This window comes from Watersipora subatra, chromosome 5 (assembly GCF_963576615.1).
Source record: "Watersipora subatra chromosome 5, tzWatSuba1.1, whole genome shotgun sequence".
In the NCBI taxonomy this organism is placed as follows: domain Eukaryota; kingdom Metazoa; phylum Bryozoa; class Gymnolaemata; order Cheilostomatida; family Watersiporidae; genus Watersipora; species Watersipora subatra.
The window spans coordinates 20769901-21018415 of record NC_088712.1 but is presented as its reverse complement, the minus strand read 5'-3'; the positions used below and the strand labels follow the sequence as shown (position 1 = coordinate 21018415).

The window sequence follows — 248515 nt, the reverse complement described above, 5'->3', positions numbered from 1 at the left end:
TATCGTCTTGACATGATATCGAAATTGTGGATATACCTTATTACAGATATACCTTATTACAGACCTACAAAACACCCCAAAATGAAATCGTCTCACGCAAAATTGACACCTATTGTGCAATATCGTTTTATTGTACAGCACTACCTAGCAATACACATAAAAAAAATCTGACACACTCACCAAGACATCCCTTAGAGCAGTGTTTTTCAACCTTTTTTGAGTCAAGGCACATTTTTACATTGGACAATTTTTGCGGCATACCACTAACCAAAAACTTTATAAAATGACACTCTGAACAGTATATTTAATCACAATAAAATTCATCAATTTATTGATACTCAGTGTGAAACCTGGGCCTGTTTAGATAAACATAATGCCAATATCCTGGCAGGAATAAAAGAAAGACACGAAGCTCTTCTTCAACAGCTCTCAGTCTCACTCTGTTTTTAGTTTTTATAGAAGTTAGGCTTGAAAAGCTCAGCTCACACAGATATGTGGTAGAAAATGGGAGCAATGTGAGAATAGCTTTGTTGGTCAGAATGGGGAACTCCTTGGCAGCAGTCAACCAAAAACTGTCCAAAGGAGGATCAGCAAATCTTAGTTTTAAACCCGATCCTGTTTCAGTTCAGTTAGGGGCTGTATATCATTGATTTGAGCGACACTTTGACATTCATCACACTAGTCAGTAATCAAAGGTGCCTAACTAGGCATATTGTACTAAACGACCGCTTTCGATGGACTTTGAGTTTTGTGGGCCGATATTAAATGCATTGACTATGCATCAAACACTAAAGTAGATGCACCTAGATCATGGTGCCTGGATATTTAGCCTACTACATCAAGGCCTTGGCGTTCAAATACAACACTCCTACTGCATAAGTTGCCTCAGAGCCTGAGGAGCCTGTATTTAAAAAGGGACCTTGGATAATTTCTCACGGCACACCTGAGGATCTCTCACGGCACACTAGTGTGCCGCGGCACAGTGGTTGAAAATCACGACCTTAGAGATCACCTATCCCTTCTATTCATAACTCGCAGATTAGTATTTATGCACTTTACTGGATTATAGCATGGTTGGCGAATCCTAGCAGGCATATGCACTAGTCCCAGTGATCCAAGGTAAAAACACACTAGCAAGTTTTCAAGTGTTTATGAGGGTAATAGCATCCAGCCCAACTCGCTTTACTTTCAGTAACACTTGCAGGAAACTCACTAAGCGTCCTGCATGCTGATTGATTATTCTATGAAAAACATAAATTGATGAATTTGGAAAAGAGATAGGAAATGGGCTCTGGTGTCTGCAAACAGAAGCCGGACAAGAATTTGCCATAAAAAGAATAAGAGCCATAAATAATAATAATAATGAAAGACATAATAATAACAAAATACAACAATAATACTAATAATAAGGAAATACTAATAATAACAAGAGACATAAATAATATCTTTTGCTAAGTTTGATTACCTGGAGATAGCTAACTCACCTTATTGCCATCTCATCTACAGTGAGTTTAACGTTAGTGTTTTCTCCGAAGCCAAGAACCCTCGCTCTCAAGAGAAATGCTTATAAACACTTGTTGGTGTAATTCTACCATGAGGCTGGTGGGACAGCACAAGGGGCTGTACACACACTTTTCCACTAATTTAGTTACTGAAATACTTAATATATAAAAATAAACCAAAGTGACTAAACTCCCGGCATCGACTTCAGCATCTGGTCATCCTCAACCTGCATACCAAGCCTCAGATGCATGAAATTAGCTGACTGCTGACATCCGAGGAATTAAAAACACTAATCTATTTGTATTAGGACGGTTGTGAAGTGACGCCTGATGTCGAGGCTTGAGTAGTCTGTCCATTGTTGGGCTGTTTTTTGTTTGTTTTTCCCTTAAATTGCAAGGATTTTCCATCAATGTGAGCGACACCCTGTTCACTGCCTGCCAACCGGGCTCTGCGCCTTGATCAGCCCAGCTATTGGAGCACATGGAGCCTTCTTCAATGGCTTTATGGTACATTTATTGCAACTGACTGACTTGATGAAAAAATACATTTCAATTTGGCTGTTTTTTAAAGGTTGACCATTTGGAGTTTAGACCTTCTGCAGACTATAGTAGACATTGAGTTGAAGATCACATTTGTAGCTGTTAGTTGACACCATGCTTACGGTTGGTTTTTACATAGACCTATTAACTATACCTATTAATTATAGTATAGTTAATAAGTCTATGTTTTTTACCACCTTGCAATTAAATAGACCTTGAGAGGTTGAGTGCATTGCTCACAATGCTTGCATCATATGAGCACTGCAATGGATTGTATAATTTCTATAGCACCATACCACGCACTCTGTTTTACAACCTGCACACTCTGGAATGGTGCGAGAGAAGTCCTTTAAATGCTGTTGTACAGATTCCCAGACATCAAGGCTAGGGTTTGTTCCCCCGCCCGCTCTTTACTCCACTGTCGAGTCCAAACAAAAAGCAGCTGGCTGGCTTAGTGCATTTTTTGTATACATTTATAAATACATAGAAACATATATGTGTATATAGCATGTGTAAATATAAGTAATATATATTTATATTATATGTACACATGTTATACTCTATACACATATATATAAATATGTATGTATAAAGATACATATAAATGTGTGTACATTCATCTACATGTATGCTAGCAGAACGCCCGGTGTTGCACAAGTATTAAAAATCAGCTTATAAACAGTGACAGGTAATGTAGTTAACTGCCTTTTGCCATTAGCCTGGCGCAATGCGAATGGCTAATTTGAGTAAGCTAAACTTACTTAAAAGCTGTGAGAGCAAGCATAAAATGATGTCACGCCATAAGCAGAGCGGCATGCGTATTTTCACCCACATAGCGACATATATCACCCAAAGAATCCATAAAACTCGCATAGCTTAATTGTAAGATATTTGCCTGTCAAATGGGAGATTTCGAGAGCAAATCTTCTGCGACACAGATTCTTCATTCCAATATTATAATAGCTATACCTGGACACACACGCACGCACGCAAACACGCACACACACGACACAGATTCATAGATATAGGCTAGTAGAATGCTCCGCGTTGCCCAGGCTATAAAAGTCTACACAGAAAAAACTATTTTTATTTAACATATAACAAAAGTTGACATTCGAACTTTTAAACTTCATATCAGGAGAAAAATGTTTTGTGCAAGTCAAATAAATTAAGAAACAAAATAAAACAACTATTATAGTGTTTAAATATAAATGAAAAATAATGAGCAAGTGTTAGCTAAATTAAGTTTGTTTTGCTACGGCTACAATAAAAGAAGATTTGGTAATGATACCATTAATCCAAAATGAGAAAACGAAATAAAGCTCGTGCGTAGAAGTGTATACAAAAGATTACTGTTCCAACAAAAGCTATCCATCAACATTTTGAACATGACTATACTGGTATCTATCGACACTGGTACAAATGTAAAAATGAGATATGGTACTGTCTGACTGAAAGGAGAGAGAATGTAGAGGCTATTCGTATTCGAAAATAGAAGTGTAACGGCGCATTTGAAAATGAAATGGCACATTTAGAAATAATAAATTAAAAAATAGGTAATGGTAGCAAAATATTAGTTTTAAAACAATTTAAAAAAATAACAAATGCAAAAGGTACTATTAGTGAACAATTAAAAGTGCACATTTAGCATGTGCACATTGTATACATTATAGGATAATATCGATAGCAAATTATGGACTGTATAGCTCAGTGGTTGAATGTGTGGTTTGAAATGTGCTGTTGGAATTTCTGTTAGTTCCAATCCGGCAAGCTTTTCAATCCAAGATGTTAATAGCTGACTGGACAAACCGAAGTACACAGATACACTGGCTTTTATTATCTACATGTATATACTAGCTGTGATACCCGGCATTGCCCAGGTATTGAATATCAGCTTATAAACAATAAGAGTTACCTGCCACTTGCTATTAACCTGGCACATTGCTAATGGATAATTTGAGTAAGCTTACTAATAAGAGCTACCAGTATTTCATGGCGTTATGCCATCACCCCGCGTAGTTTCGGAAAGCCGTTGCGTATTTGCTCCCCTATACCAGCATATCTGGTCAAGGATTCTATCAAGCTTAAATGGCTGAATTAGTCATGGTGACAGACTGGTGGACCTGAGGGTCCGTGATCAAATCTTCTATGATACGGATTCTTTATTCCAAGATTTTAATAGCTGGAACGACACACCAACATTGAGAAATAAAGATAGTGTCTCTTTATATAAAGTTATATATACCCTAGGACACTTAAGTATTCGCGGCATCTAACTTTCGCGTTTTCGCGGAGTCATCATCACGCGAAAAATTCATGCGCGAAACTAAACTATCATAACGAACTAGCGAAAGTTCTAAATTAAATAGCTATGTTCTACACAGGCCTGTATTCACTGGTTGCAAGTTGGGGGGGGCTAATGTTAGACGACTAGTTATGAACATCTGGGGTGTGGAGAAGGGGGGGGGGTGCTGTAAGCTCCCAACAGGTTTCTCTTATGTAAGGCCTCAGCCGGGCCTCTCACGTGAAGTTTTAAAAATTTTATTGGCAAGTATCAACATTTTTCTATTTTTTGAGATTTGCTTTGTTTTAGCTGATGTGACTGACAAAACGTTTTAAAATTAAAACAGGCAAAACTTGTATGCAGTTAAAAAGCTCAGAAAGAAGACATCTTTTTCTTTTAAGCGTTTTAACAAAGATCATTTTTGCCGATTTTATTTCAAGTTCATTAAGTAGGATATGGGCAAGCAGATGTTTGCTAAAACTTGATATTTTGCAAACCTTTATAAAAGTCGTTAACAAGAATATTTTGCCGCTGATGAAGATAATAATGACGCCTAAGAACTACTAAAAGTTGATGTTTGTATCTATGGCTTCGAATAAAGTGATATTCTACAGCGTTAAAAACCTTTCTATAGCCGTTGGACTATGAAATTCCTAAAAAGTTGGGGCGTCTTAGCCGGCCAGCTGTCCAAGGGAATACGGCCCTGTAGTTCATTGATATCCACAACAAAATCGTGATATTAGAAATGCAGATAATTTTGTGTGTGATTGAGCTCATTGGGAAATTTCTAGTATATTCGTTAATACACCGAATGAGCAGCATGGCAAAGCAAATTAAGATAACAAGTTTTTTTGGAAAAGCCAAGACAAACGAAGAAGATGATGATATCAGTTTAGTCACCGAATTTGTAACTGATGAGGATGAAAGTCTGGTCGGTGAAGTCATACAATTAAATAATACTTATTGTAGTGATGAATTTTACTGCCAACCAAAAACGATAACAACCCTCACCAGGTCCAACCATGCTATACAGTTCTGGTTGTGATCTATTTTCTTTTTTATGAGACATGTACTGTATTTGATTTTTTTTAAATTTGAAATATTGTGAACTCAAAACGTGCCATGGCCATCGCTTGCTATAAATACTTGAGATCTAATATTGGTACCATATCGGTCACGACGGAAAGGACCGAGACGTCATTGATAGTCCAAGAAACAAATGGCAACAAGCGATCACGTTGAATTATCGATTTCTGCCATACATTTATACCTGCGGGTTACAAATACAAACTAGTCGCAAATATAAAAACTTTTTTTACTAGAGGACCGGACCTGAGGAATCTAATTTGTTTGTTCCACTGTATTTATTTTCACATCACTATATTTTCGCACTCATCAGAGCAGCGAAATTAAGTTGCAGCGAAATTTTACTCTGTATGCTACTCACGAAACTAAATACTAGCGAAATATAAGTGTCCTAGGGTATACAGTAGTAATTTTTTTCATCTGCTAGAGCTTTGATTGACAAAAAATTGCAATTTGTTCGTTAAAATGCCAAATCAGTGATTGAAACCTGGATGGAGGAACACTGGAAGGAAGCTGCTGTGGTTTAGAGTGCTTGATTTGGAAAGCATTTGTACACAGTTGGTGGTTGATCTCTCGAAAATGCCATCTATGTTGATAGGAAGGCACATGTAATAGTGTTGCCAATTGGTCTGCAGTGACCAACCTGAATAAGCCACAATAAAAATCATATGGAAGCTCATCCTTTTTTTGCTGTTTTGATTCCTTATTTTCAGTTTGGCAGATTGTGACAAATACTATGGCACTACCTGTCTGGATTTATTTTAGAAAAATGTCTACAAATGTGGAGCGATTAACTGTTCAATACAGATACTTTAAAAAAACATTACAGTGTATATTAGATAGGCATTGATACAATCACAAGATCTAAAGGTTATGACCTTCCTATGAAAAGCTTGAACATCATTCTCAAATTGTAATCAGTAGATATATCTGTCACTATGGGAGTTGTCTTATTCTCATATCATTTTGGTTGGCGCTTAGCACAGGAATATCGAAACATTAATTAAAGGCTCCAACCATATAGAAATCAACAGAAAATAAAACTATTAAATTATTTTATGCGAAACTTTGATTCCAGAAATAATAATACTAATAAAATAGGATGTGACTCTCCAATAGTCCAATAAAAATGGTAAAAAATCAATCATTTCATATCTATCTGCATCCATGCAGTGCTACTGGTGCCTGGTACCAAATCAGCTCTTCTGTGTCTGCCTCCTCTTCAAAAGACCTTTCTAGCCTAAGCCTTTTAGCATTTGGTGGGGTCGGTGAACCAGTTTCGCTTTGCTCAAAAGACACATCCATTGGGCTTACACCAGAAATATCCAGTAAAATAGAATAGTTTTTTGAAACGCAGATGTTAGCATTCGCCGGAGTATTCAACAAGTCAATACTGTAAGAGCGTCCACGAGATGGGAGGGAAAATCGTGGCACCGGTGTAAACCAGGTGATGCCAGCATCTCGACTCGTTAGCAACAAGACGAAGAGTTTTTGGGGTCTGTAAGATGCAAGCCCGCTGAATGAACCTAGAAAGTCAGTAGTGACTAACTCACGGAAGAAATCTCTCTTTATCATATCCAGGGGAACTTCCTCGCCTGAAACAAGAAAATCTGGAAAAACTCAACAGAGTATCAGTTTGTAGGCTGACCAAAGGTGACTCTCACTACAAAACTAACTACAGACAAACCTCTACTTAACGAGTAACTAAGCACGCAGTCACCAAAACATGATGTAAAATTCCAGAAAAAAATTCGACTTTGAATTAATTTTTAACAGACAAGGTTGAAAACTTCTCGGAGTTTCTTAGTTTCGTGGGTGAAAGTGAAGTGACTAAAAGCAAATTAAAAAAAAGAAGAAAAATATAAAAAAGTGATGGGTTAATAATGATTATAAGCTAATGCGTTAATTAAAATTGATTTCTATTTAGGTTTGAGCGTGTTATGCTGCCACCCTGCCACCCTCTCCGTACCTATCAGCCAGCCACCTATGCACAGCCCATTTCCTGTATCACCATAGCTACACCTCAACTCACTTGACTTTAAAGGTTGACTTGCAACAAAATTCACATTACAGTTATTTGATATGAAAAAATTCACCATGTCTTACTCTGTTGTGTTGTAGGTGCAAAATATGTGGAAAGGTGATTACAAGCTCTTAAAAACTCAAAAGCGAACAGAAAATCGCAGTCACACGAGACCGCCGTAGTTTGAATTCCCTTTCCAAAACGGCTCAAATGTGATGTAGTTGTGAGAGATGGTTTCTGTTTACACTTTCTTGCAACCTTATATTTTCACAAATATACTTCACGCATTCAATAAAACTATGTCTATTGTTCTTACGTGTCTATTTTATCGTCATTGTAATGCTGTCACTTTTAGCACTGATATCTTATAACTTACCATAAAAAATCGTTCAACTTTTTAACCTTAGCTCGAAAGAGTACATATCATTGTCTGATAATCATGACGAGCCTGTTGGTCACCTGTGATAATCGAAAAGTGCTGCAACAATTATTTGTGAAGTAGTGGGTCACATGATCAGAGAACGACTTGACGATTGAATAATGCTGAAACAAAACTGTAAAGTAGCGAGCATCTATATTCGATACGGGGTCTTCGGTAAAACCCGAAGTGTTTGTCATAAACTAGTACTACAATAAGTTTTATATTGAGCTTTTTATTGGCCTTTCAATTCACGTGAGAACATACGTGACAAGACGATGACCAAATTACGTGGTTACGTCATCGAAATAAAGAGATTCTAATCTACGGCGGCTTTTTCGTTTTTGAGCTTGTAAATGCTTGTAATCACATTTCCATATATTTTGCACCTACATACAACACAACAGAGTAAGACATGGTGAATATTTTGATACCAAATAACTGTAATGTGAATTTTGTTGCAAGTCAACCTTTAACGAGTAACTAAACACACAGTCTCCAAAACATGATGCAAAATTCCAGAAAAAATTCGACTTTGAATTAATTTTTAACAAACAAGGTTGAAAACTTCTCAAAATTTCTTAGTTTCGTGGGTGAAAGTGAATTGACTAAAAGCAAATTAAGAAAAAAAGAAAAAAATAAAAAAATGATAGGTTAGTAATGATTATAAGCTAATGCGCTAATTAAAATTGATTTCTATTTAGGTTTGAGCGTGTTATGTTGCCACCCTGCCACCCTCTCCGTACCTATCAGCCAGCCACCTATGCACATTCTATTTCCTGTATCACCATAGCTACACCTCAACTCATTTGACTTTAAGGTAAAGGTGATGTGACAATGAGTTTCTTTTCATTGAGAATCACTCATCACATGTTCCTCTTATATTATAGAGATTTGCGAATATTATACAATATTAAACCATAATTATATATTGATGATTGTTATTGATGTTGCGTTGATGATTCCTAGAAGACAATATTGTATGTCATTTAATTGTTTAAAAATTTAATGGTTAATGCTTCAGGTATTTATGCATAGAATTATAAATGAAAGTAAAAGAACTGCCATAACTGCCATGCACAACTTTTATCGTATTTTTCATATAAATCGGTCACCCTGATTCCGATTTTGAACTCAAAATAAAGATTGATCCACTAACCTTCCATGTAATGAAGGCTTTTTATACAGTGTTTTAATATCTGTCTCAAAAACAACACAATCGGCACAACAGATTCCGCCCATAAATATGTGATGTAAGCTAGCTTTTTAGGAATGGAAGTTGGGGATGTTTAGACCGATTTAGAATTATAGATACGGGTGTCTTAAAACCCATTAATATCTAAATTCAGCCTTCAAAATAATCTCAGTCCTTTTTGAAAGGCAGATAAGCTATTTAACATTGCATATTTAAAAATGAGTTAAAAAAGGTTGATAACAACGCTAGCTTGTGATAAAATCACGCTTTTTTGAGCTCATTTTTCTCGGTGTTCAGCCTATTTAAACATCATGTAACAAGCTACGAGCAATTTTAAATAGTTCATCTACCTTTCATAAAAGACAGATTATTTTGAAGGCTGAATTTAGATATTAATGGGTTTTAAGACACCCATCTCTAGCATTCTAAAGGTAAGGCCACACGAGACAAAATTCTCACGAAATCGGCGAAATTTGGACGAAACGATTCGTACGAATTGAAATTTGGACGAATTCGTCCATCGTTGGTTGCGCACGATGAACGAATCCTGAATTGGACGAAAGGTCTGAAATTCCTACGACTCGTTGTTTGATTGGTCGGTTGAAAAGGTTAGTTGAATGTTGAAGGCCGTTTTCTTTTGCGCATGTTTGGTCAGATCTAAAAAAAGATAACGATTTGCGAGTTTATAGCCCGCAGTTCCTAACTCGGATTGAAAACTGTGTACTGTGTTGGCGATTATATGTAATCAGTAGCACCATGGACGTAATGGATTTATTTAATAGAAATATAACTGTTTTGTAGCTAGACTAATATTTGCTGAAAAGTCAGGTTCCAATATGTATTTAATAGAAATATAACTGCTTTGTAGCTAGGCTAATAATTGCTGAAAAGTCAGGTTCAAATTTGTATTGTAATTAGAAGAAAAAGTAAAACGGTTTTGTGGACAAGCCAAAACCTGCTGTAGTCATACAAAAGAACCGTTTTGCAATGTAGTACATACGTAATAGTTCGTAATAATATTATCAATGTACAAGCTCTATTCAAAAGTATACTAAAACCATTTACAACAACAGCCTACTACAACTACTCAGTGCATCTAGCATTAGCAGTTTTGTAGTTGCATAGAAACGACCTTATTAACGCGCAGTTATATTGTAGGCGCCGAAATTAATTTACGTGTACATTCCGCAACCGATTTTAGGAATTAGGAATTGCGACTAGAAACTCACAAATCGTTATCTTTTTTAGATCTGACCCGCATGTTTGTACTCTGAAGCAAATGATTGAAATGGAATCGGCTTCAATTTATCACCGCGTTATGATTGGCTAGTTGAAAGTTAGTTTCGTACGAATCCGTGGTGGGGAAACTCCGTGTGGCAGGTCAGAAATTTCGTACGAATGGAATTTCCCAGATTAGTTGAAAATACACGATACGTGTGGCCCGACCTTAAATCAGACTAAACATCCCTAACTTCCGTTCCTAAAAAGCTAGCTTACATCATATATTTATGGGTGGAGCTGATTGTGCCGATTGTGTTGTTTTCGAGACCGACATTACAACGCTGTAAAAAGCCTTCATTACTTTGAAAGTTTGAGGATCAACCTTTATTTTGAGTACAAAATCGGAATCAGCGTGTCTGATTTACCTAGAAAATACGATAAAAGTTGTACGTGGCAGTTATAGTTTAAAGGCATCTATTCTTTTACTAGTTATTTATAACTCTATGCATAAATACCTGAAGCATCAACCATTAAATTTTTAAACAATAGAATGAATTACATGACATACAATATTGTCTTATAGGAATCATCAACGCAACATATGAGGCAAAACTCCCGACGGTTACAAATCAACATTGTAAGTTAACTGTATAATGTAATTGCTTTATAATATTCAAAAACATTTGGTAACAAATTAACTTAGCATGTCGCAGTTTGGTTCTGTTTCCATGCTTCGAATAGTTTCGGAGTTGCCCGCTGTCGACGGATTCCATACCCTACCGTTTCAATGATTCAGAGGTGCACTGTATAGATAGGCCTACTATAGATCTTCCCGGGATCCGCCATGTATCCCTCAAAACGAAACTTGTTAAAATAGACTCGCTTTCGGATCACAGTCATTTTTCAATTTATACGTAGTGAGTAGCAGTAGAACATTTTCGTAATGTAGACCTGCGTTGTTGTGTGAAGTGTGCTGAAATGTTCTACCTCCACCTGGGAAAGCTTAGCCATTTATTATCGATTCGAGTCCATCAGCAGTGAGCGTTGTTCTCATGTCGAATAGTACTCTTACAGTAAAAACTTTCGCATAGATTTAGCGAAGCGGCTTTAAATGCATTCAGATTTTACCGGTTCTATGATTAGAGTGGAAGCAACTCCAAACAGATTTGAAGCATAGACATACAGTGTTTGTGTAAGAATGCTGCTTATCTCCACTTTTACACAGGCTCTAGCAAAACATTACACTAAGGGGAGCAAGTTTAAATAGTTTATCTACCTTTCATTAAAGACTGAGAAAATTATGAAGGCTGAATTTAGATAATAATGGGTTTTAAGACACCTATCTCTATCATTCTAAATCGGACTAAATATCCCTAACCTCCGTTCCTAAAAAGCTACTGACTGACACATATTTATGGGCGGAGGGTTACAAAGAACTAAAATAACACAAAGCAGAAACTCTACGATGCGCGAGAATATTTGCCTACCTTCTACATGATTGGCTGGAAAAGTAAGTACAAAAGTGTCTTTAGGCACAACCACAGAAGACCCTAGAATAAATGCCACTTTCTTGATAGGCAGAGCTGACTCCGCAAAGGCTAAACGTAACTTGGAGCATATCTGTGTCATGATGTCAACAGCTCGATCAAGTTTTCGAACAGCCAAAGAAGCGGGTCTCCTCAGAGGCCTTATTTGACCTTGACCAGCACTCTGCAAATATAATAATTCCGGTACCGACAAAACACTGGACATGCATTATGTAAGAAACTACAGTAGGACAAATCCAAAACAGATTGAGATCTATGTACACATGTAGTGTTTTATATATTACATGTAGTAGGCCTATGACAACTCCAACAAGCATTGACTTATTATTTTCAAGGATTGATATTATTCAAATATTACAGATCATGTAACTTAATATTATCTTAATTTAACTTAATTTCAACTAATTTTATAAAAATTAAAAATGGGTAGTTTTATTTTGATAACTAATTTAACAAACTATTTATCAAATGATTGAAGTGAAAATATGTCGTATGTATGTCAACCAAGGCGACAACATTATCTAAATATTCTGTTATCATAATAAAACAAACTATATGGTTCTGGTTAGTTTAATATTCTATACTGAAAAAGGTTACAAAATTATTATTATGATCATATCATGGCGTTATTATCATATTATTACGAAAATTATCGTATTATTACAAAAATTATCAAATTATTACGAAAATTATCATACACTGTTTATTAGTACACATGCACCAATTATTTTTAGACACACAGAACTCTGTTTACACTAGCCGGTGTCCGAATGGCCTGGCCGGTGTCCCATGGGTAATAGAATAATTACCTAATGAGCTAAAGTAACTTACTTAGAAAGCTAGATCTTTACTCAAATCTTTGCTTAAACAATACTCATGTTTTGGACCAACTTAACAATCGTTACGGTCAACAGTGCTAGTTATTAATCCCAAATGAGGTCTTCAAGCGTTATAAGTATTTTAACCAATGTAATGATTAAGCCTATTTGCCAGATGCATTCATTGTATTTTGTGTAGTGTAATGGTTAAGTTTGATGCACTTCATCTGGAGGTCCTGAGATCAAATCCAGAACCGTGCGGATTTTTCATTTCTAGATTTTAATTGCTATAACTGGACACATGGTTTAGCAAAAAGACCGACACTGTGATCTAAATCGTTAGAAATGCATAGATGATAATGTCTTTCTTTTTGCAGCAAATATAACTATAATAAGGCTACAGAAAGAGCCTATCATTTGATGAGTGCTGGCATTGTGCCGAAGCTTATGGGAAGCAGGTTTGGCAACTCTTTTGATATCGTATAATGGAGAGGTATGAACTAAGCTTCACGATATGATGATCTAATTGTTTGGTTTCAATTTTCAAGGTAGACAATTTGACAATCGCCACCCTTTATAGAGATATCGCCAATCGTATAAACAATATAATTGTGTAACAACGATGTATCTCACATCTGAAGATTTTCAAAGTGAGCGATACTGAAATTAAAAGACACGGGCCTTCTAGAAAATAATTTTTTTTAATTATCTCAAACACAAAACAATTTCTTGTTGAGTTTATGCAAAAAAAATTCACAAGTGTTTTCTACAAAATAATATTGCGATATATCGTGAATGGTCTCTCTGCTGAATCATATACTCGCAGAATCAAATTGTCTGGTGATTTTTGGAAATCATGAAGCTCTAATATGAACACTCCTCAAGAGAAAGTAATTAACAAAAAAACCCGTATAGAGCTCTGATTCAAAATACAGTCAAACTTAGGCTTACTAAGTCAATTAACTTCAGTAGAGGTCTAGCTGTATTAATTACCATTTTGCCTAAACTTGGTGGGACAAACTAAAGATTTCCTCAATGAAATCCTTCAAAAAGGAGAGGTAATAAACTTTATTTGGTTGATTATCGATTGACTGTATATCTCCACTGAGTGTTAAAAATAAAGTTTAACAGAACTAAAAAGTTATATAGAAGAGCAAAATTAAACAAATTTCGACAAAACATTTATTGGTTAGCAAAGAGAAGCCTACTTCTGTTTTGCTCATGCGTTGACTAATAGATCTATACTTTTCATTTACGAAGTCCCAGAAATCTTTCGCTGTGCAATGCCAACAGAAGTTAAAACCAGTAGAATTTTCATTTACAGAACAAAGCAACGCAATTCAATGACTTCTAACTTTGTTAGATATGCTTCCTATCGACATCTCTACCTACTTGGGTGGAAAAAATGAATAAAAGTCTTGCTCGTGGGTTTGTCAAACTAACTTCTTATAACCAACAAATAAATAATAGCGTTTAAACTCATTTGTATGGCTTTCATTAAATCAATGTCTCTCTTCTTGTTCTGTGCTTAGACACCCGTACTCGTAAACAAGGTGGCATATATGAAATCTTTTCTCTTACGGTATAAGGATTTCACAGAACTTTAGTAAGAAATCAACTAATAAAAATGGTAAAAAATAACAGGTTGCTGCTCAGCCCATTCCTAAATTTACATCTTTAATTTCGCTAAAGCTCAAGAAGATTATTTTCTTCCCATATAAAACATTTATAGGCTACTGCTTTAAAACAAGGGAAGATAACAGACAAATGCCATACGCTGAACCAATGATATACAGCCCAATGGGGGCTGTATATCATTGGCTGAACATTGAATAGGGACTGTGTAATATACTGGCGTGCAAAAAACTGAAGCTAACAAAAATCATCTAGCAGGGCATAAATCTAGCGTTAACAGTGCTTGATAAAATCAAAACGTTTCATTTACGTTTATTTTTGTGTACATTTGTTACAGTATTATATTTAAACTTTACCTGATAATCATCTCTCAGTAGTCCTTTAGCATGAACTACCATGCTACCACCATTCTCCAAACTTTGAGCTTCAAGGCTATCTTTCACATCAAAGGATTTCACATTGGGAGCCTTTAAATATGGGTTAATTTTCGCATCCGCTTTTATATCTTTAGATACCTGTTCTTTCGAAGAAAGCAATGAGTTAAACGTGTCTGGAACCTGATCTCTTTGTAGTAGAACATACTTCAATAACTCCGTCGTTACTGACGAGCACGATTTTCTACTGATGAGACCAGAAATTTTAATTGTGCATTTGTGCTCTTTTTGTTTTTCCCGCTCGGTTTTTTCCATTCCATATTCACCTAGCAATAATTAGCGGAATGTAGTGTTGTCACCATGTAATAACGAGGCTAGAAGTGGCGAGGTAAGGCTAATCCTTTAAGTTAAACTGTAACTATTAATAGAACATGACGCTCTATCCTTAATTCGCGTAGTAGTGTGAAAGCGCGCGACGAAAGAATAAAAATAATAGCTAGAAAATTACTGAGAAAATAAATTATAGATGATTTAATTATTTAAAAAAAATAAATTAAATATTTTTTTAAACCTGTTACGTTTTACTATATTTTTTAATGCCGCTTGTGCAAAAGTGATTCTGTAGATTTCTAAGAAATGAGTTAATGCGCAGAGGGTATTCCCTGTACGATGCACAGCCTTTAACCTACTACAACGACTATTGGGCAACATAACATTCTTCGGATTGCAACATCAAAGTGGGAAAGCCTTCTCGTCATCAGTGTTTGATTCATCTCAATTGCAGCAATTATTTTTTTAATTCACTTACCTTCGCCTATCTTGGTATTTTCTTCCGGCATTTATTAGGTAAGAAAACAATGTCGTGGTTGACAAAATAATAATTATTTGTAATATCGCTGTCTAGTATTGACATTCATTAGCCAAATATTCAAAATAAATTTTAATTATTGTAATAACTGACTTAATGTAAATCATTCTCACCGGTGCGAAAATTTTCTTTGGCAAAATCTTGTTTTCGATTTTTACAAACGCTTTTTTGTCAATTTTAGATTTAGAAGCTTGAACACTCAACGACATGAGTGTTATGTAGTTTTTATCATAGAGTAACCAAACTTGCATGTTATAACATCACTGTATTGAATAACAATGGCAGCTGAAAGCGACTAAAGAAAACTAACCCTAGGTTATTCACAAATTTGCTATAACAAATGAATAGCTTGTAGGCAGCTTGTTCAACTATTTTATGGTAGCAATAACTAGTTAGTTTATATGTTTAAACAATTTTAACCACGATTGGTTCAGTAAGTGACTTTGAGCACAATTTGAGCTTTCAACAATTTACTCACTTATAGAACATGGCTAAAGCTTGTATTGTTTTTTGTACATCAAAGTTTACTGCTACTCTTTCTATTACAGGCATATGGTTAGGCTAATATAGCAAAGTGCTGATAGATTTATATGAAATTGAATGGAGCAGCAGAGACAGGCCGAGGAGGCGCAAGTTATGGAAATGCTTGGGGAGTGGAGGGAAGAAAATGCTCTAAAAGTGGAGCCTATTAACATTGATGAACTTCTACAAACTTCAGCTGGTCAAAGTACGGCAGCAAACTTATCGTTGCAATCACAAGCCCCCTCCTCTGGACTACTGATGAGTCAATCAGCTCCTCCTGATTACGAGACAGCACAAAAGGTCCCAACTTTTAGCAGCAGTGTAAACAGACCGAGTGTGTTAGACCTTTCTACTACAGCCATCAAACCAGATTATGCAGATGCCCAACGGATGGGCATGAATGGACATAGTCCTCACCATCAGAGGGCACCAAGTCCACACCATCAGCAGTCTCCCCACAGTCCACATCACCAACAGCCCCCAATTAGTCCTCACCAGCAGTCTCCACACAGTCCCCATCAAAGGTCTTTTGTACAGAATCAGTCAATATTTAACTATAACAATACCGGCCCTGCAGAGCAGCAAAGTCCTATGTCTCCACACGCGCCTCAACAGGTGAAAAATTATTATTCCTTTAAATCTAGCTTCAGCCTTCTCTATTACTATACCCAATATTCTCATTTTAGAATTCATTAGTTTGCAATGCATGTCATGAATGGCGCATCTCAAATCTGGTCAGAGTTCACTGAAAAAACATTGACAATGATTTTGGGGTAATATTTATCTTTAACGAATAATAAGTAGCCTACTATATGCTTTTCCCCAATCTGCTCACTCTGTTGTTTTGGATCTTGCGTAGTCATCATGCTAATATTTAGAGTGGATGAAGCCTTAGTAATTGAACACTGATTCATGTTGTTTGTGATAAATATTTACTCACTCTCCAAAGACTATCAGTTATGAGTGGCGTTACATGACTTCATCGCATAGGCCTACGTTGTTTTTTCGCGTGACAACAAGCCACGCAAAGTGATAAGGAAGGAGTGTAGTTTGCTAAAAAGTTTGCTCCATTCAAAAAAGTTTTTCACATGTAATTGTTTATTCTGTCAACAAACAGTTTAGGAGAGTCGTGACTATCCGAATGATTACATTTCAGTTAGTTAAAAACTTCCTCTTAGGTGGGGCTGTCTCCGTCTTTATTTTCTTTTGTGCCACTTGATTCCTTCTTAGTAAATGTGTTAGTAAGTGAAATGGGTCTGGTATGTTGATTTCATGGTTTAAAAATATGTCATGTGATCGCGCTGCTCGTACAACACACGGATGTCAACTGGTTTCATTTTATTGCGTACTGTTCTGTTCATTGACTCTGTCAACAGTGTTCTAACCTTGGTAACTTGTAAATGCAGATGCACTCTCCCCTATCCCCTCACCAGAGATCTGTTTCTCCTCACAATCACCACAATGAGGCTGGTGCACAAGGCCCTCTCTCACCGCACATGGCTCGGCAGCAGATGAATGTAGGTGCTCCACTCTCACCCCACAGTCCCTACAATCGCTCAGTCAGCCCACATTCTGAACATAACCTTGTGATTGCTGACCCTGTGAGCCCCCACTCTATGCCAGGTGAGTGATGAAGTTGCTCGTATGGATGCATCAGTTCCTGTATATTAACAGACTACAGTCATACCTCGACATACTAGTGTCCCAACATATGAAAAATTTGAAATACGAGGAAAATTCCGAGCAAATTTATGCCTTTAGATGCGAGACAAATTTGAGATAAGGCAGAGTAAGCAAGAGGTTTCTTACAAAAGGAGCATCACTCGATCGTTCTCATCAAATCAAAAATGATTTTAAAAGGCCGGCTAAAAGTTAAAGTGAAAGCAAGTCTAATTTTTAAGTGTGTGCATAGTAAGCTAAATTCATTCAAGTCAAGTTGCAAGTTTATGTTACGTAACGTCACAAAAGTCTTTGTGTACTGAACGTATTGCATCAAGTCTCTTTCATATGGAGTCTCTCTAGTCGCTACCGTCGGTCTTGAAAGTAAGAACTCCATACAGTTCTGTATACAGTAATTCCATACAGTACTGTATGTAATGTTATATTTTCTTTCAGATCATAACATATCTGCTCATAAGTATTTGTTATTGCTCTGGGTCGTAGTTGGTGAGTTAGAACAAATAAAAACAAGTTTTTTCATTGCAATATCTTGTTTTGGTTGGTCTTTTCAGAGGTTGGGAACGGATTACTTTGTATTTAATTATTTGAAATAGAAAAATTTGATTTGACATATGAGAGAATTTATATACGAGCTCGGTCTCAGAACACATTAAGCTCATATTTCGAGATACGACTGCATATGATCGCATTTCTTAGAGCTGATGCTTTGATATAAGAGATCAGGGCTCAGCATCCTGGTTTGGATTTAATGCTTTAGGATTTGCCGAGTCAAAAGCACATGAAGATGCAATAAAATCATTTTTTGTCTAATAAATGGATCATAACCATAATGGCTGGTTCTCGGAATGTTGGCTCAGCCATTTTGTCTTAGTTTGCATCTCTTCCTTTCTCCTTCTTTGGTCAACCTATTGGGTTGTGGTCAAATCGAGAAAGCTTGGTCTTTCGCTATCAACTTTAGGCACATGCTGTTCATATCAATCGCTGCCCGTGTGATAGGTTACAAAGTGTTATTTTTACAGATGCAATTGTGTGGATACGCTATTGCAGCTAGTCATTCCTTATGTATATTCCCCTCTGTTAATATAGCTGCCATTCAAAAGTAAATTCCAAGAGAGTTTTTATGATTATTGCGAAGGCATACAGAGTTTTGGCCGAATAAAATAGTAAAAAAAAAAAAATAATAATAAAAGATTATTCCTAAGACAAAAAAAGAGGACAAAAAATATAAGAAAATCAGTAATTTTTGCTAGCACACGTGTCTTCTCATTAAATGGAGGATTTTGATATAAGACGTCTCCTGTTTATAGCTGCCATGGTTGCTATCTATTTCTCTAGTCAGCTAGATGTATCAACAAATGAAATATGTCCAAAAGGCGGAGAGAAAAATAGCCAAAATTCCTGTCCTTTTACTGTCAATTTTTACGACATTTCACTTTTAGTTGCTGTGGTTGCTAGGTTAATCCGTGGTCAGCTAGCATTGTCAACAAGTGTTTGATGAATATCGCTAATTGTCACAACAGTTGAAGTTGAAAGAATTTGTTGTGATATTACGAGTGTGAACCACAGTTATTATTTGGGACTTTGATTGTGTTGGTGCTAACTAGGATACTATAGTGTAACAGGTTGATAATCAGTCAAGGCTCCTTGACATTTTTGTTACAGTCGTAGTAAGTTATGTGTCTCCCTGTAAACATGAGTAAACAAACAGGCAACGAGGATGACAAACAGCTATGACCTTAAGTAGGCCTACAATCCGTTCCTGAGCAGTTTAGGAAGAGTATAAGTTCACTTCCTCTAGAGAGTTCTAACGACTGACATATATATGTTTCATTAAATACGTTTTAGATAGGCTGTGAAATATAGAACAAAGTTTGTCAATCTCTGGTTTTGAATGCATACGTGTATGAAGGTTAAGAATTTGCTAACAACAATCAATTGGTGAATGAGCTCCGCAGTGGCAGTATTATTAGCCTGTGTCGGAGTTACTTTCTCTTGCAAGGAAATATCTTTGAATGGCACTCACAGGCAGATACAGTGGACCCTTACCATATGATTTTAATTCGTTCCGTGTTGGCATCTTAAGGTGAAAATTTTGTATAGAGGGATATAGAAACCCATAGAAAATATCTAATGCAAACACCTCCTGGTAAAACTCTGCAAAATCTTATATATGTACTGTGCATATTCAAAATTTGTGACAAAACAATATATGTTAACCTTGGTAAATATAGTTACTTACAATCACTTTTGTGGATTTAGTGGTTATTATTTGCAATAAAGTGTAACATTATAATGCAATATGTGCAGTACATACTGTAGGGAGTTCTTACCTTCAAGGCAGATGTATAACATAACATTCACGTTGAATTTAACCTAAATGAATCTAGACACATACTTTAAGCTAAGTTTTAGTATTTATTTTTACTACTTTACCGAACTTCAACATTTTCATTGCTAAAATTTTGTCACCTATCTGTTTCTGGTTTTGTTTTCACTATAGCTTATAACGAATAACACCAAACTGAGCGAGATCAAGCGTTGTATCTCTTTAGCATATTGGCATATTTGTTATCTCGACGTAATCAGCACTTCGTCTGCCAAATTAAGAATTTTGAGAGAAATTCATGTTACTATTATATGACAAAAAATATGTAATATTGAGAGGGCAAAAAATCATGTTCTACATCATAGGGTGAGAAAATTGTATAACAGCATCATCGTAATCCGAGGGCGCTCTGTACTGTAAATGTATCAGGAAATGTCTTTGATCGAAGCGATAGGAACTATTTGAACCTATGATACATTCACGACAAACATTAGAGTGAGGCAGGGATCATGTGAGAGTTGTCTTTTCATTAATGTTTGTAACGAGTAAAAGTCACTGGTCGTAATTTCACAATAGTGAGAGGATTCCCTGAACAAAGGGAATTCACATTATGTGGCCATGATCAATTTGGTTGGCTACAAGACCTCATGCTTTAGGTGATGCATTATCACTGCGTTTTGGGGAGACATTGTTTAAGGTAGCCTAATAATAGCTCCAAAATAAATCTTACTGCCAATCAAATCGTGGCTAGGTACCCTGATATGGATGTGATTATCACAGGTACACCTTAGTGGGGTATTTAAGGAACTCATGGTTTTCTTTATGACCGATATTCCATCCTTGTATATTTTAAAAGTTGGAGAAGTTTATTCATGTTTGAATTTTGTTTCATCCCACTTGTTAAAAAAGTATAAAAATGACAAATACAAAATGTCCCATATTTGATGGAAATTAACTTAGGTGTAGAGTTAAAGATATGTTCCTTTTGTACATCTATCTTAAAAAATTTGTATACTAAGGCTATCGGAAGTAGTGATGTGTAGACAGCAGCAGCTGCATTTGTGCTTGCTATACTGCTATTTTATAGCAGGCCAAACGAATCAAATCTAAATTTGTTTTTTTATGTAAATTAAGAGAAGCCTATTACGGCGCATAGTTTCCAAAATTCTGCTGCCACACCTCCTTTAGTAGGAGGAGAAAGTCTTAGATGTTAGTACAGACGAGGTACAAGGTTTAGCAGAGTTGTTAGCTAATATATAAGTGGAGTGGAAGAAATCATCGTTTCCTTGTTCTATCTCTTACTTGCTTAAATTTGATTCCATTAGCCACAATTGTCCATTTGAGGTAATTATGCAAAATCTTGCCATTTTTAACTGCAGGGTTACATAGCTAAAATAAAATGAAGTTAATTTCTTTTGCACAGCCGAAGTTAATACCATAAATTTAATGAAGTTTGCCATATTTTACCAACCATTTATATTGCAAAGCTCTATTCACCAGAACATGTGTACTATTTTACACGCCATTGAGATATGAGCGGATATTTGACTTCATAGGTTGTAACTTCCGGCATACGATCTTTAGAGCTTCTTTAAGAGCTGGTGTTTCGTAAATATAGGTGAAGGCACTGATAAAAAGTAGTAAATGCAATATAAAAAAATATACATTTAACATAGAAATGATACAGATTATGTAAGCTAAGTTACCTAGTTGGACTTACCTAGCCTGTGTTCTAGTAAGTTATACATGTGCAGTGCTATCACCATTTGTCCTGCGAGCTTGCGGAGTGCTGAGCCTACTCTCCTATTCATGACTTATCAAGGAAATAAAAACAAGCTACAAAATTAATAGGGACAAACTTCTTTCTTTGATTGCTTTAATAATTTGCTTCTACATACAATTAAGTTTCTTTTAACCTGTTTTAGTATAATATATTTATCTTAGTGCTATAGGCCTATGTCGTTACAGTTCTTACAGAGTTTAGGAAGCAATGTAAGTTTTTGATCTGTGTAACAAATTAAATACATTGTCATATGTTATGACAGAAATACATGTATGTCTCGCAATGTGCGACTGTTTGAAAATGTGAAACGGATCCCGGAATAACATAATTTTGTATGTAGAGGATGGAATGTATGTCAGAAACCATGTTGAAAAGATGAATCACAGAGGTTGCAGATCATAGCAGGCACTTGCAATATTGAGTATAGCCGGTTAATATTTGAGAAGACTATTCTATGGTTAAAACACAAGGCCTGCTTCTGTAAAATTTTACGTAATGATTTTTATATTGAGCAAATTATCATTTTATTAAAAAGATTTTTAAGTCGGTTTCTGTTGCTTGGATGTCAACTTTACCACCAGTTGACTTTTTCATCGCTGCAAACATTTCAAAATTCTTTATTGCGGCGCTATTACTAGATGTACATCTATGGTTTCAGTTGACTCTGCTCTGAGGCTATACCTTGAGCTCAATAATAATTATTTTAATGGTTTGTATAAAAGATTCTAAGACCTTAAATTGGCCAACAGGATACATCTATGTAAGACGTAAGCAATCATTTTACTCGATCCTTCCAAGGAGACGCTGGGTTGTAAACAAACAACTTACCTTAATGATCAATTGGCACAAACTGTTAGTAGAATTTATCGGAAAGTAACCGTATTTTTCTATCATTTGTTATTGTTTTTGATGTTTGAGATGATCTGACTGACAGGATGTTTCAACATTAAAATCGACTAAACTTGGGCGCGGCTAAAACTCTCAGAAGAAAATATGCGAAATGATCTCACTAGTTGCTATAGTTGATATCTGCTGATTGTGTTCAAGTTGCAGGGTTACGTGTCTCTATATGCTGTCAGTCTCTTTGCAACTGTAGATGTCATAGTTGCACTTACGCTTAATCTGAGCATTTTAACTGGCGCAAGTTTTGTCGATTTTAATCTTGAAACAACCTGGCAGTCAGATCACCTCAAACATCAACAACAAACGCAAATGATAGAAAAATACTGATACAAAAAATACCCATACTTTCTGATAAAATATACTAAAATTTTGTGTAAGTTCATCTTTGAACATTCGCTATTTTATGGCAGAATGCTTTTGGAGTACTTCTCTTACACACTCTATGGCCGCAGTTCCCATCTCGCAATAAGAATCGTAAGATGGTGGTCTGGTGCATTACGAGTTCTTGTTTGTTTATTATTTGATCGGGTAGGTAACTCCCTTGTATGCAGATGTATTAGGTATTAGCTCACTGTTCTCCTAGCACTCTGTAGATGCTTTTTGGAGCAAATTTAGGTAGCAGTTCACAAATATATCAACAGAGTTGATACATAGCTAGTTAAGAATTGTCTTCTCCTTTATTATCTTTAACATCGGAAGAGGGTGGACAATTCATACATATTTTGTCTTGGTTCATTCATCTTCTGTGCAAACTTTTCCATCCAGTTATCTAATCATCTTGTAGATTTATTAGTTCGGAAGTTAATTATACAAAATACAGGGTATTTTTTATCAAAATATTTGCCTTAACGTATGAAGCAAATATGAAGGCAGCTAAACATAGCATGCCGAGGTATGACTGTCGTTACATTAGGAAAATACCAACCAGATTACTTTTTATGGTAAACCGGTTGGGTAGTTTCCTAATGTTTGCTTTGTATGCAGAAATCTTCATATGTTGAAGTAAATTTTCTAACAAAAAATACCTCATATTTTGATTAGTTGTAACTTCAGAGCTTGAAAATAATGGTAAATTTATATAGTTGAATATAGCATTAAAATTGCATTTTATATAAAATTGAGAAAGTTAATTTTTATAAGTTAAGACCCAACTGTAAGAATGAAAACATAGAACTAATAATCGGCATGAAATATTCTATGGTTTACCTTGGAGACATGTGAACAAAAGTGAAGACTCTGCTACATATGCTAAATATGCTTAAATACTTATGCTAAATATAGGTTAAATCAACAATTTCAATCTTTGGGTTATATTTTCGTTTTGTTTTTAAATTAGTTATTTCTTTTCATGCAAAATTATTGTTTAAAAAATTTTGAATGTCAGAAATTACATTTCCAAGACAAATATTTGCTGAAATTTTATGCCGCACGTCGAGAAGTTGCCATATGTATGTTTAATTGTATGTCCTGGTATTATATCATGTTACTATGTAGACCTATAGTTGACATCCTACCTGTCCTTCATTACCATGTGATCAATGTCTTGATTGGGTCAGATTTGACGGCCTTACCTTAGCATACCATAAGGATTCTTTGTTGCGTCCCCTGTCGGTGTCGAGATGATGAACCGGTGTGTTTATTATAAGATCAGCTTACTGTTGCATGCCTATGAGGTCATCAGTCAGCTGTAAAATGTTCAGTAGCTACAGGCCTGTTGTATTGTCTCTTTTCTAGGCGGGGCGTCACCGCACCACCAAGGTATGCACCCCGAAGCTATGTCGCCCCATCACATGTCACACTCAGGAGCCATATCCCCTGGCCCGCGTCAACTCTCTCCAACTCCAGGTGAGTTCTTAGTTGAATCGAGAAATAACAATACAAACACTGAGGCATCACTCATTCAGTCTGCATTTGTAGAACTCAAATGAGTCGTCTCTTGATACCGTAAAAATTAGAAGGGCTAATAACGCTATAAAGAGCATGGACCTTGACCAGAAACAATTTCATTGGTCAATATAGGCTTTATTTGAGCACCCAATAGAGCACATGGAAAAGTATGTACAGTGGACCCTCGCCATACAGTGGACCCTTGCCATACGACTTTAATCCGTTCCAGTGTTGGTGTCGTACGGAAACCCATAGTAATTATCTAATGCAAACACCCCTTGTGAAAAATCATCAAAATTGTATATATCTTGTACATATTAAACATTAGTAACAAAATAGTATGTTAACCTTAGCAACTATAGTTATGTACAATAACTTTAGTGTATTTACTGGTTATGATCTGCAATTAAATGTAACATTACAATGTACTGTGTAGTACATGCCGTATGAAGTTTTTACCTTCGAGAAAGACGTATAACATAAACATTGGATTTAACTTTAATTAGTTTAGCTTACTAAACGCATACTTTTAAAACTAAGTTTTAGTATTTATTTCACAAATTCCAACTTTGTCATAGGCTAAAATTTTACCACTTATCCGTTTTCGGTTTCGTTTTCACTATGATTTCGAACCAATAACACTGAACTGAGTGAGCATCGTATCTCTTTCAGGAGTTGTGGGAGGGATTTCGGCGAATAGCATATCAGCATCTTCGTTATTTCGATGTATTCAGCACACTACCAAATTGCAATGTTGAGAGAGTTTTTTGTTGCTATCGTTTGACAAAAAAATGTCGTATGGCGGGGATGACAAAACATCATTGTTCCACATCGTAAGGCAAAAAACTTGCATAACAGGGACATCATAATCTGGGGGGGGAGTGTGCACTGTACTTAGTTGCTAGGCAACCCAAGAGATGTTTGCTCCACTGTCTCTTTGACACGCTCACCCTTTATCAGGGATGATATTACGTTCCATGTGCTGACCATAATATATTCAACATGGTTGCCTAGTAACAGAGCTAATCAACACCCCACTATGACCCTGAATATGTGTTACTCGGTATCTGTGGCTTACTCTTTATATCCTTGTGTGTATATCATGTGTTCGATGTCTTCTCCTGTCAGCTAGGAATTTGGAATAATTCCTGTCACCACTAGTGGCCCTTTTGAGGATTGAACCCCTACCCGTAGTTTGTAGGTCACCATACCATGGCTCTCTAGCCTTTGGGTTAACAACTGTCGGCATAGCCTAAAGGTGGTTACTAGGATTACGCACTGAACTGCTGATGACATCATTGCTTGACGCTCTTCTAAGTTTGTCACATGAATCTGATCTCCCTCTTTTTGTAGCTAGTGTGTCGTTACTGGCTTGACTGACTTTGTTAAATGACCTCATACACGCGTGAAGCACAAATGAATTTATTCAAAAACTTTTCGTATGACAGACTTTGATTTTTGAATGAATGATTATGACACCATTGACCAAGCGCCCTCTCTAACTGGCCATGATCATGCGGTGTCATGACGTCGTAGACTAGGTGCCTTCCTTAGCTGAACAGGGTTGTTTAGTTTTATGACAATGTTGACCAGGAGTCCTCTCTAACTGGCTAATGTTATTTAGTGTTGAGATACGGTATACCAGGTGCCCTTTTTACCTGGATATGGTTGTTTGGTGTTACGACACTCTAGAATTGGCGCACTCCTTGTATCCACTATCATGACATTCCAGGCTTGGTGCCCTTCGTAATAATTGCTTTAAATGGCGTGTTGGATGTCCAAGCTTTTCTGCTAACATCTCCCTTGTTCTTTGCTGCAGGCGCCAGCTCAGTGTTCGGGCGGTACGCCGGCTCCCCTGTAAGCATGCATTCAGGGAACTCCTCTGACACCGACTCCTACTACAGCGGCTACAGCTCTGCACAAATAGCTGAGATGAGGAAGCGGGGGATAACTTTGGACAAGAACAGCGACATATACAAGGCCAAGCGTGAAAGGAATAACGTCGCTGTGAGTATTCTCTCTCTTCCAGCCCTCATTAATAAAGGTATCGACTTATACACTCGAACGTTTAATTGTTAACTGAAGCTCGGCCACAATCACATTTATTTAATATTTAACATCGAATGCAGCAAATTCTGGTAATGCAAAAGCTTTTCTTGTATAAAAATACATACGTGACTTTTTCAGCAGTTGGTAAAAAATTTGTAAATACTAATTTCATGTTCAAATATGCGTCTAACTTTAGACTCTCCGGAAATCTTCAGTCATGAAGAGAAACCATTCAGATTTCATGCCTCATCTCTTATGATTACAACAAAGTAGGGTCATCCAGTAATGCTCTATTTGCAAACTCGCGATTGGCTATGATAAGTTTAGTTTATAAGAGTGGGAATTTCTCACTCACAGGTTCAAGTGAACAATTTTATCCACATTGCTAAGGTTGGTGGTACTTATGTAGACATTAAAATCACAGCGATATGAGAGTGCATTACAGGCCTCTATGACTCTAGTACTCTACGACTCTAGTATTCTACGACTCTAGTACTCTATGGCTCTATTACTTTATGACTCTAGTACTTGATGACTCTAGTACTCTCCAGTAATCACCAGGGTTTTTGTCAGTGTTCAGGTTTTTGACATAATTATGTCAATATCTACACATGGAATTACTGCTTTATTTTTGAAAACAAACTGAAGAAAGTGGACTCGATGTCATTAACTTGTTTTTCATACTACCTGATGTTTTGGCACATTTTCTGTTTTATTGGTCGGCGCTTTTCAAAGCAACACAAATTTTATTACCGTTTTCATTGAATGAAAGGTGATACAATGTTTTGACACACCATAAATTTGCAACATTTATTGTTAAGTGCTTTCTTATTAAGTTTCAATAGGGAAAAATTCAATCTCGGCTATTTCACAGAAACTTATCAATGCTGCGACTTTTGGAAGAAGCTCATAGAAATGACTGAGAGGCTAACTCCGCATATGGAGATGAAAAGCATTCTTTTTTTTAAATGCTACATAATTTTCAAACCAGAAATAGCAACACTATATAGAAGGAATGAATTAACATCATCATTCAGGAATTCACAGAGTTATCTTCTTGGACATTTCACAAGCGCCACCCCTGCACCGCGCTATCTTGCCAAGTGTTTATCACAGCCTGATGAGCATCAAGTGTGAAACAAGGTTGTAGATGACACGATAAATTTTGGTCGAAAATTGTGTAGTTTTAATATACACAACTCGCAGAACAGATTTAATATTCTCTTTTTTTAACTTAGTTTCTTTGAAATGACATTTATCGTAAACCTCTGTATGAACGCCATGGCGCTGTATTTTTCAACCCTTCCCCTGTAGTGGTAGCCTGGGCATGGCTCTCGTGGGGATTGAGAGAGAGAGCCTGGGACACATAGCAACACGCGGGGAAGACAACTCTAAAAGTCGACTTCTGAAGTCGCTAGTATCACCATCGTTATTTCCGAAGGAGTATCATGTGACGGTCTTATTTATGATCTACGCGAGTATTATGTATTATTGTTAATCTGAATTGGCAGCAAACAAACGCTGGTTAGTAAGCATGAAATGTTGGTTGCATAATAAATTAATCACGAGAGTTATATTATTTTATATGTTCAATTTATTATATTTTAATATGATTTAATAAAAAATTAAATCAATTGAATAAAAAACTTCACAATAACAATACAAACATAGCAAACGAATAGCAATAGAACAACAAAAATGAATCGCACGCTGCTAGTAAAGAAAAGTTTGTCTAGTAAAAAGTAATCTCAGTTTTATTTTACTCGCGAGTATTATGATTACTCGCAACAGTTATTATGAACAACTCGGACCTAACACTGCAAAACGGTGCCATCTGAAAGCAAATACTCTTTCCCAAAGCCAGTAGGAAGAACTATAAATTGGTCAAAACCTGCGATAATAAGTTGTAAAGCTTGAAACTGTTCTGGTCTCAGTGTGACAATGCCTAGCTTTGATTGTAATTTTTGAATCGCTCCATTCTGTATCAGTATAGGAAATGAAACTGCTAACGTGAAAACGCAAGAGAATAGTAACCTATGGTTCTTATCGTTTTATTATCAAACGGGGTGTTACGTAACCACCTAGTCTATCAAAAATATAGGGCTTTTTACTAGATCAAGTCACGTGACCGTGACAATAGGTTTTTAAACGCGCCACATCTAATACATCGTGAGATCCGAATCTAATGACACGCTTCCATTAGTATCAGTCTGAGCGTCATATGTAACATATGTCGCTAGTTTTGCAGAAGTTATCTTACCTTTTTTTCGCTATGTGTCCCAGGCTCTCTCTCCCAATCCCCCACGAGAGCCATGCCCAGGCTACTGTAGTGGCATTTTGTTAGCAATCAGTTACGTGATGTCAACAGTGCTAGTTATTAACCCCAAACAAGACCTTTATTTAATCCTTTGAACTCTGGCCGGTCTTGTCAATGCGTGTCAGTAACCCTGGACAATTTGTCCAATGATCCAAAGTTTTTAAACTTTTATTAAATATATCTAAATGTGCTCATAATACAATGATATTTGGTGAAACGCTAGTAAAAATAAGTCGGTCAACCCACAGCAAATGTCATCAAATATTTCTCCATTATTCATCACCATTATTCGGGCTAAAATTATAAATGTTCGTACGATTTTAAAAACTTGTTAAAACATTTACCGTAGTATCATATTCATTGAGCACATGTTCATCATCATCATTTCATGACTCAAAATGTACTGGAAAGTTGTAGTTAGTATCATAAAATAGTTTATTTGCATCACAATCATTTATGACCTACCAACAAACGAGCCGTATCGATTTTTTGTGGTATCGTTCTAATAATTTCTTTTGTTATAATGAAGGTAGTAGATAAAGATATTAGAAAACTGTTACAAATAGACGCAAAATTTCTGTTCTAACTTCCTGTGCAAGAATTAATTTGATTGGTTTACGTTGTTACTTAGAAACAGCTTTTGTAAACAAAGCCATGTGAATGCCAGAATTCTGGCCATTAGAGATTCTGACACACCTTACGCAATGTCAGAAAACTGGCCGTTGGTTTCAACGGGTTAAGCGCGAGTATCTTAACCAATATAATGACTATTTGCCCAATGAATCTGCTTTATTCCGTGTAGCTTAATGGTCAAGTTCGCCACCTCTAGATCTAGAGGTCTCGAGATCAAATTCAGCGTCGTTCAGTTTTTTTACTGCAATAACTGGACATGGGGTTTAACAAAAACAAAAACTGAGAGATAGAATGCTGTTAGTCAGTTGTTGGAGTCATGGTCTGTAGTGTTGTTGTTAAGTTAGTAGTGGGCAGGTGGAGCCATGGTCTGGTCTGCTATAGATCCGCAAATAGTGCAGTCAACAGGCTGATAGATTTCAGCCATCAAGTCGCCCTTTTCTCACTTGTTACCACATGTCTGCAGGTGAGGAAAAGCCGAGAGAAGAAGAAGCAGAGGGAGCAAGAAACGGAGAAAAGGGTCAAAGATTTGAGTGACGAGAATACCGCTCTTCAAAACAAACTCGACATTGCACTCAAGGAGATGAACCTGCTCAAAAACCTTTACAAGAATATCGGGGTTCAGCTGCCACCCGAGGTACGAGACAAGCTCGAGAATGAGCTATCCAAGTTCAACTGAGTGCGGAGATACGAGGTTTTTGAATCTGATTGTTTACTGTCCACTTTGAGTATGCTGCTGGTCTCAGATTAATTCTGTTCGAACATATTCTTGTTTTTGAAATGTTCAAAAAATTTTCTAATAACACAAAATATTTTATGCTAGATTACTCTTAGGCTGCCTCTAGCTTCAACTCTAGTTAATCCGGGTTATTACAATTTTTTAAAGCTGGTAGTATTTCGAATATTTTGGAGTTGTCTTCCTGTTGTTGTTTTTTAAGAGAAGACAATTCATAGATTACTGTTTCCTCTCAGCATGCAATGAAAATGACAAGCTATGACCAATGCCAGCTTCGTTTATATTTGTATACGATTTATATTTGTCTCATTTTATTTTAAACTTCAAATTGTACAAACGATATAGTTCTTCTGTAGTTTTGACTATTTTTACTTGCACCTTCCCAATCATGTACAGAATAATGTATTCCTTGATTGCACTCGGTATACTCGACTAGTACATGTACTGTATTATATTAGTATCAAATGCTGTAAATCTCTTGGCTGTCATTTTGGACTATGTTCTGTGTATTATGTTATGATATTACATATTCCCGGGCTATTTAGCTTCAACTGAGCATGAGATAGGGGGAACGGTGCTTAAGGTTGTGTATCACACGCTACATTGGTGTACACCTTTAGGTGCTGGAAATGCACTATATTATATGCGAATAAAGTTATTCAATGGTATTGATTTTGGTTATTTGTAATGTTTTCTGATTGGGCTTTTGACAGCATCATTAGTGTGCCAAGTTCTGCTTGACATGGATAGAAGTATATTCGATGGAGCACATTTACTAAGCACTTTCCAGGTAGTAATGCTCGATTATGTATGTTTATTAGCTTTATTGAAACCTAGTTGCGGCAATGAACCATGGTAAAGGTCAACAAAATGCTGTTGTGCTCGTATCAATTTATCACCCGCAGCCGTAAAAGTTCACATACGATTCATAATGTTTCCAATAGGGTGAAATCAAACACAACCTACATGAAGTTCCTTTTCATTCGTATGAGCTAATAAAATAGGAACACTATTCTTCAGTTTGGGAATATTGGTTGAGATATCTATGTTTCAGATCAAAAGTTACACGAATCTAAGTATTTTTGAGAGCTGTTCAGCTATCTGCGTGTAGGCGTATTGCTCAAGATTGCGCTAGGGCATTGTCTTGTCGTACAAATTACATTTGCAACAAGGCTTAGGTAATGCTCTGTAAAATGGTAGCATGACTGGGATACCACACAACTAGGGTACTGATTAGACTGTCTAACTCACAGCTAGTGAACGGCACAAGTAGCAGGCCTCAGTTAATAGACCAAACAACTAGTAGATCTCACATTGATACAACACCCAGTTGATAAACCATATAGCTAGTAGGTAGCACAGTTTGTAAAGCAAACAGTTAGTAAACTACACAAAAATGCTCCGCTCTAGTAGCGAAGCTAGCAAAGCACACGACTGATGGACCACACAGCTCGTGATCCACATTGCTAATATATCTTACAACTATCAGGCTCTACACTAGTAGACCACACAGCTGTGAACTACATATCTAGTCGACCATAGAGTTGGTTGACCATGTAACTAGCAGACCAATCAACCAGTGGACCACGCAGTAAACTACATAGCTAGTAGTAAACCACACAACTAGTAGACAACTCAACTAGTAGATCACATCACTAGTAGACCAAACTGCTAGTAGACCAAACGGCTAGTAGACCACACAGATATTAGACCGAACAACTAGTATACCAGATAACTAGTAAACCACACAGATAATAGACTGAATAACTAGCTGTCCAACAACTAGCAGACCTCAAAGCTAGTAGACCACACAGCTAATAGACCACACAACTAGTAGACTTCATAGCTAGTAGACCAAACAGCTAGTAGACCACACAGCTAGTAGACCAGACAACCAGTAAACCAGACAACCAGTAAACCACACAACTAGTAAACCACACAGATAATAGACTGAATAACTAGCTGTCCAACAACTAGTAGACCTCATAGCTAGTAGACCTCATAGCTAGTAGACCACACAACTAGTAAACCACACTGATATTAGACTGAATAACCAGTATACCAGACAACTAGTAAACCACACAGATAATAGACTGAATAACTAGTATATCAGACAACTAGTAAACCACACAGATAATAGACTGAATAACTAGTATACCAGACAACTAGTAAACCACACAGATGTAGACCCACAACTACATCGTTGTAGACCGTGCAACTAGTAGACTTACAATGCAAGTTAACTTGCCAACTAGCTCAACTTTAATATATTGTTGGAAAAGTGTGTTCTATTACAATTTTTTAAGCTGCATCTCTTATTTACTACCTTCTGGACCTATTGGTAAAATCTGCTCTTCTAGCCACAACTGTTCACTCAAAGTAATTATCCAGAACCAATTTCTACTTGAGATCTTCCAAAGAATTCTTTAACGATCTGTTCGTAATAATTATTCACAATTGCCGGAACCTGATACTATATCATATATTGCAACTAGCTAGATTAACCAAAGGTAGCATATATAAAGGTATACATGTACTCTAATATTACACAAATTGAGTCCTATAAATAAATCATGTCTATTAATATTATAAAGCAGTCTCCATGTCTTTGTTATTCTGTACAACCCTTTACACCATTCTGCCAGCAACTTAGTTTATGAATTATCCTTCGTTAGCTAATTTTTTCTTGCAGTTTTTGCAAAGAGATGATGAGCATTGGTATACAGAAAGTAGGAAGACAAAGAGGAGGACCCCAAGAAGTGGCAGACAGATTAAAAGAGCATACTTGGCCATGTTGGATAGCATACTTTAGGTATAGCCTCCCTTCCTTTGAAGCTGTATCGGCCAGGTATAACCTCCTTTCCTTTGAAGCTGTATCGGCCAGGTATAGCCTCCCTTCCTTTGAAGCTGTATCGACCAGGTATAGCCTCCCTTCCTTTGAAGCTGTATCGGCCAGGTATAGCCTCCCTTCCTTTGAAGCTGTATTGACCAGGTATAGCCTCCCTTCCTTTGAAGCTGTATCGGCCAGGTATAGCCTCCCTTCCTTTGAAGCTGTATCGGCCAGGTATAGCCTCCCTTCCTTTGAAGCTGTATCGGCTGGTTGAGTTGTTGATATGGTAATCCGTGAGAGAGTGAGTGAACAGTAGGTGTATAGCTGGTGAACTAGCTGCGCATTTAAATGTAAAATCTGCTAGTAATACACTGACTACTCCATTTATTTCATTGATTCATTTGGAATTTGCATTATTCAAAAAATGCAACAAAGCATTAATCACATGATAGCGAGACTTATAAAAAAGCTGCCATAGTGAACCTGCTTACATGATCCATGACATGTACACATTTTTTTACTTGGCTAGACAAACACCAAGTCTTCTCCCAAGTCTGTTTGACTAAGCTACACTGCTTGCCTGACTCTGGGCAACGTGTGGATTGTTTCCATGGCTTCATGTACATGTACATAGCTTTGTTAAATTGTTCTTAAATAACTCGGTCTAATACTATTAATGATTATCCTAGCCTATGGCCAGTCAATTCTGAATGTAGTGTTTAAAGTACGGATTTGTGTGCTCTTGTGCGTTCTAATAGTTCCCTTGCATTCAATAGGACAGGGGTTCCCAACCTTTTTCATTCAGTTCCCCCCTTATGCCTTTTCATAAATTTGATTCCCCACCCACTTTTAACTAACATGACTAAAAACAGCTGATACAAATTATAATTCCATTTTATTGTACATATCTAAACATATTATTCATTTTTATACAGCGCACATACGATACACAACAATACATGACCTTCGGCATGGCGGTGAATTGGTTTATGACTAGGTTAACTTACTATTCAAACAAAATCTGGATGGATGTGTTCACATATATCTGGGTTCTGACTAGTAGCTTATTATTAGCAACTAGTGTTACAGATAAAACCAAGATGTTGAATGATGAAACCCAAACTCACACGGCACTGCAGGACATAAATTAAAAATTTAACAAATCAGACACCTCTCTGTTGCCCTCTTGTATATTCAAAATTCTCCCTTAGGGAGAATATACAAGGGGAACCCCTGCAATAGGACAATATTCTATGGATTAGTCAGCTCAAAAGAATAACAGAACTTCTACCTGTGTACTTGAGTGTGCACATGCTCTTGCCTAATTCTTTAAATAACATAAACTTTAAATATGAGAGACCAAAATCAACAATAGCTGATGATGCAAATAAAAGTTAATGAAAAAAGACTATTAGTAGCGGCGGCACCTAACAGGAAAAACCGACAGAGTAAGAGGAACATTTGTTACCCACTTAGAATGTTCAGGCTTGTTATATAATAGTGAGTGATTTGCATAAAGAAGGAATTCTGGGTCATTCTTAAGGGGTGAACACAGAGAAACTGAACAGGAGCCTCTGATGTTGGAAGTTTCAGACGCTGTCAAAGCAGCCAAATTCTTTAAGCTTACAACTAAGCAAGCTTCAGTCATGCTCACATGTGATTGGACGGCTATTACTAGCGTACGCCGTGCAGCTAGACTTTAACATACAAGAGCACCTTTTGGTAGGAGTTTTTCAACATGGAAGTGGAGCAAATACTTGTCTCAATATACAAGTTAATTTCTTGCATACTAATATCCAAAAGTTTTCAAAACCTTCAAGTTTTGTGATCAAAAATGAAAAAACAAGTAGAAGTTGAAAAAAGTAATAAAAATTAATCAAATACATAAATTAGGTTGATATAAGGAATATGCTGCACAGTGTATTTTATTGACCCACTCTACCCCAAACCTAAGCATTGGCAATATTACACTTTTGTTCATGTGTCTCTACCGTAAATTAATTAACATTAGAAGCCATTTTTACTTTGATTACTCTAGCAATTTATATTTTGTAAATAGATTTAGTTTTTACATAGAGACTAGCCTGGGGACCTGTGAAGTTGATTTGCAGTAAATAACAATAACAAATATTCTATTTAAATGCATTTAGATATTTTGAAATGTTTTTAAATATTTCCTGTTTAAAATACTTTTTATTAAATCAATTTATGTTTTAGAGTTATACTACCAGATATGGACAGTTACGAACAATGTCTAAATGCCCTTAATCCTGAGAAGCTAAATCTCCTTTTAGATATTTGCTGTTTGAATTATTCAGATTGCATCATAAAGCCACATGACTATTTACTACATGCCTACTTTCCTAATAAAACTGTGACACCTTATACCAGACACCAATACCATGCCAATTTATATTATAAAAAGCGTTATGCAAAGAGCGTTATGTTTCTTTCAATACACATAATTTTCTTAACTGTTATTTGTTTTTGTCTCATGGTATAATTTGCTCTAAACTACATTGACCAGTGTTAATAAAGTTTATATTTATAATTTACATTTTATTACATAAATTGATACATAATAAATAAATTAAATTAAATAAAATACAATTAAAAACTGAACACCTTATGTAACTTGCATGTTGCAATAAACTGACTCTCTAACAACAAGGGTGAACTATGTTTTACCTTGACATGCTGCTTTTTAGCATGTGCTCAGTACATTGTATTCTGTTTCACCAATTAATTATAGACTGAGAGTCAGCACGTAGAAAAATTCTTAGAAATAAGGCTACACAGATTTATAGAGTAATCTGTAGTCTGATTTATTAGTAAAAACTTTTCAAAATAAAGTTGGGTACACCTGAGCCTTTTAAATTGCAGTCTGCACACTTTGGACATTATTTATATTTTATTTTATATTTATATATATATATATATCAAATTAAAGACGTCGATTACATGTATTTTAGTGTTCTGGTGCTACACAACAAAGCCTGATAACTGTTTACAAGGCAACAAAATGCAAAACATCAGATATTATTTACAAACTGACAAACTGATGGAGTTGTCATATCTTTACAATGTATCAATTTATACAACAAACTCTCAAACACAAAATTATCTTTCTAGCCATACATTATAGCATGAGTGTAAAGCTTTTTTGAGGAAGTTTAGAGGTTTAAAGTGATATCCTAGAATGTTTCTAGTAAGTTTAACAAATGATTAGCAACCAGGTGGAAGTAACCTTAGATGGAGGTAGAATTTGCAAATGATGTAACATAACAGTAAATTATTCATGGTAGAGATTGCTGTATGATTTGTTCAGAATCAGGAAATTGACAATTCGGTGACAACTGTAACCATAACAATATGACAATTGCCAGTCTTTAGTGAAAATTCATTAACTATCACTGAGTGCTTTTAGATAAGGCTGACAGCAAAGAGTTTGTTCTACGGATGGTTAGTAACAAAGGCTTAAATCTTTCTGATTTGAATCTATTTTTATTAGATATATTTTTATAGATATTAGATGAGATTGGGAGTGCTCGATGGAACAGAATGTCAAGGTCATGCTACCTAATACGGATATTTATCTTCTGGTCTCTGTTTGCTGGAGCAGTTTCAGAGAGGCTTATAGATGCGACCTTTGTGTGAGGATGAATGTGCCTTGCATCAGCATCTTAGTTTCGTTGTAATCAGACTCATTGTATAAAGAATAGTATACAAAAAATACAGTGATATGTTTCATTGTACTTTTGGATTGCAGCCGACACACTGGATATTTGGCATCAAGGTAAAAATGTTGATTACATGTATTTTAGTGTTCTGGTGCTACACAACAAAGCCTGATAACTGTTTACGTGGCAACAAAATGCAAAACATCAGATATTATGTACAAACTGACAAACTGATGGAGTTGTCACATCTCATCTTCGTTTTTAGACTTTTGTCACAGCCACACACTCTAATTCACTTTTGTTTGTAGGACTTTCAGTTTGCACTAGCATTGAGATGAAAGCCTTTTTTTTCGAGAATGCAATAACTTGGCACTAATCTCAGATTATCCAAGCTGAGTTTAAAAAGACAAAAAATATTTTACTCAGGTGCTCTATCTACAACAGAAGACTGCAACTACTACAGAGAGAGATAAACTCAATGACAGTGTTAGTGACGGCCTCAAGGTCTTTTCCACTTGTCATCAAGTTGCGAATATTTCACTCGTTTGTTGTACATCCAACAGTGTGATACTCTCAGGCTAACGGAAGAACCAACCAGAATTGACTTTTTGGTTTCCATTGTCCACCCCTTCACCCCTCCTTCAGTTCTTTTTAAATAAACAATTGTTTTAAAGAGTTGTGTTCTCATGACAGGAAAATCGATGTTATAGCTCATCTGTCACTCTCAGGTGTCTTTATCCCCTTTAACTACGTCCATAAACCTTCTCTCGGGTCTTCCACATCTTCTTATCCCTGGTAATTCCATACTCGGCACCCGTGTTTCTACATACAGTTAATCTCTTCTCAACCATATCAAGTCTACAAAGTAAGTAACCATACCTTCTCTTCATACCAAGTCTCTATAGACAAGTTTACATAACGAAAATTGAGATGTGACTTTTGCATATCTTTTAACAAGAGAGTATGTTGGTTTTTTATTGTTAGTATTGGCATATAGAAGTAAACATAGAAAGATAAACCGATGGTAATAACACAGTTTTGCTTGGTATGACTGCTGCATATTTTAAAGTTAACTTAAACTAAATATGTTAATAGAAATGATATGTTACCAAATATATAAAATATCTATGATTGTGAAAAGAGCTAAAGTGAATGTTGGTTGCAACAGAACAGAAACATGTACCCAAGCCTACCCACGATGAAAATCTTTTAGAGCAAAAACTGTAGAGGTTTCTATAACGTAAACATCTTATAACGTAAATTAAACTTAGTGTGAAAAATTTATGTAAAGTTTTTGCTTTGAATTACGTAAGAAACTCCATATAATGTAAAGCACTAGGTCAGTGCAAGTTCTCAAATTTGATTTGATTTACAATTATTCTCTGTTTAGCCTTCAAAATATTGTTTTTTCTCATGCCGAGACAAGAAGAACTTGGAAGAGAAAAGGATGTATTGCGGTATTTCTATTATATATACTATTATATATATTATAGTCTACCGTCTCGTGGGACGGTAGACTACAATATGTCCTAATGTAGACGTATAAGGTGTCCTAATAAAGCAAAGAAAATGCGTCCTAATAAGTAAATGAATAGTAATAATAATGGTAATAATAAATAATAATAACAGAGGTGATAATAATAATAATTATAATAATAATAATAAATAAATGAGTCCCGATGAAGAATGAGAATGCTAAGCAAATATTCATTCAGAAATACCTAAAGGGTATGATTGGTGCAGACGTTTGAGTGTTGGTCTGTTAATCTGAATGTCACGAGTTGGGATCTGGTTGAAAGCAATGTTTTATCTTAACCCTTAACCCTAACTTTGGTCAAACTGACACAGCTTTACTATAGTAGATACTAGGTGAATGCCTGACGTTGCTCGAGTAATAAAAATCTTTGTGCAGAAAAATTGTTTTTATTTAATACTAGCTGTGCTACTCGGCGTTGCCCGAGTATTAAAAATCAGCTTATAAACAATGAAAAGTAATGAGAGTTGCCTGCCACTTGCTATTAGCCTGGCAGATTGCCAATGGAAAGTTTTAGTAAGCTTACTAAGGACAATCAATTACTTACGCAATCACTCTGCTCGGTATGCAAAGCCGTCGGGTATGTGCTCTCATATAGTGACTTATATCGGAGGGTTAACAATTGGTCTTCTTTGGCCTATTGGGTAGGGCTTTGGACTGGTGATTGTTAGGGTCTGAGATGTAATCTTGTTCAGTGTGAAATCTTTATTTCAAGATTCAATTGTAGATTCAGAAGTATAGATTTACAACTTTGACCATTGTAACTTTCAAATAGCATACCATGAAAAAAGTGTTTTTTTAGAGTTCAAATAAATTAAGACAAAAAGTAAACAATGAGTACATGAAATTGTGCATATACAAACTGTTACTGATGCAGCAGAAGCTCGCTGTACTTATGAAGTTTTGATAAACAGATAAGTTCTGATAAGTTTTGATAGTACTAACATAAATATGAGATACCGGACTGTATTTGTCTGATACTGTAATTTGTCTGATTGAATAAAGATAGAATGTAGAGACAACTCCTACTCCAGATAATACATTTGTTCAGTTGAAAAGTCTTTAGCTTTTACAGATTTACCAAAACCAAAAATAGGAGTGTAACGGCACATTTGAAATTGAAGCGGCACATTTAGAAATTACAAAGTGAAAAATTGGTAATGGGTAATGTTAAAAAAGCTATTCAAAAATTTACAAAAAATAGCAAACGCAAAAGGTAATATTAATTAATGATAAAAAGTACATATTTAGCGAGTGCAATCACGATAATGATATATGAAGTAAGAGCATTGCAAATCGCCAAATCAGCTTAGCCTAGTGGTCAAGCGCATTTTTGTAGAACTGCGATTTGAATATTCCTCTGTTCATATCCTCTGTGATGCGGATTTTTCATTACTAGACTTTAATCACTATAACAAAACAAAGAGATGAAAACAAAAGGACCAACAAACAGTGGGAAATATGTATATATATGTATTTGCTTTATATATATCTATATATATATATTTATATAAAGCAAATATATAATAAAGCAAATATATATTTATATTTGCTTTATATATATATATATATACAGTCAAACATGGATAACTCGTCCACGGATAGCTCGAACACATGGTTAATTCGAACATTTCCTTTGGTCCGTTGCCACGTAATGATAAATTGCTATAGATAACTCGAACTCAACACTGTTAATTCGAACTGTTTTTTTGCCCAACAGCTACCGAAACGGTTGTTTTCGCTTTAGAAAATCACTTTATTCAAAGCCATAGAGGTAAACTTCATCTTTTCGTAATTCATAAGCGTCGTTATTACCACCATCGGCAAAATATTTTTGTCAACGACTTTTCTAAAAGTTTGGTGAAATTTGATTTATACTGCGATACGATGAATAGCACGGGCTAGCCGGGTCACGCGCGCAAGAATTTTTGCCACGCACATACAAAACAAAAATCGCATGTTGTTTTGTATGTGCGTGGCGAAAATCCTTGAGTGCGTGACTCGGCTAGCCCGTGATGAATAGTTTTCCGACGTTGATTCCGTGTTGAATCAACGTCGGAATGTTGAATGTTTAAAACGTCTTAAAAAATGTTGTAATTAAACGTATACGTTGTCTGAGCTACAAAAAACTATTCATCGTTTGACCTAAACACAGAATACGTGTGTACATTCAATAAGTATCTATTAAAAAAGCGTGAGTGATATAGAATGTACCGTAAAACCTCGTAAAACTTCTAATTGAACTGCCTCGGAGTGTTGCTCTTAACAAATCCCAGGTAAAGTAAGGTAATCTGCATAAACTTCAAGAAAAAACGGCAAAATTGATCGTGGGTAAAACCCCAAAAGAAAAAAATGTCTTTTCTTTTGAGCATTTCAACAACGATCAAGTTTTGCCAATGTCAATCTGAAAAACGTCCTGGCAATAACATCACCTCAAACAACAAACCAATCTCAAGTGATAGAAAAATCTCTATACTTTTTCATGAAAACGTTTTAAACTTTACATTAGAAGCATTTAATTTGAAACAAGCCATTTGTGCTTTTGATTTATATTATAGTTTGTATATGTACATGTATCTACTAATAAATAAGTAAATATATTGACTTGTGACAGTGCTCTGATAACTTGAACGCTCTGATAATTCGAACACTTTTGCTCGTTCCCTTGAAGTTTGAGTTATCCATGTTTGACTGTATATATATATATATATATATATATATATATATATATATATATATATATATATATATATATATATAAAGCAAATAGATATATATATAAAGCAAATAGATATATATATATATATAAAGCAAATAGATATATATATAAAGCAAATAGATATATATATATAAAGCAAATAGATATATATATATAAAGCAAATAGATATATATATATATATATATAAAACAAATATATATACATATATATATAAAGCAAATAGATATATATATATATAAAGCAAATACATATATATATAAAGCAAATACATATATATATAAAGCAAATACATATATATATATAAAGCAAATACATATATATAAAGCAAATACATATATATAAAGCAAATACATATATATAAAGCAAATACATATATATATATATAAAGCAAATACATATATATATAAAGCAAATACATATATATATATAAAGCAAATACATATATATATATAAAGCAAATACTTATATATATATATATATATATATATATATATATATATATATATATATATATATATATATATATATATATATATATATGCTTTATTTTATGCATATACCAAATATTTTATCTTTTAGCTGCATAGATCTTGTTGTGTAGAAAAACATACTTGAAGTGACATTCAAGGTGTGTGGGCCTCAATGTAAAATTGCTCTAACCGTGAACCCTAAATCAACTGAAAAGAAAGAAGAAAAAAGTTGTCAATACAAACCAATAATACTACAGTTAATGTTACAATTAAGTTAAAAAGGTAGGTTTAGTTTTTTCTATTTGAAGGACCAAAGATGCGAGTTTGGAACAATCTTAAGATGGATTAGGCAATTTACATGTATCTCACTGTTCGTATAACATAAAATCCCTATAACGCACATGTTCCTGGAATGGATTATTTGCGTTGTAGGAGCGCCTACTATAACTTCATTGATGTGATCTCACTTTTTGGCAACATAATTATGTGAAAGTAAACAGATGGAAAGCATTATGGCCTTTATCAAAGCCTATTATAGACAGATAACGCTGACTTGGCGGGCAGCGCAAGATACGCAGAGATTTTCAGAAGCGTTGAATCACTTGCAAGGCCGACGGACCGCATGACTAATAGACCCAGTATAATCTTTCAAATTTATCTCAATCAGTGTACTCCGGTAGTGGTTCCTTATCACATTTCCCAGCAGGCTTCCTGCCGCAGAAGCTGTCTCTTAGGGCTGTACTGGTTACCCAAACTCATTCACAATAAAAATATTTTTTTAGCCCTCTTTTTATGCATGAAAGTATTTTTGTACTGATCATTAATAAAATTGCATGTATTTTTATGCTTCTTAGGCAATTTTAATAAATATTTTGCTAGAAGTGGTTCTTGTCTGGCATCTCGTCCATATACGCTTGTTTTTGTGGACTTTGTTTAAGCCAAATAAACTCTGAACTGGTGCAGCTCTAGATAAGGATGGCAGCAATATCCACTCTAAGCTGACTGCTCCAGTTTCACAATGCCTCTGTATTAAGCCCTTTGACATGTTTAAGGCTTATTCCGTTTCGTCTGTCACTGTAATATTCTCTCTATCGCGCTCCGCTGCTGGTTCCTTAGCAACAATAGCTGTCACATGCTGCCTCTCTATAAGTTGTCTACTAGGAGTCATGTTTTCCTATGCAGATTTGAGTCGGTGGCTATGGGGTAGTGACAAGGAGGCATCAGGACAACTCTGCATGGAGTTGGGTAAGCTTTCAATCAAATACTTTTATTCTATGGCAAGCTCTGGGAAAGATATTGAAAAGCAAATGGGGTAGAGAGTGGAAGGAAAGGAAAAAGGGTTAGTACAAAAAGAACATTTTCAATTTCCTTACATGTACTTTTTAGAAGTCTGCGTGTACAATTTTGAAATAAACATCTATCCTAGAATGAGGAACCTCATTAACATTTATTTCGTCCTCAGGATATCCATAATATTGGAGTTGTCCTCTGCATGTCTCATTCAGTAATTACTCTATCCTATAACGTAATGTGTTCATAGGTATAGGTGTTCACCTAAACGTGTTTGTTAAAAGCAAAGCGTCTTGTTATAATAGCCTAACCATTCAACATTTATAAAGATCTCAGGCTATGACTTGTGTTGATGCATTTTACCGATGCGCTTATCTACTGTCTATGGATCCTGCATAACTCTGTGCTCGTGTACCATAATATATCCCAGTGTAAGCCAAAAATATCGTATTCCTTTTAAAATTTTGCGGAATATCTGATTGATCCTAAACTCTTTATGTGGAATCTACCAAGCTCAAAGGGTATGAATGCACTCATGCATTCGATTCTCTGACCAAACCACTAATTAGGGAAATTCTACATGATGAAAGCCATTGCAAGTTCTAATAAGGCATGAGAATGGCATAAAGTTAAATATGAATCAACTTTAACAATAATGTGGGCTTATTTAGGTTTATACTGTATCCCTATAGACAGGTTTACACAAATAGAATTGTGATGTAGTTTTTTAATATTTAAAAAAAAGTTTAATAGGAGAGAGCGTTGTTTGTATGCTTGTGTACACCTTGGTTTGTTTTTGTCTCAATGACAAATTGTCTCAATTTTTATAGTATCAGTATTTCTTATGGTTACTAAAAATCTGGCCTTTCAGCTGTTGTCTTGAATGGCAAACAACCAATCGGCTCCAAAATCATATTAAGACTTGATACGCAATCGCATGCACTACTTTCATCTCCCAGTGGGCATCAGCCACTGTGGGTTTAACCATTACGGGTTACTGTCTGAGTGTTAAATACCATTCCAGAATCCTCGTTTTTTCATAGTTAACACTCTGTATATCCTACACTATGTTTCCATGACGCCCAAGATGCGCAAATTTGAGCCAATCCGCACGGTAACAGCATTATGGAAACAACATAAATCCGCAAACTAAGTGGGTTTTGCGATTTGCTAAACTCTATCGATTCTATCTTGCTTGCAGATTATGGAAACAGCGCTTGCAAATGATGCGCATTAAAATATTGCACCAGCTATTCAATTTTAAACATTTTCGATACTTCCGTCATTCTTTCTCCATCGAGTTTCAGTGTTTGCATCGCTAACACATGTGTTGCTAATTATTAACTTATAGCGTACAATTTCTTACCTTTTTCAACAAGGCACCGGACTCAATCCGCATCATACGAATGTCCATAAAAACACTTAATTCGCGTGGTAGCGCAACTCCAAACCTGCATGATGCGCATTAAGCTTAATGCGTGTCAATGAAACAGTGATAGTAACAGTTGTGTCGTTTATAAAACTTAAAGATTTACTTGATCGCCTAGCATACTTGAATTGCAGCTACCAAAACAATACTTAATTCATTTCCTCTCAAGAATAATCAACATTTACTAAATTTCAATACAGAGATAGCATAGCAACACCTCTATGTGGCGCTGCAATACCTCCATGTGGCGCTGCAATACTTCCATGTGGCACTGCAATACCATCGTGGAAACAGCCTTGTTACTCTCATTCTATCATAATTCAGCGTCGCTGTTTGGAAGAGAAGCACCTGTGCGATGCGCCTCTTTGCGCCACGGAAACGGCCTTAGTGACCAACCGTGTCAAGCTTGTGCATTTGCATAGTTCCTGTTTTATTGTTGCTTCACACGAGGAAACTTTTGTTGTTAAACCGATCTACGGTTATCAATCTGATCATGTGTATTTTTTTAGGCTTTTACTTCTCAAAGAGAATTTATTAAAGTACTTTGATTATTTGTATAATTGGTGCTAGTATTGTTGATGTTATCGTTTTAAAAGGCTATTTTAATGGTTATAATAATCTTATAACATTACAATGTTTCAATGCATAAATAATTGTATTCAAATCGAATTGGTTAAACATTATAACACTCTTTATTACATTAGCTGCTTCTCTCCATACCCCCCCCCCCCCCTTTCCCCAAACTTCAAGTCAGCGAAGAAACATCCTTTCCTTGATAAATGATATAATTTCTTTTTCTGGTTAGAATTTTTGCATAAGGCGTTGGGCAACCATTGTTCTAGGATAGCACCCTATGAAAACATGATTTGCTTATCCATTGAGCTTGTTGCTTTGGCAAGATCAATGACACCTGACAATTAGTGACACTTGACACACCCAGGTGTCACTACACTAGCACTGCGTGGAAACTTAGTAAATGTCTTTTACAGAGCAAAACGCAAAATAACAAGTCAAATTAGGCCTGTTCCAAAAAATTATTTAAGATAAAATATTTAAAATACCATCAGCATATCTTTCAGTATTCCCTAGTTTATCACTGCTACATGTGAGATGTTTTTTGTATTATCTTGTTTCACACCGGAATTCATTACGCTGGAAATCCTTTTTTTAATTATGGCAGGGCTAAGCAAGTGAGTTGAACCTTTAGTAAAACTTTATGCGGTTATGCAACAGGCTTGTGCAGTTGCTCCATCACACTGATGTTCTGCTCCTAATTAAATTCATCAACCAGATCTACTAGCATCCAAACAACTGAATTTAAAATAACTTGAGTGATGATGAAAGTCAAAGGTCAAATCATTTAGCATGCATGATTCTTTTTATAACTTTTAATAACACTGGTATCATGCACTGCTACTTATATAAAATTCTATTTAATAACTTTTATTATATTATATTATTTGAAATATTATATATATTACACTATGTATACCATATATAATATATGTAATATATGTAATATATGTATATAAATATAATATTATGGTATATAATGTACATGTACGATATAATAATATATGTAGGCCTATTATGCTGTATTAAATATTGCAGAGAATTATATAAAATATCGAAAATAGTTGCATGTAGTTTAGAGTAATTTAGTAACAAAACAATTAATTGCCTAAGCTTGTGTACGAACAGCTGTACAATTTATCCATCAGATGTGGACCAACTCCATCCATGATAATTTAGAACATCTTTAACTAGAAAGATATATTATATCATTTATCCATGAAAGAGTGTTTCTTTGCTGACCTGAAGTTTGGGGAGGGGGAGGGGGTATGGAGAGAAGCAGCTAATTTAATAAACATGTTAAAATGTTCAACCAGTTAGATTTTTATACAATTATTTATACATAGAAACACTGTAATGTTATAAAATTATTACAATAGCCTTTTAAAATGATAGCAACAACAGTACTAGTACCAATTATACTAATAATCAAGTACTTTGGAAAATAGTTGCTGTATTTTGAATTACTGAAAGACCGGCCAATATTTTTTTGTAACTGTTTTTACATTATTATTCAAAATATAGACTTTGATAGAGTGGGTTTATAATAATTTGCTCAGCCAATCACGATACGAGGATAAAAAATTCCAGTAATCAACAACAAGCCTTAGTTCTCGAGAATCAGCAAAACTACTAATATAATGGTTCATTTAAAAGCTGTCTAGCTACTATTGTTATATTTCAAGTAAACAAACAAACTAAAACATGGGTCCCTATTTATTTACATCTGTCAGCGGATATTAAATTTAACTAATCATGAGTCTGGCAGATGGTAGTGGGTGTTAATTAACTCTAAAAACTTATCTCCCTTGGTTACTAGTAAAGACGACATGATCAGCAGGTGCTAGTAATGTGCTAGTCACCTGAGATGATGGCTTCCAGTTATGTTAAAATACCAGCCAAGGAAAACGTACAATACTCATCGCCTGCAATGAATGTGGTATATAACAATATTACACACAACAATTAGCAGGGCATTTTATTTTTGTTGCACCCCGTTATGGTTTATTATTTCTATTATCAGTTATTGAAATTATATATTACTATTAGTTAATATTGAGCAAAACAATAATAATTTTTTATTTTCTTCCATTTTTATGAGTAATTTTTATGAAACTATTAGCAAACAAAATTTAGCTCAAAAAGACTTATTTATATTATATAATATTATTATTGTAAGGTAAAAACACCTATTAGTTTTTGGCAAATTTTTGTAAAAAGTTTTTGTTAAACGAGTTTGTGTGTAGCGCATACCAGTGGTATTTTGCACACTAACATATATACTGATTTGGCTATTAGATTATATACATATAATCTCATATACCAACACTGCTGTGGTTTTATATTATTTATGTATATATAATAATTGTTTGTGCATGATGAGAATATTGTAGTTTTTTCTTTTTTTCTAAATTATTTTAGACATACATCTGTAAAGCAATCTTGTCAAGCAAGATTTAACTCACTAAAATTCTTATACAGTGTATATATATTTTTATCTCTTTTGTATACTAATACTAATACTAATACAAACACCAATAATACTATTTGCTATTAAAAGTTTATTTTAATTGAATGCAAACAGCTTCGAGAAACCGTCGAGCAGGCACCGCCTTCTACCTATTTTAAAGGCCGCTTCAATTTTCAAGTTTTTATAATAACAATTCGGCCCTTCTCATATTGTATCACATAAAGTATGTATTTAACTTTTAATAATTATTTTGCAGTTTACTTACTCACATTTGAGTGTTTTCTTATTATTAATATTAGTACCCTGACTGTCTGATGTACCATAAGAGAATGTCAGGTGTAATAACTATACATACAATTATGCTAGTACAGCAATGAGTAGTTAGTTGGTGCAGTGGTTAAAGTCCATGCTCCCCAATCCAAATGTTATGAGATCAAATCCTGTGTGCGGTGATCTTTTATTCCAATTTCTAACAATGTATTTGGATAAAGGGACAGAAACAGCTAGTGTTTTCACAAAGGTTTATAGTTGTGTTATTTTGAAATATGTGTTTTTTTTCTGTAGTTATTTGAGTTACGCTTAACTATTCCTGCTATTACACGAGACGCTGATGGGACGAACGCTTTAATGCCATTTTTTTAAAATTTTGTTTGCCTTGGCTCATGCGTACTACCATAATATAGAGGTACTTTTTCTATATTTTATCCTAAGTTTACAGTTTGATGACGTCCAATCAGTACAAATTTACTGTTTTTAACAAAAACATTTCCACATGGTTGCTATCTTCCATTAATGTTTGAAAGTATCATTGCTACGTTTGTCTAGCAATATTTTGAGCACTATGAAATATACAACTGTAAGTTAGCAAGGAATTTATTTTAAAACCGTATTTTATTTTATTGCAAGTGCGGGACCACACTCTTGCAAGTGAATAATTTGTGTAAGTGACTTCGCTGCCTTTTGTACATTTGCCAATTTTTTTATTGTAATAAAAGTTGCAAAGTTGCTATAAACAGTAAAAGATTTTGAATTAATAAATAAGTACTGAATATATAAACACATAGGTTTCTGTTTTTACTTCAGCTTTATTGGTTTATCTACATCAAGGATACGAACATGAAAAACTAACTTTTTATTTTATTGAACTTAATGTGACAGCTTGACATCGATCATATCAAAACTTAAACTGAGATTATGCAATTTTGTTGCTGTGGATTTTGAAAGATATCTAGCTAGTACTGACTATTCTTTACAGGTGTCAGAGCAGAGTAGAGCTGCTGTCCTTAAGTACTGACTATTCTTTACCGGTGTCAGAGCAGAGTAGGGCTGCTGTCCTTAAGTACTGACTATTATTTACAGGTGTCAGAGTAAAGTAGAGCTGCTGTCCTTAAGTACTGACTATTCTTTACAGGTGTCAGAGTAGAGTAGGGCTGCTGTCCTTAAGTACTGACTACTCTTTACAGGTGTCAGAGTAGAGTAGGGCTGCTGTCCTTAAGTACTGACTATTCTTTACAGGTGTCAGAGTAGAGTAGGGCTGCTGTCCTTAAGTACTGACTACTCTTTACAGGTGTCAGAGCAGAATAGGGCTGCTGTGATTAAGTACTGACTATTCTTTACATCTGTCAGAGTAGAGTAGGGCTGCTGTCCTTAAGTACTGACTATTCTTTACAGGTGTCAGAGCAGAATAGGGCTGCTGTGATTAAGTACTGACTATTCTTTACAGGTGTCAGAGCAGAGTAGAGCTGCTGTCCTTAAGTACTGACTATTCTTTACAGGTGTCAGAGCAGAGTAGAGCTGTTGTCCTTAAGTACTGACTATTCTTTACCGGTGTCAGAGCAGAGTAGGGCTGCTGTCCTTAAGTACTGACTATTATTTACAGGTGTCAGAGTAGAGTAGGGCTGCTGTCCTTAAGTACTGACTATTCTTTACAGGTGTCAGAGCGGAATAGGGCTGCTGTGATTAAGTACTGACTATTCTTTACAGGTGTCAGAGCAGAGTAGGGCTGCTGTCCTTAAGTACTGACTACTCTTTACAGGTGTCAGAGCAGAATAGGGCTGCTGTGATTAAGTACTGACTATTCTTTACAGGTGTCAGAGTAGAGTAGAGCTGCTGTCCTTAAGTTTGCAGACTTTGTTAGAGTCAATACATTTACCGGCGTACTTTTTATGTCACACAAATACAAGTTAGCAATTAAAAATTCAAACAACAAATTTAAAAAAGAAGTTCTAGAATTAATTTTTTTAACAAGCTCATCAAGTTTATCAACAAGTTTTTCAAATGCAGCAGCAACTGTCAAAAGTAGGTGGCTTTAGCTGAGTTTGGTCAAGTTACTCCTGAAGATTTGTGTTACATAAGCGATTAGAGTTGTCCTCCTTTGCTTTCAGATGTTAGGCTTTTATTTGCCACTTTTTTTTTAGCAGTGCCTAAGCCTTTTGCTATGCTCCATATAGCGCCATGGACAGTAGACAAATCCTCCCAAATACATAGAAAAGAGGGCTCTGACACAACATGTGGATTCATAATTTAGAACCAAAAACCCTACTTATTTCTGTGATAGTTTAATGTGTTTATGTCTCTAATTAGGTTGAAATTAGTTTAAATTGTAATAAAAATTATTGAACAGATAAATATTTGTAAACATAAAAAACTTTCTATTTTCAGGTTTCTATTTTTAAGGTGCGTAGGCATGTAGCAAAAGTTTATGTTAAAAATTCATATAAATCTTTTGCCACAACAACATGTACTAAAACTGCTTTGCATTACAGATGATGATTGGGTGAGTGACGATTCTGGCAGGCTGCCACCTGGGCCTGAGGTAAGAAATCTATGTTGGTGGGCATTTATGAATAAATGTAGAACAGTGGTTGGCCATATGCTAATACTGAAAATGTCATTAAAATGAAAAATGTCATAAAAATGAAAAGTGTCACAAAAACAAACAAGTCCAAATTAACAAAAGATAAACGGGTAAATTAAAAAATTGCCCCTTTGTGATTATTTTTCATCTTGGAGTTTATCATCTCCTAAAAGGGAAAACTGTCGTAAATATGTTAACTGCACTATTTTTCCTTAGTTCAGAAGTGTTTTATGCGTAACGCTCTGTCAACGGAATTCCAGCAATGTCTGGCACAAATTGAAACATGTTACTAGGGACGTCTCTGTTATTACAAACACTCCACCTCTCAAGGGTCTCTTGGCTTAAGCTCAGTGTAATTCTTACTGTCTGACAGCAGTTATTATTAAAGTCAGCAAATTGCCACTTGACCAATTAAATTGGCAACAGAGTTGTTACACTTCATAAACAAGGTTTGAGCCATGAATGATATAATAAATATTATGTAATGTCTCTAAGAATTTGTATAACGTAGGCAAGCTGGCAGCTGTTGATTGTCACAATATACAAATTTGGTTTGACTGTAAGTCTCTGTTGGTTTCTCAGTAACTTGCGAGCCATTACCTGCCTTTTTTCCTCCTTAAAGATGTGGTTGCGTCAAATTTGAGTTGATCTTAAAAGAAAGTATTTTTTTCTCTATCAGTTGATATGTTGTGTGTTGTGTTAAGCGATCTCATTGCCAAGATATTTGAAGATTAAAATTGGAAAAATCTGATCGCGGTAAAAGCGCACAGGCCAAAAAAACATGCCCAGACTTTCAGATGTATCACTAGTGACGTCACAAAAGAAGCACCCGCTGGAAAGTGAGCTTTTTAAAAGAGGGCCTCATTCAAACGCATGTATCTCTGGACAGGGTTGGTCTACAAAGACAAAAAAGGCATCAAACTGTAGCTGATGTTTTAGCTTTTAATGGGTCTTAATTTCATTAAATTGACCTTTTTGACGCAACCACATCTTTAACATTGCTTGTTTGGAGTTTATTTGGCTTCCGACGCATCTGTTAAAAGTTTAATTCGAAAACTCAACTTTGACCTGTGGCCAGATACAACTTACTTTATGCGCAAAAGATTGCCCGCTAGCTAAACAATATTGGCAACAATAATGAAAATCTTGTCAAGCTAGCAATATCAAAAATTTTAAAGGGTTCCAAATAGTTTTTACTAGCATGACAGGACAACTCCTAACATTTACTCCTATAGCTTAATCTTTCTGATAAGCTCTTTTTACAAATATACTGAAACAGAATCATTTATAGGAAATAAGTTTGACTTCTATTTAAAAAGTATGATATTAGATGCACAAAAATATAAATGTAAATTATTATATGTATTGAATATGGCATTGTCCAATAGAGTCATAATTTCAATTCCTCCAAATTTAATAATTTGCTGTTATACTCACTATCTATATTTAACATCATCCTTTTAACAGGTTAAAACTATTTCATGCATATAGAAATATTGGGTACTACAACTCTATGAACTGTACCATAGCTAGCTTTAGTAGCCAACTAATTCTGGTAAACATGTGAATCACAGGCTAACTTTGTTGCAAATTTAAAGAAAATTGTGTTTCCAAATCAGTTAGTGTAAACTTGGCAGCAGGGATGGCTTTATGGAATGACCTTCAACTTGAGATGAACACAAAACCTCTCTAACAAGTTAAAGGCATACAGTCAAACATGGATAACTCGAACTTCAAGGGACCGAGCAAAAGTGTTCGAATTATCAGAGCATTCAAGTTGTCAGAGCACTGTCACAAGTCCATATATTTACTTATTTATTAGTAGATACATGTACATATACAAACTATAATATAAATCAAAAGCACAAATGGCTTGTTTCAAATTAAATGCTTCTAATGTAAAGTTTAAAACGTTTTCATGAAAAAGTATAGAGATTTTTCTATCACTTGAGATTGGTTTGTTGTTTGAGGTGATGTTATTGCCAGGACGTTTTTCAGATTGACATTGGCAAAACTTGATCGTTGTTGAAATGCTCAAAAGAAAAGACATTTTTTTCTTTTGGGGTTTTACCCACGATCAATTTTGCCGTTTTTTCTTGAAGTTTATGCAGATTACCTTACTTTACCTGGGATTCGTTAAGAGCAACACTCCGAGGCAGTTCAATTAGAAGTTTTACGAGGTTTTACGGTACATTCTATATCGCTCACACTTTTTAATAGATACTTATTGAATGTACACACGTATTCTGTGTTTAGGTCAAACGATGAATAGTTTTTTGTAGCTCAGACAACGTATACGTTTAATTACAACATTTTTTAAGACGTTTTAAACATTCAACATTCCGACGTTGATTCAACACGGAATCAACGTCGGAAAACTATTCATCACGGGCTAGCCGAGTCACGCACTCAAGGATTTTCGCCACGCACATGCAAAACAACATACGATTTTTGTTTTGTATTTGCGTGGCGAAAATTCTTGCACGCGTGACCCGGCTAGCCCGTGCTATTCATCGTATCGCAGTATAAATCAAATTTCACCAAACTTTTAGAAAAGTCGTTGACAAAAATATTTTGCCGATGGTGGTAATAACGACGCTTATGAATTACGAAAAGATGAAGTTTACCTCTATGGCTTTGAATAAAGTGATTTTCTAAAGCGAAAACAACCGTTTCGGTAGCTGTTGGGCAAAAAAACAGTTCGAATTAACAGTGTTGAGTTCGAGTTATCTATAGCAATTTATCATTACGTGGGAACGGACTATAGGAAATGTTCAAATTAACCATGTGTTCGAGCTATCCGTGGACGAGTTATCCATGTTTGACTGTATTTAGTGTTTTTTTCTCAGTGTTTAACTACGATTAAGTTTTGCCGATTTTAACCTTGAAGCATCCTGGCAATCAGGTCACCTAAAACATTAAACAATATCTAAAATGATAGAAAAGTTTCCATACTTTCTGATAAAATCTTTTAAAATTTGACCTGAGTGACCCTTTAAATGTTGGTAAACGTTTTACCAGTGCTGATTAGTTTATCTTGGACAAACAGTTTGGCCCACTGATGACATCGCGCTTGACAAATGTACAGCTCACGAGTCATGACCCAAAGCCGTGTTCAGTTTGTTTTTAGGTTTATTTGTCCTTGCAGCTTGACCCTGAAGGTCTCCTGTCAATTGACTGCTTCACGGACTGGCAGAGTCAGAGCCAAAGGTAAGAATTTTGGTAAAATTGAGTCCTCATTGACAGAGTAGTTGTTTAAGGCTGGTTCGCACTATATCGCCATATCTCGACGCTGATGCCGCAATACTTCGATGATCGTCGATGATAACGATGTTCACACTATCACAAACCTATCCCATTTGCATCAGCAAATACTTCATGACGTAGTGTCCCCATTTCTCTTTTTAAATTTTCGTGAAGAAACCTCATTGTTTTCGTGTGCTGAAATTAAATAGGCCTACTAGTCCCGCAGTGACTATCATAAACGAATATGAATAAATTACGCTATCTGCGACCGCGAGTTACCATCGCCGAAATGGTTCACATTTGAAAGGCTGTCCTCGGTGCTCGGCGAAATATCGAAAAAGTTTGGCAGCTGAAAACTTTCCCGGTGTGTCCGGGTTGCTTTGTTGATGCCATCGGCTCACGGTTAACATAATTGACGATGAACACCGAAAAGAAAACGCTGAAAAACGGCGATATAGTGTGAACCAGCCTTTACAAAAAATCTCTAAAACAGCGCATGATGCATCGAAGGGGTGTACCAAATTCCTGAGCCATTCATGATTTATGTAAGATTCGAATAAAAACGTTGTTTGCCATGCACACGAACCTAATAAAATTGGAGTTTTATGAAATGACGTATGACAAAAATACTATAGAATTCATGTTCACAAATAGTCGCGAGTAAATATTGCCACATTATGGAGCGATATTTGTCTTTCCTATGACTTTAAATGGCAAGTATTTTCATTTGTGGTCTGCTAATTGACCTCTGCCAAACAAGAGCTTCTGAATCATGTTTATCACCATCTACAGGCTGGTCAAGCAATGTAGTCATGACAAAACAACTGCAAGTGTAGTGACCTCTGTTAAACGGACGGGTATAACTGGAGTGTCTCAGAACCTGCATCCAACCTCAGAACCTCTATGCATGCATACATGCATGCATGCATACATGCATGCATACATGCATGCATACATGCATGCATGTATGCATGCATACATGCATGCATGTATGCATGAATAGAGGTTCTGAGGTTGGATGCAGGTTCTGAGACACTCCAGTTATACCCGTCCCTGCTAAACTATGAAATACATGGGCAACAGGAACTGTTCTAAAAATAGATCAAAGGATTCTATGACATCATAACATAGATTAGAGTAACCTAAGGCTGTTACTAAAAATAAACGCCTTGTACACAAATTGTTTTAGATGATTTCACTGAATATAAAAATACATCAGCGGTAAATTGATACAATAATTTGCTTTTCAAAATTAATTTATACCATTTTTAGAAGTATACCAACAAGTATAATGGTATTATTTTATATAGACGTCAAGGATGTTGAGTTAGATAGTTGAAAGTTGAGTTAACTATGATTCTACTAACCTAGCATTCTAAAACATTCTAGAACATTCTACAACAATCTAAAATGACAGTCTGTTGGGACAATCACAGTGTAAAGTCATTGGAATGTTGCGAAAAGAAACATTGCCATTTCTTCTTGGCAAACGTAAGCAGAGATGCTAAGCACACATTCAGGGTGTTGTCTGTTGTTATAGAGCGGAGTCTACTTGTTCCACTTCCTCTAGTGGAAGCTACAGAGACTGCTATTGGTGGGACAGCCTGCTGCAGACTGAGGATCCACCACAAAGTCCATCGCAGGTAAATATGGTTGGTGACTATGCAAAGTAAAACCTTTATATACGGAGTTATTACTTTCAGAGGTCTACTGAGCTGATTAATATCTTTTGCATCTTTATAAAAATGTTTTTATAAGAAATTATTTCATTAATTCATTTCACAGACAAAAACCTATGATAAATTTTAATAAATATATATCATAGATGTATATTATAAAAACTTGTTATATAAAACTACGCAAAAAAGTTAATAGCATTAGATAATTTATATGTAAAAAGTAATTATGTGGTAATCTATGAACGTAGGCTTTTATTATTACATACCATAAAACCTCTAATTGAACGCCCTGGCGCTCTATTTTTCAACTTTTTCTCTATAGTGGCGGTTAATAGGAGGCAGCGTTCAAATAGAGGTGGTGTTCAATTAGAGGTTTTACGGTAACTTGTGAAACACATGAACGCTAGTGTAGATAATGTGTAAATGCAAAGGTAAGTAGCATAAATTAGTCTAACGTATACTTATTATATGCAATTCTACTTTTTTTAATATTTGATGCTATACAATTAATTTCAAACAGTTTTTACTTTTAATTATTTTCATCAATGGAACATTGCTGTTAGGAATTAATTTGTGTGTAAATTCAAACACTTCTGCATTTTTCCTACTGGCTATTGAAAAAATGTACAAGGAGAAATCTTCAGGACTAACTTAGTTGAGCCTGCCTGCTATGCTTGTTGATTGGGTCTTCAGTAACATTTAAGCCAGGAAATAAAAACCATAAAGAAAATAAATGGAAAGTGAACTCGACTATAAATTAACACACTTTTTGGTACAAATCCATAAATGGCACAAATTTGAAATTGTCTTTCCTTGGATTTCCTTGGGTTTAACTACAATCCTTTTTAAAGGTTGACTTGCAACAAAATTCACATTACAGTTATTTGGTACCAAAAGATTCACCATGTCTTACTCTGCTGAGTTGTAGGTGCAAAATATGTGGGAATGTGATTACAAGCTGTTAAAAGCTCAAAAACGAACAGCTCATCGCAACCATCAGGGAGACGCCGTAGGTTGGAATTCCTTTATTCCGACGATGTACTCAACTCAAAGTGATTATTGTTTTGACAACTAATGATACCACGCGAATTAGAGGCCAATAAAAGGCTCCATATAAAACGCCTCCTACCACTAGTTTATGACGAACACTTCGGGTTCTACTGAAAAGCCCGTATCAAATATAGATGCTCGCTACTTTACAGTTTCGTTTTAGCCTGGTCTAATCATCTAGTAGTAATCTGATCATGTTACCCATACTTCCTGCCAAATGGCACAAACAAATTCTGCAGCATTTTTTGAATATTACAAGCGACCAACAGGCTCCTCATGTTTATCAGAGGACGATATGATTCCTTCGAGCTAAGGTTAAAAAATTAAAAAAAAAATTTAGGCTAGGTTTTGAGATATCAGTGCTCAAAGTGACAGCATCACAATGATGATAAAATACACGCTTAATGACAATAGACATAGTTTTATTGAATGCGTGAAATGTATTTGTGAAAATATTTCGACGAATGAGGCTGCATAAAAGTGTAAACAGAAGCCATCGTGTTCAACTACGTCCCATTTGAGCTGTTTTGGAAAGGGATTCTAATCTATGGCAGTTTCGTGATGGCGGCGATTAACTGTTCGTTTTGAGCTTTTAAGAGCTTGTAATTACATTTCCACATATTTTGCACCTACAACACAATGGGGTAAGAAGTGGTGAACCTTTTGATACCAAATAACTGTAATGTGAATTTTGTTGCAAGTCAACCTTTCACCAATTTCAAGTTACATTTATTAAACCGGTACTAATTTTATGTGACTATTGTTGATATTATAACTTTAATGTAGGTACACATTGATAGCAAAATTGAAAATGTATATTTTAAAAACGATGTTTTAAACAGCTGCAGAACTTAGGCAGAATGCCAATCAACTGAATATGTCAGATATCATTGTGTCACGGTTCTTTGCTATAAATAGATATTGTAAAATCTGAAACAAATGCTTAGGTCAGAGTTTTGCCAAATCTTCAGAAAATTCTAGAAGATTCTAGAACTACAGTATTCCGTAAACAAGTGTTCTTGGAAGGAGTTCAACAATTCCGAGTTTGATATATTTTTTAGCTTATCAACCTTCATATGAGGACAAAAACAGCAGTCGGGGAAAATCATTAGTCACTTTATAGCCAAAATGTTAAAAAACTTGTATAACGCAGATTTGCAAAACGTGATAAACATTTTTTGCTTATCTGCATTTACAGATATGCGTTTACATGACATGATAAACATTTTTGCTGGCTTCGGCTTAGATATTTTTTCTTTAAAATGAAAACAAAATGTGCTGTCTAACGTAGTGTCAGCTCACAGCAGTGCTGACGGTAGCCAGTGTTCATTCAGTAGGGTCAGAGGTCAGGAATTGAATCTAAGTTTGGATACTCTAACTGGAAAGAATTTGCATGAGATATAAAACTACCAGCCTCTCTCCAAAGTCTTCACTTTATCTTAATAAGTAACAGATGAGCTTCCCTTGTTCTTGCTAAAAACTTTTGTTGTTTTACCAACTAAAGGAGAGCTAAGGCTAATGCTTTACAGCAGCAATAACTTTTCCATTTTCTTTTTTCATGAAAAATTAAATTTAGAATGGTCACTTTTGTTTTACCATTGGTACAGTAAGTTTACATGTAGATGCCATCAACTATGCATTGTTTTCTGTAATAATATACAACCAAAATGATTAGTTATATAGAAAAGCTTCTTCAATCTATATATATATATTTTTCAAAGTACAGTATGTGTGTATGTGGATATATCTGTGTGTCATTCCGGCTATAGATCTTAAAATATCTAGATCTAGCACTGTTGACCATTACGGTTGATCGTTACGTTAATAATTGTTAAGCTGGCTCAAAATGCGAGTATTGTTTTAGTGAAGATCTAACATTCCAGGTGAGTTACTAAAATTATTACTTGAGCAATGCCGGGCAACGCCGGGAGGCACAGCTAGTAAACACTGTAAACTACAAAATGGGTGTTATAGCTTTTTATGATCGATTATGACATTCCCATGGAGTACACAAATTTGATAACAAAGAAAATAATCGGCCACTCAACAGAAATTATACAGAAATACTTGTTTTAGTGCATTTTGAACTTTTTTAGATTCAGCCCAAACATGATTAAATGTTGTAGTAAGACAACTTCCATTTTAAAACCATTCACTTATGTTTATTATTGTTGTTTCGTATTCTTAATGTTTTGTTTCCAGTAGTAGACAACTGCCACTGCAATCCAACTCGTCTCTCATATCAACCCAATTGTAACAGAAGTTGTCTTTGCTTGTTTCTGGTAGGTGGAGGGTATGACATCATCTCTAGGCTCCACCTCTATGTGCAGCAGTAATGAATATTATTCCTTACCTACTGCTTCATGCCCAGCTTCTCCCCACACCATAGACTCGATACCCAATTCAGCCACTAAAGATGAAATTACCTTAGCCCCACGCCGGCATCAATCTTACGATGACTTTGGGGCTCTACTAGGCAAGCAGCGTAACAACAAAATCTTCCCATTGCGTTCAATCTCTCACCCTTCTACACCCACAAAAAACAGAAATAATACAGACCACCCACGACAAACTTGCCTGCTAGGTGGTGCAAATGAGAATAAACTACCATTAACATGGGATGACACTCTCAACAGTTTGCTGAATATCCGAGGTGACAGCCAAGGCAGGTTCTTAGAGAATGGCATTGAACAAACTTTGTTAGAGACGAATATAAGCATGGAAAAGTTAGAAAGAAAAACTAGTTTTGCCTCTCTCACCGGAGAGGAAGAGCAAGAGCATATATTTGACAGTGGAGAGCAGTTTGGAGAATTACTGCCAGTTCCTACATCAACGTCGTGAGTAGCCAACTCTTCACTCAATTGAGTTCTTTGCTCCCTGAGTTATAATGTCTCTGTCATACAATTTTTTGCTTTCTGATGATGAACACGATGTTTTTACGCCCTAGCTATATGACACTTTTTCGCCATACGATATCAACAGAAGGTTTTTTGAAATTAAAATTTGACAGTCGGTATGATGAATACGCCGGAATAACAAAAATGACGATAGGCTATTTGCTGAGATCCCTCCCACAACGCCTGAAAGAGATATGCTTGCTCTCTCAGTTCAGCGTTATTTGTTATAAGTTACAGTGAAAACGAAACCGAAAACAGATAGGTGATAAAATATTAGACGATGACAAATCTAGTTAAGTTCAGTAAAACACATACTAAAACTTAGCCTTTGGTACATGTATGTGTTTAGTAAGCTAAATTCTTTTAATTTAAATTAAAAGTTTATTTTATATCTCTGTCTTGATGAACTCTCTACAGTACGTACTGCTATAGTAAATTGTAATGTTTCATTTTGTTTCGTAACCACTAAATACACTAAAGTTTCTGTAGGTAACTATAATTACTAAGGTTAACATATTATTTTGTTACTAATTATTAATACCTATATAAAGTTTTTGTGATTTTTACCAGGAAGTGTTACATCAGATAATTGCTATGGGTTTTTTTATGATAATCAGAATGTTGAGCTAATCTTGGCAGAATTCCAAAAACTCAGTACATGTTCAGAGTTGTCTTTTCACCAACATAGACATTTCTATATTGGAGAAAATGTGTTCTATATTTCAACCAACATTTCTCACCAAGCCTTAGATTTAGAGTATCAATTCAACTCTGCATTCACAGGCAGCTAATAATATTCCTGGCTGACCTTCCTACCACAATGCTAAATAGGCTCTTGTAATAAAGTATCTAGTAGATCTGCTATCTAAAATCAAAACAATAATAAACTTGAAGAAATTATCAGATGAAGATTTCAGACAAATATGTGATAGATAAATTTTAAATAACTTAATGCTCATTGAGCATGTGCTTTTCTTAATACCCTTTGTGGCAGCTGTTCTTGCAGAGTCGCCTCCTCCTAGCAGCTTCTCTCTCCCCTTTTTTCTCTCTCTCCCATCTGTCTTCTCACTCTTTTGTTTTTTTTTTTGTTTCTGCTTTCTCTCTCTCCGTCTCTTCCTATCTCTCCGTCTCTCCTCCTCTCCCCCTCTCCTCCTCTCCCCCTCTCTCCCTCTCCCCCTCTCCTCTCCCTCTCTCCCTTTCTCCCCTCTCTCATACTGTCCCTCACTCCCTCACTCCCTCACTCCCTCACTCCCTCACTCCCTCACTCCCTCACTCCCTCTCTCCCTCTCTCCCTCTCTCCCTCTCCCCCTTTCTTCCCTCTCACCAACAACTTCCTTTATGCATTGAATAAAATTATTTGTACAATACATAGTGACTGCTAATGATGTATTTTAGGCTTCAGGCCTTTTAAAATTATAACATGTTTCTAATTTCTCTCCCATCTTGCACTTTTTATCCGTAAGGTACGGCCACACATAATGATTTTTTAGTTGGTTCTGACCAAAATTATGAAATGAACGAAAAACACAGAATTATTCAACCGAAATTCACAGAATATTTTGCATGCACACTGAAATCGTTGCCAAAACGCTTTGAATTGGCTAAACAAATTATTAGCCCGCATGATTCTAGCAGGTTGTGCAATTAATACAGTCCGAAGCATATAACGCGACACACAAGAAAATACTAACACAATTTGCCATAGTAAATACGATGCAACTGACTTGATTGCGCTAAAGATGGCAACTCTTTTTACAACGGCACTTTTGCTGCCAAAAAAGAAATTGCTATTATTAAGAGAAAAATTTTGTAGCCAGTGTCTAAACGATAAAGAATCAACAACAGCGCGCAACCTAGGCAGTTGCGTCATAAGTACTATGTCGAATTGCGCTGGCACTTTTATTGTTTGTCGGAATACGTGTCTTGGACTATATAAACTGTAAAAGCTGCTAGAATCATGGTCACCCATAATTTGTTTAGCCAATTCAAAGCGTTTCGTCGACGATTTCAGTGTGCATGCGCAGCTCAGACAATTTTGTGAATTTCGGCCAAATGATTCTGTGTTTTTCGTTCATTTCGTGATTTCGGTCAGAACCAACGAAAAAATTGTTATGTGTGGCCATACCTTTAGACTTGTACGGCATCTATTATTCCGAGCAACTAAACTAGAGAAATTCGTACCAAGTTCTTGTGACTTCTGTGATTAGGATTTCAGGACTCCTCAGTTACCACCCGCAATGTTGCTAAAGATCTCTAGCCACTGAAAGGATAGCACCCCAACGCTATTGTTATTTACATTACATTGAAACACTCAACTCTGCTTCAAGTGCACACTTTATCTTCTCTAACTTTCCAGACTCTTCAAAGTAATACTCTTAGCTAAGGAACTGCTTTGTCCCTCTACAGGTAGCCAATCTAGGCAGGCGAAGAGCGGGCACAGACAGCCAAATTTTAATCCTAATACAGTAGGCGCTCCTACAATGCATACTTCCTTTAATGCAAATTCCACTTAATGTAAAGAAGTTGTGTAAAGTTTTTGCTTCGTAGTACACAAAAAAGTTCTATGTCACGCAAAGCGTCAATTTGGTTAAAGTTGTCAAAATTGATTTGAACGATGAGAATCTCTAAGTTAGAATCGTTTTCTCTTTTGCTATGTTTGAGAGAAAAACCAGTATTTAAGGGTATCTCTATTGTATATACGCTAGTACTCTGGTAATCTAGTGCCCCATGAGAAATCATCAAGTGTGTCAATGAACAATAAGTACCTTTACAATTATTTAGAAATACCACAAACCGGGTCGATTGGTGCAGGTGTTAGACTCAGTTAGAGTGTCCTGTCTATGAAACTGAATGACATGAGTTAGCGGTTCCTTAAAAGTATTATTTCATCATAACTTTTAACTGTGGCTTCAGACAGACAGACAAACAAACAGACAGACTCATGCGGCAGTATTGTTTTTACAGTTTTTTTCAGCTATCAGAACTAGTCTCACAATCTTTACTATAGTAAGAGCTGTATTCGTCTGTCTGTCCATCTGTCGGTCTGTGTGTTTGTCCATCTGTACGTCTCTACATCTTTCTGTTTGTTGGTCTGTCCGTCTGTCTGATGCCATACTTACTGGTTAGAAAAAAGACTGCTTTCAAGAGATTTGAACTCGTAACTTTCATCTTGGGGGATTGCCGATTTAACGCCTGCACTAATCAACCACTCTAGGGCAACTTGGAATAATTGTGCACATACTTACGCTCTGCGAAGGTACTTGTCTATATATATAAATCTCAATGTTTGTCTGTCCATCCGTCTGTCCAATTAAAGCAATAAAATTTTGAGAATGAAAAATTTGCTACTCACTGGATTTGAACTTAGGAATTTATCCAATACACTATGCTGTACAAATGACTAGACTAAGGAATAACTTGTGAACATACTTATTACACCTACCAATCTGTCATGGCTTCACACTTAACACTTCAGCTAGCGGTATATGTAGAGCCATTTATGAGGAAAAAGGCTTAAACCCACATGTCCAACAAAACTAATGCAATCAGTATAGATTTGTAGTAGGCTTTGCAGCTGGTATGAACTATATAGAAATAAACACAATACATAAACATAAACGCATAACACAGAAATAAACAAAACTGAAGTCTAAAAGTTAGAATGGTAAATGTTTTCTATGTTGGATAAAAATAGATTTTTTGTGCAAAAACCTTTTTATTACAAGTGCAACACTGGACATTCATCTAGTCTTTAATATAATAATTACTGTAATAAGATCTGTGTTCATGCATCCATCTGTCCAAAGTCATGGTTGCAAGTTGAAAAACAGATTGCATTGTGTGAGCCTTGAACTCACAATATTCAGCTTGGTAGACTGCCACTCTAAAGCTGCGTTCACACCAGTCGATTTCAGGCCAATTTTCTGCTCAATTTTCTCAATTATAGGATGTCTCAACTATTATAGCAATGGTTGGTAGTTGAAACATATACATTATGTTAGCAAATGATCGTCCCTCTATAGTTATCCATTATTAATGATGAACTGAGCAGAGCAAAATAATCAGTAAACTCAATGTCCACGAAAAATATTGTAGGAAACAATCAACAAAATGCAAAGCATGACTCACTAAAAATATATCAGCTAAAGTTATCTAACCCTGCAATTAAAACTTGGCAAAATCGTCTGCTCTCGGTCCACACTTTGCCTCGTGTGAACAAAAAAAATCTGACTGGCAGCTCCCATAAAATCGTTCAGAGATCGACCACATAAACTCGGTGTGCAAATCTGCTGTTGTGAACGCAGCTTAACACCTACACCAGTCAACCGCCCCAATGTTATTATTACACTAGAATAATTGTACACATACCTATTCTCTGAGCTTTATTGTCACACCTGACAATCTCTTATGGCATACTAGTACCATCAGGGTACTAGTTGAAATCATGAATGAATGAATGAATGAATGAATGAATGATTTTTCTAGTTGTTTCCGATTCCTTTAAACTAGTACTGAAGTTTTCCAAAGGCAAAGACTTAAACTAAAGTTACTGTTCTCAACTTCATTGCAGCCAGTAGTTTGGTCTACGAAGATGTTAGTCAGCAACCTTGAAATCTAGTTATCTAATGGACCCTAATACCCCGATGACGAGCTAACTCTGGAAATGTCTTCAGACGATTTTGGTTAAATAAAGCAGCTGCTACCAATCTAAAATTAAAACCGACAGCTCTTAAAATCTTTTCCTGACATGTTCAGATAAAACTTTAGCTGCGGTCAGACGGTCCATGCGAGACACTAGTAGCTCTCAACCTCTCTGTAGAAACTCATTCTATGGTGTTTTTCCAATTACATTGATTGATAAATCTTTGAAAATACCGAGCATGATTCACAAGATGTTTTGATAAAGCGTTTGTTTGGGCTTGTCTGGATCCTTCCCTATATCTACTGTGGAATTACTGAGGCTTGACTACATCTGATTGGCTCATGCAGATGCCTCTGTGAGCTATCACATGCACAACTTTCTCTGGTAGTTAGGTTCTGCCCAGTGTGGTTCTAGTGTGGTTCTCGTGGGGTATGAGTGGTAAAGCTGACAGCACTCTCTAGGTGACAACCATCAGCAGGTGAGTTCTTCTTGTTAGCCTAGTTGAATTGGCAAAAAGTGAAAAGCTTAGACAAGTAGTTAATAGTTTTTTTATAGGTCATGTGCAAACAATGATTTCTAATAATTAATGAAATAAGCATTATATAATAAAAATAACTAAACATTTTTACACTATGTTTCCATGACGCGCATAACTCGCGTCATGTGGGTTTAGAGTTGTGTGCAATAATCTGCGAATTAAGTGTTTCTGGAAAGACTCGCATGATATACAGATTCACTCCGATGCCTTATTGAAAAAAGGTAAGGAATTGTATGCAACAAGTCAATAATTAGCGACTTGAATAATATGTAACTCGATCGAGAAAAACGGTGAAAGTATTTGAAATGTTTAAAAATGAATAGCTGGTGCGGTATTTTAATGCGCAAAACTTGCAAGTGCTGGTTCCATTATTCGCAAGCAAGATAGATTCGATGATATTTTGCGAACTTGAGGATTTATGTCGTTTTCATAATGCGGCTAACTTGCGGATTGATTGAAATTTGCGCATTATGCGCGTCATGGAAACAGTGATAATAATAATAATAACGATAATAATGTAATAATTGCAAGAAAACTAAACTACATTAGTGCTTTAACTTTGCTGTAATCCGTGAACAACAGAAAATAGTTCTATAAAAGAAGCCCTAAGTGTTACATGGAATAGCCTTATTTCCTTGGCTCTGTAGAAGTCAAGTTTCTCTGTATGCACTATTCCTATTTTGAGCGATGAATTTTATGTTACCATTAAGCCATTAAATACTGAACTTCACTTGCAAGAAAGGTCATTTGTGTAGTGCTTTGGACTGCGGATCGAGACCTAGAAACATAATTTCTTTTTTATCAAAACAGGGCTTTACCTAATTTTCAATTAGGCATGCAAGACATTTTATCATGTAATGGGAGGCAATAGAGATTGTGGTAATCTTGTGCAGCAAAACTCTAGCGACGCTAGGTTTGGCGGCTTCTGTTTGCATAAAGCTGCATCGCTACAAATCGCATAAAACAGTTCGCTTACGACTCTTCGTGAAAGTTGAACAGCGCTAAACTCTTGCGTTGACCGCTGGTAACTACTGGCGATACTCGGCGATACTCAACATGCAGGTTCACCTTTCACAGCTGATAGTCAGTGCTTGCAGTGATAGTCAGTGCGTATATGGGAACCAGGCTTAAGTGATTGCAGTAACACCTCTTTAAACACAAATGTGTAAGTTGGAATGCACCTCACTTATTTTACCCTAGTGAGCTATGACGGATGATTTGTTTACCTTTGCCTTGCACCAACAGAATTTCTGTTGCAATTGCCAATAGCAATAAAGGGAAAATGCTTGGTATGTTTTGTCTTTCACAAATGTATTATTAGAAAGACCAAATATGCTCAAACTAAATAATCGCTGCTTAACGCAAATACATGAGATGTTTTTAATGGAGGGAACAGCAATTGAAAACTGATATTGGAAAATACACCGCGACAAACCATTTCAAGGCTGTTATAATCTGCTGACGGTTTTACCCACAATTCACTATCTCATTGATAATTTTAAACCGTATAATCAGCTAGTGTAAACACAACCTGCAGAATGTGGGTTTTAATGCTCATGGTGCTGCGTGCCTCACTCTGTAAAAAGCACCTGCCAAGATTGTCAAAAGGTTGAGCCACATGCAAGCACTTGTTGTGCGCTGGCAGCTCTTTACTATTTCTATTATTGAATATTACTGCACCAAGACAAGCTGTTTAGCCCATTTGATCAATTCATTTTTAATACGTCAGATGCTGTCTAACCTGCTGCCCTCATCATGTCTGCGTGCATCTTCTGGTAAATTACTTATGCTGTCTCACGCCATCTGACAGGCTGCACTTTTAATGTCTCTTATACACTTTCAACTTTATGCGGTATTTCTACTCTAGCAAAGGAAATATTTGACAATCAAAACACCAGTTCAATATGGGATGGGCAAAGCTGCAATAAATTACCATATTGCAGTGCCGTGTCATTCAATACGACTTGCTTTGGAAGCTTTTAGAATTATACTGCATTATGCAATGAACTGCAAACAAGAACAGTGTAATTTGCTTGAAATTCTTGCTCTAACACCAATAGAATTTAAGATGATTATTTGCAAGTGAGATGTGAGTCATGGCGATGAAAAATCTTACTGTGAAAACGACATCAATGTCTTTTATTGGTTTCGTGGGCAAACACCGTTTATATTGTTTTGTAATATTATGTATTAAATATTTATTTAATATGTATTCATTTCAATGTTATTAATTAATAACAATTAACGATATGAAATGATTATCTGAGGGTGCATTGCGTTGTGCTAAAAGCTAAAGAAAATGAAAATGCTATCCTACTGAAAATGGACGAAGAACAAATGAGTCAACGTACTACTCCACATTTTTAGCGAAAATCGTAAAATTTCTCTGATCCTACAAGGGTCAATGATGTTTTGACTGATCGGTAATAATAATTCAGATGATGGTAGTGATGTAAACACTGAAGACTTTGAATGCAATGAAAAAAGTTATAGTTGGAATAGCTCTGACGATGATAAGGGAACAGACATAACAACGCGGTGCGCGGACTGTGGCGCTGATCTCTGCCGAAGGTTGTTGTAACGCCTACATGTGCCTGAATAGATGTTTATCAAAAAATAACTTGCTAATACAACTTAGGGTGTCCTGGTGGCCTAGTGGTAGCGCCTTTGAATATCAAACATGGGGGTTGAGGGTTCGAGTCCTGCTTAAAGCCAATCTGACAAAAAGCTCTGAGCAAGCTAACAACCCTAAATGCTAGGTCTAAGCCATAACTTGGAGGCTCCATGTACTACACTGAGAGTGTGGGAGACATTAAAGATCCACCTTTGTCCTTCGCACATTGGGCAAGTGAAATGGTACCTGGCTCTGTCAGACTGGACGTGTTGCAAAGGCATCTGACAGATCAATCTGAACGGGTAGTTACTGAGAGCTGGATCATCTCTTCTCTAGAATGCATTGCTAAGATGCAAGACTTTGTTGATTTCTGACAGACTGCAAGCCACTGAAATGCACACTACCACATACAACTTAATTTGAGCCAAGCGACGTATGTTCATATAATATCCATTTTATTAAATTTTAACCAAAAACTAGTTTTGGGTGTTTTTGGACGAATTTGAACCCAATAAAGGGTTAAATTGTAGATTATATATCACAAACGGCAAGCGAAATACTATAAAAACAATCGCTGTCTGCTATTGAACTTATTTAAATATTTAAATTATATTTTCAAACTAATCGAAACTCAACAATAAAGTTATTAGATAAAACTTGTGGTAGGACAACTTGTGTGGTCTTTGATGATATCTGGTTCATATCAATAAACATGATAGTGCTCAGGTTACCAATAAAAGAGCTATTGTACCATTGTGGCCAATGTCATCAACCAGCAAAGTACAGAAGAAAACAAAAGAAAAGATAGGAAGCAAACAGAAATCATTGGCACATTTGAGATACAGATTTAATGCAGGTCAACTTTCACAAACTTCAAAAATAACTTTCATCGACACAAAATTTGTCATCCATAGAGTCATTTACACTGCTACATAGAGCACTATCTAAAGGGAGATAACTTCCAATTTTTCCTTTTGAGGCTACTTGGTAATCAGTAATTTGTTGGAGGCAAGGATTTGTGGTTGCTGAATCAGCGATGACTGCGGTTTGAACTCGTAGCATATTGCACAAGAAGTCAATGTGCGCTCTACCAGTCAGCCAATACAAGCGTCAGCTGAGTATTTCAAAATGTTTTGAAAATGCTGAAATACACAACCTACTTCCTGTTTTGGGTGCTTTTAGATTATCTATGAGTAGGTGTATGCATGTTAGGACTCCAGAATATAATAGGGTATCTGCCCAATCCCAATCAGCACTTGCCACGATAGCCGAGTTGGGCAAGCTAAGCTGACAGTGGATAAGCTCATGCATGCCGCTGCATCAACGAATAAAAATTTCTGAATATTTTCATCTTTTCGAACTACAACAACCAAACTTGACCTACAACAATTGTGCTCGGTGTTTACGAAAACATGTTTGTCGAATTTGCTTACAAGCTAATGATAGATTAGTTGTCGAGCCGGTTGTTTATCGCTATAACAACTGATAGAAGATAACTCCAAGTTTGACCATTCGATGACTTATTGTGTACCCCATTTTACAATACAAACAACAATTTTTATTCTATGGCACCACCATTCTACATCTACCATTGTATTTTTCAGTTTATGAGCTTTCTGTTACTACATCCAACAATTCACTATCCCGACTTCTCTGCACTACTAGTAGATTACCAACTTTTAAAACGCCTCTGTTTAATTCCCACTCACTCAATAATTCCTGATTTCTGTCTTTTCGTTTTTATTGTTACGTACCCAAAAACATCATTTTGTTGGTGATATCAATGCCAATTAAAGATTTAGACATATATGTTATAAACATGATAATAAATTGCGTCTAGACTCCTGTGTTTATACGTCTGGATACAATGGCATATTTTCATATGTCACATATCTTTGTTAGTCAGCAAAAGGAAATGGAATTCTAAAAACCTACCGACATTTGAGCCACTGTTAAACCAAGTGAACTTTATGTATGAATAACTCTATTTATAAAATAGAGTTATTCTTATTGTTAACACCACAGAAAGGTATCTCATTTGTTTTACTGTTTCTTCTGCTGATGATGACCAGTAATTGCGATGATGTCTACAGACAGGAAATGACATACATGTGTTGAAAAACTTGTATGCTTCCCAAAGCATTACGGATGTTTGTACTAGCTTTTCACAATGGCTCTCATTAGGCCTCCAGTTTTTTCAGCCTTGACACTGCAGAGCACTTTGAATAATAGTAATTGCAATGACAACCATTGTATTGTATCATGTCACAGTAGGTAAGGAAGTTATTGCATTCCTTAAGGGACACAGTTCTATTGTTGTTGCCAGACTTCATTGTTCTTACCAACTAAGTTGGTATTATAAAAGGTTTCCATTCAAGTATTTAAAGCCAGCTTCAAAGGAACCAGGCAATAATGTTGAGTGGATTTTGATTAATGAAACCTATTTGGCTACATAATTGACCATTACCTTTTATATTTTCTCCCACAAAACCCTGTCTCTTGAGATTTCAGGCTGCAATCGGTTATGTATGACTCACAAGGTAGCCACTGTGTAGGACGGTTTTTGAAGTTTTATTAAGAGCATGTTTGAATACCCTCCACAATTCTAATTGGGTACCCCACACAATTGAAGAAGAATTCTCTTTCAATTGTGTATTTTGGTGTTCTTTATCACACTTTTAAAAAGCGCTGGACCCACACTGCTAGCTGATACAGCAGCAGGCATGAGCTGAGCCTGCCTAAGTCGGTTACCGTGGCGAGAACTGTCAAGATATAGGATAACAATTTGAACATCTTCTGTGCAACTCAATTGAATACACCTACGCACAGGGAGTCTAACAACTAGTCTAAAAGTAGTTTACGTATTTTAGCAGTCTTTATTACATTTTAAGTACTCAGTTGACTGACATTTGTTTTGGCCAAGTGGTAGAGCCGCGCATTGACTTCTTATGCAATATGTTACGAGTTCAAACCGCAGTCATTGCTGATTCAGGATCAGCAACCACAACTCTTCATCTCCAACAAATTCCTGATTGCAAAGCAGCCTCAGAATGAAAACCTAGAAGTTATCTCCCTCTAGATAGTTCTCTATATATAGTAGTGTAAACGACTATGGAATTTATGTGTTAATGAAAGAATTTCTTTAAAGTTTGTGAAAGTCAAACTGTTGTGTTGCATGGCTCACATGATGATCCATACAGTAAGCCTTGAGCCGTAGAGCTATTATCTGTAGACAGCAAGCATGCACCTCTATGACCTCACTAATGAAAAGCGTGGTCAAATGTCCTCACAAATGTGTAGTGCCTGTGCGGCTAAGAAATGTGTCAATGGATTTAGGGTGTTTTCGAACCTTCTATCTGTAGTGGTATGTATTAGGTAAATGTGAAGCGGTTACATTTCAATTGAGTATCCTTCAACACTTTAGGAGGGTTGCGGTAGTGTTTATCTCAATTTGGTAGGCAATATCACAGATGGACAGGGTTTGTTGACAGCAAATGAGTGTCTGTCTGGTGATTCATCATTCAAAGACGTGGCCCAACATATAAATGAGTATTTTAAGATATTTAGGCTACGATAACAAGGTCCTTGTTTATAACAAACACAATCGAGTAAGTTAAAAATGTGTTGTTGGTTTTAGCCTAGGGTCATTGCTGACAGTGACATAAAGAGGATAACTCCTAATTTATGTTTCAGTTTTTAAAATTCCAAGTTTATGTTAATACTAGCCAAATGCCCGGCATTGTGCTGGTGATAGAATTATTAACTAATACCTAAGCTAGACCTTTACTAAAATCTTTACTGAAGTAATTGGGCCAGTTTGACAATCGTTCTGCGTACAGATCAACAATGATAGTTGTTAACTCTCAGCAAGCGGTTGAAGTGTGAGTATCTTAACCAATTAACCAATCCTAGCTATTACTGTGTAGCCTAATAGTTAAGTTGGCCGCCTTTAGATCTGATGGTCTAGAGATCAAATCCACTACTGTGTAGATTTTTCATTGCTAGATTATAATTGCTAATTGGACACAGGGTTTAACAAAAAGGCAAACACTGAGATTTATATATACAGATTAAGGTCAGTTTTCTAAATTAGTTTTATGGACACTTTTAGGCATCACGTAGGGTCTTCATAATTGTCCGAGTCATACTCGCCAGCAGATTGCGGTTCAACATTGACACTGGCTTTCTCGAGACCTCTGACAATAGAGGTTGGCTTTACCTTAGCCCATGCTTCCATAATCTATCGGCATGAGCCGGTGGCACTTGTCTGCCTCCGCGTCCCTGTTTAAACTGAGCACAGTTTAAACTTGAGAGTTTAAACTTGTCTGCTTCGCACCGAACTTGTCTGCAGCACATCGGTAAAGCACGTCGTTTTATCGATGATATTTTAGGTAGTTTCTTAAACAAGCACGTAAATAGTTATTAGAATCACAGATCCGCTGTCTACTTAGCAGGATTTTCCGTTGCTTTAGCAAAAAGCGGTCTGTAGAGCGGTGACCGTAGTGTAGTTACCAAAAGGCGCACTGCACAACTGAGTCTGCACACATAGAACACCGTATAAAAATCACACAGTCAAATTTTTAGAGTTTTTTAGGCTTTTAAATGTGCTTTATGGCATGAAAAATACGGTATGTTATAAAACAAGCATTCAGCTATCCTAGCCATTAAAACATTAGTTTATTGAAAAATTTCAGGTTACGACTTTTAATGATGCGCTGCCACATTTAGCTTATCCACTCTCAATCAATGCACAAACTACCAAAGTTTTCCTGAAATTGTGGATGAGTAACATTTGGAATCTCAACACCTTCCTGCTCACTAATCAAATATTTAGAGAATCTAAATACACCTTATATCAAAGCTGAGAGGAGAGCATTATAATAGCCTGTAATATTCCCCCAAAGTGACAACACGCTGTTAGAGTGACAGTTGGCAGCAAGGGGCGAGAGTTATGCTGATCTACTTGAAGGGGTGTGAAAGTTAACGACCTTTTGACATGATTGAGCAGGTGATGAAATACTTTGACGCTTTTGATAGCTTTCTACCCTCCTCAAAATGTCTTTAACGACATTCTTGACTAATGAAATCTTGTGCTGCCGCGCTCGGCTGTCAGCAAAGAGTTAGCTAGCTGTGTGGGAGACGATACTATTAGAGTTTTTGGGTGGGATGAAAGCTGTCCTTCTATCTTGCATAACATCTGTCACAGGCAGCCAGTGGTTTTTCATTCAGCAGTGGTACGTGGGCTTACTGGTTGCATAATTAAATTTTTTATGTTTCTGATTTTCATGCTATTATATTTTTTGCTTCAGTCAATCAAACCTTGATATAAGAGCTGCCATAACTTTATCCTTGATCATAATAACACTATGCTACGTAAATTGGTGTGCCTTGTTTGAAGTATGCCGAATGTGCTGGTAAACGATTTTCCTCCGCAACAGCTGAGTTTGGCCTGTTGACCGGCTGATTCATAAATTATTTAGAAACACCCTTACCTCTATTGAACAATTGTAGCAAGTAGGGTTAACAACTCCATTTTAAATGTTTTCAGGCAACAGAGTCCTTGTAGCCTCTTCGCGTTAGCAACCAGCTGCCTTGGCAATGGCTTGACTTGCAAACATTCTGTCAATGATAGCCAGTTAATCCTCAACATACTACGTTCATTTGTTTCAATATCCGCGATCAATATCCGCGATCAATATCCGCAATCAATATCCGCGATCAATATCACAACGGATCACATTGCAGTTTGTTTAATTTTGTTATAAAGCTCAAAAACAAGGCTAAGTACCTTAAATAATCACAAGTAGCTTTAAAACAAATACAATATAGGTAGCTATGTAGAAACTAAGTTGTATGTAGAAACTAAGTTGTATGTAGAAACGAGGTTGTATATAGAAACTAAGTTGTATGTAGAGACTAAATTGTGTGTAAAAACTAAGTTGTATGTAGAAACTAAGTTGTATGTAGAAACTAAGTTGTATGTAGAAACTAAGTTGTATATAGAAACTAAGTTGTATATAGAAACTAAGTTATATGTAAAAACTAAGTTGTACGTATGTAGAAGCTAAGTTGCGTGTAGAAACTAAGTTGTATGTAGAAACGAAGTGGTATGTAAAAACTAAGTTGTATGTAGAAACTAAGTTGTATGTAGAAACTAAGTTGTATGTAAAAACTAAGTTGTATGTAGAAACTCAACAGATAAAATAATAATAATGATAAGTAAAAAGAGGCCTTTATTATTACTTTACCTTCAAGACTTGTGAACAGAAATGAAGGCTCGGCAATGAATAGATTTGGTGATAGATAGAGTAGTAGAAATATGCAGAATGACTTATACTAACCTACACCGGACATAAATTAACTTTGTACATATTTTTTTAGTTACTTTTATATATTGTTTTCAATTTTGAACCTGTTTTTGACTTTATCTTTTTGACAAATTTTGAACTTTTTGTGCTAAAAATAATTTCTCATAATTCCAAGTTTGTGTAAATATTGAGTTTAGGAATACGTTATAAGAACGTCTACTGCATATCAAATATATTTAAATACTAAATAAATGCCTGGCGTTGCACGGGTATTTAAAAACATAAGTGAACGTCGAATTCGACATTCGCTTATGTTTTCAAATAACATGTCGCCATTCAACACCTGACTTATGTCGAATGTCGTTCAAATGATTGTAAGCTGAGGGTTTTACTGTATTAATAACAAGTCTGATGTTAATCTTAGAATCGTAAGCTGAGGGGTTGACTGTATTAATAACAAATCTGATGTTAATCTTAGAATTGTAAGTTGAGGGGTTGACTGTACTAATAATGAGTTTAACATACTGGTCTTAGAATTGTAAGCTGAGGGTTTGACTGTACTAATTAGGAGTTTAACATACTGGTCTTAGAATTGTAAGCTGAGGGTTTGACTGTACTAATTAGGAGTTTAACATACTGGTCTTAGAATAGTAAGTTGAGGGGTTGACTGTACTAATAACAAGTCTGATGTTAATCTTAGAATTTGCACTTTCAAAAGCATAAGTGTCCCTATCGAGTAGATTTAAAAGGTGATATTGAAATTTTGTTTAATTTTAAGTTAAAAATTGATGAATATTAAGTTTTTGTTGCAAGTTATTTTAACTTGTAAATCTATTTCAAGCTAGTAACAAGCCAATGTTCTTGTAAAAGTTAGGACCTGCTCTCTAAATGCCTTCCGAAGAAGTTTAGTGAATGTATCGTAAATGTATTATGAGAAGCAATATCTAGCTGAAGCACAAAGTATGAAATTATTCATTGTCTATCTTTGTTCCAACCTACATGTAGATTAGAAAAACGAGCAGACAACTTTATATGTCATATTTCATTGTAAATCGCCGTACGAATGTCTCAGTCAGAATTTTAATATTATTTTTCATTAATTAAACAAGTTGTCAATTGTTATACCATGATATGACAACTCCTCTCATGATATGACAACTCCTCTCATGATATGACAACTCGATAAAGCTTCACGCTTTCCAAAAATCACCAGATTTGACATTGCGAATAGATGATTTTCAATATATTGCGGTATTATTATGCATAAAACTTGTGAAATTTTTGTTAATATTTTTATATTTCGACTTAGAAAAACTGTTTTGTGTTCGTAATAATTAACAACATTTATTTCATGAATGCCCGTTTACTTGGAAGGACATGGAATGATCTTATTATAAGATGAGAAAGCAGGTGCATTTCTAGTTCCAGTATCGCTTACCCTGAAAATCATCAGGTGCGAAATAAATTACCATTACATGATTATATCGTTAATACGATTGGCAAACAAATTTAATCTTTAAATCGTTTATCTTAGAAACCGCGAGCAAACAATTAAATCTCCATATTGAGAGGACATACCTCATCTACCTGATGAGAATAGAACCGATATGCAAACGTCAGCATAGTCATTTTCAAGGTTGTATAGAGGTTGCTGAAAGTTCTTTACGGCTTTTAAAAAAGAAACTCATCCCTATCAACATTGTAAAAAAATATCTAATTTTTTTGATTTGCAGCCTACGCAAGCATGATTTGGAAAGCTATTTGGAAAAAGATTTTACGCTTTTACCAAGCTTGCTGCGCATTAGGCTTTTACAACAGCTATAATACTTGTAGAATCAGCTTTGCCGGATACTTGCGATTTGATCTCACATATTCTTTTCCTTCTCAGAATTGTCAAGTAACACATAGCTCATAATCAACAATGTTGCTGCATAAATTATGTAGATCAGTGAGGCCTGATCACCTACCTCTCCGTACTTCCTGTCAGCTCAGCAAGATGTCCATCTGCTGCCAAACTGTGAAGGAGTGCTGGATGAAAGAAGGGTGTAAAGACGATCTGGAGGAGTGGCAGGAAACGCCTACCTTCAACTTGAAAGCGTTTTCTGGTGAAGAAGACTGTATGGAAGGTGAGCATAAATACTTCTATAGAGCTAAGGGCTTTTAACTTTTTGCGTATGACAAGTCGAGTAGTGCGGTTCAGCCCAGCATTTGTGTATGGCTAAGAGACGTGTGGTGCGGCTTTAGCAAGCTCAATAGGAAGCATTTTTGATTGGTGAGTAGTTGATTAACTATCCTATCATGTCTGTAATTAAATGAAAAAAGTCACGTTGAGCCAGTGGAAAACATGTTTAAACGCCACCCTAAGCAAAGTTTTTCTTCGGCAAATATTAAAATTTTAATGCAATTTTTCTTCGCAATGACCAGCTATGTCAGATGCACTATAGTTATCGAGGCTTTACGAATCATAGATCTGTGAAATTCTGATGACTTTCTATTTAGTAATAGTATACTAGCGACAGAGATTATTTTACTTATAACAGTAGTAATAATAATACTAATAACGACGTAACGCATAGTGATAGTGGTAATTGTTCTGACTTAGAGCATGTTCAAATTGTTACTATTGGTAGTAGAAGACACCGAAAAATAGTCTTATATTTATTTGTAAAGTATAAGCAGATTTGGTTATACTCCGAATAATTTCATATCAAAATCTTTTTAATAATCAGTGTGGTTCAATAATCAGTTATAACCACTCGTATGCGCCATTGTCAATTATTAGGCTTTACTAAATATTTAATCTTATCCTTGTGTAAAAATTAATTAGATAGAGAGAGAGAGTTGGAGTCGTTCACACTATATCACAATATGTTGGCGCGCATCCCAAAATACATCGATGATCGTTTGTGATTAAATTGTTCCCACTTTCAGTACCCCATCAGCGTTTTCATCGGCAAATACTGTTCACATTACACAATGCGGCAGCTGAAATGCTGATATACTAGTCCCGCAGCAACTATTATGTGATCCCCTACAGCCAATCATGATTGTCGAAGGGGTGAGTGTTGCACAGACTGTCATGAATGCTCGGTGAAATATCGGAAAAGTTGAACAGCTGCAATGTTTCTCGACGTAGCAGCGTTGCCTAGGCTTACGGTGCATATGGATGAAAAAAAATCGCGGAGAGGACAACCCTGACATACAGTGTGAACCAGAGGGTGGAATGATTAATTTTCACACTCACATGCAAGATCACTAATGTATTGTTTTGATTGTCATGAGACAACTTGCAGAGTTCAGCCGAGTCAATACTAATTGATGTGTCCCACCAGTCACTTTTATCCCTCAGCGCTGTAAAAGTTCCAAGTTCCAAGTTCCAAGTTCCATGTTCCAAGTTCCATGTACTAGGGTGACTTAACTCTATACACAGAGTGACAAAATGGTACAAAGATCAACCTAAAACATATTGAGAAAAAATTCTTCCATGTGCAATTTATTTTAATAAGAATGAGACTATTTTCCATAACACATCCTCATAAACGCCTACACTAGTTACAAGAAATGCTTCAGGCTGCCCCAACTAACAGATTTTTGGCTGAACCACTAATTACAACAATTTTACTTGGCATGAGCCAATAATAAAATTTCAAGTGATCTCCATGAAAGTTATAGCAAGATGATCTGCCTTTCGTGTAGCTCATCATAATAACATGAGGCATTTAATTCTACCAATGAAAATGACATAACGGCTGCAAGCAAAACTGCCTTTCAAACAATAGAGACTTGGAAGTGACCACCTTTTTGCTTGCTAGTAGTTTTCTTACTCGAGAGCATTTCGGCTTGGCCCAGGAACCTAACAGAATTTTTTTTTCTTTTATGGGAGGCACATTGGCTCTTCTCCTCCATCTAAGCTAACCATGCTTAGTAACAAGGCTAACTTACGCTATATCACCATATGTTAATCCCACAATACTGCACCGATTGTCTGTAATAACAATATTCACACTATCACAAACCCATCCGCGTTTACATCAGCAACTAGTCTGCGGGATAGTGTTTTCATTATACCATCTTGTCATGAAAATGTGAAAATACTAATCCCACAACAACTAACATAAAATAAAGTATAGATCGAGCACTCCACATCGGCCAATCACCATGGCCGAAGTGGTGCACATTGTTCAAATTCAAAAACGTTCAAAAATTAGTTAAAAAATGGCTGCAATCTTTCTTGATGTATCAGCGTCGCCTCGACGATGTAATAGGTTTATGGTGTATGTAGTCGACAAATAATCACCGAGCAGACAACTCTGTAATACCACGATATGGTGTGAGTCAGCCTTTGTAGATAGGATAAAACCTGTAGCATGCGAGGAAACAGCCATTTCAGCATTTAAAGCTAAACTTACACAGAGTTTTAGTATTTTTTATCATTGGAAATTGTTTTTGATGTTTGAGATGATTCGATGGCCAGGATGTTTCAAGATTAAATTGATAGAACTTGATTGCTGTTAAAACACTCAGAAGCAAAATGCATGCGAATGACATCACTAGTTGTTGTAGTTGATATCGGCTATTGCATTCAAGTGGCAGTGTTATGCGTCTCTATTCTGTCAGTCTCTTTGTAACTATAGACATCATAATTGCACTTTCACTTGATTTGAGCCTTTTAACTGCAATCAAGTTTTGTTGATTTTAATCTTGAAACATCCTGGTAGTCACATCACCTCAAACATCAAAAATCAAATCAAATCACCTCAAACATCAAAAACAATTGCAAATGATAGAAAAATACTGATACTTTCTGATAAAATCTGGTAGAACCTGTTAGGTAACAATGGATAATCACATGTACTGTCTGAATTGGCACTGCGTCAAAATATCTTGAAAGAATATTAATGATTTGATTGATACCCAATAGATGGTGTTGCTCTGCTCATATACAAAGAACAGACTAGCAAGCAAACGTCACTTCAAACGTATCCATTTACACCGAAATCTATTTTCTCTATCTGACTGTCTCTTCATCCCTGTCTGCTGGCACCATCATGATAGCTTGATTAACTTTTTGACACGTTGGAACAGGTGTTTTATTGAATGTAGGAGCCTGTATTTGGGAAACTGTGGTACTTATCATTTACCAAAGTTACGCAACAAAGACATTGGAGTTGTGGCATTTGTTGTAAGTTTCACTTTCAACAAATTGAATTACCAGAGTTTTGCAACAAAGAGATTGAAGTTGTGAAATTTGTTAAAAGTTTCACTTTCAACAAATTAAATGTAAAGATACAATCTTTGCAAGTTAAAATAACCAACTATTAAATTATAATGTTGCATCTACAAATTCTGCAAATATAAAAGCCAAAAACAGAGCCCTTCTACTATCATGGAAGCTATCTATAACATCACAGTGTTTGTCAGTACTAATCACCACCTTTCATCATTCCCTCAGTGTTGAAACATGCTGTGTATAAAATCAATTTTATGTCTTCATCCATGCAGTCACTTTGATTCTGTGAACTCCTATCGCTTTGTTGCGTGTCATACTAGCTAAGACAAACCGAAACTCATCGGCAAAGGAAGAATTTCAAACCTCAGCACTGGTCTTTTCAGCAAATAGTATTTAGCTTGTTCAAATACAGCATCTTGTCTGAAGAACTTTGTGAAGTTCTGTGATTAGTCAACAGGAGTGGGTGGGACGAATGATAAATAGTGATGCTGTTTAGACATAACCGCTATGAAAATAAAGATGAACTTACACAATATTTTATTAGATTTTATCAGAAAGTATCGGTATTTTTCATTATTTATGATTGTTTTTGATGTTTGAGATTGCCTTACTGCCAGGATGTTTTAAGATTAAAATCAACAAAACTTGATCACGGTTAAAATGCTCAGAAGTAAAACGCGTGCCGAGTTGACATCACTAGTAGCTATCGTTGATATAGTTGATATAAGGTATCCTTCGTTTTTTCGTGACGTCATTCTATCGTTTTCTGCCATCTTTATGGACAACTTTTATTGTTAAAACACGAAGCTTCTGCAATTATTGCAAACAATGCTTTTGTTTGCAAATTTTTTATTTTAGTATTAAAAAAACATCGAAAAATACTATTAATCAAGAGAATGACGATTGTTTTCTACAAAGATGGGGACTTTTTCGTGGACAAGCGCATGTGCCTACAGGGTGACGACGTCAAAAAAAACGATGGATTGTGTTTTAACTGTAGTGTTATACGTATTTATTCTGTCAGTCTCTTTGCAACTATAGACATCATAATCACACTTTTGCTTGATTTTAGTTGCATTTAAACTTTGTCAATTTCAATTTGAAATATCCTGGCATTCAGATCACTTCAAAAAACCAAAACAATCACAAATGATTAGAAAAATGCTGATAATTTCTGATACAATCGACTAAAATTTTGTAAAAGTTCATCTTTACGTAGAGTAAAAAGAATGCTAGCCTCAAAACTGAAAAGCCTGAATATTAGCCTTAGAGACACAGCACTTGTTACCGCCTTTCAGTAACAGTAGAGTCAAGTGTTTACCCCTGCTGTCAAATATGGTAGAGCTGGAAGCAGTAGGTATACACTATGTTTCCATGGTGCGCAGTACTGCGAAGCCAGCCCCCTCCGAAGTCGAGGGGATTGTACGTTTCCATACTGCGCAGTGGATTTCAGCAAATACCGCAAATTAGCCAGAGAAGAGAAATTGTATAAATCGAATCGCCTGATGGAGAAATAGAAATGATCACGGATACCGAACGTCATAAACGGTCTTTTTATGATTCTGTCGTCATTATACTTTTATTTACAATACACATTCACAAGGTTTTACAAATCTTAACACACTTTTTACATAGTATTATATTTTTAATAAGTATTTTTAAGTAATATATTATTTAAACGTTAATTTAGGACTTGCCACCTATTTTTCGAAAAGTGTTGGCATCGATAACAAAGTCCAGGAAAGTAATCACCTCATCATCGTCGTGAATGCAGATCATAATTAAATTTAGGTGAAAGAAGATCGAAAGAATAGTAAAAAAACAAGATTAGCAGGACAACCTTTGTACTAGTTTATGGCTCTCGAAGAATCCGTCTCCGCGACATTACAGCTATGCGCAGCCACTGCGCAGTCGCTGTTTCCTTGCTGCGAATTTGCACTGGCTTCGCACTGATCAGTGCGCAGTGATTTCAGTGCGAAGACGCTGTTTCCATGATTCGGAGATAGCGCAACTCCGAAGCACTGCGCATCATGGAAACATAGTGATACACAACATCAATTTTACTTATGCAAATATTCCACTAGTGCTTCTGAAAGCACCGGATGAGAGGAATAGTTGCACTGTGGAGGTCAGAGGCTACAGGCAGCCTTGTCAGTAACTGTTTTCTTGTGGTTATGACAAGATTTTTAAGGAATGCTAAAAATGCAGCGATTTCTATGGCAGCCATTAACCTCCAAACTCGTGTCATTGAATAATCTAAAAAACAGTTTATTGGATACACTAAAGACCATTACATAAAGAATATAAAATACCTCAAATCTATGCATGCTGCTGGAATGGATTTGAACACCTTAATATTGTTCAATAATCAAATTGTATCTTCAATCTGCCTGACCATCCATTACATTTCTACTTCCTTCTAAAACACCACTACACCTTTTACCAGACACCAATATCTTGCCGATTTAAATTATAGAACAGTGTTTTGCAAAAGAGAGCTTTTTCTTTTAATGCACATAATTTACTTTACTATCTTTTGTTTTTTGTTTGTCTAATTTGTTTAAAACAAAACTGACCAGTGATAGTAAAGTTCATATCTACGTATCTATATATCTGTATATCTATATATCTAAATATCTAAATACCTATATATCTGTATATCTATATATCTAAATATCTAAATATCTAAATATCTAAATACCTATATATCTATATATCTGTATATCTATATATCTATATATCTGTATATCTATATATCTATATATCTATATATCTGTATATCTATATATCTATATATCTAAATACCTATATATCTATATATCTATATATCTATATATCTATATATCTGTATATCTGTATATCTATATATCTATATATCTAAATATCTAAATATCTAAATACCTATATATCTATATATCTATATATCTATATATCTGTATATCTATATATCTGTATATCTATAATCTAAATACCTAATATCTATATATCTATATATCTGTATATCTGTATATCTATATATCTGTATATCTATATATCTATATATCTGTATATCTATAATCTAAATACCTAATATCTAAATATCTAAATATCTATATATCTGTATATCTGTATATCTATATATCTGTATATCTATATCTCGATATACCTATATACCTTTATATCTATATATCTATTTATATATCCATCTATCTAAATCTGTAGTATTGAGGCAGAATGTATTTGGGTGACAGAAAGGAAACTATGCACATAGTTTAACACGCAGTCTCGCATTTGTTTCAGACTTCCTAATGATGTCTAAAATTGAACGCCTGTTATATGTATTGTAGATCACTGTTGCAATGATGTCTACAATTCAGCACCTGAGCAATTATGTTTCGACTCTGCCCAGTCCTTTTCAGGTATGTTCTGCCAAATGTTTACATTAGTGTTGCCATGGTAACCGACTTATGTGATCGGCTCTCGACTGCAGCTGCTTTTGTTGTTCTAGGACATCCGTATGACAGTCTTAGTCTGAAGTCTTTTATACTGATGCAGCTTTAGCACTTCTATTTTAAAAGCTTTGTAATTCCTTGTAACTAGCTGCCACCCTCCTTGTGACTAACTGTCACCCTCCTTGTGACTAGCTGCCACCTTCCTCGTGACTAGCTGTCACCCTCCTTGTGACTAACTGTCACCTTCCTTGTGACTAACTGTCACCTTCCTTGTGACTAACTGTCACCTTCCTTGTGACTAGCGCCTACCTTCCTTGTGGCTAAAAAGAATATTTACTCTAATAAAAGATGGTTTTACCAGATTAAGCAGATATCATAGCAAATTAATTCTATATGTATAGGGTTCATCACTGCATGCAACTTGGGAATGTGGAACTTCCCACAGTACCATCTAACGTCAACCGTCCTAAAATTCCTTTGACATTTTATGTTGTGTGTTCAATAATTTATTACTGTTCTTCCAGCATGCATAATTTTATGTTACTATTCTTTTAATTTTGATCATAGTCTAGTTTTGCCTTGAATCTATCTATCTTGCTATTTTATGTATCTGCTCTTTATACCCTCTGAATGTCTTTTTTTCTAGGTTCAGGCCTTCTATCATGGCTTTCTTTAAAACTAGAAGCAGCCAGATCTGTGCCATTGAAGAATGATGAAATTATTCAGTTTCTATGCACTCAACTGATCAACTTGAGAGTCCTACAAAAAGTGCAAACTATACCACACCGAGATAGGTCTAATTGCCACTCTTCAAAGTTTCAGGTGGGCGGGGTTTGCGTTACATAAATTTGTCTGTCTGTTTAACTAAAACCTAAACGGATTTTTCTGCAAATTGTTCACTTGGGTTTGATTATTTACTTTCATGCTTTATTGACACCTTTTGTGGGAATCGCCATTCATTCGAAAACGTAATTTTAGGCGGGTTTTCATACAACCAAAGCAGGTCTTATGCAAAAAAGATCATAAATCTTTGATGACTGTGATACAAAAGCCAAAGAAGATTCACAACGTAATAAATATTTTGTTTGCATGTTTTTGATTTATGCTAACAAAAAACTTTTTATGTTTATATCAAATATCTTAGTGTTTATTAGTTTTATGTCTTTAAATTATAATTTATGCAAAAATAATTTTTGTTAACTAAACTTATACAAATGAAATTGATAAAAATTATCACATTTTATATGAGGTAAAACCAAAATGTCGCCTACAGCAGTTGTGTTACTTGATGATATAATTTATATTTTCTAAAAATAGTTTTCATAAAATAGATTTTTAAAAATATAAGCTAAGTAAAATAATCATCTGTAGAGTCAAATAATTAAACGCAAACCTTGGTAAATGCATTCCTTAATTCAATCTTCAAGTCTGCCGATTTATAACTTGGAGACCAGTTTAACTGTGAGTAGCTACTGTGATTTCCGTTACACTAAAACAGAATGTATCTACTGCAATTTGACCGACATTACAATGATTCAATTATAAAAAAATGGATACTTGTGATATTTTATCTATAATTTCAGCACTATAAGGATTGGGTTTAACTTTTTTAAGACTTAACACAGAAAAAATTGAAACCAAAACAATTCCAGTGCTTGTTATGGCTGGAATGCGAAATCCTAGATTGTTAGCAATGGCAGGAAAAGATTTTTGAGTACAACATGTCAGCCATAACTAAAATGTGTCAACTCTGTTTCCTGTTGTTACAACAGAAAAACCACTATTGTGGTATAAAGGCATCACTACATCATCCTAAGCCATACGCCTATTACTAGAATGACAGCATATATAATTGTCATGACAGTATAACATGAGTAATAGAACTTCTCTGTTTGTCCATAGCCCACCGACCAATATCAGTGGGGCAGCCAGTCAACTTCACCCATTTCCCCTGATCAGAAATTGAAGAAACTCAGGCAACACAACAGCAATCTAAAATCAAGATTAGTTCGGATGACGGAGAAGATTAACGAACTGAGTGGCCATGCCGAAACCGGCTGTAAATGCACGACCATGTTAGCTTCTCACACAGCTCCTTGTCAGATAGAGGTAATCCTACTTTCTTTATTCCTTGTCACATAGAGGTACCCCCACTTATTCCTTGTCACATAGAAGTACTCCTACTTTCTTTATTCTTTGTCAAGTAGATGTACCCTACTTTATTTCTTGTCACATAGAGGTACTCCTACTTTCTTTATTCCTTGTCACATAGAGGTACTCCTACTTTCTTTATTCCTTGTCACATAGAAGTACTCCTACTTTCTTTATTCTTTGTCAAGTAGATGTACCCTACTTTATTCCTTGTCACATAGAGGTAATCCTACTTTCTTTATTCCTTGTCACATAGAAGTACCCCTCCTTATTTCTTGTCACATAGAGGTACTCCTACTTTCTTTATTTCTTGTCACACAGAAGTACCCCTACTTACTTTATTCTTTGTCAGATAGAAATACGTCTACCTTCTTTAATCCTTGTCACATAGAGGTACACTTACTTATTGCTTGCCACATAGAGGTACCCGCTGCTTATTTCTTGTCACATAGAAGTACTCCTATTTACTTTATTCTTTTTCACATAGAGGTACCCATACCTTTTTTGTTCCTTGTCATATAGAGGTACCCCACTGTCTTTATTCCTTGTCATTTAAGAATGTTCACTAAAGTTGACACTTTGAGTTAACTCAGTTGTTTTCCCACCTTTCCTACGACCGATTCAACTCGATTGTTTAGTTTCGCTTTGTTTTTCTGTACCTTCAATTTCCATAAGAATACAAAAATTTGGTCGCATTGTGCGTAACATGTTTTCAGTGTCACTCAAATTTGCAATTGATAGAACTATTAGTTCTTGAGATATAACCAAAATACCCAGGGTATTTCTAACTGACTGAGAAATAAAAAATGGCTGTTGGTAGAACTTTAGTGTCTAATGACACACTGATTAACATTTCATGATGAAGGATCAGAAATAGACAATGCTATAAGTTTCTCCTCAGCAACAAGAGTTTTACACTAAAACTATTAGTTTGTCTATTTATAACAAATATACACACTCTATCAGACTCAGTGTACTGCAATCATTATGTTTCTTTAGTTACCTCGAGAACATCGCAGTTTGAAATGGATAAATGAAAAATAGGTAAGAAATGCTATTGGAACAAAAATGCATCAGCCGGGAATCGAACCCGGGCCTCCCGCGTAGCAGACGAGAATTCTACCACTGAACCATCGATGCTTCACAATGGAGCGTGATCATGTGTAACGCCTGTATGACAGAGCCATTATGTAGACAAAGTCATTATGTTTCTTTAGTTACCTTTGAAAAATAAATTTTTTGGAAAATGTGAAAAGACGATTTACCTCGCTTATTTCTTTGAATTTATCAGCTTGGAGCATCAAAATGATATACAGTTCAAAAGGAGTTGTGCTATGCTAAGTGCTTTCACAGTTGATGTAAAATTGGTAAGACTGTCTAGGATCAGGGTTCTCGCTTGTCTATACAAGAAGCATCAAAGTGTTGAAGACTTGAAGCTTGATCAGTTCAAGCAAAAATATGGTTGTTGAAACCAGTGTGGTGGATACAATATGATGATTGTTGGTTTCTTGGAAGATATTACACGCTGGAATAAGACTTGGCTATCAAGCTTTCCTTTACATATGACTTCCCTGTCTATATTTCTGAACATTTTTTAAGGCGTATATTTTTGCCAGGCTCTTATCTCTTTGAAGTCACAAATGCTCCCACGATTATCTGCAGACGAGGTCATACTCATTGCAGGTGTAATCATAAAACAGGCGACAGCATTATACGCTGCTGGTTGTTGGAATGTGTCTATTGCCTTTCATAACCAACTGTTTAGAGATTACTGTAACCCTTTACTTACCTCTTTTTTATCGTATTTTTATAAACATACTTATCAGGCTTAACAGTAAATACAATACTTTATTTAATACTTTTCGCATGCTGTTTATATAATTATTTACCAGACTCAAATAAATTTGGACAAAGGTGAAGTAGGCATCCCAATTTGACAGTTTGTACTAAAGTAAGGCTATGTTAGATAACATGAATGATCAACATGCAAAGCAATATTAATAGCTACATGTATGTATAGATAAAGAATGTGATTTACTTTTTAAATCCTTGATAGTATTCAAACTATAAATATAACACAAACCTTTACAAATCTCTGAGTTAAAAAAAATCCCTATTTATATTAATAATGACTTATGGATTATATGACTATCAATTGTTACTATTATTACTCATGACTTGGGATTATATAACTGTAATAATATGACTGGATAGTTTTACTAGCTTCTACGGTTTTTCCTTCTTATTATATTAACCATATTCTTGTCATATCAAGATGACAACTAGAAAAAATCAGGGAGAACATGATCTGCGTGGTGCATTGCTATAGCACTTTAATTTTAGAAAAGGTGTTAATCTTAACAGATAATCTTTAATATATAACCTAATGTTTAACTATTTGAGTTGTTAAGGCCTGTTAACCAAACTCATGCTATTTTGTGTATGTGGATTTGACACAATCAGCAGAATAGTGATATTTACATCAGCGCTGATAGCCAATTTAAACAGAAGTCGCAGGCTATACCCTGACACACATTAGAGGGACAGCTAGCACCTGCTCATCCTGTCAATATGTTTTATTCTATTGCTAACTGCATATAGAGCCACCTACCCTACCTAATACAGAAGCGAGATCATGTAGTAGAATCAGTCAAAACCATTTATATAAAATATTTAATTACTTCTTTAATTAAAAAGTTTTTATTTCTTTCAACTTTATTGTTTAGGTTCACACCGAAGGAAGAACTACAACCAGCCTGAGCATTCCAACTACAATGTTTTCCTTCTCTACGCAGCACACAAATTCAAGCAGCCATATCTCACTCTCTATTAAGGATTCAGATATGAGAGTCTCTGGCTATAGGCCAAGAGAAGACAAACCCTCATATCCTAGTCCTAGCTGCGAATCCTTTACGACGGCTATAGAGCCACCTCAAAAGAGCACAATGGAAATAAAAAACCATACAGCTAGATGCAAAAGACGCACTTCTTATTCACCCGCTCACAAAATAATTGAAAACGATACGCTAGAAAATTTTGACCGCGTGAAAGATCACCCTTTACCGTTCAGTTCTGAATTGTACCCTACCTCTAACTCTCTACTGTCTAAACAATATCCGAAAATAACCACTGAAGGCTTATCAACTTCAGCACCGGCTGCCAATGAATTTGCATCAACAGTGAACTTGCGGCGCAATGCACAGTCGTCTGCAGCCAATGAGATGGTAACTTCAAATAGCTTATGCGATAACTGCCAGCAGTTACTGACGGCTCGCAGTCGGTGAGTATTATTAAACTATACAGCAGCATTCTGGTACAAAACTTGAGGTTTTTAATTTTGATAGCAGACAACAAAATAACTCATCTCTACTGACAGTTACCCTTTAATTGAATTCAAATTCTCAAAAACCCCGACCGCCCTTCTAAAATACTGGTTTTGCTGAATAAAGCATAAAATTGTAAAATCTGGCAATTTAGTCAACTAAATATCGTAAAATATCCAGAAGAGGAATGGGCAGATTAGTTAGGTCAACGTAGTTAGGCCTAATGTCGTAGTTAGGCCTAAGGTCGTTATGAACGACATTACATGGAGTAGTTATGCCTAACTTCATAGTTGGGCCAATGACATGTGATTTTAACCGCTGATGAATGCTAGAGCAATAGCCTTAGCACCTGGACCAATGCTATGTTAAAGGTTAAAAATTTTGAAAATGTGTTCTACCTTACCGCTTCAGTTCGATCATTGATAAAAAAAAATAAGACTCTGGCAATCCAGTGCACCTTGAGATATCGTGAATTGTAATAAATATGTGCACAGTTGTTCCATGATGTGACAAAGGTGGTTGAGTGGTACAGTTGGTAGTCTGCTTTGCTGCGAATCCGTACACCCGCGTATGATTCCCGTCCAATTTAACCTTTCTTTATTACAAACTTCCAAGCGTAACTTTGAACAGACGGACAAACAGACGGACACACAGACGGACACACAGACGGACACACCGGTGGATAAACAGACGGATGAACAGGCTTCTTATCATGATAAAGATTGTTTCTCTGACTGTAAAATTTTTTAAACAAAATTTTCTTTTCCAATAGCGAAGTTTTTCTGAGAGAACACCCTTTACCAGTTTTTAGCCAGCAAGTTTTTGTCCGGATAAGTCTATGAAACTTACCATTGCTGTGAGGCACGCTACAACAATGGTAACAACTAAATCCTTTAATGAGCCAATAATTGAATAAGTTTTACAAGGCAAAAGTCACTAATAAACTTTGAATGAGTTTTGGGAAGGCCATAAAGCTGGTCGAATATAAATGCTAAGCAGTGTAGATCAAAACGTCTAAACTTGTTTTCTATTGTACGATTGTAAATCTTACTATTTTTTTCGACAACTGATGCTATCTTTAGATTGGGGTTATTACGAAAACCGCTCCAAGAACTAAAAATTTGTATGGTGCTGTCATTCAGTGGTTTGCCAGCTTAAAGGCTAAAAGGAAGCTTGCTTTTGGAGTGCTCCACATTTTTTTACACAAGCCACGCCAAACTGGCACTTCTTAGAGAGGGACAATTGCAATGCTAATTTCACAAGTTGTATCGACCCCATTTCCATCGACCTTTGCGGACACAATGTCAGTCCATGACTATATCTGTCAGATGTTTAATGTATTTCCCTTTTTTCAATCAAATTTACGTCATAATTCCTGATTTGCTAATCGTCATGTGTTTAAATATAAAACCCAAGTTGTGGTTGCAGCAGCAGAAGTTGGTTAAATGAGTCACAACAGCGAAAAGAACTTGTGTATTTTGCAGATTGTCCAATGCCAGCATCGATTCTGGATTAAGCCAGTCATGCTCTGCTTTTCCATCGTGTAATCTAATAGGAAACGATTCTGTCCCTGGGTTTTACCAGTTTTCTTCGGTGAGTGCTGCCAAGTCAATATATTTTGGCATTCATATGTAGATTCTTATTGTAGACCTTATAACATTCTGTTATAGTTAACATTCTGTTATAGTTAACATTCTGTTATAGTTAACATTCTGTTATAGTTAACATTCTGTTATAGTTAACATTCTGTTATAGTTAACATTCTGTTATAGTTTTGTTGAATACCTTTGATAAAATAGTTCCCAAAGATAACTTCTCAAAAGATTCCTAAATTAACAATCTTATTACCAAGCACCTGTTTTTGTTTTTCATCATAAGCAGACAACTCCCATTACTTTAACTAGACCATTTCCTTTGTCGAAGGTGTTTGATGAGGATGAGGAGAGTGTGATATCAAGTAAAACTGATGACATCATCAGCATAGACTCCAGCTATGCAGAAATCCCTCCAACTTTGCCTGATGAGAAAACCAGTAAGAGTTCTACCAATAATCTGATGCCTCCACCTCCACCACCTCTTCTTTTAAGCAAACAAGGTTGGTCTTCCGTATGAAAATCCCCAATGAAGGGAAATCTTATTTAGTCATTGAATGAAGTGAATAAACCAGCGCCTGTCTGTGACCAAACAGTTATTTCTTGGTAGTTGCTCCTCAGAAGCTGACAGTTTTGATAACCTGGTAGACTTCGGGGTTTACTGTCGGGATTTCCCTTCCCCCTCTTCTGTCTGTTGAGCAGCAGTTAACATTAGGTTAAACATGGACATTACTGTACACAGCCAAAAAACCTATAAAAAATAGCTTGCACTTTCCTCAAGGTAGTAGAAGTGAGTGCGGGACATACTTCTAAATGTAACTCGGATTATCTTAAATCAACATACAGTAGTCTTACATTTAATACTTACTTTAATACCTACTTTAATATGTACTTTAACATATATTTGATCTTTTTCTATGTTCTTTGACATTTATAGCATAAACTAACTTACTTTATTATCTCTAATCTAATCCAGAAGCAGGTTTTGTGGATGCTCTGAATGCCATCAAAAGTATTCTCAAGAAATATCATCTATCAGCTGGTCGCCCATTTTATACTATCCACGATTGTCAGTGCGTCCTGGACAACTCTGGACGCTATTAACACTCTAAAGGCCACCAATTTACTCTCATATAGTTACATGTATAAGTATGTTCAAAACTTTGTTAAACTTGGTCAATTATGTCAATGAATATAAACTTAACCTTTCTTGAATTTTTTATCATAATGTGCAGATATCACTTTGTTACACCAAAACCAGATTAAAGTAGCAAATATCAGTTGATATTTACTACTACTCATGTGTAGAGCATCATTAACTTTACATTGATGTACATATTTATATAATTAATCTAGTAAATACCTAACTATAAATTAGTAACAAATAATGTGTTTGTTTTAGGCAGTCTCATAATTACGTTCACTAAATGCAAATTAATGTCTAATTGCTAATGTTATTGTATATCCAATACGAAGTGTTAAACAGAAAATGGTAGAGAAGCACATAATTGTTTATGACAATTTTGGAAGAGGTTCCATAATTCTAACTCGTACCTTCGATTGTAACTCTATGAAGTCTAAAGGAACGTTTTCAAAGCCTGTTATTTGTATTATTGTATTGTTGCAGTTCCAAAGTCTGTTATTTGTATTATTGTATTATTTTATTGTTGCAGTTCCAAAGTCTGTTATTTGTATTATTGTATTATTTTATTGTTGCAGTTCCAAAGTCTGTTAATTGTATTATTGTATTATTTTATTGTTGCAGTTCCAAAGTCTGTTATTTGTATTATTGTATTATTGTATTGTTGCAGTTCCAAAGTCTGTTATTTGTATTATTGTATTATTTTATTGTTGCAGTTCCAAAGAAGAAAAAATATAAACCAAAAGTCAGTCTCAGGCCTCTACATTGGAGAAGAATTCTTCTTAATTCTAGGTTAGTAGCATAAAATGTACTAGTATTTCGGGCTGGGGCAACCTTTTGATTCGGAGGCTACGTTAGGATCTAAAATTTGACAAAAGCATCAGACCATTTGTGCAGATTACAGAGTGTTCAACCATACATAGTATCATTGACTTGCTTGTGTGTGACAGCATTTCTCACTAGCCTTGTTTCTGATTTGCCTACAACCAGTTTCGACGGTATGACTGCCTCACGTGATCTAACTGGAAGATCAAAGACACTTATAACAGGTGTTTGGACTGTGTCAGGTGTTGTTTCAGCATCAGCGGGCATCTGTAGTTGCAAAAGTATGAACTATACATATTCAGCCAGAAATTTAATCAGAAGCAGACAATATTTTGTTGTATAATTTATTGCCTAAATGTAGGATATGAAGTGAAGCGTTTTACAATTATCATTATAATCTACAATTACACGTATCTCTCACTGGTTCAGTCAACACCAGCTGACTACAGTACACACAAGCAAACAATACTCAAACAATGAGCTGCATTGTTTTGGTAGATAAGTGATCAGGTGGAAAAGATGCTGGATTTTTAATATAACTATGCATTTACTCTGTGATATAGTAAATGAGTTTGCGGTTTTCTCATCATTAGTTTCTTCAGGTGATGTGAGATCCCTTGCAGCTTGAACTCTTTGATATTTTGGCTACTAACAAACCTCATTTAGTGTTCAGTGTGATTTGCATGAGTCCAGCAGTGCAAGCTGTTGAGATGACTTTAACTGATATGCAACGGACCTCTCAAGCCCTTTGTGCTCAGCAGCTCAGAAATTTGGTCGATCATCAGCTTTTTCTATTAGAGAAAGCTGATTAGGATGTGGTAGATGACTGTAATGAATTATGCAATCCATGATAGCTAGCTTAGGGATTTAATTGAAAAAGCGATCGAATCTGATTATACTAATGGCACATGGGCAAAAAATGATATTTGGTTTTTTTCTACTGAACTCGGAATGGCTAATTGCTCTATCGCTTTGTTAGCTTATTAACTAACAAAGCTGCACTAAACTGATAATGTTTAGGCTGGAAAGATGCTAACAATGGTACCCTACCATAGACCACATTTCCTACAATCTTTTGCTGCAATAATAGAGTATGTCAACCGTACTTGCGGGCTACATTAAATCGTTTAACAGGCTGTACATAATATAGTTAGTACTACAAGTAGATAATTGAGTTAGGAGTACAAGTGTATATAGTCTATGGTAGAGTAAGTAGTACAAGTGTATATAGTCTATGGTAGAGTTAGTAGTACAAGCATATATAATCTATGGTAGAGTTAGTAGTACAAGTGTATATAGTCTATGGTAGAGTTAGCAGTACAAGTGTATATAGTCTATGGTAGAGTTAGTAGTACAAGTATATGTAATATAGGGTAGTGTTAGCAATACAATGGTGTTTAGTCTATGGTAGAGTAAGTAGTACAAGTGTATATAGTCTATGGTAGAGTTAGTAGTACAAGTGTACATAGTCTATGGTAGAGTTAGTAGTACAAGTGTATATAGTCTATGGTAAAGTTAGTGGTACAAGTTTGTATAGTCTATAGTAGAGTTAGTAGTACAAGTGTATATAGTCTATGGTAGAGTTAGTAGTACAACTGTATATAGTCTATGGTAAAGTTAGTGGTACAAGTGTGTATAGTCTATAGTAGAGTTAGTAGTACAAGTGTATATAGTCTATAGTAGAGTTAGTAGTACAAGTGTATATAGTCTATAGTAGAGTTAGTAGTACAAGTGTATATAGTCTATGGTAAAGTTAGTAGAACAAGTGTATATAGTCTATAGTAGAGTTAGTAGTACAGGTGTATATAGTCTATAGTAGAGTTAGTAGTACAGATGTATATAGTCAATGGTAGAGTTAGTAGTGCAAGTGTATATAGTCTATGGTAGAGTTAGTAGTACAAGTATATGTAATATAGGGTAGTGTTAGCAATGCAATGGTGTTTAGTCTACAATGAAATTAATTATTAAATAAAAATACAATAATTATTATAATTGCGAGAGGAGACAACCCCCATTTGACTAAAACAATCAGTCTGATGCTCTCAGACGTACAAAGTTCTACGACGGTTTTGTTAGTTTGTGACTAAAAGCTTAGTTTCAAATATATCCAGAAGTTTTTACTGTAGTAGTCAATGTCTGCATTTTGTACTGTCCACCATTTGTTATGGTGCTATCTCCGTGGTAACGAGTTTTAAGTATAGTCTCTTAGTATGCCATGCTTTATTGATTAATCGGGTCATTTTAATTCACAATTCATTGCAAAAATATCACAAATCAATTCACAGTTCTTTGACCATCCTAACTTCAATGACTCAATTCAATTCTTTCAAATAAATCAAATAAATTCTCTATCATTTCTTCCAAAAATTGTGTTATGGCAATGTATCAAAATGACAATAATATATAATTGTTAATTTAGCTCAGTCTATTGACTGTTTGTATAGTGAATATATCAACTACATGTGTTTCACTAATGATTTCATTTCTGGAGGATTTAAGTCATGCCTATCATTTTTAGCTGGCGTACACTCGGTATTTCTTTACTGTGGAACAGAGTTTCTGTCATTTAACTACAATATTAAATTTTTTAGAATCAGCAAACAATTCTGCACCAGATTCGATGCATTTGAAGAACCAAAGGAATATTCAATATTTTGTAGTTTAGTGAAAAGTGCTGCAAAGAAAGCGCTTTGGTTTTTGCAGTTTGACCAACACAGTGACACACATCTTATGAAAAAATGTTGTCAATGTAGACAATAATATCATCAGTCCAGTGTTGAAGGATTTCAGTAGCAGAAGTACGTTTTTGGTCGCTGTTTACAATATTTTTTCATTCATCCCAAGCTGGAAATTAAAAAGAAATGAAACCACAATTTTATGCTGTTTTGTGAGTAATGGAAAACTATGCAACTGGTACGTTTTTGGCAAAACAATAACCGACATCACTCAATCTATAGAGGCAAAGTTTTGGGTAGATCTGATAACAGTGCAATCGGTGATCGTTTTTTTTGTATAGGTGAGAAGGCGAGTCGTTATAAAGGTGTTTGGTAGCATGAGCGATATTCACGAGCAGCTATAAAGGTTATGAATTAGCTTACTGCCGGTGCGCAGGCAAACCATAAAGCTAGTGCGTAGCAAATATTTTTGACCAATAAGAACACAGAGATATAGACAGAGATGTACACTCAGTATACATTGAGTGTACACTGTGTATACTCTGTATACACATATCTGTATACACAGAGATGTATATACAGAGATCACTGTGTACACAGAAATATCGAAGTATTTTAAAAATGTGTGGTGACAATTACTACACTGACGTCTTGGTTTTATCGCACATCAAGTAACAGAATGTGTTACTTAGGAAAGTAACACAAAAGTTTTCGTGAACGCAGTACGTAATTATAAAGGGAAGGAAGGTACATTTTGATTAGTCATTTTCTTTTCTCTATAGTACATACTAGAGCTTGTGGCAAGGTGTTTTATGTGCTTAGTCAGCATGTTTGCAATGTTGTTTTTATATTGCAACTAGTTTGCTATAGGAGGTTTGGATTTTAATTCACGTACAGTTATTGGTAAAAAGCTGTTATAAAAGCTGTTATTTTGCTTATTTAAAATAAAAAATCGATTAATTCTTACTAGTAGGATACTTCGAGTATCTACAGTAAATAAAATATACCAGACAATCGATTCTTTTCAATTCATTTGTGAAGTAACCATTTAGGCTTGCTCGAGCATGCATGTTAATTCGAGTGCCTATCTTTGACTAGTACTACTACTGTATTATTGCTATATTGCATTCCAATTCTACATATTTTTTAGGACAAGCGGAATACTCAAGCGACAAAAACACCATGCAACTGTATGGGAAAAAATGGAAGAGCCAAAAATTGACAAGGATGAGATTGAAGAACTCTTTTCTCTCGATGTCTCTCAGGTAAAGTACCAAAAGAACTTGTTGAAATTTAGTAAAACAAATGCAATTCCATAGCCTTGCATGACACCCGAGTAGTTAGTACAAACCAATGTTAGTATGGTCATTATTTTTGTGTGACAGGTGTCAGCGAGTTGCCATGGTAGGACTGGTGTCATTAAGATGTTATGCATGACAAGTGTGTCTCACTTTATTATATGTGACACGTGTTCTCAATATATGCAGAAATGGCAAGTGTCATGTGTATTAGGATGCAAAACAATTATGACCCGTTATTAAGCATGCTTGTGCTTATTCATCATAAAATTAGATTTTTTCCACATAAACCGACTCAATGATACAAATTTGTTTGGGCACAAATAAAAACAAACTGATAGCCCTCCAGAAAAATTACGAAAATTTGATAAAATAATGATCGATTCTGTTAAGAAAATATTGTTCACTAAAAGCATTCAGTCACCGATGATTGATTTGAAATTTGCCAAAAAACCATAAGAATACTGCAAAGGAAACATGCGTTGATAAGCGGTTTTGTTTAACAAAATGTTTTCGCTAAATAACAAAAACGACGTCAAACTCACATATGCGAAATTCTGCTTCCTACACTATCAACCAACCTTGGCATGGTTCCAGTCATATTATAACTTCTGATTGATTATATTGATTATAACTTCAATGTTGATTGAAGAATAGAAAGAAACTTGAACAATCTAACTTTAATCATAAAAGGGAATTGCTAATTGGGTGACTGCTAATTGAGTGACTGCTAATTGACCAATCAAAAATTAGAATTGAAAATTGACCAATCTGTAAAATAAGAATTATTTTATATTCACTGCCTGCCTCCCCAAAGTCTTTGAATATCCTTTTAGAAAGTTACCAGAACTAACCTTGTTCCATGTATGATAAATAGATGTTCCTTTATCGGCAATAGAAACTGATAGTTGAAAATGACCTTGACCAAGTAATATCATTGGCCAATATAGAGTTTGTGAAAACATAGTTGGAGATTGTGAATTTAGAAAATTGATTACAACTACAGTTGAATGAAAGAAAACATTGTAGTAGTTTGTAGTGTAGCAACCAAGGCTATGCGTTACACGAGCTCAGCTTAACTAGATATGAAAGGCTATTTAATACAATCCATCGTTTTTTTGACGTCATCAAGTCGTTTGCGCATGCGCTCGTTCACGAAAAAGCCGCCATTTTTGTAGAAAACGATCGTTTTTCTTTGATTTATTAGTACTTTTAAGTATTGTTTTGATACTATAATAAAAAATTGCAAACAAAAACATCGTTTTCAAATTATCATTGCGAAAGCTTCGTGTTTCTAATGAAAAAATTGTCTATAAAGATGGCCGACAACGATAAAATGACGTCACGAAAAAACGAAGGATACATCTAACAGTATATGTGCCATCCACATTGCAATAAGGAAAAAGGTGTCACACACCAATTTTTAGGTTGACAACATGCATAGCTAAAACAACATTAGTTGACAGTGTATGACAAGTGCTTACCAAATTTCCTTTAGCAAAAGGTTGTACTTCATTGCTTTTTCAAGTATAAACACATCGTTGATTCTAGCCACCAATGACATTTTCTTTTGTTCTGAGCTCTATTAGACACCAAGTGATTGGTCAAATTTTTAGTGTTTAGGTCATGCATAGTTATTAGTTAGTCTATTGGCAGAGAATTCCAAACTATTAGTTATTCTCTCTTGGCAGAGAATTCCAAGCTACTAGTTATTCTCTTGGCAGAGAATTGCAAACTGTTGGTTATTCTCTCTTGGCTGAGAGTTTAAAGCTATTAGTTATTCTCTCTTTGCAGAGAATTCCGAGAGGTTCAATTAGAAGAAGAAACTTCACCAAAGTGCTAGACAGAAAGCGGTCTCAAAACCTTGCAATTGTACTCTCAGGCATCCGACAGCCATTTCCCGAGATAAAAAAAGGTAAGAAACAACCTTCCTCCTTGTGACTCAACCTTTTGTCTAGTACAACCGACCAATTTTGTAAAAAACATTTCAGATGTGTTGAAACAAATTCCTTAGATTTTTGGCTTTTTAGATCCCAGATAACAGATATGTTGAATTGGAAAGTTTTCAATTTAATAGTAGTAAAAAGGATAGTCTCCTTGTAAAAGATCACTCCCTTTGATCTATAATATTTTACACATAATAGCAAACATTTGGTACTTTACTAGAGAGAAGTCAATGCTTGCTTAAAGAATAGAGAAAGCATAATATTATTATGCTTTATTATTTATCTTGAGGTGTGGAATGGTGTTTTAAAAAAAGAATCAAGGAGATTGACCAACCAGAAGCTGAGATATAGCCAGCCAAACATAGGTCTACCAAAAAACATAAGTGTTTTGGTAATCCTCATATTAGCATAAAAATATGACGTATGAAATCGACTTGTGTGCCATTGGTCAATCAAGCCAACTAATGCGCGCTCCTATAACAATCACGACGGTTTAATTGGTTTAATCGTAGAAAGAATAGACTAATCAAATTGGGCCTAACAATCATTGCTCCAAAAATTCCGAACCAGTCCCTCTGACGTGTAGATTAGTTTTAGCATGAAATAATTACACGCATCTATGATCAGTTCAGTAAGTAATATATTAAATGATAAGATATGAACTTCAGCATAAGTATCTGCATAGTATTTTCTTCAATCAATCATCAATCTCGATTATCATTTGGAATTTTCTACAAATTATATTAATTACATCGTTAATTCTATACAAAGGTATATTATTATTTTGTATAATATGCATTATGATTATATTAATTAATCATAAAAAACAATTATAGATAACATAGACAGAAGAATCAAATCAAAAGTTGTTTTCTTTTCTTACGACAAGAGCAGCACGGTCAAGTTATTCTTTTCAAAAATATGGCTGTAGTGAACTTACAGTTTAATTAACAGTGACAATAATCCTAAAAATCAACTAAATGCTGCAGTAGGTACAAAGATGAAGAAGGAACAAAGATTTACACCCGCGTGTCTTATTCGACTGGTAAACAAACTGCGAATAGCGGATATTGTAAATTATAGACCGGCATAGGCTATACACGCGCCGTTTGTTCAACAGACGATCTTCGGTGCATATAGAGTTGAAGTTTGAGGCACAATAATCAAAATATCCTCTTCTGTTTTGACAAATCATGGCAGGGGGTTGTGGGCAGTTGCCTTAACCACACAATGTTTGCTTGATTTTTTTGAGAAACCAAAGCTTGTCTGTAAATTATTTACTACCGCGAGAAGCGTTTCGCATCTCACAGCCTAAAACAATCAGTATACGCAATGGAGGTAAGGGTGCGCAACTCCGGCACATATCCAATAAGTCGATTTTATACGTCACAACTTTTGGGGTTTTCGAGGGGTTTTTCCTCCGATTCGTTTTTAGGTAGACCTATGTTTGGCTGGCTATATCTCAGCTTCTGGTTGGTCAATCTCCTTGATTCTTTTTTTAAAACACCAGTCAACACCTCAAGATAAATAATAAAGCATAATAATATTATGCTTTCTTTATTCTTTAATTAAATAGGAAATTTTTTTATACCAATTATTTTCAGTTTTAATTGAATTTTAAATACATGTTTACAGCTCTCATCAACTGCGATGTAGCATTCTTGGGAATAGATACCTGGAGATCTATATATGATGCTGTGAGTACAACCTTTACACATATGTATGTACACATCTATTTACACATCTATGCATACATCTATGCATACATCTATTAAGACGTCTATTTACACATCTATGCATACATCTATGCACACGTCTATGCATACATCTATGCACACATCTACTCAGTCTTTCATCTCATAAGCTGGGTGGTTTTAATTGCATATTTACTTATATGCATTATAGTTCCTACCTTATATTCTGATGTATTGTTGTGGAACTCCATAGCCTGAACACGGAAAAAATTTGGCATGCACTGTGTTTGTTGGGGCTTAAATAAAGTTTAGCTGGAGTTAGTGAGATACAGTTGTTGAATAGAGAAACTCATTCATTTTCGTACAGCTCATAGTTACTGCTATAATGTAGTTGCAGTGTATTTATTAAATTGGCTAACTTTACGGTAAACATTTGTTAAAATATAGCCAACTCCATGCTTTCTCCCTAACAAAAAGACTAGCTAAGTTTTGTGCCAGTGTATGTACATACAGACTTTATAACGATTGAAGATCATCAACTTCTTGTGCTAACTTTAGAGAGCAACCGAGAAAGAGATGACAGAAATTCAGGACCAGGTAGAGACGAATCCAAGATGCGTTCTTGACAAACCAGAGCAGTGAGTTGATTTTAAACTCAATTCAATTTTTGAATTGCTAACCATTCAAGAATTTAATCATTCTTCTGAACACCGGTGTTGACATCAGCAGTGGATAAGGACTGACTCCTTGTCTGAGTTTTCTACTTTGACAAATTAAATGCTTTTACTCCCTCCTCTTGAGCTCCTCATCTCATGTCAATACAAGTCTTTCAGAGTCGCACCCATCCTTTGTGAATGAGTGCTTTCAAATTTTTTATGCATGAAAAGTGGGATACTGTTTTTAAAATCAAACACAGTTTGTCAAAGATAAAATAATGTTCATCTGTCAGAACAATTATTTCTCTGCATTCATGCAGATCGTTATTTTTTTATTAATACTTTGGCTAGCTGTAAAACGGTCAGAGTTCGGTCAGAGTTCGGTGTTTTTTGAATTGCCGCTTTTTGATTGGTTGATCACCTCAATCAACCTATTATCTCTTAGGTTTCTTTTCAACTTGAATGAGCTCCAGTTTGGGACAGATCGAATTAAGTGCTTCTTACTGAGAGCTCACTACGAAGAGGTGATAAGAGATATCAGCTCACAAATAGACAAGATGGCTGCTACCTGTAATCATCTCACCACTTCTGAGAACATAGGAAAACTTTTGTCCCATGTGCTGGCTGTGGGAAATTATCTCAACGGAGGTATGTTTAATAAAGCTGCCATGGCATGTTATATTGTTTGATAGCAAATGCTCAAATTAATTCTATTTTTGCTAAGAATGCTCAGGTTAACCATATTGCTTGCTAGAGGTGCACTGGTTAACCATATTACTTGCTAGAGATGCACTGGTTAATCATATTGTTTGCTAGAAATGCACTGGTTAACTATATTGTTTGCTAGAGATGCACTGGTTAACTATATTGTTTGCTAGAGATGCACTGGTTAACCATATTGTTTGCTAGAGATGCACTGGTTAACTATATTGTTTGCTAGAGATGCACTGGTTAACTATATTGTTTGCTAGAGATGCACTGGTTAACTATATCATTTGCTAGAGATGCACTGGTTAACTATATTGTTTGCTAGAGATACACTGGTTAACCATATTGTTTGCTAGAGATGCACTGGTTAACCATATTGTTTGCTAGAGATGCACTGGTTAACTATATCGTTTGCTAGAGATGCACTGGTTAACCATATTGTTTGCTAGAGATGCACTGGTTAACCATATTGTTTGCTAGAGATGCACTGGTTAACCATATTGTTTGCTAGAGGTGCATTGGCTAACCATATTGTTTGCTAGAGATGCACTGGTTAACTATATCGTTTGCTAGAGATGCACTGGTTAACCATATTGTTTGCTAGAGATGCACTGGTTAACCATATTGTTTGCTAGAGGTGCATTGGCTAACCATATTGTTTGCTAGAGATGCACTGGTTAACCATATTGTTTGCTAGAGGTGCATTGGCTAACCATATTGTTTGCTAGAGATGTTTGGTTAACCATATTGTTTGTTAGAGGTGCATCGGTTAACCATATTGTTAGCTAGAAGTGCGCCGATTCATGTAATGTGTACTAGATCTGTACTAGTTTTTTGTATCCTAAAGAGCCTTCAATCTAATGGCAAGGGTTTCCTTCAAACACGATCTTTAGCTTAAAAAACATATTGTTTAAAGACAGTTTGGTACGGAAACAATATCATTGGGTGTGTTGGTATGATAAAAAAATTTATAGAAAGAAATTGGCTGTTTATTCATTTGAAAGCAGATATATAACTTAATAGATATATAGTTACTATATGTGCTTGTATAAAAACCTGTCCTTAAAAAACTATTTGAAAAAGAGAATTTTCCTAAAACTTGGCATATTAGCTGATCCTTCCAAATACCAGAGAATTTTGTGTGAGACGTTAAAAACAAATCAGCAATATACGTTGATATAGAGGCTCATTATCACCAAATGCTTGAAGTTTTCCTAACTTTAGTACTACTAGTGCTATGAAACTGCCAAGGCCGATTCTGAGCTGTGGTAATAATATTCAAATAACACTGCTTCACCAAAACTTACTACTTTTAGGAAATGAGCAGAGAGGACAGGCTGATGGTTATGCACTAGATGTTCTTCCAAAACTCAAACATGTGCGCGGGAAGGTGAGCTGATTTTTATATGACCTCATAAACTAGTGGCTAGTTATAGACTAGCGGCTATTTATAGACTAACGGCTATTTATAGACTAGCGGCTAGTTATAGACTAGCGGCTAGTTATAGACTAGCGGCTATTTATAGACTAGCGGCTATTTATAGACTAGCGGCTATTTATAGACTAGCGGCTATTTATAGACTATAGCGGCTATTTATAGACTATAGCGGCTATTTATAGACTATAGCAGCTATTTATAGACTATAGCGGCTATTTATAGACTATTGCGGCTATTTATAGACTATAGAGGCTTTTTATAGACTATAGCGGCTATTTATAAACTATAGCGGCTATTTATAAACTATAGCGGCTATTTATAGACTATAGCGGCTATTTATAGACTATAGCGGCTATTTATAGACTAGCGGCTATTTATAGACCAGCGGCTATTTATAGAATAACCGCTATAGCAAATTATGAAATGACTACAACAGCAACCTATAACCTGCCGTTAAATGGTGGAATTGTATGTAGGGTTAAGGGAAGCTACGAGCTAAGATGCTTGAAAACTTGACTTTCAAATCATCAATTCTGCTTTCCAATCTGGAAGTAATTAACAGCTTTTTCCAGAACTTTCCTTTTAACATAGTTTCCTTTTTATCTTTCAGAAGCAAACTACACTCTTGGAATATATAGCCTCAAAATATAAATTGAAGTGTGGTACAACACGGGGCCATGTAGAGAATCCCTTACCATTTGTAGTCGACCTTGACAGCGTCAGCAAAATAAGCTATGAAGAGCTTCAGCAGTCTTTAGCTCTACTCAATACACAAATTTCAGGTTGGTTATTATTTGAGGCTAGTGGTTGCCCTTCCTTGTCCTGTTCAGTGGCCTTTTTGAAGCGCCTATACATTTACAAAGTAGCACAATTGCAAATAACTTTGGACTACATTGCTCAGTTTATATTATAAGCTGAATGTTAACACCAAATAATCGTACATCAAATGTAAATAAATGTTTATCTTTTCGATGAGCAAAATATGAACTTAGAATTTAACATTATTTCCCTATAAACATATATGATTTGAAACAGAAAGAAACTAGAATTAATTCAATGAAGATGACTGTTCCCTTATTAACGTTTTTCATGACAACAACTATTGTCATACAGAATGCAAAGCTCTGATGGTCAAGGTAGAGACAACACTTTCTGACCATACATCCAATCAGATGTTCTACAATGTGATGACAACATTTATTGACCAATCAACTGAAGCCATTACTAATCTTTACACAAAAGTAACTGAAAGCAACTCACTGTAAGTTGGTCACTCTTTTGAATTAGCAGTATTGACACCTGGAGTTGTATTCTCCTGCTAAAATATGAATAACTTGAGTTTGTTATCCACAATATACATGTAGTATCTGTCTTTATTAATGAATGAATTTACTCTACTACTGAGTAACATAAATAATTTGTATAGAAACTATCAGTGCTTTTATGACAGCTTTGCCTCTCTTTTTACAGATTCCAGAGCACCTGCCAGTTCTTTTCAGCGCCTGACAAGGAGAACCTTTCTCTGACTCCAGCCATCTTTTTCGAGCCCTGGGTGACATTTGCTAGAGACTTGCACGATGTTTGGGACAAGAGGTCCCAGTCCCTTCCTAGCCGTGCTTCTGCTAACTTTTAGCTAAGTTTCTTGCGATTTTCAAATTATCTTTTTGATGTAATAAAGAATTAAGACCACATAATTTTGTAAATATATGATACAATGTTAATTTTCATTTAGTTTACTTGAATGGACTGTTCCCTATTGACCAACACCCTCTTAAACTAAATCATGAGAAAGAGGATGCTTTTTCTTTTTTGTCCTTCACAGCTTGGGACATTCTTGGTCTTATCTGTATAACCTCTGTGGGATGAATCTTCCTTTATTAGGTGTAGTACATCTATATGATTTACATACATGTAAGTACTATCTATTTATTACTTGTATTCTCAATGCATGTGCTGTTTTGCTCAGGGTTGATTTTATCATATTTTTTGGACATTAATATTTGTTAGTTGGCCACACAAATGGTAGAAACGTACGATTGGTTTTAATTCCAATAAAACCATGACATTGATCAAAGAGCTGCTAGTGGAATGATAGTAAAGTTAATATTTTCGAAGATGTCTGAACTATGAGCATGAACTGTATATGAAAAAAGCTGGTAAGAAGTAGGCAGATGCATAGCAAAATATAGCTATATATCGCTAGATATATAGCTATATCACTATATATAGCTATATCTAGCAACATATAGCTTATCTATCAATATATAGCTATATATAGCGATATATGAATAGTGAAACATAGCTACACACCTCTGGCAAAGGATGAATAATAAAACTTGGCCATTCAATTCTAATAACAGAAAAATAGCAATACTTAGATATATAGCTCTAGCAACCGATAAATAGCCAAACAGCTATGTACCTCAAAAACAATTTAACAGCAAAACTTACCCAAATATATCTAACAATGAGTGATTAGCAATGCATAGCTATATACATCTAGCAACAGATGAATAGTAAAACAGCTATATAGCTCTAGCAATGAGTTTATTGCTTAGATTACTATTTCAACAGTTAAGAGAGCACGTCTAACTTTGTGTAGGGCTAGGCAGCTGTATTTTCTGGCGAGCTTTAGTAATGCTGCTGCCATTGCCACTTAATGTACTAACAAGTACTCACTTGGCATGTCAAAAGATGTCAGTGGAACCAGCTCAACGACATGTGTGTTATAACCAAGACATGAAACAGTAAGTCATCCAAAACATCCTGACAATGACACTTTTTACAACACCATTAATGCATTCATTGTATAAGTGTAATATGACAAACAATGCATGCAAAAGCAAATGAAGTGTTTACTAAAATAGATTTTATTAACCAAAAAGTTACAAATCACCAGCAACACAGTTAATCATAATTTTATCATGTCTGTATGTATAATAAATATGTAAAGTACTGGTGTAAATTTATACTGCATAGCAGTATGCCGTTACAGCCAACTTTCGTACAATTGATAACGCTATGTAGCTGAGGCAAGGCTATATAGCTAATGCAGCTATACAACTAGAAGCTAGATAGCTAATGCAGTTCAAATAACAAAAGTAGCAAATAGTAGGTAGCAGGAGTCCTTTTCAGGATGCATTGGTTGTGCTATAGCATACACAGTATCATAATGCTAGCTAATTACTGGGTAAACGATCGACTGCATAACCGTCTCTCTCAATCAGCCACCTATTGGCTCCAATGCCTGCAACTGATTGGGCCTCAGGGTCTCTACAGCTGCACTCACTGCAAATGATAGCAACAAGAATAAACATAAACTTGGTCAACAAAAGGTTGAACATAAACTTGGTCGACGAAAGGCTCAACATAAACTTGGTCAACGAATGGTTGAACATAAACTTGGTCGACAAAAGGTTGAACATAAACTTGGTCGACAAAAGGTTCAACATAAACTTGGTCGACAAAAGGTTGAACATAAACTTGGTCGACACAAGGTTGAACATAAACTTGGTCGACAAAATGATGAACATAAACTTGGTCGACAAAAGGTTGAACATAAACTTGGTCGACAAAAAGTTGATCACAAACTTGGTCGACAAAAGGTTCAAAATAAACTTGGTCGACAAAAGGTTGAACATAAACTTGGTCGATGAAAAGTTCAACATGAACTTGGTCGAAGAAAGGTTCAACATGAACTTGGTCGACGAAAGATTGAACATAAACTTGATTGACAAAAGGTTGAACATAAACTTGGGTGACAAAAGGTTGAACATAAACTTGGTCGACAAAAGGTTGAACATAAACTTGGTCGACAAAAAGTTGATCATAAACTTGGTCGACAAAAGGTTCAAAATAAACTTGGTCGATGAAAGGTTGAATATAAACTAGATCGACAAAAGGTTGAACATAAATTTGGTCGACAAAAGGCTAAAAAACATCAGAAAATTGGTAACAGTATCCAGTGTTGCAGGTCATACATTAACCCAAAATCTGCCATTGCATGCTATCAGTTTATCTTTTGTCATTTCATTTATGATATATGTATTTACTATAATCTAGCTCCAAAATATGTCACAAGTGATTTATTGTTGTTACAAAAATAAGTGTTCCGACTAATTACAAATCTGCATCATATTTCAGCATTTTAATTTCAATGAATTATCTTCCCAAATCTTTGCATTTTTTCACTCTGCCCTTGCTAAATATTTATTTTACGCCAGTTATTGGTTTCAAAATCTTTCATGGTTTGTACCCTCATTTTTTACATGACAGTTACAGGTTTTTAACTCATTTCAGCTTACCTAATATGAACATATTTGCAACAACTTCTAACAACTATTTTGCATGTAAAATCCCAAGCACCTTTAACAATGTTTCAACTAATATAAGTTCTCTTATCAGACAAAAGTATTTGATTTTATTGAGTAACTGTTGCTTTTTATTTCATGGTTTTTGCATGTTATAATGAACAAGACGCGAGTTGTCTTCTCTATTCATGTATGTATAGCTTTTTATTGACATTAGTAGTCATCAACAAAAAGATGTTTTACGTTACATGACCAAATAGAAATGAGGAGACAGAAAAAAGGAATTATTAAGGAAGCCAAACAAAAGTGTTTTAAAATTTGGTAATATAATTATTATAGTGATGTGGAAGAATCAGGATAGTGAATTATAGTAACAAAAAGTTCATTATCTAAAATTTATAGCATAATTTGGCAAAATTTCTGCTTGAAAATGAATTATTGTCAATAACACAATATATTGTCTTTCCAGCTATAGCTATTAAAACCTAGGAATGAATGCTCCGCTTCATGCTGGATTTGATCTCAAACCTCCCGTTCACCAGGTGATAATCTAACCAATTAAGCTATGCGAGATGCAATTGATTCGTTAGGCAATATAAGACTGGTCAAATATGCATAGCTCTCTGCGTTATGCAATGTCACTAAAGCTTGCTCTCACAGCTCTTATTAGTAAGTTTAGCAATACGGATAGTAGCTTACTCAGATTAGTCATTGGCAATGTGCCAGGCTAATGGCAAGTGGCAGGCAACTACATCACCTGCCACTGTTTATAAGCTGTTTTTTAATACCCGTGCAACGCTGGACATTCGGCTAGTTAGAATATATAACATAAAAAAGCTAAATATCTACATCTAAATGAAAGGTCTTAATGTATGAACAATTGCATTACCTTGAGCAGGATTCTGGGTAAGCCTGAACAACTGACGCCTTGCTTGTAGATGAACAGCAATCGCCCTCATCCCAATGACACACCTGACGGTTATTGACAGCATCACACCAACCATCCCCCATGTACTCCTAGAAACACAGACAGCTGACTATAACATATCATGTCACCAGTTTTAACATTATACTTGAATTGGGTGCCAGCGGAGCAAACAAATTATTCTTACTGATGTTAAAAGTTATATACACTAAGCCAAAATTAAATGAGAAATGTTAACATTTAAATACTACGTTCTACCAATATATCAAGATAAAATGTTAATTATTACATACTTTAAATTTTTATTCTATCCTTACCTATGGCAATTATTGAGTATAAAAATAAAATATTAAGTGCTAATCACAGAACAGTTGTCTAACGTTCTTCTCCAGATAATACCAACATAATATTTTCACGCAAGTAAAAATTTAAAAAGATTGACTAATACTTGATTAGTATTAGTCAGGTAAATTTATTAACTAGTAATAAGTATGGTACCCAAATTATGCTATAACCATTGTAACTAATCTTACAGAAGGTTCTATAAAATAAACTCAAAACTAATAACAACAGCAGCAATCATCCCTGTTCAGGACTTTTGACAAGTCATGTGTTTATAAGCAATATTTAATGAGCTAACAAATTGCTTGTTATGAAAATAATAACCTTTGCTAACTTAAGTCTGACATGTCTTTATAAGAACTGATTGCTTGGAATATTCTAGAAAGCCGCAAATAATAAAGCTGACAGTTTTCCCTACTGTTGGCTGGTAAATATTCATGTGTTTAATTAGTTTCTTGGGTAGCCTCTTGAACTAAAATACTTTTTAGAAAGTTCTAAAAAGTTATTCATATCGAAACTGTTTCAGTCATCACCATTTTGAATTTTTAAAAAATTGCTTGTTTAGGTTCATAAATAAAAATTTATATGTCTATGGATAATAAGCTACATTTAATTGTCTATACAGATGCTCCGCAACTTACGAACATGATACGTTGAGAACAGTTGTTCGCTAAGTAAACTTGTTCGTAAATTGTCTCAGCGCGTTGTTTTGTACAGAGCATATGTTTAAGGATTATATAAGTATGTTTAAGGCTCGTATAAGTAAACTATATTAGTTTGTGCTGCAACTAAAGAACACTCCTTCAGAGAAGTTTATCCATCTTTTCTAAGACTTTCCCTTTCTCCTAGCTATGATTGTGGATTGCATTGGCACTGCATCTTTTACACGCTCCATGATACGGCCTTATTTTTAGAAATCGTACCGACGGTCGAGCGATTCAGGTTGTATGCTCGTGCAACACTTACCATCTCTTCACCAGCATCGAGCTTCTTTATCATTGCGACTTTCGTTTCAAATTAAACGGCTTGCCTCTTTTTACCCTCCAAGATCACTAGAGGCCTTTCGTTTTCACCAACCACAATAACAAATGGATACAAATACATTAAATGGATCCAATACAAAATTTAACTTTCGACATTTCTGCATGAAAATCGTATTGTGTTTACCGTTTTTCTTTACAAACAATTTCTAACACTCGCAACATCATTGTGTATCTACCGTTTTTCATAACATGAATGTTAGTAAATAGGGTAGTGTCTGTAGTTGGCAATCTACATATATGCATATAGAAGACAGGGGATATGTCTATGGATAACAAGCAATATGTATATGGATAACAAGTTACATGTCTATAGATAACAAGTTAGATGTCTATAGAGAATAAGTAATATTTTTATAGATAACAAGTTATATTTTAGGTTATACTTTTATAACTCTAAACTAGTAAGCAGCACTTGAAATATTGAGCCAGGTTTTTTTAGAATAAAAGCTAGAGTTTCATCCCCCATTATATTTTGTGTGCAGTTTGTTGATGAACCTAGATAGAATATAGCCATATCTCCAACGGACTTAGAAATGGCTGACAGATTCATTGTACATTGTGCTACTAGTAGTAAACACTTCATTAACAACTCTATTACAATAATATTACTACTAGAAGAAGAATTTTGAATCAATAAACAAAATCTTACAGGTTGGCATAGGGGATGGCATGAGATGCTGTCTATGTCAGCGCTCCAACTGCCAGAGTAGGTGCAGTGAAGTTTGTCTCTAAACACAGAAAAAACTCCATCCTTTTGCTGGTACTCAGTGAGGGAGTTGTTGAGGCAAGAGACTCTACACACTGAGCCTGAAGGAAGACAATCAAAAATTGAGTTCATCCATTGAGCGAGCTTATTTATAGAGTGAGACTCTTCATAGAGCGAACATCCTAATAGAATGAGTTGATTGGTGGAATGAGTACATTGAACAAATACATTTATAAAATGTACAATAAATGCATTGTATCTGTAGAATAATAGAATAGATTTATAAAACAGATTCATAGAATATAATATATTTATAGAATAGATATATAAAATAACATTAAAAATAGATTTATAATATATTTATAGTCATGTAAACGATATACTAGTTCACCAATGGTTGACGATACTACTGAACAAATAAAACCTTTTTGCTTCTACTAGGCATTTCCCTTTTATCTGTCAAAGGTAAGGCAAGTACTGATTGGACTATAGTGACAGCAAAAATACTTCAATTGAATATGTAATATTTTTATTCACAGCGTGCTTCACTGGCGCGAAAATAAACAACAGCCTCTAAAATGTTTCTACGGAATTCATTGAGCTCTTTATTTATAGAAATTTGAGTTACGCACCGTTATCCTTAATTAGTCACACGAGAGGGCAACTCCCAAAATATTCGGTCTGTTCGGTCATTCAGTGCGTTCGGCTTTTCGTATCTACCGCTTTTAAACACGCTGTTGTATTATGGGATTTGTTAGACTCAGGCTACACTGGCCTCTGAGCTCACAGGTGGTCTTGGCTCACAAGCAGTACGGGTGGTCTTGGCAATTACTGGCAATTACGGTGAGTGAATAAAGCTGGATAAAGCTAGCGAAAAAAGCTAGTGGATAAATCTAGTAGATTAGGTAGTATAAAGAAGTATGGGGAGTATATAAGGGAGTGGAACAAAAGACGGACTCTCTTCTTTGCCTTCTTCGCATCAATACATGTAAGTCCATTCATTTATACAACACACGTCTGTTCGACTCACTTGATAATTCCTGATTTCTGTCTTTCTATTTTTATTTTAGCAAGTAATAAAAAGCATCCTTTTGTTGATGTTTACTAAAGCTGATACAAAGTTATACATACAAACAAGAATATAAACTCCTTTAATGCAAGTCTGTATGAAAAAAACAGTTTCAGTTGGTACCTGCAGTAGTTCCAGTGCAGTTAAATTTAACATCCTCTCTTGTACCAGTAATACCAGGGCAGTGATTGTCTGTCTCACAGGCTGCAAAGCTGCTGTTCCACCTGCCTGTAGGCAGGCAGCTCATCACACTAGAAACCTGCAAAATGTCATCTAATAGTAAATTAAATTGCAAGTGGTACATTGATCGGCAGCCAAAACAAACCTTCCAAGAGGCTTAAGTGTATCACAGTTATGAAAGGCAATTCTGAAATTGAAATGAAATTATTCGATGGACTAATAATAACTTTAGAATTCGCGTACAGTCAATTCCGCGAATTATTAAAGTCCGCGAACAATCAATTTTATTTTTAACACAAGAGAGAATAACTAATGCCTCAAATTAAAACTAGCCATTAGGCAGAGTTAGTAAACATAGCTGAGTTCCAAACTCTTTTAAAATCATCGCCAGGGCTTTGAGTTAAGCCCATTGCCAATGCATCACACTTCTTAACAAAATTATTCAAGGTTGTCACAAATTTTTCGGCACAGCATCATCATCGAAAAAAATCTTTCCTGCAATTCTTTACATTGAAAAAATTCCCAACTTACCACAAATTATTGGTTCACCAAAGGCCTCCAAATTGATGAACAATCCTGAAAAACTTTGGATGCAGCCAAAAATTTATAGCTTAGCATGATCGATATAAACTTATCAGCTAAATAGAAACCTAAACATGTGGTATACGCATGTGAAAGTTTTACTCTATTGCTAGCTGCTTTCACGGATTAATTTATTCGCGAATGGGTTCATCCGTGAATAATTTAGTTGGCGAATAAGCGTGAAAAGACAATTTTTGCGAAATTTAATTCCGCGCATAATTTCATCTTGTAGGGTAGTTTATCAGCTACATAAATAGCAAAAATAGCTGTCTGAAACCCAGTTAGTACCCCTACTACTACCACTCTTACTACACTACAGTATTATTAAAAGTACTACATCGATGACTACTACTCCTATTACTATTATTACTACTATTGTTATTACTACTATTACAGTGGAACCCCACCATACGACATTAGTTAGTTCTTGTGTCCGTATCATAAGGCAAAAATGGCGTATAGAGTAGAATAAAAAACCATAGTAGTTATCTAATGCAAACACCCTTGCGGTGAAAACATCAAAAGTTTATATAGGTACTGTATTTATTAAAAATTAGTAACAAAATAGTATATTAACCTTAGTAACTATAGTTACCTGCAGTAACTTCAGTGTATTTAGTAGTTATGATTTGCAAAATCTTTGTTGTTGCAATAAAATAATTGTCTTACTTCTTCCTTTAATGTCGTTATCAATCTTAGGATCCATGTTTAACAAATTAAAATTATATACCGGTATGTAGTTATATAGTTATATACGTATAATGAATTAAATGTATAGTAAATGTTATATTTAATGCTAAAATGCGCGTTAGACTTTCACTTTTGCTTACTTTTTACTAATTTCGTTTTGCTCACCCAATATCAAGCATTTACAAAGCTCGAAAAATGCTGAAATGAGAGAGGAAGAGAGAGAATCATATCTCTTTCAAGCATTGTGGGAGAGATTTTGGCAAATAGAATATTGGTATCTTTGTGTTTCTGATGCAACGCACCGGCTACCAAATTTGAATTTTGAGAGACATTTTTGTTGACGTCGTTTAGTGGAAAAACTGCTGTAAGGAAGGGACAAAAAACTGTAACTCGGGGGTGCACTTTATTACTAGTACAACTGCTAACACTACTACTATTACCATTACTCCCACTACAACAACTACTACTACTATTAATGCTATTACTACTATTACTACTACTATTACTACTACTATTAGTACTACTACTACTATTATTGGTAATACTAACAGTTATGCTAATTCAACAACCCCTCTTCACACTATCAGATTTTAATGCGGTGAATGACTATACCTGACTAGTACGGTTTGTCTGCACAACAGTAGTTGTCTGCACAACTGAACTAAGAAAGCACATGGTTACACAATTATATAACAAAATGAGTCACTAAATAAACAGAATAGGAACTTGGCAGGCTGTAAAATTAAACAAAACAGCTAGGTATTTGCCTTCTCGATTAGGAAAGCCTGTGACAGCAAACACACCTAAATGTTTAATAAATTAATGAATATATCCAACATGTTGAGCAGATGACTGGACTCACCTGACCTTTTTAGCAGGTGGGCATACACACCAAATAGAGAAAACAGGTAAATATGCAGACATGATTTGACATTAGGAGTAGATGGTGCCATACCTGAGTAGCAGGGCAGGTGGCTGTACAGACAGTGCCGCTATTCAACCCATCGGTACATGTATACAGTCCAGTCCATACAGCTGGTATCTTTTCACATTCTATCCTGACACACTCCTTATCCCACTTGCCTGTCCGGAGGCATACAGTCTTGTCTCGACGACTACAGCGAGTATAACAGTAACGAGTAGAGAGCATTGATCGTAGTACAAAAACATGCCAATGATTGTTAGTGGTGAGGCCACCGCACAGACGAGACACATTCGTATCTTGTCAAGCTGAGGGTTATACCTGAGGGGAAGTCTTTTTGAAATGTTTCGTTGTACATTTCCATCTAATGTTAAACATTTTAAAATCTAATACCAGTTCTTGTTTCCTTTCATCAAACTAAATTTTTAAGACTAATAAACTAAATTTTTAAGACTAATAAACTAAATTTTTAAGACTAATACATTTTTTCATTCATTAGCACAAAAATAAAACTATTAATATTTACATTACAGCAGAATTGTTGTACAATATAATTCATTTTAAAATACGTAAAATAAATATAAAAACAAAAAACACTTATGATTTGATTAATATTGTTTTATTGACAAATATTCAGCCATCATAGACATGATTCTTGTATGATATCTTATATGGAGCATAAAACAGTAGTTTTTAAATGCCATATATTTTCTGTAATCTTAACACAAACAGACAACTCCAAATCTTTCCTCACAATTACTCACAATTTTTTTTCCAAAATATATTTTTTTACTTTGCTTGTTGTAGTTGTGCTTTACGCTTGCCTAAACTCTAAGAGATGTACATATCAATTGCTGCTGTTTAATGGAACCATAAACGATCGCAATGCTTGGAGCTTTTACAAGACTCCGATCAAGAGTCTTTGAAAATAGAAAAGATGCCAATGGACGCTGCTACATTATAAGTGTAGATGTATAAGCGTCATATGATAAACTGACGAAGTGATAAACAACCAGCACTACAAACTAGCTGCTATGTTTATAAGTCTTGACTTATTCCTTAGCTTTAAGATCTTAGGCTAAACTTATCTTTGTTATGAACAGGAATCAACCGTTGCGTAATAATCAAAAGGGTTTGCAAAAAATACGAGCTCGAGTTCTGAAACCATTTGAAAAAAAAAGATGAAAACTTCTTGTAACATTGGACTCACGTTTTTTGATCATAACCTCTTATATGGTATCCTGGAAGGCACTCTAGACGACACCTGCTGCCTATTTCCTGTGAACCAGAACATGAGTCATCTGTGAGCTGAGAACTGTGGGTAGTTAGATCTGAACAGATAGGCGCACAGGAAGCCCTTGGCTCCGTCCATGTGGCACTCTCAATGCATTTAATAAGAGTGCCGTTGCCTAAAACACACACTTATCAGTAGCTTTGTTGCATTTTTGCATGCAGTTACAGTAGGTACATCGATCAACAGTTCAATCAAACTTTGATTTAGGGAAACTTTGAGATTTGAAAATAAAGTTTTAAATTAATAACAAATTTGTTGAGAGAAGAACTGAGTTAAGGGAAGTTGAGAAAAAGAGATATGAAAAAGGGAAGAGGGACGGTGATAAAGGAATGAGTGACTGAAAAGGTTGAAGAGCAAGGAAAGAGAAAAAACAAGGAAGAGCATGGAGTTAGAGAGAACAAGAGGAGGAAAGAAAGAAAAAAGGGAATGTAGAAGAGAAAGGGAAAAGAAGGAAGGATAGAGTTAAAAGATAGAAAAGCAGCAAATAGGAGCAAAAAGTGAGAGGGGGCAAGCAAGGAAAAACAAGAGAAAAAAAGACCATGTGATTGCTACAGAGAGCTGTTCAAACTTTTGCGCCGAGCTTTTACTATTTGCACTTGTTTTAAAGTCAGTTCAGAACATAATGAAAGTAAATTTAAGTGAGTTATGCATCAACCATAAAAATGTTTTAACACCAAATAACAACGAGTCAAGCTAGTAGGAAATCTTATTTCAGCCACAAAGTTACAAACATGAATATAATAGCTTATCCGCAAGTATAAACTCCAACATGACAAACTCACTAAAGTATGGATTTTATGTACAGCAGCCATGTTTACAGCTTAAGAATTATTATTAATAGTCAAAAGAACTGCAAACTTTGAATTTGCTAGGTGGTTGTACTGATCAAATGCATGAACTTGTTGTTCTAGCAGATGCAACTTCGAAACTAACAAATAGTACTGCGATTGCTCGGCATGGGAATAAAAGTGTGCAAAGTACTACAAAGTGTGCAATATGTTATACTGAAAACATTATAATTTGATTTTATTAAAAGGTATTTCTATATTGCATGACATTAAGATATTAGTGTATTAAACAGTAAAGACATGTTTTAGTAAAAACAGCCAGTGCACAATTTTGAACAGCAGTAGGTCAAGGTCAAGGTTGTAAATAATTACTAGTAAGCTGAAAACTGATGATAGTAAAAAAGTCAGAGCCATAAAAAAGTATATTTAAAGTAAGTGTACAGTGGTTGTAACAGATTACTTAATTTCACGTGTAAAATGCTGACAAATACTTTGACATCAGTATCAGCAGCTTACCATATTCTGACATATTACCTTTTAAATGTATTCTATTCTGTGAGATACATATTAGTGAATGGATGCAGTTTTGTGTTACAGGTTCAGAGAACTTGTGAAAACATAGATTTGTTGTTATTGGTTTGTTGAGCCGGTGCAACCCGATGCAAACCGATTCAACCCGATGCAAACCGATGAAAACTGATGCAAATTAGTATACCCTGACCAACACTTGGGTTGCTTCTCACGAAAAAGCTTCTGATACTGGATGCTGGTCAAAAGGACTTACTATAAGTAGTCAAAAGCAACTATGAAGCATTTTTGTTATCAGACCAACCTCTAAGCTGAGATGGTGAATTGCAGGCAATCTCACACACACTGTCATAGTGGTGACCACCAGAGCACACAGCGTATCCAAGGGGTACATTTGGTCGCTGACAAGTAATCATGTCACAGGAGAGAGGAGGCTCCCAATGACCCCCTATACAAGTGGTTGAACCAGAGACTGTATTTGTTTCATATCTACAAAAGGGACAATCACCAAACTAAGAACGCTGTGCGTAAACGTATAACCTTTTATTGGCAATCCTTAAAAAAATTACGTTTTTTGTTACATATCAAAAGGAAAAACAAAAATATGTAAAAACCAGAAATCAGCAATTCTTAAGTGATTATGGAATTAAATTCAGTTTTAGAAACATTTTGTTGCTTAGTAAACTAACATAAGGAAATGATATAAATTTTCTAAATATTTAAATGCCTATATTTCATTGCGAAATAAATATCAGAAAATAACAAAAACATCACTAGTGAGTAGATTAGAAAAATTTGTTATTTCAGAGGATCATGATGATATAACTGCAGATGTGGCAGCCCAATCACACAAGTGTCTGTTGGATTTTTTTAATTGAAGTTTGCGGTTTGACAAACTTGAATTTGAAAATACCAAGAAAACGATATATTTCCAACATAGCTAATAATTTATTGAGACCATTTTCTATAATGCACTCAACCAGATTCTACATGCAGAAAAAATATCATATGTACAGAAACTCAAAGAAAGTTTGCTAGCTTTAAACTGTTCCATGTTTGCGGTAATCAAATGATTGAATGTTTCAAGTATACAAAAAAGGGACTAGAAAATAGTACTCCAAACTGGTAGGTAAATTTCTGGTTCGTGTTAGTAAAGAGATTTCTTATTACTTCTCACCTCTCACACTCTCAGCGCATGTTGAGAGTGATTTCAACTTTTTTTTTCCGATTTTTTGACTAAAATTCGACTTTTGATAGTCGAATTTTTATTGCATAAAACACAAGTGTGTAGGGGGATCAAAATTAACTTGACAACGGGTGCCACTAACTTATGAGTCGCTCAGACTAACAGCTAGATTTGGGAAACAAATATTGTTTGGCTTGCTTGTTGTTTCTCAAAGATTATGAGAGTGAAGACAATACACAATACTTTTTTCTAAATCAGTGAGGCTGTAAATCATTGTTTTAGTTTTAGCAACAGAGTGAAGTGACTATTTTAATTATGAATACTATATTTTAAACAGAAAGCATGTGATATATGAGGGGACATAACTCTGTCCTTTTTCACTTTTCATGGTCGGTGCTGGTTGATATTAAATGTGTTCAGAGAAAGATTATAGTCTGCTCCTGGTTTGATTGAGTTGTACACGCTTTATGCCACCTTCTTGCTTAAACTTTCTAATGACATTCAAGTATATTATCAGGGTATAATGTGTGGCATCCACATGCAGCCAGACACAAGATCTGTTTCAACAGATTGACCTGTTGTATCCGTTTCATTTGTTTATGTCATCCGATGTGGCGTATTAAATTATATTAGTTCATTTTATAGAAAAATTTAAATTAAATTGACCAAAACATATACTGAGACAAAAAATACGAAAATAAATTTTTCTGGTCTCTGATACCCTTGAAAGAAAAAATTGTGCAAAAGGCTATTGCACTAAACCTTTTATTTTGTCTATGATGGTTTTGGAAAAGCCTGAAGATTAGGTTTTAGGTATACCAAAAGTACTTTTACTAAAGTACCGTGAGCTAAAGCTAGAGAAGCTTAAACCAAGTACCCGAGATCACAGAATGCTATACAAGTGTCTCCGTCTCCGTATCCCGTGCATGTTACGTTGCTGTTAGGAAGGTCGAGAGGTTCACACGGTCGACTCGTCGCTGTAGGTCGAACACACTGATTGCTCACTACAAACATATTATAAAATTAGAAGCTCATTCACTGACACGTTTTGTTAACAGATTTTAGCAATGATGTCATCTTTCGACGTAAGCAATAGTTACTAAATTGCAAAACTGATAAGGCTGGTTACAAGACAAACAGGCAGACAACTACAGGCTAAAATGATATGGTTGGTTACACATGCAGCAAATACACATATGAAAGTAAACAACTCCTACCTGACAAAAATAATATGACTTTATCTGATCTGCTTGCAGTGCAACCTAATATAACAAATATTATACATCTGAGGGTACATCTGGGGTGTTATTTATACATACTTGTACATATATATTTCTTTTTGTTTTATTTTAGACATTTAAAATATTTCTTTGCAGCATAAACCTTACTGTGGAGAGAAAAGTAAAAACAAAATCGACTAACACGTAAAGTGACCATAGACCTATTAACTATACAGTATACTAACTATATAGTATAGTTCATAGGTCTATGAAACTGACATTGAATGTGTGCGCTCCTCCTAACTTAACGCAAAATTACAGTAATCACGAAACCTAAACAAAGTGTAACAATAAAGTGTACAGTGTACAGTGTAAACAATAATACCACAGTTATTCTACAGTCATCATATTAACAAGTTAAGTTTAGTTTATCTATTTGCAGGGTTGGTTATTTGAAAGGATGAGTTTGAGAAAATCTTGGAACGGATTAGATTATCTTCATGTATTTTACTGTTTGTAATGTAACATCCTTATAACATAAACATTTTCCGAATAGATTATTTATTTTGTAGGGGCATCTGCCAAGTAATACTATTTCATTATCGTTCTTAAGATTTATTCTTTCTCTGCTGCATGTATAGCACTTTATACTGAGCCAGATTTATCCTGGAATTAAATATACTGTGGCAATCATGAGACTTGGCACAAGAGCAGTTATGGCTGGATACCCTTCCTAACACCATCAATGGTCCTTCTGGGATTTGAACCACTGACCTACTGATGATATGCCAGCGCACTAACCACTGAACCACAGCTGCTCTCAATACAATGTAATATTAAATTTTGACTATTGCCAGCAATGCTCACTATAAAACTTCTTATTATCTCTCACACCTTCACACTACAGTCAACACCTTCACACTGCAGCCAACACCTTCACACTACAGCCAACACTTTTACACTACAGTCAACACATTTACACTACAGTCAACACCTTTACACTACAGTCAACACATTCACACTACAGCCAACACCTTTACACTACAGTCAACACCTTTAAATTACAGTCAACACCTTTACATTACAGTCAACACCTTTACATTACAGTCAACACCTTCACACTACAGTCTACACATTAACACTACATTCAACACATTTACACTACAGTCAACACCTTTACACTACATTCAACACCTTTACACTACATTCAACATCTTCACATTACAGTCAACATCTTCACACTACAGTCCCAAATCAACTTACACATGCTTCAACACGCAAACTTTCCAAAACATGATGTAAACCTTTTCAAGGTATGAGATAAACTTTGAGCAAATACTCAACTTCACACCTGAAGTAACTCCACCATGCAGTATTCAATGTTTTTAGAATATTGCATTTTGCGGTATAGGAAATTAAGCTAAAAAACATAAAGATAAAAAATAAAAATAAAATGTAATAAAGAATATTATATAAAACTAGACTAAGTTAACATCTCTCATTTTGATCGGACACTTTTTTAAGCCTAAACTTCTGTGAACCTGTTCACCGGTAGAGCAACCATAACAAAACTATTTTTACGATTACCTTGTATGAAATTTATTTCCGATGCACTGTCTTATTTGCAGTGTATGTTGAGAGTTATAACAGGTTGCAACAGGTTGTGAAATGAAATAATTGAATTTCTATACATTCCTATGTAATCCCTTGACCCAAAATACGATTGTTTTAACATACAAAACACATAACCAACATGATTTGTCATTGGTCGGCTGACATCAGCAAATGATTTTAACTCAACAGAGATTACCAACATGATTCTTATTAGAAAATCATCAAGGTAGTAGAGTTAATAGGAGAATCTTGTTATGCCTGCGTTTAGACATGTCACTACAGAACATATTAACAAACATGAGGCTGTTGGGTCACACGGATATAGGGAAATAGTTTACATAGGTGATGGCCGACTCAAACACGACTGAAGTAAGCAGAGGCAATCTAAGGCAAAGATTGGCTATTTGAATCCGAGCCAAAACCAAAAAATTAACACCGTTCGGCTATTTCCAGTCCTACTGTTGCCCAATTTGTTTGCTGTGCTTTGAACACGCGCTTCTTATTACAAATTACGAGTTACTACGATATATAAGTTAAAAACGTATAAATTGTAATAACTAAGTTATTAAAATTACCAATTATAAGTTAAAAATATTGGGTAATGGAACAGACTGTGGTCACATGACAACCAAACCGAAACCGCTAAAGCGCGCATACCTCTATTGATGCAACCAAAGTTTGCAAGGAATGCCCACACGAATCCTAAAATATCCTCAATTGAAATATTTTTTGTTATTTGGTCATTTGCATTCAATTTTAACTTTCTTAATCGTAGTTGAACTAGAAGAAGTAAAAGTTTTACTCGCTAATAGTAAATTATCCAATCAAATTCAAGGACTTTAAGCAAGGACTTGCAGGCTTTTGGTTTATTGTTACCTCTGCTGTCTCTCATCTGAAGTTTTCCACTTTAAAAGTTTGGTTCCACTGCTGTAGGGTTACTACAAGTCAACCTTCAACTCTTCCTAACCTTATCTGGTCATATACAAACATGCAATATATTCTCTATTTCTACCTGAGTCATAAAGGCTGTCTCCGCAGCTGTCCACAGTCACAGGATCAAAGGTAGCATAGGTTCTCAGTCTAACAGCAGCTATAGAGATGGTTCTCCCTTGCACCTTTAGCATAACCTCTACAAGGTCATCAAATAGCCACTAATATCTAGTGATTTTAGAATAAGGGTGGGTGACTGGAGCTCAGGCTAAGCTTGCCAATGACTGCCCCACACACATGTTTTCAGACTCCAATAGCAAGTTTTGTAGGAGTCATTGTTCTTTCTAAGAAAAAGGAATAAAATCTGTTTTTATCATGAAATATGTTGTGAAATCAAATTTCATAAGTTCTAGCTGTCTGTTCCAAAACCAAATTAGGTTCACTAACTAGTACGCCAGTGAAAATATTTTACATAGTTGTCAGACTATGGGTATTGTTTATCAACTCTCTTTAAATGTTTTATATTAATAAGTTACTTAGTTGCAAAAATAAATTCTGTTAGTACAGCAGAACTTCAGTTCTCGAACGCTTTGGTTCTCGACCAAAAAATTTGAGATTTGTTTGTCTCAGATCTCGAACATAATTTCGATTCTTGACCAAACTGGAGCATGCGCATTAGAATAAAACGTTCGGAACAGCTCTGGAAACATTTGTTAATAAAAAGAGAAGCGAGTTACGCTTCATAAATTCTTTACAAAAAGGAAGGAACCATCTGATACAAAGTTCCTCTACCAAAGATATTTGCTAGGGATACAACTCCTCCAGTCGAGTTACCCTAAATTGTTCTGGAGGAGGATTCTCCTTCAAAGATGTGAAGTAAACGTGCCATTGCTGTTTATATTTTCTTTTTCACACAATTTTTGATGTAACTGATCTGTTGCATTCTTTGCTGTTTCATTATCAATTTCTGCAATTTTTGGTATTGTATCTTAACCTAAAATGTTTTTGATGTTTTAAGAGCAAAGCATACGACATGTTTACTTTTTGTTTATTGGTTTCATCCTCATAGATAGAAAATCTTTTATTAAAAATAAACACAATTTGTATCTACCTGTTTTTATTTATAGTTTGTAGTATACAGTACAGTTTATAGTGTAAAATGTTTGAAAAATACTTTACCGGAATTGTTTTCTCGGTTTGGAACGAATTAAACTTTACTTACATTAATTCTAATGGAAATAATTGTCTCGGATTTTGAAAAACTCGGTTTTTGAACGACTTTTTAGAACGAATTACGTTCGAGAGCCGAGGTTCCACTGTATATAATTTTCCTAGAGCTAACTGATGGGAGTTGCACCTACGAAACTTACAACATGCTGTTTTGACCACAAACAGGTTATCAGCAACAAACAATTACAATAATTAAAGCTTGCTATTTCCATATATCAAAGAATCTAGAACAGAAAAGCTCCTAAAAATAAATGGCATAGAAAAAAGTGTTTGGAATAGTCAAATTTTCGTAGTTTAGCTTCCATACATGAAAAGATGTTTCGATGAATCAGCTTTTGAAGCAAGGATTTGCAGTGATTATAAATTGGACAATAGTTCTGAAATATTCAGAACCAAATCTTCACTGATGTCTACAAATAAGTGAGTAATAAAGTTACCTTTGGTACGTTTGAAAGGCATGGAGAGATTGTGGATTATAGACTCTGTCAGCGGATTCCTAGTACAGTCAACTTCATAAATGTCTCCTACAGCAATAAATAGACTGAGATCTCATTGATGCTTTCTAGAAAAGTGGGGCCTTAGTCCTCTTTTCGTAAATAGATAGTATCAAGTGCGTGCAAAAATTTGAATCCAGATGCAGTTGTGAAACCATATCAAAGAAAAAATCAGGCAGATTTCCTTCGCTAAACAATAAAACTTTGTTTATTGTATTGACATTAACTATGTAAGCATAAATGCAAATTAAATAGTAACCTTTGATAAATTTATAATAAAATAAAAATAATGCTCCAAAATTATAGTAGTTAAAACAAGATAACTAATTATGTGAACTCGCTTCTTTTTGCTGAAACAGTCATTTTTAAAAGCAGCTAGTAAATTTCACAAAAAACACTTATTAATAAAACAATAGTCTATTTGATGTATAAATCTATGTTAGTATGCTTGATGTATAACTCTATATATGCATAGTTGATGTATAACTCTATGTATATGTACTAAGTATGCTTGGAATGTAACTCAATGTATTTGTTATTTAAGAATTCTTGACACATACATGCAACGTTATGTATGTGTAAGTACACTTGATATACATCTCTACATAGCTATACTAGATGCAAAGGGTCATGTCTGAATATTTAATCTATAGGTCTATGTAGGTATACTCTATGTATAAATTTGTGCGGCTCCCGAGAGCATAAGTTTTTTGTAAACACACTCAGGGTATATGCATATGAAGGTATATTTGATTTATTGGCTATGTGTGCACTTGACATACATTAAAAATAAAAACAGATGTACAAATGGCTTTCCCATAATGCACTATTCAAGTATATTCATCAGGTGACAAATATTTTTTGTCAAAAAGTTTGTAACAAACCTTTGAATGTTGACAGGAAAGCAGTTTGCTTTTATTCAATTGAAAGCTAAAAATTTCCATTTCAAACATGGAAAAGCATTACAAAATTGCCTGATGACCCTTTTAAAACTAATCTGTGCTAAAACATATACCTGATATCTGTAACCTGTGCCTGTCAATCAAAAACATACATGACAACTATACCCACAACTACATCTTACAGCTTACTTACCACATTGAGCTAACAGCTACACTGAAAAACCATAACCGACACACTTTTGTAACTTGAACATTCAGCCTGTTCGTTGCAGTCTGAGCTACACACCCTTTAGGATAGATATCTTAAAGAGGTATTCAAGAAAGCCAGTGTGAATTTTACACAAATATTCCTTTCTGACTACTTACGGATTGTGTCAATCTCTCCATCCTCAAAAATGTGTGAGACTAAAATAGTTGTGTCCGCATATCGCTCTCGAGAACCAGTGGCAATGTGGATGAGAACAGCAGTGGCTACCACAGGTTTCTCAAAGCCAAGCTACAACCGACAGAAATAGATCCTTTCTAGACTCAAATGACTCTTAGCAAAATAAAAATGTGAAACAACCGAGAATGGAAGATTTCTCTGCTTCCATTAATTCTTGATTCAAGTTTAGAAATATTTTTCCCTTAATCACAACAATGGAAAATTTTGAAATGTCCTATGAACTAGCTACATGTAGCTATGTGCTAGCAAGCTTTGTGAGATTTTGTAATGATTTGAGAGCATTTTATGATGAACTACGAAATTTCTTCAGATGAACCAAGGATCAATTTTTAACACAATCTAAACCAAGAATGTAATTTGGAAAGAACTTCATTTATCCAATATTAGTGTCACTGTGGTAGAAAAGGGAAGTGAGATGGAAAACGTTAGAAAAAAAAGGAAGAGAGAAAAGAGAGAAAAAAAGCCAGAGAGAAAGGAAGAGAAGAAAGGGGAGAAAGTGAGAAAAAATGGGAAGAGAAGAAAGGAGAGAGAAAGACAAAAAAGGAAATGAGAGAGAGAGAGATAATTGTGACTAAATGAAAGAAGAAATGAGAGAGAGAAAATGGAAGGGAAAAGACTATCTGGTTGTGACAGATAGCTGTTCAAGTTTTCAGCTACGTGTAGCTTCTTTCACTAGTTTCAACTTTATTGAAAGCGAGCGTAGGAAGCTAAGGCTAAGGAAAGAAATCACAAAGTACACAATCTTTACTGCTACAACAGAGTTGAAGTGTGCTAAGTCAGACCTTGCTAGTGTAATCTTACACCCACAATGTTTTTATCAGAGGCTTTTATCAAAACTGCCAAATTCTTTCCTTACACAGTCAAACCCGTATATATTAAATTAATCTATTCAGATATTTGCCTTGTATGCTGAGACTCTCACATGGTAAAGTAAATATTCTTCCAAGAATAGATTCTAGTTTGCTTGATTTGTTTGAAGCTTACACACACCCTGAACATTTCAAGTAATCACATATAGCAACAAAATAAATACAAGATATTTTCAGTTAATTCATAAAATTACTTTGCATGTCAAAATAACTATTTGCTCAAAATTTTACATTGATGTATTAAGTGTTCAAATGGAGAGATTTCGCTGTAGCTAATGACCTTCTAAAGTTAAGGCAAGCTCAAAAATTTTCTTCACTCATTGCATAACTATTTTTCGAAAAAACCATTCATTGACCAACCTTAATCTGGTATCTCTCCGAGGCATATTCATTGCGCATCATCTGACAAGGCAGCCAGAGAGGAGGAGATAAATCCGTAAGCTCGGACTGACATTTGAGACCCGGAGGTGGAGGACCAAGAAGTAGGTGTTCTGGAGTGCAAGTCAAGTCATCACCAATCGTAGCCACTGATGATGCCCACTGGTCTCTATAGCCAGTTGGGACATAGTAGCCACATCCATCTTCTTCATGGGTAAATTTGAATGAGCAGTGCCTATTTTCCATATCCACGTCTAACCAACAAATGCTGGGAGTTCCTGGTCAAAACAATTTATACCACATATATAATATAATACATAATACAAATATAGCACATAAAGGAAAGTAAAGAAAATGTACAAGCTGGGTTCAACTACCCATAGTGAGAAAAGTCTTGCTTGGATACAGACGCAGTGTCTACATCGTGGTTTGCTTTAAGTTATACAATCTCTTGGCCAATAGTTTTTGTTAGCTTTTACTAACAGCTCGAGTTGAAGTGGTAACTATATATAACTCTATGTAAGTGGGCTTGATGTACAACTCTATGTAAGTATGTTCGATGTATAACTCTATGCAAGTTTGCTTGATGTATAACTCTATGTAAATATGTTTGATGTATATCTCTATGTAGATATGCTTGATGTATAGCTCTAGGTAAGTATGTTTGATGGATAACTTTATGTATGTATGTTTGATGTATAACTCTATGTAAGTATGTTTGATGTATAACTCTATGTAAATATGCTTGATATATAACTCTATGTGAGTATGTATGATGTGTAACTCTATGCAAGTATGTTTGACGTGTAACTCTATGCAAGTATGCTTGGTGAATAACTCTATGTGCATGTAAGGTATCTTGGTATGTAACATAATGTATTTGCTATGTAAGTATGCTTGACACATACATGCAACTATAAATAGACTGAATTTAATAAATGAATGAATTTAAATGAAATGAATTTAATAATGAAATAAATGAATTTATATAGACTCAATTTACAGTTTTACATAGCTATAGTTGATGCATAGACTTATGTGGATATATTCAATCTATGTGTCTGTGTAGGTATACAGTCTGTAAAAATTCAAGCAGACAGAGAGTGTATAGGTTTATGTAAACCCACACAGAGTATATGCCTATGTATGTATATTTGGTTTATTAGCTCCTGTATGTGTGTACACTGGATGTATAAGTAAAAACAGGTGTACAAATTGTTTTCCCATAATGAACCCATTAAATATATTTATAACTATTTTTTACCAATTTTAACAAAATAAAAAAATGAGAGGACACAACTCTAAAATAAATCACAATTACTTAACAACTCAATAAAAGCATCTTTCTACTTTACAGGCATGAGCGGAACTCAAATAAGAGACATTTGCTTTTGGTACTAGGTGTCAACTACAACATCACAGTTTCTAAAATTTACAACAACTTCCTTCCTATTTAATTGCACATACATGTATGTCTCTAAGAAAACTTAAGGGCGACAATTAAGAGTTTCTGTTGTGTTTTTCTCAAGATTTTTGCTTCTTTACTCCTGATAAATTTTCAAATTGTTTTTTTAATTATTTTTTTTGTCATGGTTCGTTCCACGTCATGAGTTAATGACTTGAGAAACCCCCCATTTTTTAGCAGTTTTTCTCCTCATTGCCTAAACTTTATACATGTATAACAATGAGAAGTCATGCAACAATAAGGGTATATAGTAAATACAGGCTAATGTGCAAATCACGATATATAAAGAGCATGCGTGAAAGTCTCCATGCAGAGTGCTTATCAAAGACCAAGATCAATATTACGGAGAATAGTAGAGGTAGGGTGGGAAAGCAAGGGTACAATCTACTAGCACTAACTCTGCTAGAGGGAATCATTCAGTATACCTGTACACATGAATGATATGTCAAGTCCAAAGAGAGTACAACTGTCTGGAGCTGAAAGGAAACATTGAATGAATCTCATAGTTATAAACTAACCTGGATATGACATGAAAATCTGCTAACTAACATAAGTTGCAAAACTAACAAATAACTTTTTTTATATTAACAGTTTGAAGCCTGGACTTGAGATACTTTGGGAGTTGTATTCCCACTTGATCCTCCAGCCAAGTAAACTCAACTGGGTAGTTTCAGTTTGTTTTTCTGCACTTTCCGTTTAGTAGGATTATACAAAGTTGGTCACTTGGTGCATGAAATGTTTTTAGTAACATTCTGAAGTTCCAAGTCAAATGGTTTATTAGTTCTCAAAATTATTTAAAAAAATCTTCATCAGTTCCCAAAATAACGAGGGCATTTCTAACTGACTGGGAAATAAAAAATGGCTGCTGGTAGAACCTAGTTTCTAATGACATACTGATTGACATTTCATGATAATAAAGTATTAAAAATAGACAATGCTATAAGTTTCTCCTTAGCAACAAGAACTTTAAACTAAAACTATTAGTCTTTTTATTTATAGAAAATATACACACTCTATCAGACTCTGTGTACATCCACCAGCATGTTTCTTTAGTTACCACTAGACCGTTAAAGCTTTGAAATGGATAAAACAAAAATGCATCGGCCGGGAATCGAACCCGGGCCTCCCGCGTGGCAGGCGAGAATTCTACCACTGAACCACCGATGCTTCACGAATGAGTGAGGTCATGTGTAACGCCTGTATCGGTCAATAACAGAGCATTAGTTACTAATGACACACTGATTGAAATTCTCATTAATGAAAGATTAAAAATAGACAGAACTAAAAAGCTTCTCCTCAGCAACAAGAACTTTACACTCAAACTATTAGTTTTTCTATTTATAACAAATATACACACTCTATCAGACTCAGTGTACTGCAATCATTATGTTTCTTTAGTTACCACAAGGACCTCTAAAACCTTAGAAAGCTTCTTCTCCTCAGCAACAAGAGCTCTACACTAAAACCTTTTTTTATTTTATTTATAACAAATATAGATACTTTATCAGACTCAGTGTACTGCAATCATTATGTTTCTTCAGTTGCCTCTGAATCATCACTTTGAAAAAATATGGAAAAACTATTTACTCTATTTGTTTTCTACTTTTTTCTATTGAGTTCTACAAGCTTAAAGCTTAAGTATAAAATTCAGTTCAAAAGGAGTTGTGTTATCCCAAGTACATTCACAGTCAATGTAAAGTTAATAATATGATCTAGGATAAGGGAACTTGCTTGTGCATACAAGATGAGGCTTCATAAAAGTAACATTGAAAAAAAAAAATTTGTAATACATTGCTAAAACAACTCAGAAAGTTTTCAATTTTTTAAGAAGATAAGCAAATACAGTCAAACCTCTAATTATAATTGCTTTAACATACAATTCTTGTAATGTACAACTTGAAACTCAAACAAATATTTCACTTTACACACAAAGCAATTTTTATCATCCCGCCATTCACAGGTTCATGAAAAGGTCGGTAAACGCTAAAAATTATTACGTTACACTCAAGTACAGACATCAGTTTTTTAACATGAGTTTTTTAGCCATTTCCAACTTCATTCTATTCTAAGCTGTTTCGCTGTGGTAAATTTATTATCTAACTGATATAAAACATATTTTGAAAAGTTTAAACTGATATTTTGCCAGTGTTATAGTATTCTCAGAAACAAAACTGGGACTATATACAAACCTAGGCAGACGTAACCTCGCTCCACTTTACAATCGCTTGAGCATCCATCACCTCCAGCAAAGTTTCCATCGTCACACTCTTCGGCTCTGAAATAATTGTTTGATTATAATTACGTATATTATATATAATATTTAATGTAATATTACATGTAATATGATATATATTATATTATATATTATGTTACAATTATTAAAGTAAATGATTTTATATTATCTTATAATATTTTATATCATCTTACTTTATCTTATATAACACATGGTATACTGTAGTGTACTATATTAAGTTTTAGAAAATTTTTATAACTAACTTGGAAAAGTTAATGTTTTATTAGAAGCCCAGATTTGTACTTTTACTGCATGTTCAGGTAATGCATAAGTAATTAATCTTTGCACATCATTAAATTATCTGCATTGATACAAATTTTGTTAACCCAAGTATGTCGGCAGAAAAAACCAACGTAATAAAAAGGAAAAAAGAAAAGAAAGAAAATATAAATATTTATTTAGTACCTAAACATACTTACAAAAGTCTGTCAGATACCAGATGCAGCGAAAAAGTACAGAATTGTACAAATTTTACAAAGTTGTGTTTCAACTCAAAGACCACTCAGCAGAATTCTACTTATTCAAAACTTTTGTGCAAAGTAGTACTACGGTTCAATAGTTGGTTCCACAGACTTAAACAGGGTTGACTCTATGAACAGACCATAACTTCTAGTTTGTGTTTCTTGGTTCCACAGACTTGAACAAGGTTTACTCTATGAATGACTCTATGAACAGACCATAACTTCTAGTTTGTGTTTCACAAAGCTCATATTTCAATCTTGCTTCAGTAGTGGATGAAAATTAAAAATAATATTTACCGTAATCTTTATTAACCAACCTTATTAATTTCATAATTTCATAAAATTATTAAATTTTTGAATGGCTGAACTGTTTATCTCAGTATAAAAAGCTTTTTGTGTGAGACTAACTCACCAAATTCTCAAGATAGTTTGAAGTCGCTTAGTCACAATTTTTCAATCCATTAAAATGTTGTACAACTTTTTTAGGTAAACTATGGTGGTATTTAAGTAAACTATTTGTGATATCATTGTTGTAAATTTTTTGCATATTCACCTAAAATAATTAAAATAAAATGGTTTTTTAAACTACTACAAATAGTCTACATGCTGTTGTTACATTGTTGAACAATAGGCGATAAAGTAATGTAAATATTTTGATTTTGGCGGAATACAGTTTTTTTTCAAATTTATTTCTTAAAAGGTTAAAATGATTGAGAAAAACTTTTTCTGTCATATGTATTTTAAAAAAAACAGAGTTACTAGTTTGCAATAAAAAATAAGTGGCTATTCAAAATAGTATAAAAGGTTTTAGAACACCATATTACCATATAATATGCAGATTACCGCTGCTTCAGTTGTCATTTTTTTATGTGAAGGCTTTCTGTTTAGTCTGACATTTTTTGGGATAGCCAGTGAGTCTGACTTGATGTCTGACAATATTTTATTGCTCAGGTCAGATTCTTTCCTAAGTAGAAGTTCTACTGCAGTTCTATGTCCGTCACACAGTTTGTTGAAAACATCCGAGTGGCTTTTAGGATTGTCTAATTAATGGCTATTAGTTGGCACAGACTTGAGCATATCTCGTAAAAATGGTACACGTACATAAAACTGCTTTGTTTGCTCGAAGTGAATGAAGTAAACACACTCGCTATAATTTAAACCGCTTTGTATTGTTCATTAGAGCCGTTCCGTCATGTTGCTAAATATTGACATTTTAAGGGGTGTTCTACAACTTCATTATTTGTGCTAGACATTCTAGTTTTCTAAAATTGGTCACTCCTCTCTAAAGAAGCACCAGAAACTTTCGTAGTATAAATAAAAAAGTTAACTATAAACAGGTACAAAGTTATAAGAGGCATAAACTTACTCATCCGCCTGTCCATTGCCACAGAACTTCTGGTTGTGAACATAGATGAAAGGAGAGGAAGACATACCAATAACATCTCCTATTATAGCTGTAATCTTATAGGAGTACTGTACATTTGCCTCTACAGTCTTGTCCTCATACAACCTGCCATAAACAAGAACAGAGAAATGACAGAATGTTTCCACAGGAACTTTGTGCTATATAAAAGAAAAACTAGCCTATAGAACTAAAAACTATGGCAGTGGTAACAGTGATGGAAGTATATCAGTCAGCATGATAGGATATTAAACGGTGAATAATAACGCAACTATTTAAATGGCAATGATTGGCATGAGCTCACTTTCTGTTCATCTGACATACATGTGCTCATGTTTGCTAAGGCTATTGTCCTTGGCCTACCTAAATGCCCTATTTAACCATATCTAGTTGAAACAATCTGCTAACATCCCGTTGGTCAGAGAGTCCTCGATTCAAAACCATATAAGCATATTCTAGTTAAAATAGAATTAAGCTGGGTTTTTGCTTCAGTCAGTTCAGATCTTTGCCGAACCCTTTGCACAGTGTTTGTTGATTGTTCTACTGTGCTTGTTCTTCTCTCTGTGCTGCGCGTTGCTAGGTTGATCACAGAGTATTTCTAGCTTATTCTTCTTTGACTTTAGTCTGCGACATTCTGATCCTGCTTTTGGGCTTTTGCCTTTTTGCTTTTAGGAAGCCTTTGTTTCTTTTATTTTGTAAAATTCCATGATCCTCTGAGTTTCAATTGAATTTACACGGCTGAAAACTTTCTTGAATGTTTAAAAATTTTTCATTGACCAGCTTCAATTAGGCACTAACACCAGCGATTTATTTTGGTAAGCTTTCTTGTGCAGAGGTACGCTGAACACACAAAAATACGAGAAGGATTCAACAGCTGTTGAAAACTGCTGTAGTACTAATTTTTTACCTATTATTAAATTTCACTAAAATGTCATCTAAAGTTCAAACAAAGGTCCCATAAAGGTCATATCAAAAAAACTTTGGTTCATGAGATGCAAATGAAATGTTCCATTTTGGTTCATTAGATGAAAAGATGCTCTGCGCGCTAAAGGTCTAGTTAAAAGTGAACTTACGTGTCCGACACTATAACAGGCTCTGATGTTGATGGCTCTCTTTCTACCTTATACACCAGAGAGTGACATTCGGTGCAAGCCTCGGTCTGAGGAGCTGACTTTAACTCCACAGCGTCAAAAGCAAGATCTGGGGTGAAGGCGTTGACAACAATCTGTAGGGGAGAAGGGACGCTGAACGAATCGATTGACTTATACATTATAGGTCTGGTGGTTTTTACTTTTACATTATAGGTCTAGTGGTTGTTACTTATAGATTATAGGTCTAGTGGTTGTTACTTATACATTATAGGTCTAGTGGTTGTTACTTATAGATTATAGGTCTAGTGGTTGTTACTTATAGATTATAGGTCTAGTGGTTGTTACTTATAGATTATAGGTCTAGTGGTTGTTACTTATAGATTATAGGTCTAGTGGTTGTTACTTATAGATTATAGGTCTAGTGGTTGTTACTTATACATTATAGGTCTAGTGGTTGTTACTTATAGATTATAGGTCTAGTGGTTGTTACTTATAGATTATAGGTCTAGTGGTTGTTACTTATAGATTATAGGTCTAGTGGTTGTTACTTATAGATTATAGGTCTAGTGGTTGTTACTTATAGATTATAGGTCCAGTGGTTGTTACTTATAGATTATAGGTCTAGTGGTTGTTACTTATAGATTATAGGTCTAGTGGTTGTTACTTATAGATTATAGGTCCAGTGGTTGTTACTTATAGATTATAGGTCTAGTGGTTGTTACTTATAGATCTAGTGGTTGTTACTTATAGATTATAGGTCCAGTGGTTGTTACTTATAGATTATAGGTCCAGTGGTTGTTACTTATAGATTATAGGTCTAGTGGTTGTTACTTATAGATTATAGGTCCAGTGGTTGTTACTTATAGATTATAGGTCTAGTGGTTGTTACTTATAGATTATAGGTCCAGTGGTTGTTACTTATAGATTATAGGTCTAGTGGTTGTTACTTATAGATTATAGGTCTAGTGGTTGTTACTTATAGATTATAGGTCTAGTAGTGGTTGTTACTTATAGATTATAGGTCTAGTGGTTGTTACTTATAGATTATAGGTCTAGTGGTTGTTACTTATAGATTATAGGTCCAGTGGTTGTTACTTATAGATTATAGGTCTAGTGGTTGTTACTTATAGATTATAGGTCTAGTGGTTGTTACTTATAGATTATAGGTCCAGTGGTTGTTACTTATAGATTATAGGTCTAGTGATTGTTACTTATAGATTATAGGTCTAGTGGTTTTTACTTTTTCACCTTTTAGCTTTATTTCTTTTATCTTTACTTTAAATTGCAAAAAAACTGAAAAAGCTTAAAATAAAGTAATTTACTCCTAAACACTTTGAAATGAAAAGCATGCTGAATAAGTGTTGAGATAATATTCCACTGTTTAGATTTATAAATAAAAAAAGTGAGTAAAATAACTTTGTGCATTGCTTATTTAGGCTGGCTAGAATTTAGGTTATGATCTTTTAAAAATATACAAAAATCCTCATACATTTAGGAAGCAGTAATAGTACCAACTGGTATAGCCAACCAAATAATCTGATTCTGAAGAATTGTTGAATTGCCAACTTAGGAGCTAATCAACCGAAAGGTCTGCTTTAGAAGGAATATTGCAGTGCCAACTTGGTAACTAACCAACTTTAGTGCTATGATTCTCAATGGTTACCCTTTACCTATATATTGACTCATCCTAAAGTTTGTTTCTGGTTTCATTTTATTTTGCATAACCTGAGAAGCGTGCGTCTGACATTAGTAATTAAGTCTTTACTACCATTCTTGAGTAGCAGCCAAATATTAGTCAGAGGGGAAAAAACTATGAACGTCTCTAAGAATTTTAGATACGACTACGCCAAGAGTATATTTTTAAAACTTGCCTTGTTAACTTTTGTTTGAATGGACTTGAATGCTTTTGTAAAAGGCTTGTCACATTGGATGTGCACTTCTGAAATCTCTTTGACCACTTGACCATCCGGACTGACCAGCTGAATATTTTGTATTGGTGAGTCTTTGCCTCTGCACGTATAATACCTACCAATTCAAAACACAAAGTTAAGAGCCAATCAACAGGCAACCCAGAGAGTTGGTACAATGAAACCCAGAGAGTTGGTACAATGAAACCCAGAGAGTTGGTACAATGAAACCCAGAGAGTTGGTACAATGAAACCCAGAGAGTTGGTACAATGAAACCCAGAGAGTTGGTACAATGAAACCCAGAGAGTTGGTACAATGAAACCCAGAGAGTTGGTACAATGAAACCCAGAGAGTTGGTACAATGAAACCCAGAGAGTTGGTACAATGAAACCCAGAGAGTTGGTACAATGAAACCCAGAGAGTTGGTACAATGAAACCCAGAGAGTTGGTACAATGAAACCCAGAGAGTTGGTACAATGAAACCCAGAGAGTTGGTACAATGAAACCCAGAGAGTTGGTACAATGAAACCCAGAGAGTTGGTACAATGAAACCCAGAGAGTTGGTACAATGAAACCCAGAGAGTTGGTAAAATGAAACCCAGAGAGTTGGTACAATGAAACCCAGAGAGTTGGTACAATGAAACCCAGAGAGTTGGTACAATGAAACCCAGAGAGTTGGTACAATGAAACCCAGAGAGTTGGTACAATGAAACCCAGAGAGTTGGTACAATGAAACCCAGAGAGTTGGTACAATGAAACCCAGAGAGTTGGTACAATGAAACCCAGAGAGTTGGTACAATGAAACCCAGAGAGTTGGTACAATGAAACCCAGAGAGTTGGTACAATGAAACCCAGAGAGTTGGTACAGTGAAACCCAGAGAGTTGGTACAATGAAACCCAGAGAGTTGGTACAATGAAACCCAGAGAGTTGGTACAATGAAACCCAGAGAGTTGGTACAATGAAACCCAGAGAGTTGGTACAATGAAACCCAGAGAGTTGGTACAATGAAACCCAGAGAGTTGGTACAATGAAACCCAGAGAGTTGGTACAATGAAACCCAGAGAGTTGGTACAATGAAACCCAGAGAGTTGGTACAATGAAACCCAGAGAGTTGGTACAATGAAACCCAGAGAGTTGGTACAATGAAACCCAGAGAGTTGGTACAATGAAACCCAGAGAGTTGGTACAATGAAACCCAGAGAGTTGGTACAATGAAACCCAGAGAGTTGGTACAATGAAACCCAGAGAGTTGGTACAATGAAACCCAGAGAGTTGGTACAATGAAACCCAGAGAGTTGGTACAATGAAACCCAGAGAGTTGGTACAATGAAACCCAGAGAGTTGGTACAATGAAACCCAGAGAGTTGGTACAATGAAACCCAGAGAGTTGGTACAATGAAACCCAGAGAGTTGGTACAATGAAACCCAGAGAGTTGGTACAATGAAACCCAGAGAGTTGGTACAATGAAACCCAGAGAGTTGGTACAATGAAACCCAGAGAGTTGGTACAATGAAACCCAGAGAGTTGGTACAATGAAACCCAGAGAGTTGGTACAATGAAACCCAGAGAGTTGGTACAATGAAACCCAGAGAGTTGGTAAAATGAAACCCAGAGAGTTGGTACAATGAAACCCAGAGAGTTGGTACAATGAAACCCAGAGAGTTGGTACAATGAAACCCAGAGAGTTGGTACAATGAAACCCAGAGAGTTGGTACAATGAAACCCAGAGAGTTGGTACAATGAAACCCAGAGAGTTGGTAAAATGAAACCCAGAGAGTTGGTACAATGAAACCCAGAGAGTTGGTACAATGAAACCCAGAGAGTTGGTACAATGAAACCCAGAGAGTTGGTACAATGAAACCCAGAGAGTTGGTACAATGAAACCCAGAGAGTTGGTACAATGAAACCCAGAGAGTTGGTACAATGAAACCCAGAGAGTTGGTACAATGAAACCCAGAGAGTTGGTACAATGAAACCCAGAGAGTTGGTACAATGAAACCCAGAGAGTTGGTACAATGAAACCCAGAGAGTTGGTAAAATGAAACCCAGAGAGTTGGTACAATGAAACCCAGAGAGTTGGTACAATGAAACCCAGAGAGTTGGTACAATGAAACCCAGAGAGTTGGTACAATGAAACCCAGAGAGTTGGTACAATGAAACCCAGAGAGTTGGTACAATGAAACCCAGAGAGTTGGTAAAATGAAACCCAGAGAGTTGGTACAATGAAACCCAGAGAGTTGGTACAATGAAACCCAGAGAGTTGGTACAATGAAACCCAGAGAGTTGGTACAATGAAACCCAGAGAGTTGGTACAATGAAACCCAGAGAGTTGGTACAATGAAACCCAGAGAGTTGGTACAATGAAACCCAGAGAGTTGGTACAATGAAACCCAGAGAGTTGGTACAATGAAACCCAGAGAGTTGGTACAATGAAACCCAGAGAGTTGGTACAATGAAACCCAGAGAGTTGGTACAATGAAACCCAGAGAGTTGGTACAATGAAACCCAGAGAGTTGGTACAATGAAACCCAGAGAGTTGGTACAATGAAACCCAGAGAGTTGGTACAATGAAACCCAGAGAGTTGGTACAATGAAACCCAGAGAGTTGGTACAATGAAACCCAGAGAGTTGGTAAAATGAAACCCAGAGAGTTGGTACAATGAAACCCAGAGAGTTGGTACAATGAAACCCAGAGAGTTGGTACAATGAAACCCAGAGAGTTGGTACAATGAAACCCAGAGAGTTGGTACAATGAAACCCAGAGAGTTGGTACAATGAAACCCAGAGAGTTGGTACAATGAAACCCAGAGAGTTGGTACAATGAAACCCAGAGAGTTGGTACAATGAAACCCAGAGAGTTGGTACAATGAAACCCAGAGAGTTGGTACAATGAAACCCAGAGAGTTGGTACAGTGAAACCATCAGTAATTTCCTTACGAACTTTTGGGCTGTTTGAAATTTAAGCCAGGTGGTTTTAATGTTAAGAGAAGATGTTGAAGATGAGTCCATCAAATTGAAACATAAAAACCTGAGCTGAAATGCACAGGCTTCTTAAAATTATGTCTAGAGCACAAGCTAACCCGATATCAGAGTTTTACAAGCAAAAAATATTAAATTTAACATCGCTACAAGAAACACCTGAATGCATGTCAGCTAGTAGGCTCGTTCCAAGGACTAGGGTAGGAAATCTTACATACATTACAGTAAGTAACCCACTCATTGTTCCTCCTAAAGTTTAATAATGAACTTACACAAAATTATACCAGATTTTATCAGAAAGTATACATATTTTTCTATCATTTGCGATTGTTGTTGTTGTTTGAGACGCTTTGATTGCGAGAATCTTTCACAATTAAACTCGATAAAGTGGCTTAGGGCAGTGTAGTGGTAGCGCACTTGGCTTCACAACCGAGCATCTGCAAAATTTACTGGTTCGAATCCTGTGAGGTGCAAGCTTTTTTCGTAATGCCCAGATGGAAGGACAGACACGGCTCTTATTGTAGTAAACAGTAAGACTAGCTTAAGGTACTAGCTTAAGTTACTAGCTTAAGTTACTAGCTTAAGTTACTAGCTTAAGTTACTAGCTTAAGTTACTAGCTTAAGTTACTAGCTTAAGGTACTAGCTTAAGTTACTAGCTTAAGGTACTAGCTTAAGGTACTAGCTTAAGTTACTAGCTTAAGTTTCTAGCTTAAGTTACTAGCTTAAGTTTCTAGCTTAAGTTACTAGCTTAAGTTACTAGCTTAAGTTACTAGCTTAAGTTACTAGCTTAAGTTACTAGCTTAAGTTACTAGCTTAAGTTACTAGCTTAAGTTACTAGCTTAAGTTACTAGCTTAAGTTACTAGCTTAAGTACTAGCTTAAGGTACTAGCTTAAGGTACTAGCTTAAGTTACTAGCTTAAGGTACTAGCTTAAGTTACTAGCTTAAGTTACTAGCTTAAGGTACTAGCTTAAGTTACTAGCTTAAGGTACTAGCTTAAGTTACTAGCTTAAGTTACTAGCTTAAGTTACTAGCTTAAGTTACTAGCTTAAGTTACTAGCTTAAGTTACTAGCTTAAGTTACTAGCTTAGGTTACTAGCTTAAGGTACTAGCTTAAGTTACTAGCTTAAGTTACTAGCTTAAGGTACTCAAGTTCATCGGGTAAAGAAACTTAGCCAATGGCAACTACATTACCTGCCACTGTTTATAAGCTGTTTTAAATCTTGAGTGAATGTGTAGCAAAAGTAAGAAATGTTTTTAACAATCTGTTTTAGCTATGTATCGAGTTTTCAAATACTTGAATTACACAAAAATAAACCAGCACCTTTATTTAAAAGTTAGGTAAATATTTCTCATTACCCGCGCGATGGCGGACATTCAACTAGTATATAAATATAAGTGTTTGTTTGTCTGTCATTGGTATGTCCAGTTATAGTGATAAAGTTTAAAGAATGGCAAAACCAAGTCATACTGGAAATGAAATTGGAAACCCTAGTTCTGCACAGACGAGCTATCCGCTACACCACATAGCCTACTCACGATACTTAGGAGTAATTGTGTACATACTTATTACATCTGCCAATAATTAATGACGATTGGTTCAAATACGCACACTTCAGGCTTCAGCTAGAACGATTGAATTACTAGAAAAAACATGTACCAAGACTTCCACAAAATGCTATAAATACACGTATATATAGCATATATAACATATATATATATATATATATATAGAGTTCTCTTTTTATATGCTTTTGCACTTGCTTTTAGTTATATATAACATATATATATATGTATAACATATATATATATGTTATATATATGTTATATATATATGTTATATATTTATGTTATATATTTATGTTATATATACATATATATACATATATATATATACATATATATAACATATATATATATAACATATATATAACATATATATATAACATATATATATATAACATATATATATATAACATATATATATAACATATATATATATGTTATACATATATATATATTTTATATATGTACGTTATATATATATAACTAAAAACAAGTGCAAAAGCATATAAAAAGAGAACTCTACACTAAAAACCTAAAAGATAATTAGTGGAGTATGAAATATTTGAAAAATTATTACGAAGAAAGTAAACTTTTAGTATTTGCACTACAAATTTGTTTCGTGCGAAGCATTTCATCAGACGCGATTTTTAGTCATGATTATTACTCATGCAACGCCGGACATTCTTCTAGTCGCTTCTATAGCAAGCAGTTCAACTCTTGAGTGGTGGTCAAACTTACCATGGTATCCACATTCGTATAGACTCTGGTCTGACAGCCTCATCAAACATAAAGTTAAACTGTGGATTCGTTTTAACACATCGGTAGAAGGACCAGTAGTAATGAACGGGAGACCAGACCTTTTCCGTTAACTTACAGGAAGCTGAGTCAGGCGCACCTATAAATGACACAAATCATGAGAAGAACTAAGGCTAAGAAATAATGTCATTATCAATTCTTTGGCTAAATGTTTTGCAAATTAGTTTAAAGACGAATAAATTGTTTTCATTCCTAATATTATATATATTAGGAATAAATAAAAATTAAAAAATAATAAATTCCAAAATAATAAATATTTTGTCTCCTCATTTGAGCTGAAAATAAATTCAGTTGAATGTGTCACTTGAGAGTTTCATCAAATTTAAACATTTATATTTTTGCATTTATTTTTCTTCAAAAATAGGCTTTTATACAATACTTAAAATATTTCATTGTATAAAAGTCTCTGATAAACATACTGTTTTATTTTCTCTGCTTTGTAATCTTCAAACAAGCTCACGACAAAAGCAATTGTTGAGCAGCTAAAAACTTACCATATCCCAAATAATTGATTCCCTATCTGTCCCGAAAAAAAGTAATAGTGTGTTACACTAAGTTTTCATGTTGAATCGACTATACAGTTATAATTATGACTAGCTATATACACAGCTTTCATTGGCCTATGTCACTACAAGTGTCTCAAATAATTTTGAACTATGCTGCAAAAAATTCTTTTTGATCAAAAAATTTATGTATATAAAATATGCAGACTTTGACATCGTAACACTCTCTCTCTAAGCCTCGCAGAAGGCCATAATCTGAGAACTAGAGACGCTATGCTAAGCTTACGGGTAGCATGTTCAGGGCCGTACTCTTCTTTGATTTCCACTACATACTTATCCGCATCGGTCAAGGTCGCAGAACTGGCATACTGGGTGAGGCTACCTTGCTGGCTGCAATGCTGACAGATCTCCCTCTCATGGCCTGCGGCTAGCGGTGGTAACCAAGACAGTGTGACTGACCCCGTGTCAGCATATAAAACCTGCAAGCACCCAGGTATAGTAACTGTAGACTGTTGTAGTAATTGACACGCTAATGGATAAAACTAATGTGGGGGGAGGGGGCCTAGCAAAGAACCAATCATGATTGCGAATTTCAACTGCTCTAGACCAATGAACCAATCAAGACAATGAATTTCGACTACCCTAGCCAAATGTAGTTACATAATTTCACACAAATAATGACCAGTTTAAACAGAGTAAAAATAGACAAATGTTTGTCTGGTTATCACCATCAGTCAACCAACATGACCTTGGATATTTAATCAGTTCAGTTGTCATGTTACTAGGATACTGTAGGCTGAGAATTCTAAAGGTGATTGGTTGTCCTAGGTTCTCAGCAACTCATTTTCAAAAAGTACTAGAGAGGTTATTCAAGAATATTATGTAGTATTACCATCTATCACCATACTTCTAATACTGAAATCGTATCATCATAAACACATTTATTCGCTGTGGTAAAGTATTGTATATATTACTCGATGTTGTCATTGTATTGAATACACCTGAGTGTGTTTAAGAAAACAATTACAAGCTTTGAAACTTGAGTTATCTTCTCTCACAGAACTAGCCGTAGATTTCTCCACAAGGTCTAAGACCAAGTTTAACAGAAAGTAGTTATGCACCGGGTTGAAAAATGAGAAATATTTTAAGTCAACAGGCAAGGCAGCGGCTGTCTAAAAAACTAAGAGAACCACCATAATATTAAATTTTTGTTTGAATTTTAACACTCCCAAGGTAAGTCAAAAAATTTAAAATTGTGGACCTGTTGACTCTTTTCCACCGTGTTATCTTTATTATTCAAGTATGCAGACTCGTCCATTGTGGTAAACTGAATACAGACTGTATTTTGTGTTTCATATTAGTTTTATCTTTCATTAGAATATAACAAGCTATTTTTGTACTTTTTTATTTATGTTGTTAGTAATGGATAAAAGCATTTTAGTATTCTATCAATTCACATTTTCACAGTTTCCTGAACAAATTGTGGTCGGAAAATGAGGTTGGACTGTGTTAGTCCGCATGTATCAGATGCAATCATTTGCCTATTGAGAAACATAGGCCTTACAACTGTGTTCCAATAACATAACCGGTGATTGTGATGGAGAGCTGAAATCTTTATTCGGGTCTTTAAGCAACATTTTTAGTGCTTTGTATGAAACCACTGTGGTAATAACTGAATCTAGTAATACATACAGGCTATAATAGGTATATGAATTTCGCATGATCGCAAAGTAGAAGATCTCTACATAACACAAATATATAGAATAGTAAAACTGCGTACTTTCAAAAATCAAAGTTGTTAGACACACTAGTGCATCCACACACCCACACGCGCACTCATACACCAATAGCCTCGCTTGCACCCATATGCTTTCGTGCATGTACGCCCATGCACATACCCTAACTAGAAAGCTGCTTCTGTAGGCTAACACAGTCTACCTGTGGAGGAAGAGGCACAGCTGATGGTCGTCTGTCAGCAAAGGTTCTGCTATGAACTAGGTCAAGATAGCAGTGCATTCTAGCTGACTGCTGGAGAGTAAAAGTCTTGTCATCAGAGCAGCTGCCATCTGTAATATTCAACATATTTTCTGGTTGCCTTGTGTCAACCAGAGATAGAAGAGTCAGAGACTCTAACCCAGGGGTTGGCAAACAATTTAGACTACTAGGCCATCTCAGGGAATAAAAAAGGGTGCGCTAGCCCAGGGGAAACAAGGTTCCGAGAGAACCTTATAATTATCTTTTATATATCTATATATATTAAAATATATTTGCATTTTGATAACAATAAAATAATAAGAAAATAATAAAATAATAAATTTATACTTTAATAAATATAAATTTATCAAAATGCATGACACTATCAGTTGCAAGCAGTTTTCTTTGAGATGGCAATAACGCCTAGATTGACTGAGGAAGTGTTCAGCCACAGAATCTCATTCAAGAGACTGTCTGTGGGCTGGTATAGCAGCTTGCTCTTACAAAAGTTTATCTTCAAAAATAGCTGCTCGCCAAATAGGTGGTGCCAAGCATTGCGATCACCCCCTTGGCATGGGCTAACAATGATGGAAACTGAAATCTTGGCAAATTGGCGTTAGAAGTCAATACAAGTAGTGCAAAAAGATAGCTTAGAAATGAAAACACCAGCGAACTGTTTGAGTTGCTGAAAGACCTCAGTTACAACTCTAACTCATGCTTTTAGTGCAAATGTTTATATGATAATGGCAAAAAATCAGTCAGACCAAATGCAGGTAAAAATCAAGGAGTTGTTAGGCAGGACTGTAACACGGAATAGGACATATTGGAAAGGAAGTTGTCAACCTCTGCTCTAATATATCAATTAGACATGAAATAATAACATCTCTCATTAGGTCAACTGTAAGATTGACTCTAACAACACATGATTCAAATCATGGAGTTAATTATTTTCTCAACTGATCAGAGAAGTTTCACTGTCAAGCTAAGCCAAGGGATGAAACCATCTGCAAATATGTTTTCAACTCGACCTTTTGTGAAAGTCCAACTCTTTGGACTAAAATATTGGTGAATATGACATATTTGACTCCAAACAGCACATTCACATACGACTTCACTGTATTCATAAATGGCTAAAAATATAAAATTATGATATTTTTGGACTAAGCAGCTTATGACTATAATAACTTTAGTATTAAACCTTTAGCGCTACTCCTTTTTATATCACGGTAAACTTTGATAACATTATTTTTATATCACCCACTAGCTGTGCCTCCCGGCGTTGCCCGAGTATTAAAAATCAGCTTATAAACAAAGAGAAGTGATGAGAGTTGCTTACCACTTGCTATTAGCCTGGCAGGAATTCAGGCAGGACTTCCTGAATTCCTGGCTGAATTCAGGAAGTCATTCAATTTTTTTATGTAAGTTAGACTTTAAGGTACTTACTGGCATAACTCATGAAGTTAGAAAATGGAGTATTTTTGCGTGCTGCCTCTATGAAACAGATGTCGCTGTCAGAGTCAATAACAGGATCGGCACAGTAAATATGTCTATAGGTAGGAGTGGTATCTGAACAAAGGTCTCCCAGCACTGAAAGCAGAAGAAGACGATGGAAATTACACCTATAAATTCTCCAATCATATGCAATTAAAATTTAAAATAAAAACTACAAATTAACTTAATTGTTCAGAATCAATCTCTGTTCTTACACAATTACAAGTATTTAGGTAGCTAATGTTACTGAACAAGTCTTGCATCCTTATTGTATCATTTCAAGCAAATTCTTTGACAAATAAGCTGCTGTTAACCCTACAGCCGATGCTAGCATAGTCATGGGTATTGGAGGGCTTGCACTTTCTTCTACTAGTTGGTCAAGCTTGGATAGCTGATCACTACCAAATGTGCTTTAAAATATTATTAGAAATGCATCCAAACAATATAGCTCAATTTATAACAAAAGTAGGTCACCGTAAATTAATATAAGACAATTATGAATTCAAATTAATTTAAATACAAAATTATTAGAAGCAAGTACCAAAAGCGTATTATTATATTATTATTATTATATGTGCGTATCTATTATATGCAAAAAATTATTTAAAAAATAAATCACACTTGTCTTCGCCTCATTTATTTTGCTTTGCAAGACAATCGGTGCAAGGTTGACTAGTGCTTACCAAGGCTTCTCTTATCACCCTTATTATTATTATAATTATTATTATAATTATTATTATTATACTTCAGCCTTCAAACTGTAAGCTGATCTATTTAGAAACCCTGTCTGTCTGTCGGTCTGTCTGTTAAGCAGTACTGACAGACTAAAGTCAAACAAGCCATTTCAACTTAATTAACCCCTTAACCCCTTAACCCCTACTGCCTATTTGTCTAAACTGTTCTTGCCTAGTGAAGCTTCTCTCTCGAGGCATTCGTCTGAGCAATCCTTGACTTCAGTGATACCATGATGAACATGCCATAGTCCGAGAACATGCCCCAGCTCGTGCACAAGGGTTTCGTAAGAGAAAGGAGCTGCAATTGCGGCTGGGTTTACCACCAGAGAACCTGCATGTAAAAATTATCGCGAGTCAAAGCTTGAGCATTTTATTATTAGTACATCTGCTTGAGGTTATCCAGATCTTTAATCAAAGGCTATTATTTGGTTATTAAGATCTGAATAAAGGCTATATTAGACTATTGATGTTTCTGAATCAAAAGCTACTGGGACTTTAAGCAGAATACAATAAAGGTTACAGTGTTATTCAAGTGCTTTGAAAAGGCTATCAGGCTGCCAAGATTTTTTTAATCGCAGGTAATTAGGTTACCTATATGCTCGAAAAGGTCTATTAGACAAGACTACTAAATGAAACAAAGACTGTTACGCTACATGAATCAGAAAATACAAGTCCGCATCTTTGACAGACACCCAGTTATGCGGAGAAACATGTCTACAAACCTTGCGCAACCAGGCAGTGCTGAGATTGCAAAAGAGCACTTTTAGATATATAAACAAAAATCATAAACATGTGAGAAACCTAGTGTCTAAATTTAATAGCTTTTATGAAAAGTTGAAAGTGATGATATATACTGATGAAATCAAAAGATAAATTAAATTAGCTAGTTTTTATAAATTAGCAACTTGTTCTACTTTTTAATTTCCATTGATTTGGTTATTGCATATTTAACTCTTTCAGTACAGCGCTAAATTCGCTATTCTGCCCAAATTAATTCGAACAGTTTCGAAAATTTGATAAACCGCTAGTATTTATGCAATATTTTGAGAATGAATGCAGATATTGCTTTACTGTAAAATGGATTTTATTCAGAACAAGATTTCCTACCAGATAAGTACAAATTGTTTAGTGAATCTTTCAAAACTTTTGACACTTTCTTTGCGTTGAACGAATGCGGTGTGTTTCTTATTGCCATGACGATAATGATGTGGTTTTCGGTTTTGAAAAGTAATTAGAGATGGAATTGCTGAGCCAGAAAAACTTTTATTAGTTGCAAGAGGTTGGCAACAAAATGTATCATTGGAGAAAAATTTTTATTGGTCTAGCTAATGTGCAGGCTTCGTACGGAAAAAAGTGAAACCTTATTGATTAGCTGATTCCTCAGCTTACGGTCTGCACTTCTATTACAGCAATTGTCGATACATTAGCTGACGATAGTGGAAAAGTTGAGTGCTTTTGTGTTAGTAGCAGATTAAATAACTCTGCTCACTAAAAAAACTGAAAGTGTATTATTTTCATGTTTAATCTTAACGCCAAAAAATTTTTAAAAGAAAAGTCTTCTACCACCTTAAAAAAAAAAAAAAAATAGAAAAGTTAAAATAAAGACATAAAATAGCTTGCAAAGATTACTGCAAGAACAATGCATCGTAAGTATTTACTCCACATTCATGTTGACACACTAAACACTAATCAGTGAGAACAGAACTGTACATTAAATTGAAGTTGTCTGCCCGTAACTGTTTTGTTAAATTCTAATGGTAGTAACTGTCATACTTCTTTTCAATATCCATAGTATGTGTGACAATACAAAGGCTAGAATGTTGCTGATATTGCATAGAGTTATGTTGCACAGCAAGTAGCTATGATGTCACTGCAAAAGTTTATGATGCTAGCAAGTGAAGGTGAATAACTAAAATGTCATTGCAAACAGGCGTTACATAACTGCTATTACAGAATACTGTGTTAACCCATAAACTTTAAACTAATCATCCTAAAATTATTTGTTGAACATTTAACAACAATATAGAAGTTTTAAATAAGACTATGAAATGAATTACCAAAAACATGGTCAGAGTTGCGCTCCCATGGCAGCGAAGCAACTCCTAACATGTCTAGATCCATCCAATTTAGAACAATAATGCTTAGCTTGTCCTCAGATGTGGGAATGGAGTTTTTGACCTCTGTCAGATGAAAGTAACTTCTGCAACAGTTGAGCAATCTGTGCAGGCAAATTTATAGATTGACAGGTGTTGTAGCACCTGCTTTATAAGTCTGTGTTATCCAATGGTTGGAGTTATATAATGATTTGGGTTATACAATAGTTTGAGTTATACAATAGTTTGAGTTATACAATAGTTAGAGTTATACAATAGTTTGAGTTATATAATAGTTTGAGTTGTACCATAGTTTGAGTTATACAGTAATCTGAATTATACAATAACTTGAATTATACAATAATGTGAGTATGCAATGATTTGACTTAGCAGTTTGCGTAGTATGATGGTCAAAAATTTAAAAGCTTTCAAGTAATTTCTTCATGGTACTCTACCTATTCTCATGTGAATAGTCGATGCAGCGTTCATTGACGCTCTGACAGCAGGCCCCATTGTCAAAGCTGTCTTGGTCTGTGTTACATTCTTGGTCACAGACGTTGTTATAATACCTCTCATCTGTGCATACACCTTGTACCCCTGGACAGTCTCCTCCATCATAGTTGGTTATTGGAAAGTTACAGCACTCAGTTCTACCACAGTTAGAGTTGCACTTGCCATCCCCTGTTGAAGAAAACATTATTAACTATAAAAATTATCTAATATCCTCTGAAGCGACGCTAATATCTAATGCTGACTAGAAGTAATATACAGCTCAAACTATTGCATGACTCAAATTATTGAATAAATCAAACTATTGTATAACTAAAACTATTGTATAACTAAAACTATTGTATAACTCTGACTAGTGACTACCGTGTTACATCAAAAGCAAAGCTGTGTGTCAGGGAGTTTTATCGTACCTATCATGTCGGGCCAGCAGTCAAGCATCATAAAGGAGTTCCTCAAGGTCGAATTTTTAACCACTTTTGTAGAAAAATCCCAATTAATTGAATGACTCTGAAAAACTCTGGTGATGTATTGCTGAGCCTTGTTGATGTCGTCAGCTGAGACAGACCGCCCAGTGCCATCTGAGTTAGCCATGACTAAGAATTCTAACGCCACTGTCTAAAATCAAACATATCACATCTATAACAAAGTCAGGCATTGTATTTGTCTATGTACTAGTTTATAAAAAGCAATAGATGTCCAGACAAATCAGTTACGATGAGTCTCAAAGTAAGTAACAAACTAAAATATATTAGTAAATATATATTAATTATATATAGTAGTTACAGTATATATAATTATAACATATTATTATATATATTAATTATATTATATATATTAAATCAATATAATAACTAAATATATTACCAATATATATAAAAAAATATATAAATATAAAATGTATCACTAACAGTTGGTTTGAAATTTGGTCATTTGATTTAGCTGTCCAAAATATCACAAGCAGTGGGTGCTGCATGGAACATATCACTAACAATAACAATGCATACAAAAATAGATTGCCAACAGCTGGTTTTAAACAGACCACCAGCAAGTGAATGTCAAAGGAGATCGCAAATGGGTCTGATTATTTGCTGCATCCATGTATCTATGTTGGTCTGCTCATCAACATGGGGTATTCTCTGAAAGTAATTTATACTCATCTTTAGAAAGATTTTACCATGAAGTCTAAAACATAGTCTGTCAACATACCTTAGCGATTTTAAGTGCTGGGTCAGAAGCATAGGCAGTCACTATTGAAGGATCATCACAGACTGTTTTGCCACACACAGGAGCAGATACGGTCTGAGGCGTCCTCTGATTGATAAGTTCTTCTACAGCAAGAGGAGGTGACTCCGATGTCCAGTTATGGTTCAGAGCCGAAAGAGGGTCATCAAACCATACACCCTCACGTGGAATAGTTATTTCTACATTAAGCTGCTTGACATTCCTGAAATAGGAAATTTAAAAATTTATACTAGTCAAAAACCTTGTTCTGTCAAATACAGTAGAAGCTCTGCTTACGAAAGAATCCACATACAAAATTTCTAAGCTATAAAACATTTCTTTTTGTAGAAATTGCTCCAAATAATAAAAGATGCTTCAACATACAAAACATGCGGAACGTTTAAACGAGTAGGCAGCTCAGTTTGAAAGTGGTGCGCCTGAGCTGCTCTGCCATTGGCTGGTGCCAAGCAGCTCCCTGCCATTCCATTGGCTCATTTGTTTCTATTGGATACGTACAATGCAACTCACTCAGTTTCAGTGACTAGTGAAATTCAGTGAACAATAAGCCTAGTAGACCAGCACCGAAAGTAAACAAGCATAACGTTTATTGTTTTAATTCGCTATTTCTCAGTCCTTTCTTTTTTACATGTGTATTTTTATTATTTATTATGTAGTAATAGAGTTTTGACGTGTATTTGTTGCAGGCTTTAATAATGATTTTTAATTTATTATAATACACTTTCCAAGCTTTTTGGGTGCTTGAAACAACAGCTTAGGACATTTATGTAATCAAATGTGTCGCAAAACTTTATGCTTCCAAAACGAAATTCGGAACGAATTAATTTTGTAAGGAAGTTTTTACTATGCTTGCAATAACTCACTGCATTGTAGCTGTTGTCAATGAGAAAGTATAACTTAAAATTTTTCTTCAATTACACTGCAGAACAATCTTTGGAAATATGTCCCTTTTAAAATTTGTATCAACGGTTTTAAATGGCTTATGCTAAACATTTTGGAGTTGTTTTCTATTTATATTCCTTATATCAGTAGTTGTGGCCACGCGCTGCAATACAAGCAGAGTTATTGAGTTAATGCTTGCCTCTCACATTCCTGTACTTATTACTATTTATTCCTAAACCTGAATGTGATTGAGCTTGATCCACCGTGTATAGCTTATTCAACACTCTGACTACATTATCCTTGCTGTAAAAATAATGTGGGGTCAGCATTGTACAACTGTACAGCTGTCTGGAAGTACTCCTAAGGCACCTATCAGACAAGGCTAGATATAAAAAAAAACAACACACTTAGCAGTCATGGCTAGGTATAAGATAACTAACACACCTAGCAGTCAAAGATTAGTATAAGATAACCAACAGACCAAGTAGTCAAGGCTAGATTTAAGATAACTAACACACCTAGCAGACAAGGCTAGATATAAAAAACAAAAACACACTTAGCAGTCATGGCTAGGTATAAGATAACTAACACACCTAGCAGTCAAAGATTAGTATAAGATAACCAACAGACCAAGTAGTCAAGGCTAGATTTAAGATAACTAACACACCTAGCAGACAAGGCTAGATATAAAAAACAACACACTTAGCAGTCATGGCTTAGTATAAGATAACTAACACACCTAGCAGTCAAAGATTAGTATAAGATAACCAACACACCTGGTAGTCAAGGCTAAATTTAAGATAACTAACACACCTAGCAGTCAAGGCTTAGTATAAGATAACTAACACACCTAACAGTCAAGCCTAGATATAAGATAACTAACACACCTAGCAGTCAAGGCCAGATATAAGATAACTAACACACCTAGCAGTCAAGCCTAGATATAAGATAACTAACACACCTAGCAGTCAAGGCTAGATATAAGATAACTAACACACCTAGCAGTCAAGGCTAGATATAAGATAACTAACACACCTAGCAGTCAAGGCTAGATATAAGATAACTCACACACCTAGCAGTCAAGGCTAGATATAAGATAATTAACGCACCTAACAGTCAAGCCTAGATATGAGATAACTAACACACCTAGCAGTCAAGGCTTGATATAAGATAACTAACACACCTAGCAGTCAAGGCTAGATATAAGATAACTAACACACCTAGCAGTCAAGGCTAAATATAAGATAACTAACACACCTAGCAGTCAAGGCTAGATATAAGATAACTAACACACCTAGCAGTCAAGGCTAGATTTAAGATAACTAACACACCTAGCAGTCAAGCCTAGATTTAAGATAACTAACACACCTAGCAGTCAAGGCTAGATATAAGATAACTAACACACCTAGCAGTCAAGGCTTGATATAAGATAACTAACACACCTAGCAGTCAAGGCTTGATATAAGATAACTAACACACCTAGCAGTCAAGGCTTGGTATGAAATCAGTAATCTACTCAATTTTCCTCTGAAACCAATTTTCTTTTGTCGACCAAGCTCAAGTTGAAGGCACTCAGCACCAGCAAACTCTTTCCATGCCATTCCTTCAGCTATAGAAAGAACACAAACTAGTACACAAATGAGAAAGCAACTTCATAAATTTATTGATAGTATTTTGTAAAATATAAGGCAAAAACAAAGGCAAATTAATAGTATCTAACATAGCAGTAAAAGTGGCAGTAATAGGAGATTTTTGATAGTCATTAAAAAAACCTGATCTGGCAGCGATACATAGAAAAAGAACAAAACAAAAAAAACAAATCTTATAAACACCATTAATTTTGCAAATAGACTTCCATTAAAGAAGAAATGTAACGTTTTAGAAGTGCATTTTTCATAAAAATCAATAATTTTAAATAATCAACCTTTAAACCTTGATAGCCATTATTTTAAAATCAGGTTAACAGAGGTGGAGGAAGCGGGTGAAGTGTTACATTCGCTCAAAATGTCATAATCTTAAGAAAGTCTTTGTATGCAATAAGAAAGGAGCTTCATATCCGCTTACAAGATAAAACAAAACTTTAAATAGAGCTCTTTGGGCGTAACATAATAAAACTGACTGAATGCAAATAAGGGCCTGAGCATAGACCTTACCTGTAGATATCCTAACTCCATTCAAGTACATCTTCATATGTGTGACGCTGTTGACGAGAGTTATCTGGAACCAAGCGTGGTGCGCATAGTTTTCTATAAAGACAGACTTTTTCTGTCTGTACACATCCTCTATTGTAAATGTCAGTTGCGATTTCAAATCAGTGTCTTCAGAGGGTGGGTAGAGCCGGAAGTACCATGGACTGTATTTAAAGCAGGTGTTCTTTAAGCCTACAACAAATATAATTGAACTAGTAAATGTAAGAGTTAGTACTACTAACTATGACTATTGCCTTAATAGATCTTTGAATGTATTGCCTTGTAAACTGGGCCCAAATTATTTGTATTCATCTCTCCATACATATGACAAATACCGTTTTCTATTTCGTGATACCAAGATACTACATCCACCATCGTATGTTTCAGTTTATGAACTTTCTGTTACTACAACCTACAATTCACTATCCCAATTTCTCCGCAATATTATAAAACTAGCTGTGCCACTCAGTGTTGCCCATGTAATAGAAGAGTATTTGGACAGAAAATTGATTTGTATTTAACATATAACAAAATTTGCCATTCTAACTTTCAAACTACATATCATGAGAAGTTTTTTGTCTTATAAACAATGAGAAGTAGTGAGAGTTTTGCTATTAGCCAGTTTAAGAATGTGAGCGAACAGCTTCTCGTGACGTTATGCTATGACCCGCGTCATACGCAGAGCAGTTAGGTTTTGCTTTGATATAATGAATTATATTGGCAGGCTAGCAATTCGACTTCCGTAGTGCAGTGGGCTAGGCGTAAGACTTGTGAATGGCTTGGTCGGAGATCCAATCCTCTTCTGTATGGAATATTTATTCCAAAATTTTAAGATCTATAGCCGGATTTCCAACACACGGGCAGACTTTGAGAAATATATATAGATTACCTACTTTTAAAAAACTTTGTTCAACTCACTCTATAACTCTTGACTTCTGTTTTTCCATTTTTGTTTTGGCATGTTATGATAAACATCATTTAGTTGATGACTATTATAATAACTAATGCCAATAGAGGGTTATGCATTCATACATATTAGAATCCAGATGCACAAGTATGCATAAACATCATACCGATGCTGACAACACATTCTGATGATGCTGTCTTCATGCAATACCACTATGTTTGAGCTAAGGCAGGGCTAGTTGGACATTAACTAATGACGTCACGTCACATATGAAAGGATGTTTTGAAAGTTGTAGCAACTTTTATCATTGCTAAAGTTGCACTCTTCACTAACAGAATTAGCCAATTATATCCGAGCTATAGAAGAGGTTTTTAGCATAAACATAAGTATATGAGATCTGATCAGAAAAAGGTGCCATATGTCTTGGGCCTACATTAGTATATTAGAACAATATACGGAGCAAAGCCTTCAAACTGGTGTTACTGATTTTTAAAGTGTTTTATGAAAAAGCACAAACATGCTGTTCACAGGGCGTGTTTCTTCTCTTTACAAACATAAATATTTTCAGATTTATCAAACATTTGCATTTTGCTCAGTTACATGCAATTTTTTAAAATTAGACTGCAGTTTGAAGTGCCATAACAAAGAGTTTATTTACTTGTTAGCATTGAATATTATTCACAGGCTATAATATTTTAGTTATTTTCTAGCTGTTACTTTTATTACCACTTTAGAGTGAGTTTCATTTTAGTTATAGCCACTTCTCTATCTCTGAGACAACATATTGCTCAACCTGCATTTCCATTTGTGGATCTCTAAGGTAAAACGGCAAAAAACCTTATTTTGCTGTTTATTGCTACTTATCTGCTTATTATTCAAACATAATTTGGTAATGATTTGCAAGATATTTTTACATATTATTTCATAAAAAACATTTGTTTTGATGCTATGTGCAATTATTTGAATTATTTATCGCTTGGTTTTGAGCTGTGAGATAAACTAAGCGCAATACAGCAGACTTCTACAGGAATATTTGCTACAACAGATCTCAGAACAAATTAATTTCATATACCTAAGGTAGACTCTCCTATAACATAAATTCCAGATAACTTCAAAAATTTAGGCGAAACATCTGCTTTGTGCTACATAAAAAATTTAATATAACATAAAGTGTCAAGTAGCGGCAACTTCTCAAATTTGAATTGAATGGTAACGTATCTCACCACACTTTTGAAAAAAGGGATGTACATATAAAGTTATATCTATCATGTGTACAACTTTCGTGACATTTTAGTTAGTAGTGATAGATCATCAGATTTGTCAACAAAACAGAGAATAAGTAGCTGCATATTTGTTAATAAATACTTAAAGGCGATCGATTGGCGCAGGTGTTACACTGTCGGTCTATCAATCTGAATCAGTCACGAGTTGGAAGTATCGCCAAAAGTCATATTTTATCTTAACCTTGACCTCTGGATACAGATAGACAACAGACACATAGACACCATTCTTTTTATAGTAAAACATAAAACGTTTTTATTGCTGGGGTAATAAAATCGTATTTGGATACAACATTTATATTTATTTAACACATACAACATTTAGCATTTTAACTTTTAAACTGAATTCTGAGAAAAAAGTAAAACAACTGTAAAAGTCTTCAAAATTGTAATGGGTAAATATAGTCTAACTTGCTATGATTACAATGAGAAACTATTTGGTATACAATTATATGATTCTAGTTTGTTTCAATGCTGATATCATGAGGTGAAAATAAAGACGCATAAAATAGTATGGAAACCCATAGTAATTATCTAATGCAATCAACCCCTGGTAAAAATCATTATCATTAGAAAATAGTAACAAAACAGTATGTTAATCATAATAACTATAGTTACTTACAATAACTTTAGCGAATTTTGTGATTATGGTCTGCAAGAAAATGTAACATTACGATGTACTGCAACAGTCATTATAGTTCGTATACCTTCAAGACAGACGTGTAACATAAACACTGAATCTAACTTAAATGAATTTAGCTTACTAAAAACATACTTGAAGGAAGTGCTAGTATGTGTTTTACTAAAATTCAAACTAAAATTTTATCACTTATCTGTTTGTGAATCCATTTGTACCATAATGGATAGAGCTGAACTGAGTGAGATAGCGGAAAAATAACATATCAACATTTTTGTTATTTCATTGTAAAAAGTACAACAATTGCCAAATGTTATTTTCGAGAGAAACTAAGCTATTATTAATATCGTATGATGGAAAACGAATTTGTTCTAGTATGGCGAGGACGAAAAAGCATTGTTTCATAAATTTAGGTGTAAAATATTTTATAACAAAGGCATCGTAACCCGTGGGTCCAATGTATCAATTAGTATGTCATTTAGCGTTAGCAATCAAAAAAGGGTGTATGGCGTATGATAAGAGCGATAGAATTTTAAGCACTGTGTAGCTCAGTGTTTAAATGCGTGGTTAGAAACTATCGGTTGCAAACTCCGTGGTTCAAATCCAGCATGAAGTGAGCTTTTCATTTCAAGACCTTAATAGCTATAGCTGGACTCACAGACACACAAACTTTGAGATGCATATATATATATGGATATATTTTTTATTTTGCTTCATTTTAGACGTATAAAATATTTGCTATCAGTTTTATTTTTTGGATTACGCAATTTACATGTATTTTACTGTTTGTATAACATAAAATCCCTATAACATAAACGTTCCTGGAACGGATTATTTACATTGTAGGAGCGTCTACTGTATAGATGTTTGGCTCTAGTTAGAAGTTGTGTTTTCGTTTAAATGTTGATGTCATAGGCATTACAATGTTTTAAGCTGTTAAACTTCTAAAGACATTGATGTTGTATTTTCTGTGACTGACTAAAGTTCAGTGAAAGCAGCAATAATATTTACAGCTGTGAATTACAGACAGGTGATAGTGAGGTCATCAAATAAACTGAAGTGCAAAGTTTACTTTGCAGAATTCCAAAAATAACTGATTGATACGGTTTCAAGAGGAAAACATTCTGCCTAAAAGGTTTCACTTGTAGCCACAGTCTGTGACTGGAACTTAATCTAGCTTATCTAAAAACGATTTTGCTAATATTTTCAATTTTTATATCTGTTAGTTGGTAGATGTCAACTCAAGATGTACTAGTTTATAGAGCTCGAACTGGTGAAACCAAAATTATTAACACATTCTAGATGCAGCAGATTTTTTTCGCTATTTAACCTTACATACGACCTTTTAACATATTTGCCAGTTGGCTATGTAACAGGCTTGCCAACATGCCAAAGGAGTTTTAAATGCTTTGGCACAGCCCATACTAAGTCTTTGTGTTTTCACTGCTCAATAGTTGCCAGATCAAACGTTATTTTTGTCATTTCTCAAACAAAAAACTAGACAACTTAAAGAAAAAATGAAGCAATGTTAGTTTACTCAGTGGGCTGATACCATGGCATGACAAGAGCTTATGGCCTGATGATGATGTTTATCGTAAACATGGTTGTTGGTGAGAGTGTGATCACTTTATCACCGATAATTCTAATCCAGTAGAGTGTGACAAGCAACCACCTGCTGAGATTCTCTGTCTGACCACAAATATTTCAAGGACCAAAATTCACTTGGGTACACTTTACCTTTTATAATTGATCTATGCTCTCTTATATCAGCTTGTATCATTTTCTACTATTTCTGACTCGGCATGCTGAATCGTTACTACCACTACCTCTAATAATATCTACCATCTCTGACCTTCTCTACTGTCTCTGTTCTGTCAATTCTGTTCTTTTAATATTTTTGACCCCAGCATTCTTTACTATCTTTGACCCATCAAACCTTAATCTCTCCTATTATGGGTCTTAACATTCCTACCATCTCTGACTCTACCCCTCTTCCCATCTATGATTTCTTGTTCCACCAATCTTCTTTTTAGCCCTCCCATTCTCCCCTCTTTATGAATCCTAAAATTTTCTGCAACACATGTCTTCAATGCTTTTTGTACTCTGGGGCCAGCTGAAGAAGCATTTTCAGTTTCACACAGGGCAAATGTGACTTTTTTGTATCTATATTTTTATTGGCTGTTGTTCATCTGTCTGTTCACTTTTTTTGTCATAAGGCAAAGAACACAAATTTTCAAAAATATTATGAAAAAACCACAAGATGATTGATTAGCTCACTTGGCTAGAGTGTCAGTCTAGTAAGTTGGATATCATGGTGTTCCGCCCTATATTGACCAATATTTTATTTGTGTCATTAATTGCATACACATGTACATAATTTTATGATTGAGTAAGAGTTGGCACCACGGGCTAGCCGGGTCACCGCTCAAGGATTTCCGCCAAACACAAACAACAGGGTAGACCCACTAATTGGGTATTCCACACAAATATTCAAAAATACTAACAGATGTCAATTCCATCGGCCAAACACAACCTACTAATTGGTGAGCAACCTATTAATGTATCCGAATACCTTATATAAAATAAGCCAACCATGTTACATAATGGTTAATACCCACTTTTTCTCTGGAAATATGCCTGCCCGCGGTTTTTGGCCAAGAATAACCAGGGTTCATTATACACCAAAATGTCTCTCGCGGGTTCCAGAGGTAGTCCTATAGTGCTATTGTAACTCAAAAAAAAGGCTTTGGTATCCATACTGTACTTTATTATTTTTAGCAATTTAACAACTGATTCCAAAAGTCACCTTTCATTAGCGATGAATCTGTGAGTTCTCTTAAACAAATTTCAAATTAAACTAACTTCAGACAGGAGTTAGAATGGAAACTTTAGTCTGTCTAACAAAGATCACTCACTTCAACCAACCATAAATATATAGACTACTTTTTATTTTCGAACTACGGAAGTTTATGAATAGAGAGAGAGTGGTAGCCATCATTTAAAATGACCAATGGTAATGAAAAAAAATACTTAGGATCATTCTTTCTGTTTTACTGTTAATTATAAACAAGCTGAACGATAGTGATTTTTTATATTAACATTTTTATATGTTTTTACATGAATATTTGACAAACTTCTCAGTAATAACTTCATAGGGTTCAGATTTTTGCCAAAACCAACTTTGTATCTTATGCGATAGTGTGTTCATATGCTGATGACTAGAAACATTTATTTTCAAAATATGCCATGCAATACTCTGTTTATGTGTACATAGTGAACATATAGGCAGTTTTCATATTTATAAAGTAGCTAATTATTTGCGTGGGCTATTTAGGTAAAAAATATGAAAATGTTTTTTACAGAATTTACCTGTTATTTCTTGATAATTTAATGAACTGCTGTGCATATGAATTTGGTGCTTATGAATATTGTGAAATTAGGTGAAAAAACAATGAGCCTTAAATCCTTTTCTGTTTTTGTTGTGAGCGTAATAACTTAACGTAAATTAAAATTAAAAATACTGAACTAAAGCTTATCATCTTAGAGGATTACTCTGTAAACTACAAGGGCTTCTTTACTCTGTGAACCCCAAGCGCTTCTTTACTTTGCTCACATAAATAAAAAGATTTGCTAAAATTACTGCTTATGGCATCTTAGTTAATGATAGGCATAAAAATCTAATAAAAAGATTTGGATTACTTTTGGATTACTATAACTAGACCACGATAATTGCTTTTCAAGCAATTAAGGAAAACATGACAACCATTGGTAGGGATTTGCAATTATTTTGCTTTTCCATGAGAAATCCTGCAGCACAAAATTTTTTTTTAGAAAAGTTTAATTTTAAAATTTCTATTCATGCAACAATTTTTTTCAAAATTGAACTGGAAAATAGGTTAACAAATTGATACCAAAATTTACAGCTAAAATTTAGCTATAATTGCTATACTTTATAGATTATAGCTATAATTTAGCTATAATCTATCTCAGTAATTGCGAAGGCAATTACTGAGATAGAACTATTCTTTCTGATGCAAGTTCTATCCCTCCTTCACCCTGCTTTCAACAAGAACTACATGTATTGTGCATACGGAATATTGATAAAACAAATTATATATATATACGGTACATGATCATTACAAGACGAATACTAATATATAACAATTATGATAAAAATGAATATATATTATATATGCTCTCCTTACGTGATAGTTTCAAAGGCACAAAAAGAATACATCAGTAATAATATTTAGTATTAATAATCAAAACTAAATATAATTGGCAATATAATATTTGCGTTTAGTTTTGTTTGTGTCACAATTATAGTATATTATATTATGTCTTTGTGGGATTGTATCACTATTGTAATTTGCGCAACAGGATTTCTAGAGCAAAATGCAATTTATCACAGGCATTTTACATATTCGTAAGGCACTGGTATACACTTTCTTGTTGTTAATATAACACACTGTTTTATTAATTTTCATCAGAACTTTAATGAAAAATCATGGTTTGACCCGAACATTACCAAAATGTCATACTTAAAAGCCTCAAGGTGTCAGAGAATATAATAATATTAATAGATACTCTTATTTGTGACAGAGGCGGAGTAGTTAGTAGTATGTAGATACATGGTACTTTAAAACTTTTGATGCTGCAAATGATGTCACTCAAAATTTGGATTTATCCTCCCATTACAACAAGTCCCTGGATAGAGTCATTTAAACCAGTAAAGTTGGTTACTCCAATTGTGTTGTAGTATCATTATTGAATAATAATTTAGAAACTCTAATATTTCACTTGGTATAAATTTGATGATACGTACAACTCCAACCTGATAAACGAACACTTTTACAGGTTTCACAAAACCTGGTCGGCTTTAGACTTGTGACAATAACAATCTTCGTGAAGCAGCCGCTAAACCTTAGTTGACGTGCGTAATGAAGATTGAGACATCATTTTTCATTTAAGATAGTTATTAAGAATAATGAGGAAAAACGATGTTTTGACTCTTATGTCAATCAACTCAGTTTTAGAGAACTTTTTTAAATACCAATAAAAAACAGTTAAAATTTAATGTATATTTAGAAAGAGTTGTTGCCTAAAGATTTTTTTAGCCAACATCTTTGCAATTTTGTGATCATTTACCAAAAGTCAATTAAACATTGCTGAACATCAAATGCGGTTATACATAGCAGTTGGGACCAGAATTTTGGTGAAATAAATTTCTCATTTGGATTATTTGATTTACATCACAGTAAAAAAAAATTCTAAAATTTGCAGATATGATGGGAACTAACAATATAGGTTTTACGCTGTTTAAACCGAAAATGGTCAATATTCAATAAGAAAAACGTTTATGTTTATAGGTTTTACGTTGTTTAAAACCAAAAATACAAATACGATGCAAACTGAAATAAAACCGAAAATGCAAGTATTCAATGAGACAAGCATTTATGATGTCTATGAAAGCCCGAAGTATCAAGTATCAGGCATTTTAAGTTATGGCTGATATATTGTTGGCAGAGAGAGAGAGAGTTAAGTGTTATACAGTCAAACTTCGAAATAAAAATTTAAGTGCTTTTGTAACCTGTTTTGTATGTTAAAACCTTCATTTGCTGAAGAAAATAATTCATAAGATTACACTGTACCATATCTAATTCTTTTGCATCACCGAAACCTCACATAACTCCTTTTTGAATGAGTACCACATAAAAAAAAACAATTATAAAACGATGTAAGTGATGTAAAACTTTATGTAACACTGTAAAAAGTAATTAAATAAGAAATAAAAAAGTGGTTTTATCATTATTTTATCCTAGAGACAGGTGAACAGATGAGTAAGCTTGGTGATGAGTAGGTTGGGAAGTACAGTTAGTTATTCTAGAATTGACTAAGTGAAGCTAGAAATAACCTAATTTATACAATTGTGAGACAACTCTTTGTATGTCTTATTATTTTTCACACTTAACTTAAAATTTTGATCTTAAGCTTTCCCTTTTCACTGATGACACTGCGAGAAACTTTCAATATTATTATAACTCATATCCTGGCTGTCTGGTGCGCGGTTAGAGATCGTCATGAGTAATCAATGAAGCACAGAGAATTAGTACATGCACAATAATTCTTAAATCGTAGAAGGCGAAAGGTTGATGAGGGTGGTAGCGTGCAAAACTGAATATTGCAGGTTCAAATCCTACTTGATGCAATTTTTTTTCAACTTTTAGTCATAACATCAGACAGATGAACATGGTTCTTATTGTAGCAAAGACTAGTAGCATGTCCGTCAAGTGTGCAGATAAAGCACAGATAACCACCATCTGCACAATTATTCAGAAATGCTGGAAGGTACTGATTAGTACAAGTGTTAGAGCGTTGGGCTGATGAACAAACAATCAAGAAAGTTAAATCTTGTACAATGGAATACTTTTTTCCAACATCTAACCTTTGCTTCAGATAGATTGTATTTGGAGTGTGACGACTGTATAATATCAGTTCAAAATTCCACCGAGGGTTGAAAAGTTCATTTGTTGAGTTGATCGTTATAGCTCTGAGCATTGACTAGACAAAGTAGAAATCTGATGAACCAAAGTACGGATTCTCAGTGTCCTTCAGACAGGTTCTGAAGGTCATCAAGGAATTACTTGGAATGTATACAGATGATGACCTCTTCCAAGCGTTGGTCAGGGATAAACTGAGTGCACGTGCACTAACCACATAGTGTGTTATCTAAGAAGTCTCCGTACTTACGTTAGCTGATTGCGACATACAGTTTCAGTTGTTAGAAAAATGAGGGGTAAGGTGGTATGTTATTTGTTTACTTATTTGCACCAACAATTTGTAAATGGTGAGTTGCTTACACTTGATATCGGCAAATAGAGTCCATTATGTAACAGCAATGATATAAAACCCCCACAAAGATACGCGACGGCTATCATTTGGGCGGGGTTTAATGATGAGTTCTGTTGGAATTGTGCTAGCCTAGGTTTTAAGGCTACCACAGTTCTCGCGGTTGGCTTGCTAGGTTTTGGAAAACACCACTTGCTGTTATTGTCTCATTAGCTCTTTCGGTCAGTAGACCCCTGCGGTTCACAATAGCAAATCTTCAATTTCTACAGTGTAGGGGCAATACTAACCAAAAAAATGGATTCATGGAAAGTAAAACATTTTAAATTACCCATTTTTACCAATTTTGATGTTGGTAAGGGTTGTAATATATGATTAAAATTAAATATAATTTACCCGAACAACGTCCTTTTTTTCCTAGTTTTTGATTAATATTTTGCCAACCCTATTATAAAATGACAAAGTCTTTCATCGTTGTCACATTGTTTGACCTGGCCAATAAGATGGAACAGCAGTCAAAGCTGTGCAGGGTAGTTTTTATACTCAAAATCTAAATATAAAACCCAATTTTGGCCATTTCACAATGGTGACTATTAATATTTCGAATGTTTGTGAATGGCAACTGACTGATCATAACGGGGACAATATTGGGCAACTATATTTATTTGTCAACAAAATGAAACCAACAGATCAGTAAAATAACTACCATTGTTCATAATATTTGTAAATTTACAAGGGGCTTTATTCAGACTGTTTCTTTGTTCGGATGCTATGTTCGGGTTCATCCCAACAGAGCTCGATCATTAAACCCCGTCCACATGATTGCCGTCGCCTATCCTTATGGGGGTTTATATCATTGGTAACAGTCAATGGTGGGTACATATACACCATATCCAGTTACTTTTGAAAGTTAAGGCTGGTCCACACTATATCGACATATCTCGGAGTTGATGCCGCAACACTTCGGTGATCGTCGATGATCACAACGTTCACACTATCACAAACCCATCCATGTTTGCATCAACGAATACTCCGTGACTTAGTGTTCTCATTTTTCTTTTTAATTTTTTGTGAAGAAACCTCTTTGTTTTTGCGTGTTTCAATCAAATACTAGTCCCGCAGCGACTATCATAAATGGAAATAAATGAATCCCGCTATCAGCCACCACAAATTACTATCGCCAAAATGCTTCACATTGTACAGGCGGTCATCAACACTCAAAGAAATATCGGGAAATATTGACAGCTGCAAATTTTCCTGATGTGGATTCTTATTGGATTCACTATAGACCATCAGCCAAGCAAGAATTTTTTATATATAATCTTTTATATAAATTATAAATACAGAATTACTTCTACATTAAGTAATTATGGTAAATATATGTGAGAAAGTTTGCAAAGATATAGCGGCTTATCTAATCACCTATAGCAGTTTCACTATATTCACCTGTTTTATATGTCTCACTCAAGCTTCAGTCCAATTGCTCATAAAACACTGAAGTAGTCATGCCAGAGATATCTAAGGCTTGGTAACACGGAATAAGATTTCAAAAGTAGTGTACATATGTGTTTGTAGCTTGCTCTTTGCTATTTTAGGTTTAATATTGGTGAAAAATGTTTGCATTTGCAAATTTCTTTGCTATGTTGTTTTCTTTGAGAACACTAGGAGACAATTTCACACGACTGACTTTCTTGAGGAGCAGCAATTTTTAAAACTACTAATTTATACAATTCTACTATAGCGGCGCAATTTTTATTGATCTCTGCTGACAAGCTATTGATTTAAGGTTATATATTTATAGATATTCCACTGTGTCACTCTTTTATTGATTAAGTTGTTTCCTGAAAAGATGCTCAGTTGTGTACATATATGTCCTCTGTTTATTGAATATTTTAGAGTTTTCTCCCCTGAGTCTGATTTCATTTTCCCAATTTGTTTGTTGAATGCTCAATAAACCTGAATGTAAATGCTATCAGCATCTGCAATCAGCTAATACAAAAGAATGTGTTCAGATGTGAAGAGGAATGACTAAGCAATGAATAAGTGGCAGGTGACAGCGAGTGAGCTTTGAAAGCCCACAATAGAGTGCACCGATTCCACTCTATTACCTAGCAAAACATAACACTTCCTGTTAGGGTTACCAAGTGAATACCCTTACAAGTTAAAAATCTAGCATTGTATCTTAGTCTAAAATGCATGAGCAATGTTGAACGAATGCTAAAGATATGAAAAATAAACTGTATATTGATACAGCAAAGATATTTACTGTACCTAACCGGATGGGTGACCTAGTTAATTCATTCGCCAGGGTCCCATCTAGTGCATTCCTTTGTATGATAATTTTTTGTTGCATCTTTACCATAGAACCTTAATTAACAGAAACTCGGCCGGGAGAAAACTGAACTATGGAGAGCCTGGAGACCTCCTTGGTTCCAGAAGTTCCCAGTTTTTCATACAGCGGAATGCAATAGCAACATTCTTTGGTTATTAGGTCATGCGTTCATTGCCTGTTTTTAGTAACATTGATTTTGGTCAACAGAAAATAATTACAAAATCAATAAGCGCTTGCTTGATTAGAATTTACTTAAAGTGGGCTTTGTCAACTCTTCTCATTTCATAACTATTATTACCGAAGAACACGTAAACGTTGCGGTAAAATTGATAACAATTAACTCTTTTACAGAAAACAGCCGAAAAATTTATTTAGTTGTAGATTTAATATCATTACATAATATTACTTCAAATAGTAAATATGTACTCATTCAGTATACATCCAAGTTGGGCAGTGTGATTATTATACCAAACTCAAATCAGTTGAAAAGATAAACTCCAATGAGCTGTTATATCACCTTAAACTTGGGATTCAGTTGTGCATGCTCAAATTCAAGTTACTATCAAGGTACTCACTACTGCTGATTCATCCATTAAGCACATATATACTATGCCAGCTTTCCATATACCCTAGGACACTTATATTTCGCTAGTATTTAGTTTCGTGAGTAACATACAGAGTAAAATTTCGTTGCAACTTAATTTCGCGGCTCTGATGAGTGCGAAAATATAGTGATGTGAAAATAAATGCAGTGGAACAAACATAATTAGATTCCTCGGGTCCAGTTTACCGGTAAGAAATTTTTTTTCAATTTGGGACTAGTTTGTCATTGTGAACCGCAGGTAAAATTGTGTGGGCGATATCGATGATGCAATTTGATCGCTTGCTGCCATTTGTTTCTTGAACTATCAATGAACAAAGCTATTTAATTTCACATTTTCGCTCGTTCGTTATGATAATTTAGTTTCGCTCATGAAATTTTCGTGAGAGGATGACTCCGCAAAAACGCGAAAGTTAGATGAGGCGAATACATAAGTGTCCTAGGAAAGTAAATGACGCTGGGTTGGCTACAAAAGGTGTGTTTAATAACTTCAAAAATGTTTTGAGCGATTTGCCCAACTCAAATCATACTCGGCTAAAACATTTTAAACAACCAAACGAGAGCTGCAGAGGCAGCAGTTCAGATCTGTGATTGGTCAACAATAACTAAGCAGTAAACAAGAGAGTTGAATGAGCAGTGGACCAAAAGAGTTGAAACCAAAACATTTTTATTTCCAATTAAGATTGTCATCAGACACCGAGTTTAAGTTAAACCATCTCTAGAAAAGATTGCTTATGAACTAGTCAGGTTCCTCTATGTTCATTAGAAAAGATGTAGAAATGACTGGAATGTTCATATGATAGTTTTTAAATTAATATTATAAAAACATAAAACTATTTAATACGCATTCACATTGTGTAGTAAGAATTATGACACTCTTTGCTCGAAGAGCAAGTTAAGTATGTTTTCAGTAGATGGTTATACACACCACTGATCTAGAAAGGTAAGGTCTCCTCCTACCAAGGATGGCAAGTTAGAAAGTTACCTATTAAAAGTGCATTTAGGACAATTAAAAATTAACTTTCAATTCTTCTAATTGTGTAATATGAGTATCTAAGACAGCCACTATATAAACCTTAATTTTAAATTTTGCTTCAAACGAGTACAATACCAGAGCAAACAGAATGGCTGCTATGAAATATAATATACTTGTTTTTTGAAAAAATGACAATAAAAAACCTGAAGGGCGTAAGTAAGTAAATGAATATTAAAAGATATAACTTTTTTTTCTTTTGGCATGTAATGAAAAACAAGATTTTGTTGACGAATACTAATGCTAATAAAAGGTACATACAGGTAAATAAATAAAGGTACGTACATATAAATACAAAAGATTCCCTCTGTGTAATTCTGAGTATATCTATGGGAAACACTTACTTAGTATGGTAGCCCCCGAGGGTTGTCCTCCCTCCAAATACAACCAGAAGCTGATAGTAAATTCATCATGCTCGACGACTCTATGGTCAATATCAGAGATGTAGAGGTAGTTCCCTATATCGAACTCGAGGGCACCAGGTGATGGCTGGTTGAGATCACGTTTATGCCTCAATTTTAGGCTAGCCTGAGAAAGTGAGCTGGAATGTGTAGAAAGATCTAAGGGCTTGCTCTCCTTGTCCGTATTTCTGCAAAAGAACAGCATCGGAAATGAGGCTATTGCTGTTATACTTATAACTAAGCGCTGTCAGTGAGAATGGCAGTAAACTTATTTTAAGGGTGGACGTGACCTGACATACAATACAAACCTCAACAACTCATCCAGTTTTCTACCGATTATATTACAAAAAACATCTAGAGGTAAACACTATATAACAATCTTTGGGCTCCTAACATTAGCACATTCATAGAGTTACTTTTAGTAATACTACAAGATTAAAATTTTTGCATTAAAATGTTTATTATTATATAATTGCTGCACTCTTGATATAGCATTGACATCGTTGATAATCAATGAACAAATCAGAATCAAGGGACAATTAAACGCAACTGATAGGTGTGAATTCAATATTGGACTTTCGCAGCCATTGTTAAAATGCACATGTGATCTTAAATCTCTTAAAAGGCTTATTTTGTGGTGAAGCATTTAAAAAACTTACTTTACTTAATTTTATATATTTCTACACAAGATAAACTGTAGTAAAAACTACAAAGGTATTTAAAATGTGCAAAACTGTTTTTATTTGCTAGTAATGTGGAATCAGTTTTGTTTTAGCTGGAGAAGTTTTGAGTAATATTTTGATAATAAAGCTTACGCATTATTTTGTATTAGTCCATTAAACATACACTTGCACAAAAAATTGTTTTTGATGTTTGAGGTGATCCAACCACTAATCCAATACACTAAAATTACTGTAGGTAACTATAGTTACTAAGGTTAAAATACTATTTTGTTACTAATATGTAATATGTACAGTGCATATATAAAATTTTGATGATTTTTAACAGAGGCGCTTGCATTAGATAACTACTAAGGGTTTCTTTAATACCCCTTCATACAAAATTTCACCTTACGATGCCAACACTGGAACGAATTAAACTCGTATGGCGAGGGTCCACTGTATGTAACAACCGAATCCTGTTATACTGATTAACCAATTTGAAGGTTACATAAGCCATTGTTGACACCTCCGTGTTTGCCACATGCAGTAGCATTTTGACAGCAGGTGGTGTTTATTCAGAACACTCCTGTATTGATTTTATCTCACTGAGTAGTTCTATTGTAAACAAACACAATTTTTGTTTCAGGGTATTGGAAATGCTAAGTAATCATTTTAAGAAGTGTTTTTGTAACCACCAACAATAGGTAAGTGTTGCTGAAAATCTTGATGCCTATTTAGACAAGCGATATCTCACCAGTGAATGTATTATTGCAAAGTGATCGCATTTAAGGTATTGTTATGAATATATTGCCGCTCATGACAGCCCTTTGTAGCAAGTCTTTACTGTTTAAATTGAAAAATTGAAAGATGGTTTGCAAAGGCATCTTTATTGTTCTTAGACGTTTTCCGCTCAATAACTCTTCTGTAAGATAACAGTCTTTATTTTCTCATTCCTGTGATTATTCTGCATTTTCAGCAAGTGGCCGATTAGCTCAGTTGGTTAGAGCGTCAGTCTAATAAGCTGAATGTCATGGGTTCGAGCCCCATATTGGCCAATGTTTTTAGTTGTTTCTTAAAAGTTGCACATTTGCAAAACTCTGTGATGGGGCATATTTATGGTGAAGGTTGGCATATTTAATACAACTGTTATTGCAAGGCAACAAGTAAAGTCTGCCATTTATACTGCACTTTGTCATTTCTAACAATTTAAACCATAACTGTCACGAACAACTTTTATCATATTTACTAGGTAAATCAGACACGCTGATTCCGATTTTGTACTCAAAATAAAGATTAGTCTACTAACTTTCAGAGTAATGAAGGCTTTTTTACAGCGTTTTAATATCGGTCTCGAAAACAACACGATCGGCATAACAAGCTCCGCCCATAAATACGTGACGTAACCTAGCTTTTTAGGAACAGAAGTTACGTAGGGATGTTTAGACCAATTTAGAATAATAGAGATGGGCGTTTTAAAATCCATTAATATCTAAATTCAGCCTTAAAAATAATATCAGTCTTTTTTGAAAGGTAGATAAGCTATTTAGCATTGCATATTTAAAAAAGCGCGATAACAACACTAGCTTGTGATAAAACCGCGCTTCTTGAGCTCATTTTTCTCGGCGTTCAGCCCATTTAAACGTCATGTAACAAGCTACGAGCAATTTTAAATAGTTTATATACCTTTCATAAAAAACTGAAACTATTTTACAGGCTAGATTTAGATAATAATGGATTTTAAGACACCCATCTCTACTATTCTAAATCGGACTAAACATTCCTAACTTCCGTTCCTGAAAAAGCTAGGTTTCGTCACATATTTATGGGCGGAGCTTGTAATGCCGATTGTGTTGTTTTCAAAACGGATATTGAAACACTTTAAAAAAGCCTAAATGACTTTGAAGGTTAGTGAACTAATCTTTATTTTGAGTGCAAAATCGGAATCAGCGGGTCTGATTTACCTAGTAAATACGATAACAGTTGTTCGTGACAGTTATGGTTTAACCTTGACTCAAAAGTCTACTTTTATTGATGACAAATCTGTGTGACATCTTAACCGAATCTCTGAGTAGCTGTTTTCAGATTGAAGGAATCACAATGAAAACCATAACCTGTTCAATGAGGCGTACTGTTTCAATGAATCAAATATACATAAATTATTTCTCATTCATCAATTAAAAAGGCACATGAGCGGAGAGAGCCATCATTCAGATTGTTATAATTGCTAGCATTCACTTATTATTTAGACAAAACCACATAAAGAATCCTTTGGAATAATTCCTTGCAGACAAGAGGCCTTTTTACAATGTGAAAAAGCTTTGACTTGTCCATGTTAATAGAAGTAAGGCGAGTTGAATGATCGCTATAAGGGCGTAATGAACAGAGTGACTGATTAGACAGAAGCACACTAGAGAAACTTTATGCAAGACAATTTTGCTTGCTATTCATTCACGATTAAATCCTTGAGTGACAATAATTTGTTTTTAACATAGAAACCAAATTGTTCTGCAAAATGATTAAATGATTTCAAATGACTTCCGACAGAAAAAATAATTATTGAAATTTTACGAAAAGCCTGAAAACTAAACTCAATATCTTAGAGTACCAGGCCTAAAAGTAAACATTTTGCTTTAAGATTTTAGGCACTGCTGTTTAATTGTATACTTTTTTACCTGTTACTTAAAATCCTTTACTGACAAATCAGATGTGACACGAAGGCATTAAGTCGTCACTCAACTTGGCAACAAATATTAGGTGGTGGCAGCATGAGCAAGCATTTTAAGATGCCATGATCTACGTGACTTTTCAATAACAAACATGCATGATGTGCAACATGACGTTTCTTACGTAATGTTTGATGTCAAATCATATGTTGGCAGGGGTTACATTTTTGGCACTAACAATAGCATAATCAGCCAAATATACATGTGCTGAACCTATTTCGGATGTCATTCAAATAATGTGCTATGCTGACATCAGTGCTAAATATCTATCTTCGCTGCCACTTTAACGGCAACCTCTGGAGAAGCTACACCTCGTACACCCTCTCTAGTGTCTTTCTCAAAAACTATGCAGGTCAAACTGACTAATGACCACTTGAAGGCTCTGTGAATTCATGTCATGCATTCCAATCAGCTGAGAGATGAAGAAGAGCCAATAAGGAGAGTCTTTGTTTAATACTGGTCAGGGGCAAAGTCCAGGTTCTGATTATATCAGGCATAATATTTACTTGTTGGGATAAATAAAAACTTGACACAGTCCAAACAATCAACTGAGTGAAAGCAGGAGTTATCTTTAGGACATGCCTATTTTTCAACAAATTTTATTCAAATAACTTTATGATTTCATGATCATCTTTATTATATATTTTGCAACATTACGGTATAAAAATTGTGCTTATAAAACTGTTTTCATCATCAGCAACCTGATATATAGATTTTAAATTGACTTTTTGTTTATTTTTTACTGTTTTATTTTTGCCTAACTATTTTTATTTTTACTCAAAGAACTAATGTTAGGAGAATTATTGAATACCTTATAATGAAAATTACTTTACTATACCGCATACATATTTACTCAAACTTCATGTCATATGCAAATAACTCAAGTCAAGGTTTGACTTTACCTGCTGACAACCAACACATATAGAGTCAATGTTATCGCATTCTCATAAATGTGAAAAGCTAGCGACAGCAAAAAAACTGTTTGTAATTTAAAACAGCAGACGTCTATAGGCCTACTGAGAGCAGGGAATTTTCTAATTTTTGTGGTTAATTTGGGGTCATTTGTTAACATCTGTGGTGTTACTTTATTGTTTGTGCCAGATCAAAGAATAACCAATTTAAAATATGATCACAGTCATAGTCAGCAATTATTGAGCATGTCATTATTTAGTATAGCAAAGTAACCATTTTAATTGTTTCAGGCATAAATTTTAAAATACCTTCATAGCTTGAATAGCTTGAAAAAATAAATATAAATTTAAAATTAATGTAATAAAATAAATAAAATATCAGTCATATAGACGAAAAAATTAGCATAGTTTATATTTACAGACCATATCGATTCAAACACAAATTTTGATAGGTTTTGTAGTAGGAAGGTCCTTTTCTATGTCCCTCCATAGCTTATGCTTACCAAATTGTTATAGAAAGGCTGTAAGGAACCGGTAGCTGAGAGCTCCTTGTTTTATGTGCGTGCATGGTACACCAAAGAGTTTTCTAAGAATGTAAGCATTCCTAAGGAATGCCAAAAATATTAAATTAAGTACATTTCAGTTGCAATTTATTTATTACTATTTATTAAACAAACTTCGATGATCTTTGTTTGATAAATACATAATTCATGATATTTTAACATGCTTTACGTAAGTCAATTAAAAATTTTTGTCACTTTTCAGTGCCTGAAAATTTTGTTGTCAATGAATGCGTTGAAAACATACTTGGTTGACAAGAAAAACTCTTGGTTGGACTCTGTTTATATCCAAATCTTAGCCAGCCATCTTGCTATTTAAATAAATAATTTCAAAATGCAAGAGAGACTGCTAAGCTTGAAGGTAGAATGCTAAAACCCGTATTACAAGGCGTATCACACCCATATCTACAAGACTTGACATAAACAGCCACTGACTAACTGAAATGACAAAAATCATTTAAATCAGCCAATCAGTGCACTAGTAGTAGTTACTTGACCAGGCTTGACAAGACATATCAACAAGACTTGACACAAACACACCAATGACTGACTGCAGTGACAAAATCAACTAACCAGTGCACTAGTAGTAGTTAGTCTGTTTATTTTCATTTTGTTTCAACAGTAGACACCCTAATAACAGAAATCTACTTTTAAGTAAATTAAACTTGATATAAAAAACTTATGTAAAGTTTTTGCTTTTCATTTCGTAAGAAATTCCATATAACAACATAAAGCGTTAAGTCGGTGTAAGTTTTCAAATTTGATTTAACTAATGAGGAGTCCCATAATTAGTCTAACAACACGTTGAGTATATCTATTATATATACCAGTGCCAGAGAAATCGTCATGTGTGTCGATAAAGTACAGATAATAAGTAGCTGCACAATTATTCAGATGTACTTAAAGCTGGTTGATTGCTATCTTTCATTCTAACTTCTAATCATAGCTTCAAACAAACGAATGAACAGACAGACAGACAGACACCATCCTTATTATAGTAAAGATATATTGTTCATTCATCTTATTTGCATATGCAATGTTTGTTTTTTGTTTCTTTAAATAAAAAATAGATTTAAATTGACTTCGAAGGTATGACCCCTAACTTTACATAGAATAACCGTAATCATGGACATAAAAGAAAGATAAGAAAAAAGGTCAAGTTGACGATAATACCACAGTTATTTTACAACCATTAATTTGAGACGTTAAGTTTAGTTTGTTCAATATTTGATGGGCCAAAGAGGTGAGTCTGGGAAGATCTTGAAATAGATTAGATTATTTACTTCGTAAAGTGTGAAATCTCTATAACGTAAACATTCTTGGAATTGATTATTTACATTGTAGAGGCATCTACAGTAACTGTAGTAGTGATTTGTTTCCTTTCGTTTTGCTAATTGTAGTGAGTTTTTCAAAATTAATGTTGCTAGTAGTAGTGAGGCTGGTTATTTTCATTTTGCTAGTAGTAGTGAGGCTGGTTACTTTCATTTTGCCAGTAGTAGTGAGTCCGGTTACTTTCATTTTGCTAGTAGTAGTGAATCTGGTTACTTTCATTTTGCTAGCAGTAGTGAGTCTGGTTACTTTCATTTTGCTAGCCGTAGTGAGGCTGGTTACTTTCATTTTGCTAGCCGTAGTGAGGCTGGTTACTTTCATTTTGCTAGCAGTAGTGAGGCTGGTTACTTTCATTTTGCCAGTAGTAGTGAGTCCGGTTACTTTCATTTTGCTAGTAGTAGTGAGCCCGTTTGCTCTTACTTATTATGAGTCATGATTAAGGATTTTCTATTTATGCTCTGCAAAGTTGAGTTGTTTACTAAGAACAACAACACACTCTGAATTCTTCCGTTGTTATTTCTGGTTTGCTGATATCCATTAATACCAGAATAATACGCAGTTTTTAAAACGCAAGCGTGGAAACACAAAAGTAGCTCGAAGAAGGTGGCTTCTCAGTAAATTTATTTAAACTGTTAAGTCAGTAAAATGATGTCATCAGCCTAAATTTACACTAAAGATGTTTGGATGCATCTGTACGACTTTCAGATTTCAATCGTACACTTATAGCAATTGTAAAAATATTGAGATAGATTTTTGTGAAGATGGCGGTGCACTATGGTTGAGAATGAAGACTTCATTGGTGGTGGAAGAGTGTCCATCTCTCAAAGCATGAACACCTTAGTCTGAGATACCTATTCTAGGCCACCCTAACTGAACCCGCACCATGTTCAGAAAATACCAAAATTATTTTATTGAATTTGTTTCTGAGTCAATATCTAATTTTTAGATCAAAGACTGGGAGGTTCAAAAGTTGTTGAAAGCGACATGTGAAGGATTAGCTTAACATTTATACAGATGTACACTCACTTAGTGATGGACATTTTTTCACTCGCACCTTAAAGTGTTATGCATGGCAGTCATTTTAAGCTAGGGGAGTCATGCATCACTTTTGCCTCAGTATTAAAACCCTGCTTAGAATCTAGACAAAACTTAAATATTGACCCTAAGAATTTTGTATTTCCCAACAACGTTCAGATGAATGAAAACAAGCTTTGATGTCTAACTTATCTCCTATAGGTACTGTTTCCATTGTCTGGATGACATGGATTTGGAATTGCGTACCCATGTTAAGCCTCTCAATAGATAATCACATGTTGCGGATTCACCCGGACGCGTTGTTAAAAAAATAAAGAATTCTAATACAAAGGTCATAGCAGAGTACTCCTGTCTCCCTTTGCAGCACACTTTTGAAATAGGTATGACTGAAGTGTGAAACATGTTTAAAATGGAATAGCTGGTACATCACTCGCAAGCGCCACTTCCATCTTTCGCAAAGACATGAAACTTTCGAGAAAATTTTTCAGTAACAAAATCACTTGGCTTGGGTGGGGGAAAAGGGGGTGGGCCTTTCCCATTTCCAGCTTGAGGATGGGGCAAACTAGCGGATTAACAAACGTTGGCAAACATGGTGATGAAATGCCTTCTTACTAGTGGACAGCGGAGAGCAGAGAACAAGTATCCTACTACTAGTAATCATTAGCAACTTGTTATAATGAGCTTGTGACTGAAGGTATTCCATTATTCGTTGACTGGTCAGCCACTGAGGTCTGGAGCGAAGAGAAAGCGCACCGCAGAGTTTGATTTAATTAGTGTTGTACCAATCTGTCACATAAATCTCTTGTAACTGTGGTTAAACAGCTCAAAGTTATGTAAATGACAGAGTCGATGATTAACAGAGTGAAACACAATCCATTCTCTCTGTAACTTTTCAGACTGAGAGCAATAACACGACAAGTATTACCGGCAAAATAACAATTTGGACCAGATCAAGCAAATAGCAGAATTACTAAAGCGGCTGTAACGAGTAAGATAAGTTAAGATAGAAATATGGAACGAAATCTGCAGCTGAGAGTAGTGGTAGACACCGGCATATTTACATATATAAGTAGTAATTGATATTTAGGTTTGTCACTTTGTTATATAGAATAGATGATAGGCAGTGAGTATGCTTTAAAACTAAAAGTATAATCCTGTTTACTCTAAAATGACAGACAGCAATTCAAAATAAAAAATGTTTTCAAAACAAACTTAATATAAACAAATACTACAAAATAAACAATTTATATTACAAGTGTCGTAATAGAACTTAATTTGCATCAATGTTAAACAGAATTTTTCTTGTTTACACCACAGGTGTGATACGCCTAATGTTTGTTACAAAGCTGATGCTAGTACTAGCATCTCAGTATTCATCCGTGTCACATCCAGTTTGCTCCAGCGTTTAGAACACATCCTATAGGAGCCTTTCAGCATAAACGATTTGTCTTTTCATAGTATGTGAAATGACAAATTTTGTATAAACTAAATTTTGGCATATTTTTGTATATTATATAATAAAATGTTAAACTTGCACAAAATTTTAGCAAATTTATCAGAAAGCATCAGTCTTTTTCTATTATTTACGATTGTTTTAGATGTTTAAGATGATTCGATTGCCAGGATGTTTTAAGATTAAAATTGACAAAACTTGATCAGGATTAAAATGCTCAAATCAAACAGAAGTGTGATTATGATGTCTATAGTTGCACTTTGGGAAAAAGACCAACTGTATAGAGATGAGTAAGCCTGCAACTTGAATGCAATAGCCAATATCAACCATAGCAACGATATCAACTCGTGACGTCATTTCCGACATATCTTTCTTCCGAGTGTGTTAACCACAATCAAGTTTTGTCTATTTTAATCTTGAAACATCCTGGCAGTCAGATCACTTCAAACATAAAAAAAATTGCAAAGGTTCGAAAAAAACTGATACTTTCTGATAAAATCTACTAAAATTTTGTGTAAGGTCATCTTTAACTAGAAGATCTCAAAGAGACTGTCATAAGTCACTCCACAGAGTTCTGTAGCTACTGGGTGTAAACAACTTTGAAGAAATTCTTTCAATTAAACTTTCATTTGTTTTTGAGGTGAGCAGAATTGTAAAATCTGACATTGAATAACGATTGAAACAAGCGACGTCGTCGTCCAGTTTAATGAATAAGAAGTTTAATCTCAATTGCGCTTAGACCTTTTGACACGGACCACAGGTGATATGTCAGTGTCTGTCACTATGTTCTAGACAGTTTTTTCACTTTGCAAATTTATTACATTTCAAGTACTCTATTTTAGTCTGAATAAAAAGCCTGGCGCATTTAATAAAAATAGAATGTATTAGAGCAACAGTTGTCAAAAAAATTTACAGAATATAAAAATTCCAGTAATTTGGAAAGAAAAATTTGAAAAATTTCGCAAGAAAAATGTTGAAAAAGTTTATGTATGAACTGGCAAGCAGCTCTCTTACTAGCACCTAAGGTGTAACCTGGTGCACTGTGTGTATAGCGGGTAGTACCTGTTGTGCAGTCATGGAAAAATATTGAGAAATATTTGACATACTATTCATTGATAGATACTAAAGAAATGTAACAATGTAACAGGTGCGGTGCACACTAACCACTGGTCCACTGGGCAGCCGTGGTTCAGTGGTTAGTAGTTCAGATCACAGAAGGACCATTGGTGGTGTTAAGAATGGTGTCTAGCCACAATGAATTCTGTGCCAAATCCCATACACAGATAGTCCCAGGATATTTAGTTCCAGGTTAAGCCTGGTTCCGAATAAAGTTCCATATATGCAGCAGAGAGGGAATAGACATTGATAATGAAATTAAATTTGCTAATTTTTTACTGCATAAACTCAGATGAAATGACAAATACCTAATAATAATCTTCAATGTTTGGCCTGAGCACTTTTGCACTAGTCTCATTGGCTAATTCTATTAGCAGCACAGCACACACACTTTTTGTATTTCAAAATTGCCAGAAATGATATATTTTTTACTGTGATGAGTTCACCAAGACATAAAAGTAGGAAAAACATGTTCTTGAAGAAATGATGATTTTGCATGACACAAGAGGAAAAGAATGATGACAGACTTTTCAATCAGTGTTACACAAGCAAGGTTTTTACCTTGGGTTGAAGCACTTCTTCAATATAGCATTACTATCAGGAGCACTGAGTTCTAAACTCAGATGTAACCTACTGGTATTAATGATAAAAAGAGAATTCATAAAATGAGTAAAATTAACACTAACAGTTATCACTAACTGTTAACTGTTAACGCTAACTGGAGTAAAAAAAGATTGAAAATCAGATTTAAAAAAAAAATTGTAATACAAGGGGATTTAACTTCATAGTCAGCCATCAAATCCATCCTTTTTTTGATGTCATCAAGTCGTTTGCATATGCGCTCGTTCACGAAAAAGCCACCATATTTGTAGAAAACGATGGTTTGTCTTTTATTTAATAGTACTTTTAGATGTTGTTTTGATACTATAATAAAATTGCAAACAAAAACATCGTTTTCAAAGATTCATTGCAAAAGCTTCGTGTTTTTAACGATAAACTTGTCTGTAAAGATGGCCGACAACGATAAAATGACGTCACACAAAAAACGAAGGATTGATATAAGCAATTAACAGCTTGCGATGTTGCAATTTATTTCTGACCCGGTCCCAACAGAATATCTCATGAATAACGGTTATAACATACCGAGGATGAGCTTACATACGTTTTTAAAATTAATTTTAAGCAAAACTAATTATGAATTCATGAAATATTTATATGATAACTTTAAGAATTACAGAGTATAAATATATTAAAAACCACTATTATACCTGTATATCACCATAATAATTGAGACAAAATAAACTTTTTCATTAGATAGTCCAACTATCCAGCTGACCTCTAAAGGTGTTCTATTATGGCATCAATAGGTTGTTTATGCTGCTACTCAAAGTTGACAATAGATGACAAGTGTTTGCAGCAATCTAACAATATTTATGCTGTTTAAAACATCTGCATTTTTTAATGCAAGCACCTGCATGACGTTTTCAGTTTCACAAACAATTTTGTGCACGTGCAAATGGCTTCTTAACCAATCAGGTAGAAGCTTCAAAACCACAGAATTCTTTAGCCCAGAGTTTCCATGCGTCATTTGATGCTTTCTTAGAACTGGAGTTGATTCTTAGAACAGCTACTGTTTCATTGTCACCATTTTGTGTTAAAGTGGCGCCTACCAATTATTTAAATTGCATTATGTACGTGTAAATGAAAAAAGCTATTGGGACATCGTAACGCCTCCTCATCAATCAGTCTAAGCTATGAAGCTCTGAATTATCTAGAATAGATTTGTTAGTGATGACAACAATGATGCAGAAACCATAGAAGCAAGTACAATTGTTTCGCAAGCAAAAAGTTAACCTGTCTTTTTTAATCCAATTGTTTTAATTAGCCCTTAATAAATGGCAGTAAAGAAGTTCGGTTTTTTGCTATCAAGAGTTCACACACTGGTAATCCAGATCTATTTAGATGGCCACTCATAGAAGATTAAGGTCAGTTGGGTAGCTTGGGCAGGGCTGATCCGTAACTAATGGTTAAAAACTAACAAACACTGAATTATTTTTCTGAGAAATGCGAGTTCACCGCCTACGTGACAAGTCCAAAAAATGACAAAATAGTCGACTAAAGCTTTTTATTGGCAGCATTTTTGTTTAAAAATATTTGTAAAGCCGAATTCTGTACAAGTAGCAGCTTGTAGATATCAATACCATAATATAATTCTCAAAACATGAATCAGCGTGTACATACAAATTGAATAGCAGGAAGGTTAATGTAAGGTAGTAAAATGTATTCCTTCCCCAAAGCCATTTGAGATTTGGCAGTATAAATACGAAAATCTCTGGCCATGCTCATCAGACAAGCCAAAACAGGGTTTGTACAGGTATTCATACTCAATGTGTATTAACTCAAGAAAAAAATTGTTTTCGAAATTAACTACTGTGATACCAAATTCTGCCAAATCACATTTGTCAAAAAATTATATTCAAATGAAATACTTTTATAAATATTTTCAGCAGTATATAAATTTATTTAGTACCCCTATAGGCCTACAATAATTTAAGATTATGATTTCTATAAACAACTCTCAGCACAGTCATTTTCATTCATCATGTCATATCAATGAGTATTTTTAAATGTCTACATAAATACCGTTTTAATTTTCAGGAAAAAATTTTTGCAAAAATATTTACTTACTTGTAGCAGTTGTAGGCCAGAGCTGCCTGCAGTAACCATATAAATAGACAGAAGAATTGAAGAGAAAGCCTGCCGTATGCCATGTTGCCGAAAATATACTAGATGATACTAGTTCTTGAAAACAGAGATTGCCTAAATAGACTACGTGTGCGACCTTGTTCTGCAGACGAGTCAAGAACACATGACATTGCCCAAAAGGTGTCCTGGCAATAATACTGGTCACTATATGATGACAGAAGGTGACAAGTGAGCAGAGAGTGCCAGCTGAGTGTTGAGACACGCAATGCACCCATCAACCTCTATGCAGGGGTGGATGTAGGAGGCAACAAGCTAATTAATCATTTGGGTGGGGTGAATTGGGCCTTCTAGGAAAAGCATCCGTCTGAGTGAACACTTGCTTGTTTGCAGATATCTAACCAAAAAGCGGTGATGAAGGCAGTAAATAAGGCAAAGATGAGAAGCAAACGTTTGTCTTTGCTGAATTACAATGAAGTTGTTTACGCCACTCGCTTCTAGCTGTGGTGGTGGCCTGCGCTAGAGGCCGATTCCACTAAAGCATCCTTCATAATTCGCTTCTTTTTACTTGGCTATGACCGCGCCTGACCGCTCATTTAACACAAATATCTCAAGTGAATAGAGTATGAATGCAAAATCAAACAAATAACTAAGTACACATAGTATGTAATTAGGTATGTGACAAGGGAAAACAACTTCTCATAAATATCTCTCTTGCATTGTCCCAGTCAAGGTGACTAACTACTTCTATAACTATCTTAAAATTAACAAGAAAGAAATTGGCACACAAAATAATTTCATCACTGTTATGAGATCATACACCACATTATGACTTTTCAACTTGAATTTTTCAAAAAATTGAAGTATTTTTCGATTTTTCACTCGTGAAGAGGCAAAAAACCATACTACTTACTTTATCTTAGGTCCTGGCAGCCCTCATGCAATGATTGTAGTACTCTGTGTGAACAAAAACTTTCTCGCAAGATTTATCAGCTGCGGAAATTTCTAAAATTAGCAGTGTAGGTTAGACAACTCCTATAATAGCAAGTTGTTTGTATAAATTTCTGTCTACTCAAGGTATAACAACCATTTTGTTTGTTATACTTTGTTTAATGGCAAATTAGTTACACAAATTTCTGTTCAGGCAAAGTAATACAACCGTTTTGTTTTACTGAATATGGAATATGTTATTGCTTCAAACTTGTTGCGTTTTCTAACATATTTGTAAAACATACAAAATTATACTTCACCATCATGAAGGACAAATAGAAAACAAATAATTTGATTGAAGAATGAATTTCACTCTTGTGAGTGATTTATATAAATGACTCAAAAAGACAAGTGTTTTTGTATTCAACGATTTTCCAAATTATCCCTAAATACAATCATCGAACGCCAATCATTTGAATGCAAACTAAACAGCACTTTGATTGCAGCTGCTATGCCCAAATTTGAAACAGTCAAAATATTTAGCCTGAACCGTTTTTGCAAACAATTGCCATTACAGGAATTGTCTAACATTCTACCCTTTTAAAAATTCTGCTACTCAAAGATCTTGTGAAAATGTATGTTCACTCAAAGTGTTACAACCACTAATGCAGAGGCAAAATAAGGGGTACATTCTACTACCTTAGTGTTGCCAGTCTTGTTTTACGCCACCATGAATGAGATTAAACAATCAGAACTAAGCGATGCTATAGGTGTTTTTCCTTTTTTCCATTTTGCTTAGACGTTTTGTATTTGCAAGAGTGGCCTTATACATCAAGTGCAGTCAGCCGTTTAGTTTGAGCATCTCACCGAGGAACTATGCCTGGAGAAAACCTTTTTACACCAGCAATTTTTTGTTTTCTAATGAAGTCTAACGAAAATAAAAATTTCATTTTTTGTATCAATTATGCCAAAACTCTGTTTACTGGGTGAACCACTTTGGAGTTGTTATGCCAAAATCACAACCCAATGATTGCAGAGCAGTATAGAGTTGAGAGAATGAACAGCTGATGCATTATTCGGCACAGAGAGGAAAACTCCACCAGTGATGACCATATTGACATTAAATGGTGTGTAGTGTGTGCTGCCTGTGATGCCCAGTATTAGAAATGTCTTATGTTCATGAGCAGACAACTCAAATTTTCTGCATTTTTAAACATCTAATCCAAAATACACCCTCTATGTCTGGTAGACACAGAGGGTGTATTTTGGGTGTACTCTGTGTCTGGTCGACAATAAAAAATTGTTAAACATAATACAGTTTCATATATTTAGGAGCCTTATAAAGATTATCACATAAAGTGATACGATTTGTAGAATATACTGATGAAGTCATAGATAGGAATATTGGTAATAATCTATGAGAGAAAAGTTGAGCAATACATATGACTTGTGATGCACTTCAAGGTGCCGTAAATGCTGACAGCTTTGCACAGGTAGCTGTCTGTAGGCAGCAAACACTTGATAGCTGCTTAAATGTTGCAACAATTTCAGATGAAAAACATTTACAAGGCAGTTTCATTTCATTGTGAAAAATGTAATAATATCAGAAAATTCCAAGCGTGGCACTTTTCACCTCAAATGCACCAAAATTTAGATTTTAGAGAGCAAGCAATGCATTTTGCTAGGTAAGTAGACAGGCATGCTAAGTTAGCGGTGATATCCGACTCCCCTGGTGGTCAGTTGGTGACCGCTGATTGTTCTAAACGGCTGAGGAGGTGGCTCTACAAACAGATAATAAAACAACTGAGACTCAGCCTCAATAAAGATGAGTTGTGTCCACAATGATAAAAATTGGCAAATTATAGCAAATGTAACACCTTCAACTGATGGTTCAGAAGTGATTTTGGCAATGAACTGCTTTAAAATTATCTAAACTAAAATAAAACTATTATTTTTGTAAAATGTAAACTGAGGGAGAAACTTATATGAGAAACTACATTACAAAAGTGATGCTTGTCTTTGTGAACAACAGGTTAGTAGCGGGTTAGTAATAAAAACACCCCTGAATAAGAGGTTAGCCATGTCTATGTCGTGAGAAGACAATTTTAAATATACATTTAAAATTTTGCAAATAATAATTTCAAGCTATTTCTGCCTTATAAATAAAAGGAATGGGACAAGCAACCCAATGGTCCCAACCCTTGGTCATTTAACTTTATACCTAACTATTACTTCCAGCTCCTAACTCCTTGCAAAACACTAAACGCCAAATCCAGTCGATATCCCTTTCAAAAAACAATTAAAAATGATAAACTTATTTAAATGAATAAATAAGTTCATTATTTTTGATGTATACTATGTATACATCAAAAATGGATAAACTGTATATGCATCTTGAGAAGCTTGCATAAATAAAATTCACACAAAAGATAATGTGTCACTAAGTGCTTTAAAATTGAACCGAATAAATGCTGAAATGAAAAGTGGTTGAAAACTGCACGCGTCAACCGATAAACAGGAAATGTTCGCCTACTCTCACGTACTTATAGTCGCATTACTTCTTTTTAGGTTTTAGTTTTTCTGGAGCGCAAAATGCTTTGGCTCCGCCTATTGGTCCAACATTAGTACCTGAGAATATAGCAGTTAACATCAGTACAGCACACGGAGAGGGATGACATGTTATGGAAATTGAGGTACGAGGAGAATACTGACACAATGTTAAACAATGCAGCATAAAAATCCCTGCACTATAGCAAAACTAGCGTTGCCACATCATGAATGAATTAATAAATATAGAGGCTTGTGCATGAATTTGCTAGCAGCTACCAATTTAATATATAACTGATGGATTATGTGCTCAAGAGTCCCTTAGCCTGTGTACCTAGTGTGTCTTTGTTATAGCAATTGTTATCAAGATAACAATTTTTTTGGCTACACGCAACCATCCCAAGACACAAAGCATCTTTTCAAAGGAACAACAACTCCCATATAGGCTTGGAACCACATCGATTGCAATGGGCATACGGGTTGCAATGAGCTTGCTTTCAGTGAATAAGTGTCAATAGCATTTAAGAACCTACTGACAATTTATTGAGACTCTACAAACTGGCCACTGACTGTTCAATGCTGATGTATTATTATAGAAATAAATAAATAAATATATAAATAAATAAATGCTGCCTTGAATCCAAATGGAGATGTTTTAAAGGTAACAGATACTAATTCTGTCATTAAAATAGGCAAGAGAAACAATCAAGTTACTGTGGTTGTTCTGAACAACAGGATACAGATAGCTCCCATATTATCTTAACAAGAAATAAGAGCTGCTATATACAATACATTAACTTGTGAAATAATATTTTTTATCGTGGTTAGAGACAAATGAACAGGGTATCTTTATAGAATTATCGCTAAACTATGCAGCCGATGTACATGATCCGATGAGTCACTTAACGACTTGCCCACTGACCAAACATAAACTAGAGGCTAAAATTCAGACTGCCCCTAGTAACTCAGGATCGCATTCTTAGTGCACTTACGGCGTCTACATGACTCAGTCTTCATCAGTGACTGTTTTGAAACCAACACATAGCCTTAACAATATCACGTAGCAAGTCCAAGCTAAAGCCTGGCCCCCAAATCGATTGCGAGACTCCAGCGGTAACTTGCGCAGCAAAACGATTGCGACGTGAGGCTCGTCGGCATATGTTCACATATAAGCTGCACCGCTAAACATATTTGCGTAATCAAATAAAATGTTCGCTAGCCATGCCGTTTCTATAATGATGACCTTCACCCGTACAGTGCATTTCAGCAAGGCTTTGCCTGCGGCCTTTTGCGAAATTTGAACAGCGTTAAACTATTGCGATGCCGCCGGCAACTACCGGCGGTCCTCGGCGTGTAGGTTCCCATTTCACCGCTAATACCCTGCGGCGCTGTCGTCGGTGCTTTGCGACGTATATGGGAACCAGGCTTCAAGCGCTAAGGAGAAAAACAAGCTTTTAATGCTGCCACCCGTTGGCTCTCCTGACCAGCACCAGCCGCGCTCCAATGTACACACAATATGTGCTTTTAGCTTCTGCTCCACCATTTGCAAGGCCTTCCTCTATAATGGTCATAACAATTTCCACCTCCTAACTCCAAACAACGGAATCGTTTATCCTTTCTTTAGGTTCATTAAAAACAAGAAAACTTAAGCTGCCCGTTTTTAACTTGGCTAGTTTTTAATTCACTAAACTTGTTATAGTTTAATATTTGTTCCAATATGAAGAAGAACCTAAACAATGGTTTGCTTACGATGGCTGTAAAATAATTTGTACTAACCGTGGACTACCATCAGATAAATATATAATTTTGGTGTTGACTTAGAATAAATCATTTAGGAAAACTCTTGGAAAGTTTACAATTACCGCAAAAAAAGAACAGACAATTCCTAGTATGTTAATTTAAATAGTAAGACGAGACAACTCACGAGATATGTTAGACTTGGGTTCTTTGTACCAATACTCAAATCCAGCTTTGGCTCGGGCATTCGCCCCGCTAGACATAGTTCTGTAACCGCTGCCAGTTCGTCCTGGCAGCAGGCGCTGTCCGTACTTGTTGTACTTTATCTGTGGCTGAAGTATGCCAAATGGAGGAAAATGCTTAACGTCATGATCTTTGACAGTACCTGTAAAGAGGATTGATTACACATCTTTACCTATATTTCTCAAAGTATGTCCGTATGTGGATTGGTATGCATTCCGGCTATAGATTCAGCGCACGATGATTAATTTAACGATGCAGCCACACGTTACGACGCCCCTGTTAAGAAATATTTTTTGTAAGGTTCAATTACTATATCTGGGGCCAAGGCCAAATCTTTCGGGCGGACAATTACATTGTCTCCGTGGGAAGAGTCTTCGTAGAGTAGAAGTGTCTCTGTGTTCAAAGTTTTGATGGATAGCTTCTGGCGGCACAGTAACCTTCGTTATACACACGCACTTCTATGCAAGAATTGTTACTATTAATTCTACATATTCAGGATTTTTATTTTGTGTTCTCAGTTCGTATTAATTGTATCATTACTGTAGCAAAACCAACTTAATTTAGCTATTACTTGATAATTATTTCACATTTACATCTTAACCTTTTTATAATTGTTTTATTTTTTTAATTTATTTGATCCGCACGAAAAAATTTTCCTCATGATGTGAGGAAATATGAGTTTAAAAGTTGTTTGGCAAATTTGAAAACTTTTAGAGTTGTTTTTATTTTCTATTAAATTATTTCAACTAACACTTTTCTCATGACAGGTTGTTTGAACGATTGAATGGCAATTATTGTTATATGTTAAATACAAATCAATTTTCTGTCTAAAGACTTTGTTATTACCCGGGCAACGCTGGGTAGCGCAGCTAGTTTCTATATAAATACAGCTATATACAGTGCGCTTGAGTGGAGTTCAATGACCTCTTTGTGCTAACACTGTAGGTAAAAGCATAGCTTGAGTGCACTTTTGTGTAGCAACTTTACCATGTTTAAACCGGGTTAATGTAATCAGACAGAATAAAAGCTTATAAACAGAATATAATCAACAGAATATAGGTACAAATTTTAAACAAAAAAATTCATCAATTAAACAAGATTATTAATATAATTACTATAATATAAATATTATTATATTGATAATATTAATGCCATATTATTAATATTATTACTATGTCATTAATATCGTAATGCGTTATCAACATTTTTACTATATCATTAATATTTTTTATATTATCACTATTTTTATTGCTGCATTATTAATATTATTTTTATATAGCAATAATTGATCACTTGTATTTATGTGTCTACATGCTTATTGTAGGTACACAACAAACGATGCATATATTAATCTATAACTAAACATTTTACAACTTGCCAAGCTGCTTAAAATTGGTAAATAAAATTAAAAGATGAGAAACATGGAAGTTGTCTCACCTTCAATATAAAGAAGATTTTCACCCGCTTGTCCTGTAGCTTGTTTGATATGCCTCCACTGACCGCCCGACCTGCCGCTGCGAGACCTGTAAAAACGCAGGTGAAAGTGTAATGCAATTGCGTAACCTAGTTCACATAGAACAATAAACTAAACAGGAAAGAGTGTATCTGATATCTTGCTTGATGTGTGAAAAGACACACTGCCAGCAAATATGACAGCTGAATATATTTGATAAGACACACTATCAGTTATTGAGTTGGTTTCATCATGCTGACAGATGGACAGGAAGGTGGATGAACATTAGAGAAATTCCTGCTGCCGACAGTAAATGATGTTTTTCCATTTCCAGGAACATACTATCGTTGTACAACAATATGAAAACTACTCAACTGTGAGAAAAAACAACACATTTGAATACAGTAAACGCTCCTACAACATAATAGTCCATTCCGGGAATGTTTACGTTATGATTTTACATTATACGAACAGTAAAATACAGGCAAATTGCCCGTTCTACGATCTTAAAGAACTCACCTTTTAATATTAGAAAAAAACTTGACTCATCAAAAAACGTGATGATTGGCTGTTGGCTTTTAAATGTCACAGAGCTATATACATAGCTATATAGTATATATATTGTTACAAATGCTAGTTTCATGAAGAGAGCAGACATCTATCTAGTTGAAACAAACTTGTAATGATGGACCAGCGGTTAAGGACTCGTTATATTTTATATCCAATGCATCATGCACAGGAAGACCTTGAATCTAGGCGTAATGTAACATGCTCAGATTTGAGGTAATTGCTAAGCGATCTGAAGTGACGATTCGGTGATGATTTTTAGTAATCATCAAATTTTTCTCACTTAGAAGAAAATTATAAAAATGACTAACAACATTAGACTAACAATGTTTAGACCAGCCGTAACAAAATACCTCAAATCTAAATAAAGACTTTATTATGCCGAGGTCCGACGATTCCTGAAAATATATACTGTTTATATTATAGCTTTTATATGCTATAATATATATATATATATATATATATATATATATATATATATATATATATGTTGTACTGTACAGTCATTATAATTTAATGACTGTATAGTAACTGTAGTATTTGGTTCGTATCGACAACTTTTCTCCTTTTTATGAATTTCACTGGGTTTATGGTCCCTGATTACGGTAAAAATTACAGTAAGTTAAGGGGAGCACACACATTCCATACCACTTTACATCAATTTTTTCTTAATTTTTCTTCTAGGCAAGTATGTATACTCTTCAATCAAAAGATAATTAAAAGCATTTTATGTCTAAAATAAAGCAAAGTAAAAAATGTTTTTGATATCATAAATGCGTGGTGTCTGTTCGTCCATATATTTTTTTGTCAGGGTCTGAGGTTAGACTGAAAGATCTATATCTTTTCATGAGATGACAACTCGTGACAATCAGCGTGGTATATAGATACTAACACCTGCACCAGTCGATCGTCTTTAAATATTTCTGAATATCTCAATTGTGCGGCTACTTATTCTCTGTGCTTTATCGACAAACCTGACGATCTCTTACGACAAATTAGACTCCCAGGGTGCTAGTATGTATAATAGAGCTAGCCCTAAATGGCGGTTTCTATCACAAGTGCGGCAAGTGAGAAAGTGATATTTTCAAGGCTAACTAGGAAACTATAGTTATTCAAATAGAATTTGAGGACGTTCATTGACTTAACGTTATATGAAATTTTTTACGTAGTGTGAAGCAAAAAGTTTACAAAAATTCTTACCGTCATGCGCAATTTACGTTATAGAAGCGCCTACTGTATGTAAAATATATTTAAATATGCAGCCATATTATGAACAGAAATGAACTCAAATGTGTTAAAAACGATTCAAAAGTAGCCTGTTATTAATGATGAATCTGTGAGTCCTCTCAAATGAATCTCATTCCAAATAGAAGGACTTACTACTGTCAATCGTAATCTGCATGAGGTCGACTCATTTTATAGAAACGAATACACATAAATTAATATTATACCCAATTATTATAAATTATTTCTCATTTGGTCAGTTATGAAGGCTTATGAACATAAAGAGTGGTAGTAACCATTTAAAATGACCATTGGTGTTAGAGAATAATACATAGGATAATCCTCTGTTCTAATTTTAATTGTAAATGAGCAGAAAGCAGAGCGAGATCGAGTGATTGGGAATTGGAAAATGCCTAAAACTTGTTTGTGAGTTTATAAATGTATACCTTCAGAGACAACCATCCGCTATGTTGCACATTCCTTTACATAAACTAATGCCTAAATGGATAAATGTTTGAAGCATGAAAACCTAGTAAATAGCCCAAAATCTCCTATTGACTCAGAGATCCCACAAAAAACCTCTATTTGCAGGTAGAAAACAGTGAGAATAGTACTTACAAAGGAAGGCTGTAGGATTTTCTAAAGAAGTTTCTAGAAGGCATGCCTGCACTATCATCTACTACATAATTCTCCTCTTCGTCCCACATGCGTGTCTGACTGCGAGGGCCAGGAGTAGCCCTTAGTCTTCTGTCATAGGAAGGTGGGGCTACCGAATGGGCCCTTGAATGGATCTTAGGAAGTGTTTCTATCATGTCCGTGCCTCCTAACTGCATATAAACAAACCAACGGACATGATGGGTGGATGGTTTGTGGGTAGCCAATCTATTCACCTATAAGGTGTTGAAAGCGCACATGAGAGACTGAGTAACATATATTACATATGGACTGTAGGTAGCATCTTAGACAGTAAAGGCAGAAATAGCGATTTCACGAGTTCAAACAATGCAATGATGAGCAGCAGCAAACTTGCCTTTATTCGGAAATCTGATATTTTCGGCTGGTACTGCTTTGCGATTGGTTCAGAACTTATGAGCGATTGTTTTGAATGAAATCTAAACTGCTTCAAAGAAAAATAATTTGATTTAACATAAAATCTGAGCCTCTTGAAAAATTGTTTAAAAATAATTATTAAGAAACATACCGCATGTGAGTAATTAAAACTTTATTCCAAACTGTAAAAGACATCAAATTTTTTCCCCTCCATAAACTTTGCAGCAATTCCAAAACTGACATCTGCTTTAGCTTTCAAGTATTTTGCAACCTGTTAAGGAAAGACTAACCACTTTCTGCCATTGACTCAAAAGACTGTCAGCGATTATGTTTTTAAGACAAAGTTCTGGTGATAGATAATCTCATTTAACTGAATCCCTCCATAATAAACTGTTCTAGAATTACGATGACTATATTATACACAAAATTGAGTTTTTAGCATTAAACAATTGGCGGAGACTTTTTGATGAACCTAGCAAATTGGCCACTGCAATGCGTTAGTTTTAACTTCTAGCAAAGCCTCAAATGTCCTCTATATCTGTTCAGTGATCGGCAATATAAACCTTACAACATTCTGAAGAAACGATCTTCACTTTAATATGGGCCGTGTCGGTCTGTCCGAAACAGCGGTTGAAGCTTAGGAAAAAGATCGCATCATACGAGATTTGAACTCATGACTTTCAGTTTCACAGCCCACAGTCCTACACCTGGGTTAATTTCCAGCCTATCCGAATAATTGTACACATAGTTATTACGTCTGACAAACTCCTGACAAAGCCTGACATTCAGTTTAACATACTGAGACCCTAAAAGAAGTTAATCGCTTGCCTTATATCATTTAAGAATAATTGTGCACATACTTAATCTCTGCGCTTAATCAGCACACCTGATGATCTCTCATGGCGCACTCAACTGCCAGGGTGCTAGTATTATAAGAATCGCTAAAACATAATACTGAATAACTTTGCTAAATTGCTGCACCTCCTATTTGCTTATTGATTGTTTAGCTATAGACGATCTATCAGTTGTTTTATGATTTAAAAGACAAGCTATTGTCTATCCAACTTCACCCTAAACTTATTTTACAGATCTCATATAGGACTTCCAATTTTCTTGATTTAATGCTCGGTGAGTGGCTGCTGAAATAACACTTATAAATATATACAAAATTCTTCTGGGTTCCATGGCTAGCCCCAAGAGAGCACTTTGGTGTGGTGAGAAAATAACACAGCAAGATGCTGCCTGATAATCGAAAGAGTGCCGAAGAGGTGTAGGCAACGAGATTGCCAAACCAATGACCAACCAGAGGTTGAGTTTGAAAGCGGAAAATGCTTTGGACTCATGTTGTGACTTACTGCAATACGTGTGGCATTGTAAACTTAGAGAGAAGACAACTTACATATGGCACTGCATGGAAGCTGTGGCTAACGCATGGTTTGTGCCAACAGGGGTAAGGGCGAGTGATGGAGGACCACATAGCTGAGCTAAGAGATAAATAAAATGAGCTAAACGTGTTTTTTTATGTTACCAGAGAATATTCATCTTACATCTCACTGTATCCCTGAGAGTGAATGTGGAATATTAAATGTTGATCACTTGCAGTAGTCATTCCTACTACTCTACTAGCCTTGTGAGTGTACATGAACAAGTCATGCTATTCCCAACCAGCTAGTAACTGAAATAGCCTGATATGATAGTAACTCTATAGTAAAACTTTAGTTACACAAACATATAAGTAAACCTTGACTTTTTATAACCTCTAGGTATAAATATTTTTGAAATCCGATGGAAAATTTAAAGATTTATTTGTCTCGACAGCCGGCCTTAGAATTTTCTCTGTCTACCCTAGAAGGGCACACCTGACTAATATATCTAACAAGTATCTGTCATGACTCAGGGAACGTGATACATATTTGTATCTAAAAACTCGGAGTTATCTTCTATATGCCACTTCCAGAGATAAGTGACCAGCACTGTATTTACTCTATTGAAATGATTTGAATGAAACGAATAAAAGCAAACACTCAGTTATTGTAACCTAGAACTATTGGTAAAAATCCTAGACCTTGGCTTATCTACCGCCATGCAAGCACCAACAGACACTAATCGAACCATATCCTTCAACATAATGTTACCCAGCCAAAGTCAAAGCTACCTGTATTTCTCCTAAAACTATGATAAATGTACAATTGGGATTTGTCTGGCTCACATGCTGTTCAATCAAACACACGTACATAAATATGATCCCCAGGAATGAGTTCCAAAAACAGTGTACAATGTACATGCAAATTCAATAAGCACTCTTCAATGCTGTACCGCATGATCACTAAATGCTAAGAATTATCGATTTTTGGCTGAAAGGAACTTTGGATTTGAATTAACAATCGGAATGTGATTGTCTCACTTGCACCCTGCACATAAGGAATTCAATTAAGAATTCCCTTAAGAATGAATTTACACAAAATTTTTCGAAGATTTTATTGGAACGTGTCGATATTTTTCTATAATTTGCAAAAATTTGTATAATTGTTTTCAATGTTTGAGGTGATTCGGCTGACAGGATATTTCAAGACTACAAGGTTACAAGTTCAAAATTTATCCATCTTTTGTTGTGACTTATGACTTAACCAACTTTAATTAAAAGTGGAAGAGAAGAATTTGTACATAGCGGCTACACCTATGTATTTGACAGATGTAGTTCCTAAGATCATTCAATCAAATTTGGGTGACGTGGGCGTAAAAATAAAACATTTTATGTATGTCGAAGAAAACGGTATAATGCGTGAAGTTTCATGAATAAAATAATTGTTTTGCATTTTCTTGCTTTTGTCAAAGTGTTATTGATTTACTGTATATAAGCATAAATAATGTTTTTTGGTGCAAAAAATAGCAGTGCTAAAAAGTCTGAGGCCAAAACGTTCTAAACTGTATATATATATATATATATATATATATATATATATATATATATATATATATATATATATATATATATATATATATATATACAGTTTAGAACGTTTTGGCCTCAGTCTTTTTAGCACTGCTATATATATATATACCTATATATAGATCTTCAGCCGATCTTGGAATAACTCGACTTTGCGCGTAGAAGTTTGACAGTATTTACCTTACCACATTTTTTTTTGTTTAAAGATACCGTAAATTCTTTTTAGTTCCTTAGACTCTAACAAAATAAAATAATAAAATAATGTTTAATAATTAGTAAAGAATGAAAGTAACAACAACGAAGTACAATTTCTCTGCTTACATACCACCAGGATCAAGCGCCTTTCAAATAAAACTGCACTTGACGCATCCGAGGTGTCCGAGCTGCCTGATGAGACTCTCACGGAAATGTGAGAATGACACTTGTTGACAGGTGATAGCTGTGATGTGAACTGATGAGTGCAAACAGCGGCAGTTTACAATGAGACAATAGACAGCTACTGTGTATTGTCAAACAGAACAGACAATAGCTAGTGCAGTAGTGAAGTATTTGTGATTGCTTCATTAGCTTCCTCCAATGCGATGCCTTCCTGTGAGAATATTGACAGACTGCCCTCCTTTCTGATTAAACAGCAATAAGCCTTCGGATTCTTCTGGACATATCGATGCCAGAGTTTTGAGTTTATGAGAATGGTAGAACCAAAATAAATAACTTCTTGGCTAGTTGTTGTGAGTTTTAAAATTGGGTCTGTTATATGTAAGACCACATCCAGCTAAATGAGTGAAATGGCTTAAGGTGGCTCATGCTATGTTGCCACAAGTCAGCGCTGTCCTTTTGGCAGTTATTGTCGATTATGTACACGTAAACCGATAGCATGGACAAAGCAATACGGATACTTTAGGAAAGAGTTTGCAGCTGTCAAAATTTTCCAATATTTTGCCAAACATCGACGACCGCCTGTACAATGTGCACCACTTCTGCGATAGTAATTCGCTGACGCCGATAGCGCAATTTATTTACTTCCGTTTATGAGAGTTACTGCGGAACTAGTATTTAATTCAAGCCTGATGCAACAAAGAAATTTCTTTGAGAAAAATTTCAAAAGAAAGTATTCATGGAGTATTTGCTGTTGCAAATGCATATGGGTTTGTAATAGTGTGAACATTGTTTCCATCGACAATCACCGAAGCATTGTAGCTTCATTGCCGAAATACGGCAATCATTTGAACCAGCTGTGAGTTAGACATGACACCCCATGCAACAAGAAATGACTTGGAGTTGCATTTTTCTGTGGAAAATAGTAGCATACCAATAATACAATTAAAACTTAATGTTATTGTAAAATGCTTGTCAGTTCTGAGATGCCATATGTTAATGCTTTATTTTTGCTTAAATTAACAGTTGTAAAAAAATAAATAGGTAATAGAAAAACTAAAAATTGCAATTTTTCAACGGAAGTTGCCTTCCCTTGTTACAAGTTAATGGAGTAATAATATATAGTGAAAAACCTAATTATCGGTCCCTTCAAATTTTTGACACATAATGATGACAAAGTGTCAAATAAATCTCTATAATGAGTAGAAGATGCACATAAACTGGGATTTGCCTTTCCATACCTGCTTCTAGCAATATACATTCATATGATCGACATAATTACTCTACCGGTAAAAATATTTTTAGTGTACACCGACCGCGATTGTTATAAGGTATGCGTCCAGTTACTGCAGCTTACAAACATTAAATTATTTAAAAAGATCTCAGACGAAGGCCTTGAATAATGCATTGACACGCGCGCATACGTACTGTCGATGGGTTCTAGTCAATTCGGCTGTAACATACGCTTGTATACTCCAAGCATTGCAAATATATTGGAAATCTCCTAGATCTGTGAGGCATGCATACATGAATGGAAACCGAAGAGCATCTCGAAGTGTACCCAATCGCGTACCCAACACGCACAGAGGAAATGGAAGCATCCTTAAATACATGTACATTAAAACAACAACCAAAACCTGGTGCTAATCTTATTACTAAAATGATGAAATCTCTGAAAGAAAGCCGCAAACACCTGTTGACACCTGTTGCTACTCTAACGGTACAGCCACATGTAACAATCTTTTTCTTCATTCTGACCGAAATCACAAAATGAACGAAAAACACAGAATTATTCGGCCGAATATCACAGAATTGTCTGAGTCATGCATACATACAAAAATCATCGACGAAACGCTTTTAATTGGATAAACAAATTATTAGCGAGCCCGATTCTAGCAGCTTTTGCAATTTATATACCGGTAGTCCAAGACATGTATTACGACACACAATAAAGGTACTAACGGCAATTCGACATAGTACATACAATGCAACTACCTAGATTGCGCTATTGTTGACTCTTTATCGTTCGGACACTATAGGGCTACAAATCGTTTCTTTTTTAATAATAACAATTTCTTTCTAGCAGCAAAAGTTCCGTCGTAGAAAGAGTTGCCATCTTTAGCGCAATCAAGTCAGTTGCATCGTATTTACTATAGTAAATCGCGTTAGTATTTTCTTACGTGTTGCGTTACGTGCCTCGCACTATATAAATTGCGAAAACTGCTAGAATCGTACTCGCTAATAATTTGTTTAGCCAATTAAAAGAGTTTCGTTGACGATTTCGATGTGCATGCACAGCTCAGACAATTCTGTGAATTTCGGCCGAATAATTCTGTGTTTTTCGTTCATTTCATGATTTTGGTCAAAATGAATGAAAAAATTGTTACGTGTGGCCGTACCTTAACTGAGATTAAACTAAAGTACCGCTTTTTTAAAATATTAGTATCTGAAATACAGTTAAACGAAAAGCGTAGTTGATGTTGAAACTAAAAAACAAGAACAGTCAATCACTGCATGTTCATATGCGACAAGTGAACAGACTGACCCAGCTTTTCAGTTACGTTGACCTTGAACTCTTGGACGCAAGCCGTTATTAAACAACATCGCAAAAATTTCACTCATTCAAAATAGTGTACCGAAAAAATGAAATTAAAAACAAAATTGGTTCAGAAAAGTTTCATACGTGTAATGGAAAAAAGAAAGAGGCTTTTGAAGGATGACAACCTCCAAGACTTGATATCTATTGCCATAAAAGACAAGTCAGTTTAATTTCATATGCAGACAACAAAAACCAGGTTCTAATCAAAGCAATGGATAAGAGATAAATACCCAAGCGTATGAATTGCACTGAGCCCGCTGCAAATTAGCCATGGCTATTTACAAATTAGCGAACAATACCTCATTAGCTGTTCAATAAAGAATATTAGAGATAATCAATCGCTCCATGGTGATATCGACTATAGACAAGAGTGGCTATGCACGCTCACTGGACCTTAAACACTGATTTTGTTTGTTCAAGAGGCAAACCGGCGGAGATTCCTCCTCAGTTGATTGCCAATAGCCGACCATTATTCACAAAGCAACTGCTCATCTGACCGGACACGGAGAATTGAGCATCGATAGATGCCAACTAGCGGCAGCGATTGGCACTAAACAGAGAAGTTTACGGTCAATGCTGATGTCCATTCGCCGGGCCTTATCGCTGATTACTAGCAACTAAATGAGCCAGAAGTGGCTGTTGTTTCCTTAGCAACAGCAAATGTGTTTAGAGCGCCATACGATATGATTGTAGTTACTCACTGTGTTTCCATGACGCAGCTCATCAGCAAAATGAAATGGCGAAAATCTGCAAGTCAAGCGAGTTTGCTACTCGCAAATTTTTTTATTCTTGAGAAAGATGGAAAACGCGCAAAAAAATGCCCATCCAGTTATTCTATTATAAACATTTTTCACATGTCGGTAGTTTCTATTTCAATTTGTTGATGCAAAAGTGCTCCGCTATGACCTCTGGTGTAGAATTCTTATCTTTTTTACCAAAAGTGCCCACATTAATCCGCCGACCAGCGCATGTCTATTAAAAAACATCATTGAGGTCATCCACCCCATGGAAACATAGCTACTACCATGTAATGACACGTTAGAGACTGTCAACGTTATATCAAATATGATTGTATAGAGATCTAGATTCTAGACTACAGAGTAAACTAAATTTATTCCACAGTTTGGATTAACTTTCAGTGTTTTTATCAAATATTTCAATTTTACAAGAATTTATGGCAGTAACTTAAAGATGTTACTACATGCTGTCGATAATTTTGAAATATTTGGACGCCTGGACAAAAACCAAGCGAAACTTTGATGCTACAGTTTGCTGTCAAAGTGATATTTACTTGCAGCAGTTATCACATTCTGCTAAATTCCCACAATATTTAGCGGTAAATTAACTTGACCCTGTCAATAGCTAGTATACATATGCATTGATGATCCCATTATGCTACACACGCTATTGCGATTGTCAAAGTATGTATGGGCTTTTCGATGAAGGCAAACATATTCATGTTGTTTTACTCGTGTTGAACAGGGTTCATTGAAAGTATACCACAGTTGTCAATCTTGAAGGTGAGTTTACAGCAATCTAGGGTTAGCCTATGCCACCTTCCGTGGAAATGAAGCTATTTAGATGCTGAGTAAGACAATCAGGGTGTAAAGAAGGGAACCAACAAGCCAGAGTCTAGTTAGCAGGGGTGTAGCCTAGTGCTGTGCGATATGACACCACATGCCAAAACGATATATTGGCCCTTGTGAGCTATCTATATCGTTCAGTATCGAAACTTTGGAGTTATGCTTTCTCGATATAGATTATTGTGACATTTCACAAAAAAACAGAAATACAAGGGCGATAATTGTGTCCAAATACAAAAAATAGGAGTTGTCTTTTCTCTCTCTCGAAATCTCAAAGATAAAGGAAATCTGCGAGCTCGCAAATAAAGTTTCAGGAACTGGTGCTGTGCCGATATTGAGTCACGAAAGCCGGCGATAACCGATGTTGGTTCTGCCAATTAAACACAGATATTTATCGTCTTGACATTAAATTGAAAACATCAATATACCCGATTAGAGAATCGACCTACAAAACTCCCAAAATGATATCGTCCCACACAAAATCGACACCTATCGTGCAGTATCGTTTTATCGTGCAGCACTAGTGTAGCCTAGACACTGCAAAGGATTGTGGAAGGGCATTAAATAGTGGGAGGGCCAATCAAATAAGAACCTTATAGCTTTAAGACAAAACTTTGACCTCAAATAGGCCAGGAACTGCAAAGTGGTGCCGATTGGTGCAAAAGGTGGGTTTTGTAAGATGGCAGAGGGTAGCATAGAGAAAACCATCTGGAAAACACTTAATTTAGATTATTCGTATACATAACAAAAATATAAAAAATATTTTTATGTCCACCATTTTCATCTCAAATCTGGATAGCCAAATTTTTAAAAACCTTTAAAACATAGTTAAAGGAACAAAAATTAAGTATACTTGATCTTGATTATTCGGTTCAAAAGCAGCACAGCAAAGTGACCAGCAAATTTTATACTTTACAAGGCAAACTAACAGGATGGGAAAATGACTCAGTTTGACCTTAATTTAATATTTACTATTGATCACTGATTTAATCAGAATTCTGTGTTTTTATCTCTCAAGTGTTGTCAAATGTGATATGATCTGGTAAGGGAACTCCTAGCGCTATACTGACACTATGGTTATTCTATCACACGTCTCAAGCTATGCTGCTACAATCCTCCATGGACTGAAGCATAGCTCACTCGCTATGACAGTATAGCTACAAGACGACAGCATAGCCCAAGAGATACACAGACATCACATGTCAAATCATAAACACGGGAAGGTAAACACTGAGAACTTTACGATGACGGTCAGTCTCTACATGAATGCAACTATGGCAACATGCACAAACAAATATAGACTGACCCAATTGTCGTTGTCATATCCATAAGGAGAGAACGACCCCTAAAATAGATGAGACCACACTCAAGGTTGTTGCTAACAGTTTTTTACAATAGTTATATTGCTTCAATAAACCAGTTGGCCAATTGAGATGTGAAAAATGTAGCATATTTAGTTACAAGGTCGAAAAGACAACTCCTTACAGCCTCCAAGCAAACCCTTTACTTTTGAATTGTTTGAAGTTTTAAAATGGCATCAGGACAACCAGCCCAACTGATGATTGGCTGTTGGCTTTTAAATGTCACAGAGCTATATACATAGCTATATAGTATATATATTGTTACAAATGCTAGTTTCATGAAGAGAGCAGACCTCTATCTAGTTGAAACATACTTGTAATGATTGACCAGAGGTTAAGGACTCGTTATATTTTATATCAAATGCATCATGCACAGGAAAACCTTAAATCTAGGCGTAATGTAACATGCTCAGATTTGAGGTAATTGCTAAGCGATCTGAAGTGACGATTCGCTGATGATTTTTAGTAATCATCAAATTTTTTTCACTTGAAAGAAAATTATAAAAATGACTAACAACATTAGACTAACAATGTTTAGACCAGCCAAAACAAAATACCTCAAATCTAGATAAAGACTTTATTATGCCGAGGTCTGACGATTCCTGAAAATATATACTGTTTATATTATAGCTTTTATATGCTATAATATATATATATATGTTGTAATACATATACTATAATATATATATGCTCTAATATATATGCTCTAATATATATGCTCTAATATATATGCTCTAATATATATGCTATAATATATATAGTTTATTGTATCTATATAGTATAATATACTTATAGCTAGTGAATGTGCAATTTTCTCACAAAAGCATAAACTACATAGGCCAAAGCTGAGAATCCTCTTGATATCGATGCTGGACGCATTGTTATAAATAAGAAACGATTGCAAAAGACTTCCTCTTGCTGAGAGGTTACCTTCAACAGGCCGTCATCTTACACACTAAGTCATGGACAAATTTATTACTGATCTCTACCGTAACTAACCCATAACATAGAGCTACAAACAGCTACCGGTTACACAATCTATCCCTATAAGCATTGCATGGCCACACAAAGTTATCAATGACCGATGGAAAAATCCATCCATTTTACGAAGATTATTAATGAGCAGATAACTCTAGTTTTATTGAGAGCAACCTTTTGTGTGAAACAGACAATATTCATACTGTGTACTCATTTCTACATCAGTACTCACACGCAGATTAGTGGCAAATAACAAACCTTACTGTTGATTACCTACATGGCTAACTAAACACGCTAATACTTAGCGTGTTTAGGTAACTAAACACACCATTTCACGGTAACACGGCAACACCATTTCTGTTGCTCGAAGCCTTTAAAGAACTTCCTTCGATACAGCTAAATGTTTATCACCTAAACAAAACTATCAGTATTATAATTATTGTTAAGGAAATTAACTCTATTGCACGCTGCTGTCTATCAATACAGGCAATATCACATTACTGAGGTATTAGCTGGAAATTCAATAAATTTTAATATCTGTTAAAACTTCATTTTATTTATAACTTAATTAAATATTACTAAAACATCAAATGCAAACCCGTTGATTTCAAATGCAGCAAAATATAAAAACAACCCAATTTTCTATTTTTGGCATATATGAAGTTTTGCGCCTCAGCAATGAAAATGTTTCCTCATTAGCTTTTCAATATGCCTTCAAACAATCGGCTGACAAGGGGAGACAAATCTATAACCGTTTTCGGTATGGCTACAACAGTCAATTCAATATGCCTTCAAACAATCGGCAGACAAAGGGAGACAAATATATAACAATTTCCGATCTGGATGCAAGAGTCAAACAGTTATTACTACATGCCACTCTTGTGCCACACCTCCATAAAAAATATCTCAGCACCTCCAGACTCTAATTTTACACGGCTTTACTGGAGTTACTATCCAAGTAGTTAAACAAGTCTATGTTACAGTGCAGCGATGCTTGACAAGGCACTTGCACTGATGACTTATTGCCTACCCAAGCAGGCCACACATGCTGATGGTTGTTTATTATGCCGTAGTGCAAACTCAGTACACTACATACAATAGAACTTGCGATGGTGCATATCCCCTGCTGAACGATCAAGGTCAAGTTTAACAATCCTTTCCTTCCTTTGCTACATCCACAAGGATTTATTCTAATGATCAGTTTTCAATTTCCATTAACTTTTAAAACTGCAAAAAGTGTGCTCGCACATAAGAGGATTTTTAATCAATTAAGTTTGAGTAATGTAAAATCATTCCTGCTATGCAGTGACATATTAAATCTAGCCTTTATGTAAAAACAAGAACCTGCTGAACACATTAAACAATACCCTGTTTAGCCTGCCGTAATATAAATCCAGTTATTTGTATAACTGTGTACCGTTCGTTCTAATTCATTGCAGGTCTCTTATAGCACATCAATTATATCAGTACTGTTTCAGCTTATTCAGGTTCTTCAATATCCTGGCTTTCAAATGAGCCATTGTTTGACATGGTGAGACAGACATTGGTTGGTGTTTATAGGATTTCCCCAGAGCTCTAACACAGAAATGTTCAATGGTATAGGCTCCCAAATTATGAGGCCAAAATTTTTATATTTGGTGTTGTGTGCTCTTACCGCTTATTTTTATCGCTTGCCGCTTATATTTATCAATTACGATAATGACGCTAGTGGCAAGCGAAAGTGGGACAACTCCAGAACACCAGTGAAGATGACAAAGGAATCAGTGTCATTAGCTCTCCATGTTATTTCTATGATAAATGGCTCAGATTCCAGGCACCATACTATGTTTTCGCAATGATATTATGCACTAACCATCTCTTTTTATTGTGATGTTGAGGGGCACGACTGAGGCTAATTAATTTCAAGCATTGCGTGATCTCGAGAAAGTGCAATTTACATATAGTCATAGGGCCCGCGACTGCAGGTCACAATTTAATCGATGTGATTTCATTACCTTTATCAACGACAGTATATTTATTGAAGCATAATCCTATTTAGAAAGCAACATGGAAAGCGATACAAATTCTTCAGATAATAATACTAAAATGTTTAAAATGAACGAAAGGATGAAAAAAAGCAAACTCTAACAATCACCCGAAATCTATCAACCCAGAACATGTGTTTGTATTGGTCGGGCGTTAGCACGATCCCCCGGCATTGTTGATTATCTAGAATCCTAGTTAATTATTAGCGCTCTCTGGGTTTGAGAGCATAAAAGCGCAGCCTCGATGGCAGCAAAAGGGATCGACGACCTAAGGCAAAATGCTAATTATGACATCACATTGTGGGAACCACAACCAAGTTTTGTTTTATTGCAGGACATACTTTTGACACCCTGTTTTTCATAGTTCTATTATTCTTTGTCTATTGAATATATGCTCATTCGAAAGCCAAGACTATGAAGCACTGAAATATATGATAAAAGTACTTATGTAATTGATGTGCTTTAACTATCTTTCTAACGAGATTCTCTATATAACTCTTTCATGGTTTTCATAACTCTATTAAAAGTCTTTGTAAGCCCTCGTAACTCTACCCTTTTAAAAACTTCATCTTATTGCCCAAAGCTTTATAATAACTGACTATTTCCGCTGTATATAGACACAACCCAAGTACCTGGTTGCCAAAATCGTAGCTCTTAGAGATGGATCCAGGTCGGAAAGAGACTCCATTTACGGGGTGTTCATTGAGATGCCCAAACATTTCATAATCTTCATATGGATCTCCATTAGAGCTAAAATTCAAAACGTCATAGAATACATCATAGCCATAGACTGAGATGCTAGTAAATGGTGTGAACAAACGAAATACAGTGGACCCTCGCTATATGACATCACTTTGTTCTGGTGTTGGCATCGTAAAGCGGAAATGTCGTATGGAGCAGTATGGAAGCCCATAGTAATTATCTAATGCAAACACTATCTAACTTTTTACTTAGCACCCCCTTTAACATCATGACCAATCTTAGGACCATGGCTAAGGAATTAAAGTTGTATACACTGGACCCTTGCCATATGACATTAATTCATTCTGGTGTTGGCATCATAAGGCGAAAATGTCATATAAAAGGGTATAGAAACCCATAGCAGTTACCTATTGGAAACACCTCCTAGTAACAATCATCAAAATTTTATATACATCCTGTACATGTTAAAATTAGTAATATAATAATATGTTAACCTGAGTAACTCTAGTTACCTACGATTACTTTAGTATATTTAGTGCATTTAGTCGTTATGATCTGCAATAAAATGTGACACTACAATGTGCTATGCGCGGCACGTACTGTAGGGAGGATCTTCCTTTGAGACAGACATAACATAATCTTCAAATTTAACTTCAATGAATTTAGCTTGCTAAACACATACATAAAGCTATGTTTTAGAAAGTATTTTCCAAACCAAATTTTTATTTTGTCATCTATCTGTTTACGGTTTTGTTTTCACTATAGCTTTTAACGAATAATGATCAACTGAGAGAGAGCATTGTACCTCTTTAAGGCGTTGTGGGAGGGATTTTAGAAAATAGCTATAGGTATCTTTGTTATTTCAATGTATTCAGCACACCAACTGCCAAATTTGAATTTCGAGAAAAATTTTGTTCATGCTGAATGGCGAACAAATGTCGTATGGCGGGGACAAAAAATCATTGTGTACGAAAAAACGATGGAAATGGAAACAATGAGGATTAATTTAATATATAATTTATGACTATTGACTAAATTCACAATTTGTAACAATATTGTAGATGAGAATATTAGTTTTTCAGCAAAGAGATCCAATTTATTTAGCACACCACTGTACCTTCTTTGCATATTTAATAAATAAATCAGAGGCAAGCAGGAAAAACTTTGGTACAAAACGAAGGTTACTGAACTGAGATGTCCGCAGTAATCAGTCATCTGTTCGAGTATATAAATACACTCATAACTGAAAGATTAGTGAACTTCGCCGCATAAAAATTGCTCTACAGTCATTAGTTACTGCTCTGGTAACTGAAATAACCCAGATTGGAAAACGCAAACAACTCACTTGAATGGATATGTTGGAGTAGGTGCTGTGATCATATAATCTGATGACATACCCAGACGTGTTGCTGTAGGTACAGGCATTTCTCACTATAGTTCTACAGCGAACATTTACAGGTGCCTTTACAAAGGTTCAATATATTCACTGCTAAATGCTAAAATACTCAACCAGTCAATACTTAAGTCACTGAAAAGTTGTATAACTCAAACTAATGTATAACTCAAACTATTGTATAACTCAAGCTATTATATAACTCAAACTATTGTACAACTCAAACTATTGTATGACTTGAACTAATGTACAACTGCAAAATGGAAACTATTGTATCACCTAAACTGGCAGAAAACTCAAACATTTGAGCAACTCAAACTACTGAATAGTACAAACTATAAAATTTTCCAGACCTAATGTTTTTGAAACGTGACATACCTCCCAAATGAAAGGAATAAGACAGTTAAATGTGGCACTTATTATTTCTAATGTAGAAATAACCTTGTGACCCGGTGGAAACCATTAATAAGCTCTTGACACAAGTTTGTTCATAATTAAAACTTAATTCATTTCATATACTTCTTGCTATTACAATATGACAGCCAGTTCTTCACTTTGAATTAGCCTCATTATACAAGTAAAGAATACATTACGAGATATATAGTACTGGTTCTCAGGGTGTTTTGACCTTTGCAAAAGCCGCTATTGAAACAATTGGTATTTCTGCACTAGTCCAATAGCTAAATAAGTCAATAACTGTGACTAGTCAAGCATCTATAGAGAAGTGTGCTGTTCAATGACTGCAGAATCAAAACAAACAAAGAATGATGGAAAAAGTAACATAGCATCACCGTTTCATTCGTTCGATTGCCTTTGAAATCTGACGCCATTGAGTGTAACAGCCTTTGATATTCGATATGACATTGTGCATTGATTGTAAAAATTTAAAATCAAGTTATCGGTACAAATGACATTTGTGTAATACCTCCAAATCCTTTGAACTCTTTATAAGGAATTTTGATAATGAATAAAGATGTAAACTTTGTGACTGTCACATTCAGCCTGATAGCTCGCTTACACTCGGATATACACTATGTTTTCATGACACGCAAGCTTTCGTTATCCACAAGATTGAAACGGCAAAAATCCCCAAGTCAAGCAAGTTTTGGTTACTCACAAATTTTTACCGAATGTTTCGTACTTGCGAAAGATAGAAACGGATTTGCGAATGATGCGCAAGAAAATGTCATGCAAACTATTCCATTTTAAACTATCAGATTTCAACTATTTTCCACACTTCGGTTGTTCTTATTTCGGTTTGAACCGTTCAAAATGCGCCTCTATGACCTCAGATGTAGAAATCTTTATCTCTATTAACAAAATGCCTGTGCTAACCGCAACATACAAATGTCCATTGAAATACTTATCACACAGTAAGTCAACATGCACACAATTCCCAATTCGCATCCTGTTCACAGTAGAACCATACCAAACATCATAGTACTTAAAGGTTGACTTGCAACAAAATTCACATTACAGTTATTTGGTATCATAAGATTCACCATGTCTTACTCTGTTGTGTTGTAGGTGCAAAATATGTGGAAAGGTGATTACAAGCTCTTAAAACCTCAAAAACGAACAGTTATCGCAGCCACACGACACCGCCGTAGTTTGGATTCTCTTTCCAAAACGGCTCAAATATGATGTAGTTGTGAAAGATGGTTTCTGTTTACACTTTCATGCAACCTTAATCGTCGAAATATTTTCACAAATATACTTCACGCATTCAATAAAACCATGTCTATTATTCTTACGCATCTGTTTTATCGTCATTGTAATGCTGTCACTTTGAGCACTGATATCTCAAAACCTACCATAAAAATTTGTTTTATTTTTCAACTTTAGCTCGAAGGAGTACATATCATTGTCTGATAAACATGAGGAGCCTGCTTGTCACATGTGATAGTCGAAAAACACTGCAGAGCTTATTCGCGCCATTTGGCAGGAAGTATGGATCACATGATCAGTTGCGACTACATGATTACACCAAGCTGAAACAAAACTGTAAAGTAGTGAGCATCTATATTTAATAAGGGCTCTTCGGTAGCACCCAAAGTGTTTGTCATAAACTAGTGCTACGAGACGTTTTATATTGAGCCTTTTATTTCCTTTTATTATTATTTTATTTCAGTACATTTAGTCTTTTTGAGATAAAAAAGCGGCAAACAATGACACAGCTACCATTAAGAGAGCTGACCATATGTATTGGAGCTTTAGTATACATATGATAGCATATACTAAAACTGGCTGTACTAATTTTTACATCTTAAAAATAGAAAAGGGACTATCTCTCAGGGACTATCTCTTTAGATTACGCCTCAACAAACCAACAGAGTTTGCCACCACATAAAGCCAAGATGGTTTCGCTTATTGCTACCTCGGTTCCAAGTCAACTAGAGCTCTTCCTGCGACCCTTTATTATTTAATACTCTCCTCACTGAACTATGGAATGCATCATGACCTTGTAAGTGTAGACTATCAACACAAAACTGCCTACATGCAATTTAAAATCGTCTGATAACAGAACTAACCACACAATAAAACTACAAATGAGATCTCAAGTGAAAGGAGAGATAACATCTTTATATCTATGGTTGCTACTTACAAAGATATAACGCTAGTAAGTAAACATAATGTTTAATGTACAATTTGACTGTATCTATAAGTTACTATACACGTAAGTTACCGCATGAATATTTCACATCTTGGAAAATGTGTTCAGGTTACCAGCATTTAAAAAGACATACAGCAATATATATAGAAATGGGATGACGAGAATGCGTTTAATACAATGATAGTCATACTTGTATACATTAACTAAAATTGTTAATTAAAGTAATCATGGATATAAATTCTAGAGACATTAACAACACATCATTGTATTAACATTAACAAACTAACATTAACAAATTTGGAAATTTATTAGTGTGCTAATAACATTGACATATTAACATAGCATATTAGCATAGCATACTAACACTAAAATATTAACACTAACATATTAGCACTAACATATTAACAAATTTCTCAGTGTGTTTAAATATGAGCTTGCACAAAATTTTAACATGAATTTTATTAGAAAGTGTCGGTATTTTTCCATCATTTGCAAATATTTTAGATGTTTGAGGTGGTCTGACTGCTAGGATGTTTATAGATGAAAATCGACAAAAATTTACCGCGGTTAAAAAGCTCAGATCAAGTGAAAGTGCTATTATGATGTCTATAGTTGCAAAAAAACAGACAGGATAGACACTCACAACGCTGCAACTTGAACACATTAGCTGATATTAACTACAGCAATGATACCAACTAGTGATGTCACTTCGCACATGTTTTTCTTCTGAACGCTTTAACCGCGATCAAGTTTTGACAATTTGAATCATGAAACGGCTTAGCAGTCAGATCACCTCAAACATTAAAAACTATCGCAAGTGATAGAAAAAACACCGATAATTTCTGATGAATCTACTAAATTTTTTGAGTAGGTTCATCATTAACAGAGGAAGCCACCAAAAAGTTGTAAGTCACATGATTGAAGAGTTGAAACAGTGACGCTGACTAAGGTTAACAGAAACATGTGCAATTTTTCTTAGTTTTTGCTGAAAATGTGTGACCATAAAAAGGCACCATTTTTCATCAGACATTCTTTATTAAACTACATTAAACCATTGTAAAAAATAACAAATTAGAGAAAAGCAGGTACTCACGAGACACAAGCTCCAAGTTTCACGTTTCCAAGCAAGCTTTCCAAGGTAACCCAGCTCTATGTGAGTCAATCAGCATGGAGGTCTCTCATACTCGGGTGTTGCTAGACTCGGCTCCTATAGCTTTGACAGCAGGGACAGCTAAAACAAAAGCACCCCCTACCGCTCAGTATGCGCCTAAGGAAATAAGGCTTACGGGTATCACTCAAGTGATATTACAGCATTTTATCGATAGAGAAAATCTATTGTTGCTATGCACAATAATACTTAACCAAATACAGTGGGCAGGTTCATTTAAATTAGTTCTATCAATATTGATATTTCAGTGTTCAATGGCGTTTAAAGGCCGAGGGTATTAGCATTGAAATTATGAGAGGCTTACCTTTGTGTATCCTTGAGTAATTGACTGGTAAAGATGAAGCACTGTAATTAGCTTCTGACCAGGGTGCTTGTCACAAATTTTGTCGCGAGCTTGTGTGGCCACTGCAAGTGGGTTTTCAAGCAACTACCTCCATTTAATATGCAAGACACCTGTTACGAGCTGCCAGTTACAGCTACTTGTCAACTCATTTGATACCATATTGTGCCCCAAGCTTGCATGGCCACTGAAAGCCAGTTTTCAAGAGATAATCTATAGTTAATATGTAGGACACCTGTTACCACTGCCAGCCATTGAGACTTGCCAACTCATCTAATACGGTATTGTCGTTGTTTGATTTCAGCTAACAATGGACAGGAAGCGACTGATTTCTCATAACGTCAGAGAATAGATCAGGAGAAAAGTTTACTTTACGAAATACTACAAGTGTGCTGTGTACCAACTATGTAATGAACATTCATGAAATATTTACAGTGTAAATGTTAGATATCAGTAGTGTAGAGATATCCGATAGCCTGTTGCTTAACTACCTATATGTAAACATATTAGCCCTGGATTATCCCTTATCAGTCAAACAAGAATCAATATCAAGGTACAAATTTAGAACCAACAATTTTTTCTCATGTCGTTCAGAAGTGCAAAGAGAAAAATGAATAATGGAATCTGCCTTGTCGACCGCCCGACTCTATTGAAACTGCTGTAGAAATGTTGGATACCAGCTAAAAAGTGACAAGACCTCACATATTGAGTGTGATGTCTGCTTTTATTTGCTGTGGGTGTTTTTCAGCAAATAATTGCTCCATCATCTTGAGTAGACATTTGTGAGCCCAGTGACAAGGTAACCTCAACAACTGAAGACACCCCCAGTCGTGGGAATGCAACACTAGGTTACATGTGATGCCATTTCTGGAAACTTAACCCCAGCCTCCAGGTCTAAACCACGAGGCCAAAGAACCTGATAGCGAGTGAAACTGAGATGAAGTGGCTAATGGTAGGTGCAAAGGTGCAAAAAGTCAACATGAATGAAAGAAGACAACAGAACCTAAATGTGGTGCAAGAAAATGGGTAGAGTAAATTACGGCATACAAGTCGAGGCCTAAACTTTGGTTTAAAGATACTAATTTTGACATGTACCTGCCGTATAAGTCGAACACCTCTGGCTAAAATAGTTTGATTGGAATAGTTCGGTTGACATCAGAGGCGATCGATGCATAGCTGAGGCAATAGCATTCAAAAGCGCTATCAGGAAAAACGCCCATGTTTTTTGGTGCCGCCGGCAATACAATAACTAACAAAAGAATGATAGACAACTGTTCTAGTGAAGACTACAGGGAACGAAAAACAACACTTCATCGTATTGGCTCTTCTCGCCAATAGAACAAAACTGCCACCTCTGATAATATGTACGTATTTAAAAAAAACACTACAGCAAGAGATAGTTTTGTCAAGAACCCTGATTCATGTATAAAAAATGAATGGATGATAATGGAGAGTGTCAAATGGATTACCGAAATGTGAGCTGGTAGGAAGACACTACAAAAAAGCATTAAATTTGAAAAACAAGTCGTTGCAGAAGAGAATCCTAGCGATGAGAATTGGAATGGTGAGGAATGGGACTTTATGTTTGATCCATTTCAAGTTGAATAGGATTACTAGCATTGTACTGTTTTATAAATGAATCTCTATATATCATATCATATAATTTTAATTGGCAATGGCTTTTCGAATTCGAATTTTACTAGTAATAAAAAATGTGACAGCTGTATAAGTCGGGAATGGATTTTTAAGCTTGAAATTTGATGTCAAACTTTTGACTTATACGCCGGAATTTACAGGTAATTAATGTGAACTAAAAGATCGATCCAGCCGAGCTTTGACAAGTCAATTTCGAATACTCAACCGATCAAATTACAGTAAAATTTATCAATTGTAATGGACTATTTTGTTCTCCTCACTGTTACGAGCGCCATAAAAAATAAGCGCTAGGTGTAACAACTGTAGAAAATACTGTAAATTACAGATTTACAAAATAATTATTGGAATTACATAGAGTTCAAATATCAACCAAACCTTACAATTTCGTGAATAAGTAGTTGATCGAAGAGATGAAGGCGTGAAACTACATACTAGGTGAGCTTTCGTGAATTAAAAAAATTATTTAATAAACTATTATCTAGACTTATTATTAAACTCTGCACCAAGCAAACCAGTGCATCCGCTAACTCTATAACAACACATTAAATAAAAAGCCCTGTTGAGTTAACAACAGAAAAGAAACACCAGGATAATAGCATGACTGAAATGGTAATTGCAATACATCTAATAGCTTTTACATACATGTAGGTTATTCACTAGTCATCTAGGCTAATTCTTGTTGCTTTGTCTTTAACACATGAGAAATTCTGTATCTTTCTTAATCAACACGTAAAGGATTCAAATAACTATAGAACAGAACGTTATGAACGAGTTCCTAGAGACTCTGACCTATGTCAGTCCTATTCTATATATTCACACGACACTAAATTCAGTACTTTCAACCTTAAGGCCATTCCTCTGTTCCGCACTAACTCAGTACATAAATCAACTACATGAGTTATCTCCCCATGACACAGAGTGACAGTTATCTCCGCATGATATGTCTATTTAGGCCTCAGCCATCTGAATCAGACTCCCTTGCTCGAATTTTTCGTTTTTTAAATTTTGTCAGACGTTTAAAAAGACCAGTTGAGGAGTGAACAGAGTTTGATGTGCTAGCTGAAGTACTTGAATGGCTGGATGAGGACAATGAAACACGATCATTCTTTTCTTGACTGCTATGGCTACTCTCTGCTTTGGAAGGCTGAAATAATCTTTCCTCAAAGGCATCTTCATCTACTTCGAGATGTTTCAGACGCCTCAACGCTTCCGTCGCTTGTGCTGATTGGCTACAATGACATATGCTTTATGCCCATTGGCCAACTCAGTAAATGTTTCAACCACCCAATCAAATTTTCGTTTACATGATGCTGATTGGCTAAGACACGAGATATTTATGCTGATTAGCCGAAATATAATCATATAACAGATAAACTGGTCATTCAACCAAATTGTCAATTGATGTAAAAACATAAAAGGAAATGAAGCGAGCAGCAATTTTCTAGTTAATGTTTTAACTATTTTACCTATAATTTTCTAAACATTCTTGTCTGCTAGATAGAAATTTCTCATGACAGACAACAAAAACCAGACAGATACAGTGCACCCTCGGGATACGATTAACCTGATATACGATTTTTTCACCTTACGAAGTTGAACATTGTGAGATCTTCACCTCGCTATACAAATTTTATTTCACGATACGATTTTGAGAAAAGTTTCGCCCGAGTTAAAATTTGGCGGTCGGTGTGCTCATAATGCACGTCGAAATAACAAAGACCGAAATACAGTTTGCCGAAAACATTTTCAGAACGTTTAGAAGAGATACGATGACCGACTTCTCTCAGGACAGCATTTGGCGTGGAAATTTTCGTGTAAAATACACAAGCGAGAGCAAATATTCGTTTTCAGCGTTATACTCTCTTTTACTATAAACTTTTAGTCAGCATACGTATATAACTACCAGTATCCATATTTAATTCGTTAGCTATGGAATCTGAGCCCGATACAAACGTTAAAAAACGAGGAAAAAATGATTTCCATGTCAACAAAGTTGGAAGTCATAAATAAATAAGAAGAAAGCGCCCGTATTGTTAATTTTGTCAAGGAATATGATTGTAACTAATCAGAATTTGCAGTTATTATTAAAGCAAGCACAAGGAGGAGCTTACGACTGACGATTAGAAACAGTTGTAAGGCCATGCACGCGATCAGCATTAAAGAGGAGCAACCCTTTAGTATGGGCGAGGGCTGAGGAACTAGAAAATACAGAAAAACCTACACTGGCAGAAATATTTCAAGTGATTAATTTACTTATGTGGACTGGTACATAAAACCAATGCGTGTGGAATGTATATCATTATTTATATTTTTGTGGCATGTTTTATTCATTTCATTTTATGTTTTATTTATTTCATTTTGATTTTATGTTTTATTTTCTTGTTCAACCATGTCTTTGCAGTCCGGCCTGTTCTCTACTACGTAAATACAATTCATCGTATGTATGTAACTCATATATAACTAGCCACTCAAGATAGTTGACGCATCCACATTACTTTCTGAAACTTGCTAAAGCCCTGTCCTCTAGGGTATAAATACGTCCAAACTTTGTATGTTTGGTTACATTGATTCTTGTGCACATTTCATACAAGACAAACTACTGTACCACCTTCTCTGGATCCTTTTACAAGCGTTAGCTAGCTAGCAATTTTCTGCATTGCACCATCAACCTTTTCTTTTAAACCAGTAGAAAAATTGGACAGGAATGGACAACTTCTTTTAGCCTGCTAAAAAAATTCCAATTCATTACGTATTAAATTTATTTTCAAGTGTAGAGCAACATAATTAGCATTGATACGCTTTTGCCTCCTCTCTGCTTTACTCGCTACATGTTCCTGCTGAAGCCACGTTACTCCAAAGGTATGTACACCCTGTATAGCAAATAAGATTTTATTTTTCTTTTCGGTAGCCATTAAATGGTCAAGTGCGCGAGAGACCGCTTTCTATAACTGCATCGCTCGGCCTAATTGATTTTGGTTGAAAAAGGTTTCAACCAGACACACTAAATTTTATAGTGAAAGTGAAGATAGGAACTGCTGAAGGATAAGATTTCGTGATACAAAGTTGAAATTCAGTAAAGTAGTTCAAAATACATACTAAAACTTAGCTTTAAGTGTAGGTTTAGCAAGCTAAACTTACTTGAAGTGATTTCAAAGTTTATGTTATGCGTACCTTTTGAAGGTCAGAACTCCTTACTGTACGTACTGCATTTGGTAAACACATTATAATTTTGCATTTTATTGCAGATAATAACCATTAAAATACACTAAATACAATACAGTTACTGTTGGTAACTATAATTACTAAAGTTAACATACTATTTTGTTGCTAATTGTCGATATGTACACATTTTTATAAAAAAAATTGACGATTTTTACCAGGGGATGTTTGCATTGTATAATTACAATGGTCTTTATACCCCGATATACGAATTTTTCACCATACGATGCCAACCCTGGAACGAATTAACATCGTATCTCGAGGGTGAACTGTATTTTAATACTCTGCAAGTAAATACAGGAAAATCCCGGAGTGCAATGAAAATGGGAAATAAGAATATGCAGCACAAGGGTTGCCCGGCCGTATCTGACTGACATGCCACTCCTTCGCACGATGGATCATTGTGAGTTCAACCAAAGTCAGGCTGGTGAGGTAGGTCTGCTATCATTGAGTAATAACTTCAGAGAGTTTCTGAAGTTATCACTCAATGATAGCAGACCTAAAGCCTGGTTCCCATATCGATTGCGAGACTCCGGCGGTAACATGCGCAGCAAAACGCTTGCGAGGGGGGCATCTGTTCTGGGGGCAAAGGCTGGGGAGCATCTGTTCACATAAAAGCCACATCGTTAATAATATCGTAAACATAATTGCGTAATCAAATAAAATTTTCGCTGGCCATGCCGTTCTTATAATGGCGACATTTACCCGTACAGTGCATTTCGGGAATGTTTTGCCTGCGGCCGTTTGCGAAATTTGAACAGCGTTAAACTATTGCGATGCCGCCGGCAACTACCGGCGGTCCTCGGCGGTACACGGCGCATACGTTCTCATTTCATCGCTAATAGCCTGCGTGCTGTCGCCGGTGCTTTGTGACGCAAAGCATGGGAACCAGGCTTAAGTCTGCTTGACTCTAACTCTAATCCTGATTAACTAACTGTTTATATTATACATTATACTATAATTTACTCTACACTTAGTGTGTTGAGTGCTTTTTCTTTATTATTCTTTACGAAACTAGCATTTCTAACGATAATAAATATTTTCTAAATAATAAATATATATATGTATATGTGTATGTAAATATAGATTCATGATTATATGCAAACCAGACCAATGCACATTAAATGCAAGAAAAGAATCTGCATCATCACACAGGCATACTAAGAGTTATCTGCTCAGTCATTTCAAAGAGGGAACCACTTAGGCGGTTCTCATTGGTTGATGGCGATTACCCATTAACCAGTGAGTAATCATTTTTTTAGAGATAAACCAATGTTATCTATCTATCTATCCATCTATCTATCTATCCATCCATCCATCCATCCATCTATCCATCTATCCATCTATCCATCTATCCATCTATCCATCTATCCATCTATCCATCTATCCATCTATCCATCTATCCATCTATCCATCTATCCATCTATCCATCTATCCATCTATCCATCTATCCATCTATCCATCTATCCATCTATCCATCTACCTATCTATCTACCTATCTATCTACCTATCTATCTATATATATAAATTGTGTTTTGAGTTGAATTGTATTATGAAACTTTGAGTAATACAGTCTTATCAAACTTTCACTCTTTTAATATCTATTTTATATATATATATATACACAGATAATGGTTGAGACTTCACTGATATAGTGCTCAAAGTTGTCCACCGAGCCTGTATAAGTACAAAGATGGAAAAAGTTTTTAGCAACAGTTTATTACTTAAGTTTCATGATGCAAAATGATGTTAAGTTTACACCAATCGTCAGATAAAAAATTGCATGACAAACAAAGAACCAAGGATACACTAAGAACACCAAAATGGAGAGTTACCTGTACAAGTACAAAGATGGAAAAAGTTTTTAGCAACAGTTTATGACTAAAAGTTTCATACTTTTTCCATCTTTATATATATATATATATATAGAGATAGATAACATACGTTTACACATAGAACGAGCACCATCAGGATAGTCAGAACTTTAAATTAATACTACCTAACGTCAAGGCTAAGAAGTAGAGAACACAACTACTTATGCCATTTACATATGGCGCAAATATAAAGCATGTACGTAGAACAAGTACCTTGAGTTGGGAGTTGTGTTCCATTGCACCTGCTTCAACTTATGTTTGCTTCTCCTCTCTTTTTGGCATAGATTCTTTCTCCTTTTACTGCCAACTTCTGACAGTCTCTTTTCACGTAAACTGTTGAAGACAACAATTATAACAGAGAAACCAGTTGGCCATTTGGCTGTCAAACACCAAACCAATGGACAGGAACAATCTTTTTATGGTCATTTAAATCTGCATGTACATCAGCCGGTAACTAGCTATTATTAGTTACTAGTACGCTGGACAGTAAGAGATCATTTAAGCTGTAATAACTATACAAAAAATTAATATATAATACATCATAATAATTATACATAATTATTTATATAATATAATTATAGTAATATAATTATGTATAATTAATATATATTATATAACTTAGCCAATGGCAACTACATTACTTGCCATTGGTTATAAGCGGTTTTTTAATACCAATGCAATGCCTGGTAATCAATTAGATATATATATATATACATATAGATTATAATATTTCATAACATATTACATTATAATTATATATACGATAGCAAAGATTGAAGCTGTAATTGTTCACGGCTGATTTTTGTGATTGAAAACTTGCTTTAAAAATGAGCCTATAGACCAATCTGCACTGCCGATTGATATGACGTGGGAAAATAACACAGGTGAATAATGCAGGTGAAAATATCATTTTTATTGGTTATTTGTGCATTTTAGTTAGTTCTGCAAGAGAGAAAATGGAGCCATACTCGATCTCTGGTTCAATTAGTTATGGCACCTGTTCAATTGTTTACAAATTGCCAAAGTTCCAAGACTGCAGAATGACCGGACTCTCAAAACAATCTTTGTTGTTCAAAACTGATCGTTTTTTAAAACCTATCATCGAATCGCAACAACAACCGACATCATCAGAGCACAAACAAACATCTTCGAAATATTAATAATTAACTGTTAATTTTGTAATCAAACACATGATTAGGCGCCATGAACAACTATGTCAATAGACACATAAAATAGACAGTAATAGTGTTAGAAGTGAGTTTGAACAGTTCTAAGATTTTCACATAAACTCTCTACAATTATAATAATGCATCATTAATTTAATAATAATATAGCTATTAATGTCTTCAACTCGAAACTATCTTGACAAGTCCATATTTTATTAACATCCAAAGGTCATAACCTCACGCAAAAACGACTGAATTTCGTTTCTAATGAAGTGAATTATTGTATCATAATGAGTAGTCATCACACTTTTTTGCGTAAAAATAAACTTCCTTCAGAGATGATGATTAAAACATTCTAAAGTTTTGAATGATCATATCGATTTGTAGATGAAGCTGCCATAAATTCTTACTGTAATAGAATCTGTGTCTGCCAGTCTGTATGGCCAAAGCTATGGTTGAAAAATAATTGCATCCTAAAGGATTTGAACTCACTACTTTGAGCACCAATTTCTATTTTTCTGCAATAATTGCACACGTGATTATTCGCTGTGCTTTATCCACACGTCTGATGATTTCTCACAGCATAATAGACTACCCAGGGTACAGTAGGTATAAAAAGGTAGTATAAAACTGGTGAGCTAGCATTACGTGTAATAATCGTACCAAACAATCCTTGAAGATCTATTCTAACATTCCTTAAAAGTTGACTTGCAACAAATTTCACATTACAGTTATTTGGTATCAAAAGATTCACCATGTCTTACTCTGTTGTGTTGTAAGTGCCAAATATGTCGAAATGTGATTACAAGCTCTTAAAAGCTCAAAAACGAAAAGCCGCCGTGGATTGGAATCGCTTTATTTCGATGAACGTAACCACGAAATGTGGTTATCGTCTTGTCACGTATATTCTTACGTGAATTGAAAGGCCAATACAAAGCTCAATATAAAACTTATCGTAGTACTAGTTTATGACAAACACTTCGGGTTTTACCGAAGACCCCGTATCAAATGTAGATGCTCGCTACTTTACAGCTTTGTTTCGGCTTGGTGTAATTGGCAAGTCGTAATCTGATCATGTGACCCAATACTTCACAAATAATTTTTGCAGCACTTTTCGATTACCACAGGTGACTAACAGGCTCGTCATGATTATCAGACAATGATATGTGCTCATTCGAGGTAAGGTTAAAAAGTTTAACGATTTTTTACGGTAAGTTATAAGAGATCAGTGCTAAAAGTGACAGCATTAAGATGACAATAAAACAGATGCGTAAGATCAATAGACATAGTTTTATTGAATGCGTGAAGTATATTTGTGAAAATATTTCGACGAATAAGGTTGCAAGAAAGTGTAAACAGAAACCATCTTGTACAACTACGTCATATTTGAGCCTTTTTGGAAAGGGAATCCAAATTACGTAAGTCTCGTGTGGCTGCGATTTTCTGTTCGTTTTGAGCTTTTAAGAGCTTGTAATCACCTTTCCACCTATTTTACACCTACAACAGAGTAACACATGGTGAATCTTTTCATATCAAATAACGGTAATGTGAATTTTGTTGCAAGTCAACCTTTAACAAACATACAAAGAAAGCTACAAAATTAGTTTCAATCACTAAAGATGGCTAATAAAGAACCAGATATGACAGGATATTATAGAATATAAATTCGAGCAGACAGCAAAACTCATGCGAAATCTAAAAATGAGACAGAGTAAGAATCACAACTATATTTTAGCACTCACTTTGCACACACCTCACAGGTCCAATTCAGTTTCAGAATCTCCATATTGTCCTTTGCCTTGCTGTCATCCAAGCCTGGCATCTCCCGACTTATCATCATCATTCGTCTTTCTACAGATTGAAAAGCAACCAACTAGACAATGACTTCCAAAGAATTTTGGAAAGCATGACTCCTCTATTATCCAGCGTGCTGTCAGAACCTTTGTGCAACAATCAAAGAGTTTGCAAGCATGAGAAGTAGCAACAATGATGGAGCTTGCATTACATGCATAAGTGTGCCCAGTAAAATGGATGACTTAAGCCAAAAAGATTTATAGTTGTGTAACACAGGAATGAAAGCTTTTGTCACAACACTTTAACGTAGCCCTCAATACCGTACTTTTCAGACTATTAGCCGCTACTTTTTTCTGATGATTTGAGCCACGCGGCTTGTATTAGGGAGCGGCTATTCTGTTGCTTTTTCTTTCATTGCTAGGGCGCATCAACCAGATTCTCCGGTTAGTGCGCATCTAATGGTGATAAAAAACAAAACAATGCCTAGCGATACTGTTCCGTTAGGCACTACGTTAAAAAGCATTGGTTAATACGAAACAATGCCGTTAGGCACTGTTCCGTTTTTAAACAGCAAAGTTGCTGCTGTGTTAAAAAGCACCGTTCTGAGTTCTGCGGCCTATACAAAGGTGCGGTCTATGTATTGATATATTATCGGTTTTTGGAAAATAAAGCAGATGCGGCTTATTTAGGGGTGCGGGTTATAGTTCGAAAGGTACGGTGTATGAAAATATGCAATGGTACGAAAAGGTAATGATTCTAGAGGCATCAAGCACCATGATTTTCTGTATAACAAAAATAGGTTTTTTAGCAATTACAACCATACTTTTAATAACAGTTTCATACTTTCCCGTTGCCATTTTCAAAAGTTCATAATTGAAAGAAAAAAAACGTGTCAGAGGGAGCATGCGGTTAACCAATGACATATTTAAAACAGGCAAACAGAAACCAGCTAACAAAATAACTATAAGCAACTTCAATATCACCTGACCAGCTGAACTTACTCCAGTCAGTCTCATCTCTATCCTTTGAACAGCGGATTATTCTAGAAATAGTAACAAGAGATCTCTGTCGGTCTGTCGGAAGGTACTGCTTCACCTCCTCCCTTCTAAAATATGACAAACAATGAGATGCTGTCTCTCATTTCTCATTGGCTAACAACATGAACAATGGTTTGACATAAAGGGATGGGCACAATGCTGAAAGCTTGTACGAGCTTTCCATCTTCCGGGTCACATGTGGTGCACAGAGCAAAACATCTAATTCAAAAAAGGCTAACCGAGTCAGTTTCACTAAAAAACCTATTCAAAACAGGCAGAGACACTTTTTCAGCTATTTAAAGTTGTCAACCAAATGCCTGCTATCTGAATACTACCTAGTTGAAACACTCGCCTCCTATGAATAACTCAGCCCACCATTTTGGGTACCTATTATAATTGAGGCCGGCCTGACAACTTTACAAAATGCCTTCATCATAGAACCAAGTTATGGTTTTAGTTAGAATGCATACAGCGCAGTATGGCCATAATGGACATTCCATCCCGGTTCGGCTCAGAGTAACACACGTTTGGCTCTAAACAATTATGGCTCCACATTTTACATAACGAATGAGCTATGTGTTTTTGTAAATAAGCCGTCCAAGCCAGATGCAAGCTTAGCTAGATGAGGGTGATTGGAAGACTGCTGTAGAAATTTCAAGCAAAAATGACTACTGTAAAACAACATAAAATTGTTTACAGCAGGTTTCTATAAGATTGAAGGAGACAGCTATACATTTATATATATATATATATATATTTCTCAAAGTATGTCTGTCATTCCAGCTATAGCGCACGCTGATTATTTTACCGATGTGGCCACACGTTACGATGCCCCTGTTAAGAAATATTTTTCATAAGGTTCAATTAATATATCTGGGGTCCAGGCCAATTCTTCTCGCGCGAATAATTATACTGTCTCCGTGGGAAAAACCTCAATATTATCTCTCCGTTCGGTCCGAAAAAGACATGACGATATCTCATTTTTACATTTGTACCACTATCGAGAGGTACCAGTATCACCGTATTCAAAGTTTTGATCGATAGCCTCTAGTGGAATAGTATATGTAGTACCATCTGCAGTTCTTACTGTCAAAACAGACGGAGCGGCTAACATTAATGTGTGAGAAAGACTTGATGGAAACATGTTTGGTATGCTACACTTTCGTGATGCTATGTAACATGACCTTTAAATTTACCTAAAATTATTTTAGCCTACTAGACCCACTAAAAAGCAAGTTTTAATCTTACATAAAACTGAATTTTAATTTGGGATAAATTTTTATTTTTCATTATTTTCTTCCGGCATAGCACTTTTTGCCTCGCTTTCACTATTGCTTTTAGCTGGCCTACTTAAACGATTTTTTTAACTCATCCGACAAGACCGATCGATGCTGTTCTTGAAAGCAGCCTCACGCATACTTAGCCACCTAACGGCCGTAGCAAGAACCATTTCATTTGCTCGTATATCAATTTGTGTCATATCAAAAGGCAAAAAATTGCTCAATATTTTGCTCGTATATAAAATTTCTCGTATGTCAAGGTATGACTGTACTACTATTTATATGCTTCTAGTAATCATAACAGAAAGCTGAAAGATCAACAACTAAATACTAGCTTAAAGAATAGAGAAAGCATAATATTATTATGCTTTATTAGTTATCTTGAGGTGTTGACTGATGTTCTAAAAAAAGAATCAAGGAGATTGACCCACTAGAAGCTGAGATATAGCCAGCCAAACACAGGTCTACCTAATAAAGAATCAGAGGAAAACTCTTCGAAAATCCCGAAAACTGTGACGTATAAAATCGACTTAATGTTCATGTGCCGGAGTTGTGCACCCTTACCGCCGTTACGTATAATGATTGTTTTGGCTACGAGATGTGAAAAGCTACTCGCGATAGTAAATAATTTACAGACTAGCTCTGGTTTCTCAGGAAAATCAAGCAAACATTATGTGGTAAAGGCATTTGCCCACAACCCCTCGACGTGATTTGTCAAAACAGAAGAGCATATTTTGACTATTGTGCTTCAAATTTTAACTCGATCTCCATGGATATGCTCCGAAGATCCTTTGTTCAACGAACGGCGCGTGTATAGTCTATATGCGACATCCGCGATTGCAAGTCGTTTAGAATAAGAAATGAGAATGTGAATTTTTGTTCATTCATCATTTTTCTATTGTGTATCTACCGCAGCATTTAGTTGATTTTCATGATTATCGTCACTATTAACAGACTGTAAGTTCACTACAGCCATAATCTTAAAAAGAATAACTTGACCGTGCTGCTCTTGCTGTAAAAAAAGAAAATGATAACTTTTGATTTGATTTTTCCATTGATCTATTATCTTATCTATGATTATTTTTTATGATTAATATTATAATCATAATGCATATTATACAAAATAATAATATAACTGCGTATAGAATAAATGATGTAACTAATATAATTTGTAGAAATTGATAGCAGAATGTTGCGAAATAATAGATGCGTGTAATTATTTTATTCTAAAACTAATCTACACGTCAGAGGGACTGGTTTCGGAATTCTCAGAGCAATGATTGTTAGGCCCAATTTGATTGTTCTATACTTCCAGGGATTAAACCAATTAAAACGCCGTGATTGTTATAGGAGAGCGCATTAGTTGGCTTAATTGACCAATGGTACACGAGTCGATTTCATACGTCATATATTGATGACTACCAAAAAACCTATGTTTTTTGGTAGACCTGTGTTTGGCTGGCTATATCTCAGCTTCTGGTTGGTCAATCTCCTTGATTCCTTTTTTAGAACATCAGTCAACACCTCAAGATAAACAATAAAGCATAAAAATATTATGCTTTCTCTATTCTTTAATAACTTACTCATCATCTGATGACGGAATGAAGAGATCAAGGCTGTTTGTGACATCATTTGCAGGTACTACAAAATGTCTATGTAAATAAATATATAATAAAAACAGTCCAAGCTACGACAAAATCTTATTAAATAAATGAATATTTGGTGACAACACTCAGAGATCGTACATGAACGCTTGTGTATATATAAATAGCGACAGCATGTGCAGGTACTAACAATGTTTGTGCATATACATGGAAATAAGTAGTGACATCTATGGCAGGTACCACAAGTAATGTCCTGAATGCAGTAGCATTATCTGTGGATATCACAACGAATGATTGTGCTTATCCGATAGAACCTCTTTTTGAGAGAAATTTAACCTTTTACGGGTGATGCTAATGCCACCTACAATTTTCACTCTAACGGCGTGACATTAATGCTGTCGGCCTCAGCATTTTTGGGAAACAGTTTTTGATATACGTCAAAGTATCAGACTGAACTAAACAAGGAATGAGTAAAAGATATTAACAGGCTACAGTTATTAATTATTTTGATGGTGTCGCTTTCACAATTTTATTATTATAAGGAAGTTTCAAGCTTTAAAGCTACTTTTAAAGAAAAGCCATAAAGCTTTGGACATGGAAAACAGACTTTGCTAGGTACACCATAAAAATGGTTGCTGTTATGTCGTACGGTGTTCCTGAAGAGTATTCTCATCGTTCATCAAAACGCTTTAAAGTCTTCAGGTCAGATTGTAAATCGCATTAGGAATGAATCTGATGAAATGAGTATGATTTAGATTGTAATAACTTCAAATCAGAGTTCTGATGATTGTGACGATCAATCTCAGGTAAAACCACGGCAACCACTACAGCAACAATAAAAGAATTAATTGATATTCATACAACCGACTGTCAACCAGTTGGTTGACACTTTATTATTAGTACTAGTTGGTTGACACTTTTCTACTGATCCTTTTTAATTATGGGTAATAAAGATCAGAAAATGTCAAAGTCGCAGTCAAATAAAGGTTATATTCTATTGAAGGGTGGTGCTGTATTTTTCAACCCTTTTCTTATAGAGGCGTTCTATTAGAGGTGGGGTTCAAATAGAGGTGTTATGGTAAATATATAATGGCCGCCTTTGCAGGTACTACAAAGAGTGCTTGTTCACTGCCTTGCTTAGGTTCCTACAAACTGATCTTGGCTTTAGTAGTTAAGTAAAGCAATAGAAAACTCTTTCAGTAAAAATCTTTCACTAAACCTTTGTTGTGACTAGCACTGAAAAACAACACACACCTTTCAGTTCCTCCCGTATAATGTTGTCAAAGTAGCAAAGCATTCTGGGATCCTCTTCTACAGACATCTCCTCATGACTGTCGCTTATAAAACCTGGCAACATGCCACTCTCAATAATACCTTGGAGATAGATATAGCGCTGTTGTGGCTCCCTTGCTCTTCCCTCTGTTCCCGAGATGGAGAAAGGACTCCAGAGCTGCGTTTACAACAGTGAAAATTAGGATAGGTACCCAGATTGTAGTTGGTATAAGACTACTGCAGTAGGAGCATATAACGACACAAGGGCGATTGTCACATCATAAGACGGTTTACTGGCAGTTTTTAGCAAATTAAAACAATGACACTAATGCCTCGAGACACCAACATTTTAATAACCAAAACAGAATACATAAATGCAGCTCATGGCATTGTTTTGGCTTATCATATTCATTGCTATGTTTCACTTCTTCCGCTCCGCTGCTCCTTAAAAACAAATGCATGACTAAAGGCTGCTGTCTGCTTTCAACTTGCTCCTGAAAAGCTAAATTACACTGGAGGTAAAATAAAATGCATCATGAATGCTATTACTGATACCAGCCTTGCAATGAATACTCTGTGACGCACACTGGAGGCATCAGGGCCATACCCAATCATTTGTCTTCCTTTATAGAAGCTAATTTTTCTTATGCCAGATGAAATATAAATTTTATATTTTTTTGCTAATCAATTCTAAAAACTTATTTATGAAATTTATCTAGAGCCATGACTAAAAAAAACCGAATGCCGATAGGAATTTAAAAAACAATAATCGACAAGGCAATCACATATACATCCACAATAATCACATGAACCAGTTAGGTTATAAACCGTCTTCACCACGTGAACCAGTTAGGTTATAAACCGTCTTCACCACAGGAACCAGTTAGGTTATAAAACTGTCTTACCTTGAGTAACTTTTCAACACCGGAGGAAGCCATGATAGAGTATGTTTCATTGTATTGTACCTACAATGATTACCCTGATAACACTCAATGACATAATAATGCACACTTGTAAGTAAAATACTGATATAATATTACACTTGTGAGAGTAAGATACTGAGTGGGTAGAACTAAAATGTACAAGTATTGCACCTTTAAGAGTCAAGTAGTCTGCAAGTGTTATATGGAAAAGGAACAGAAAGGTAACCGATTGGGCTCTCTATGTTGGCTTGACTAACTGAAAAAAACTAAGCATTTTATAAGAAGACCAGGTGAATGCCCAGCATTTCTTAGGTAATAAAATCCTTTGCACAGAAAATTTATTGTTATTTAACATATAGCAACAGTTACCATTCTGACTTTCAAATTTCATATCATGAGGAAAATGTTTTGTGCAGATCAAATATATTAAGAAACAAAATAGAAATATAAAAGTTTTTAAATGTAAATGTGAAATAATTAGCAAGTAATAGCTAAATTAAGTCTGTTTTGCTACGATTACAATAAAAGATGATTTAGTAATGATACAATTAATACAAACTGAGAAAACAAAACAAAATCCTGAATATATTAAATAAATAATAGCAATTCGTGCATTGAAGTGCGTGTGTATACAAAGGTTACTGTTTCAGCAGAAGCTATCCATCTAAACTTTGAATATGACGATACTGGTACAAATGTAAAAATGAGATATCGGACTGTCTTTGTCTGGTACTTTATCTGGCCGAGCCGAGAGAGAATGTAGAGACTATTCGTAATTGAGATAATACAATTGTCCGCCTGAAAAGTATTAGCCTTTACCGATTTAGCAATTGAACCTCACAAAAAACCGGAAATAGAAGCTAAAAAAAACACGAAAAGCCTCATGTCTCATATCGTTAATAGAATTCATAGCTTCAATTAATAAACATCATTTACCATGTGATATTGGGAAAAGGTAGACAATTGGATAAAAAACCTGCGGTTGCAATGTTTGTAAGTTCAAATTCAGCAGGATGCAAGATATTAATTTCAAGATTTTAATAGCTATAGCCAAACATACCAAAAGACATCCACACAAACTTTGAGATTTATATGAGTAGATGGTGAAATAGATTACAATAGGTCGTTAAAGATGGATATTTCTTAAGGCTATTTTCTACATCATTTTTATAAAAAACAATGAAAAATATATAGGTAGGCTCACTACGAATTTGGGAAAATGCACTGATGCCTTAAGCACTATTGCATTACTAACTATCACATTACAAATTGTAGCAATAGCAAATAATTAATTATGCACTATTGCATTACACGCTATAGCATTAGCAACGAATGAATTATGCACTATTGCATTACACACTTTTGCATTATCCACTATTCCTTCATTTTAGTAGAATTGTTAGTTATCTATGAACTACATCGAAGCAATACAAAAAGCAAATAAACAACTAATTTGCTATGAGAAAATAATCAATCTACCTGCGTGACAATGGAGCGGTGCCCTCGTAGCACTCTGCTAGCTGTGTCAATGAATTCATTGTCGGGACAAGATATGTCAGGTACTTCCCACATGTAAACACCAAAATCGTCCGACCCCGTGGCTATGAACTAAAACATAATGTTCATTAAGCTCAACCACAGTTACACCTGAAATAGTTTTCAAAAAGTAGATAATGACGGTAAAAAGCATTCACCTTAAAATAGTAAGACAACTCCCAACAAAAGTGCGTTGGTTTGTTTTAATACTGAACTGTAATGCCAAGTTTGGAAGTTACTATATCCAAATAGAGATATTGGATTCTTACTACAGTCACTATGTAGGAATCTTAGCAGAAGTGTTCGAAGACTCTAGTCCCAACATACAAACTAAACCTGCCGTGGCTATGCTTTGATTAACAGATTGTTTGAATATTACAAGTAGCCTGACAGCCAACATTGACATAGTACAGTAGTCCTCGCTACTACGCGCACCTGCGGCTTCGATATTTCACGGAGTCAAAAATCCCTAAAAGTTTCAATAGACAGAAAAAAGTTATAAAAATAACAACACTAATCTACATAAAATACATGAAGCTCTCTCATATTTTGACATTGTGATAGCAGTCGCCACAATCTGCTGTTTTCTTATTACATGTTGTAAAGTGTGAAAGTGCACCCTCAACCCTCCAAATAATTTAATACCGAAAAAGAAAATGTTTGCGATTAATAAAATAGTGAGTTTATTGGATCTTTTTAGGATATACTCCAATAGATATTTCTAGTTAAGATATTTTCACCAGGCTTGTTTTACCTAGAGAAATGAAACGCTATTTCGAAGCATCCGCATTCACTGTCTACATCTTATATACATTGTACAAAGTGTGAAATGACAAAGTGATGTGAGCAAAGGGAGTAATTTATAAACCGAAAGAGGATGCGATAAAATTATGTATATATTAATAGAGGCCTATATATCCTTTTCATTGATACTGAAATATATTTTACTTGCCAAAAGTAAGTAAAATAATCTTAAAATGAAGTTCTGATATTCATTTCATGGAATGGTAGAGATAACTCTCAATTCTGTAATATTTCTATGTACAGCTTCCAGTATGTAAGAGTCCGCAAAATGGGCCACTAGACCCTCAAAGAGGCACCTGATCAAAATAGCGTTATTAGCTTCCCTGAAAAAAGTCACATAAAATCCATGTTTGATCTTACCTAAATATCTGCAGTTTGATTTTTATAAGCAAACAAACCGACAGAGAGACAGAGATACAGACAAATTTTGTGTTTTATTTATACGTAGATGGGAAGCCGTGAGCGACATGCGATATCTGGTAACAATGAACTCTTCTCCCAAAACATTTGCTGTGAAGATAACTTCGGCTAGATCCCAATTATCTTGCTAGATAAGTTGCAAAATATCTTCACTTAAAAACATGATAAAAGGGAACTATAACTGACCTCATGGTTTGGTCCAGCCCAGCAGCCATTCTTTAAAGTACATGCACAAGAGTAGCCCGAGTCATAAAAGTGGTGGAGAGGCCGAGGTGATAGCGTGTCATACACAAGAGGATGAGACCAGCGACCAATGGCTAACAACCGTGTACCATACTTGTTGAAACTGACACTCATTCCTTTGTATTTCTCTTCTCCACAATAGCCATACACCAGCACTGGTCTAACAGCAAAGAACACAATAAAAGTAAAGCTAAAAAAACATTCTAGTAGACTCTGGTTGCATAGATAAGTTGTTGGTCTATAAACAAGGCTTCAAGTCTATAAACAAGGCTTCAAGGCTATGAATCGGCCAAGCCATAAACACTCAAGATTACTATCAAAGGCTATTTATTAACAACGCTGATCTATAGACGAAGTTAAATGGTGATACTAGGTGAATGCTCGGTGTTGCATGAGTAATAAAGAAGTTTGTGTACAGAAAATTTATTTTTAATCAACATATACATGTACAACATGTACCATTCTAACTTTTAAATGAAGGCGTTTGTTTATTTCTGTGTATTCTACAAGTTTAATTAAGTTTATGCTATATATGCAAATATTTATAGCATTTTGGAGAAATCTGGGCATGTCCTTTTCTTCTAGTACACTGGCAGTCCTGAGCCATTAAAGATTAGCAGGTGTAATGTGAATGCCCACAATTATTCCGTAGTATGACAAGGTGGCCGCGTGGCGTACCAGTCAGCACACTTGGCACCTAACTGGTGTTACCGAGTGCGAAGCAGTTTTTTCCGTTTCTAGCAGTTAAAGCGTGTGTATTTTAATAGCTATAACTGGACATACGATAGACCAACATACAAACACTTAGATTCGTATACTATATATATATATATATATATATATATATATATATATATATATATATATATATATATATATATATATATATATATACATACATATTATATATATATATAGATATAAGAAAGATAAGATATAAAATAGAGTGACTATGTGTAAGCAAAGAATAACTAAAACTATACAGCAGATCACTAGCTACTTGAACTAAGTATTGTTGAGTATTCATGAGTGGGCGGAAATGTTTAGTCTGAACTATTAATTACTTGGAGTTGCCTATCCACCTTCGGTTTTCTATTTTATAAGACACTCCAAACTTTGGATGCTTAAAGATGTGGTTGCGTTAAAAAGGTCGATTTAATGAAATCAAGACCAATAAAAGGCTAAAACATCAGCTACAATTTGATGTCATTTTTGTCTTTGTAGACCAATCCTGTCCAGAGATATATATGCGTTTGAATGAGGCCATCTGCCATCAATGACGCAACTAGTGATACATCTAAAAGAAATCTAATCTAATATAAGGTCGCTTCCTTAGCCAATCATCAGCACGAAATTTTTATATAGGTCGTAATAAATGTTATCACTCGTAAAACGCATTGTCTGTGATCTCAAACTTAGGAATTTTACTCTATTATTAAATCGCATAAACATCAAAATTTACTAAATTAATTAACATCGTTACTTTAATGAATTACTCGATCGACACGTTTTATTGACAAACGACAGAATTGTAATAATTGCTGTTAAGTTACTGCGAAGGTGACTCCGAGTTTTCTGTGCATCAGGTGGTTAAAGTGCTACGCAGGAAGATAGGAGAATGGAGGTAAATTTATCTTTTACTTTGAGGTTCTTATAGATATACTGTTGAGTTTACATTCAGATTATATTTCCCTGTTTGAGGTTATAATGTAATTTCCTGCGCCTGCGAGATACGTATGTACAGTGAGTTCTTGACGGCTTCTTAGTAATACATAGCATCTAGCGATACAATGGCTTAGATTGATGAATATGCTAAAGGTAATATTTTTAGTACTCATTAATACATGAACTAATTAATAAAACTTTAACTTTTTGCTATCACTAATCATTGTTTTATAATTTTTATCGTTTCACTGAGCTATGTTTGCTTCAAATTTTCTGTGGCAGTTTTATCAAGTAAATTAGATTTATGATTTGACTTTGGATGTTCACTCCTCACTTGTAGAAAGTGAAGAAAATCGATTGATTAATGCAAATCTTTAACTTCCAGAACCAAAGCTTCGAATCGTTGGCTTGGTGTACTTATGCTTTTGTTAAACATTTATTCATTTTTAAAATTACACTCGCAATCTATCCAACTCCCAATTTGAAAGCTTTCAGTAGATACGCGTTAGAATAACATATCTATGTATAGCATATATTTATTGCATTTGTTTTACTGATTACCAGATGTGGTCCCACCAGCCGAAGCAGCTTAGTCAGTGAGGAAACTGCCATAAATGGGAAAGAGAGACTTGAATGTGTGCTGCATAAACCATGACGTTTCGTTTGAGTTTTCTGTAGTAGATGAATTTGTCTTATTGTATCAGCTGAAACTATGTGAGTGGCCACGACTAGATGGATATTTTTAATAAAAGCTTTATGCTGAGATGACAATTTTTGTGCTTGTAAAAATTATATAGTAAAACAATATTGTTCAAGATAATGCAAAACATGATTTGCAGAACATTGAATACATCATAGCCCCGTTTTGCATAGCTCAACCATTTGTTTAGTACTTGAATCAACTAATCAAATGTGACCCGTGAACTTTTTTCTACACATCGATACCAATAATGACTCAAAAAGGTTGACAGTCGACAATACAATGTACATGACATTTAGGGATGTAGTTGGTTTCCTAATTTATTCCATAGTATAACCAGTTGGACAGTGTAGTGAATTGGATATATGGATGTCCGCAGAACTGGAGAATGTGAGTTCAAATCCAGTTTGCAGCAGAATTCTCATCCTTAAAACTCTATTCCTATTTATATTCTTTTCAAAGACGCAGCTTGCTTATTTTACTTCGGTAGTAAGAAATTAGTTTTCGGTGAGGGCAATGATATACAGCCCCACCCCCAAGGAAAGGCGATGGGCATAATGTGGGCGGGGCTTTTGGGAGACTGTATATCACTAGTGTGGGTAGCGACGGAACTGTGCCGATACAAAGACCTTATTCTACATAGTTTGCTTGACAGAATTGCTGTAGACCGGTGGAATTGGTAGTCGGTACTAAGATGTTTACACAGCATTTACAAGAAGCTAATATGACAAGTTTTTAATTTTCCTTGTTTAAGGCCTTTGAGACATTGGTAATAATGTATCTGTAGCTGGATTTAAAATTTTATTCTAACCAACACGAGCAAATACAAGATAAAATATATGCCAATAGAGCCGAGTAGGACTAGACTTTTATGGCAATAGCCGATGTGAATACGAGATATGGAGACCGGTTGTATCACGCGTTACATCATTTCGGGCAAGTCTGGGCATGTATTTTTGGCCTGAACATTTTGACCGCAATAAATTTTTTTCAATTTTAATCTTCAAATCTCTTGACAATGAGATCGCCTAATACAACAAACAACATATCAACTGATACCTAGACAAAGAAAAATACTATCTTTTAAAATCAACCCAAATTTGACACAACCACATCTTTAAAAGCTCAAAAACGAACAGTTAATCGCAGCCATCACGAAAACGCCGTAGATTGGGATCCCTTTCCAAAATGGCTCAAATGGGACGTAGTCGAACACGATGGGCTTTGTTTACGTTTTCATGCAACCTCATTCGTCAAAATATTTTCACAAATATACTTTATGCATTCAATAAAACCATGTCTATTGTCCTTACACGTCTATTTCATCATCATTTTAATGCTGTCACTTTGAGCACTGATATCTCAAAACCTACCGTAAAAATTCCTTTAATTTTTTAACCTTGCTGGAAGGAGTGCGTATCATCCTCTGATAAACATGACGAGCCTGTTGGTCACCTGTGACAGTCGAAACATGGTGCAGAAATTGATCGCGCTATATGGCAAAAAGTATGGGTCACATGATCAGACTACGACTAGACGATTAGACCAAGCTGAAATGAAACTGTAAAGCAGCGAGCATTTATATTTAATACAGAGTTTCCGGTAGAACCTAAAGTGTTTGTCATAAACTAGTGCTACGAGACGCTTTATGTTGAGCCTTTTATTGGCCTTTAATCTCACGTGATAATATCACGCGTCGAAACAATAATCACAATGTTTGAGTAGGTCATCGACAGAAAGATATTCCAAACTATGGCGTTTTCGTGATGGCCGCGATTAACTGTTCGTTTTTGAGCTTTTAAGAGCTTGTAATCACATTTCTATATTCTTTGCACCTACAACACAGCAGAGTAAGACGTGGTAAATCTTTTGATATCAAATAACTGTAACATGAATTTTGTTGCAAGTCAACTTTTAACGGAAAAAAGCGAAAACATTTGGAGTTGGACAACGAGAGAATTGATTGTCATTGATGTAAATGATTCATTATTAATATGATTTTGCGGACACTTTTCTACTGATCACTTGATATTATGGGTTTATGAAAATCAAAGATTGTCAAAGTGGCCGTCCAATAGAGGTGGCGGTCAAATAGAGGATGGCGCTATATCTTTCAACCCTTCTCTCAAAATGGCGGTCAAATAGAGTCGGCGTTCCAATAGAGGTGGTGTTCAATTAGAGGTTTTACGGTATTTGCAATCTCCCCACGACCAAACACGAGCGGAGCGATTGGTTGAGAGTTTTATGATAAATGCATGTGCACACAACTCACGAAAATTATTCATCAACACCGTCGCAAACCCTTGTACCGAAATCTCATCAACAAATTTAACCATTTTTTCAATGGAGTCGTTCAAGTATAATAACGATACAAAACACATAAAAACCTATTTAAATATATTACCAAGTCTTTGTAAATTGCCGACAATATCTTAAAACTTACCCATCTGATCGGATTATACACAAATAGACAGATTAGTTTGGCCGAAAATCGTTATTAAAACTTGCCAAGCCTTACTTTTATCAAAATGAAGACCGGCAAACGAAACGCCGAGCGACAGAGAATAGAACCTTTAAGTCATGCGCATTTCACGAAAAAATAACGTGCACATTTCATGAATCTATAGCATTGTCGAATTGCCGAAGGTTTCTGTAATTAACGTAGAAGTACTGAAATATAATCGTTTCATTTTTGCCGATTTCAAAGTAACTGACATTTTGGACACTTTTGAGTACTTTGGTTATCTAACTGATGTCCAAAGCAGTGAAAGTAAAGGAAATGACGATGATATTTTTTCTAATGATACTTATGAGATTATTACAATATTTGATTGTAAGTTTGGATGACTATTGAAGTGTTATAGTCGCACTAACAACATCGATGATGGGCAATATGTTACTGCTATTATTTTTTCTAAATAGTTTTGTTAAATAGATTTTTGAAAAATCTATATAAATATCACAACTTCTGGATATTGTTGGCTATGATGTTTTGAAATGTAAACAAAATTGTGCATTGGTTTTCTATTATTACTATATTAATAATATTGGTTATTCTAATAATATCAGTGCATTTTACTTTTAATATTGCATTTCTCCTATTGCAGGGGGAGAGATATAAACATATAATATTTTCCTTTGATTATTGCTGTTTGTTGTATATAATAACACCCACACCCAGTACATTACAGTTACCATTGCAGTTATCCTATTGCACTGCAGTGCCATTTGACTGCTAATATTGCATTTCTCAATCATCAGCAACTTTTCTTTTTTCCAATATCACTTTGGTCGTGGGCTGTATGACAGGGGAATTTCTAGTTGTATTAGAACAGCCATAATTATAGCCTATGGCTGTTCTAATACAACTAGAAATTTAAAGGTTTCCCATGCTTTGTTTTATTTTGTTGGGTTGCTTATTAATTATCTATAGTTTATGCGGTAGTAATCTATGCTTTGACACAATAACATCAACCAACAGAAGCCCCTTGCACCAAGTCCCTTCCTCATTTCACTACCCATCACTTTAATTACCACTTTAATCCCCACTAGCTGGCCATATGTGAAAATAACTTTAGGCGCTTTCGAATCCTACACACGTTCCACATAATCATCAAAAAAAAATTTCTATGACACTGTTTAGATATTGCATAACTTCCAAAAACATAGAGATAACTTATTTATAAATACAGTGCACCCCCGCCGTATAACATTAATTCGTTCCGACGTTGGCATCATAAGGCAAAAATGTCGTATAGAAACCTACAGAAAACTATAGTAATTACCTAATGCAAACACTCATTATTAAAAAACATCTAAATTCTACAGACGTACTGTACTTATTAAAAATTAGCAACAAGCAACAGTATATCAACCTTAGTAAATATAGTTAACTTATAGTCAACGTAATAACTCTAGCTTCGTTGCAATGGGAATAATTTTCTTATTTCTTCCTTTAACGTCGTTATCAAACTTGAACCCATATCTAACGAATTTACGTTATACAATCATGAATGTAGTCATATAGCTATATGCATACAATAAATTAAAGTTCATAGTAAATATTATTTTAAACGCACAATATACTTTCCCTTTCGCTTAACTGTTACTAAATTTCGATTCACTAACATAATATCAAGCATTTATGTAAAACAAAGAATGCTGTTCAACTGAAGGAGAGCAAGCATCGTATCTCTTTCAGGCGTTGTGGGAGGGGTTTTGGCAAATAGCATATCGACATCTTCGACGTATTCAGCACACCGACTGTCAAACTTGGAGTTTGGAAAAATTTTCATTGGCATCATACGGCGAAAAAAATGTTGTATAGGGGAGGGGGGGGGGCGAACGTCTCATTACACCAGATTTCTAGAAAACAATATACTTTTTGCCATCATTTTATGCTGCTTCAGGTAAAAAAGCAATTGAATACAGAGTACCATCACAATGGAACAGTCTTCCAATAGAATTATGCAAAGCCTCTGCATTTATTAGTTTTAGAGTTAATGTTAAAAGCCATTTGTTAACACACAGACGGATGCACACACACCGTAAGGCAAAAAACCATTAAACAGGCACACCGTAACCCGGGTGCACCGGTTTTAGCGGCTTCGAAAAGAGTACGCAAGCAACCGTCGTGACGAGCCATTACTTGATTAACATCAGCTGACAGAAAATCCCAGATAGGTGTGAATTTATTATCGCTGCCAGCGACTAGCATGTAGGTCTCCTGAGACTCCTCTTCTAGTGCCAATTGTGTTTATATTGACAATTTCATCTAGAGTTTCAGCTTACCAGCAAAAGTCTATACATTTACCTACATATTTTATTAATTATAACTGCAAACAATTTCAATAAAACACTAAATTTTTTATGGGATGAAAGAATTTGGATATAGAGGAATAGCTACCAATTAAATAGCGAATACTTCTGCATTGAATTCCTAATATCGCTGTCAAGTTACGCTTCGAAAATTCAAATATCTATGCGACGAGCGTTTGAATAGCATACGCAGCTACACGATGGAAACCGCATACCCCAGATCGGTGCCAATGCACTTTCTTATTTGACAAAACTAGGGGCACACATATGGAATCTAAAAATGACCTTGATGTTAGTTTTCCAATTAAAAACTGTGAACTCACTTAGCTAGATTCCGCAAGTCCCAGAGAAGAGGAGTCGAATCAGACGATACACTAGCCAAATACTGAGAACAAGCTGGATTGTACTGGACACTGTGTATGGACTCATCTGACTTCGCAAATAACACAGGGCCTAAAACATGACCAGATGGAGTCATTATAAGATAAGAAAACTCAATTTTAGAGAAATTTCATCACATTATTCTTGACCTGTTTGCTCAACCATCGATCATGGGTTAGGATTCTATTGCATATGGACTACCATATATGCATGGAAATGCTGTACATCGTATACATGTATGCATGACTGCATCTCTAATGTGTCATCACTGTATGGCAGGGTTAGCATTAAAAATCAAATGATTCAAATGTTTGATGCAAATCATGATTTTGTCTGGGAAAAACGCACACACTTTTTTTAATCTCAGTTTGTGCATGCATCTGTGTATGATTCAGTTGGTCCAGCTACAGCTATTAAAATCTTGTAGTGAAGAACCTGTACCGGGTAAGACTTGATCTCGGAACCTTCCGTTCCCCAGACAATGCACTAAAGTTCTAAACCATTGAGCTACACGAGATAGATGGATTAATTGGGTGACATGAGTGGATATCTGGGTGAAAATAGCATAACAATTACGCAATTCATTAAAGCTTGCTTTCACGGCTTTTATTAGCAGGAGCTCAAATGGCAAATAGTTGCCTGGCAATGCGCCAGGCAACTACATGACCAGTCATTGTTTATAAACTGATTTTATTATCCGTGCTACGCCGGGCATTTCGCTAGTCTATATATATACATATAAATTTCAAAGTTTGTGTATGCGTCTATCTGTGTGATTTAGTTTGTCAAACTACAGCTATTAAAATATTGGAGTGAAGAATCCGTACCGCATAAGACTTTATCTCGGAACCTTCCATTTCCCAGACATCATGCTAAACCATTGATCTACGAGACATTGGTGGATTCACTGGACAATACATATGTCGCTATGTGGGTGAAAATGCTTGCTTGTAAAGTTAGTTGTTTGACAAAGTTTGAAAACCTTTAGCTTTTTTATTTTCTATCTTAATTTATTTCAACTACACTTTTATCATGATATGCAGTTTGAAAGTTAGTATGGCAAATGTTGTTATATGTTAGATACAAATCAATTTTTTGCCCAAAGACCTTTTTACTACCCGGGCAACGCCGAGTAGTAGCTACAGCTAGTGGGTCACAAAGAACATAAAGATCAAAGATTGTCAAAGTGGCGATCAAATAGAGGTGGCGTTCAAATAGAGGTGGCATTCGATTAGAGGTTTTTTCGGTATATACCACTATGACACATGACCAATACAGTCGATGAAAATTCACTAAAACCACAGTACCTCATAAATCACAGCAATATATTCATTATATACCATTCCATAGCAAAAGTTTTACTACAACTTACGTTCATTTGACCTCAAATCATATATAAAAGCCTCTCCTTCATGTGTGGCAAGCGTGAACACAAAGTCATTACTTGGATCTGCATCAATGGAGTAAACAGGCTGGTCAAGAGCAAACGATTCCTTCAGCACACCTCTATAAGCACATAGTCCTTGATCACAAAACTAAAATTAGACAATATATTTGCTCTGAGTAAATCATTGAATGCTCAAACTTATTATTTTAGTTGATAGCTCTTTATGATTTTCTTCCATCAACAATAAGAATCAGAAATCACTAAGAATCATTGATGTCATATAAACAAGAAAAGGCAACCTGCAGTACAGTTTACTCTGTCATACGACACTAACTCGTTCTAGTGCTGGCATCGTCAGGCAAAAATATCGTATAAAGGAGTATAGAAACCATAGTAGTTACATATCTAATGCAAACAAACCCTTAATAAAAAACATCAAAATTTTATATTTATACTATACATATTAAAAATTAGTAATAAAATAATGTTAGCCTTAATAACTATAGTTACCTACAATAACCTTGATGTGTCTAGTGGTTATGATCTGCAATAATATACATCATTACTATGTACAGAAAGTAATTTAACTTAATTGATTTTAGCTTACTAGGCATACACTTGAAGCTAAGTTTTAGTATGTATTTTACTAACTTGAACGACAATTCTGTCATCGAGTTGATAAATCGTCTTATGAAACATGACAAATGTTGAACTGAAAGAGCATCGCACCTCTTTCAGGCGTTGTGGGAGGTATTTCCGCGAATAGCATACCGTTATTTTTGTGACTACATGTATGCAGCACATCGACCAGCACATTTGTATTTTGAGAGACCTTTGTGTTGATATCGTTTGGCAAAAAAATGCCATAACGAAGAGACGAAAAAACCATGTTCCACATCGTACCAAAAAAATGGTAAAGAGGGACTAAGTAACTCAGGAGTACACCAAAAGAGATAGAACATGACAATTCACTGGCAAGCCTATGTGATGAACCTTTTCAAGTTGAACCTGAAAGTATGCAACCGAGTTGCACAGTTGCGACCTGTTTTTTAGGTTGGGAACTGGTACAAGCCTTTTAAAACTGGTTTATAGACAAACCTATGAAGCGACACTAATGTGAATGATTAATGCAGTAAACTTACATAGCTGATTACACGCACCTACAGAGAGTGAAGTCATTCTCTGTAGATATTTGTGAACATTATGTATAATATTAGTTAGCTGATTACACCCATCTACAGAGAGTGAAGTCATTCTCTGTAAGAATAGGTGGACTTAGTAAGACAATTATGCTGTAGGGCAGCCTTATTCTTTGAACATAAAATTTGCAATGGATAAAAAAAAATGAGACCGACTGAGAAAAAAACAGGATATTTTCATATATTTTTATAAATACAACGGACACTCTTTTAAAGGTTGACATTCCAACAAAATCCACATTACAGTTAATTGATATCAAAATATTCACCATGTCTTAGTCTGCTGTGTTGTAGGTGCAAACTGTGTGGAAATGTGATTACAAGCTCGTAAAAGCTCAAAAACGAGTAGTTAATCGACGCCATCACGAAACCACCGTAGATTAGAATCAGTTTATTTCTCTGACGTAGTTAATCCATTTGGTTATTGTTTTGACACATGATGTTCTAACGTGAAATTAAAAGCCAATAAAAGGCTCAACAAAAAACACCTCGTAGCACTAGTTTATAACAAGCACTTTGGGTTATACCGAAAAGCCCTTATCAAATAGAGATGTTTGCTGCTTTGCAGTTTTGTTTCAGCTTGGTCTAATCATCTAGTCTTAATCTGATCATGTGACCTGTACTTCCTGCCATATGGCGTAAAGAATTTCTGCAGAATTTTGCAACCATCAAAGGTGACCAACAGGCTCCTCATGTTGATCAGAAGATGATATGCATTTCTTCAAGTGCTTAATGTGACTTAATGTAATCAGTGCGTAATGTGACAGCATTACAATGATGATGAAATAGACGCGTAAGGACAATAGACATGGTTTTATTTAATGCGGGAAGTATATTCGTGAAAATATTTCGTCGGATGAGGTCGCATGAAAGTGCAAACAGAAGCCATCGTGTTCAGCTACGTCCCATTTGAGCCATTTTGGAAAGGGATTACAAGTTGGCTGCTATTAACTTTGTTTCTGAGCTTTTAAGAGCTTGCAACCACATTTCCACATATTTTGCAGATACAACACAGCAGAGTAAGACATGGTGAATCTTTTGATACCAAATAACTGTAATGTGAATTTTTATGCAAGTCAACCTTCAACATAAATATCACGTAATGTAAAATGTTTATGTAAAGTTTTTGCTTTGCATTACAAAAAACTTCCGTAAAACAAAGTATTGAATCAAGGTGCAAGTTCTCAAATTCGATTTGAACAACGCGAATCTTGCAGTTTGCTTTGAAAGTACCGCATTAAGTATCGTAATAAGTGTGCTGTCGTAATGCAAGGTAACGCGGATAAGCTTAAAGCACACGTAGTAAGATGTCAAGCTGACAACACCAACTCAGATAGTGATGCTAGTATTTAGGTGATAGAAGTTGAGTAATCTGCCACTGCTCCTAACACTAGCAATGCATCAGTACAAGTAACTCATCAAACCTGTGCCAGTGTGAGCAATGCTGCTGTTGTTACGCGAAACCAAATACAAGAGGAGACAGCGAACGATATCTGGATATATTTGCAAGACTACCAAGAATGAGAAAAACATTTTTGACAAAGCGGTAAATTCTACAGTCAACATTATTTTGAATTTTACCAGTTATCTATTTTTTATGGCATGTATAAATAACATAAAACAGTGGTTGAATGTTCTCTTTATCTCAAACAAGCCCTGAAAGGTGTTGTGAAATGTGGAATGGTGAATTGATATGTAGGCCCTACATGTGTTTTGTGGGCAAAATAATTTTTATGAGTAGTGAATGTGTTAAAATATTTGATCAGTTGATATTATTTTTGTTTCAGCTCGCTAAATTCATCTATGCTACAAACAGCTTATTCTGGATAGTGGAGCATCCAACATTCCAACACTTTATGAATCTAGTTCGACCAGGTTACACCCTTCCTACGCGTAAAGAAATAGGCAGCAGACTGTTAAATGAAGTACATGCAGAGATGGAGAATGAATGCTAAGAGCTAGCTGACCAAACTGTGAATATGTCTCTAGAGTCTAGATGGATGGTCGAATGTGCACAGTGAACCAGTTGCATGTGTAATTGTCACCAACTCGGCTGGAAAAACTTATTTGACTGACACCCTCGATACATCTGGTAATGCCCACAATGCCAAAAGCCTCCATTGACTTGTCCAAAGCACTATAGCTAAAACTGAAAGACAATTCAATTGCAAAGTAAAGTCATTTGTTACTAATAATACCACCAATATGGATGCCACGAAAGACAGCTACAGGATGACCAGCCCACATCTCGACCAATGTATGATTGTGGAACTCGCATTCTCAATCTACTAGCCAAGTATCAGCGATATCAGCAGTGCAGAAGCATTTAACGAAAATAGTGAAGTACTTCCGAAAAATTCAACTGCCTCCTGCTTTGTATAGAGCTGCTAGTGGCAAATACCAGCCTATAACGATCGAAGTAAGATGGAACAGCTTGGCTGACACCCTGAAAGCGTATCTAGATAACTGGCACATACTCCTAACTACTTGTGAGAACAACCATGCAGAGCTAGATGAAAATATAGTCAATAACGTGAGCGATCTAAGCATTAAAAGAAACTGTGAAGGTTACTTAGCTAAGCTGCAGCCTATTGTAAAAGCATTGGACAAGATGCAGATGGCTAATTGTACAATAGGTGATGCAGTTGAAGTTTAGAAAGATCTGGAAGAAGAGGTGTTGTCTGAATTATCAAGCACTGATGGTGCGTTTACACTGGCCGACACCGACTCCGATTAGGTGCCAATACCCCGACTCAGACAGGTACCTCCGACATTTCACGTATGGGTGCCGACACCGACTCCCACTTTACATTGCAACGATCAAACGATTTTTGTCGGTACCAACAGCCAATCACAGCGTTTCGCCGTTCTGACCTTCACCCGACCACGCGAAGACGATTACACATAAAAATCAACGCGCTTGATGTGGAAAATTATATACTAGTACTACACTACTACTACTGCTCCTACTACTACTGCTAGAAGCAACTACTGAATGCCAAGCAATGAATGAATGATGAGGCAATGAAAATCCGAGCAAAGAACTGTACGTGCAGTTCTTTCGTCCGAGTAATTATAATAAATAAAATGAATAATGAAGAAGATTGAATGGTGAATGTATATTTGTGGTAGTAGTAGTGCGATGGACGCCGGGCCAACACTTTACACTTCTTGTAATTATTTGTTTGTATATATTTTATATGTCTGTAAATATTTTATTATATGAGTTGTCCTTTTTATTCTCTCTTTATTGCCTTTTTATTGTTGGCCTTGTTACTCGTTATGCTATCAATTGTCGTCGTTTATGTTGTCATATCAACGCACTAGCGGGCCTAATTATTGGCCATTTAAACATTGCTAGCCGGTGTTCTCACTCGGTCCCGTTAGCCGGAACGGGCAATTTTATTGTATATAAGGGAGCAACGCTCACTTAGTAGACAGAGCAAATGGCCGTACGCTCCTCGGCTAGTGAATTTCCTTCGCTAATAAAACATTGAATGAAATCACACGCAATTTATTTCTGTATGACATAATCTAAATCGTGCCAAGTAAGGGCCGGCAAATTTCTTGACAGTTGTATTTACAGTCGTACTAGTAGTAGAACTAGTAGTAGTCGTACAACTGGCTATTCACTTTTAATTAATTTAAATTAAAGAAAAAAAACTTGGATTTTTTGGTACTCTCGTGTTCACATCGTTGCTAGCCATGCTGGTTCACTATTAAAAAGAGAACGACGGAAAGTTTAATGACAGTCTTCTAGCCTCTCATTAAACCTAGCCCTTTAGTTTCATAAACTTAGCACTGTCATTAAAGCCTAGGCTCATTTAACCAGAGGCTCCTAGCTTCTGATTGGCTGATGAGCGTCCGACTTGTCGGTGCAACCGGGCACTGCTGGGTAGCTCCGACACCGACTTTCAGATCGGTGCCGACACCGATTTTTCTGTTCACACCTACCGACACCGACTCATCAAATTTGTCTGTGCACGACAAAATCGGTGACAAAATCGGCCAGTGTAAACGCACCATAGGACTGTCCACTTCAACAAACACAATAACGCGAAACTCATAGCGTACCACTACCTTGCTAACCAATTAAAACTAAAATATAGAGGGGCCCGACTCACGATCAGGGCGCAACTCAGCACTTGATCTATGCAGTTATGATTTTCCGCCTTGTGTACCCAGCGTACTCGAATACTAGAGTGAGACGGATCTATTTTTGACATTCTGTTTTGCCTCAGACTGGAATCTGTAGCCTCACTCATGTGGTGGAAATCGATTCGGCAACTGCCAGCCGCAGTATTGAACATGATAGAATGCCTGCTTACAGCGACCTACTCTAGTGCTGGCATTGAGCGGATATCCTCAACATTTGGATTTGTCCATTCAAAAGTTGGAAATAGACTGGGCACAGAGAAAGCTGGAAAACTTGTATTTATTTACAGTATGAACAATACCTAAGTACATATTCAGTCACATATTGTATCTAATACTACTACCCTTACAGATTTACAAAGTTTTTGCTTCAATTTTAGCAATTGTAGACCATTATGCTCTGCTCTTCACTACCACGCAATTCATCACTGGGATTGAAATTCCTTACTTATACATAGAACTGTATGTAATATATTCACTTTATTTGATAAGATTTCTGCTCTGTATTTTTTCATTCATGTTTGATTAAAGGTTCATTCTGAAATTTCTATGTTTTCTCTCCTTTTTTTCAAAACAACTCCGACAGTACTATTTTAACAGATGATTCCAGATAGGTTTGTTCAATACTCACTCATGCAGCAGTAGTAAGTGATGAAAATGAGACTTGAAATTGCAAAAACCTTGGTCAAATTATATAAACCATAAAAACCGGTTCAAACTAAAAAACCTGGTTTATTCGTTTTTTTAAAATAAAAACCATAAGTTTTTTCAACTCTGTAAAGCGACATTGAAGGTGTGTGCTTGCCTTAACTTATTGCAAAATTACTGTAAACAAGTAGCAAGTAAAAAGGGATGCGAAAAAAAAAGTTGTTGATAAAAACTGATAATATCAGTTACTGTACAGTTATTAAATTGAAAAGTTAACTCTAGTTTTTTCCTTTTTGTATGACAAAAGAGGCGAGTTTGGGAAGATCTTAAAACGGATTAGGCAATTTACATGTATTTTACTGTTCTTACAACATGAAATTCCTATTTACGCTGTATGAATGTCAGCTGTATTTATATATTAATCCATTAGATTGAACATGCAAATGCCAATGTCATTTTGTGAAACGACTCAATCAAGTTTTATCGATTTAAATCTTGAAAAATCCTGGCAATCAGATCATCACAAATAAAAACGGCAAATGATAGAGAAACGCCAATGTTTTCTGATGAAATCTGCGGAAACTTGGTGTAAGTTTGTCTTCAAGATGCAGTTTCAATTTTCGAGATTTCACTCAGATGCATCTTGAAAATTGAAGCACACATTTTCTAAAAGTTGCCTTAATATGAGTAGAAAATGACAAGTTGAACAATTCACGTACGTAGGGACATCATGCACCATGATTTTTCCTCCATTCCCAGCAGAAAGTAAAAGTTGATCAGATGCATTGAAGGACACAGCAAACACATTGCGTACGTGTGTTTCCTTCATGACGTGAAACTGTGGATTTGTCTTGCAAATGGTAAGTGACTCTGACACTGGCCATATCAGCACTCGCCTATCATCACCTCCTGAAAGAACAGGTCTTACCGATTAGTTTTGATTCAACATAATAGGCTACAAGCAGGTCTATTTACATTGTAATGTCCTATATTTATAATATAGGACTATAGGACAATATATAAACTATATTTAGTTGTATAGAAATGTGGGCTTTAAAGCAGTGTTTACAAATGTGTCAATAAAACGCGTTTAAAAAAATAGGGCTTGAAGTTTTTGTCTATAACAAAAGCAGCAGCATAATTTGCTTCCTTTTTTTCCTTTTTTTAAATACTGCTCAGTTTTACATATTGGCTATTGTCATTCTGATAGTGTGACCAATCGGTAGGAATAGCAGAATATAAAACCAAGTAACTTGAAATACAAATTTACTGCACTAATGTAGATTTGTAAAAACAAATGTAAAAACTGTAAAAGACAATGAACTAGGTTAGCTAAAAGAGTCATATAGCATAGCTAGTCTTGTTCAAAGTGGAAGACAAAAATGAATAAAATGTAAAACATAAGCTACATTTGAAAATCTTAGCCAGTATGTGAGCAAAAATCAAACTTTGTTTCATGCTTTAGTTATCATCTAAACATCATGAATTGTTAGTGTCCACATCCACTGCACAGAGGAAGGCCATTAACCTCGTGGTCATTAAAACAGCTTGGCGCATTGAACTCCGTCGTATATGCTATGAAGAATTTGTAACAAAATGTTTTACTCCAAAAAACACTTCGTGTATTAAATAATGAAATTCACACAAAAAATTACTAAAAACAAATATGCTAAAATAAAACTGCATTGCTTGATGTAAATCTTTGGATACTTGCAAGGTAAGCGACCAGAGTGAAGTGAAAATTTGGTCACGACCAAATTTTCGGTAGCCAGATTCCACAAGAAATATGATTACGAATTTAACGTTAACGGCGTATGCATAATTACCAGAAGCTAACAGCTCGTTGTTGTTGCTGTAACTCAAACCATTGACGCATCCAAAGTGAGCCTTGAGGTCCGTTTGATGAAAGGATTTTACGCATCTAAAATAGTTCGTTGTCCATTCTTTGAAACATTTTTCTAATCCACGAGCTCGTTTATCTAAGGAATCTACACTTGTAGATGTGCGCTTTTTGTACCTCATAGAATAGTTTATAGTCAATATAACTTATTATGAATAGTCACTCCCGTATCAATATTTAATAAAAAGAATAACTGCAAAAATTAAGCCTCGCCAACAGACGTGAATTTCATGCTGTCATCGCGAGGCCAGTCAGCTCTATGCTTAATCAAAAAAACTCGCTGTAATATAGCCTTCGAATCTTCTTCGGACACTGTTGAATTATGCTTGATATTTTCGTAGTACGCGTACCATATGTAGTTTCGTTTGATGCTGTCTACGTCTATGGATAGCCCGTTTTCAAGATAATGTAAAAACGCTGTAGAGTTATTCGTAAGAATAGAAGTTACCCTATATATACCACGGTATCATTATAAATCAGCAACGAGGACTACCGAATGCCTAGGCTTTTTTACGCACAAAGAAATTATTCGAGTCGTGGTTACATAAATAGTTTCAATCGGTACAGTGAGCAGGTTAAACTTGAGCTCTGGTTTGAGTCATCGAATGTTTCGAGTGTATAGTACTTATTTTACTATTTATCTCAAACCGAAACTTTGGCTGTCGTCCTTGGGTCGAGTAGAACTGACTAAAGTAGATTATTGAAAACTATTAGTTATTTATACTCTACTTTGCATCATAGAGTCTAGATCTTACTTCCGTTTCCGTTGACCTGAGAGGACGTGCTATTGAGAGCTTCTCAGATTTTACAAATTTTTCTTCAACTTTTATGAATATTTATCCCTTTTATTACTTTCTTACCCCTTTTTGTACATATTTTATACTACCATATCACTTTTATATTGTTTTGAAGTTAGCAGGAAGGCAGCTTGGCCGCTTCGGGCACTGCTGTGACTAGTGGTAGACACTGAGTGGGACAACTCTTTGTTTTATTTTAAAGTCCTGATTTTTAATTTTGTCTTATTAAATCTCAGTGATAGAATGGTTAAGGCTAAGACTTCCAGAGGCAGTGGTTTGATTCAGATGGATAGTCAGTGTGGTAAATGTAAAAACAAACTGAAAGATGAAGTAGAAAATTTAATTCAATGCGATTTTTGTCAGTTTTGGTTTCACTATAGATGTGCTAGTTTGAGCAAAGAGGAAGCTGAGCTGCTGTCGAGGCTGGAGCCTAAAGGTGCCAAGTGGGCCTGTAAGGTATGCAGCAAGGGAGAAGTTTTTGTTCAAAGTAATCCCCAGCTAGATAATATCGAGAAAAGTTTGGATGAAATCAAGTCCTTGGTTATTGGTAGTCTTGAACCTCAAGTTGAGGCTATAAAAAAAACATATGCTGCAGCAGTACAAGATATCGAAAGGAACACAAAAGTTCTTGTTAGTGCTGCAAAACAAACACTTGTGAAAAATGAAAACGAACAGAAAGAAGCTAGAGACAAAAACCTGATTCTTTTTGGACTCCAAGAGTTCAACACCAAACAGGAAACTGTTGAAGAAATAAACAAGCTCTTTTCAGAATGTCATCTCTCAAAAGTAATTGAAAAGAAGAACATGTATAGGCTAGGTAGGATAAGTGAAGAATCTGACTTGAAAGATAAGAAACCAAGACCTATCAAAATATGCACAGAGTCTAAGGAAGACAAATGGGAAATAGTGAGAAGAATCAACAGCTTTAAGAAGGGGGGTATTTTTGCAAAGCTAGATATGTCGAAAGAGGAAAGAGAGGAGGATTTTCAGTTATACCAGACGTTAAAGAAAATCAGAGCAGAAAATTCTACAAATCGTTACAAAATAATCAAAAAAAAATAGTGAAAGTAGACCAATAAGCCTTCTTTTAGCAAACGCAAGGTCAGTGAAGGGTAAACTGAATGAAATAGAAGTTTTAGCATCGGAATATGATATACTATGCATTACAGAGACACATATTGATTCGTCTTTCAATAATGAAATGATTTTGAGCTCATCGCAAAAGTGTATTTATAGATGTGATCGAGATTGCCATGGCGGAGGAGTTATGATTGCCCTTTCACCATGTATTAATCACCACCAGATCCACTTAGAGGGTACATATTTTCCAATAGAAGTAGTTTGTGTAAAAATAGAATGCGTTGATAGTGGCCTAGATTTGATAATTTTGTGCCTTTACATCCCACCATCTTTTATCAGACAAACAATTGATCCACTTGACGATCTACTGGGACAAGTAGTGTCAAGATTTCCTAAATCTACTATATTTGTTTCAGGCGATTTTAACTTGCCTGACATAGACTGGATTATAGGTCAAGTTCGTTCTGGATCTCACAACAAAACACTTCACAAATCTTTTTTGAGCAGTCTGCTATCCCATCACCTGACCCAACTCGTGACTGAGCCTACACACCAACTTGGCAATACACTCGACCTAATCCTTACTAATAATGACAGCCTTTTTACAGATTTGAATGTGATCAATCCTGGACTAAGTGACCATTACATGGTAGGCATAAATATAAAAATCAGGGAATTTAGGCCAAATAGTAAGCATAATGATTCTTTTAAAATATACGCTAAGGCAAATTTTGAAGCTATCACTCTGGCTCTAGAGAAAACACTTTCTAAAGTGTCAAGCGCTATTCAAAATGAAGAAAACATAAACACAACATGGCAAATCTTTGAAACGGACTTGAAAGAAGCAGTCAGTAACTATGTACCTAAATGCACAAAAAAGATCAGAAACAAAGACGAGCCCGTATGGTTTAATGATTCTGCCAGGAAGTGTGTAAGATCGCAAAGAAAATTGTATGATAAATTCAAGAAAAGTGGCCTGGACACAGACCTACAACAGTACAAACAGGCTAGGCGCCAAAACAAAAAGCTCTTTAGGAAAATGGAATATGACCACTATGATAGAATATTATTCAAACCACTGAGTTTGGGAGATAGCAAGCCTTTCTATTCATTTTATAGAAGGAAGAGTGGGAAGAGCTGCCATGGCTCTGTTATTTTTAAGGGTAAATCAGCTTTTGAGACTTCAGAGATTTTTAACAAGTATTTTCAGAGTGTTTTTTCTGGGAGCAGTTCATACTCAGACCCGCTTTGGGCTGAAGGGAACTGTCCGATTACAATTACTAGTGAGGGGGTGAGGAAATTGTTAATTGGTCTGAAGACCGGAAAGGCCCCAGGCCCTGACCAGCTGAGGAAAGAGGACCTCAGTCTTGATGTGGTGGTCACTAGTCAGATTTTAGCTCTTATCTTTCAACATTCTCTTAATACTGGCCAGCTGCCTGATATCTGGAAGGCGGCAAACGTAGTACCAATTTTTAAAAAAGGCTCGAGAGACAACCCCAGTAATTTTAGACCAGTTTCACTTACATGTATTGCATGCAAACTTTTGGAACATATAGTACTAAGCAATATTAATCAGCATCTTAATGTAACGCTCAACCCAAACCAACATGGATTTAGACAGGGTCTCTCATGCACTACCCAACTTGTCACAACAGTAGATGACATTATGAAAATGGTGGATGGAAATGACTCGGTACACGCTGCAGTGTTGGATTTTTCGAAAGCTTTCGATCGAGTACCTCACGGTCTCTTAATTGAAAAGCTGTTATTTATTGGTATTGACTCAGCAGTAGTTAGATGGATAGCACATTTTTGGCAGACCGAATGCAGAGAGTGGTTGTGGAGGGAGCAACGTCTGGTTCTCTTGCAGTAACTTCTGGTGTTCCTCAGGGTTCCGTGCTGGGGCCCTCTCTTTTTCTAGTTTACATTAATGACATTTGTAGCATTATAAAGACATCGACAATAAGACTTTTTGCGGACGATGCCCTTCTTTATTGCCCGGTTAACAGCTTAGATAGTTCCCAGAAATTCCAGGAAGATTTGTTTTTGTTGGAAAGGTGGGCTGAGCATTGGGGTATGGTGTTTAACACTGATAAGTGTCAAATAGTCAGGTTTGGTAAGAACGGTCTTGATAGTTCTGTGGATTACTTTTTAGGAGGAATAGCGTTAGAGAATGTATCAGCTTTTAAATATCTTGGAGTTGAAATTACTAGTGATTTTAGTTGGGACTTGCAGATTGATTCGGTGACGGCAAAGGCTTCTCGGAGGTTGGGTATGATGAGGCATGTGCTTTTTAAGGCCCCCAGAAAGGTGAAGAGGGTTGCATACCTCACCTTGTGTAGACCCATAATGGAATATGCAGGTGAGGTATGGGACCCTCATTTAGTTAGGCAGATAACATCGTTGGAGAATGTGCAGCGAAGGGCTGTGCGTTTTATTTCAGATTTGAGGGGAAAACAGAGTGTTACGGAAGCAAGGCAGTTTTTGGATCTAGAGCTGTTGGAGGCAAGGCGTAAGAGTGCTCGCATGACATTGATGCTAGAAATTTTAGCGGATAGCAAGCACAGTTCTTTTGTTGATAGTTTTAAGCATTTACAAGATACAACTCATGATCATAATACAAGGTCAACAACTAACGGGGAACCCCCCGCCATTGAGTCAAATTCGAGTTTTTATCAATATAGTTTTATGCCCAGGACTTCCCGCAACCTGCGAGGAAAGCCATGAAATTTTATCGAATTTTTGACAGACATTTTGAAGGCCTTCTTTTACCCGCGAGCGGGGTCTAAAGGCTCGAGTTTTACCTAGACCTAGACCTAAGGCAGACATTTATTTCTGTTCAATATAAAGGAAGATTTAGCGTTGTCGGTCATGGAATATTGCATAATTAGAAATATTTTGATTAATATAGACTCACTGTGCATTTGGGCCGTTTTTATGCCAAGTTTATATGGCAAAAATGTCTAAACAACTTGCACATGTTTGAGTTTAAATTTATCTGCAGTTTTTGTGCCAATCCAATTTTTAGTTATTTATGACTTGACACACCTTATCTCCACGCTCGCAATTATTTTGTAGTCATTTTAACATATGATGCTTATATTGATTTAGCATTCAATAAAAAGGGATTTGCGACAGTGCTTCAAAGGCTTTCATGCTTTAGCTTAAGCCGAAGATTCTATGCTAGCCAAACAAAGTTCAACCCTCCTGCTTACTACATTAAAGATAATTCTAATAACAACCTCAACTCTAAAATGAACAGCTTCAGCTTACCAGATGGTCTCACTACTACAAAACCTACTGCTAGCTCCTGATATAACTGCTTAAAGTTAGAAAAGGTTGTCAGTCAACTGACAGAAAAAATCTGTGGAGTAGAAAATCAGCTACCAACACAAAACAGTATTCTACTGTCATCTACCTGTCCGAGAATGGAAGAGCTTGAAGCCATTTTAGCTTCTTTAACATTTCAACCAACTGAAATAAAAAAGAGTGAATCAGACTTATGACAATGCGTGCACTACGCCAAAAGAACTTCCAAATCATAATAATCGCATACAACCATTTGCGCTCCACTATCCACTAATCAACAGAAATACTCATACCACTAGGAATCTTATTACAAACTCTACAACTGACTATGCTACTACTACACCTCCAACTAACAGAAACTATGATAGTCCACTCAAACCAAGTAAAACATATGCTACAGTATTTAAACCTGAAAATTGTATTGTCATAAGCCGCAGTGACAAAAACGTCGTCGAAAATCTTTTTAAACACACTAAATAAGACACAATACGGCATACGTTTTGTGTTAACCATGGCTCTCTCATTATAGACATGGTCAACAGATATAAATTTTACTCATCAAATCCGAGATTTATAGTGCAACTTCAATCTGCAGAAAAAACAGCTAGGATCACCAAAAACTGGAAAGCCGATAGTTTTGGTGGCTTTTCTTCTATTAGAATGACTATTGACGCCTAAGGAATCATTGGAGCATATTGGTATGATAAAAGGAGTTCTTGAAGATATAAATAAGATGACTAATAAATATTTTATGCCATACAACAAAAAATCATCATGCCTCCTTTTTTAGGCTTGTCAAAAACGAGCAACCACTGTGTACACTGAAAATAACATTCAAAGATAAACTCCAGCTAAAACAAGCAGTAAAAATAGCCTATTACTTTCCAACTTAAATTTTCAGAGTAGAGCATCTCTATGCCAACACAAACCTCAATAGACACAGCAACGTTTGTTCAATTTGTTAGGTTGCCCATTGCTCACGTAAACATACGGCGACTGCTTAACAAAGTAGATGATGTAAAATATCTAATCAACAAATGCAATTTCAAAATTTTTTATGTTTCTGAGACACTGTTGAGCACCTCAATAGATAGTAATTTGTTGTTTGTTTCTGGTTATGTAATACAGCATAAAGATAGAATAGGTAGGCAGGGTGGTGGTGTTTTGACTTATGTTCACTCTTCTATCAACTTCATCTCGCTACCTGATCTGGATAACATTCTACCTGACTATTATTATAAAAATCTCTCAATCTTACTCGAAACCATTTCTCACCTCAGTTGCTTGCCGACCTTCAAATTCTTATGTTACTTGGTCAGACACATTTGAAAATTATATTGCAAATTGTCAAGATATCTGTCATGAACTTATCATCTTTAAGAACCTTAACATAAACCTAAATGCTCCCAATCTCAAATGGAGCAATATTTTAAAACAATTGAACCTGGTTCACTTAATCAAACAAAACACTCGAGTCCAAAAAAAATCTCAATCACTTATTGACCACATATACACAACAAAACAAGATAACATTCATCAATCAGGTGTACTCAAAACTGGTATGAGTGATCATTATGTAATCTTTGCATCTCATATGTTAGGCACCTCAACTACAGAACCTAAAACATGCCAAAAAATAACATATTTTGACTGGAAAAGTTTCTCAATTCTAGCTTTTCTAGAAGAATTAAAAGGAACTGACTAGCTAAATATTTACCTATCACCTTCCGTTGAGACTATGCTTAACGCATTTACTTCTAAACTAAACTCAATTATCTTGCACCACTTAAAAATCAAGACCCAATTTGTCAATTCCTCAACTCTTCCCCCTGGTTGGACAGCAAAATTTGGCCAAATATAGAAAAGAGAGATAGATGTAAAAACCAGCAGTTATAGAACGAATATTAAACACCAAAAAACTACATGACAAATCTGATATGTAAAAAAGAATCTTTATATTTCTAACTTAATTTCAGAGTCAAAAGCTAAGCAAACCAAAAAGATGTGGCAAGTTATGCGCAGCACTAGCCAAAATGACGCTAATCCAGATATGTCATCAGAAACTGATACCCCAGGACGCTAGATGGGTAATGCTTTTAACAAACAATTTGCCAACATTTCTTGAAAATAAAATATCGAGATCGAACGCAGTTGGACTCCAATTTCGCAAAGCTATTCTCACGCTTCCGATACTATTTCACTTATACATACAAATGACGTAGTATACATACTGCATTGCATTAGTTAGGACAAAGTTACAAGTATTGACAATATTTCAATTCGAATTCTTCGCATATCACTCCCATTCATAATCATTCCGCTCACAGATATCATTAATAAAGCTATTAATGAAGCAACTTTCCCTGAGCTATAAAAAACTGCTATAGTTACGGCACTACACAAGGGTGGTGATAAAAATAACTCATCTAATTAAAGACTCATGTCTGTAGTTTCTATGCTTTCTAAAATTTATGAAAGACATTTACTTACTGCGCTTCAAATACACTTACATAGCAACAAAACTATTAGCAGGTTACAGTCAAGATTTAGAAAAAACCACTCTTGCATCACCACCATTCATTATCTCTACTCTACCTGGTCAAACATGGTCAAAATCAAGAATGCTTTAGTCATTATTTTTCTTTACTTTCAAAAGGCTTTTGACATGGTTAATCATAATATCCTTATTTCAAAACTTACAAACATAGGAATACCTGGTAAATTTCTCGACAACATCAGGATATACCTGAATAGACGACATCAATATGAGAAAATAAAACAATTCCGCTCAGATGCTCTTCCTATAGCTACTGGCGTTTCACAAGGGTCAATTCTTGCACCCGCACTGTTTCAAATTTTGATGAATGATTTATTGAGGCTGCCACCCACAACACACCTCATGCTTATGCTGACGATACCTCATTCTCTACATCCGAAACTGACCCTTCATGCCTCCAAACTAAAATAAATGCTGGCGTTACATTTATTCAACAGTGGTGTGTGACAAATCAAATGTCTCTTAACATTTCAAAATTTCAAAATGTGTTCTACCCTACACCAACTGTGAAATATACCAACACGCTATTGATGTTACAAAAAAGCTTTATGACATATGCAAAGACCTAAACATACTTCATAAAAACCATCGCTTACTACTTAATAAACAAGCGCTACTAGCGTTCTTCCCTTACCTAAGCTATCACAGTACTTTACCTGGCTCACTGCTCATTCAATACTCCACAATAACTTCCCTAAATGTCTCAGTTACAGCTTTCAAACCGTAAACCATGATCACAAAACCAACACCAGATTTAAATTACCTAGTACCATAAACCACAACAAACTCAACAGTAACCTACTACATTCATTTAACAACCTCTGGACTCATTTAAGAACTATTGCTCTGCAATCCTTTAATACTAAACTCAAACTACACCAACGATCCTTTAAACCATCCATTCACCATCTAACCTTACCTATTTTAACATTTTTATATTATAGTTTGTTTTCCTAACTTGAAATTTGTTGTCATAGATACGCATAACTATTTTCACAGAGCTTTTACTTGTCTACTTTTTGTTTAAACACTCATATCAATCCCCAAGTTTGCTTTTTAATTGTTTTACGCTTGCAGTTCCAACATTATTATATTGGTTATACTAATCACTACACAAAATCATCCATTGTTTAAGTTAGGAAGGTCGGAAAAATTTTTGAATGATAAATTTTTTTACTAAAATTACTTTGTATTCAAAATT

At 35.2% G+C, this 248515-nt stretch overlaps 6 protein-coding genes and 3 non-coding genes across 10 annotated transcripts; 3 read left to right on the top strand and 6 right to left on the bottom strand.

Moving 5' to 3' along the window:
• Positions 1 to 6131: 6131 nt before the first annotated feature.
• On the bottom strand, positions 6132 to 14997 carry LOC137396732 (MAD2L1-binding protein-like). Its single transcript, XM_068083042.1, has 3 exons — positions 14626 to 14997; positions 11757 to 11979; positions 6132 to 7007 (listed from the first exon to the last, which is right to left on the bottom strand). Exons 1-3 carry the CDS (start codon positions 14956 to 14958, stop codon positions 6568 to 6570), a joined length of 996 nt encoding a protein of 331 aa, XP_067939143.1. The 5' UTR covers positions 14959 to 14997; the 3' UTR covers positions 6132 to 6567.
• A 331-nt stretch (positions 14998 to 15328) lies between these two features.
• On the top strand, positions 15329 to 31016 carry LOC137396408 (cyclic AMP-responsive element-binding protein 5-like). The gene is made up of 6 exons (XM_068082672.1): positions 15329 to 15489; positions 16060 to 16648; positions 17440 to 17656; positions 24460 to 24570; positions 26432 to 26619; positions 30075 to 31016. Exons 2-6 carry the CDS (start codon positions 16112 to 16114, stop codon positions 30285 to 30287), a joined length of 1266 nt encoding a protein of 421 aa, XP_067938773.1. The 5' UTR covers positions 15329 to 15489; positions 16060 to 16111; the 3' UTR covers positions 30288 to 31016.
• Positions 31017 to 42744: 11728 nt separating this feature from the next.
• On the top strand, positions 42745 to 103353 carry LOC137397194 (uncharacterized). The gene is made up of 25 exons (XM_068083482.1): positions 42745 to 42890; positions 48596 to 48679; positions 48856 to 48939; positions 49116 to 49180; positions 50106 to 50155; positions 53346 to 53407; positions 54984 to 55086; positions 58459 to 59009; positions 75116 to 75297; positions 81728 to 81799; positions 82479 to 82654; positions 83735 to 83941; positions 86710 to 87263; positions 88791 to 88899; positions 89230 to 89401; positions 90756 to 90831; positions 94690 to 94804; positions 96632 to 96752; positions 98419 to 98480; positions 99036 to 99115; positions 99579 to 99781; positions 101158 to 101231; positions 101890 to 102061; positions 102393 to 102540; positions 102750 to 103353. Exons 1-25 carry the CDS (start codon positions 42745 to 42747, stop codon positions 102910 to 102912), a joined length of 3831 nt encoding a protein of 1276 aa, XP_067939583.1. The 3' UTR covers positions 102913 to 103353.
• On the bottom strand, positions 85053 to 85123 carry Trnas-gcu (transfer RNA serine (anticodon GCU)). The gene has a single exon. It is a non-coding gene; the product is annotated as a tRNA-Ser (tRNA).
• Positions 103354 to 104082: 729 nt separating the features above from the next.
• LOC137396326 (pappalysin-1-like) lies at positions 104083 to 176175 on the bottom strand. Of its 2 annotated transcripts, XM_068082549.1 has the most exons (30): positions 176038 to 176175; positions 163504 to 163748; positions 149488 to 149715; positions 148814 to 148943; positions 146420 to 146657; positions 145624 to 145828; positions 145159 to 145384; positions 144668 to 144810; positions 142783 to 142941; positions 141829 to 141972; positions 140350 to 140477; positions 138698 to 138890; positions 137831 to 137987; positions 132510 to 132663; positions 130621 to 130772; positions 129512 to 129655; positions 127581 to 127666; positions 125817 to 125867; positions 123909 to 124204; positions 122601 to 122730; positions 121276 to 121362; positions 119691 to 119807; positions 116722 to 116848; positions 114963 to 115147; positions 113259 to 113457; positions 112082 to 112241; positions 109798 to 109933; positions 108549 to 108706; positions 106479 to 106606; positions 104083 to 104567 (listed from the first exon to the last, which is right to left on the bottom strand). In XM_068082549.1, the coding sequence occupies exons 1-30, from the start codon at positions 176118 to 176120 to the stop codon at positions 104459 to 104461; spliced, it is 4698 nt and encodes a 1565-aa protein (XP_067938650.1). In that variant the 5' UTR covers positions 176121 to 176175; the 3' UTR covers positions 104083 to 104458. The 2 variants fall into 2 exon arrangements, with proteins under 2 accessions (XP_067938650.1, XP_067938651.1); XM_068082550.1 differs by lacking the exon at positions 125817 to 125867.
• Trnag-gcc (transfer RNA glycine (anticodon GCC)) lies at positions 126488 to 126558 on the bottom strand. The gene has a single exon. It is a non-coding gene; the product is annotated as a tRNA-Gly (tRNA).
• Trnai-aau (transfer RNA isoleucine (anticodon AAU)) lies at positions 165204 to 165277 on the top strand. Its single transcript has one exon. It is a non-coding gene; the product is annotated as a tRNA-Ile (tRNA).
• Positions 176176 to 178372: 2197 nt separating the features above from the next.
• On the bottom strand, positions 178373 to 203608 carry LOC137396850 (uncharacterized). Its single transcript, XM_068083159.1, has 7 exons — positions 203476 to 203608; positions 199721 to 199814; positions 198306 to 198423; positions 185372 to 185580; positions 182947 to 183032; positions 181454 to 181651; positions 178373 to 178763 (listed from the first exon to the last, which is right to left on the bottom strand). The coding sequence occupies exons 2-7, from the start codon at positions 199798 to 199800 to the stop codon at positions 178690 to 178692; spliced, it is 765 nt and encodes a 254-aa protein (XP_067939260.1). The 5' UTR covers positions 199801 to 199814; positions 203476 to 203608; the 3' UTR covers positions 178373 to 178689.
• Positions 203609 to 205846: 2238 nt separating this feature from the next.
• On the bottom strand, positions 205847 to 239769 carry LOC137396540 (DDB1- and CUL4-associated factor 5-like). The gene is made up of 13 exons (XM_068082852.1): positions 239498 to 239769; positions 238391 to 238580; positions 231655 to 231788; positions 230225 to 230354; positions 222662 to 222878; positions 221195 to 221323; positions 219698 to 219757; positions 218775 to 218970; positions 217500 to 217557; positions 214601 to 214704; positions 213548 to 213656; positions 210853 to 210972; positions 205847 to 206775 (listed from the first exon to the last, which is right to left on the bottom strand). The coding sequence occupies exons 1-13, from the start codon at positions 239691 to 239693 to the stop codon at positions 206502 to 206504; spliced, it is 1917 nt and encodes a 638-aa protein (XP_067938953.1). The 5' UTR covers positions 239694 to 239769; the 3' UTR covers positions 205847 to 206501.
• Between the last annotated feature and the right edge of the window lie 8746 nt (positions 239770 to 248515).

Coding starts and splice junctions, on each gene's coding strand:
- LOC137396540 (XM_068082852.1), bottom strand. CDS start 239,693: ATGAGGTACAAAAAGCGCACATCTACAAGTGTAGATTCCTTAGATAAA. Junction 221,324..222,661: donor GGGCTGGACCAAACCATGAG/GTCAGTTATAGT, acceptor ATTATGTTTTAG/TTCATAGCCACGGGGTCGGA. Junction 218,971..219,697: donor GTGTTGAAAAGTTACTCAAG/GTAAGACAGTTT, acceptor TTGTAAACGCAG/CTCTGGAGTCCTTTCTCCAT.
- LOC137396326 (XM_068082549.1), bottom strand. CDS start 176,120: ATGGCATACGGCAGGCTTTCTCTTCAATTCTTCTGTCTATTTATATGG. Junction 163,749..176,037: donor CTGGCCTACAACTGCTACAA/GTAAGTAAATAT, acceptor GTTCTTTTGCAG/AAATACGGACAAGGAGAGCA. Junction 146,658..148,813: donor TACCAAGCCTTGACTGCTAG/GTGTGTTAGTTA, acceptor TTCCTATTTCAG/GAATGTCAAGCAGCTTAATG.
- LOC137396850 (XM_068083159.1), bottom strand. CDS start 199,800: ATGCCTGTACCTACAGCAACACGTCTGGGTATGTCATCAGATTATATG. Junction 185,581..198,305: donor GCTACGATTTTGGCAACCAG/GTACTTGGGTTG, acceptor GTTTATATGCAG/TTAGGAGGCACGGACATGAT. Junction 178,764..181,453: donor ACCCAAGTCTAACATATCTC/GTGAGTTGTCTC, acceptor ATCTGTTTGTAG/AGCCACCTCCTCAGCCGTTT.
- LOC137396732 (XM_068083042.1), bottom strand. CDS start 14,958: ATGGAAAAAACCGAGCGGGAAAAACAAAAAGAGCACAAATGCACAATT. Junction 11,980..14,625: donor TACTGAGAGATGATTATCAG/GTAAAGTTTAAA, acceptor TTATATTTGCAG/AGTGCTGGTCAAGGTCAAAT. Junction 7,008..11,756: donor TCCAGCCAATCATGTAGAAG/GTAGGCAAATAT, acceptor TTCTTGTTTCAG/GCGAGGAAGTTCCCCTGGAT.
- LOC137397194 (XM_068083482.1), top strand. CDS start 42,745: ATGTTTTCCTATGCAGATTTGAGTCGGTGGCTATGGGGTAGTGACAAG. Junction 96,753..98,418: donor ATTTCCCGAGATAAAAAAAG/GTAAGAAACAAC, acceptor ACATGTTTACAG/CTCTCATCAACTGCGATGTA. Junction 102,062..102,392: donor ACTCAATACACAAATTTCAG/GTTGGTTATTAT, acceptor ATTGTCATACAG/AATGCAAAGCTCTGATGGTC.
- LOC137396408 (XM_068082672.1), top strand. CDS start 16,112: ATGGAGCAGCAGAGACAGGCCGAGGAGGCGCAAGTTATGGAAATGCTT. Junction 16,649..17,439: donor CTCCACACGCGCCTCAACAG/GTGAAAAATTAT, acceptor TTGTAAATGCAG/ATGCACTCTCCCCTATCCCC. Junction 17,657..24,459: donor GAGCCCCCACTCTATGCCAG/GTGAGTGATGAA, acceptor TCTCTTTTCTAG/GCGGGGCGTCACCGCACCAC.